At 29.7% G+C, this 288,358-nt stretch overlaps 5 protein-coding genes and 1 long non-coding RNA gene across 9 annotated transcripts in view; 1 reads left to right on the top strand and 5 right to left on the bottom strand.

Annotated features, from left to right (window-relative positions):
* LOC107438986 (neprilysin-2) overlaps positions 1-46,032 on the bottom strand; it is an 83,412-nt gene extending 37,380 nt beyond the window's left edge. The window contains exons 1-2 of one of the 3 annotated variants that reach the window (XM_043045146.3): positions 45,986-46,032; positions 10,685-10,787 (exon numbers count right to left, since the gene is read on the bottom strand). In XM_043045146.3, coding sequence (XP_042901080.2) covers positions 10,685-10,767 — 83 coding nt within the window. In that variant the 5' untranslated portion in view covers positions 10,768-10,787; positions 45,986-46,032. Of the gene's footprint in view, positions 1-10,684; positions 10,788-24,965; positions 25,142-35,490; positions 35,630-45,985 lie in introns of those variants that run through there. The other 2 variants (XM_043045148.3, XM_043045147.3) reach the window with 2 other exon arrangements.
* A 6,731-nt stretch (positions 46,033-52,763) lies between these two features.
* On the bottom strand, positions 52,764-96,726 carry LOC107448923 (neprilysin-2). The gene is made up of 21 exons (XM_087159630.1): positions 96,410-96,726; positions 94,774-94,898; positions 91,465-91,563; positions 90,397-90,558; positions 89,432-89,515; positions 83,358-83,569; positions 79,077-79,256; positions 77,136-77,222; positions 75,729-75,853; positions 71,470-71,692; positions 70,210-70,308; positions 68,222-68,299; positions 68,043-68,146; positions 65,655-65,719; positions 62,826-62,877; positions 58,115-58,182; positions 57,903-58,030; positions 56,865-56,930; positions 56,138-56,233; positions 55,862-55,938; positions 52,764-53,000 (listed from the first exon to the last, which is right to left on the bottom strand). The coding sequence occupies exons 1-21, from the start codon at positions 96,460-96,462 to the stop codon at positions 52,901-52,903; spliced, it is 2,283 nt and encodes a 760-aa protein (XP_087015756.1). The 5' UTR covers positions 96,463-96,726; the 3' UTR covers positions 52,764-52,900.
* A 3,748-nt stretch (positions 96,727-100,474) lies between these two features.
* Positions 100,475-193,005, bottom strand: LOC107449479 (neprilysin-2). Of its 2 annotated transcripts, none has more exons than XM_071181715.2 (21): positions 192,848-193,005; positions 190,355-190,482; positions 189,673-189,771; positions 187,875-188,036; positions 185,559-185,642; positions 183,286-183,497; positions 181,161-181,340; positions 180,265-180,351; positions 177,058-177,182; positions 174,211-174,433; positions 170,277-170,375; positions 167,704-167,781; positions 167,502-167,605; positions 164,441-164,505; positions 164,307-164,358; positions 162,815-162,882; positions 162,601-162,728; positions 161,137-161,202; positions 103,550-103,645; positions 102,637-102,713; positions 100,475-100,776 (listed from the first exon to the last, which is right to left on the bottom strand). In XM_071181715.2, the coding sequence occupies exons 1-21, from the start codon at positions 192,895-192,897 to the stop codon at positions 100,677-100,679; spliced, it is 2,283 nt and encodes a 760-aa protein (XP_071037816.2). In that variant the 5' UTR covers positions 192,898-193,005; the 3' UTR covers positions 100,475-100,676. The 2 variants fall into 2 exon arrangements, with proteins under 2 accessions (XP_071037816.2, XP_087015754.1); XM_087159628.1 differs by lacking the exons at positions 100,475-100,776; positions 102,637-102,713; positions 103,550-103,645 and adding exons at positions 154,932-155,235; positions 157,124-157,200; positions 158,038-158,133.
* On the bottom strand, positions 109,742-150,037 carry LOC122270586 (neprilysin-2). Its single transcript, XM_087159629.1, has 21 exons — positions 149,788-150,037; positions 148,136-148,260; positions 144,865-144,963; positions 143,567-143,728; positions 142,402-142,485; positions 139,752-139,963; positions 137,839-138,018; positions 136,124-136,210; positions 134,778-134,902; positions 130,077-130,299; positions 128,813-128,911; positions 123,336-123,413; positions 123,158-123,261; positions 120,767-120,831; positions 117,940-117,991; positions 115,552-115,619; positions 115,340-115,467; positions 113,872-113,937; positions 113,185-113,280; positions 112,909-112,985; positions 109,742-109,981 (listed from the first exon to the last, which is right to left on the bottom strand). Exons 1-21 carry the CDS (start codon positions 149,838-149,840, stop codon positions 109,882-109,884), a joined length of 2,283 nt encoding a protein of 760 aa, XP_087015755.1. The 5' UTR covers positions 149,841-150,037; the 3' UTR covers positions 109,742-109,881.
* A 20,069-nt stretch (positions 193,006-213,074) lies between the features above and the next one.
* On the top strand, positions 213,075-219,295 carry LOC107449477 (cilia- and flagella-associated protein 58). Its single transcript, XM_071185627.2, has 3 exons — positions 213,075-213,297; positions 216,044-216,984; positions 218,909-219,295. The coding sequence occupies exons 1-3, from the start codon at positions 213,082-213,084 to the stop codon at positions 219,258-219,260; spliced, it is 1,509 nt and encodes a 502-aa protein (XP_071041728.2). The 5' UTR covers positions 213,075-213,081; the 3' UTR covers positions 219,261-219,295.
* A 10,494-nt stretch (positions 219,296-229,789) lies between these two features.
* On the bottom strand, positions 229,790-234,995 carry LOC147813909 (uncharacterized). The gene is made up of 2 exons (XR_015432612.1): positions 234,500-234,995; positions 229,790-229,933 (listed from the first exon to the last, which is right to left on the bottom strand). It is a non-coding gene; the product is annotated as an uncharacterized LOC147813909 (long non-coding RNA).
* Between the last annotated feature and the right edge of the window lie 53,363 nt (positions 234,996-288,358).

Here is a 288,358-nt window from a genome sequence, read left to right as displayed (position 1 = left end):
TAGGATCTGATCCTGTATGCAATTTTTGTACCCCCTTTACCAGAAAATGCAAATTTTTATTTCAAAACCTTTATTTACATTAAAAAATCTAGTTTTGTTCATTTACTAGACCGCATCTTATAATTATTCTTATTATTTGTCTTAACATAATTTAACTCTAACACAGTTACTTATAAAGTTCAATTTAGGGTCCCAATTGAAAACAGGACCTAGTGCTTGACTCTCACAGGCTTCTGTGCATTATTAGAATCCTGGATAGAGTTACGGGCTTTAGTAATAAAAATATCATTTGCATTTCCATAAAATAAATTTTTTTTTTCTCCTGTTGTCATGTAGATCAATGGACTATCTTTTTAACATTTCGCTTTATGGACGTGTTTTCTTCAGTGTAGTTTTGATAGCTAAATAATTGCCAAGAAGTTCGATAAAAAGAGAAAGAATTTTGATTCCTTACACTCTTTCCAAAGATCTAGTCTAGTTATATATTATCAATTTTTATCACCAGACCCCCAAAATCAGAAATAACGAATAAAGTTTTACTATAGACATAACATAACATAAAAATGAAAATGAAATTATCCAAATGAGAAAAATAGTATCACAGACAGATATTTATTATTAAGTCTCGCTGCAAGAGTTAATCATACTTTCACTTGAGTAGTTTCATATAGGCAGCTAAAGAAACAACTCGCCAAGTGTATGCGAAATGGACAGAAAGCAGTTAGTTTGACCCCTGTCTCAGACGTGGTCAAGCATTTTTTGCTGCTTATTACTGTACCAGAATGTGGTTGCAATTCTTATCATACGGGAAATGTGGTAATAAAATCATTTTACTTAATTAAAGACTAAATAAATCTTACAAGCAAATTTTCATTATATAACCTAAATTTATGCTAAAATGCTGTTACCAAACCTACATTTATAATAAAAACTTTTTAAGAAGATACAATTACAATCATTATGTGAGAGGGTTTGGTACCTCGAGCTCCAGATTTTCCAATATTTCATGGTTTCAAAATTTTTGCTTTAATAGATTAACAAACTGAACCAATATTTGCGACTAAAAATTGTCAAAAGAAACAAGGTAGTATACAAATAACTTCACAGACAAAGAGAACGCAATTTTTTCTTTAAAATAAAGTTACATTTTACACATACCTATTTTCTCAGGCATTGTTGAGAACAAAATGATTTTTTTTTTGACGAACAGATTGATATAGAGGAAGCTTGTGCTTGATTGTATTAAAAAAAGTGTTTGTTATGTACCTGAATTTTTTATTTGGCTTGCATTTTTATAAAAGAAAGCAATAAATGCTATCTATAACTGGATATCAAGGAATTTCCTCTTAATGAAATTTCCTTTATCAATAAAAAAAATCACGTTTTTTTACTCATCTCTAATAGCCAATCTGAAAATAAAAGGTTTGCATTTTTTCTTGATATCAAATATTTATTTCCTAGAACTGAAGATGCTTCACTTAAAATACGAATAAATCGAATAGCGTCTTGAAGAACTGGTAATTTCTTACAGATATTTCTCAAGAACAGGTACTTGACCTGAGATTCAGAGATATGCTTTTTACCTCCTGGTAACACCTTTGCCCCTGGCACCCAGGTACGTAATCAGAATATCGGGGTTATTTACCCCAATGCAGACATTCATCCTTCTATGAGACAGCAGAAATAGTTAAAGCAACAGAGCCTGGCCTCGAGGAAGGCATGACACCAAAAAATTCACTTTCCATCTCACGTCACACGTGATTGGTCACCCCGCCAAACAACAATGTCACGAGATTTAAGTAAGCTCACGTTTTCCACCTAAATGATTTAAATTCAAGACACTATGCTTTCTTCCCTCTCTTTATATTTCCCCCGGCTGATATCTTTTTGACATCGTCATATCGTCATAAATTACGGAACCAATGTAACGAGTTACGCATTGATATCATTTTGCAGCCTACATCTATAGAACTGCTACAGTTAACGATAAATTAATGGCATGAACTGATTTGTTCTCTTTTTGATGAATCACAGATTTCTCATAATTTTTTTTAAAATGTTTTACTGCTTTCTCCTCATGAAATTTGTCTGTGAATGAGATAGCGCAAAATGCCTTCATCAAAGAGTTTTTCCTCCTGTTATTATTATTATTTTTTTTTGGATGATAAAAATCAATCTGGATTATTGTTCACGTAAATTCTAGAAATCACTCATGAATCTACGTTTATGGAAAATTGACATTCAATTATTTCTTTTAATTGCATCAATTTATTGCTAACAGTTACAGAGACACAAAGATATGCATTATTTAGGAAGAAAATATGTCATTAAATTTTTTTATTTATTATTCTTTCAAATTCAGTAGAATATTACAAAAAAAAAAAAAATCAAAAAATTGGTTAGTAAATTTTGTTACGAAAAAATTGCTAAGAAATCTTAAAATAGTTTTACTGAATATTTTTTGGCGTTCATTTCTCGCAAACTTGTTACATTTCTTGTTTTTTAGTCAGAATTCCTATTTTGTAAATACTACGATTGCTAAAAAATGTCAATCACAAAGTTTAACGGTGACTGATGCACGTTAAATCTGTCGAGTCTCAAAGTACTCCACGTCCCCATAACAAATCAATACCTCTGGGGGTACTGATCCAGGAGTTTCCTTGTCTTCTGGATTGGTTCAAAATTACAAGGCTACGGAGTTGAACATTAGTAGTCGTAAACCCAAAATTGGGTCGACTGTTCAACGACGGATATAAAAAAAATTCACAAATTTAAAGGGAATGGTTGATTTATCACGGAGTGGCACCTCATATGTATTTTAAAAACGTACGTTTAATTCTCTGCACTAATTGTTATTCTAAAATTATATTATGTATGTTAAAGGAAAAAAAAATTTAAAACAGTGTTTAGTGTTATCAAATTTACGCCGTTACGTTACTACTTTTTACTCCAAAACATGTAAAAAGTAGACCATTATGAATAAAGTAAGATAAATTTCTTTCTTGTTTTGTAACATTGATATTTTGTTAGGTGAAAATATGGCACACGCCTAATGCACTTTATTCTTATCATTAATGTTCTTCAGTAATGTTATTCAATTTATTTCTTCGCAATTTTTCCCTGCACTTATAAGATACACTGTAAAAAATTTCGGATCAAATTCTGATTTAAAATGTCAGCACTTTGGGTGCATCATCCGTAAAATCCATTTTTACCATAAAATATGAAATCGTAAAATTTTACAGTAATATTTTTTTAATTAGAGGCATTCAATAATTTTAAGGTAAATTACTGTAAAAATTGTGGCATATGAGATTTTTTGATCCGTAATATATTTCAGCAAAAATGGACTTTTCAGTAAAAAATACCGTCTCCCTGAGTGCCTTTTGTACCGCAATTTCATGCGGAATTATTGTATCAATGAACAAGTAAGGATTTTACGGTAAAAAGTACTAGCATGCTAAGTGCGCTATTTTTCACCGTAATTTTTACAGTGTAGCCTTTACAATAGAAATTTCTTAAAGTGTAGTTCAGGAAAATGTGAATCCAGGGACTTTTTAGTAACATCATATTGTTTTATATATATAAGAAAAAAATGCTTGAATTTTTTGCTTGCACTTATGAGATAGGTCAAGTAATTTCAAATGCAGTTTCCTTAGTTTTGCAACCGGTACGTATTTATGCAAGCAATATAATCAGCGATTTATATCGATTTTCGCAAAGTTAATAAACAAGTTATTTAGTGTATATTATATTTGCTTACAAACTTTTTTTAAAACTTGGCATGAAAATGTAAACAGAACCTACAAAAATTCTTGCAAATACTTTAAGACAAACCTGTAAAATATTTTTGAGCAGTCATGTTTACACCGTAGATAAAAATACCACAGGCTTTATAATACGATTTTAGAGATGATTATGAACTTTCGGCTAAAGAACTCCAGTGTAATAACTTAAGATTTGCCGCCCTTGGCGACCTTCGAACTTGACGTGAGCTTCAGATGTTTCAGTATTTGAAAAACCTGATTCTTCGCCGATTTGGGAGTACTCAAGAATTTATTCAAATGAGGTCAATGGTATGAGTCTGTTGAAAGGTTTTGCATTTTGGCTTTAAGTGCGAGAGTGAAAACATAATATATGATGATAGGTTATGTAATTAATAAATGCTGATTTGTATTAATAGATTCACTAAAAACACTTATTTAAAAAAAAATAGAATTAGTTTTTTTCAGCATTTTGACGATTTCTTAAAAACGAAAATATGTCTTTCTTAAAATATATATGTTTGTATTGGACAAAGTAGAGAATAGTTTAAGATTATTAAATATCATCGCCATCATTAGAATCCTATTTAGATGTATAGCAATAACAATATGCATATATTAATAATATGTATTCTAATAATATGTTTTTTTAGCAATATATATATATATATATATATATATATATATATATATATATATATATATATATATATATATATATATATATATATATATATATATATATATATATATATATATATATATATATATATATATGCATACATGTATATATATAATAAAACTAGTCTACACACAGTTTATTATCATAGAATGTGCTGCAACGGGAACTTTACGAAAAATGGTGTTGCAATTAGTTATTGTGTTAATTGGGGCAAGAAAAAACAACACTATTATCTTCTCTAGTATTTTTATTTATTTATTTATGGTTGGATAATTTTTTCAAAAACTTTTTGCATAGCAGGCACTTTGTTTGAATGACTGATATTCTGAAATTGAAAGAAATCAATAAAGGAAATAATTTGAGATATCACCGTGTTATGGGTATCAATGACGTATTTTATATAAATTATACACTAATAAAAAATGGCACTAATATTTATACAAGTAAAGAAAAGTAATTATTTGCCTTTATAATGTTTTTAAAGTAAGTTAGCACAGTTTGTTTAGTATATATTTTATCTTATTTTGAAAACAACTGAGATCATGAAAATATACTTAGAAATAAATTATGAAGAACAACACATTTTATTTTATTCAATCACGACAAGTTGGAGTTTATCGGAATTGTTCACGTTTTCATAGGTGGAAAAAGTTAATGTGCGCGATATATGAGCATACTGTTTTTGGCGAGAATTCCAAATTGATATATCATTCCAATTCTTTGGTTCACTATACGGTTACTACGATTCTGATTGGTTTGATTTTGATTGGTCGTGATTCTGATTGGTTTAGATTTTATCGTTATTTTTAAATGTTCAACGGTATATATAATTTCAGAGGTCCGTTAGTTCTACGCTGGATACTGGCTGGTAAGGTTACTTTTGCTTCTGGTCAATAAGATCGAAGGTATGTGGGCAGTCTTAGAAAGGGACTGTCATCGCCTGTCCGGTACCACAGACGCCATTTTCGATTCGTATTTTGCCGAATTTATGTGGTGATGGTGGTACACAGATTCTATTCATGATAAATTTAGACAGTATCTAACTGCTATCAGAAAATTCTGTGCGCCTAAATCTGAGGATATTCAAGCTTAATGAAGAAACAAGCTGCTTTTTTTTCCTTTTCTTTCGGTGCTTACTCCATTAACTTTTGTTTCGATTCAAAATGCATTTTATTGGGTTTATTAATTTTGCTTATATTGGGTTCATTGCAATTTTATAAAGTTTTGGCCGATGTTTTGTTGAAATTTTCCAATGTTTTATTGAAATTTTCCAATGTTTTATTGAAATTTTCCAATGTTTTATTGAAATTTTCCAATGTTTTATTGAAATATCATTATGTTTTGGCCGGCATTCCTGTTACCACGGTGTTCCGCGCAAACAGGAATGGAGCCAAACATAAGTCGCTAATTTCTCCAAGGGGCACCCTCAAGTATGTTTTTACCTCATTTCTCTTCCACAATACTTAAGTAGACTCTATTCACTTTACTTCTATTATCCGTGTTTCTCTTTCATTTCGACTTTCTTTGTCTTCAACTCAATTGCTGGAATAAACTCGTCCGGTCCTCTTTGCCTTCACTTTGCACATGCCAACTCGTGACCTAAGCAACTTTACCAAAAATAGCGCTTTGTGTTCTTCTATGGGAAACATCTTATTTATTTAAAATAAATCGTATTCTTAATTATTTATTTTGTAAAAAAAGCGTTTTTAAATCATAAAAACTAATATCAACTACCTTTTTACTTGTTTTCGCCTTTTGTGTTATGCATAGTGTACGTTGAAGCAGAAAAATTCATAACAGGTAATAACCCGCTTATGCCCCTGATACTAAATATGACAGATGTTTCGGCAAATGCATCAAACTTTTTTTACAAGTTATATTATGCTTAATTGCGCTTAACATTTATAAAAAAAAGAATAAAACAATAATTAATTAAAAAAGCCTAAGGCTGGAAACTGAAAGCATTTGGAAAGAGCAGAACTCAAGAAAGCCTGAAGTCACGCTTTTTGAATTTAGTTAAAATTAGTTAAAATTAGGAGTTATTGAAGCAACAAAAGCAGCAAAACCGCAACAACCAATCGTTAAAAGTCATAGTATTTTTTTCAGTCTAAATATTTGGTGGCTAAAATATTTTGAAGAATGTTTTTGGTAGTTAAAAATTCTGAAACTATGAGAATATAGGCTCTTTATGGAAATATGCATTCTGGGTGATGCACACTTAAGGTAAAAGGAAAATTTCTTTATTCTGAAATTATTCTTGTTGTCAAATACAGGCAGGAGACATTTCTTACAGGACTAACTTGGCTGTGAGAGTAACAAGCTTGGTTCGAAAAGCGAACCGTATGTGATTGCGAGTTGGCGAACATTTAACTTCATTTAATTTTAGAGGTTGGCGTACATTAGTGAATAGAAAATGGAATGCACTAGTGTGAATAATATTTGTAACAACAATCGGTCAAATTTAACCAAGTAAACTTTAAGTTTAAACATAATTTCACAGATTTTCAGGTGTTAGAAATTGATTAATTGCTGCATTTCAAATTAATTTATTTCTATATTAAGGGATGAAGTATGTGCACAAATTCTTAAAACTTCTAAGAAGTAGCCCTATATTCTTAGAAACCAACAATTTATGAAATGAATGGAAAGTTAAAAAAAAAAAAAAACAGCTATCGGATCTATTTTAAACAAGAAACATTTGCAATTATAGAAAAATAAGTTAAAACACCACAATTGACCTTGTAAAGAGCATATCATGTTTTAATTTATTTAGAACAAAAGTACTCTTAAAAGTATAACTTATTTTACGAGCACGCTTTCATATTTGATTATTTAAGCAAACAAATTATATTATTTCGAAATACACACGTAAGTAAGCTATGAACAAAACTACTCTAGGATGACGAAATTTCATTTCATGCTGTCATGTTTATTTTATTCATTTATTTTTAATAATAAAAGCTGCAGTCTTTATTAAAGAATAAGTTGGAAAGTCAAATGACTGAATAAATAAAAAAAACTGAAAAAACTGGGATAATTCAGTTTGGTTTCATTTATCAAACTTTGCAGACAACGAACATGTCCGAAAAATTAATTGGTGTCAGGAGGGAAATGCGCAAAAAAGTTAGTAATTGTCGTTCAATTCATGTCTGAAGAATAAAATTGCCAGTTAAGTAGAGTGCACAGTCGAGTACAAAAGCTCATAGAAATAGATGCGGTGAATTATTAAGAGTGTCACAAAGAGATTAATTAATTTCGCTCTCAAGGTCAGACATTTTTTTCCGTTCAAGTTCACAATAAAAATCTCTTTGTTAGAGAAAGTGTTAAAAAAAAACAGAAAATAATTTTGCACCATTTAGTGAACTATAAAGCAGATTTCATTTACGATTTAAATCAGACTTGACGTAAAAAATATTAGGAAACTTTTTTTATGATTGTAGAAAAAGAATAACGTTTATTAAATTGATTCAGAGTCATACGATTATGAATTAGGAAACAATTGAATTAAATAATATTTTGTGCTCATAATTAATTCAAAAATAATTAAAAATTGGAAAATTTTCAAGTTCTAGAAATAAATTTACGACGTACCTTTAAATCGCTTTAATGTCATATCATGACAAAACAAATTTAAATACTTGAAAATTTTTAAATGAAAATGAAATTAATTTTTTTAATTTAAAAGTAGAAAGTATGCTTAAGTTGGTTTAAATATTTAAAGTTTCAAAGCTCTTTTAAAATAAAGATATTAATGGAATATTTATGGGTTATATCAAGGTCATAATAAATTTGCAGAGATGCCAACTGCTCCGGACACGCCAAAATAATTAAAAAAACGGTAACTAACTACAAAGAAAATTTTGAAAATATTTGACTATTTTTGCTTGCTTTTTGACAAGTACATAATTATTTATCACTAAAAAGTGGTGAATTATATAAGCCTACGAATTATTTATAAATAGTGGAGGATAAAAATCTACTAAATTGAATTGATTTAACCAAGAATCACAATTGATAAACTACCACTTTAAAATATATATTTGCCGTCCGGAGCAAGTTGGCATCTCTGAATTTGGAATTTTTATTTGCCAGTAAAAGTGAAGCTTTCCCCCCCCCCCCCAACTGTTTATTGAGGGCCAGAGGGCTCATGGAGAAAAGGGACATAAAGGTGGCAAGGCGGTAAGCATCGCGCACCGACAGTCTTTATTTCAAATACAAGTTGGTTTCTGAAGACAGGTCGTCTCTAAGCCACTGTCAGGGATGATATCCTAGCCCTGAATAATGACTGCTTTATGCCGTGACCACTATACCACATATAATTGTTTACGTGATAGATGTTTTTTTTAATATTTTTCGTGTATGATGTTTTCAATTTTAAGTTAAAAAAATATCAATTTGCCTTAATAAATAAAGCAGTAGGTATTAAAACTAAATATTTTTTTAAATGCTTGTTCAAATACTTAAAGCTTTTTTTTAAAACTAAAGATAGACTAGAGTTCTTGAAGTTGCAGCAAAGCTCCTATAAGATTTGAATTATAGTTTACATACTATTTGATATTTATGCTTTTTAATCAATTTTTTTTAAAAAAGGAATCACTTTTGAAAATGTCTATGGACTTCTAAGTAAGTTGATATATTGTTTAAAATTTAAAGTTTTTAGAATATTATTTAAATTCTTATAATTCTAAAATATTTTATATAAGTATATCTGATCAAACATTTTAAGAATTAATTTTAGTAACGTATGAATATTTATAATAAAAAGCCATCTCGTAACAGCCTGTTATAAGCCAGGGGGAGACGGAAGTTAAAGCTATACAATTTCGTGACCAACGGCATTATTGTGGCAATGTCGTCAGTACTACGTACAAGCTGGCACGCATCGATCTGAAGCTGAGTGGACTTCAAGCCACCACTGGGGATCGAACCAGAATTCCTCACAATGACAATTCAGTGCCTTAACCATTGAGACATCATGGATACAAATTAAGTTGTCATTAAAATAAAGTTTCAAAAGTACTTTAAATTTCGATTTGAATAAAAATATAAAGAAATTAAATTTTCCATTGGGATTGAATAACAATAAAAAGGATTATATTTTCCATTAAGGGAAAAACCTTTTCTAAACCACAGCTTATTCCTGACTCATCTCATGCGACTGCAGTTGAAACTTACAGAAGCAACTTATTGGACTAGCCAGGATTTGTCTGCTTTGCTTTTGGACGGGTGCCTTGCACTATATTCTTGCTTCACTCAAAAAGAAAGCCTGTGGCCTATATACCTAACGACCAAACCACTGGCATTTGATAATAATTTAGATTTCTACTTTATTTTTTAAAATAATTTTTGTCAAACATTTCAATCAAAAATAATTAACAAAAATTTGCTATTCAGAATTGAAATAAAAAAAACACCCATTATTATTTCAGTCCATTTATGTTTACGTAATCTCCTTTCTAGAAGTTATTTCGTAATTTTTTAATTTTTTTTTAAGTGTCATTTTTATACGATTATACAACTCTTTGGCGGTTGATCAGTTAGTTTTTAAAAATAAAAACTGTTTCCTTATTTATTTTACATTGTTTGTACACTAGGTGTAAAATAATTTTCGTAAAGGTCAGCTTAGTTAGCAATCGTTTGGTGAAGTTTAACCATACTAAAGATAAATAGTTTTTACATTAAAGTAACTTAAGATTCAGTAAAGGTTAAGTCTCAAGATTAAGTCGACAATTTTAGAAGCTTTTTTTCAAAAAAAAAAATATGAAAGGAAATATTGATATATTTCTGCGAACGAGACTTCTTTTAAACGTATCGCGTATTAGTTTAATTGATTTAAATTTTTAAACATTAAGACGAGAAAAATAAAAACTTTTGAATTTATGTTGTGGATTATTATAAACTAAAATTGTAACTATCAGTTTGTAGTTTGTATTCACATAAAAAAACGGCACCAACGAATTACATTTAATGATATTCGGATATCAAAATAATTTCCAAAACAACCCAGCTCTAGCTTTATGCATCAAATTTCTTTTTTTTTTCATAAGCATAATGTTAAAATAATTTTTATAAAGACAATCAACGGGGAATGAATTTATTTCTGAAAAGGAATTAAAAGAAAAAAAACAACTTAAGATTAGATTTATTTTCAAATACTAGTAAAACAATTTTATTTTAGTAGTATTAGTTTTGAAGCGATTTTGTTTTGAAACGATATCAAATTAAAAATGAAGAGTACTTATTGATTATGTCCTCATTTTCACTCTCAGAAGGTAATGCTTCCTGCGATAACAGCCGGCTGTACTGAAAATTCTGCGACATCAATCAGTACCAATGATGCCCTATAAAATAAATTTTTCTCTGTTTTTCTAAAAATACCTTTAACTGTTCAGAATTTCCAAAATAGGCAAATTATATGCAATTTTCATGAAGATAAAATGGTTTAAAAACCCTCTTAGGAAAAATATAATATATTAATTATCTTTTTAGGAAAGATAAAATATATTAACAATCCTCCGAAAAAGGATTTTATATATATATATATATTAAAAATACTAACCATCCTTTTGGAGAAAATAGAGTAGATAAGAATATATGTAAATGAAGATAAAATACAATAGCAGTTTATGCAGATAAAAATGTACTTATAATTCTTTGATTAAATCTGTAATAATAAAAGTTAAAATTTGTGTGTCTGCTTGTCCTTCTAGAATTCCAAACCTATTTGTACTAGGATCATGAAATTTGGATTTAAGCAAAGAGGCAATTTTAGCCTTATTTTAAAAACGGTTAAAAAAATACATTTGTCCTTTGGGCAGGGATAAATGAAAATTTTTTTTTTCTCATTGGATTGGTATTATGCTCTGTTGCAGCTTGAACTATATGGATTTATTCATTTAATTATTTAAAAGTTAAAATAAGTGATGTTTTCAAAATTACAGCTTTATTAAAAGCTAGTTATATATCATCGATTATTTTATGCTAAAGAATGTAAGTGAAATCAGCGCAGTTTATACTGGGGGGTGGACTACGTTACCAAATTAGTATTGTAAAAGCTATCAGAAACAACGCATCTAATTTTTTTTTATGCGCAAGCTTTTAAAATTGGTTTTTATGAACCTAAATAATGTAGAGTAGATCTAATTGTTCATTTCATACTCTAATGACATTAAAAAACCTTCCCAATTTATGGGTTTCCTTATTAATTTCAATTTATCGATATAAAAAAAAATTTGAGTTAACCATGCGATTTTGAAGAGACCATTAATATCTCGTTTCGTAATTGTGCGTTTCGGATGCTTTCGTAGTAGATATGCGACTGAAGAGTAGGAGTGATGTACCTATTTAAAGAATTAATCTTACTTCTGGAGTCAAGGATTCTTTGAGATGAAAGCGCTTTTTTGACAACAAGATTTCGTTCCACTTTGTTCAAGGATCTAAAAATGATCCAATTAGGGATGTTTTTTCATGCTATTAGGCCTGAGTACTTCACTGTTGTCACTAACAACGGCACTTTAATTGCATTTCTTCATTGATACTTTCTCACGTTCACGTTAGGGACATTTTTAAAGTACAGAACATGCATATTAAACGATGCAATTATTTGAGAGTTGAGAAATGAAACATGTACATTTGTTAATATCGAACTTTATTACAGAATGATGAAAAATATGCATATCAGTGATATAACTAACTAGACTATAAAAAATCTCGAAACAAAGTAAGGTAAAAAGTACCGGCACTCAGGGTACCGGAACCTTTTACCGTGAAATCCATTTATACCGGAACTAAAATTCTGATATTCCTCAACTCTTACAGTAATAATTAGTAAAATGATTGAATCACTCTAATTAAATATTACGTTAAAATATTTTATTGTGAAAATGGATCTTATGGTAAAGCGGAATTTACGGAAGATGCACTAAAGTGTTGGTATTTTATACCTTAATTTGATCCGGAATTTTTGGCAGCGTATTTATTTTAAATTTAGGATTCTGATCGATTTTGTAATAATGTAGAAATTCAAATTTTGGATTCCCCTCTGAAGTGTACGAATAAAATATTAAATGGATGACTTTAATTAAATAAATTTCTCACTGTTAAAAAAGCAACCGTTTTCAACTTATGTTGTAGACGGGGATTTTTTTTAAATATAAAATTCTTGTCTAAATAAAAAATTATCGTGAATTATCTGATAAGCTTTAAAAATATTTAAGAAAGGCATCAATGCGATGCCTTTTTAAAAATTAAAAAAAAATATACATTCCTAATTTTTGATGAAGCTAAAAATATTGTGCTTTAAAAAAGAAATGATTAGCAAAAAAATTATGTTAAGTCCTTGTATAATCCCAAAATGAAGCCGTAGAACTTTGCTTGATATTTTTATTATAAATCTGCATATGGTGAGGTATATTAACAATGGAATCTGCCGATTAAATTTTTTTACCACTTCCCGGTGTCTTAGAGCTTTGAAAGTTTGCACAGGTGTATAATCACGTTGACAATATAATGTTTACAGTCTGCAGCGTAAAAATTTAAATGGGAAAAAAAGACGAATTATAAAATTTAACTAAATTTCAGACTCCTTAGATCGCAGATATGCTGATTGAGTTTCAAAATTTGGTAGATTTTAAAAAAGATCGAATTTCGCAAATGTATTATAAATATTATTACATTTTAATTGATTTTTGTGGAAGTTAATCGTTTTAAAAATGTACTACTGTAGTTTCTTTCTATTAAGTGAGCTAAAAGTATTTTTAACATCTTTGCTTTTGAAAAAAGAGTTATTAGAAATTGTGTACTACTTATGTATTATTTTGTAATTGTATACTATGGTATATAATTGTAAAGTGGGTGCTCGCATATTTTATATTAATTGTATACTGTATGGTATATTAATTGTATTAATAATATTTTTATACTAAACTTTACCTCATTTTATTAAAACTTGAAACTGCTCCAAATTTATTCGTTAGAAAACCAACAATTAGGAAGATTTAATTTAGAAAATATTTTTTAAAATTTTAGAGTAATATGTTTGGAAATCTGATAAAATTTTTTCCATTTCTTGTAGTTTTTGGTTACTGCTCCAGATTTATTCGTTAATATTTGAGATTTATAACTGCCATGAAAACCAAAAATTAGCAATATTTAATTCGGAAAATATTTTTTAAAATTTCAGAGTAATATGTTTGGAAATCTGATAAAAGTTTTTAAATTTCTTGTAGTTTTTGGTTACTTTAGTAATCTACACATTTATCTCCAGATTTTGGATTAAAAAATTACATTATACTTTATATACTGTTTTTAGAAGATATAAAATTTTCAGTAAAAAGTTTGTTTTATGATATTTAATGTGATATTTATGATATTTTATGATGTTTAATATTAAAGGAAATTAATTAGAAAAACAAAACGCCATTATACAAAAATCTTTTTATGACTAAAAAGCAATTTGAGAACTAATAATTATATTAACTAAAATACAAAAAAATAATTTTAAAAAAAGAAAGAAGTAGAAAATTTTATCCTAAATACAATTTTGTTAAAAAAGTTTGAGGAATTTGTTATAGTTTTGCTTATAAGAAAGACTTCCCACGAAAAAGGTATATTTTAAAGCTAAGTCAAGGTCCACGGCACACGGTTCTCAAAATAATCCAAAATATTCAGTTAGAAAATTAGTTCCGATTCTTTTATTCACAATTGAAGATTAAGCTGATATCCTTTTGTTTAAGACATGTCACCTTACTCAAAGAACATAAGGTTTTCAGGTTTAATCTTTTCCAGACAACCAGCAGCTATATTTTGTTGTTTTTGCTCGGAGTACTGTGAAAAAATAAATAAAACCTACGTACGTAACTAATAAAGAAAAGGACTCGTAAAAAAAACGACTCATTCTATTAATATTTAGATGTATTTAAATTTAATATCTTTTTTTTTAGCATAAAATACTTTTTTTTCAGATTTTGATCATAAGTTAAAGGTTTAAAAAAAATTTCAATTTCTAAATATAATGCCTGTTCTTAACTATTTCTTCTAAAATGAGCAGTGAGTGATTATTTGTAATGGGAATATTTGATAATGCACTTTGAAAGTTAATTTTAGCAGGTATCAACATTTTTAATAAGTAGGCGTTTTAATAAAAATAGTTGAAAATTGTTTTGAAAAACAACAAAAAAGAAATTGTATTTTCCATTTCGGAGCAATCTAATATTTACTGTGTTCATGTAACTAACTCTTGTAACGGATGATAAATCTACCTTTTTTGCTAGGGTTTTGCAGCTGAACACCATGCATAAATACAACATGCATCATTTCGTTTTTTTACTTTATAAGAATATTATTTGTCAAAAGCTTCAAATAAAAACAATTAATAAAAAATTCAAAACATAATTATAACTCAATTTTAATAGTTCAACGAGGTGAACTTAAATTTTCTAGTTAATTGGTGCTGACGATACAAAAGTGCTGGAGTTACAAAAAAAGACACAAAACGTACTTTCTCGTAATAAACATACCTTTTTTTACCTGTTTTCTGTTTCGAAAGATTTAGATTTTTGACCTTGAAAATATAGGGGGTAGCCGCAATCTGGGTAAAAATATCCCAATCGTTCAAAAAAAAAAATAAAAAATAAAAATAAAAAAAATAGAGGAATCAAAGTTTGGACTCATTACTTTTGTGTATTTCACCATAGATAGAGAATCTCTTAAGCGAAACGGAAAATTTCTACGCATTATTATAAATTTCGTTTTTCCAAAGATAATTCCATACAAAAATAATTTTTATTAATTATTATTTTTTATTTTTTTAAATTGTTTCTTTTAGTCATAGTTGAAATTTTTTTTTTTAACTTTAAGGTAACCAAATTTTTACATAATTTTAAATTCAATTCAAAATTCAGAATTCAAGCATTTTTCCTGTTACTTATTTTATATAAACGCATACACTACAAGTATAATTAAATTCCTTGAACTCTATCGATATAGTTATTATCGTATATCGATATCTTATTATTATCGTATCGTGAGTATACCTTAAAACTGACGGGGAAAAAAAACAAAACACGATCTTTCCAACATGTAGTATTCCATTCCCTACATCCTATTCTATTGTTGAAGAAAGTTCCACTCTCCACATGGGATCTCATTCTAGGTAAAAGGAATATTTTAATATAAGAAATGCAGCAAGGGCATGCTTTCGTTCCTTAGCTTGTAGGTTAGGTCTTCACTCTCACACACCTTCGTCTCTTAAAATGCTCTACCCTCGAAGCAGAATCTTATTCCAGACAGAAGAAAATTAAAATTTTCATTTTATATATTTTTGTAAGACTAAAAAATTTTCCCAATCAACTAGTGATAGTAGAAATTAAATACTTTTAAAAACTTGGAAAGAAAAATAAGTACTTTTAAGCAGGGCCTTTTAAGGGTCTTTTGCTTCCAAAATAAAATTTAAGCTCAATAAAATTTTTAAGATCTTTTACCGATCCTGACTTTAGGATCGATTTTCATATTGTTTATAAGTAAATTTTAAAAAATCCTAAAATTTATTAAAATTATATTTTAAATTATTATTTATTATAATTTAAAAAATATATATTTATTAAAATTATATTTTGAATTACTTTATAATTTTAACTATAAAATTATATTTTAACTATAAATTATATATATCCATTTACTGTTGTTAGTGTCGCCGTATTTTTGTTCACAAAAAAACAACCATATTTGTGTTTTGCAGTGCAAATTATCTGTGCTAAATTGAAGCGGATTAAAGTTAGAAAGATTTTTGTTGTTGTTTGAATTGAAGAGCTTTGGGAAACGCAGTGATAAACCACACTTTTTCAAAAATATTGTGTACCTGAACGCTAAATTGTTCTTTAGTATGGTTTCGAGATGGTGGCTTACAAGTTTCCGAACTTTCCAATATTTAACATCTAGGCATAGGAACATCTTGTAGCTCTCAAGAGAATCCTTATTTAAGCAAAAAACGCTTTAAAAAATGAAAATGAGGCTCATCATTGTAATGCATTGAGTAATTATGTTGCAAGAGTTAACTCTCACAGGAAATATTTTAATATTAAAATTTTAACTTTATGACATAAAAATGGATAATTCACGAAGCAGAAAGTGATAAAACGCCAAGTGAAAAACTTATTTAATAATTCCAGTCTTTATAAATTTTTGCAAAAAAATCATTTGTGAGGCATTTACCTTTAGGGCCTCATCAGAAACCGGTGGTAAAAACCATTTGTCCTACTTTATGAGGCATAAGCGGGGCTCAGTTTGCGCAAGACGAAGATAATTGAACATTTGATTTTCGTTAGTTCCATTATTAACGGTGTACAATAGAACTTTTTTTTTTACAGTGTGGAGTGAAGCATTTATTACCTAGTATTGATAACGATAATTTATTAATGTGTTGAATTAGGTTAGGAACTTCGTATACTGCTACTGATTTGAGAATAAGAATGCTGCTTTTTTATCAACATTAAACAGCCTTTTCAATTAAAAAAATACTTTTAGCCAATAAATTAGCTTTCTTTCGTCAGTAGTTGAATGATTTTTAATTTAGTTGTTCGAAACATTTAAATATTTATGTAGTTTTAGTGAATTGGTGTTTGGTTAGTCGTAATACTGGGATAATTTATGTAAGTCAGTAATAGCTATTAGAACACTGAAAGAAATTTTTGTATAAGCTAAATGGCAGCATTGTGCCAACTTGTTGGAATCTTAATCCTTTTACGCATAATTTTTATTAATGAAATATTTCATACCTTTTTTCTCATTTTGTAATAATTTAGGTCAAAATAAGTGAAACATATTATGTTTGGAATTTTAATAATTTATGGTTAAGAAATGCAGTATTAAACAGAGGTGTCTTTTTTTGCGTTAAAAATAAAATCTTCCAAACATTTGTTTTTTAAATTTGCAGCTATTTGTCGTAATTTAGATCTAAGAGAAACAGTTATTATTCATTGAAATTTCTTTAATGCACGAAATAAAATATTGAGAAATTTTTGAATATACATGAAAAACAAATAAAACTACTGTTCTTTTAATTTTATATTTTTGTACAAGTATAATTCTGATAATCTAACAAATTTTTAGTAACTATTAAGCAGTTCTTTATAATTAAAAAATACTAAAATGTTTGCGTGTAATTAGAGTGTGAGAAAAAAATATATAAAAGAGACACTAGTGTCCCATCTGCGTCAAAGGGCTAATACCGAGTTGATATAAATGATTTTGATAATAACACTGAAAAATTAAACTATCATAAACTTGATTCTAGATACTGTATGATACAATTTAAATGAGAATCGAGTTAAATTTTTTTATCTTTAATAAGATAATTCTTATTAATAAGAATTGAATTGCAGAAAATTCTTATTTTATTATGGATTAATAAACAAATATTATGAATCATTATTTGACCAATTATTCTAAGTGTGTCAGATGAATTTGACTCATAATTACAGATCACATGGAAACGTTGTGCAAAAGAAAATGATAGATTTTCAAGTTATTTGCAATTAGAGTAAGTTGAAATTTTTTTTTAAATACAAGTTTATTTAAGCTCCTATTTATACAAGTTCGTTTTTTAATTTCCTTTTATTCAATTTATAAAAGATAGCTTTTAACGTTATGCTAATAGTCACTACCATCATAATACTTTCAAACTAAAAAAAATGTATGTCATAAATTATATTAGATAAGATAATCTAAAGCGATTGCATAAATTATTTTTGTTTGAAAGTATTAAAAACTTATAGGTTATTTTATATCTGATATAGATTTTTTTTTTGCGCTTTCTACAAAATAAAGAAATACCCAACCTCCTAAGAAGTTGCTAACTGGTTCGGCCAATTTTAATTCAAAAGTGTGATTTAAGAGTGAAAATTGTGATTTAAGAATATTTCAATAAGCCTCAAAATTATATTTTACTGTTACATAACATTGATGAAAAACATTAATGAAATAAAGAACCGCTCTACCAGCTTGCGTAGAGCTTTACAAAATATAATTTCATAACTCTAAGCAATGAAAATCAAGCTGAGGAGTATTTCAGATTTCTCAATGTTTGCAAAATTTCCCATCAATAAATTGTTCAAGTAAAATTTCATTTTTCAACTTCAACTACAAAAGGTTTATCAAAAAGTAATAATTGCTTGTGCTGAAACTAAAATGAACGAGACATACTGAAATTCATAGAATGAATAAGAAATGAAGGTAGAGAAAATGTTATGGTTGAATGATAATTATAATATGAGAAGCACGATTTTCTGGTATTAAAGCGAATTATTTTCAAATTTGCAAACATTAAATAAATTAATTTGAAGAATAGGTTAAGGACAAAACCAATAAACCGTAGAAGTTAAAAAATGTTTTAACTTTGTGAGTTAAGAAAATATAAAGCAAAACATTTCACAGAAATGACGTAAAACATCTTGTTTATAACTACTTTTATATTTAAAATTAGTCTTTAAAGGGAAAAAATCAAAGGTTTACCAGGGGCTTTAAAACTTTTCCAAAATAATGATAAAATAGATCAAACAACGATACTTTTATGAGTTCTAGAATCCACTACATTTTATTTGGCATGGGAAATATATCTGTGAGCAAATCTTATGACTTTCGCGAAAACTGTGAAAATTCATTAAAAAAGTATAAAAAAGGAAATTTCTTTTCGCAATTTTTTAAAGGCTCTTTGGTATATCAAAACTTACCGTATTAAAAATTTTTAAGGCCCTGTTTGAGCTTATTATATTTTTGAAATTGATGAACAATTAATTTGAACCAACATCGAAAAATAATTGTGCATAAATTAGTGAAAATGTTAAGATTTATCCAAACGTTTCTACATACTTGCTAAAAGTTTATATCGAGCCATTTAAGACCTGATAAGGTACAGTGATCCAAAAAAAAACGGACCATTTTAAATAACTTTTGATCTAATGATTGGATCTTTACGTATTAGGACTCAATCTTAATGGTTCAATGGGGCTACCATCAAACATGCGAATTAATTAGTGCAGACGATATTTTAGGTTACGAAACCTGGCACGAAAACATACTTTCTCTGAATAAACATACCTTTATTTTCACGGATTCAAATTTCAAAGCAGGAAACGTAAATTAATATTTATCAAGAAAAATTTCCAAGGAAAATTTATTTATACTCCATCCTGATTTTTTTATTATATATTGAGCTTTGTAGTATATTAATTTTTTTTAAATTTAGAACCATAAACAGTTTAAAGCAGTATGTTGAGTAGGTGAAAATATGTTTTTTTTTGTCTCAAGTCATGAAAGTTATTGTATGTAAAAAAAAGGCTAACTAACGAACAAAAGGCTAAAAGTTAATTTAAATAAAGTTAGTCTTCTGCTGAATACTGATAAATTTCTATTTATTCGAGACGAAAGAGAAATTAACTCCGAATAATCACTGTTAAATAAATAAAATTTACGGTTTTAAACCGGCATCTGAGTTGCTTGTGCAAAACCGTAATATTTACGAAATAAATCCGTTACCGCAGCGGTTTTTTACTTTACAAGAACAAGTTTTTCCCTGTAAGAATTACGATGAAAATCCGTAATCAGACTGGTTTTTTACCATGGCAAAACAAGTTTTTACAGCAGAAAAAATAAGTCTCTTGTCTCAACAGACATTTGCCATTGGAGAACACGTTTTCCCTGTGAAAGTTATGAAGCATATCTGCACTCGCAGCAAATGTGAATGTTTTATGTCGGTCGAGTTTGTAACGACAAGTTATCGCTAGGTTTCGAACCTGGGTCACTTCATTGAGAGGCGCACGCTCTGTCCCCTGAATCACTACGACACAAGTGCTTTATTATAAAGAAATTGTGATAGTGAGAATTTCGCTTCAATGTTGCATCAATAAAGTCGAACCATAGTCTTATTTATACGATATTCAAAACTATAAAGTAATTGCTAAGGAAATAAGTGCAAGTAAAGAAAATAATCGCAAAATGATTGAAGAAAGGGTAAATTTATATTACGGAACGCAAAACTGTATAGTAAAAACTAGAATTTTAGCTGGCAGTTTTATTCCATTTGTGAACTGAGAAAAACTGTGTGGACAAAATGGCTTTAAGCCGTTAAATATATACGAAAAAATTCAGGAAATACAATAGGCATTTTTCACAGAGTACTTTAAAAATAAAGCTAGTTTGCCTAAACTTTTCTGTATATTCGTGACGAGAAAAATTAAATTTAAGCTTTGAAAAATCATTTTATCTTCTTTAAAATAAAGTTATGCTTTTGCTTAGAAATGATAACTTTCAAGATTCGAAACAAGAAAAAAAAAAAAAAATTTTTTTTTTTCACCTACTCAACATTTATGAATAGAGAAGCTAATTCATTCTTCCTTCATGTCGCTTGATTTAGTACAATTGTTCATGAACAGCTGAAGCAATAAATCAATAAAACACGTGCTTGTCATCCAATTCATTTTCCTGGTATAACACGATACACAATACTAGATGAATAATTTCCATGGAAAATAGTGTTTTTACTCTCGAGCACCAGAATCTTGAAAATTTCACAACTTTTGAACACAACAAAATGAAAATAATTATTAGTCTTTCAATTAAGGTGGCATTTTATAAGGTATGTAGATAAAAGAAAAAAAATCCGGCATTAAATTACGTAATATACTGATAGTTAGGTGTTTTGGTTTCAAAACAGATTTTCTTCCTCTGATCTAACTTTAAAGAATTAGAGAAATTATATTTGAAAATTGAAAATTTTTTTATGGCTAAGACAGATCAGAATGAATAGAAATACTAAAGAGAAAATGTTTTTATATTTCAAATCAGCACACCTAAGATTTAATTAAATTTCAACGCATATAAAAAAAAAATTATTTCTATTGTATTTTTTATGTTTCTAAGAAGATAGTTTTTACATAGTTTTATACTTAGTTTTTATTAAGATACAAAGTTTTATTAAGATACATAGTTTTTTTTCTATAGAATAATCAGATCAGAAATAAGTTTTATGTAAAACTCCGAGGCAAATTATCAGTTTTGATTGAATGTAGTCTTTAAAAGCACAGTAATCGGACTCGTCGTAGCAAATCATATCCTCGAATACTGACGCCAATAGAGACGCAACATTTACCTAATCGAAAGTTAATATAGATTTACCGTAATAAGTAACTAGATGTTGAGCGAAATATGCAAGTATTAAACTTAATAAGACTCTTACGATATTAAACATACAACTAAATACAGTATTTAAAGAACTGTTCTGCGGAGAAATTGAAAAAACAACAAAGTGCTTCACAATAGATTCCGAGAAAAGTAGCTTGACAACTTTTTTTTTCTATTGCTAATGTTATGAACGCTAGAATAGAATCTCGGAAAATTGATAAAAAAAATTTTATTTTTGAAGAAAAAATTTTTTTTCAATTCATAATTTATCATACAGGGATGCCAAATATATAAAAATTTTAATGTTGAATTTTTTGACGCTTGCGTAGAATTTTCTTTTGCCCGACAATGATCTAGTTAAGAGGGAAAAACAAATTAATCGTAGAGAGAATGGAACATATATAAACGGATTGTTAGTGGAATAAGTTATATAGTGCTAAATATTTATTATGATGTGATAAATGCTGCAATAGTAACGTCAATAATATATTTAACGCAATATATAGTCTAACGCTACACAACAGGTTAGAGCAATTACATTACGCTATTTAAATAACGATAAGTAATCAGTATTTCTTCGAAAGTGTCTATTTTCATTATAAACCTTCCTTTCAAAGAAACTAAGAACAAAATCTTATTTTTCAGTTGAAATCTTGGTAAAATTTAAATTTAAAACTACAAAGTACTTCGAAGAAACATATTTAAGAGTAATTTTCACATAAATCTATTGTGTTTAGTTAAAAGTTTGTTAGTAAGTAATTGACACGATTTTATTATCTTGTTTTCGGTGCAATAGCAATGTATTCAAAGGCAGAAATGCATAATTTGTTAAAAGGTTAAAAGTAATAATGCTTGCGAATATTTTATTGAAAATATAAATTTAATAAAACCAGTAGCAAGAAAAATAATTTTATCATGATCATTTCTTAGATAAGGCGATAAAAAAAGGTAATAAAATTAATTTATAGATTTTTGACTTTTTTCTATACGAGTATAATAAAAGGATGAAAAACCATGCATTAGTTTTATGGAAAATCATCAATAGATAAAGAAAAAACATCGTTCCACTTTATTTTCTTGAAAATTTTTTTGATTGATTGATGGAAAATCATTCTTTCACAATATTTCCCCCCTTAAAAAGTCAATCTTGTTTCACAATAACACAAGTTTAAGAAGGGTAATTTATATTTAAACTCTATGGAATACATGAAAATGTAGATTTTTAGTTATTGACATTTAATAACAATATTTATAAAGATTTGTTTTTTTTTTTACATATCTGTTGTAATAATTGTCTTTCCCAAGTGTAGGAACAACTATTTGATTCAATTATTTCTTATCGAGATAAATTCATAAATTCATTATTATTCTAGTCACTGTCTGACAGAAATACTGTTCGAACAAAAGAATATCAAAGATTTTGCTTCATAAAATTAAATATTGTTCACAGGTGCAGTAAACTCAACACTATAAAAAAAAAGAAGACAAATTCGCCTCGTTTTGATCTTGACTATAACACTCCAAAAACTCTGTTCTATATTGGATTTCAATGTTGGTATCTTATAAGCAGGACAAACTGACCGCAATATAAGAAAAGTGAAATATGTTTCAGTTCGAGTTGATGGAAAGTTATAGTTCTCCGTTCTGGTTATAATATAAGCAAGATTAAGAATTACAATAATATGGTACAACAAACCACAATATTAATGTTGCGGCAAATTTTAACAATATCGTGGTTAACCTCCACAACTCCTAACAGTAATGTACGGAGAACTAGTGAAGATTCTAAAAACTTGCATTAATGACTCTAGCAAAATTTTCTCATCTATCTTTCAAACTTATAACAATCAAATTATACACTGAACAAAAAAAGTATGATGAAAACTACCAAAATATGGTAAAATTTACCAGTTTTCCGGCTCTATGGGAACACTAAAAAGTTTTGTGATTTTTATCGAAATGCTTTGGTAAAAATTTTGCTCAAATTAACAATAATATATGGTTTTATATTATGTGATGAAATTTGGAAAATATGGTAAAATTTGAAATTTTTATCACGATACCTTAGAGCATGGTATAAAAAGTATTTAGTCAATAAAATTTACTTGTCAATTTTATATCTGTTATAAATGTGTGGTAATAAGGACTATAATTTTGAACAGTAGAATTTCCTGTAACCTTTACCATATGAAAGGAAAATTAACAAACGAATGGTTGAAATACCGTATATTTTGGTTTTAATTACCAAAATTATGGTTTTCTTTTTTTGACCAAAAATGTCATTACCATACAATATTAATAAAGTAATTTTCCTTGAAATTTTTTTTATGCAAAAATTGGGACCCGATATAAATCAGCAGAATTTTTAACATCACTAAAAAAATTAAATGTCGATGAAAAGATGAAAAATAAACCCACAATTAAATAATTAAATAATCATTGTGTTTATTTACTTCAAAATTGGTCAGTTTGAAAGATTAACTTTTTTTTCCCTGCTAAGATTGAACTCTTCGCCAAATTCGAGCAGATTTGATTTCAAACAAGTTCCCCTTTTTAATTGCTATGTCAAAACATGATTACATAATAATGTTAACGAGAATTATATTCATAAAGGCTAATATCGTTCATTGACCAAAAAAAAAAATTTAATTGATTTGCTTATTGCAAATTTTAAAATGCGCTTAAGAAAAATTCATTATGAAACGATGAGGAAAAGGAAAAAAATAGAAATAATTTACTCATTATGTAGCAGTTACTATGTTAAGCTACAAATTTCATTATTTTCTCAACTTTGAATAATTTTATATAAAAAAAATCTTTTCCCGTAATGATAACTAATATCTATAAATTTTCAACTTTCTAACTTTTAACACTATTTAAAAAAAACAAATGTGTATAAATATTTTGGTAGTTTTATGTATTTAATTTAGATAATGAACATGATTTTAAAATTTATTTTCTGATTGCTGAATTTATCAGCACACAAAGCCGTTTTAACCCATGCATACAATTGAACTTGTAATGTTACTCTTTAATTTAACAATAGTATGGAAATTAAATGCATGCGTAACAAAAATATGGAAACTAAGAAAATTCTAAAACTATCATCATTACTATGACTTTCTGAGCGAACTGTATAGTTTGTACCATTCAAAAAATTGAATTACTATTTTTTATAAAAAAAAAAAATCAATGGTACATTAATTAAATTATTTTCCTATAAAAATTAAAATTGGTGGCGGTTATAAAATTAAATACATACACACAAACGACATTGAAATGAAGTCAACAAATAACAAAATTAATTTTAATTTATCGGAAATAAAAAAATAATAAAAACCTACCGAAATTTCTCCGGTTCCGAAGTAAGAGTGAGTTGACTATGTCCAACGCTAGTTGACATTCCGTTATTTGTGACCGTAACTTCTTTTTATTTATTCCGGCTAGTTACTTTATCTCTTTTTAGTTCGGCGGACGCTTTCACTGCTTCCTTCTTGTTAGGCGACCGCCGAGATTGTGATTGTCAGAGGCAAGCCGCCATGAAGCTTATTCAACCTGTTTCCCTCCCCACTGCCCTTTCCTGCCCCCACTTCAAAGACTAAAAGGGTCAACCCCCTTTGAGTGAACTTTCTCCGTTTTTTAAAATTTTATTTTCAGTTTAAATCATATGACGAACTCTTGAAACATCAAGCCATTAAAAAAAAGGAAAATGGCGTAAGAGTGAATAATTCTTTTGCAAACGATTTTTTTTTTTACTTAGAAACTAAAGAGGAAATAAAACAAGTTGACCAAATCGTCTGAAATTTTCTGATTCAATTGTTCTGATACAGCTATCGCGTGAGAATGATTATTTCCAAAAAAATGAAATGCAAAAACACGAATTTCGTGTTCTAAAGAAGCATTTAGGATGAACCGTCTTCTATTTTCTTAGTACGTGTTACTATCGTAGTAAAAGGAATGTTTGTTTTTTTTCCCTAAAAATGGATCCCATTGTTTTTACGACGTAGAAGTCATCATATAGTACCCTGGTCTAGAATACAATGGAAGTTCATAGTAATTTGATGCTCGTAATGTGGCTTGATATCATAAAGTATAGAATTTTGCATTTATTTTTATTTATGTATTTATTTTCTTATTTTAAGTCAAAAGGAAGTGATATCACTAATTTACCATGAAATTCGTAGACAACTAAAATAGTTTCTGAAAAAAAAATTTTGGAATTGCTTCTGGAAAAATTTATTGTAAAAATGACGGCTTAGAAGTGTACATCGAACACAATTTATTTTAATTTTACTTTAACATTATAATTAATTCAAAATATGCATCTAGATCAATTATGATTAATACAAAATTTAGTGCTATAAAGAGGATAGAAAATACAAAAAATTGCTTTTAGTCAAGCACAATCAATTTTACCTCACAAACTCATAGGCAATTGCAAAAGTTCTTTATTTGGAAGAAATTTGGGAAAAACTACCCATATTTTCGTGAATGATTCTTCTCACTGAGTAGTAAAAGAATACAAAATATTTAATTCTAAATTGACAGAACTATCTTTGAAAGAAACACGCTTAAAAGCAGCAGAATTTTCAAAAGAAAGAATAAATATAGCAATAAAGAAAATTAAATAAAAATATGACCACCGAAGCCAACATCTTCAGGGGGTACCGGCCTCGGAAGCCATGAAATAAAACCTTTTCTATTGAGAGAGAGGCAAAATTAAATGCCAAAAGTAACTCTCTCAGTACCCCGGAGGTTCTGTATAACGTAACAAATTAATATAATGCTTAACTGGGGCTGCTCAGTTAAGACTTGAATTGCGCCCTGTTAAAAGAAATAAAAACCTAGTATTCTTCAATAATTTTCTTAATTAAAAAATTAGCCTTTCAAAAGTTAAAAGGAAAATCATTATTACTCAAATTACTCAAAAAATTATTCACAGCCTCCTAAAAACTTTCAACGTTATTGCAAATATTTTTAATCCTAACCAATTATGAAAAAACTAAATTTTTAAAAATTTTATTACACAGATTAGTATTACAGTTGCAGAAAAAATGACTTTAAATTTAAAAGCTTTCCTTTTTATCAAAAGCACCAATTTTGGTTATTTTATCAACAATATCAATTTTGAAATCTAAATATTCAACATTTAAGCAATTCTCATTAGTTTTCTTCAAAACCAAATCTTTAGGATAAATACTATACATAAAATTAAAATTATCATAATTAAACAAAATCAAATCATCAATATATCTAAAAGCTTTAAATTCATTATACTCAAGAAATTTATCTTCAAAAAAATGCAAAAAAATATTAGCAAAAGCATCAGAAAAGGAATTACCTTGTGGAATTCTAATAATTTGTCCATAAAAATCTAAACCATTAAAAAGAACTTTCTCAAAAAGATTAAACCTACATAAATCCAACCAATAAGACTTATCAATTTTCTCATTAAATAAATACTTATCAAAAATTTTGCTACAAATTTCAATAATCTGTTCAATATAGTTTACTTTTGAATCCTTATTTTTTTCAATGGAGGATAAACAACTTGATTACTCTTATAATTTTCAAAGAAAATTTTGATTGCAATCAGACAATCAATATTAAAGGTCTCTTTTCCGACTCCGTCCAATTTTAAAGATCCGAAATTGTGTGCAGGGGAGAAAGAAAAACATGGTTTTTAAATTGTCCACTGTGTTTCAAATTACCGAGTTCACGCAGTACTTGAAAAAACAAAATAAATCTTTTTAGCTTTCTAAGTTTAATAACTTCGTCTGTAATCAACTTAATTAGGATTTCAGTTATAATGAACAATTCAATTTTGGATTTCAGTTTTATATGAACAGCTTTTTTATATTCATTCAATTTTACCGAATTTTATATTTATATAAATTATCTATGTGTGTACCAATAAATCTAATCTGCTTTTCAAAATATGGAGAATTTGAACACGTTTAGATTGATAAATCTCAACATTTAAGTCATTATGCACGAGGCGTTCGACGGTTGAACATTTTTGACACAAAATTTCGAAATGGTTGAGATGATCAAAACTACGTTATAAAGTGTGTGCTTATTTAAGAAATAAATTTTCATAAAATAAATGCAAGTTATTTTATACTTTAGTTCAATTATTTTTAATTCGGAGTATATTGCGTATATTTATATTTAAAATCAACACAAATCTAAAAATAGCGAACGCAACTAAAATAAAGACATTGGGAAATATATTCCAATTGGAAAAATGTTTATTTTGGATAACTAAGGTAATAATAATAAAAAATCTCATTTGAAGTATATATTCACAAATGCAATGAAAATAACTCGAGTGAGTGATTACTTTCACTCTTTACTCACGTTTTCTTTAAACGATGGATCGAAAATTAACGCATGAGAAATCATCGTAAAAATGGTGCAAAAAAAAAGACTTGAAAAGAAAATTTAATGCCAAAATGTTTCAAGAATAAGTAAATAAACCCTAATATGCTTCTTATGAAACACTGTAATTTAAATAAAATTCAGAATAAAAATATTCAAATCAATGGAAGCAAAAGGCAATTTTTTACGCATAATTGATATGAAACATGCATACCATAAAATATAAATTTCTGAGCGAAGTTAAGTAAATGGCTATATAATTATTCCCTCAAAAATTTATATTTTGTCATATCTTAAAATTTTTTGACTTATTTTAGTACATTATAATTTAGTTAAAAAGTAAACTAAATTGCACGAATAAAATTCACGGAAAAAAAATAATACAAAGAAACATTACCTGAATTTTGGACGAAGAAACTTAACATACAAACATAAATAAGTCAGGAAAAAAATATTGTTATGGATGTTTTATTTAGTATTTTGAGTTGAATATGTAAGAGCAGGAGTGTGCCTTGCTTGTATTCTCTATGAAATGACGCTGATGAAGTTATAAGTTCGAGACGATCAAGATGCGAAAAACATTTAAAAAATGAAAATGCTTGATATGATTACTTCTTACAGACATGGATCATTAAGTTTATATGTTGAATATAAAAAGTAAAACAAAATCCTCGTCAATTTGAAACATATAAACTATTTCATTCAGAAAGGTGTCACAAGGAAAAGAGAAGATATATCCTGGTTGGACGTGGGAATTGAACCCGTTACCCCAAGCTTTTCAGCTTTTGATGGAATAACGGATACCTTCCTTTTATAAATTTCATACATAATCTGTAAGCAAGCTTGTGGGCTCATTTAAAAGAACAGCTGATAAACCATTGTTAAATTAAATTATTTTTGAACTTGACAGTTAAGCTGAGTCACTTAAGTGGCTAATTAATCACTTTGAACCATCTTTTTAGTTTGCGTAATCAAACTGTCGGGCTGTTCGGAAATTTTGTGCCAATACATGCAATAGTTTTACTGAAACAACACACGCAGACAAGGCAGATATTGTGCCGGAATAAAAAAAAAATTCACAGGTTCGACTTCGCAAGGCATTGAAAAACCTTAGCACTTACAAAGGACAGCATACAGATATTTAATAGAACGTAGAATGAAATTGTCCCATTTTCTAATGTATCTAGTATACAATAATAGCATTAAATATTTAAATCATTTCAATGTATTTCTCAGTGAAAGATTCCACCAATGTATTCCCCGGAGCTTTTTTTTTTCAGGTAAAGGTAGGTTTAATAACTCCCAGGTACTCTAGTTATTTCAATTTTTGCTTCAGATTTAGGGGCCGAGGTAGTCCAGTGGTTAGAGAATCTGTCTTCCGTACGGATGGACCGGGGTTCAATCCTCGAATCTGCTTAGATCCACCGAATCTGCTTAGATCCAAAATCTGTGGAATCGAAAGTTCTGCGGTCGGTCGAGTACCATAGACCAGTGTTCCCCAACCTTTTTATCACCGCGGACTAGTCAACGTTTCATAATTTTACCGCGGCCCGCTGGTTGGGGGTTGGCGTTGATTGTTTATATTTTAGATTATTTCGATTAATTAATTTTAATTTAATTGTATTTAAACATGCCTTCAAAATAAAATACAGTTACACCAAAAAATAAATATTAAGTGATTTAACATTTCAACTTACTAGAACGTTAAATCAATGAGAACCCTGAGCTTGCTTCTTTGCAATGAGACTGTTCCATCTGGGGGTAATCGGAGACATTGATACATTACAAACATTTAAAAAATTATGTCACTACCATCGGGGTACCCTTTTTTTAAATAAATAAAATTTTAATGGAACACAGATATTTTTAATTTGGAGTATAAACCTAGGAATTTAAATTCAGTTTCAATGAAATGTGCTGCCTGGTACCATTTGATCCACGGCTTGGTACCGGTCCGTGGACCGGGGGTTGGGGAACACTGCCATAGACCATTGTTATCTTCTGAGTAGTGCCATGGGTACAGGTATCTGGAGAAAATTTCCTTCCTCTTCAGATCCATGTTTAAATTGAGGAAGTGGCCTCACAAATGAGATCCCCTCTGCAGAGGATCGAAATTGTGATGGCATGTTTCCGGATCGTCCTATAGGGTGTTTCCAAACAGTCGCTAATAGCTCATTGTGCAGCTCTAGTGTGAAGTAAATTAAGTATCTACCTATCTACTTTTAGAGTTAGCTTATAATGATGTTATATGTTCTTATCTTGAGTTGGTAATATAGTTTAAGTTTAACGCTTTAAAAATACTAATTTTATTACATTGTAAAAAAATTATGAATCTTAAATATTTTAGTGGTTAAGCTTAACACATTTAGTAAAACGACGCTTTAAAAAACAACTAAATAAACTCTTTTTTTTCTGTGACGTCTGCTTAATCCTGTTAAATAATCGATGATGGTTTTATGCAATGCATTTCGAAAGTGAAAGTTTTAGTTTGCATAATATAAATAACTTACTTCACGCACTGTTTCTTTTAACTACTCTGAAAAACTTGACCGATATTGAAACATACTCAGTTCGGTAACAAGATTCGGAAGTGTCAGAGGATAAAAGTCGATTAAAAGTAAATTAGGTTATGCGTTTTTTAATCATTATTTCATTTTTGCATGTGGCAATAAAATTTATAAACAATTTTTTCACTTTCATTTAAAAATATTTATTCCGTCATATCAGTTTCTACACTCCTGAAACTTGCTTGCTACTGGTTTTGTTTCAGTAAAAACAACAACATAAATAGTTAAATTCAGACGTTTTAACTTAATTTCATTTTAATTAAATTTCCATGGATTCTAAATAATGAAAAAGTCAAAAAAGACGAAAGATAGAAGCATAATATCTCTGTTAAAAAAGAAAGGTTATTTTATTTATAATCTTAAAGATAATCAAATCAAATTATTTTTATTATTTTCCATTTATTATAAATCAAATAATTATAAATCATTAATTATCTTCGTATCATTAACCTGTACTATCTACCATAATAATATATTCGTGCAGGGATGAAGATAAATGCTCGAAACCAATCTGTTTTAATAGGTATATCACTAAAAGCTGTTCGCTACATCCATGCTAATGTATTTGTTTACCATTTTTTTATTGGCTTTGGTAAATAATTTAAAAATAAATTTTTAAAATAAGCATTAGCATAAGATTTTAAATAACTAGGGAACTTCACCAACTGATCGTTATCACTAACAAACCTTTGAAACTGACACAGTTCTGTAGGTCTGGTTTCTTAGGACAAGCGAGTCAGAGGGACGTCAACGGCTCGCTGACGCCAGCAAAATACTGGTTTGTTAGCTAAAGGCCTGGTTTTTTAGAACTAGCGCCTTATCTGGGCGTCAGCGGAAAGTTGACGTAGAGCTGCCGCCAAAAAAATACTTTTTTGTTAGCTCAGCGTGAGCAGTCGGTCAAAAGCAGACATTATTTCTCATTGCGCATGCGTTAATAGCGTAAACAAATATTTATTTTGAATTTGTATTGATTTTGTTATTGTCGACCAGTGTTTTAGAGAACAAATAATGACTTTGCAAAAGAAAAAACACATCATAGCTGAGCTAAATGAAGAGTGTTATGTTTAATGAGGAAGCTATGTTTAATGTCAAAATCAAAATCTTGGCTGATTTCAATGTGCTGTTGGATGTTGTCAGCCATTGCTTCTGTGGTTAACTTCACGTTGTAATCCAACTGCAGTTGAGTTGGACGGCAATTGTAGTTCAAGATGAGCGTTCGATGACGTATACTATCAAACTCACAAATGGACCAATCAGAGGTTAGAGCTGATTTCCAGCTGACGGCGTCCTGTCCTAAGAAACCAGGCCTTCACAGATAGTTTCCCGAATTGAGCTCGTTCACTCACTATATTTTTTTTTCGAAATATTGCTTAATATTTCAATTTTTATACTTTAATATCTTTTATTGATTGTTTTAATTGCTTTTTTTCCAATACCCACCAATGCCATTCGTCATTCGAGTGTCATAAGGGTAGTTGTGTTAAATACTCTTTCAGGAGGCACTATATTAGGTGGGCGAACGTTATCCACAAAGTGAGAAGGGTAGATAGTACAGAGAAGAAAGAAAGAATATCTATGCCTCTGACTGTGATTCGAACCCGGGGTATTTCTAAAATGGGGTCAGCTGTATATAAAACACAGAGAAATCATTAAAAAAAAGAAAATAAGTATAATAATAGATATAATCTCGTCATCAACTCACACGATATATCCGCAGAAATGGTGCTTTCTAGTATTGCATTAATAAAGCCGAAACAAAATATATGAATACAATACTATAAGAAGTACTAAAAAAATTAGTGACCGATTCGTAAGCATAATTTTATCAAGTACATCATAAATATTCTATAAAAAATTCCAAACTGAATCACAAATAAGAACAAATGAAGATCGAAAGGAGAAAAATGCATGTACTTACAAATAACTTGCAAACCTGACTTCGAAATGTTTTCGTATTTAATTTGCCAGATTACAAAATACGAAATTAAAGCGTAAATAGAGGGTAGTGCTATATATTTTTAAGGTGCATTCATACTGAAGTTCAGAACCGCATTTCATTTGTCCGTTATATTGGGTTGGCCCGAAAACTGGGTTCTTGCAAGGTAATAATATATTATATTAGATAATTCAAAACCTGTAATAAATAAAAGGTTGAATTTGTTGGATAACCGTTGTTTTTAATCAAATTTTTTTTGAAAAGTATGTCGATTTGGATTTTGGATGAATAAATATTGCTTCGAATTCTTTGAAATCAATTTGTTTGATTAAATAAATAGAATTCGATTAGTTTTATATTAACGTTAAAATCATTCTTTTTCTCGTATATGTCACAATTGCAAAAAATTTTTTCCTTCCTATACTTGAATCCAAGCAATTAAAACTAATATTATCGTCATGATTACAAAGCAATATTAATCCCTTGGAGTAAAAACAAAATTATGTAATTTCGAAAGTTGAAAATAATTAAATCATTCTTAAAGCCAAAAACATACTTGATATTGGGTATTATAGTTTTTTCATAATAGTGCAGAAATAAGTTAATCAGAAGTGGTGAAAAATTAGATCTTTTTGGTATTCCATCTATTTGAATAAAAAAATGTTTTCCATTATAAAGAAAATTCTTAAAAAAGCACAAAGTAAGCAGAATTTTCGCTTGATCAAATTAGCAATTTAGGTTATTTTTATAATCATAGTAATAACTCAAAAGAACTTCTCTTAGTTAAGAAAATTAAATGCTATTAAAGAAATTCTGGAAACCAAATATCGCAATAGATTTAATTTCGTTGAGTTTAAATTCTAAAATAGGTTGATAATTGGTAACAATCTATGAAAAACTTTTTTTTTGATTATATTTTTAGTAATTTCGTTTAAATATTTAGAGAAAGTGTCAGGTTTAGTTAAGTAAGTATTAGACCTACAAGTGATTGCTCTAAACTTAATTATTTAGGAAATTTGGGACTGATTGTTAAGTATGGAAATTGTACATTATTTAATCTTTAATCTCTTAATGGTGATATTATTTATTTAAGTTACTAAGATGAGAACTCTTATGTAAAATAATTGCTTATTTTAAAGTTCGACATAGAATTTTTTCACAGAAGACAGCATAATTGTTTTTAGTTTTGTCTATGGGGGTTACTACACAATTCTTTTGAAACCGATTCTTTGCAAGATCAGTTTCAGAAAAATTATGCAGTTAAACTGTCGCAGTTACTGCTAATTCCCTCATTATTATTTATTAGGAATAAAAATTTTAAAGTGATGATAAATTGGTTATTTCCCTTCCGTAAACAGACCTAAAGCTAAATAGAGCTATTGTTATCCCTTAGAGAAAAACTGTTGAGATCATTTAGAAAACAATTTGAAATTTTACTAATACATACGTGGTAAATGATTCTAATTTTATACCGTTAAGCAGCAAATTGCTGAGTTCTAATTTTTTTTATAATATTAACACCACCAGTAATTTATGATATTCATCAAAAAATTCAAAATATTTCTTTTCTTCAGAATGACATTCATAATTGGACATTTTTATTTTTCCTAAATTTTGGCTAATATTACGAATTGAAATAGTTCTACAAATAGTTTAATTATAGATGTATCTTATAACTTCGTTTAACTCATTTAATAGAAACAAATCCGTTAAATTGCCCAATATACTATGAAATTTAAGCATATCAAGAATAGGGTTTGGAAAACCAATAACAAAATAAAAGTAATCTAAAGTTTTTCATTTTTAGCTCTCAAAAGAAAAAAAAAAAAGAATTTTGAAGTGCAAATTACAAAAGGGAAAGTTGTTAATAAAATGTTGAACGCTTATGAAGGACATTATTTTTAAGGGAGGAAACAAAATCTCTCATTGGTTTAACATTCTAATGTTTGATAAAAATATTTTCCTAATTATAAGCTCAGTTGTAATATGAAAAAGTAAGAAACTGCAGGAGTTATTAATCTGCATTGCTGAAAATTTCATTTAGCCGATATGGAAAATTTTTTTGTGTAAAAGTTTTTTGTAGCTTTCTTTTTGCAATCTTAAGCAAATATCATGAACAGTGGCTAAAATAATTACTTTACGACATTTTAAAATTTGTTTTAACTTTTATTTTTGCTTCCTTTAATCGCATTTCAAAATTTAAAAGCTCAGAAGCAATTCAAAATTTTGAACAGGTTATAATTTTTTTCTTATCTCTTATGAATGTACGAGGCTCCGAAGGAAATATAATTTTACGGCGAATATTTTTCTTTTCCATTGAGAAATACGTAATACTAGGAGGCTTCGCCCCCTGCTCGCTGGCGCTCGTCAACCCCCGTTTTATGTAATATAGATTATCAGTATAAGCAATTTAATTGCTGAAAGCGTAAGTCAGGCGTGTTACATTTTTACAAACATACAAGTAGGTGCCTGTAAAAAAAATCGCAATTTTTTTGCTAATACTTTTCGTTAAACTGAATTATTTGGCGCAAAAAACAATCTTCACCTTTTATATAAAATAGCTCAAAAACTGATGACAGCATTAATAAAATTTTTAAATCTGAATGATTCTTCAATTATTTCTTAAAGAATGTAAAATTTTTTTATAATGTTTCATAAAATGGGTTTTATTTTTTAATATGGAGCGATGCTAGTTTGTTGTAAAGCCGCAAGATTCATATTGTTTTTCATATAATATCTTTAACTTATTTTTTGAATTAATTTTAAATTATTCAAATTGATTTTTAACTGTAATTTTTATGAAATAATGAAGTTTCATGAAGTAAAATTCAACACAAAAATGCTTAATTTTAAAATTGCATCAGTTATTCAAGCAGCTTATTTCTTGTTTAAAAATAAAGATACGCACAATTTTGTTTTTGAAAATGCAATAAACATTTTACTCATTTAAATAATTAGAAAAGAATTAATTAAAATTAGACATACTTATCATCGAAATCGGAAGAATAAATATGCTTCTTAGATCGAGAATTAGACATTCTGGGAGGAAGCGTTATTACCAATGGCAAAGTTTTGCTTGAAAAATTTTGCAAGAACTGCAAGAACCACATGCTACTTAAATGTCAATTCAGTTTTTGATAAGACATCTGTTTATTCTGTCAAGAATATTTTTTTCTAATCAAACCTTAATATTTGTTCTATTGTACTTATTGGATTGTTTTTACCCTCGAAATATGTTTGTCAATTAAGAAATATGGCATATAAATGCTATTATAATTTGAAGTGAATTTAGACTCTATTACGTGTAATTGCATTAACTTGTTTCATTTGAGTTAAAATGTTTCGTTGAGAATAAATGCCTTTTTAATGTAGTTTTCTAACTTTAATGGTTTTAAAATGATAATAGAATGTATTAATACACTATTATTTATAATTGTGACACTGTTATTAGCAAATATCTTATTTTAAATCAAAAATATATATTGTTATGATTTATACTTGTCATATTGTTATTAAGAAATAGATTGATTTCCCTTCAAAATATTACTCATTATATTAATACTACAATTTCAATTATCTACATTATCAATAAACATTTTCCTTTAGTGGCTAAACTAGAGAAAATTGCAGGATTTTCTTACATAAATAAATTTAAAATATATATTCTAGTTCTAAAATGAAAAACAAAGTGCATAAAATACAAATAAAGCTTTTAGAAAAAAATTTACAAATAAAGCAATGCTTTTTTTCACTTTAGTCAACGTACATAATGTATATCCTATCTTTTTGGATACTTGCTACATTGTAAAAAAACTTCACTTATGTGTACATTAAAAATGATGGCAACTACTTTACACTAAAATGGAGCTCTACTAAGTGTTCTACTGCAGCAAAACCCAAGGATAGTTCCTGGTGAACATAAAACGTACTTGGAACCGCTACCAATCACCACGATTTGTTATTTAGTAACTAACATTTATGATCGCAGTAAAATTGAATGCACGTAAGAATTAGTGAAGTTATTTTTACGAAACAATATAAAGTAAGAATTTGTTGTTTAAGTTACATACATACTCTAATTCTTAGAATAAAATGAGTTTGTAAATCAAACATTTACGAAGCAGAAAGAATATTAAGATGAGTTCGAACTAGGCTTAACAAAACAGCATAGGAATTTTGTAAAATTAAAATGCTCACCTTATGTAATATAAAGACTTGTTCATTATTGTTTAAACTGATCCTTTTCCTTCAAACTGTCTGTTTTTTCAACTATCAGCAGGGTTTTTGAGAGAGTTTTCTTTAAGAGTAAAAAACAAAATATCCTACTTAGGCTGACCATTCTTTATAGCAACTATGGGTTGCCTTAGTAATATTTCAGGATGGGTCCACTGTGAGCACCGACATAAAGTGTTCTCAGCGCAAGCGCGGTATGTAGATTTTCAAACATTTAGCTGAGAATGTTTGAGCACAGGAAGCAATATACCCTTAGATATTGACATTGGTATTTACTGTCAATCTGTCCTTACAGCAATCAATTATGGCGCATCCGATTCTGTCAGGAAATTTCCGCCTTTTACAACCGGTGTGAATTTTTGAAAAACGTAAAAGTAAAAAAAAACAACATATCTTTATTTAAAATTTCCTAAATTAATTAAGAAAATTCTATTCTACTCTTATTGACATGATTTACCTTCCATTTTGAATGAGTAAAATATGTTTTTAAAAGTTAAAAAACAACACGTTGTTAGATTTGTTACGTTTGTACACGTTGTTAGTTTTCAACGAAAACATATAATAAAGTTATGCAAGAAATTAGAATTAAATGATGTACTAAATAAAACAAAGAACGTAAATGATATAATGTCTAAATAATGTAACATGAGCTCTCAGTTATCAAAAAATAGCTTAAGTTCAGGAATTTATATGCTTCGTCACTGATGCTCCATGGCACCATGAAATCAATAATAGTTTGCTTTAAGAAAATGGATTAAATGGAAGAAAAATCATTTTATTCTGAATATATTTTCGAAAAATATAGCTAATTTTGTCTGATACAACGCAACGCATTTATTAGTTCATTACAAGAGATTAGATTAAAAAAAATTAAAATGCATATTTTGAAAAAAAAAGTAATATCGCTTAGGTTGAAAACTTTCCCTCTGTTTGGTGCAAAATATTTTAAAGCTCTTTATTGCAAGATATCGACAAATCTATGGCAATATCGCCTTTTCAAGGGATTAAAATGAATGTATTGTTATCGGTGAAGGAGGAGTTATTAAAGACAGTTTTCTCAGAAATTAAACAAGAAAACATTTAAATTTTTAGATAGTGAAAAATCATTATTTATCACAAAACGTACACGCAAATATTTTTTTTATTAATTTAGAATTAAAAAAAATGAATAATTTCTTAATTACATATTCACTATATTTCAAGGTTTATAAATAAAAACTACAAGCGGAATCCAATTATCATATGAATTTAATTTATAATAAAACTATATATGATAGATGTAAATATATAATAATAATACTAATAACAATAATACTAATACAATAACGCTGCAAACAAAAATACTTAAACTCCTATAAAATGAAAACATTTTAAATATTAGCTTTTATCTATCGGTAAAGAACATCCACACATACCAAAAATGTTTCTTGGAATGCTTCATTTATTAAAAAAAGGAAGGAAAAAAAAAGGATCGCTTTTGAAATATAAATATGCTGTTTTACAGTCTTGGAAAATAAATAGAAAGATTCAAGACTAAATATTTGTTGAAAATATTCTTCATATTATTTTTCTATTTTTGTTATACTTGTTTAAAGAGCCATATGGTGGCTGCCCTCGCGTCCCAATGATGTGGATCGGGTTCGAATCCCAGTGATTGGTTGGTCATTACTAATTCTGCATATGCAGGTTAGTTCCAAAAAAAAAAGAAGTCCTCCACGAAAGCAAATTTCTCCTAATTCTTGATCCAGGAGTTCCTTTGTCTTTTGGATTAGGTTCAAAATAACAAGACTATGGAGTCGAACATTGGCAGTCGTGAAATCAAAATTAGGTAGCTGTTCAATGACGGATATAAATAAATATTTGTATAAAATATTCTAACCTTCTGAACATAACTTTTAACATAACGAAATTTTTAATAATAAACATTTTCAAACTATTTATGTGATAAAATTGAGCATGATGAATTAAAATAAAGGAAATCATGTCCTCTTGAAATAATGCCAAGGTGATAAGCGTGACTTGGAGCTGTGGCGTGTTGAGCACATAATCATGATCATTGTAAAAATTCGATCTTCAATGCTTTTCTTTTCATTCTATTGTATTTCTGAAATATCATGTTTAAAATAAACGCATCATTGCTGATGAAAATGCATATAGAGACATTATTCTGTAAAAATTGAGGATAAAGTTTTACCTTTGAATAATACAAAATATCATTTAATTCTTCAATACAAATCGTTCGTTTAGCAAGATTTATTGTATTCCCAAATTATGTTTTAAAAATTATTATTCACGACAAAAACTTTATTACTGTTGCTTTAAAATAAGGCATTAAATGTTATATTTTGTCATGATATATTTCAGAAAATGGCATACAGTACAAATGCGTTTTGTATCTAGTAAGTTGTATTTGTAAATGACGGAGTACCTTATGCGTGCATTTATGTGCAACTAAGTCACTAAAATAATGACCTTGAAGATTTAAATATTAGGTGCGATCGCAATTTATATCCCACGATGCTCATGTCCTTTAATTTTATTTCACACACAAACTGGTAGTTAGGCTAATCTTAGTTTTTAAATTTTTGATGCGTATTTGCGTTATTTTTCAACTCTATAATTTTCAGGAAATTTCATTTCCGTTTTAAAAAAATAATGCCATCTTAAAGGCTTATTTTCTTGAGTTTCTATCTTGTGCGTTATTTATGTCTTATTATCGTAATTTGTGTAATTCTTTGCAAAAATTGGCATAATGATTTTCTGTGATTTTTGTAACATAGCTCAAAACACACAGCTTTTATGTAGCACTGCTCAAAAGTTTTAAAATTATGCTTCTTTAACATTTATCTAAATGTTGGTAACTAACATTTTATTTCTCAAGATAAATTTGGATAGATATTTTAAAAAAAAACAAAAAACAATAGTTTAAATTGACTGGAATCACTGAATCTCGGAAATATATTTTTAATTAAAATGAAATTTTAACCGTTAAACAAAAGTCATTCAGAGACCACGATGATTTACTGAATATTCATTAACTTGCAGATAAATTATATTCTGTGGCGTAAAATTTGGTGTGATTGTGCAATTTATCCCTAGATTAATATTTTATTTGTCAAAAAAATTTGAAGCCAACAAATGAGATTTTAAAGATACTTCAAGCGAAATAAGTGAAGTTCTTTAATACATTTATATATTTCGAATACATTTTTTATTTATAATAGAAGAATTTCATTGCACTCAATGCACAGTAGAAATTTTTTTTTACAAATCATTATCTCACGCTTAAGAATAATTACTATACACGAATAAATAAATGAATAGATCCAAAAATAAAATAAAAATTAGAAAAAAATATAATATAAATAAATAAAAAAAAAACTAAGAAATGAAGGAAATAAGAAAATGAATTAATTAGTGACCAACTTCTGACGTAGTTTTCTTGTAAGACAGACTCAAGTTTTTAAAGAATGAACCTTGACTGATGTTAGCCTGAATCAAATCTGTAATTTTTTATTAGAGACGCGGTGGCTCAGGGAATAGAGCTTTCCAATGAGGCATTCTAAGTTCGAATCCCAGCAATTGTTGATGGATAGGAATTCTGCACCCGGCTCGCACTTGTCCACAGAGCTGTCGTAAAATGTCCTCAATGTTCCCTCTTGCCGTCGGGCTATAAGTGCTAGGTTTTCGTGGTTGTCCTTTCCATGTTACCTACATGCGAGCTAGTTCCACGAGATCTCCAACGAAGCTTAGTTTGTCCGAGTACTTAATCTAGGAGTCCCCTTGTCTTCTGGACAAGGAACCTTGTCTACAAGGCTACTAAGGATAGTTGATGATACTTTGATGGGATGATACTGCGAGCATACTTTGAGAGTCGCAAACTCAGAATTGGGTCGGCTGTTCAACGCCAGTTATAAAATAAAGTAAAATATATTTTTTCAGGGACTTCCAATATAAAATAAAATCTTCTCTTGTAATGACCTAGTTAATGATAGTGGAGGAAGATTCTTTGAGTTTTGCCAGACATATGTAAAAAAAATTAACTTGGTTTTGCTCGCTAATAAACATGTAATAAATAGGATAAAAAATTGTTCATGTTCTTGAAAGAGTTGATTACGTCACCATAAATCTTACAGTTTTCCTTTGAAAGTATTCGTTCATTAAAATATATTAATCCCAAGGTAATAATTTTCTGCAGGTACGCGCTTAAAATTTAGATACTTATTTATTTATTTTTATAATCTATAGGATTTTAACCCTTAGACACAGAATCTTAATTAAACATATTTTCCTACTTTTCCTATTATTTTGTATAATTTAAGACAACATAAGAGAAAAATATTATATTTAGCATTTTAATAATTTACGGTTATGAAATACACAATGAAGCATTGATGTTTTTTTTCGCGTTAAAGGTAAAAACTTCCAAATACTTCTCCCTTCCAATCAATAAATTTTTAAATTTGCACTTATTTGCATTTATTTAGATCTAAGAAAATTAGTTATTCATCACTGAAATTTCCTTAATTCACAAAATTAATTATTGATAAATATTTGAATATGAATAAAAAGGCTTTCTTTTTAAACGACTTTTCTTTAACTTTTATATTTTAGTACAAATATAATTTCGATAATCTAACAGATTTTATTTATAACTACATTTAACTATTTTTTGTGATAAAAGAACCCTAAGATATACTTTTGCTTGTAATAAGAGAGAAAGAAAAAATATATAAAGGGACACCAGTCTTATCAGCGTCCAATGGTTATTACGTATTTTAATAAATAAAATGCATTTATATACAAAGGTTTCCGTAATAATTTCTCTTCATTTCCTTGTCAAAAACGAAGCTAAATATGTGCATCCATTAAGGGTCCCAAATTAATAATTAAGCAATGAAAGATTTAAACCCTCTCGAAATCTGGCAAATCTCAATTAAGAAAGATGAATGTTCAGAACAAAATATATTTATTTGTCTAAGGAAACAGGAGGTAAAAAACGAAGCCTTGAAGTCAATTAAACTGGTTTTGATGTTTTGTACACATACCTTGCTCAATAATGATTTGTGCTCAATAATTGACAATTGCTCAATAATGATTTGCGTATTTGTTGTCTCCACGCTTCAATACGAATTTGATGCCCTTAATGTAATTTGATGCCCTTTTTAAGTAATAACTTTAGAAATTTTATATTAAGGATGGATATTACGTAATCTTTTTCAGTTTTAATTTCATAAAAAAATTTATTCTAGTGATCGAAATTTCTATAATTTATAAAAAATTATAATGGGCTCAAATATTTTATCTTCGCATACTACATTTTAAACACTGCTTAGATATTTGGTAAATAAAAACTTACTTTGTTTGTAAGGTAAAATTTATTTAGTAAATTTTTTTTAAAAAAGGTTGAACAGATATTAAACTTTATATTTAGGTCCAAAATACTCCGTAATAAACAAAATAATAAAACTTTTTCCACTTAAAATTATTAGTAAATTTTTCCTTATCATTTTAATTAAGGTATTTACATGGGAATTTTTATTTTAAATCTTTTAATAATAAGTGCAATTTTAAATTATAAAATTTTAAGAGGATTAGATGAAATTTTTGTTAAAAAAATTATTTTGCCCTCTTATAATTTTAAGAAACAAAATAATAATATTTTTTTTCCAATGGAAATTAATTACGAACACATAAACCATTCGATACATTTCACTGAGTCAGCGAACTCAGATAATTAAGCCCAATAAATCACTTTCTTATAAGCGATCCAAGCGTGTCCAACCTTTCCAGCTCCATCACAGAACACAGTGTTACAATGACTCGACCCCGGATCTCCATCATTTTCAATTTAATAACTCGCTTATCCTTATGGGTACATGTTTTTCAGTGCAGATACGGATACGAACCCGGGGATGCCCCCCACACTCTATAGGGGATGTGGCAAGTCAGCGATCCCCTCAGAACAAACACGCTCAACTAAGCGTAATGACGGGTTTCGTTTTCGCTTATTTACAAAATGGTCAAATCACTGAAGTGTGACAAAAAGTGTGTGTGACAACAAGCCGTTTGTTCTTTTGAGCGGTTTTTGTGACTGTCATTTTTTTTTCTGGTCGTGGTCAGCTGTGAAAAGACTCAGTCTGATGCGGAGTTTACCCAGCTTGAGAAGTTTAATTGTCATTCAGCTGCTGTTGGACTGTTCCCTGCTATACTCGTTGATTCAGCTAGTTTTTTTTATGAGTTATCGTTTTTGGGGGATATGGAAATTGAGTGACACGCGTTTTTAAATGTAATGAGTTGATTATTGCAGTTTCCTCGTCTTCATTAAGGTCGAGCATTTATTTATATTTTATTGCTTTCAATTTACCCGGACAGGCGTGGGGAGCAACAACAGAATTTGGCGAGGTTGCTAAGTAATTGAAGAGCTCAACTTATATTATAGCACATATACATATTTTTTTCTTCAAAATTTTAAGCAATTCGTATGCAGGTAACATTGCAGGTAACTTTCAATACTGGTTACAGTTTGCATTGTTTCTATTTATGAAAAATACATTCAACAGTCTAAGAATTGGTTGTTTTAGTAAGAAAGTTATTAACGGTTTATACGACATGTAGCATTTCAGTGTTCTGAATTGAAATAAGACTTAATTTTAGACTCAACTTAATTTTAAATTCAAGATACAGTTTTGCATTGTTTCTATTTTTGAAAAAAAATATTCGAAGTTCTAAGATATGGTTATTTTAAAAGTATATTATAAAATTAATTTCTTTTAGAATTTTAAGCGATTTGGACGGTAGGTAACACTACAGGTAATTCAGTAAAAGATACGTTGAGCACTGTTTCTATTTTTGAGAAAAGCATTCTAAGTTCTAAGATATGGTTATTTTAGTTGTATATTATAAAAATATTTTATTTCAGAATTTTGAGAGATTCGGATGGTAGTTAACACTATAGGTAATTTTCAGTAAAGGATACGGTTGTGCAGTGTTTCTATTTTGAGAAAAGCCTTCAAAATTCGAAGATTTGGTAATTTTAGAAATAGAGATAGTGTAAAAAGTAATTTCTTTCAGAAATTTAAACAATTCGGACGGTAAGTAACATTACAGGTAATTCAGTAAAGGATACGGTTGTGCACTGTTTCTATTTTTGAGAAAAGCATCCAAAATTCTAAGAAGTGGTTATTTTAGTAGTATATTATAAAAATAATTTCTTTCAGAATTTTAAGCGTTTTGGATACTTGGTAACTCTACAGGTAATTTTCAGTGAAGGATACGGTTGTGCACTGTTTCTATTTTTGAGAAAAGCATCCAAAATTCTAAGAAGTGGTTATTTTAGTAGTATATTATAAAAATAATTTCTTTCAGAATTTTAAGCGTTTTGGATACTTGGTAACTCTACAGGTAATTTTCAGTGAAGGATACGGTAGTGCACTGTTTCTATTTTTGAGAAAAGCATTCAAAATTCTAAGATTTGGTTATTTTAGAAACAAAGATGGCATAAAAATAATTTCTTTCAGAAATTTTATTGATTCGTATGGTAGGTAATATTTTCTAATTACTGCCTTTGTAAAGTTATATAAATTTGTAAATATTCATTTTCCCCTTATAATTAGTCTTGAGAATCACCAATTTTAATTGCTGTTATCGAATGCGCAAAAATAATAATCCTTTTCTAACTTGGACAAAAATAGACAAAACTTGATCTTTAATACTAAATACTGAATTACAAACTTAAGGTTCCTTTCATAAAATCGTTTTTAGTTTGTATTTTATTTCATCTATGATTTTTATAAAAATACTAGGTTGGGTAATTTAATGATGTTAAAAAAACACTAACTGAATTTCATAGAATCAAGTTTTTCGTCATCAAAGTATACTTATAAAATTGTCACAAGCCTTTAATTTTCTTTTAATTTTTGATACTTAGAAACAGCTGAGAAAATAACTTCGATGAATCATAAAACTCTTTTCAAAAGAATATGCTAAAAGCTTAAATCAGTAGTTCGCTTTTTTGTGGGGGGGGGGGGGCAAGGACGGGTTCTACAACCCTGCAGGATTGTTTTAATATCCCTTTTTTTGAATTTTTTAATAACTTTCAAATGTCGCAATTTACGTAATAAAAATTTTTTGAAGCATATAAAAAAAATCAAATATTGGAAGTCCGATTATCTACAATCTCATCAAAACAAAGTAAAAATTGGATGGAATAATGGATGAGGTAGATGCGATGGGTCATAGTTAATAAAATAAAATAAAATTTAAAACAAAAATCACGTTTTTAATGAAAACTTAAAAGAAGAAAAATCATCCTGTTTTTGTTAAACCTAAAGCGAAAACCGTAGAAACCATCACAAACCATCAAGATTTATTGCTGTGACATAGGATTATTTTCGAATTTTTAATTCATATGAAAAATGTAGTTTTTCAATGATTTTGCCTATTAGATTACCTTTTGTTAATTTGTTTATGTCAAAATTTCGAAGTTGATAAAAAAGGTATAAATGTTGCTAGTAACGTTTAAGAAACACTTGTTTCTTATTGTTTTCAGAAATTGCATTTTCGTCTTGCACGTAACTGCTTTAAGTGAAATTTTAGAGCTCGGTCTTAAGCGGTAAAAATTTTGATTGGCTATAAAATCTCTTCAGAGATAAACTCTGTAGTCCTTAGATAGTTACTGATCCAAGATCAGGATACTGAAGTTCAATTCCTTGATACTCTGTACCAATATATCGCAAAATTGTAGTGGTACCATGAATTCCAGCTAAAATTTGAGAATTCTATGTAGTTAGTCCAAGAGTGGTCAAATTTTTGATTGATGATAAATTTTAAATGATAAATTCTGTTTGTCGAGATACTATCACGATAAATTTTGCTTGTAGTGATCCGGAAACAACTGAAACTCACATTGTTATCAAGTACAAAGCTGCGATTAGGGATGCGAATGCTATAGCTACTCTGAAAGTGGCCAAAATTTGATTGAAGATTTAATCGTCAAAACACGAAAGCGAATTAATGAAAACGCAGTAAGAACAGTTTTTCTGGAAAATATAAAAGAATTGGATTTTAAAAAAGTTTCTTAACACTTTATTTACAGATTGAGTACTTTCAGTGAAAGATGAGAAAAAATCAAATTGTCGTTCAAGATTCAAGATTATTTGTTGTTTAGAAAACATTTTCAGATGTATAATATTTGTCGGGAAGGAAAAGTACTTAATAAGTAAATAAGTATAATATTTCAACTTACAGATTCCTTTGGAATTCGGAAGATATATGTTTAATTCATTTTTTCAAGACACTCACTTTCTAAGCTGAGAAATAGAATGAATCACTTGATGATTACATAGAACTGAAGTTCTTACGTCTACTCGAATTTAGACGTGTTGCCAAGTTTATTTGAATAGGTGAAATATGGAGGAACATTCGCAAATCGTGAAGAATATTCGTCCTATTATTAGGAGTTAGCTAAGACAATTGTAAAAAAATACTCCGAACCTTTCCTAAATGCTTTCGAAATTTGAAACTCATTCGATAAGTTTGTTTTCACCACAAGGAAATTTAAATTTTTATCACAAAAGTATAATTTATGAACTGGCTTAAATAAATTTTATTGTAAGAAACAATATTATTTTTCATTAGTTGCGAATAAATAAATTTTTTTTATAATCATTACATAAAATACATTACATTAAAAACATTTAATTTCTTTTATAAGCTGACCCAATTATGAGTGTGCTGCTACCAATTTTCAACTTCATAGCCATGTAATTTTGAACTTAACCCAGAAGACAAGGGAACTCCTGGATCAGGAATCAGGACAAACAAGTCTCCGTGGATGACTTTTTGATGGAACTAACCTGCATTTGCGCTACATTCAGAGAAAAACCTCGAAAACCTTCCACGGTTAGCTCGACGGCAAGGGGATTCTAAGCCATGAGCTGTCTACCACTGAGGATATTTTACATCTGCACTGTGGTGGATCTGTGCCGGGAGCGGAATTCTTATCATAGGGATTCAAATAAATTTAGGACAAATATAAAATTGTTCTGATATGAGTTACATAGAAGTGTTTAACTGTAGACTCATTAAACTTAATTTATGAGTGTATAAATATACTTATGAAGTATGGAAATGGATAAATTTGCACAGTCAAATGGTGTATACATTAAAAATACAAGTAAATAAAAAAAACTACTGTAAGCTTTGTATTGAAAGCATAAGCATTGTTCTAAATGTACGCAATTATGATATTGCTGTGTTAAAATAGCGTATACTTAAAAGAAATTAAGAAATACTTAAAAATGAAAAATTACAAGAGTCATTGTTCTAAATGTAAAGAAATAACTATTTTTCAATAAAGCTTGAGTGTTCAATAAATTATTGTATTGTGAAGTCCGAGTTCCTCGTATAGTCCTTTTCCAGGGATGACTTTAAAAATTCTTCATAAGCTAAGAATGCATCATAAGGCAATGACTACCTTGACAGTGATTCTATTCATTCGGATATTTTGACAGATTTTTTGAACACCACCCTTTCAGGGGGACCATATTATTTGGGTCAACGTTGCTCCCACAGTAAGAAGATCAGATTGTACAGGGAAGAGAAAAATGAACACCCATGCCTTATCCGGGATTCGAACTCGGGACTTTTCTGACTGAGGTCAGCTTACTGACTATCCCATAAGCCGGTAAGCTTCATACGCATTTTCAATATCACAAGAATACAATTAATACAATCAGCATTATTAGAATACAATTAATGTAATGAGCATCAGAATCATACAATTTTAGAAATTAGTTTCATAATTCAATTTTATTTGGGGGCTATTTAAAACCCATTTTACCGTAAAATATATGTATTACGTTTAACTATTATACCGTAATTTTTGCTGTAATATTTATTTTATAATTGTGATTCAGCATTTTTACAGTGATTACTACTGCAAAAATTACGATATATCAGATTTTTTGTTCTTTAACATGGTTTTGTTCCTTAACATGGTAATATTCTGTAATTTTTGCCGTAAGCATTTTACGGTACGTAACATTTTTATAACACCCTGAGTGCCGGTCCTTTTTATCGTAAATTGGTCCAAAATGATTCACTGTGTAGCGCATTGCTGTTTCTCATAGAACTTTGGAAATCTTTAAAAGTATTTATTTGTGGAAACAATATTATTAGCAAAAATTGAAGTAAAATTGTCACTGATGGAAAAGGTTTCGCTTATCACACTAATTGTCCAGGCCTTTAAATTCTAAGAAAATAAATTATTCCTTTAATTAATTAATATCAAAAGAAATATTAATTCCTTGTAGAAAAATATTATATGTTTAAAAAAAAGTTAAACGATCTATATACATAACAGTATTCAGACTCGTGTAAACTTTTTACTTGATTACAATTATATAATTTTTTTTTCTAGCAAAACTTAATAGTATATTCTTTTTGTTCCCAACTACGCCTATAAATATTCTTAAATAAGATGATAAGGTTTTCCATCATGCTAAAATTTTAATTACAATGAAATATTTATTTAAATTTCAAATAAAAGATAAGTAAAATGAAGGAAAAAGATAAGAAATAAGTAAAAAACCAAACTTAAGAAAAGCAAACGATACTTACATTTTAATTCTTTCTTTATAGTGCATTATTTTGTTTACAAAATATTTTCGGAGAGTTCAAATTAGGATTTCTAAGTGAAAACTATATTGTATTTTTATGTTGAGAGTAAACCATGAACATGGAAATAAATGATCAAAATCAGCCAGAGAAGAAAGTATGAATTTTGCAGGGTGTTTGTGATAATCACCTTTGACGTATATTTTTAAAAATCTTTATGATAAAGAGTAAAGAAATCGAAGGCGCATTTAGAATCACAAATTAATACAAAGGCAAAGCAAATGCATCGACGCAGTCCAAATTTAATGAATCATTTCTGAGAAAAGCAGGATAGAAATCTTAAAAATCTATCCGATTGCCAGGAGAACCAGAGATATACTTGTTCTGATATTTTTCATGTAGGTATCTTAACAATAAGACATACAATAAGCACAATCATCCTGACAATATCTTTTTACGATACAAATAATACATTATTGAGCATATTTTCATATATTCCATAGTTTGCTCCATTTATAAGCAAAGTCATTTTGACAATATCTTTTTTTTTTACACAAATAATATATTATCGAGGATAATTCTTTATATTCCAAAATTCATGCAAGGCGAAATAAATATTTTTGCTTATCGCTTTTTATGATGAAATTCTTTTTATATATATTTATTATTTAATCACTTGCTTTAATCAAAAGTAAAATCTATGAATTTTCAAAAGGAAAGGGGGAAAAAAACATTTATTAAAATTGCTTTGTTTTTTTTATATAGAGGGCAGCACTAAAACTTTTTATAATAGTTGTCAAAGATTTTAGTTTCCTGTTATAATTATATTTTCTTTGTCTGCCTCATTAGAACATAAACCTTGAAACATTGCTGGTGAGACAAAGAAGGCACAGATACTGTCAAAAATTGTTGTATATTCTTCCCAGTGGCGCAGAGGAAAAGAGCGGGTTGCAAGAAGTACCGCCATATAATCAAAGGGAACATCTAACTGATAACTACACCATAATTAAATTTACTGCTACTATTCTTAAGAAAATAAAATTTTTAATCAGTAAATATTAAGATTATACAGAATATTTTTTTAAAGTATTAAATACAAGTTTCAAGCAAATTTTATGTTGGAGAAAACAAATATTAAAATTGTCGTTACATTTAAGAAAAAATTAAGAATATTTTGTAGGAAATAATAATTTTTTTTTTGACAGACACCACAAAATCATTTTCACTACAGTTTACATATATATAATTTTAAAGTAGGAAATTTAGCTTTTCGTGAATGCTCCAATGTTTTTTCTTTTCTCTTTTGCTTTAAATTGTTTTTTATTTGCTCAGGGAATACAGTAGTCCTTTTTGCAAGCATATATATATAAATAATCATGGAGTTTATACCAGACATCCACACACCTCTGAACTTCAATGGTTCTTCCAGTAATAAATTTTTTGTTTAAAAAAAATTAAAATTATTTTTTAGAATAAAATTTCGTAAATAAAATTTAGAAATAATAACTTGCTATATGTAGCGATAAAAATTGATAAAACTTATTGAATAATTTCTGCACTATCTTTTTGGTTAAGTAGTTTAGTTCATTGTCAAACATATTAGATACGAATATACAAAATACCATATCAAGACAAAGTTTTGGTGCTGCCATCTTTCTTCAAAGAACTAAACAATTTTTAGTTGATTATAGGCAATGCTAACTAATCTACAAATAAAAGAGCAGCTTTATTATGTAGTTCTATTTACATAATTTAAAAAGTTGTAAGAATGTTTAGACTTCATTGTTCGTAATATTTTTGACAATTAGTTAAATTACATTTAAAAAAGGTGTTTAGATTTATTATATGAATTAAGTATAATTGGTTGATTGACTGTGTGCACAATGCTTTTCATTTTCAGAAGAAAGATTGCCTAAGAATGAAACATTAGGAGCCTTTACCTATCAATTACTCTGCGTGTAATAATTGTGTTACTTTTTTTAGAATTTCACTTTCATACTTTATTTTGCAGGCTAAATTTTTTTTCTTTATTGAAATTGGGAAGGACGAAAATAGTTACCGGCATATAAAGTTGTTATATAGTTGATATCCCTATCTTGATTGCCCTTTCTACAAAACACAAGTCACACAAACTAATTTCGTGTAAAGCAAAAAATTAACCAACAAAATTTATTTTTAACAGAGACCAAACGAGCTTGCCAAAACTCACAGCTTTCGTTAAGAAATCTGCCATCATTCCTTCCGTTTGAACATATTTAACTTCTATAATTTACCCAGTTATATCCTTAACGAAATGAAGTTTCAAATTTATATGTCTTGTGCTATAAGAGGATTTATTCTACTTAAAAAATCAATTTCAGATTGATTGTCACAAGGAATGATCAGAACTTTCTTCTACAAACATAGAACCAATTTAGTTCCTCAAAAGTATTTACAACATTATTAATTAATTCTTTAGAGACTTCCGCTAAAGGAAAAAATTCAGATTTACAAGTGGATAAAGCCACTGTTTTTTTGTTGATAGCTTTTCTATAGGATTAAAAAATCTCCTAGCATTACAACTTCTCTTGAAAATGATTTTGCATTTTCAGTATTCCCCCCCCCCCTTGAATCTGCAGAAACCTTTAAGAGTCCCGATTTGTTGCTATAAAATCACTTTTTATCTTTAGTACCGTTGAGATACCTTAACACTCTTTTGCCTAAATTGTTTTCAAATCAAACTGCGATTAGTAACTCATAATAAAAGCTAAAGTTTTTGTCGAATTTGATTAGCTAAGTGCAAAAGTTCACTAATTAATTCTTGATGTTTAGTTTGATTGACAATTTCGTTTGAAACAATTGAAACTCTTATCCTCACCTTTTAAAATTGGTGTTTCTACATTATTATTGCAATCAATCATACCATGTTTTTGAAATAAATAGTTTATGCACTCAGCTTGAGGTAAAGTTATGCCATTTTCATTTCTTACTTATTTCAATACAAAGAAATCTGTTACTTGTATCTTCTCTCATTTTAAATGTTTGAGATAATTTTCCTACTATATTATTTTACATCTGTAAATCAGAATATGTAACTATAATATTATAAGCATATATCCCAATGTAATTTCCACCAGATTGCTATAATCCGTTAAGATCACGTTTTAACTTCTTTATTTTCGACTTAAGAGTGTTCGAAACATAGGGGAATTGACGTATAAACAGTTTCTTCTAACCCACTATACAAATATGCAATTTTGATATCAAAAAAACTTAACATCTAAATTTGCTGATAACGCTACTAATAAACGCAAAGATACAATACTTAATACAGGTGAATAAGATTCTGAATAATCGCGGTTTTTTATTTGATTAAAACCCACTGCTCTACTAACCTGGTTTCTATCATTGTATTTACCCATTAATTTTTAATTTGTTTTTATATTTTCAGGTTTATCTGCAATGTTATCTGCATTATCCTGCAATGTTCCAGCTAGACCTCTGACCGTGAAAAACAGTAAAACGCTATCAGATATTTTCAATCCTAGGGCAACACATTTTGTCACTAGTCCTTTGGCTCGAGTAATATAATTTGTCACGGCTTCCGAATCCAGCATCTCTAAGCTTTTAAGTTCGTTACCAGAGTCAATCTTTCTAGCTTCTTCAAGCCCATGGTAGGTCGCTAGTTCATAATGCCTTTGAAATCTTTTCTTCGGTATACTGCAAAACTTGCTCGTCGGATATTGATAACTTTAAAGAACTACGTCTTGATTCGTAGTCTCCCAAATGGTGAGTTTAGTTAGGTCAGTCGAAGCTTCGTCAGTTAAAGTTGGTCTTAGTCTTTTCAAGTTCAAAAAAGCTTTCAATTTTCATTGCCCAAAGAGGATAATTTAACGATGTCAATTTTGGAATTCCAAATACTAAATCCTTCTCCATGCTGATTCCTAACCAGTGTCTGCTATCAACTGTTTGTCGGTTGAACTTGAGAAAAACCGAAACAGTTACCGGAAAATTAAGTTTGATTAAAGCATGAATTGCAAAGTAAACATCATGCATACACAGTGCTTTCTAAGCACATGAAAATGGAACTAACAATACCACCCTTTCCGACATTTGCACAGTTATTACTAAGTTGATTTCCCTATCTTGAAAATCGTAGCTTACATGACGTAAGGAGCGCTACTTACCTGAAAGGAAAGAAAAATAGAGATGGTCGCACATCTACTACAAATATAAATCAGTCAAAATGTGAAAAAAAAACCCGGTGTTATAGCGCATATTGTAGTTTCTTGTAACCATTATTATTAAGTTAACCGTACAAATTGTACTTAAAAAAATTTAAAATTCAAAAAAATATATATATTTTTGTTTGAATAGTTTCAAATGTATTTACAGATTAATCCAAAATAAAACTTAAAAAAAAATAGTTGGTATTTTGCAATTTTATTGAAACATGCATAACATAAATAAAACAACAATTTAATCTTCGCGCATTGATGCATCACTCTAAGCACTCACACATTAAATAAATTATTCCTAAGACTCATCAATCTTTCTGGAACTTTTACCAAACTTCGCACTTTTTCTCAGGATTCATGTTCGATCCAAGGGGGCAGTTGAATGCAGTAGAAAATTCTTTTAAGTTGGACATAGGACCTATCACTCTGAGAAAATAAAATAACATTTAATAATCTTTTAAAACAAAGATGAAATTTTAAGAGTCCTCTTTAAGAAATCTTTATCCTATACTATTTAACGAATGCATGAAAGTTTCTTATTGATTTAGCAACGACTTAGTAATAATTTTAAATGTTAAAGTTTTGACTGTTATTTTCATAATCGGAATGCAAGTGGTTTTAAATAGTTTTCAAAGTTTCTTTGGAAGAATTTTAAAAACACAATTTTAAAATTTTGTGACTGCGTTCAAGAACAAATTCCAATAAGACAAAAATATTCCGAAAAATTACTCAAATGTTTAATAAGTAAGAATATTGCCGGTACCCCTTAGGTACCCACTGGGCAAGTAGAACCCTCCCTTTTTTTTTCTAAAGAGGACTCTTAATAAGCGTTGCACAAGATCGATTAGGTATATAGACAATGAGTATTGAAGAATTTTTAACAATAAAAAAGTAACTATAATTAGAAATAGGAATTTGTCTTCACCGGCAGTAAGAAAATTCCTCACTGTTTGTTTACTGTTGTTATTTTCAGTTTAAATTTCGATACATTTGAGCATGTGAGATAGTTTGAGTAGCGTTAGATGAACTGTCGAATTGGATGTTAACTGTCTTTTAGAATAGATGTGAGAAATGAGGAAAATATGATTATAACAGTACACAAACCGTATCACATTTTCTGTGCTAAGTAGTTAAGATTTTCTTTTAAAAAATTTTAATATTATGAAAATGAAATTTGGAAAAAATTATTTATCATTTATTTCAATAAACATAATTGTTTTACCGTTAACAAAGTTCATTTTAGAATTTTGGTTTAAAATAATGATCTTCTAGATTTTGGAAATTTCTTTTATCGTTAAATAATAAAATCTTAAAAGAAAAGAAATCAGTCACTCTTGGAGAAAACGAGTAAAGCATAATTTAATACTGTATAATTACGCCCCTAAAATTATAACCGCCTGGATTCAGTTAGTAAATAAATCACCAATGTTTTTCAGGTACATCACTTTCTGTCATTTGATTTCGCAAATCTATGAAATTGCGGGTATATTGATTTCGACTTTCTATCCGCTGTTCCAAAACATTCTACAAATTTTCATGGGGCTCAAACCTGATTGTTTAGCAGGATAATTTAGATTTAATTGGGTGTTTAAAAAACCTATCATATGTTCTGCAAAGCCCAAGTGAATGGTTCTACTATCATCTTGAAAAGAAGGGCTATAACCGATTACCAAAACATCACAGACACTCCTTAGACTGGAGAGAACTAACAATAAAGAAGGGTGAAATTTTTTTTTCCAGCAATCTTATGTCGTTATGTTCTAAACAACAAATTATTATGGATTGGCAAGTTTAGGGAAAGTTATACATGTATTCCATTGTCAGAAAAATCTTCATTCACATGAACAAAAACGAATACTTCTTGAGCTAGTCTTTTTGTAGTAATCACTTTTTGAAATTGAAAGCACACACCCAAAAACATAAAATATTTAACAGCACTTGGTACAGAATAAGTCCAAAAAAGTGATGTAGCCACATTTCGATCATAATTTAATCATTATTGAAACATTTTAATCAAATTTTAATCATTATGGCATCATCTTCATTACCTTTTTTAAATAGTTATCAGCTTGTTAACAAGAAATTATGGCAAAAAGAACAATTTCGGACTTATGGATTATTTTGTAATTTTAGAGTTGTTTAGTTCATGCGATTTTTCCAACTTAGCAATAAGATTTAAGCCTTTCAGAGATTCCAGAGACAGACAGTAAATAATGAAAGAAACCAAGTTTTTTTAACACCCTATGCCAGCAAATCAACCAATGAGCTTGTAATTTGTATCGATTACTTTGGTTTTATTTGCAATTACTGCGTACAATTTCATAAGTCTAAGCTAAACATTTATAGAAATATGGAAATGTGTAATTAAAACAAATTGTTTTTGTGACTTTTTAAAATAAAGCTCAAAATGACCAGGTGTTTTCCACAAATTTTATTTTATAGTATTGCAAATGACAGTAACTTATAAGAGAATAGCAAGTACATTCAAAAAAAATTGTTGAAAACCCCTGATCATTTTGAGCTTCATTTTGAAAAGTACAAAAACTACATAGAAAATTGCTCGAAGCTTTCTACGTTTTAAGACATTCAAATGAAACTTTGGTATTAGTTGCCAAATACAATTTACTACAAAATTACGAAGAAAAAGAAATCAATTTTTTTTGTGCATGAGCAGTACGAAAAGAACGACTTTAAATACTCATATTTTGCGTAGTTTTAAGCGAACTTTTTTCAAGTTTTAAAGCAAAATTTTTGTACTTAATTTAAAATTGCGGTAAAATTTTGTTTAATTTTACTGAATATTTCAAAAAATTATAGCAAAAAACGTAAACCAAAAGGAATAGTTTTTTTTAGATAATGTCTATATTTCTATAAATATTTAAGCTGGAATTGCGAAAGTTTATGCAATTGTCGCAAATAACAATTAAAGTTAATGATACAAGTTAAAAGTTTAAAAATAGATGATGTTTAAAATGTTTAAAAATACCATAGTTTTCTTTCGTAATTTATCGTCTGCCTCTCAAACCTCTAAACGCTTTTAAACCTTATTGCAAAGCATTAAAAATCTCACGAATTAAACTCTTAAGTTACAAAATAGTCCTCTGGGTATTTCGTGAAAATTTTTAAAAAAAATCAAAATGTTGAAGTGTCTCTTTTATTATGGTTGGGTAGTGTATTTGAACTGCTTGGCTATTTGCCGACCAATACACTAACATTTCACATGTTGTTTTTATATTCCTTAACCTATTTTGTAGTAGTTATTTGTTTAAAAGAAATAAATATTTTACCTAAATTCACCTGGACTATGAGGATCAGCTAATACCATCAGTTTCAATTGTTCTGGTCTATATTTTGAGCACCATGCCTAAATGTACAGAAATAGTAGATGAAGATTTAAGCAAATATTTTAAAATTATGCTGAATCAATCATGTTAAGAAGGAACTTTGTTCATAAATAAAAATCAAAACATATTTCATTCAAAATTTTGATCTATTTTATAATATGCTAACAAATAAAAAATTAACAATAATTTCTAATGTTATAATTATGTAAGCAGACTCACATTAGCTGCACTAATAAAGAAAAGTTGGCTAGGTGTGTATTTTAATCCTGGTAATCTTCCTTCAGGACCGTGATCTTTTACCCAAGAGTGATAACCCTGTAGTAAAATTTAAATAACAATAATAATAAAGAAAAATAATTAATAATCAGTAAGAGTAACAATAATAGTAATAATTAACAAGAATAGCAAGCACAAATAATTAAAAGGAATAATATATAAGAATAAAAATTAATATATAATAAGAATATCAATTAAGATAAATTAATAAGACCAATAAACGAGAAAAACAATTAATAATTTAAATAATTAATGTTAAAAATAATTAAAATATGATAATTAAATATGATTCAATGGTAATTATCAACAACAACAATAATAATAATAATAAATAATAACCTAATTTTTTCTGAATTGTGTGAAATCATTATGATAAACATACCGATCTTATTGAAAATCATTAGCAGCTAAGTTGTTGATTTCGCCTTTCAATTATTTATAACTTTTATCTGTATTTATTGATTTTTAATTGACTCATTTATTAGTTAAATGAACTTAGTTTCTACGTTTAAAATTGTATGCATATTACGTACATTATTATTGTGATTCGCATTAAGTCACTTTATGTCTCAAAATAAAATTATAGAAGATTGAAGACGAAAATAAAACTGGTATAATATACCAGTATATGATGTGATATTATCATATCGATAAATTTTTCCCGCCTTACCCGATAAGCTTCCTTTATTCCTCCATTGTCTGCAATGTTCTCACCTTGAGTGTTGATTCCATTTACCTAAACAGAGGTTTTAATGTTAGGTATAAAATATATTTAAGCACATTAATAAATGCAATGTATCAAGCAGAGTATTAGTTTCAAAGTAAATGTTGAACAGGTTAAATCTGATCCCCAAAAAGTTTTGTTACCTTGATTATGTGTAAATCAGTTTAATTTCTTTAAATAAGCTTGTAAGAATAATATAAGGACTTATGGCCAGTCCCTGACTGCGTGTTTGATACCTTGAAGGAATTCCTAATGGGTCGTTTCACTTTCTGTTTTTGAAGAAAATAGGACTTGTTCAGGAGAGATTATAATGGAGCAAAAGAGAATTATAAACATTTTAATGATTACGTACTTCATTGTGTATCACTAAAGGGTTACATATCTATCATAGAATATATTATAGGTCAATTAACATTATCTTACATAGTTTCGCAGTGGTTTGAGAGACTTTGGGTTTAACTGGTAGGGTCTGGCTTCTCCAAAACTCCCCAGCTGTTTTTCAATCCCAGTCTAAGGCCTGTTTGGATTATTAGACCTAATATTTTCGTGAATACTTTAACTTTTTCTATATAAAATTTTTTGAGAATTCAACCCGGACTGTGAATTTATATCTGAGATATTGAGTAATATCTGCAAACTAATAATTACTAAATTGAGCGATGCTTCTAATGAAGTTGAAAACTTTATCGTGCAATTAAGAAGGATTAAATCAGTTCAATTTGTTACCCTAGCAAGATTGAAAGAAATTTACATGGGGGCTATAATGATCAACATTTTTGACATCAGGAAAGTAAGAAACCCCTTGGTGTGCATTTTACAAATGCTGTCTCCTAAGAGATTCAAAATAATTTCCTTTGCCTGTCTCCAAAGCAATTATTTGTACTGATCAAGAAATTATTTATACAGTTTGCATACGCATTGATTCTGATTCCATCATTACTTACACTTGCGCTGACCAATATTGTATTTAATTAGCAATAATACCTTTAGACCGATTTCGGTAGTGTAATTTCCATATTGATGAATGATGCATTTGGCTTTTTCTTTAAAGTTATCATCAGTGTTTTGATCCCACCAATTTCTGTTGTTCCCGTCTTTATCAAATTGCTTACCTGTATTAAAATAAATAATATATTTTATGTAAAGTTATTTTTAGAACTATAATAATATTAATATTACATTACTGATTCAATTACCCATATCATCAAAACCATGTGTTATTTCATGTCCAATAGCAAATCCGATTCCTCCATAATTCATGTAGCTGAAAAGAAGAAAAAGCTTTAAAATAAATTAAGAAAATGTTTTTTACTTGAATGTAATTTGCTAATGTAACTAACGTCATTGTTTAAATGATTTAATACGTCACAGTATATATATTTATTATTATTTTGTTTTCAAAAGGCCTCTGACTTGTCGTAACTTCTTGCTCATTATTCGATGTGGTATATAGCCTGCAGGTGGTAATTTTAGCAGCGGAGAATCTAAACTCATTGCACATTCTGCACCACTGTATTATACGGCAGTTCGTTTAATGCAGGGAAAATAACATTGAATTCCAAAGCCTTGTAAAAATCTAGATCATGTGTGAGCGAATCCACATCTTATTTGAACTAATAGGCAAAGAAACGGGTAGTAGACGCATGATCACGTTTCAGAGGAATTCACACTGGATATGAACGAAAATCTGATTAGCGATTTTGTTGTTGTTGTTATTGTTGTTGTTAATTTACGTCGCACTAGAGCTGCACAATGGGCTATAGCGATTTCTCAAAGGTAAATATATTTCACTATTAAAGTTATCGTTCGCATCTTTAAATTCTCATGCGTTTCGCATCCAGTGTAAATAGTCCCTTAGGACTTTATAACTGACAAAACACGATAGAAAATTCGCGATGTCATAAGCCAAGAAAGTAACTTGCTTTTAACACTCATGTTTTTAACAGGTAATACGCGGGTTTTCCACAAAAAGCTATGATAAAAATATAATTAAAAATTGATTTAGACATATTGAATTAATTTTTAAATACAAGAACTTGAAATTTTTAGAGTTCAAAATTATATAATTTTGTATTAACATTGTGCTTCACTCAAAATTCATTCCGTTGAATGCCCCTTTTTAAAATTTTCCTTTTTCTACGAGAGGACAAAATATATTTTTTCCTGATTTAAACATTTGTCCTTTCGAATTCAGACTTATTTTGTTGTTCAACAATATATATTGTTGCTATATATTTGTTGTTTAACAATATTGTTATTATATATTTGTTGTTTAATAATCTATATTGTTTAACAATTAAGAAATTCATTTTAAGAGAAGTTGTCTTGTGTAAGAAGAAGTTGTCTTATGTCTTAAGATAAGAAGGAATGCTTTATTTCATTTAAGAAATATAAAACTTTGAAGCCGTTTCTCTAAGATACTACTAAATCTATTTAAAGCAAAGAAACAAATTATTTTATTTCTCTAGTTACAGTGGAAATTTTTCGAATTAAGGATAAAATCCGCCGTAAAATATTTTGGATGGTTAGCTGGTTCTCTTAGCTTGAAAATGATTGCTGAATATTGGCTCAGTAGTTTTTTTAAAAAAGAAAAAAAGTTCTTTCAACATGGGCCGAAATTCCAAGGTTTTTACTTAAATGACTAATGTAATGCAGTTTACTTTTTCGGGATTTACACATTTCTTTAAGTGTGGCATTCTATAACTAAATTTATATTTTAGTAATATCAGTAATGGTAATATATTATATAGTAATAATAATTGGTAGATAGGAACTATAATGATAGGTGTTTTATTTTATTTAGTATTAAAAATCGTTTTTTCATTGAATCTTTAAAAAAATAAATAAAAAATAAAATAACATTTAAAACAATTTTATTAATAATAATTATTTTTATACCGGAGCTATTTTAGTGGTCACTTTTATTGACGAGGAGGGCAAGTGCATTTTTAGGCAATCCATCTTTATGGGAGTGCCACAGGGCTCATCACTTGGACCGGTGTTGTGGCTGATATACATTAACTCGGTTTTTAGCTATTTTAATTGTATTGATTTTAATGTTTTCCACGATTTTAATCTAAATGATTGCCGCATAATAGCTTTCGCGGATGATTTATTGCTTTTACTGAGACACCCAATTTTATATCGCTTCGATCAGGTGGCCACCTACTGCCTTGCTGAACTCTCAGCCTGGGCAGAGAGTAATAATCTTAAATTTAGCGATACCAAAACGAAATGCATAACTTTTCCAAAAAATAGAAAAAGAATTGGCAGACAACCAATTATTAAAATGAGTCCAAATCATAAATATTCAGTTAAAAAAGTACAAGAACTTAAATATCTCGGTGTTGTACTCGACCCAGGTTTGACCTGGATCTCACATCTCAACCAGGTCAAAGAGAGAGTCAGCAACTTTAATAACTTAATTAAAAGGGTGGCCAGGGCAACTTGGGGCCTAAAACCCTCTATCCTTAAGTTGATCTACCTGCGGGCTACGGAGCGAATCATTTTATACGCCGCCAGTGTCTGGTACCACAATACTGTTAAAATCAACGAAAAACTTAAATCCATACAGAGAATCTCACTCATTAACATCACTAAGGCCTATTCCACAACCAGCACGGAGGCCCTCCAGATACTGGTGGGGGTGAAACCTATCCATCTTAAGATTTTGGAGGACACTTGCATTAAAAGACTTAAGTGGAATTGGAGACTTAACGATTTTGACTTAGAGATGCAGCAGATTCTCCTCACAGCACATATGGATGATCCACCAACTAGGATTCACCCATCAAAACTTATTTCCGTTCCCTACGGTAGATCACTCCCAACAAACAGCGGCCTTGAAATTTTTACTGATGGATCAAGGATGGAGGTTGCCGACTCCGCTACTGATACCACAGAATATAGAACTGGCTTCGGCATTGTTACTAAAATGCACGGTACTTTAATCGAGGCAACCTCCACCAGGATCTCAAACAATAGTAGTGTTTACATGGCAGAATCGGTGGCAATTAATAATGCTTTTCTCTGGCTCTCTAAAAAAGAATATCCAAACGCCACTATCTATACTGATTCGCTTTCCTCGTTGCAAGCCTTACAAAACCCAGTATCAAGCTCAAAAATTGTTGAAAACACTAAACAATTATGGCGATCCAATATACTCTGCAATTGGGTTAAAGCTCATATAGGTACTCAAGGCAACGAGGAGGCGGATCGAGCAGCTAAGAAAGCCACCGATCTCTGCCGGGTTGCCCTTGAGGTCCCAAGCTCCATCGCCCAAATTAAAACTCAGGTTAAATTATATAGCATGAAGCGCTGGGGGCTGGAATGGCGTAGTTCCGAGAAAGGGAGACAGACATTCAAATTTTTTAAAGACCCGAAATTAAATAGACTACAAGCAAACTTCTATCTCAATCAATTTTTAACAGGCCACGGAGTGTTTGGAGAACACCAATATAAATTATTCCACAAAACTCCAGAATGCAATTACTGTGGTGAATATCAATCTATTGATCACTTGTTAATAAATTGTTCTCAATTCCAGACAATCCGGGGCAATAACTTTAATAATATTGGCCAATATCAATGCTATGCTAACCTGACTTGTAGAAATATCATAAAAAAGATTATTAAACAAACTTTAGAGGATGTATTGGGGGACGGTCTTTAATGTCTCGGAACTTGTTCCTTCCAGCTTGGGTGTCTCATTTTTTTACTATGTCTTTTATAAACTATTCTTCTTTTACTTGCTCCAATTTTATTGTTATTTACTTTTGTACCATTTAATTGGTTTTAATAGTAATGCTTTTAATTGTTTTACAATAATGTTCTCTTGTAATTTTTGCACGTTTATCTTTTAAATTGCTCTTTTAAGTTATTCTTTTAATTGACACTTTTAATATATTGCTGTTTTAATGTTTAGCACCTTACATGATTTTAGCTGTTCTACGCCCGCCATGTTCATGGGCTGTTGCCATGTCTGATGTGTATTTTATGTAATTTATGTTTCTACTGTTCTCTGGATATTTTTTTTTGATTTTAATAAACATTTACCCGTATGCCCTAAATAAGGGCGGGTCGGGGTAAATTCTTCCATACCGGAGCTATTAATTTGTAGGCATTAATTGTATTATACTATCAATTTTTACTCTGGAATTACCAAAACTAGGTATCGAATTTTTTTGACTTGCAAAACAAATTACTCCTAACTTTCTCTATTTCTAGGTCCTATTATTTATATAGTCCTTTAGATAATACTTACAGTGCTTAACGTATAATTTACTAATTTTGAAAATTTTAAACTCAAAAATATCTTCAGATTCTATGAATGAATAATTTTTAATGTTTATAGAAATAATGATACTCATAGAAAAGAAATTCCTTATGTTTTATGTTCCATGTTTTACTTCAATTTTTTATTGCAAAACCACTTGATTATTATTGGTCTGCATGTGTCAAAGAGCAAAATATTCGCTACACATATCCAATTCTAAGTCATTTGCGAATATTTTGCCCATTAAGTTTCCAACGACGATCGCTAAGATTACATTATACTAAAAATAATTCAAAATTATAACAAATTATTACAAATTTAATTTTTAACATGTATTAGACTTTTACATACATAAACTTAAGTATATTTATGGTAAATGTAATCTTTTATTACAACTGTCCTTTAGATTTAGAGGACTTAAACATTTTTATGGTATTTTTCCTCTAATTTCGTACATTATATATCTCACTTTTATTTGCAATAATTTTCTCATTACTAGAAATCCAGATCAAAAATACAACTTTTAAATACATTGCAAAACGAAAAATAAAAATGACTTCTTTGATAATAAAAATGTCTTATTTCATATTTAAATAACGTAATGTAAGTTAAAATTAACATTTGTTACTTACTTTGGTCTATCATTACTGAAAAACACATTTTGCAATATTCCTGCTGGAAATTCTGAAGGAAAGATATTAGACAATGAGCAAACAGAAACTTGTTAAAATTAAAAACAAAAATGCTTTAAACTTAGATAGTATTCAATCTTTAAGTACTTATAAGTAGGCATGCATAAAAGACACAGTCAAAATAACATAATTTTTTCAGTAAGACAGGTTTATTAGAGGAAAATTGCCAATGAAATTTATAACATAATAAACAGTGATACCTTGAAGGGATTAACTGTGAACCACGATACCGTGAGAAAACCAAGCATATATTTATAAATTATATTTAGACAGTGATACAAAACATCAAAAACAATTGCATCTGCACCACAACAGCACATCTTGTCTCACAGCTATTTCAATAAATGTTTCTTTGTTCAGTAAATCCATTTCTGTGGATCCTCATCCAGACCTTACTCTCCTGAATTGAGTGAATTGTGATTTTTTCCTCTTCTCGCGATGATTGATACTTCATTTCAAGGGACATTATTTTGGGACACTAAAAATATGCAAAAGGCTGTAACCAATCAAAGGAAGATTCCCCCTTTGCAGTTAATGAAAAGGAGCCCATTGCCGCCGTGATTCCTAAAGTTGTATCCGTTTTACCAACGAAAGTCACTGAGGTTGAGGATACATCGGCAACACCGTGACTAGTCAAGAAAAATAAATTACCAACACGCCAAAATACGAACACCAAAAGCCCAACACGGAAAAAAAGGAACAGAGCACACCGGCTGATTCTGACTTAAAGTCAACCGGCAGCAAACCAGCCATCAAAGACTTCCCTGCCTCCAGTCGTTGAGCTAGCTCCAATGGAAGTGGATACTCTCAAAAGATTTTTAAAATCTTACAAAAGCGGTCTTCCAGCTGACACAAAGACAGAATAGATTTCCATGGAATTAGCAAAGTTCCGTATCGAAATTTCCAAAGTCATCTAGTTCAAGCGTCCAGTTTGCAGAACCTACGATATCCTCCCAGAATTGCTCATCATCATCCTGGGCACTACCTAAGACCCAATCAGTACTCACCTACGTCATCTCATCTGCTGTCCAATCCGAATTGAAAGATTCAAGGGAGGACGTTTCCAGATTCAATGCCACCGCTGCCAAGGATTTGGCCATGTTCAGACTACCTGCAGAAACATACCGAAGTGTGTGAAGTACGTCAACGTTTATCTCTCCTTTGAATACTCCAGAGGCGAGACTTAACTACCCAAGTGCAGCAACTGCTTAGGTAAACATACCGCCAATAACTTGGGTTGCAAGTTCCGATCCAATAGGAAGCGACCAACCACAGTGAAGCAGTTTTCAGTCTCTACGACACTGAAACAGAGTCTTATGGAGTTTTTCTTAGAACTTAAAAAGCTTCTCAAGATGCCCGAGATCCATCAGCTGTTTCAGACTCTAATTTAAAATGAACTACCACAAACGAACATCTAACCTCTGCCCTATTCCCACTTCAAAGTTAACATCGCCTCCTCCCACACAGATGAATCGATTAGTGCCGTTTTCGGTGGCAGATGCTGAGATCTTGCATACTTTGTAAACTCATAAGAGGAAGACTATTCCAGTAGTCAAGTTTCAGCACAGCTATGGGAAACGAAAGAAAGGTTTTAAACTTTGCGAGAAGTCTCAAGAGAATTCCGCGGTAAACAATGTTGAATTATAATGAAAGTTGATGACAGATCAGAACTTGTTGATGGCAGTTGGGAAATGAAAACGGGACGAGATGGAAAAAAATAGTATAGGTTATTACGTTCTCTTTTAACAATTTTCATCAATGCGTATGTATGTGTGACCTGCAATATAAAAACAAAAATGTTTTTTTCTCCCAAAATTAGCTTCTTTAAGTCTTATAAACTTTCGTTTTTCAGCCAAATCAGTCAATTCTTTCAATTGAAAAATGACTTTAAAGCAATGTCATTTGCTGTTTAATGCTACTTCCAAAAAAGTATACCACGCTTAATTTCTTTGATGAAGCTTTAAATAAACATTGATTAATTTACACAATTTATATTTTTCGAATAAATGCACTGCAAACTGAAATGAAGCATGAAACGTTGGTTTTTTTACTTAGAGCAACAAAAGACCACTATTTTCGTGTGAATAAAAGAGCAATTGAAATTTCGTTTTTAATTTGAATACAAGTTAAAATTAAATATATGTTTGACAACAAATGCTTCACTTATGGTTCTTTTTAAGACATATACCCAAAATTCATAATACTCCGGAAGTAGAGTTCTTATTTTTATGTTAGTATTTCGGCAAATCGATATGCCGAATATCGATGTTTGAATATAAATGCATCAAAATAAAATTGAAAACATTTATGAAAGCAAACACACAAAAAATCCTTGCTAATCTACACATTTAATGATTAAATATTTCCAATAATTTTTATTTAAATAAAAAGAATAACAAAACAAACTTTTCCTATGCAATTGTGCCGATTTAATTAATTTTGAATATTCACATGAATATATGGAAAAATATTCATGTTACCAGAAATAAAGTGCTATAAAGCTGTAAATTTAATGAATGAATTAGGACATTTTTATTCTTTGAATTAATTTTATTGATTATCACTCAGTTAAAGAATCTTACTTTTTCTTTTTCACGAAATAAACTTAGATCGAGCCTATTTTGAATGCACACACGTATTAAAAAAGGGTAAAAGTATTCATGACTGAAAATATAATAATTTTCATTTCGCTAATAATTTAATAAATTGATGTAAATATTTAATAATAAACTTTCACTAAGATAAAAAGAAATATAGAATAAGCATTACCTATGCTATTTTCTATGGGGTTATAAAATGCGTTGACTACCGCTGCGCCTGCATGATCCTTCCAGCTGTTGAAAGAAGTCAAATTCCTATTTAGATTCTTGGTCAAAATTAAAAATAACAATATGGTACTTTTGTTTGAAATTTCAGAGTTTTATTTATAAAAATGAAATGAAACAATGTAGTAAATATAAATTTTAAATAAATTTATTTTCTTTCGAAAGGAAAAGTGGAATAACACTGGTTAAACTGGGTTGCTGGCTTATTGATGAATAGCTATTTGAATTAGAATTTGTGAAAATAAATAAAAATATTCATTGCTCATCTATGTTTAATTTATTTCCGCATAAAGATTTGGTAAGAAAACGAAATTTGGATCATAGAGGCTGAGAATTTAACAACGAAGTGGCTTTGATTTATATTTGTCTAGTAATGCAAATTACATCAACTATTCGCTTGAAATCGGCACTAATTATGCTTCAATTGATTTACTCAATTATTTTCCTTATATCTATCTAGAAAATTTAATACTGATTCAATTGATGTGTTTTCATAGTTAAATAATTTAGGAAAGTTGATCTATTTTTAATACTCAGACAGCTAAAGAGATGTAATATTTTGAAACGTTGTTTTAAAAAGTAAAGCTTTTTTGAATCGATAGCTTTAAACTATTTCTCTGCTTTAGAATTTTCTAGTTATTACTATTATTACCTTACACAATACAAAAATTCCTGTATATCTTTCATTAAAACATAACTTAACTTTTTCGATATTGTAACTTTAAAATAATAATCTCTCTTGCAAATACATAAACAGTTTTTGAAATGGTGTAGATATTAACTTGAGTTGTGCTAGGTGTTAATAGTTTTAGTAGATATTCCCAATAAAAATATTAGCTAGTACTAAAAAAAAAAAAAAAAAAAAAGAAAAAAAAAAAGGAAACAGCATTACAAAGGATCTCGCACAAATTTTATGAAAATTAATTCTCTGTCAAGTTGGCTGAAAATTTAATATGTTGTAGCTCAAAACAATATGATTCAAAGATGTCATTCATTAAATCCAAAAATTGATAGTTTCCGAGATATGAAGTCTCAAAAATAAGTAGTGATTCTCAATAACCATCACTGCGCTAGCATTAACCAAATGTACGGAATGCGGAGGTTGTTAGATCTGATTTATAAACATGTTATACTCTTTATAAGGGCTGGCTGTTCAAACAAAAAGATACTTTGACAAATGTAAATAATTGATGACTAGTTATGTAAAAACATAACTAGTCATCAATTATTTGAATATCATTCAGATTTTATCGGGGAGGTTGATTGGTTGCATCAAAGCCTTATAAACAGTTAAGCATCAGTCGAAAACTTGAAGTGCTTTTAAACCGCTTGCGTATTGGCCACACACGAATAACTCATAAACACCTTTTTCTAAACGAACCAGAACCAGAATGCACAAATTGTAAAGAACCTTTAACTGTTATACACATTTTGATCGAATGCAGTAAATTTAAAAACCAGAGATTGCGTTATTTTGGTACCTTCCATCCGTCATTGTTTTCACTAATTGGATATGATCCTCACTCTAACATTTTCTCGGCATTTATACATCTATCTAGTTTTTAAACCAAAACAGAATTATGAACCTAGCTGTAAAATATCTACCTAGTTGGAGGCGCGATATAGCCAAGACTGGCTCTTGCGCCAAAAACCCAAACAACCAACCAACCAGCATCAAAGGTACATTCTATTAACTTCATAGATGGATACTTGATGTAATATCTATGTCTTGCATATCCTGAAAACCATATAACACTCACATAAAACCATAAACCATATAATGTGTGCGAAAATACCGAATTTCCAATGGTGCGTGCAAGGGCGTGCTTCAAGGACTTCTCACCACATTGGCATCTCTTAGGTTTGAGATGTTTCTCTTATGTATCATCTTTTATGCATCATCTCTTATGCATCATCTCTTATGTCTAAATCTCTTGTCTTTGAGGCTCCGAAATGCTAGCTTTTGTCAATAAGAGCTTTTGCTCAGAATATTTCGAACTACGCTATATTAAATTTTCAGCTAATTTAACTGAGAATTAATTTCTATAAGATTTGTGTTGGATCCCTTGGAAAATTTAAATGTACATGTAAAATAGAGTGGCTTATACAATATTTCAAATAATAATTATATTACTACAAGCTGGAATGAAACAAATTATAAAAAGTATTTTCTAAATGATTTAGTTTCATTAAATATAAAAATTTTTTCAAACGTTAAGCACATTTCAATAAATAATTATTTACATAAATAATAACGAATTAGCCATACAGCACATGTTGTAGCCTAATTATGTAATTTTATTCAAATAAAAGTTGGAAATGCTATACTTACTCTCCCTTTACATTTGGCTTTCTCAATTTAGAAAAATAATAATTAGTGGTCCACTTTCTAATGTTCAAATTGTTCATGAAATAATTTTCGTTCGTAATTGTCAACTGAAAAATAAAATTTCAAGATTAAAAATGTAAATTTCTTTTTCATGAATTTATAAGTTACGTATTTTTACTCACATTCTCATAAAGTTGAGATACCAATGAATCATCCAATAATTCTTGAGGATACCCGACGTAAGAAGCGATAGCATTTGCCTTTAAAAACAGATCAGTAATTTTTTAAAAAAATGCATGCTAGAATAAACACAAACCTTACATTGCAGATAAAAAAATTAATTGTTATAAACTTCATTTCTAAATGAATTATTACGAGTGTTAGGAATTTAAGAGTTTTTTTAAAAAAATCTGTTAGATTTCCTGAATTATATTTCTTCTAAAATATAAAATCAAGGAAGAAAAGTTTTGTTTTTCATTTCTATTCAAAAATTAATCAATAATTAATTTTGTAAATTAAAGAAATTTCAATGATGAATATCTGTTACCCTTAGATCTAAATAACTGCAAATAAGTGAAAATTGGAAAAGTTATTGTTTGGGAGTGAGCCGTGTTTGGAAGATTATACCTTTTAAAACAGAAAAAGGCACCGGTGTTTCAAGCTGTATTTCATAACTGAAAATTATTAAAATGCTAAATAAAATATAATATTTTTCACTTATTTCGATCTGAATTAATACAAAATATTTAATGAAAAAAGTAGGAAAAATCTGTTTAATAAAGGTTCTGTATCAAATGATTAATGCAATTTATTTTAAAAAAACCTCGAAGTTTACAACTTTTAGAGTTGAGTGATGAACAGAAAATAGTGTTTTTGAACACCCTATACCAAAAAAAAAAAAAAAATGTAGCAGTAAATTTGTAACTTGTTACAATTACTTTGGTTATTATATCTAATAATTTCACTAAATTTCGCAAGAAAAGCTTAAATATTTATAAAGATATCGGCATTCCTTTTTAAAAAATTTTTTTTTGTCTTTCGTGTTTTTGTCTCGTGCTATAATTTCAAAAATATTCAATAAAATTAAAACGAAATTTTTAGAGCCATTTAAAATTAATTAAAAAATTTTTGATTTTAAATTTGAAAAAATAAATTCGTTTAAAATTATGCAATAAGTAATGTAAGCAATTCTTTTATACTGCGCAGGCGGGGAAAGATTTGGCTTTTTTTTCAGTTCTGTAGTGAATCGTATTTGGCAATAATAAAAAAAGAACAATTTGAATTTCTTAAAATTTTAAAAAGTTTCAATCAATTTTCTAAACAATTTTTGCACTTTTTAAAATAAATTCAAAATGATACGGATTTTTGTGCGAATGCTTTTTTTGTATCATAAGACAATATTAAATAACAAATGATAGTACCTTACAACAAACACCGAAACATAATTGCATGAGAAAAAAAAAGCAAGACAAAGTAAAAATACTCTTGTGGGAGATCATCCCCAACAATGCCGGTGTAATTTTTAATTAATCTTGTTTAATGGTGCAAAATAATTTTGTGGAAAGCCCCTAATTATTTGAGCTTTTTTTTAAAAAGTAAGATAATTGCTTGAAACATTTTAAGTTTTTAAGTTATTAAAATCGGATATTTTTAATTAGTTGCCAAATACATTTCACTACAAAATGAAAAGAAAATTTGAATTTTTCCCTCTCATGCGTAGTATAAACGAGCTACTTTAGTTACTCATACCTTGCGCTGTTTTAAACAAATTTTTCTCAAGCTATAATTTCAAAGCTATAATTAAAAAATTAATTTTAAATTTCACCAATTTTTTTTTTAATTTTGTTGACTATTTTAACAAAAATATTTAGCAAGATATAGTAAAAAAAAGTAAGACAAAAAAAACTAGTTTTCTATAAAAATGGCCATATATCTCCATTAAATATATCTCCACTGCAGAGATTTTGCTACAAATATTACTGTAAAAATTATGGTACATCACATTTTTTGTTCCGTAAGTTTTTACGGTGAAACAATACCACCACCCTAGTTACCAGTACATTTTACCGGAATTTGATCCTAAATTTTTTACAGTGCAGCTATGTAATGGTAGATAGTTAAGAGAGGAAATTTAATGGTATTAATTTCAAAAGTTTAGAAAATTACATACCTTCTCTATAGCTTGTCTCCTGGTTTCTTCATCCATCCAATCAATTTGTTTGAGAATCTCTAAAAATGCATTGCTAATATATTTCACCATCTCCGAAGCCTAAAATAAAATTTTTAATACTGAATGAAGCCTTGTTACATTAACTATATCAGCAATTTTCCAGGGACAAATCTGAACCAAATTATAAATTCACAAAAATAATTTTCTTTCTATACAAATTATTTTTAAAAATTAATTTCTGTTTTATTTTAGCAATGACTATACGCCTCAAAGGTGTAAAACTTTTTACTTTTAATTTCGCTTTTAAACTTGTTTTTTCAATATTGGGATTTAAATTCTTTTGTTTCTTTACAAATCAATACAATTATGGCAAAACAGATGGCTTAGATTTATCGTGGATTGAATTATTTTAGAATTTACTCATCGAGATACTACAAAGACCATAAGTTCTGTTTCATTCATTACAGGAATTACAAATGCCGATTTTAAACGTCTAGTTTCTGCCACACTAGATGGCAGCACCGAGACTCTATTTGGCTGATAAAATGCACTAGAAATTTAATTTTGCCGGAAATGCCAATAGCCTCTCCAGGGATCCTTTACATGCCGCATAATAATACGACATGGCCGCTGAGGATTTTCTGCATCCCGAAAATCCGGTGTCTGGGCCGGGGATCGAACCCGCAGACTTGGGCTCAGAAGGCCGACGACAAACCAACTGTGCCACCCAGCCACATATAAACAAATGTATATTCATAGATATTCCACTTTATCAACTTTAGTTATGAGTAGGCTCTGTATTAAATAGTCATAGTTCATTAAAATAATTTACTTTTAGTGCTTGTTGTTAAAACTATTGAATAAGTAAGCGATTAACTGTCCCAAAACCGGGATACGTATTTGTCACTAAATCATTTGCATTATATGAAAAATTTATGAAAATTATTTAAGCAAAATGAATGCTTGAATCAAGATTGATACTTGCTTTATTAGAATTATTTATTATCCTATATGCATAAACTCTTATATAAATTTTGAAATGCAATAAATAAGTTTATTTAGTTTTAAATGTAAAAAATACTCTTAAGATACATTTTCTTATTCCTATGTTTGTAATGAAGAAAAATAATTATCATAAGTCCTTTGAATTCTGAATATAAAATTTTCCCTTAACATAAATTATAACTAAAATATAATACACTTAACCTTACAACTGCAAATGAAACTTATTTTAACATAAACATTTCTTTATTTTCGTACCTTTTGCTTGCTGTTGCCTTTGAAATAATGCTTTATGTAATATGAACTTAAAGCTATTTCAAGATTTTCACTTAAGGAGTTCACGCATTGTTCCCACCGGGGTTTTTCTTCGCGTTCCCCTGTGATTGCTAAAACGTATTCTTGTACCAGAGCTTTCCAATCTTTGGACAACATTCCTGCGGAATCTGCAACAACTCTCCACATCATATAGTTTGCAACGATTCTAGATGGGAAAAAAATACTTTGTTGATGAAAGCTTGATGTGGCTCGATGCATGCTTACGAAATCAACAATTTAAAAATATTCAAGAAATGTCAATATTACTCGTATTAACAATGACTCTAACTAATATATATACACCGATGAGCCATTAAATTATGACCACCCTGCTAATAACATGTAGGACCACCTTTAGCCCTCAAAACTGCTAGCACCCGCCGTGGCATTGATTCCACAAGGTGCTGATAGGTAGTGTGAGGTATCTGGTACCAAGCGCTCACCAACTGGTCCTGAAATTCCCTCACATTGCGAGGGGGTAACGTGGCAGCACGAATTTGGTTTTCCAAGTAGGACCACAAATGCTCTATTGGATTAAGGTCAGGTGAATTTGGGAGCCAAGACATGACTTCAAAGTCACTGGAATGTTCCTCGACGATTCGACCCTTATGAAATGGTGCATTATCCTGTTGGTAAACACCATCCCCCAGCAGGAAAAACTGTTGCCATGAATGGGTGAACCTGGTCTGCAACTATGTTCAAGTAGCTTACAGACGTCAGGTATTGTTCTATGAGGATTATGGGTCCTAATGTGCCCCATGAAAACATTGTTCCTGGTCGAGAAACCATGAAAACCTGTACGTGTCCATTGTTATAGATGGAGGGTGGTCATAATATAATGGCTCTTAGGAGTATAAATGATATTTTTTAATGTCATTCATGCCAGAATCAAAATATTAAAATAATTAGTAAGAAAAGTGAAACTTATTGTGTTAAGTAAAACTTAAAGTGCTTATTGAAACTTATTATTAAAAATATTAAATCATTATTTTGTTTATGTAATCCTGATTAGACAGGTAGACACACTTTATGTATGAGTAATGTTAATAGTTTTTTTTTATGTGTTGTTATTAGTTTTACAACAACAATATAAAAGAACAGGCTAAGCATAGCCAACCGTAAAATATAGTAAAACAACATTTTATCACACAGTTAGAAAATTCTCTGAAAAACTGGTATAAACAATTTATTTAATTACTATTTAATCATATTCTTACAAAAGAGCCAAATAACCATAAAAAGATGGTATTTAATCTGTTAACTGTGAGAAAAAATTGTTAACTGTTTTCCCCTTATACGGTTAAACAACTAGTAATTTATTCGCACCAACTAAGCCCACGTTATGAATACACTTAGTTCCTTGCAGCTGTCGGCATATTATTACGCAGAGGTTTAATCTGTCAGTCTTATGACTGACTGAATGGTTGTTCGAATCCCTGAGCTGAAACAACAATTTTTTCATTCTTTCTTTCATCACAGAAAGAGTTTTCAGTGTTCTACATTCCCTAATAGGTGAATCCAGACTACTGGAATACGAAACTGTCATTCACGCACAGATAGCAACAACACAGAGCTGATTAACACAAAAAAGTCTAGTAATTTCTATCTCTCACGATAGATGGCACCACCAGATAAACTAATTAAGGCACATTCCACGGTTCTATTTGGCAGAAACACAACACAACTAAAACCTGACTCCTATGTCCATTACCTAACAAAAAGCCTCCATACAACCTAACTCCAAGGTCCAGTTAAATTTCATTTTTACAGTTTTGAAACCATGGCAGATGTTAATGGTTACTAAACTATATAATTTTGTATTCGTGGTTTTGGTTACTGTACCAGTTATAAATGGTTTCAAAGCCGTAGAAGTAAGGAATTGTTTCTAAGCGTAAACCTTACTGTTAATCGGATGGATAGTTTGCTGACAGTTGTTTGCTGTAATTTTAGAATGAAAATTTCAACAGTGTAGTGTATTGCTGGTGAAATTTCAAGTATATTTGTTCGATCAACGATTGAAAAGTACATAAAAAGTGTGTTTTTACAACTTTTCACTAAAAATATTGGAACAAGATTTTGTTATTGTGATCATGTGAAGATTTAAAGTATTATTGGATGGTAAATATTTGAAAAGAATATGAAAAGTGCTAACTATAACCTATCATTAAAAATATTAAAATAATATTTTCCTGGAATAAATATGAAAAGATGTGAACCATTGTTGCTTGTTTAACTATTGAAAAGAACATGAAGATGGTTTACTATAACTTATCATTAAAAATATTAAATAAAATAAACACGTTTTAATAATGAAAAAAAAATTCATATTCAGCGGGGTAATTAAAGCTTGAGAGCGCTTTGCTCCATGAGAAATACATGAAAAGTGATGTGCAAGTTTTGCACTCTAACAGATTAGAACCTCTCCCCCCCCCCCAAAAAAAAAAAAAAAAAAAAAAATCTTCAAAATTGAGAATAAGAGATTGATTCTGAAAAAAATCACAGTTCTAAAACCGTTTTCTAAAAAGACAAATTGAGCTATTTTCTCGGTGAAAGTATCATCTATAAACTCTGATTCAAGAAGCAATGCACATCAAAACACTTTTGAGGGAGTAAATCATTGCAGTTAGACGGTTGTCTGTGAGTTTTTTCAAGTTTGGAAGCTTAAGTTAGCATATTTCTTTCAGAAAACGTACTTTAGTATTTATATTTAAGGGCTTTTTTAAAATACTATAATCCTAATTAAAAAAAAATAAACGTTATTCTTAGATAAAATTTTGGTCGGATCGGACAGATTTGGCTAAAATTTTGGCTACAAAGATGCAGTTTTCATGATTTTGCAGAGTCAACTAATTAGCAAAGACTATATTTCAATTTAAATTAAAGTAGCCTTTTATAAATATGCCTCTTTTTTGTGCACTGGAATTTTCATTCCTCCCCCAAATACGAAATAAAAATGGTGGTGTGGTCACAATCTGAATGATATGGCCTCAATAGTTCAAGTTGGAAGATTGGATGAAAGTTTTAGCCTTTTATGACTGTTTTATATTTCTTATGCATTTCGCTTTATATAGGAAGTAATTTAAGTAAAAAAAAATATTTTGGTAGCCATTTGTGAAAAATGTTTACCCAAAAACAATATCTAGCAAAAATTACTTTTAAAAATTGCTTATCACTTTTATCAATTGGGTAGTTTCACTTCAAGAAGAAGATGATCACGGATACCCTCACATGTGACCTATGACGTCAGCGGCAAATGATCATTTATAAGCAATATGGAGTGTTAAAGTCGAGTTAAGTTTCTCCACATAAGTTGGAATGTTGAATAACGTGAAATCAATTAAATACAGTGCCGTATTGTGCATCGAACTTGTTGAAATATAATTCTTTCTCGCCTACTCTTTCTTTACTTAACTTATTTATAATTTGTTTATTTATTATTTGATTTATTATTTATCAAATAATAAATAAACAAATAATAAATGAATAAATAAACAAATAATGTATAATATTGACTTCTGATTTATTATTTGTTTATGTATTTTATTAAAACCGTGATATATTTTTGCTTCATGTGCCTGGTAACTTCAATGCATAACTAGTTTCTTTCTGTTCCACATGACTTCGTACCTGTCTTTGCGTTAAGGAAGAAATACACAGTGAAGAAATTTAAATCTTTGTGAAAGAATCTTTGATAAAATATAAAGAATGTGTCACTTAAGACAATTGATACTTGACGGGCTTAGCTAACTCGAAATAGAATTGAAAGAATAGTTGCTAACGTAAGCAAATGCCACGTTTCAACAACCAATCAGGATCGAGATATCCACACCACGCTTGCAGATATTCCAGTAATCTCATAATGTTCAAAAATTGCTTAAGTTTAAGGGATAAAAAAATTCAAATTTTTTTAACCTAAGTAAGTTTAAACAATGAAAGGAAATCTTTAGCAAAATCATTAAATAGTTTTGAAAATACAATTTTTTCCTTAAAAAAAACTTTTCAAAAAAATTTTACTTTTTAGGAACTATTTAATCGATTATAGTTAAAATTTTATTTTTTACTGAAAATTCACTTATTCTCAACAAAATGTGATTAATATATTACGAGAAATTTTATTGAAGTAGCCATTACATTGTGGAAAAAACAATCACAATATAGTGAAAAAATACAAATATCTTGTATTTATGAAGTAGAAATAATACCTTTTATCTGTTTTAGCAATGAGCTCTCCAAATTGCTTTAGAAAGTTTGGAACCATTACAATCAAGGTTTCAGTATCAGTAATAGGATCATTCAGAAGTCCATTCAAATATTTGAGCCAATCAATCTACAGTATATAGAATAATACACTTACAAAAAATATCTTTAAAAATATTAACAAAATTATTAATTTGTTTATTAAGCAATCGAGCTGGAGCCAACTTGATGTGTTAATTTGATGTAGTAACAGCCAATGTCTAAAAAAATTAAATTTCTTGATTTCACTCTTCGAAAACATCAATTAAATTACACGATTTGCCTCTTACCCCAATAAACGCCAACAATCAGAATGCAGTGATTTAAAAATTAGTTTGTAAGAATTTTTCTAATGAACTATTTTAGTCATGATTAGCTTCTGTAAATAAACTTTTATCAGGCATGATGCTAATAATAGTGCATGATGCTAATGATTGATTTTCAGAAATACATGAATGTGGACCATTCACCAGGGAAAGATGACATTTAGCAAATTTTGAATTTACTTTAGTAACTTTTTTAAAAAGGATTAAGTACCAAATACAGGCTCCCCTAAGCCTTTTAATTACTTTTTTTCTGTTTTAGCTGATGAAAGTTTGAAAATAGGTCGATTCTCTCAAGGGAGAAAGGAAAAAGTTTAAAATATCGTATTACTGTAAGAATGGATAGCGTTTATTTTGTGAACATACGTCCATATTTGGAGCCCTTGAACTCGAAATAAGCATCTTTTAAAACTATGCAAACAAAATCTTAAATCAGTGTAAAATTTAATTCGGAGTCATCACTGGATGTACAAAAATAAATTTTCTTTCTTCTTTCTTCTATGACCACAATGTTCTTCATGTATCCAAAAAACTGTACGTACACTCTGTCATGTCTAACTGTTTTTCAATGCACAATACAAGGCTCTTTTGAGCTCTAAATAAGACAATGATAGGACGCTTAAGCTGCTACAGTACTTATTACTTTTGTCATCGGTTTAAGCGTGGTTGCTGGCAACTCAGTTCAGACAAATATTAAAAAAAAAAATAACGGTTTTAATTATGCTTTCAGATTGAATAATTCAAATGAGATTTTTTATACTCCTAAACGTCATCTATAATGTCCGTGTTGCCGTTAAAGTTATAAAAGAAATCTAATTTAAAATATTCAGCCTGCCTACCATAATTTCAACCGTTAACATAATGTTTAATAAACCGTTACTTTTTGTGTACTTGTCTTCTAAGTAAGAAGGATATAAATATACATGATTATATTATTATTTAGGTTAAGATTATTAACTATTATTTAGGTTAAGATTATGAACTATTATGATGGATGAAAATGTATTCAGTATCCTAAATAAATTTGGAAACAAAATGAATCAATTTTACCTGTGGAACCAATTCTCGTAATTGTGAAATAGTATATTTGTGGTACATACTATCGTAATCTCTTCTCTCCTCTCTTGGCAAGGAATACTAAAAAAAGATTTTTTATTGCATAATTAAAAAATAAGATGAACAACAAATTTAATTTCTATACGAAATTGCTAAAAAAAAAGCATTTTAATTATCCTTTCATTAAATGTAAAAATCGAAACACTTGCTGCGCTTAAGGATCAAGCCCGGTCGCAAATGCATGTCTGCACTTTCAAAATTCGATTCAACTTTGAACCTTAATGCTACATTTAAAGTGTTAAATTGAACCTGGTCGCATTTGCATAGTTACACCTTCAAAATTAATTCAACGTTATGCCATAGTACTACACGTAAGGTGATAAATTGAACTTGGTCGCATTAGCAAGTCTAAATTTTCAGCGTTGAACCATAATACCATACAAATTTTTGCTACGCATAAGACGTTAAATTGAACCATGTTTCCGTTCAAGTGGAACCAAAGCATCGTGTAACCAAGTTTAACAAGGATCAAAGTGCACAACAACATTGGGCAAAAACTTCGTATTATTTTTCAGAAAATTCGAACGTCTATTTAGTTCAATGTGCTTCAACATTTCTTATAATGCTTCCAATAGAGTGGGAATTACGGATGTCTTACCTATACAGTATACTATAAGTGTGAAGGCCAACTAATCCATTTTATTTTAAGCGTAGAGTATTTAAAAAAAATGCCAGCTTACAATTCAATTTTGCTAAATTTTCAGTTATTTTAGAAATGAAAGAAAAATATTCTCAAATTTTTGATTGCCGTATATTTCCGAATATAAGCCCATCCGTGTATAAGCCGAAGAGTAAGCATTTTATTTGGAAATTCACCCAAAATTCTAAACTCGCATGTAAGCTAACTTGTTAAGAAAAAACATGCTACTCTTGGAAATAAAAAACCTCCTCTCCTGTAGTAACGATTGCACAATAGGTAAAAGAATTCATAATTAGAAAATAATAGCATTCCTTTCAAATTGTCATTTCTATGTGTTTCTTTTTCAATTTTAATTTTTATACAATCCATTTTCAACATTATTTTAAGTATATACGTTTCACGATATTCACTGATTATTGCTAATGCTCGACAGAAGAAGTATTTTTTTTTGCCAATGCCCCCTCGTAAAATTTTTCAAAGTTCGTGGATCCGATTATAAGGAGATCCCACTACTTCAGCTTTTAAAAATTTTCTAAAAATTTTCGGCTTATATATAAAAATATACGGTAAGTTGTATTGACTCGGAAATTTGTGAAACTAAATTGAATTTGAAATTTTAAAGTTTAAAAGTGTTCTAACTAATTAAAAAATTTTATCATTTAAAGATTGCTTAACCGAATTAAAAATCTAATAATTTATGACTTGCTTAGCTTAATTGAAAATCTCATGAATATTTGAAACTATCTAAATTGAACAATTTAAACGGTTTGAGAGGTTAAATTATAAAAAGAAACGCATTAATGTTAATTACGTCTACGTTATGTAAATTTTGATGAATGAGTGATTCCAGAAGAATATTATTTAGGAATGTTTACCAACAATCAAAATTTTATGAAATTTAGCGGAGGAAAATATTTGTTTGCATTTTTTGAATAAAATATGATCAAATAAATACATAATAATATGTATCTATTTGATCACAACACAAAATTCATAAGAGCACGAGGATTTTGGATACAAATTTTAAAAGTAAGCGTATATTAAGGTAAAATATATTTGGTTTAAGTTAATTATACTTTTTTATATGACTAGTTAGTTTGATTTAAACAAAAACTATTGAAAATGATTCCAACTTAAGAGAACCTTTTTTTAAAAAATGTTACTGTAAAATCATAAAAAAGTAGTAAATGTTTGAACTTAATATAAAATTAATGAAAGTAACTAAAACTACTTACATTTGCTAAAGCTATCTCAAAATTCAAAGCCTCCAATAATTCTTTCTCAACTGTTTCTTCATTAGCTCCCAATTTTTTAGCAGCTTTGACCATCAAATTATAATAAGCTTTGGTGCCAGAGTCGCTCAGACCATTCACTAAGTATGTCCGATCAGGCATTCCCAAGGATGTTTGGTCCAGCTGAAGAAAATATGGCTTAAGTTTATTACGCAAAACAAAACAGAAAAAATCGCTTATTTAAAAAAATTTATGCTCTCATTACTAACGCACAACATAGCAATGTTTTTTTAGAAATAACTGAGGAACTCAGATTAAAAATAATGGCACACTTCCCAATCTGTCTTAAATTTGAAAATGACAGGAAACAACGTTTGTTTTCACTTCGGTCAAATTTTGGATGCCAACTATAGGATTTTTTAGCCTAATTCCTCTGGTACTTTTTTGAAATATTTGACCTTCGAGTCTAATAGCCGGGTCTTCCCTACGTGTAATAAGTGCATCCAAATGTACCCTACGTGTACAAAATCAAACCTGCTTTTCTCGATCATGTCCTTGCTTGTATGGATCTAAAACTTGCAGATGGCAGGATGGTAAGAGAATACTCCGTCATATTTACCTACATTTATACTAATATATTTGTGGTAGTCTAGGTTAGTGGCAACTTTCTGTTGCAAAAGCCAAAAAATCAAGCCTCGCCAACTCTAGTTTTATATTAAAAAATTATGATTTTAGTTTTTAAGAAGTACTTAGCGTTGTTAAGATACTTAATAAGTAGAGCCTGGATTTTGATGACCTAAAAAATCTCAATTAATGCCCTTAAAAAGTGCAAAAAATGCCCTTATGAACTGCAAAAAATGCCCTTAAAAGTGCAAAAAATGCCCTTAAAATGCGAAAATTGCGCTAAAAATGCTTTAAAAAAATGCTTTATGACATGACTTAAATAGAAGTAAAAATATTGAACTAAAACAATGTTTTACTCTTTAAAATTATTATGAGTCGTTCCAAAAAATATAAAGCAATGCAATACTTGTTCTACGTTCATTAAAGTTTGACAAATATGTTTTATATCCAAAAATAACAACAAAAAAAAGGAAAATATATTGACTCAAAAAATATATTGACTCATTTTGTATAGAAACTTAAATGAATATAACAACTTCCATCTCATAATATTACTAAATATCAGAATTACAGTGGATTATTAATTTTTTTTTTAATATTTTGAAATGTAAACGAGCGTCTCTTGTCTGAAAGCAAATTTTTATACCAGGAGAAGCTTCTTTCAACGTCTACTGATGTTATTGGTGCGTACTTGAAAAGGACTGTCATACTTACCGACAATTCTTCTTCAATTTGAAAAGATGTTGCTTCACCTGTTAATATCCTAGAAATTTTCTTCATTGCTTGGAAGCCAGTGTAATAATAAAAAATTATAAAAAATAATAAAAATTCGAAAAATTTAACAAAAAATTTAAAAAATGCTTTAAAATTCAAAATACGCCCCAAAATTTTAAAGAAAATGCCCTATAAATCTCAAAAAATGCTCTAAAGGACAAAGAATGTCCAAAAATGCAAAAAATGCAAAAAAATGCAAATGTCATCAAAATCAGGGCCTTATTAATAAGGTTTAGATGCGGAAAGCCACCAAGTAAGGTATATATATACAGGGTGTCCCAAAAGGTCGTTTACAAACTTTACATGCTGGTCTGTCATATCATGATGAACAAGATTTACATAGGAACTTGTGTCCGAAAATTAAAACTGCGACCGCTAGAGAGCGATAATTGCACGAAAACGGGAGAGTGGGAAAAACAATCATTTCAGGCGTGGACGTTGAAGGAGAAGGATGAATGAGTTTAGTAACGCAGAAATGGCCGACATGCATTACGTATACGGCGCCGCGGCACGGACGTACCTTGAGCGCTTCCCAAACAGACGTCAGCCAAGTCATGTTTTATTTGGACGATTGCACCGCAGATTATGTGAATCAGGTGCTTTCGTAGCACGTAGCCACATCGGTCGAGAACGTGCTACACGCACACCTGTCGTAGAGGAAACCGTGCTACAGGAGTATGCCATCAACCCGCAAATAAGTCTCCGAGAAGGCGAACGTGTCTTGGGTGTAGCTCGTTCCACCATAATGCGCATACTGCACGATGACGTGCAACACCCTTACCACTTCCAAAAAGTACAGGCATTGTGCGCTGACGATTATCCCAAACGCAGTGCATTCTCACGCTGGTATTTGCAACAGCGGGACGCACAGCCAGATTTTCCATCATGGATTTTGTTTTCTGATGAATCCTGCTTTACACGGGATGGTGTCGTGAACCTGCACAGCATGCACGTATGGGCGCATGAAAACCCAAGATGTACACGTGCCCATGCACATCAACAACGTTTCAGTGTAAACGTTTGGGCTGGTATTATCGGTGACATGTTGATTGGCCCTTACTTTCTACCTGAACGCCTCGACGGAAATACCTATCGCATTGTTTTAGAAAGAGTTTTGCCGGATCTGATGGGTGACGTTCCAGCCGCTACACGTCGAAACATCTGGTTTCAGCATGATGGAGCACCTGCCCACTTTAGCTACGCTGTTCGAGAATATCTCGATAGGATTTATCCTAGTCTCTGGATCGGTAGAGGCGGACCAGTCCCAGGGTCACTGCGATCCCCTGGATTTCCACCTGTGGGGACACATGAAGTCCGTAGTGTACGAGACACCTGTAACATCGGACATGGATCTTATCGCCAGGATCGCGGAAGCGGCAGCACGTGTCCGTGAATCCACGCGCCGACGCTTTGAAACGTGCATTGTGGCGAATGGAAGGAATTTTGAGCATTTGCTGTGATGTAATGATGTTTTATAATAAAAATCATATTAACATATTATCGATATCATTTTTTTCTCCTCATCCAAACCTGCATTTATCGCCCTCTAGCGGTCTCAGTTTTAATTTTCGGACACAAGTTCCTATGTAAATCTTGTTCATCATGATATGACAGACCAGCATGTTAAGTTTGTAAACGACCTTTTGGGACACCCTGTATATATAAACAAAAAGAAAATCATTATTAAAATATTGTCGTCTCTTAATTTTTAAATTGGAACACTGAGTTAATGGTGAAAATTAGAACACTGGTTAATTTAATTTTCACTTAACTAGTTAATGGTTCTCTGTAGCTAGAGCAAATAGGCACTGGTTCATTTAGTAAAAGTCGTCGATGTGTTGTGTTTATATGGCCAATACATAATCTGTTTCTGAAAGCTCTAGACAGAGATTTTAAAGGCGGAAAATGTGATGGCTCGCTGGAGTTAATCCAATAACGCAACGAAATTTACACAATATAGACGATTAACAGAATATATCATATAAAAGTATGAAAAGATTACGTAATAAACCAAAAAGTTATTTTTAAAAATAAATAGTTTTGCTTCGTTTTTTTTGTGTGTATTTCAGTAGAAACACTCAAACAATTTTCTGAATTACTTCCGGTGTTCATATTTTGTAACGTACAAAAAATATTTCTTTCATATGTAGGTATATCGAAATTGTCCGTGTTACGTAGTGAATAAAAATACTTATTCCACTTGTATTTCGATAGACTAGCTTATAGTATAAAACGAATTTTAATTAACCTTTAATAAGCGACCTTTATGGCAAAAATCTTTTATTTCCTTTAAATTTTCAAAAAAATGGTAAAATATTAGAGAATTTTTATTAGCTTAAATATTTTAATTATGCAACTCCTGCTTCCAGGTAGTAAAAATCTTTATGAATGCAATAATTCTACCATTTTTTTTTTAAAAAAAAAATTGGTCTAAAAACGGAAATTAACATAAGTAAATTTCTTAAGTTTTGGAACTCAGAGATTTTGTATAGCATTATTTTTTTTTCCAATGGCAGACACTGAATTTGAATCCTTGCCTATACTATTCCAGAATTGTTGCTCATTTCGCGTTACCCAGTGGGCACATGTGAACCAAAGTCACGGAGGCGAGCAACATTTCCCACGCCACACTGCCACAAACCCGTTTATAGGGTGGGCCACATTCACACATTATGCACACACACAACAGAGGACAGCACAAAGAGAGAGAGAAACATCCATGCCCTGAGCGGGATTCAAACCCGCAGCCTATGGCTTCGCAGTCAGGCACGCTAACCGCTCGGCCACCAGGCCGGCTGTGTATAGCATTATATAAATGCATCATTTCTTTGTTGTTTTTGTGCTTAATTTCATAAGAAGAACAAAATAATGAGGCAAAATAATTACATATATTGTGTGTACTGCGTTGTTCTTAAGGTCTATTGTAACTGACAATTGTATGAGAATGCTAAAATCGTAACCATGTTTCCGGAATGCAAATAGAGTATCCATCCAATCGAAATTTGATCCATCCCACTTGTCCCCCTCCACCACTGGCCACCCACCCAATTTTTGTAGTACTTCCTGTAAAGGTTTGCTGCCAGATTTCTCAAGGGTATCTGTAAAGATAAAATAAAGTAATTTTTTACTTTATATAATTTATTAAAAAAGAAATGACTAAATTAAAAATAAACACATAATCTTACAAAAATCATGAATAGTTTTTAATTTTTTATTTTATTTTAAACTTAATATTTTTATTTCATATTTATCGATTTTATTAATTTATATTTTTTATTAAAAGTTTTCCAAACTGTTTTGAAGAAAAATATGCCATTTTGAATGATTTTTAGAATTTTTTTTCAAACTTAAAATGAATGTATTGTAAATTAAGCAGTGTATTAAGAATATCTATAAATTTTTCAACACCTAAAATTTTCTGCATTAATGGGAGAAATATAGAAAGCTTTTAAAAACTTCCTTTGGAAAAAAATGTTGAAAGATCCATATCTTTTATTTTTAAAATTCATGTTGCCTAATTTGTACAGTGTCTTAAAAATATCCATACATTTCTATGACTCATCAAACTAAATTCAAAATTTTCTGCAGAAATAAAGATAATATTTCTTTTTTTTAAAAAAAAAAAATCTGATTGGTGATACCTTATGATTTGAATTCGACTACAAAGTGCTCCATCTCTTGAACAAATTAATAAATATTTTCTAAATTACAGCTTTAAAGCCCACTAAAAAATATTTAAAAACTTTTAGATTCAGGTCATAAAGGTAGTGTGCTTACATTGCTTAGACTGCAACATTCAATAAAATGGTGGTTTATTGCTTTAAATCAATGCCTTCCAACCGTTTTTATCGCCGCTGACAGGTCAACACTTGATAGTATCCCTCTGAGGGAGGGGCGGATGTTGATTGTTTATATTTTAGATAGTTTTGATTTAATAATTTTAAAGTAATTGTATTTAAACATTCTCTCAAAACAAAATGCAGTTACATTCGCTGTATTGGTGTGACTTTAGGTGATGTCACTTGACTCACTGTTAACCCCTTGTCTATAGAAAGTCGCACAAACCCGAGAGAATTACACCACAGAAAATAAAATTAAAGTATTTTTATGCTCTTATGGTGATCTGGAACCATTTCATTTTAGGACAGGGACTAGTCTAGAGCTCAGGAGTTTGGGTTTACAGCTTTAAATGAACTACATGTTCATATCCAATTAATATTAATTATTATAAAGATAAAATTTATAACGCTCATAGGTGCCTCCTCCCCTCTATATGAAACAAAACTACAACTGAATTTTCCAAACTCTGAGAAGGATTGATTTTCATGCAAACTACGCGAGAAGAAAAGGGTAGATATGATTTCAATTTATGCTTATTACAAGCACTCTTATTACAAACAAATATTACAATTTTGTATTTTGTAATTATGAAAAACAGTCTAATTGTTAATAAGAAAATCTGTTAGATAATCGGAATTAAATTTGTACTAAAATATGAAATCCAAAAAAAGTAGCATGAATTTTTTTTCTCCATTCAAAAATTTAACAATAATTGATTTTGTAAATTAAGGAAATTTCAATCATGAATATCTGTTCTTCTTAGATCTAAATAACACGGCTCACTTCGCAACAATAATTTGAAAAATTATTGTTTAAAAGTGAGCCGTGTTTGGCAGATTTTGCCTTTAACGCAGAAGAAAACACCCGTGTATGGTTCTGAATTTCGCAACCATAAATTATTAAAAAGCTAAATATAATAATTTTACTTATTTTGACAATAATTAAAAAAAGTTTGTGAAAAGTATGTTTAATAAAAATTCTATGACGATGGGTAAACAAGCAACGCTATCACTCGATCACGTGAAGTTGTAGTCGTAATTATCTGAGTAATATTCAAATGCTGAAACTGACAAACGTGTTCTCATTTTTGCTTTTGTGTTCCTAGTCTGAAACCAGGGCTAAAGAGAATAGAAGGGCTGGTTCACTCCTTTGAAGTATCTCTCGCCGCGCCGATCCTCCGACGTCACTCTAGTGACGTCACTTTGGCGCAAAGTTCGCACTTTTATTTCAAGAACGGAGCGTTTGGCCTTACTAGCTCTAACTAATATTGGATCATTTCTTTTTGCGAGATATTCTAAGACATTTGTTATTTTCTATAATTACTTTCCTCAGTTTTTGCAGTGAATTTACAAGAATTTAAAACTGTTATCGAAATGCCAGTTTGCGCGATTGCAACTTGCAAAAATTCTGATACAAGAACAAAAGGAAAAAGTATAATTTTTCGCGTGTTCCCTAAAGTAAATGAACAACTATGTAAAGAATGGATTCCGAAATGACACAGTTAATATAAAACAGCAAAACGTTTATTTTGTCGTAAAGAACTTTTATAAAAATTCATTTTCTAAATAGAAACCGCCTCGTTACTTCATAAAGAAAGGCAGGTGAAAAGAATTAAAAAAATGGATAAAGTCAAAGAAAATTAAAATGTAAGTAAAAAGCATAAATAAAATATATAGTATATAGTTGAAATTCTCCTAATTTCATAACATCTATATTATATAAAACGCTAATACGTACGTATGTATGTATCAATAAAACCGATGATATTTCTTTTCTCGCGCTGGCAACAGTTTTCATTTTTAATTAATTGGATTCGTCGCGCAAGAGCACGTAGTGAGCATCATATGGCTAATCCATGTTATATAAAGCGCTAATACGTTTTAATTGATAGGCTTCGGCGCGCAAGAGCACATAGTGAGCATCATATGTCTATCTATCTCCGATTGTCACCGAGAAAAAAACGGTTGGTTGGTTATGAGTACTGAAATAGTTCCTTTTCATTGGCAGAAATGAGAAGTGTTATGCTATTGCTATTTTATTTTGAATTGAGCGCTTTACTATTCCACGTTTTGTTATATTATTAGTTATGAGTTGAATGCAGTTTTAATATTTCATTTTTATTTTAAGTTAAATTTCATGAATCTTAATAACCTACGTACGGATTATAACAATCTCCGAAGAAGAGAGAGCCGCTTCTAATGAAACTAGAACGACGAGCACGACGTTCTAATGAAACTCCAGAAGAGCAATATCAACGGAGAACAATTAGAAATGCTACAGAACGAGCACGGCGTTCTAATGAAACTCCAGAAGAGCAATATCAACGGAGAACAATTAGAAATGCTACAGAACGAGCACGACGTTCTAATGAAACTCCAGAAGAGCAATATCAACGGAGAACAATTAGAAATGCTACAGAACGAGCACGGCGTTCTAATGAAACTCCAGAAGAGCAATATCAACGGAGAACAATTAGAAATGCTACAGAACGAGCACGATGTTCTAATGAAACTCCAGAAGAGCAATATCAACGGAGAACAATTAGAAATGCTACAAAACGAGCACGACGTTCTAATGAAACTCCAGAAGAGCAATATCAACGGAGAACAATTAGAAATGCTACAGAACGAGCACGGCGTTCTAATGAAACTCCAGAAGAGCAATATCAACGGAGAACAATTAGAAATGCTACAGAACGAGCACGATGTTCTAATGAAACTCCAGAAGAGCAATATCAACGGAGAACAATTAGAAATGCTACAGAACGAGCACGACGTTCTAATGAAACTCCAGAAGAGCAATATCAACGGAGAACAATTAGAAATGCTACAGAACGAGCACGATGTTCTAATGAAACTCCAGAAGAGCAATATCAACGGAGAACAATTAGAAATGCTACAGAACGAGCACGACGTTCTAATGAAACTCCAGAAGAGCAATATCAACGGAGAACAATTAGAAATGCTACAGAACGAGCACGATGTTCTAATGAAACAACTGTTGAACAACATCAACGGAGATTGGCCAGGAATGCTGCCGAAAGTTTTCGGAACTTCAGTGTTCAAAAAAGTATACAAAAGCTAGACGTTAAGAACGTATCCAATGAGCGAGTAAAGCGAGCCGGATTCGAATCTCGGCAATAGCTGTTCGATATGAATTTCTCATCCGGCTTGCAACGACCACAATGCTGACGTGAAATATCCTAAGTGGTAGACGGAACATGGGTTACAGTCCCCTTGCCATCAGGCTAACCGTGGGAGGTTCTCGTGGTCTTCCTCTCCATGTAACGCATATGCAGATTAGTTTCATCAAAAAGTCCTCCACGAAGGCAAAATTTCTCCCAATACTTGATCCAGGAGTTCCCTTGTCTTCTGGATTGGGTTCAAAATTGCAAATCTACGTAAGTGAACATTAGTTGTCATAAACTCAAAAGTTACGTCGGCTGTTCAACGACGGTAATAAAACAAAATATAAAATCTAATATGCAAATGAAGAAAGAGTTTTGCGCTCCTAGTTACTTTTCGAGCCGGCCAGGTGGTCGAGTTGTTAGCGTGCCTGACTGCGAAGCCAATGGCTGTGTATTCGAATCCCGCTCTGGGCATGAATGCTTCTCTCTATGTGTTGTCCTCTGTTGTGTGTGACGTGTGAATGTGGCCCACCCTATGAACGGGTGTTTGTGACAGTGTGGCGTGGGTAATGTTGCTTGCCTCCGTGACTTAGGTTCACAGGTGCCCACTAGGTAACGTTAAAGGAGCAACACACCCGGCAAATTCCGAGGTGATGAACGAAAGTTCAGTACCTGGCGTTATTGAAAGAAAAAAGTTATTCTTTGAAATAACAGTCGTTTTGTACTTCTTTTTACTTTCACATCAAACTTCGATTTTAAAATTAATGAGATGACACGTCACTGAAATATTATCGAAAGACCACTGGTGGCCTATTAGCTACGAGTTGCAGATCCTTACCTTAGTTGGACTAATATCATAAAGGATTCCACGGGAGTCGCAGTGGCTAAGGGAATAGAGAGTTCGCCTCCCAAAAGGTGCAAAGGTTCGAATCCCACCGGTGGTTGGTTGATACGAATTCTATTCCCGGCTCGTACCGACCGCAGTATAAAAATATCCTCAGTGGTAGACAGTCATAGGTTTGAATCATCAATCATGGGTTAGAATCCTCTTGCCGTCGTATTAACCGTGAGAGATTTTGGTAGTTTTTCTCTTCACATAACACGTCCCGCAGTGGACTGATCGTTAAGACACGGTTCCCAGCAGATCACCGAAGTCAAGCATCACTGACTGCGGTCAGTGTGCGGGTGGGTGACCACTTGGATCAGTCTGCGTAGGGACCGAGGGTGTGCGGTATTGGTCCTCGTTAAACTGTGCTACCGTAAAGTGCTCGACTTCGCGTGCAGGTCGTTGGGCTACCGAAGCGGAGGAGCCATCCCCTCTGCAGAGGATCAAAATTGTGATGGCATGTCTTCGGATCATCCTCCGGGATGTTTCCCAGACCGTCGCCAATAGCCCATTGTGCAGCTCTAGTGCGACGTAAATTAACAACAACAACATCTTCACATAACACAAATGGGGGTTACTTACACAGAATAGTCCTCCACAAAGACTAGTTTGTCCCAATACTGTATAAAGTTATTTTGTCTACTGGATTGAGTTCAAAATTACAAGACTATGGAGTTGAACATTGATGGTCGTAAACTCAGAATTAGGTCGGCTGTTCAGCGCCGGTTATAAAACGAGTGCACGGAGCACACAGATAAAATTAGCAAATTTAAATTTTGTACGAATTATAAGGTAAATATCTCAGAAATTTGAACTGCATTTATGTTAAATAGAATGAGGAAATATTTTTAATATTGTTCTAGATATAATAGGCATATTTGCAATTTTTGTTAACATTTTATGAATATCAAATGCTATTTTGAATCATATTTTATATTATTTTGAAAATTATTGAAGAAATTTATTGCCATCAAAGGTTCTTATGTTAATCAGAATACCATCTAATAATAATTATTAGGTAAAAAGAAATTAAAATAGCTTTATAGATATATCTTAACATGGGATCATAGTGTTACTTTATCTGCAAAATAATTCGTATGAACGTACCTAAATCCAGGCATGAATTATACATATCTTTTACCATTTTTATCGATTTTGGTTCAGATTCATCTGATGGTTTTTGTAGCAAACCTGAAATTTATATGAAATTAAACCATTATATATAATTCATACTGATATTATTTCAAAGTTCATACCATTATTGTGACATAACATAAAACAATGTTTAACTTTACAGACATATCAAATATCTCACTCGCAAAGGAAAATTTTTATTTTCTATATTTCATTTTCAATTATTTATTTCATTTCAAATGCTTATTTCATTTCAATTTATAATCAAATGAAATTAACATATTTATGTATGACGGGAGACGCGCATTTGCTTTTTAATGAGCAATTTTGATCGTGAATTGATATTAAAATTATGATATAAATTTCGAATATATTTGAAGGACTTGGAGATATAATTAGGGATAATTATAAGCCATAGTTTTCAAAAAGAAGATATTTTTACATTTATTTTGCATTTTTCGAGTAAAGCAAATAAAAATTTGTTGACTCAACGTTAAAATATTGGGAGTTAGAAAAGAATTTTGATTTAAAATTAGCTTGCTTTGAAAGTTATATTCCTTCTTCTAATAATTAAGGTTTTAATTTTCTGTAAGAGAGAATTAACGCTTTGAATTTCTTAAGAATACTTATCTTACAAGTTTTTCTCTTCAGAAAGAAAGGAAGAGAACCATCAAATGGAGAATGAACCTCAATAAGGAGAACCATTTAATTGATTTTCCCCTCTTAATCGTGTAATTAAGAGATAACCTTGAGACACTTTTAGATAATCCTTACTATAAAATTTTGGAATACACAGACAAACTTCAACATTAGTAAAATGCAATAAAGAGTTTAAATCTTTACCCTGCCTGATTCTTGAGTGCCTGTAGACTTGACTATGTACAATGAATCATAAATAATTATTAAAAGTACTTAAAAAAAAGCGACCCAAAACAAACCTTTAAGCTGGAGATGTAATATATCTTGGACTTGTTGAAACACTGATATCATGGCTTTATCATCGGGAATAGAATGTTTGTTTATCCAACCACCGCATGCAAATTTGTAGAAATTATCACATGGATTAACTTTCTCGTCTAAGATTTGTATGATTTCTTCAGCTGTAAAAAAATCAGTGTTAAAATTTTAACACGCATGTAAAAATTGATTTCATGAAGTAATAATCAAATGCAAGTTATAAGCTTTTTGAACAAACATCTTCTTTTTAGTAGCTTATTAAAGCTGCAAATTATATAAACCACAGATTTGTTCTTGGATTTATAAGACCTCAAATGTTTTAGCATCTTCAGTTTCTGAAGCAACTACTATAGTTGAAAGTATCACACGCATCAAGTTGTTGTTGTTGTTGCCAATCCTTCGAGATCCAGCACCAGCTAGATGACAGGTGGTTGCAAGGTTAAGTTTTTAAATTCTAGATTCATAGAAGCAAGAATATGATTGAGAGCAGCAGGATTGATTTTGCATATGGTACATGTAGGGAAGACCTAGTTCCCAGACTCAAAGGTCATACATTTCATGCTTCCGCTAATGAGTCGCGAGGCAGCAAGTATCAAGAAAGAAGAATAAATACGATTTTTTCTTTGAGTTGACGTAAAATTAAGTAATATTAAAAACACGTGTTTCATCCTCAACACGCGAGTTAGATTTCCGTAAAATTACTATAGAACCCGAAATTGCTCTCTCTGCCCTCAAATGGATCATATATTATACGCATATAAAATTTTGAAAATAAAAGACGAAAAATTAAAGGGTAGTCTTAAAATTTCAAATCAAATTCAAAATTCTATGATTTAAGTCAAAGATGTGATAAGTTATTCCGGAAGAAACAACAGCTAAAAAATTACGAAAAATAAACAACATTCTTTTTTTAAGTGATTAAATTAAAATGATTGTAGATAAAATAGATTTAATCGAAATAAATTAACCTTTTCGTCAAGTATCAAAACATCTAGACCGACTGAGTAGTCTTAAGTGTAGTTTAAGTGTAATACTGAAACTTTCATTACCTGTTCTCACACAACCGGGTGTTGTACATATAGCTTCTTCATTTGCCTCCTGCACAAATCTTGGAGAATTTAAGGGTACAAACCTGGTTTGTATTGTATCTGCAAGAAATCATTAGGCATTTTATCAATTCTAATATGAATAGGTTTACAAAAATGTACTATATTGTACCGTATGAGTTCCCTAAAGCGAAATGGAGTTTTGTTTAAGAACTTTTTGCACAATTAAAATTATATAGTATATCGGAATAAAAATTCTTTCGTTTATTCATTGTTTTTAAAGTTTAATCAACTAGACCAAATTACTGACAAATAACTTAGATCGTATAAAACATAAAATTAATAGCAAATTCTAATCTAAAGGAATGTAATTATTTTGAGAAATAAAAAATATAATTCAATAACATAAAATAGCCTTGTCTTTTTTTTAAAAAAAGTGATTTTTTTGCTCTTACTTAAATTTTAAATTTGTTAAAAATAAAACTATCGATTTAGTTCTGTATGGTCACAAAATAATGAAATGTGTTTCCACTTTGATTCGCATGATTTTCCGCATGATTTTTTCCTTTAGTTCCCAAGAGTGGTTTTGAGGTAAGTACTGTGCAAAACATTTTAGTGTGCTTAAAAATGGTAACAACTACTTTACACCAATGTGGTGCTCAACCAAGTGTTCCACAACACCAAGAATGCTCTTTTTTACATTACTTGGCTTAAAGTAGCCGTCACCATTTTTTCTTTGTATTCAGTAGCTATCTATTCAGTATCTATCAGCTATCTATTCAGTAGCCTAGTATTAAGTGTATCTTATCTTACTGTAATTTATAATTACAGTAAGATAAGATACACTTAAGAGTTAAATAAAGTTATTTTTACGTTGCAAAAAGTAAGAATCAATAGTTTAGAAAGCATAGATACACTAATTCTTAAAACAAAATTAGTTGGTATACAAAACTTAGGCATATTACAGAAAGAATATAAAGGCTAATTCGAAATAGGTTTAACAGAACTGTAGCAAATAAAAATTATGCATGACAAAATTGTTTAATAGATTTTCTCAGAGATTTGAAAATTAAAATATAGATATCCTTATTACACAACTAAAAATACATGTTCTTACGGCGATCTTTTATTTTGGTTTTATTTTACTGTTTTATCATCTAATATGAATAGGTTATCATCTAATATGAATTTATTGAATAGCCAACCCAAGATTCAATTTCCTACTACCAATGTTTTACTCCGTAGCCTTGTAATTTTGAACCCGATTCAAGAGACAAGAAAACTCCTAAATAAAGTATAGGGAGAAAGTTTCCTTCGTTGAAGACTTTTTTGATGGAACTAACTCGCATTTGCGTTACATGGAGAAGAAAGCCAAGAAAACCTCTCGTGAGCCGGACTGCAAGGGGACTCTAATTCATGATCGGTCTACCACCGAGGACATTTTACGTCACACTGTGGTCGGTACGAGCCAAGTGCGGTATCGACCAGCAATGGTTGGGATTTGAACCTTGGTCACCTTCTTGGCAGACGAGCACTCTATTCCTGAAACAACGCGACTCTTTTATTTTAATTGATGCATAGCTGCGTCAAAGACTTTTTCTAACTCGCGCTAGCATGCATTCTAATGTAAACAATCTACAGATGATATTCAAACCTCGCCAACGGTTTCGGAGGAGAAAATAATTCAATTGTTTCTTCTCTTAATGTTTCGGGTTGTTCAACATCAAAGTGGGAGAGATATTACCCCTCAGTTTTTGCAGAGACACAATTCTATGAACCACAATTATCCATAATCCACATTAAATTTTATAGGTTACAAATAAAATAGCTGTTAAGAAATTTATTTAGCCCAGCAAGAATAACTAACTTGTTACTTTTTTTGTTTATGTTTTTTGCGAAGAAAAGCTAAGCAAACTAAAATGTATAAATTTGCTTATTACTTGATTTAATGGTCTAGAAAATTTCGTTTTTTTCTCTATAAATAAAAAAAAAAAATATTCAAGTGCATGTTTTTATGTTTTGTAGTGTCTGGTATCTAAAAATTATTTTGAAGCATTTTATGACTGATTATCATATTTAGTTCCAGACTGATATTGCCACTTTTGATTCATAACTAATATTAGATGCAGAGACATCTTCTCAAACTTGATTTCATTATTGAGTAGTTTTTAAATATCATATAATAGTCTACTAAAGCAAAATTTGTTTATTTTTTGCTGAAATTATTTTAAGGCGAATATTGCGTAACGGATAGCCCTGGTTGGCAAGGCGCTGGACTCCTGCTTGGCTTGTGAGAACGGGAGTTCGAATGCAGCTGGCAGAAGACCGTAAGTGTAGTAAATGGTGATAGGTGCGCTTTAAACCTGTTGGATCACATATTCCATAATACATCTCCATATTCCCATAATACATTATACCGCTGGAGGTACTGAATTGGAGATTGATCGTTGTCTGGGTCAGATCAAAACTACGATGAGTGGATGAATGAATGTATGAATGAATTTGTCTGCCTTATAAACGGGTGTGACGTATGAGTGTGGTAGAAGTCAAATTCTTGACCATAGATGACACCACATGGAAATAAGAACTATCGTACCCCTTGTCTTAAAGCCTACGACAGCAAAATCTGTTAGTTTTAGCATGGTGAATTTTTGCTTTTCGTTTGTATTCACATCAAGACAGAACTATATTGTTTAAAAAAAAACCTTGCGCATTTCTGATTTTTTTAAAAATATTTCACTACATATAAAAAAGATTACGTGTTTTCGGAAAAATTTGAGACTATTTGAAGACATATGTTAAAACTTAGTTCTGCCCTCAAATGTATTTTTGCCCTCAAAGAGCTTGAAAGTTTTAAGGACAATTAATGAAAGTCGAGGTCTGTCCTCAAGATTTGAGAACATCTGGTCACCTTCGTTACCTTAATATAACTCACGCCAAATAATAAGGGCAGCATATTTTCCTTATTAAATATTTTATCTAACGTTTATATATCAAATTTTGTTATTTTTTTCAATTTCTCTACGATATGAAACATACAATAGATGGTGGTTCTAAAATTTCTTCAATTTTTGCGATAGGCTGCTTGTTGGATCAAAAACTTTATTTCTGCTGTGTCGATCCTTTGTTTCAAAGTATTTCTTTTAAAAATTCCATTAGCTACATTTCAGAAATTAACAAAACTGACGTTAACAGTGCAAAATGACTGAAAAAGCAGTATTCTTCTACATCTTTAATAAGATACAACAATTTCATGCTTTGAAATAGTTTTAAAAAAGTAAAATTGTACTTTTTTTAATACTAAGAGCTTACCTATTTTTTTTCGGTAGTTGTGGCCAATGACAGCTGGTATTGTCAAAGTCATCAAAAGAGATGTTACTAGGAAAAAGTATAATGTTCTTCCTAATTTCATGTGATGATTCCCGCATATCGAGTTCCTGGAAAAAATGAAAAATCTCATACTTCTTTATGAATAAAGACAGCTTACTGTGGAATGTTTAAGTTTTAGATAGATCTCAAATACTTATATTTAAGAAAGTCAACTGTGGAGTGAATGAGTTTCTTTATCATTTGATTCATAAATTATATTCAAATTAATAATCTAATTTCGATATTTCAAATGTTTTAGTTTTTGTTGACTCATAATAATTCTCCCCAAAGTTCATACTGTCTCTTATAACTGATTCTCGTTTTAATGATGTTATAAGTTAAATTAAAATTTGAACGAAGTCGGTCAAATAGTTCTTGAGAAAAAATTTTTATATGCGACATTTTTGAAATTTTGAACTCATGAATTTTATTACTAAATCATTTTACCCCACAAGATCGTGATCACTTATACGTGATCATGTGATTCTCCTTTTATGGCTCAATCTTTCACAGATAAAACTAGCCTTTCTTATATTCCCAAGATCATACGGACGTGATCTTAGTACGGCACTCTCGTATAACATCTCTGATTAGTATGCAGACTGAACTCGGAGTATACGATCTGGGAAAGGGCTTTTTCTTCATTCTATAGGTCCTGATGTGGTTAAAATTTACTAGTTCAAAATGATGTGAGAATTTTTATGCCTTGCAATGCACAATAAAACTATTTCAGCTATTATTAAATAAAATAATAGCTAAATATAAATAATAATTAGAAATTTTTTTCCAGAAAATTATATTTGGGTGAAGTAAGTTTTGAAAAATGCACAAAGTGAAATTAGCATTAAGTGACCTAACTTTCAACTACTCACATGAATAAACAAATGGAATAATATTTTTCTGATTGTGACTACCTCCTAGATATTTTGATGGTTATTAATCTAGATTCATTAAAAAAGGGATATTTTTTTAAGTGTTTTTTGTGCCAGATGCCGTAATTCGACAGGCAAGTCGAAGATTAACCTTTTGAAGCCATAAAATTATTTTTTAGAGCAATAAAATACAACCAATAGAACTAAAGTTATTCAGGATGATATATTTTCCTTTGGCTGTACACATTATCATGCATGGTGAAGGAGTTTAATAAAGTAATGTTGTATGTGCAAGGTTAACGAAGTTTTGGTTGATCGCTCATCTCCATTTTAGACGTACTGATCATCTAATTGACACATTTAGCCACGAAACTAAAGTGAAATTGGATAGCGGCTTTGGAAAAAATGTAATAAATTCGTTGGCAGCTGTGACGATTTTTCTTTTGAACCTATTTCTAAGTTTTTGACATCACGTGTTGGCTTCAAGACGAGGCACGTTGGTGTTAGTTGCCCATAACACGATGGCCTTTTTCACATTACATATAGGATTCAAAACAAGATTTGCGTTTTCAGGCTTTTCAGTATATTATATAGAAAGAACTTAATATCAATCGTTTTAAGCCAAGAAATTAAAAATAACATTATGTTTGAAAATATAATCAATAATTAGGTATGGAATTAAATTCAAAAAAATTAAGCATACTTACATTCCGATAAATTTGGATGAATGAAACTGCTCTCTTGGCGAGGAACTAAACATATTTCGGTAGTTCGTATTTATATTCTTCTTATTTAAAAATAGAAAAAAAAATATGCAATCTGCACCGAAAATATATTTAAATGATATCGCATGTGCTACATATGAAATACCTGTCAGAACATTTTACCATACTACATGAGGTATTTGAGGTAAGTAAACTTGTACTGCATTGTTTTATTGTATTTTTTCAGATTGTCCGTAATCAAATATGGGTTAGATAATCAAATAAATGACAGATAATGAAAAGATACACGACATAACGACTGATAAAAGGATTCGACGCGAATTCAAGGATTATGAATGACGGTAGCGAATTGTTCCAAATTGTTATGGCAACATCATAACTTAAAGATAAAATATTTTTTTTCAATACAACATTTATTTATCATAAAACAAGTACATGCTTCCATTTAACTCGATTTCTAGAAAACAAAATGTGTGTAGCTTTAAACTAAACTACTGCATCAAATACTTTATGTTAAAATTGGTGATTAAAATTGAGTATTTATAACATTTTTCCAAATATATAATAATAATAATTACAGTCATACATAGAATACAATTTAGGTAAAGATTTTATTTATAAATAGGTTACTCAATCATTAATTTGATTGCTACTGTAATCATGGTGATGTAGCTAGGGAAAATCTAATGTTTTGGCTCTTTACTAAATGAAATGTGCATTTGACATTCTACATGAAATCAACTGTCATATTTTGTTTCGAAACGATTGCGGTAAACTAGGTTTCTAATTTCCATATTTTATTGCATTATTTTAATCGCCATTGCAAAAGGAGAGTAACAATTTCACCAAACAAATATAATTTTGGATAATGTCATTCATTACCTTTACAAGAACATTTGCACCAGTTCTGTGCCTTATAACAAATAAACTCATGTCCTCAAATTATGGATAATACCAACTTCGCCAAATAAAGGTTCAGAAACGAAACAAACGTGACTTATTCATAAAGTCATTTAATTAAATAAAACAAAAAAGATGGTGTACGTATGATACCATTAATAAAGACTACGATTTTTGATCCCTGGAGCAATTATAAAAGCGATCTCATTTACGAAAACTTACTATTACATGGTTGATGGTATGGGGGTTAATACACTATATGGCTCCCATGCAATGAAATAAAGATTGCTTAATGCCTAGGTATTCAAAGTATCAAATTATCGAGATGATCTTGGGGGCAATTTGGGCAATTCCGAGTTCCTTGGATACTTTCACCTGAATACGTCTATATATTCCAGGCGGCCGATAATTCTATCACATAAAAAAATCATTCCTATACGTCCTCCATGTAATAAATATATGGTTATGGCACTAAGCGGCTTACGGAATGCTTGGGTACAATTTTACTTTTTTTGCAAAATTTCTTCATATACTCTTCTCTAACACTCTCGTCATTGTGACGTACTGTGAACGTCATATGATGGTTTCCAGTAATTTGCATATTATTCTCGAAGATGCGTCTGTATTAGTTCTACAAGTGAAATTTTTACTTTAGAATTCAATTTCTGAGTGATTCTGTTCTTTGAATATATCATTAATTAAAATGCATGGGTGTATAGTTCATTCTGCTTACATTTTAAAAAGTACTAAAATATTTTTTGACAAAATATTTCAATCAAATCATTAAATCAGATATATTTAAATGCTTTCTTATTTAAAATGAAACTCCCTCATCGAAAATTCAGACAGGAATTCAGTTTTAATTTGCAAGATTGAGTGCACTTCTTTTAGAATAATTTCTTTCGATAAGATACATTTCCACCTGCATTCTGTTTTTTAGAGTAGAAACGTTCTTAAACATTTAATAACGAATAATATGCTACCTACTTACATTTTAAAAAGTACTACCAGATTTGTTTGGAAAAAAAAATCAGTAAAAGAAAAAAATCAAACAAGTTTTTTTTTTGTTAACTGATGAATGACATAAAATTTCTAAAATGAAATTAGGTACTAAGCTGATTTATGTTAATGTTAAATTGTTTGTAATGTAAATGATTATGTTAATCGGATTTATGTACATGTATTTTTATGAGCGGATGTTCATAAAAACACATGTTCATTTCGCTTAGCAACATATGTTCAAAATATTTATTCAACACGGCTTACAAAACCATTATAACTACAGAGTTATGTAGTGAATAATGACAATAAACTACAACAGAAAAGTATGCTTCTCAAAGGAAGAAGTTCATTAGTTTCGTTTCAAAAATCAAGATGGGAAACGTCGATATGTTTCAAGCGCCCAAATCAGTGAAGCATTATTTGGATAAACTACAACGTGAGGGATGAACTAAGCAGATTTGAAAAAAAAAACACGCCAACAAAAAATAGAAACAAATATAAAGTTGAAAAACAAAGCGAGAAAACTGTGGTGGCCAAGGGGAGAGACGAAGGGCAGCTAGAATGGAAAAGAAGTGAGTAACTAATGTCCTTTACAAGAGAATCGTATTTCATATTGAATGAAATAAAGTTCCAGAACATCAGGATGAAACTTTGTGACAAGAGGCAATGAAATTTGGGTTTATTGAAATTAATCTTAAGTCTAAGCATCAAACAATGTGCACCAAGAGATGATTTATTAAATTCGACATGACGGTTATATATGTCTCGTTCCTTTAATATGAATGCAAAAGAGTGCCTGGTTTTGCCCAATGTAGCCAAAGTTGCGTTGATAAGGTTTGTTAAAAATACTCCACCGATTACACTGTCCTGCTAATTTGAGTTATAAAAAAGAATTTACAATATAATGACCAATTTTTATATATTATTTTGTAAACTGATCTCAGACATTTAGGAATACACATAAGAATTTTTCACAAATTAGGCTTGAACATCAAGAGAGTAATGATTATTTTACATATTCTGAGGTGAAGCGGAAAACCAAACCATTACTATATAGTTAAGTGAGGTATTTTGTGCTTGATGTACATTTAATTGAATGAGATGAAACTTAAATTGATAATACAATAAGATTAGAAACTATTAAAGTTGTGTGTATTAAAAGTACAATTTAATATTTTTGAAATTTTTTACCAAGCAAGTAGAAGTACTGCTCTTTATGTATTTGTTTTTTACGCTGAACCAAATGAAATAAAGAGAAATTTAGTGGGTCTGAAGTTTAAACATTATTGAAGTTCTTATGTCTCAGATGCAAAATTTTGTACTTATGCCTAGTAACATGATTGATTAATATCTATGCAAGTGAAGCATTGTCTCTTGGATATATTTTACTCTAAACACAATAGAATAAAAATGAAATCAATAGAATTAATATTTACGAAGCTATAAGTTGCAGAAGAAGATTATCAGAAGCCACACTAGAGGGCATCATTGAAGTATGTCAACTGAACCATAATTTCGAACTCATTAATATTCACTGTAACTGTAACCGTCATTGAAACTGCTTGTGGCAAAACCCCTACACCTTTTTGTGTAGTATCACTCTCTGTCTTTGTCTTCTACGCGATATGTTTTGAAATATATTTATTTGTTACTTACCCCTTCAGCTAATAATTTTGTATCTGAGTAGTTTTCGATTTTAGAAGAGAATTTAGGTAGGCATTCATGAATTGTTAAGTGGATCTTCAGTGTTAAATTAAATATAAATCTGGGTTAAATTAGAGAAAAGAGAAACAAGTGTCGTGTGCACGAGCAAACTCATATATAATTTACATACAAAGAAAACCCCATATATTTTACTCTAATTATTCCACGTGGTTATGAATATTGATGCTTCGTCCCTCGAATAGAAGTCATTTTGAACTAAACTTTGTTTAACTTAAACACTTATTTTAATTAATTTGCAGCGCATTACTATCTTAAATATCTCCAATTTTAGTCAGTGGCGACGACTTAGGACACTAAATTCTTATCCATATGTTTAGTAGATTATCAGACAATGCATGTTTGGATATGAAAATAAGGAAAGAAGAAAAAAAAAAGAGAAAGGAATAAAAAAAGAAAGAAAAGAATATTTATACTTGCAAAAATTGTTTATATTATTTTATTATTTCATCTATGTACATTTCTTTATACAATATTTAAAAAAAATCAAACTTGGTATTTTGATATTTAATTAATTATATAACAAAGAACAAGCAAGTATAAAATATTTTTGCTAATTGCTGTATCAACCAAGGCACTTACGCTTCAAATAAATTAGTTTTCGAATCTGGCATCACTGAATGTCTTACCAAACTTGACATTTATGATCAGGATTCATCTTAGTTTCAATGCCACATGCAAATGCTGCGGAAAACTCTTTTAAGTTGGACATTGGCCCATTCACTCTGAAATTAAATAATATTCATGGAATTTTATTTGGAAACAAATATAGTATTTCATACCAAGTGTTTCAAATACAAATATGTCAAAACTGTGACACGTTAGTTTTTGGAAGTTTTAGACATAGCTATGTCACTATACTCTATGTAAATAAACTAAACGTCTCAAAGTTATGTGATTTTCCCACTTTTCCTCTCTTCGTAATCGTGGTTTTAGCATATCTTTTTTTTTCACATGACGGTAAGTTTCAGTGAGAAGTTGGAAAAACGCAAGATTTAACCGAAATCATGACAATGTAGAGGGGGGAAATGTGGAGAGTGGGGAAATCGATTAACCTAGACAAGACTATTTTATTTAGAATGAGTATAAATTGAGTTATGCAAGTAGTAAAGAAGACAAAATACTCAAAAGTAGATGCTTATAGAATAAAATTCATGCAAAATAAAAAAAGGACCACTCTGAATGACTTTTGATCTAATGATCGGATCTTCACTTTTTTGACTCAATCGTAATGGTTTGAGGGTGTGACCTGAATTATGCTAATTAATTAATGCAGACGATATTTTGAGTTACGAAATCAGACACAAAAATGAAACTTTTTCTGAATAAACGAACCTTTCTTTCATTGGATTCGGATTTCAAACATCCAAAATATAGGGGGAAGCCGCAATCTGGGAAATATGGTCCCAATAGTTGGTCAGGAGAGCCGTTCCAAGTTCGAATCCTTTAGTGTTAATTTTACTTTTACCTTATTTCGTCATATCTCGTGAACTTCTTAAACAAAGTGTAAATTTTTTGCACATAATTATAAAATTCGTTTATCAAAAGATAATTTCAAGCAAAAAACATCTTTGAGAAAAAATTTATTATTTTTTATTATTTTTGTTAATAATATTCGAACAAGTTCTTTAAATATTAATTAAAATTTTCTCTTGATATGCAAAACATTGTATTAACATTAAAGGGTCCAAACTTCAGACGCCTCTCCTGATCGAACTATTAGGACCCTTTTTCTCAGATTTCGGCAACCCTCTATATTTTGGGGATGAAAAATCCAAACCAGTCGAAAAAAAGTTATGTTTATTCAGAGAAAGTACGCTTTTGTGTCTGATTTATTAACTTGAAATATAGTCTGCACTAATTAAATGGCATATTTGAGGTCACCCCATTGAACCTTTAAACTCGAGTCCTAGAAAGCGAAAATTCGAATATTAGATCAAAAGTAGTTCAGGGTGGTCTGTTAATTTTTTTTGCACACTGTACATACTAAAACCAAAGGTTTTGCTACGCAAATTTTGGAAATTGGATTCTATGAAATAAAACGTAAATTAAACTACTGAGCACTACTATTATATTACTGAGTGCACAAACTTCATTCAACATGCAAACGTCACTACAGATATTCGGATTAGGTCATGACGTGTTCAATAAGTATGCCATTGTTAGTTATGATGTGGTACAGACGAATAGCAAAATCTTGCATGATCCGCTGAAATGTCTGAACATCGATGCTGTCGATGACCTTCTAAATGGCAGATTTCATCTTAGCAATGGCGTAGGAGTTATTTCTGAACACATTGTCTTTAATATATCCCCCAAAAACGGGTAACATATGTTCAGATATGGAGAATATGGCGGCCATGTGAATCCCACGTCAGCCATGTGTGGGTTTGTGTACCACAGAGACAAAATGCGGTCTCCAAAGTGGTCTTCCAAGACAATAAACGCTCTCTTACTTCGGGGGGGGGGGGTCGAGCTCCCTCTTGCCTTAACTATATCTTTTCGAAGTCAGGGGCATTTCAGATATTTCATAGATAGATAGATAGATATAATGTTGAATTTTGTGAAAATATGGTCAAATTTACCTGAATTCACCTGGACTGTAAGGGTCAGATAAAATCATTAGTTTCAGTTGCTCTGGTCTATAGTTTGCACACCAAACCTAAATATAAAAAGAGCAATAATTATAAACTAGACCAAATCCTTATAAAATTATCTCCCTGACTAATAATATAATCTGCATCTAAATATACATAGACCAGTTTGTGATGAAAATCTTGATTGTGACGAAAACTTACGAAGAACGATGAAAGGATCAGAATTTCGTAGAAAATGATTTGAGATGATCGTTGATAAACAAAGATATTCTTGATAAAACTATATCTTTGATTAACGACGATATCTTTGGCAGTCACAAGACAAAATTACTAAGAACTGTAAAGGTACATGTATGTAAATGTAAATCATGTATTTTTACAAAATACATTTTCTATATAAAACTATCTTTCTAAAGACATGACAGAAAAAAATTATTTCAGCGTTTGCAAACGATTTCTAGTATGCTTTTAAATCTTTGACAATAGAGTAATTTTAAAATAAAACTTAGTATCTTTTCCTTGTACCTTTAAACGTAACTAAAAATATTTTTTTTGTATAAGATATATTATACATCTATATAATGCATGCATATATATTTCTAATTGAAGGAATAAAAAGACAAGCAATTTATTTAATAATTTATGATTAGATGCAATTTTTCAGGATTAGGAATTAAGTGTCTTCTTTGGTTTAGTTGTTACCTTAATAAGTGATGTAGGAACGCTTTTTATAAAAACCACTGAATTTATTTCCATATTGGAGGCAAAAAGTTTTTTAATGTAGAATTTTCTGATTGCTTCGATGGGAAGAAAAACTATTCAGCTGACTTCTATTTGACTACTTTTACATTTTGATTAATGAATTTAAATTTAATTAAGATTACTAATAATTTGCACTCACGCTAGCTGAACTAATCCAAAAAAGTTGACTAGGGCTATATTTTAATCCTGGTAATTTCTTCTCTGGACCATTATCTCTGACCCAAGCATGGTAGGCCTGTAAAAGATAATAATATCAATTGTTTTAACAGTAAGTTATAGTAAATTTGGGAATAATTGACAAATATCTTATCATTATTGCTAGAATGAAGCAATTAATTTCATGCGTTTCTCAATATCGAATTGAACTGTCACTTATGGGTTACTAACTGTTATACACCATCCAAAAAATACTGTCCTAAATCGGAAACCCTAGTACTATAGGGCAAAATTAACGATTACCACCTGCCACAGGGTGATCAAATCAAACAATTGCCTATTAAAAAAATATCAATCAATCAACTTTTTTCCCATCAAAAATGCTTCTCTAAGAATTTTATTTTTTCACCAAATATGGAATTATAATGAATATTTTATAATATTCTAAAAATTACTTTATTTCACGCTTGTCTTTTTAAAATTTATCATCATTTTAGAAATGAACCTTGTAATGTTTACCTTATTCTGAGAAATGCTTTAAAGGAAATGCTTTTTATTATTAATATCAATGGCTTTTTATGAGTCTTCCAAAATTTTCAATTTGTGGAAAAGTGGCCATTGTTAAAAATACAGCTACTGGTTAGTAGCAACATTTTCTAATTTTGCCTTATATCTAGTACTCTAAAAATACTAGTTTAATTTATTATCTTATTTGATAAATTAAATTTGTTTAACCATAAGATAGATATTGTTAAAGTATAATTGTAATAGTAATAATTTTCGTAAGAAAATACAACGCTAGAAAAATAATAATAAAAATTGAGAGCAAAGGGAAATAAACAAGTAAATACATTATCATCTATAAATAATGTGTTTCACATTAATATAAGTTTTCCGAAATATAATCGAGTTTAATATTGAAACAATCACCATCACATGATTTCTTACTATATATAAAATTCTAATGATGATGTCGCAGTTTTCCATTGTTGTCGGTGCATTTTTATTGGCCAGAAAATCACGTGGTAGGATCCAGTTTTTCCTCATTCGTCTCCTTATTGTTTTGGTTGTAGTCAGCATAAAATTAATAAAAGTCATGCTTTTCTATAAATATTTTTGAATCCCTAACTTAAAGTTATTTTCCTGTACTGCTATTATTACGCTTTTAATTCAAGAGTTTAAAACTAAGAGAATTGCTGTTTTTTTATTAGTATTATAATGTAAATCTGCCTTACATTTTAAGATAAAGTTATTTAGAAAGGTGGTCTAACAATTATTATTTTTGAGCAAATAACATTAATATACTGTTATAAATTACAGTTAAAGAGATCTGTTAAATGATTTAGAACTTAAGGATCAGCTTCATGCACAATGAGATGCAGGCAAAAAAAAAGTATTTAATATATCCTACCGTTTGGTAAGTGAAAATATTAAATTAAGGATGTGAACTCATCAAATTTGTTTCAACAATATAACGTTATAACAACATAAATGTTATTTAAAAAAATGATTACTTAGAAAAATCACTTCTGTTTACCAATAGATCTAAATATCTAATATATATAATTCTCTTACGTGGCTCCCAAATTTTGGCTGCATTTCTTTTCCGCCGGTGGCAACGTTTGCTTTGTTTTGCTTACGCTACTATTTCTGTTACACGGCGAATCGACCCATGATTGCCGCTAAAAATGTCACATGCCAAATCTATCTGAGGTTACTCAACATATAGCGCTTTTAAAAACGGAAACGGAAATAACCAGAGAGCATCAGCTGCGGCAATCTCATACTATTAAGCTAGGCAGAAGTGAGTAGTCTTTGTCGATAGATCTCTATTTTAGTATTTTGTCGAAAGCGCTTTTTTTCACGAATTTATACATTACGAATTTATTTGACGATTTTTGATTTACATCACGAATTATACTATAGCACATTTCTAATAGGTTTAACGAATTACATATCATTTATTTGAATTCAAATTTATTTTAATGACTTAGTATTTACTAAAAAGATGTAATTTTTTTATATGGATTTGAATGATTGTTTTGAATTCTTAGAATTGTGTGCATTTGCAATGTACCTAAGATAGTAGTGAAGTTAGTAGCGATCTTGGTTCGCGAAGCAAACCATGTAAGATTGCGTAGCAATTTTCGGGGGTTGGCGGGCGTTAGCGAGCAGGGGCAGCAGCCCAAGTACAGAATATTTTTTTAAAGTATTAAATACAAGTTTCAAGCAAATTTTATGTTGGAGAAAACAAATATTAAAATTTTCGTTACATTTAAGAAAAAATTAAGAATATTTTGTAGGAAATAATAATTAATTTTTTGACAGACACCACAAAATCATTTTCACTTCAGTTTACATATATATAATTTTAAAGTAGGAAATTTAGGTTTTCGTGAATGCTCCAATGTTTTTTCTTTTCTCTTTTGCTTTAAATTGTTTTTTATTTGCTCAGGGAATACAGTAGTCCTTTTTGCAAGCATATATATATATATAAATAATCATGGAGTTTATATCAGACATCCACACACCTCTGAACTTCAATGGTTCTTCCAGTAATAAATTTTTTGTTTAAAAAAAAATTTAAATTATTTTTTAGAATAAAATTTCGTAAATAAAATTTAGAAATAATAACTTGCTATATGTAGCGATAAAAATTGATAAAACTTATTGAATAATTTCTGCACTGTCTTTTTGGTTAAGTAGTTTAGTTCATTGTCAAACATATTAGATACGAATATACAAAATACCATATCAAGACAAAGTTTTGGTGCTGCCATCTTTCTTCAAAGAACTAAACAATTTTTAGTTGATTATAGGCAATTCTAATTAATCTACAAATAAAAGAGCAGCTTAATTATGTAGTTCTATTTACATAATTTAAAAAGTTGTAGGAATGCTTAGACTTCATTGTTCGTAATGTTTTTGACAATTAATTAAAATACATTTAAAAAAGGTGTTTAGTAGATTTATTATATGAATTAATTATAATTGGTTGATTGACTGTGTGCACAATGCTTTCATTTTCAGAGGCATGCCTAAGAATGTAACATTAGGAGCCTTTTCCTTTCAATTACTCTGCGTGTAATAATTGTGTTACTTTTTTTTAGCATTTCACTTTCATACTTTATTTTGCAGGCGAATTTTTTTTTCTTCTTTATTGAAATTGGGAAGGACAAAAATAGTTACCGGGAAATAAATTTGTTATATAGTTGATATCGCTATCTTGATTGCCCTTTCTACAAAACACAAGTCACACAAACTAATTTCGTGTAAAGCAAAAATTAACCAACAAAATTTATTTTTAACAGAGCCTGCCAAAACTCACAGCTTTCGTTAAGAAATCTGACATCATTCCTTCCGTTTGAACATATTTAACTTTTATAATTTCCCCAATTATATCCTTAACGAAATGAAGTTTCAAATTTATATGTCTTGTGCTCAGCGAGTAAGCTCGTGCTATAAGAAGATTTATTCTACTTAAAAAATCAATTTCAGATTGATTGTCACAAGGAATGATCAGAGCTTTCTTCTACAAAGATAGAACCAATTTAGTTCTTCAAAAATATTTAACAACATTATTAATTCTTTAGAGACTCCCGCTAAAAGAAAAAATCAGATTTACAAGTGGATGAAGCCACTGTTTTTTTGTTTATTGCTTCTCTATAGGATTAAAAAATCTCCTAGCATTACAACTCCTGAAAATTATTTTGCATTTTCAGTATAACCCCACCTTGAATCTGCAAAAGCCTTTAAAAGTCCTGATTTGTTGCTATAATATAAATTTTTATCTTTAGTACCGTTGAGATACCTTAACACTCTTTAAATAAATTGTTTTCAGATTAAACTGCGATTACATAACTCATAATAAAAGCTAAGTCTGGTCGAGTTCGATTAGCTAAATACAAAAGTTCTCTAATTAATTCTTGATATTTAGTTTGATCGACAATTTCGTTTGAAATAATTGATCCTTACCTTATAAAATTGCTTTTAAATTATTATTGCAATCAATCATACCATGTTTTTGAAATAAATAGTTTATGCACTCAGTTTGAGGTAAAGTTATACCATTTGCATTTCTTATTCGTTTCAATACCAAAGAATTTGCTACTTACATCTTTTTTCATTTCAAATGTTTGAGATAATTTTCCTACTATATTATTTTACATCTGTAAATCAGAATATGTAACTATAATATTATAAGCATATATTGAAGGGATTTAAACTTAGACTATGTAAACTATCATCCATCAAAAGGTACCTCGAGATATAATCGAGTTAACATGTCTTATATATTAGGGATTTGGTATTTAATATTTGTAGTGGTAGTTACGCCACATTACTCCCCTTCCAGAATTTTATCTGTGATAGAATTCGATGAACGGATACCACTAGTTGATTCATGCTGTTTATTTATTTATTACATTTTTACTCATTATATTTTTTCTTCATTTTTTTTTAATCATATATTTTTTACTCATTTTTTTTTTGTATATTGTTTATTACCGGGAGACTTTATTTACTTCACTGGATCTTTTTTTTCTTTGAGCAGTTAATATTAAGTAAATCAACTTTTTAATGTGGACCACACCCATCACGTTAGCGAGCTCATATCACACGTCCGGGTCACCATTTACGGGATTTAATTCCTTGACTTTCCACCATGTTTGCGAGTTCATATCACGTCCGCAGGTCACCATTGAAGGAGATTAATTTTTAGACTATGTCAACCTTCATCTATCAAAAGGTACCTCGTGATAGAATCGAGTTAACGTGTCTTATATACTAGTGATTTAGTATTTAATATTTGTAGTGGTAGTTACGCCGCAATATCCCAATGTAATTTCCATCAGATTGGTTTAATACTTTAAAATCACGTTTTAACTTACCTACTTTACTTTCGATTTAAGAGAGATCAAAACATGGGGCAATTGACGTATAAACAGTTTCTTCTAACCCACTATACAAATATGCAGTTTTGATATGAAAAAAACTTAACATCTAAATTTAATTTTGCTGATAATGCTAATAATAAACGCAAAGATACAATGCTTAATGCAGGTGAATAAGGTTCTGAAAATCGCGGTTTTTTATTTGATTAAAACCCACTGCTTCTAACCTGGTTTCTTTCACTCTAATTGTATATACCTATTAACTTTTAATTATTTTTTTACATTTTCAGGTTTATCTGCAATGTTATCTGCAATATCTTGCAATGTTCCAGATAGACCTCTGACTGAAAAATAGTAAAACGCTATCAGATATTTTCGATCCTAGGGCAACACATTTTATCACTAGTCCTTTGGTTCGAGTGATGTAATCTGTCACGGCTTCCGAATCCAGCATCTCTAAGCTTTTAAGTTCGTTACCAGAGTCAATCTTTCCAGCTTCTTCAAGCCCACGGTAGATCACTCTAATTCTAGTCCATAATGCCTTTGAAATCTTTTCTTCGGCATACTGCAAAGCTTTCTCGTCGGACAGTGATAACTTTAAAGAAACTGCGTCTTGATTCGTAGTCTCCCAAATGGTGAGTTTAGTTAGGTAAGTCGAAGCTTTGTCAGTTAAAGCTGGCCTTAGTCTTTTCAAATTCAAAAAAGCTTTCAATTTTCATTGCCCAAAGATGATAACTTGACGATGTCAACTTTGGAATTCCAAATACTAAATCCTTCGTAAACAATCTCTGCTGCCAACTGTTTGTTGGTTGAACTTGAGAAAACCCGAAACAGTTGCCGGCAAATTAAGTTTGATTAAAACATAAATTGCAAAGTAAACATCAAGCATACACAATGTAGTAATAACGCATACACAGTGCTTTCTAAGCACATGAAAATGGAACTGACAATACCACCCTCACCGACATTTGCACAGTTTTTACTAGTTGCGATTTCCCTATCTTGAAAATCGAAGCCTACATGACGTAAGGAGTGTAACTTACCTAAGAGGAAAGAAAAATAGAGATGGTCGCACATCTACTACAAATATAAATCAGTCAAGACATGAAAAAAAAAACTGGTGTTATAGTGCATATTGTAGTTTCTTGTAACCATTATTATTGAGTTAACTGTACAAATTGCACTTGAAGAGAAAATTGAAAATTCTAAAAAAATATATATATTTTCGTTTGAATAGTTTCATGTGTATTTACAGATTGATCCAAAATAAAACTTTAAAAAAATAGTTGGTATTTTGCAATTTTATTGAAACATGCATAACATAAATAAAACAGCAGTTTAATCTTTGCGCATTGATGCATCACTCTAAGCACTCACACATTAAATAAATTATTCCTAAGACTCATCAATCTTTCTGGAACTTTTACCAAACTTCGCACTTTTTCTCAGGATTCATGTTCGATCCAAGGGGGCAGTTGAATGCAGTAGAAAATTCTTTTAAGTTGGACATAGGACCTATCACTCTAAAAAAAATAAAATAACATTTAATAATCTTTTAAAACAAAGATGAAATTTTAAGAGTCGTCTTTAAGAAATCTTTGTCCTATACTATTCAACGAATACATGAAATTTTCTTAATGATTAAGCAATGACTTATTAATAATTTTAAATGTTAAAGTTTCGACTGTTATTTTCATAATCGGACTGCAAGTGGTTTTAAATATGTAGTTTTCAAAGTTTCTTTGGAAGAATTTTAAAAACACAATTTTAAAATTTTGTGACTGCGTTCAAGAACAAATTCCAATAAAACAAAAATATTCCAAAAAATTACTCAAATGTTTAATAAGTAAGAATATTGTCCGTACCCCGTAGGTATTCATTGTGCAAGTAGAGCCCCATCCCCTTTTTTTTCTAAAGAGGAGGACTCATAATAAGCGTTACATAAGATCGATTAGGTATATAGACAATTAGCAATGAAGAATTTTTAACAATAAAAAAGTAACTATAAATAATTAAAAATAGGAATTTGTCCTCACCGGCAATACCTTATTGTTATTTTACTGTTGCTATTTTCAGTTTAAATTTTTGACACATTTGAGCATGTGAGATAGTTTGAGTAGCGTTAGCTGGATGTTAACTGTCTTTTAGAATAGATGTGAGAAATGAGGAAAATATGATTATAATAGTACACAAAATGTGAGAGAAAAAAACACACAAAATTCTCTACACAAAATGTGTAGAGAAAAAATGTGATACGGTTGTATCACATTTTTCGTGCTAAGTAGTTAAGATTTTCTTTTAAAAAATTTTAATATTATAAAAATGAAATTTGGAATTTTTTTTAATCATTTATTTTAATAAATATAATTGTTTTACCGTTAACAAAGTTCACTTTAGAGTTTTGGTTTAAAATTATGCTCTTCTAGAGTTAGGAAATTTTTTTTATCGTTAAATAATAAAATCTCCCCAGACAAGAAATCAGTCACTCTTAGAGAAAACGAGTAAAGCATAATTTAATACTGTGTATAATTACGCCCCTAAAATTATAACCACCTGGATTCAATTAGTAAATAAATCACCAATGTTTTCAGGTACATCACTTTCTGTCATTTGATTTCGCAAATCTATGATATTGCAGGTATATTGATTTCGACTTTTTATCCGCTGTTCCAAAACATTCTACAAATTTTTATGGGGCTCAAACCTGGTTGTTTAGCAGATTAATTCAGATTTAATTTGGCGTCTAAGAAACCTATCATATGTTCTGCAAATCCCAAGTGAACGGTTTTACCATCATCTTGAAAAGAAGGGCTATAACAGATTACCAAAACATCACAGACACACCTTAGACTGGAGAAAAGTAACAATAAAGAAAGATGAAAATTTTTTTTCCAGCAATTTTATGTCGTAATGTTCTATACAACAAATTATTATGAATTGGTCAGTTTAGGGAAAATTATGCATGTATTCCATTGTAAGAAAAATATTCATTTACATAAACAAAAACGAATACTTTTTGAGCTAGTCTTTTTGTAGCAATCACTTTTTGAAATTGTTAACTTTTCACGTGAGAGCTTAGGAACTGGGTGAAAGCACACACCCAAAAACATAAAATATTTGACATCACTTGGTGTAGAAAGAGTTCAGAAAAGTGATGTAGCCATATTTCGATCATAATTTAATCATTATTGAAACATTTTAATCATTATGGCAACATCTTCATTACCTTTTTTAAATAGTTATCAGCCTGTTAGCAAGAAATTATGGCAAAAAGAACAATTTAGGACTTATGGATTATTTTGTAATTTCAGAGTTGTTTAGTTCATGCGATTTTTCCAACTTAGCAATAAGATTTAAGCCTTTCAGTGGTTTCAGAGACAGACAGTAAATAATGAAAGAAAACAAGTTTTTTTTTAACACCCTATGCCAGAAAATCAAGCAATGAGCTTGCAATTTGTATCGATTACTTTGGTTTTATTTGCAATTATTGCATAAAATTTTATAAGCCTAAGTTAAATATTTATAGAGATATGGAAATTTTTATAAAACAAATTTTTTTTGAGACTTTCGGAAATAGAGCTCAAAATGACGAGGGATTTTCCACAAATTTTATTTTATAGTATTGCAAATGACAGTAACTTAAAACAGAATAGCAAGTACATTCAATAAAATTTGTTGAAAAACCCTGATCATTTTGAGCTTTAATTTAAATTACAAAAACTACATAGAAAATTGCTCGAAACTTTCTACGTTTTAAGACATTCAAATGAAATTTTGTTATTAGTTGCCAAATAAAATTCACAACAAAATTACGAAGGAAAAAAAAATGAATTTTTTTACGCGCATGCGCAGTACAAAAGAACAACTTTAAATGCTCGTATTTTGCGTAGTTTTAAGGGAACTTTTTTCAAATTTTAAAGCAAAATTTTTGTATTAAATTTAAAATAGCCATAATTTTTTTTTAATTTTACTGAATATTTCAAAAAATTATAGCAAAAAACGTAAGCCAAAAAGAATAGTTTTTTTAGATAATGCCCATATTTCTATAAATATTTAAGCTGTAATTGCGAAAGTTTATGCAATTGTCGCAAATAACAATTAAAGTTAATGATACAAGTTAAAAGTTTATTAAAAGATGTTTAAAAATACTATAGTTTTCTTTCTTAATTTATTGTCTGCCTTTCAAACCTGTAAACGCTTTTAAACCTTATTGCAAAGTATTAAAAATCGCACGAATTAAACTCTTAAGTTACAAAATAGTCCTCTAGTTATTTCGTGAAAAATTTAAGAAAAAATCAAAATGTTAAAGTGTCTCTTTTATTATGGTTGGGTAGTGTATTTGAACCGCTTGGCTATTTGCCAACCAATACACTTACAAGTCACATGTTGTTTTTATATTCCTTAACATATTTTGTAATAGTTATTTGTTTGCAAGAAAAAAATATTTTACCTAAATTCACCTGGACTATGAGGATCAGCTAACACCATCAGTTTTAATTGTTCTGGTCTATATTTTGAGCACCATACCTGAATGTACAGAAATGGCAGATGAAGATTTAAGAAAATATTTTAAAATTATGCTGAATCAATCATGTTAAGAAGGAATTTTTTTCATAAATAAAAATCAAAACATACTTCATTCAAAATTTTGATCTATTTTATAATATGCTAACAAATAAAGAACTAACAATAATTTCTAATGTTATAATTATGCAAGCAGACTCACATTAGCTGCACTAATAAAGAAAAGTTGGCTAGGTGTGTATCTTAATCCTGGTAATCTTCCTTCAGGGCCGTGATCTTTTACCCAAGAATGATAACCCTGTAGTAAAATTTAAATAACAATAATAATGAAGCAAAATAATTAATAATCAGTAAGAGTAACAATAATAGTAATAATTAACAAGAATAGCAAGCACAAATAATTAAAAGGAATAATATATAAGAATAAAAATTAATATATAATAAGAATATCAATTAAGATAAATTAATAAGACTAATAGACGAGAAAAACAATTAATAATTTAAATAATTAATGTTAAAAATAATTAAAATCTGATAATTGAATATGATTCAATGGTAATTACAATAATAATAATAATAATAACCTAATTTTTTCTGAATTGTGAGAAATCATTATGATAAAATTACCGATCTTATTGAAAATCCTTAGCAACTAAGTTGCTGATTTTGACTTTCAATTATTTATTACTTTTATCTGTATTTATAGATTTTTAATTAACTCATTTATTTGTTAAATGAACTTAGTTTCTACGTTTAAAATTGTATGCACATTACGTATATTATTATTGTGATTCGCATCAAGTCACTTTATGTCTCAAAATAAAATTATGGCAGATTGAAGACGAAAATAAAACTGGTATATCATATCAAATTTTTTTTCCAGCCTTACCCGATAAGCTTCCTTTATTCCTCCATTGTCTGCAATGTTCTCACCTTGAGTGTTGATTCCATTTAACTAAATAGAGGTTTTAATGTTAGGTGTAAAATATATTTAAGCACGTTAGTAAATGCAATTTATCAAGCAGAGTATTAGTTTCAAAGTAAATGCTGAACAGGTTAAATCTGAACCCCAAGAAGTTTTACCTTGATTATGTGTAAATCAGTTTAATATTTTTAACAAGCTTGCAAGAATAATATAAGGATTCATGGCCAGTCCCTGACTGCGTGTTTGATACCTTGGGGGAATTCCTAATGGGTCGTTTCACTTTCTGTTTTTGAAGAAAATAGGACTTGTTCAGGAGAAATTATAATGGAGCAAAAAATAATTATTAACATTTTAATGATTACGTACTTCATTGTGTAACATTAAAAGGTTATATATCTATCATAGAATATATTATAGGTTAATTAACATTATTTTCATAGTTTTACAATGGTTTGAGACGCTTTGGGTTTAACTGGTAGGGTCTGGCTTCTCCAAAACTCCCTAAAGGCTTGGTTTCTTAAGACAAGTGCCTTATCTGGGAGTCAGCGGGACGTTGACGTCCCGCTGACTCCAACCTGTCCTAAGAAACCAAGCCTTAGTTAGCTCAGCGTGAGCAGTCTGTCCAACGCAGACATTATCTTGCATTGCACATGCGTTAATAGCGTAAACAAATATTTATTTTGAATATGTATTGATTTTGTCATTGCCGATTAGTGATTTAGAGAACAAATAATGACTTTGTCCAAGAAAAAACACATTATAGCTTAGCTAAATGAAGAAGCTATGCTTCCAACATTGCTTCTGTCGTTAACGCTACGTTGTAATCCAACAGCAATTGATTCGAACGTCAGCCGTCGTTCAAGCTGAGCGTTCGATGGCGTCTGCTGTCTAACTCACAAATTGACTTATCAGAGGTTAGCACTGAATTCCAGCTGACGTTGTGCAACGCCTACCTGTCCTAAGAAACCAGGCCTAATGAACCAACTGTTTTTCAATCCCAGGCCAAGGCCTGTTTGGCTTATTGAACCTAATATTTCCGTGAATACTTTAACTTTTTCTATACTTTAACATATCTAAACTTTTTTGAGAATCCAACCCGGATTGTGAATTTATATCTGAGATATTGAGTAATATCTGCCAATTTCTAATGAAGTTGAAAACTTTGTCACATTATCTAGTTCAATTTGTTACCCTAGCAAGATTGAAGGAAATTTACATGGGAGCTATAATGATAAACATTTTTGACTCCTTGGTGTGCATTTTACAAATGCTGTTTGCTAAATTATTCAAAAAAATTTTTTTTTGCCTGTCTCCGAAGCAATTATTTGTACTGATCAAAAAATAATTTATACAGCTTACATACACATTGATTCTGATTCCATCAATACTTACACTTGTGTTGACCAATATTGTATTTAATTAATAATAATACCTTCAGACCGATTTCGGTAGTGTAATTTCCATATTGATGAATGATGCATTTGGCCTTTTCTTCAAAGTTATCATCAGTTTCCTGATCCCACCAATTTCTGTTGTTTCCGTCTTTGTCAAACTGCTTACCTGTATCAAAATAAATAATATATTTTATGTAAAGTTATTTTTAGAAGTATAATAATATTAATATTACATTACTGATTCAATTACCCATATCATCAAAACCATGTGTTATTTCATGTCCAATAACAAACCCGATTCCTCCATAATTCATGTAGCTGAAAATAAGAAAAAGTTTTGAAAAAAATTAAGAAAATGTTTTTTACTTGAACTTAATTTGCTAATGTAACTAGCGTAATTGTTTAAATGACTTAATACATCACAGTATATATATTTATTATTATTTTGTTTTTAGAATGCCTCTGAGTTATCTTAACTTCTTGCTCGTTATTCGATGTGGTATATAGCCTGCTGGTGGTAATTTTAGCAGCGGAGAAACAAAACTCATTGCACATTCTGCACCACTGTATTATGTGGCAGTTCGTTTAATGCAGGGGAAATAACACTGAATTTGAAAGCTTTGGAAAAATCTACATGATGTGTGAGCGAATCTACATCATATATTTGAACTTATAGGCAAAGAAACGGGCAAGAGGACACATGATCCGTTTCAGAGGAACTCACACTGGATATGAACGAAAACCTGATTAGCGATTTTTTAAAGGTTAACATTTCACCATTAAAGTTCTCGTTCGCATCTTCAAATCCTCATGCGTTTTGCATCCAGTGTGAATAGTCTCTTACAACTTTATAACTGACAGAGCAAGATAGAAAATTCGCGATGTCAGAAGCCAAGAAAATAACTTCGGCGCTCATGTTTCTAACAGGTAATACGTGGAATTTACATAGAAAACTATGATAAAAATATAATTTAAAATTAATTTCGACATATTGAATTATTTAGATGTTTAATTATGAGAATTTTAGAGTTCAAAATTATATAATTTTGTATTAACATTGTGCTTCAATCAAAGTTCATTCCGATGAATGGCCCTTTTTCAAATCTTCCTTTTTCTACGTGAGAACAAATTTTTTTTTCCTGATTAAAGCATCTGTCCTTTCGAATTCAGACTTGTTTTGCTAATTATATATTGTTTAACAATTAAAAAATTAATTTTAAGAGAAGTTGTCTTGTGTCTTGAAATAAGAAGGAATGCCACATTCTATTTAATAAATATGAAACTTTGAAGTCGTTTTTCTAAGAAACTACTAAATCTATTTAAAGCAAGCAAACAAATCCTTTTATTTCTTTAGTTACAGTTGGAATTTTTCGAATTAAAGATAAAATTCGTCGTAAGAAGAAGATGATTCTCTTAGGTTGAAAATGATTACTGAATATTGGTTCAATAGTTTTTTAAAAAAGAAAAAAAAAGTTATTTTAACACGGGCCGAATTTTCAAGGTTTTTACTTGAATGACTAATGTAATGCAGTTTACTTTTTCGGGATTTACAAATTTCTTTAAGTGTGGCATTCTATAACTAAACTTATCTTTCAATAATATCAGTGATAATAATACATTATATAGTAATAATAATTGGTAGACAGGAACTATAATAATATGTGTTTTAAATTATTTAGTCTTAAAAATCTTTCCTTCATTGAATCTTCCAAAAAAAAAGAACTGCACTTCATAAACATTTAAAGCATTTCATAAACATTAAACATTAAAGATATTAATAATTATTATTTTTATATTGGAGCTATCAATTTGTAAGTATCGATTATTGCACAATCAATTTTCATTTTAATATTACCAAAACTAGTTATCAAAACTTTTTGACTAATAAAACAAAGTTCTAATTTTTCTAAAATTATTTAATAAAAATTCCTTACTTTCTCTATTTTTAGATGCTATTATTTATATAGTCCTTTCGATAATACTTACCATGTTTAACTTATAATTGACTAATTTTGAAAATTTCAAACTCAAAATGTCTTGTGATTTTATGAATGAATAATTTGTAATGTTTATAGAAATAATAATTATCATAGAAAAGAAATTCTTTATCATGTTTTACTTCACTTTTTAATTGCAAAGGTTCTTGATTATATAATATTGGCCTGCATGTGTCAAAGACGCATGTGAGCAAAATATTCGCTATACATATCGAATTTTAAATCATTTGCAAACATTTTGCCCATTAAGACTTCCAACGACGATCACTAAGATTGCATTATACTAAAAATAAACCGAAATTATAACAAATTATTACGAATTTATTTTTTTTAAACATTTATTAGACGACTTTTACATACATAAACTTAAGTATATTTATGATAAATGTAATCTTTTATTACAATTGTCCTTTAACTTTAGAGGATTTAGACATTTTTATGGTATTTTTCCTCTTCAGAAAATAATTTCGTACACAATATATTTCACTTTTATTTGCAATAATTTTCCGATTACTTTAAATCCAAATCAAAAATACAACTTTTAAATACTTTACAAAATGAAAACCTTAACATATAATAAAAATGTATTGTTTGATATTTAAATAACATTATGTAAGTTGAAATTAATCTTTGTTACTTACTTTGGTCTATCATTACTGAAAAACACATTTTGCAATATTCCTGCTGGAAATTCTGGAGGAAAGATATTAGGCAATGAGCAAAAAGAAAATTGTTAAAATAGAAACAAAAATGCTTTTAAACTAAGATAGCATTAAATTTTTAAGTACTTGCAGGTATGCATAAAAGACGCAGTCAAAATAACATAATTTTTTTAGTAAAATAGGTTTACTAGAGGAAAATGGCAAATATAATAAACCGTGCAATACAATAACATAATAAACCGTGGTACCTTGCAGGGATTAACTGTGAACCATGATACCGTGAGAAAGCCAAGCATATATTTATAAATTATATTTAAACAGTGATACCAAGCATCAAAAACAATTGCATCTGCATCGCAACAACACGTCTTGTCTCACAGCAATTTCAATATACGTATTTTTGTTCAGTAAACCCATTCTAGTGGATCCTCATATAGACCTTACTCCCCTGACTTGAGTGATGATTGATATTTCATTTCAAGGGACATTATTTTGGGACACTGGAAAATATGTAAAAGGCTATAACCAATTAGAGGAAGATTCCTCCATTGCAGTTAATGAAAAGGAGCCTACTGCAGTGACTCCTAAAGTTGTATCCGTTTTACCAGCGAAAGTCACCGAGGTTGAGGATACATCGGCAACACCGTGACTAGTTAAAGAAAATGAATTACCGAAGTCCAACATGCAAAAAGAGGAACAGAGCACACCGGCTGATCCTGACTCAAAACCAACCGGCAGCAGACCAGCCATAAGAGACTTCTGTTCCTCCAGTCGTTGAGCTAGCTCCAATGAAAGTGGATACCCTCAAAAGATTTTTAAAATCTTACAAATGTAGTCTTCCAGCTGACATCCAGACAGAATAGATTTCCATGGAATAAGCAAAATTCCGTATAGAAATTTCCAAAGTCGTCCAGTTCAAGCGTGGAGTTGGCAGGACCAACGAGATCCTCCCACAATTGCTCATCATCATCCTGGACAATACTAAGACCCAATCAGTACTCACCTACGTCAGCTCATCGGCCGTCCAATTCGAATTGAAAGATTCAAGGGAGGACGTTTCCAGATTCAATGACACCGCTGCCAAAGATTATTCTATGTTCAGTCTACCTGCAGAAACATACCGAAGTGTGTGAAGTACGCCAACTTTCATCTCTCCTTTGAATACTCCAGAGATGAGACTTGACCACCCTAGTACAGCAACTTCTTAGGTAAACATACCGACAACAACTTGGGATGCAAGTTCCGACCCAATAGGAAGCGACCAACCTCAGTGAAGCAGTTTTCTGTCTCTACGACACTGAGACAGCGTCTTATGGAGTTTTTCTTAGAACTGAAAAAGCTTCTCAAGATGCCTGAGATCCATCAGCTGTTCCAGAGTCTCATTTCAAATGAACTATTATGAACGAACATCTAACCTCTGCCATATTCCCATTCCTGGTTTATCATTGTTAACCTACATGTTCATCTTCAAAATTAACTTCATCGCCTCTAACACAGATGAATCGATTAGTGTCGTCTTCGGCGGCAGATGCTGAGATCTTGCATACTTCGTAAACTCATAAGAGGAAGACTATTCCAGTAATCAAGTTTCAGCACTGCTATGGGAAACGAAAGAAGGGTCTTAAACGTTGCGTGGAGTCTCAAGAGAATTCCGAGGTGAACAATGTTGAATTTTAATAAATGTTGATGACAGATCAGAATTTGTTGATGGCAGTTAAAAAATGAAAACGGGACGAGATGGAAAAAATAGCATAGGTTATTACGTTCTCTTTTAACAATTTTCATCAATGCGTATGTATGTGTGACCTGCAATATTAAAAAAAAAAACATTTTTTTTCTCCCAAAATTAGCTTCTTTGGTCTTATAAACTTTCATTTTTCAGCCAAATCAGTCAATTCCTTTTCAATTGAAAAATGACTTTAAAGCAATGTCATTTACTGTTTAATGCTACTTCCAAAAAAGTATGCCATGCTTAATTTCTTTGAGGAAGCTTTAAATAAACATTGATTAACTTACACAATTTATATTTTTTGAATAAATGCACTACAAACTGAAATGAAGCATGAAACGTTGGTTTTTCTAGTTAGAGCAAAAAAAATCCACTATTTTCATATGAATAAAAGAGCAATTAAAATTTCGTTTTTAATTTGAATACAAGTTAAAATTAAATATATGTTTGACTACAAATGCTTCACTTATGGTTCTTTTTAAGATATATACCCAAAATTTATAATACTCCGGAAGGAGAGTTTTTATTCTTATGGTAATATTTCGGCAAATAGATGTGCCGAATATCGATGTTTGAATATAAATGCATCAAAATAAAATTGAAAACATTTATGAAACCAAACACACAAAAAATCCTTCTTAATCTACACATTTAATGATTAAATATTTCCAATAATTTTTATTTAAATAAAAAGAATAACAAAACAAACTTTTCATATGCAATTGCACACATTTACTTGATTTTGAATATTCACATGAATATATGGAAAAATATTCATGTTATCAGAAATAAAGTGCTATAAAGCTGTAAATTTAATAAATGAATTAGGACATTTTTATTCTTTGAATTAATTTTATTGATTATAACTCAGTTAAAGAATCTTACTTTTTCTTTTTCATGAAATAAACTTAGATTGAGCCTATTTCGAATGCACACATGTATTAAAAAAGGGTAAAAGTATTCATGACTGAAAAAAAAATATAATAACTTTCATTGCGCTAGGAATTTAATAAATTGATGTAAATATTTAATAACAAATTTTCACTAAGATAAAAAGAAATATATAATAAGCATTACCTATGCTATTTTCTATGGGGTTATAAAATGCGTTGACTACCGCTGCGCCTGCATGATCCTTCCAGCTGTTGAAAGAAGTCAAATTCTTATTTAGATTCTTGGTCAAAATTAAAAATAACAATATGGTACATTTGTTTGAAATTTCAGAGTTTTATTTATGAAAAAGAAATGAAACAATGTAGTAAATATAAATTTTTAAATAAATTTATTTTCTTTCGAAAGGAAAAGTGGAATAAAACTGGTTAAACTGGGTTGTTGGCTTATTGATAAATAGCTATTTGAATTAGAATTTGTGAAAATAAATAAAAATATTCATTGCTCATCTATGTTTAATTTATTTCCGCATAAAGATTTGGTAAGGAAACGAAATTTGGATCATAGAGGCTGAGAATTTAACAACGAAGTGGCTTTGATTTATATTTTTCTAGTAATGCAAATTACATCAACTATTCGCTTGAAATCGGCACTAATTATGCTTCAATTGATTTACTCAATTATTTTCCTTATATCTATCTAGAAAATTTAATATTGATTCAATTGATGTGTTTTAATAGTTAAATAGTTTAGGAAAGTTGATCTTTTTTTAATACTCATCAGCTGCAGACAGCTCAAGAGATGTAATATTTTAAAGCGTTGTTTTAAAAAGTAAAGCTTTTTTTTAATCGATAGATTTAGACTATTTCGCTGAGTTAGAATTTTCTAGTGATTACTATTATTACCTTACACAATACAAAAATTCCTGTATATCTTTCATAAAAACATAACTTAATTTTTTCTATATTGTGACTTTAAAATAAAAATCTCTTTTGTAAATACACAAACAGTTTTTGAAATGTTGTAGATATTAACTCGTGTAACTTAGGTGTTAATAGTTTTAGTAGATATTCCCAATAAAAATATTAGCTAGTGCTAAAAAAAAAAAAAGAAAAAAGAAAGAAACAGCATTACAAGGGATCCCGCAGAAATCTTATGAAAATTAATTCTCTGTCAAGTTGGCTGAAAATTTAATATATTGTAGCTCAAAACAATATGATCCAAAGACGTCATTCATTAAATCCAAAAATTGATAGTTTCCGAGATATGAAGTCTCAAAAATAAGTAGTGATTCTCAATAACCATCACTGCGCTAGCATTAACCAAATGTACGGAATGCGGAGGTTGTTAGATCTGATTTATAAACATGTTATACTCTTTATAAGGGCTGGCTGTTCAAACAAAAATATACTTTGACAAATGTAAATAATTGATGACTAGTTATGTATAAATATAACTATTAGTCATTAATTATTTGAATATCATTCAGATTTTATTGGGGAGGTTGATTGGTTGCATCAAAGCCTTATAAACAGTTAAGCATCAGTCGAAAACTTGAAGTGCTTTTAAACCGCTTGCGTATTGGCCACACACGAATAACTCATAAACACCTTTTTCTAAACGAACCAGAACCAGAATGCACAAATTGCAAAGAACCTTTAACTGTTATACACATTTTGATCGAATGCAGTAAATTTAAAAACCAGAGATTGCGTTATTTTGGTACCTTCCATCCGTCATTGTTTTCACTAATTGGATATGATCCTCACTCTAACATTTTCTCGGCATTTATACATCTATCTAGTTTTTAAACCAAAACAGAATTATGAACCTAGCTGTAAAATATCTACCTAGTTGGAGGCGCGATATAGCCAAGACTGGCTCTTGCGCCAAAAACCCAAACAACCAACCAACCAGCATCAAAGGTACATTCTATTAACTTCATAGATGGATACTTGATGTAATATCTATGTCTTGCATATCCTGAAAACCATATAACACTCACATAAAACCATAAACCATATAATGTGTGCGAAAATACCGAATTTCCAATGGTGCGCGCAAGGGCGTGCTTCAAGGACTTTTCACCACAATGGCATCTCTTACGTTTGAGATGTTTCTCTTATGTATCATCTTTTATGTATCATCTCTTATGCATCATCTCTTATGTCTAAATCTCTTGTCTTTGAGGCTCCGAAATGCTAGCTTTTGTCAATAAGAGCTTTTGCTCAGAATATTTCGAACTACGCTATATTAAATTTTCAGCTAATTTAACTGAGAATTAATTTATATAAGATTTGTGTTGGATCCCTTGGAAAATTTAAATGTACATGTAAAATAGAGTGGCTTATACAATATTTCAAATAATAATTATATTACCACAAGCTGGAATGAAACAAATTATAAAAAATATTTTCTAAATGATTTAGTTTTATTAAATATAAAAAATTTTTCAAACGTTAAGCACATTTCAATAAATAATTATTTACATAAATAATAACGAATTAGCCATACAGCACATGTTGTAGCCTAATTATGTAATTTTATTCAAATAAAAGTTGGAAATGCTATACTTACTCTCCCTTTACATTTGGCTTTCTCAATTTAGAAAAATAATAATTAGTGGTCCACTTTCTAATGTTCAAATTGTTCATGAAATAATTTTCGCTTGTAATTGTCAACTGAAAAATAAAATTTCAAGATTAAAAATTTACATTCTTTTATCATGAATTTACAGTTACGTATTTTTACTCACATTCTGATAAAGTTGAGATACCAATGAATCATCCAATAATTCTTGAGGATACCCTACGTAAGAAGCGATAGCATTTGCCTGTAAAAGCACATCAGTAATTTTAAAAAAAATGCATGCTAGAATAAACACAAACCTTACATTGCAGATAAAAACATTAATTGTTATAAACTTCATTTCTAAATGAGTTATTACGAGTATTATGAATTTAAAAGTTTTTTAAAAAAATCTGTTAAATTTCCTGAATTATATTTCTTCTAAAATATAAAATCAAAGAAAAAAGTTTTGTTTTTTATTTCTATTCAAAAATTAATCAATAATTGATTCTGTAAATTAAAGAAATTTCAATGATGAATATCTGTTACCCTTAGATCTAAATAACTGCAAACAAGAGAAAATTGGAAAAGTTATTGTTTGGGAGTGAGCCGTGTTTGGAAGATTATACCTTTAAAACAGAAAAAGGCACCGGTGTTTCAAGCTGTATTTCATAACTGAAAATTATTAAAATGCTAAATATAATATAATATTTTTCACTTATTTCGATCTGAATTAATACAAAATATTTAATGAAAAAAGGATGAAAAATCTGTTTAATAAAGGTTCTGTATCAAATGATTAATGCAATTTATTTTCAAAAAATCTCGAAGTTTGCAACTTTTAGAGTTGAGTGATGAACAGTAAATTAAAACAGAAAATAGTGTTTTTGAGCACCCTATACCAAAAAAAAAAATGTAGCAATAAATTTATAACTTCTAACAATTACTTTGGTTATTATATCCAATAATTTCACAAAAAATTTCGTAAGAAAAGCTTAAATATTTATAAAGATATCGGCATTCTTTTTTAAAAATAATTTTTTTGTCTTTCGCGTTTTTGTCTCGTGCTATAATTTCAAAAATATTCAATAAAATTAAAACGAAGTTTTTAGAGCAATTTAAAATTAATTAAAAAATCTTTGATTTTAAATTTGAAAAAAAAAATTCGTTTAAAATTATGCAATAAGTAATATAAGCAACTCTTTTATACTGCGCATGCGCGGAAAAATTTGGCTTTTTTTTCCAGCTCAGTAGTGAATCGTATTTGGCAATAATAAAAAAAAGTAGGGGAGAGTCGGGTAGCCCCGCTCACTTAAGGAGTATTGCTTATATTTCTGTATAACGTAGAATAATAATCAATATTTTTGTATGTTTCGATTGTTTTATCATCTAATTAAATAATGCAAAAAGAATAAACCTAAAAAAGAATAGTTTAACTTAAAAAAATAGAAATTTAAAGAAACATGTTTTTCAGCTCTTTTCAAAATGTGTCGGGTAGCCCCGCCCAGTTACAAAAATTATGTTTTTTGACTGTTTTTTCAGGTGTGAGTGAGAATGACCAATGTATTGACAATAGATAAACCTCATTTATCATTTTTATCACAAAATTATTTTATTTATTACACATTTATATACTTTTAGTCAATTCTATCATTTAATAACAACAAATGTCATACTTTTTATCATTATTAATGTCAGTGGCGTAGCGAGGGGTGGGCAAGGGGGGGCATCATGCCACGGGCGCTACTCACAAAGGGGCGCCAAATGGTCCGCAAAACAAAAAATTGCTGAATAATTTTTTTTTATTATAATTGATTTCTGGAAAATATATTTTAACTTAGTGCCAGTGTAATATAATAAATGTCAATTCATAAATATTATTCATAATAATTAATATTTAATTCATATTAAATATTATATTAAATTCATATTCATATTAAATATATTTCAATATTTAATTCACGTCCTTGTCATCGAGCTCTGCTTAGAATAAAAATGAAATGTTAATAAATATTAAATGTTATATATAAGTTTAATGTCAGCATAAATTATATTGCATATTTCACTATGTTACTACCTTTCAAGTTCAAGGCATTCTTGGTAAGTAATAAATCAAATAAGATTGCTTACTACATCTACTCGACGATTCTATTATTAAGTGAATAGAGTATGAAAAAATTTGCTAACAGAAAAATTTGTTGTTCTGTTCTCATATTTGTCACTACAGATTCAAAATGAATTCATTCATCTTCTGGCATCTACAGTTCAAAATCAACTAATAAACGATATCAAAAGAAATAAATATTATGGACTTTTGTTTGATTCAACTCCTGATATCTCTCATCGAGAACAAATGTCCCAAGTCGCTAGGTGTGTAGATGCTGATTTTATCAATAAAAAAGTTTCCATCAAAGAATCTTTTTTGAGTTTTATTGAAATACATGCTAAAGATGCAGCCTCGATCGAAAATACAATTTTAGAGAAATTAAATTACGATGAAATTTCATTAACAAACTGCAGATCACAATGTTACGATAATGCTGCCGTGATGGCAGGTCACACATCTGAAACGCGATGGAGCGCCAGAATACAAGCGGTTATCGTTATCATCTATGAGCTAGAGAATATAAAAGAACTAATAGAAAAATTAGCAGAGCACACTACCACTACAAGTGACAACAGAAGTGAAGCTACAATTCTGTTGCAAAATATACTAACCTTTAGTTTTATAACTTTAGTTCATTTCTGGTATGAAATCTTAAGAAGGATTGATCGTGTGCAGCTCAGATTACAAGATCCTAGAATGAATTTTAAAGAAGTGTTCCATGATCTTGAATCATTAGCGACTGAACTAGCCGAAATTTGAGACAAGCTCTGTAAAGAGGCAATAGAAAAAGCAGAGTCTCTTTGTGAAAAATGGGATATGGATACAACAATACGTGCCTGGAGAATTGGCTATGGTGGTCTTTTCGCAGAAAGTGAAATTTCTCGCGTTATGAAAAGCACTCTTGATTGTCTCCAACAAGAAATGTGTACACCATTAAGTGACCTTAATTTCAAATTGGATTTCTACTGGACGTTGAAAATTTATTAAACAAGGATAATGTTGATAACGACCTTGAAAAAAATTTGTAAAAATCTGGGTGAATTTTATAATACAGATTTCAATGTAATCGAACTTATTATCAAAATATGTGACAGCAAAATGTTACTCCGCAGTAGAAAAGAAATTAAACCTAAAACTCCATTAGAATTTCTTACTTTTATAATCAATCTCGAATGGAGAATATGTTTCTCCAAATCTGAGAGCGGCATTTCAAATACTCCTGACTATCTCAGTATCAATTGTTAGCTGCGAACGTTCATTCAGCAAATTAAAATTAATTTTGACAGATCGCCTAAGTGACCTAGCATTTTTAAGTATGGAAAGAGTAAAAGTTTAAATGATCAATTTTGATGATATTATTGATACATTTGCTTCATCAAAAGCATGGAAAATTTAGACATAGTAATTAGTTTTATTAATGTATTATAATCATATGATCATTAAATATATGTATCTCCTTAGAGATAATAAATATTTATTCTTTTATTGTTTTAAAACTGCGTGTTTTTAAAATATTTCTTTATAAATATGTAAAATAAATAATAGGTATCTTTTGAACTAATTCTAGATGATCATTATACATTTCAAAATCTAGTCTTGTTCTCTCAACTACATTTTTTGTCTCAAATTTAAAACCTAGCTAGAGTCTATGACTTTATTTATTTTACTTTATTTATTTATTAATTTGAGAGTATATTTTACATATAAGATTATGTGGTTTTCGAATGGGGGGGGGGGCGCTAAAAGGATGTTGTGCCCCGGGCGCGAGTTAAGCTCGCTACGCCACTGATTAATGTATATTAATATTTTAGAATATTAATATAAATTTAAATTAAATGTTTAATAAAAATAATTTAATTTAAGTAACAATAATTAATAACAATAGTTTTTTTTCAATATAAACTTATTTGGTTGATCTCTTCTTATAAATTTAATATAAAATACTTCTTAAAAAATTACAAATTTACTTTGTATTTTGATTACTTTCAAATGCTTCTGTAGACTGATTCGTTCGCAAATAAATGAAAATAAATAAGTAAGCGAATAGCTTATCATAATATTTATGATTTCTTGATATTAAATTTAATTTGGATACATCAATTACATTTTAAAAATATTTAATTTGCATTTTTAAATATATAAATTTATGTTTCATATAATATTAAAACATATATTTGTTGTTAAAAATGCATATAGCATTCAAATTTGAAGCAATAGAATAATAATCTTTGCAACCGTACATTTATCGACGAAATAAAATTGGGCGGTGATACCCGACATTCATGTGAGCAGGGCTACCCGAAATCCAATTTTTTTGTAAATTTGTAATTACTCGAACAATTTTTCACGTACAAACTTCTTTTGTTTGTGCAAATTAAACTTAAGACTACATACTTTAATGCTGTATGTATGGAAAAAATTATTTTTTTAGTATTAAAATGAAGTTTAATCTAAACATTCAACCAATTTTTCTTAATTTCAAAACTACTGTATTCAAAATATTTTCAAAACTATTGTTTACCATGTTACCAGCTGCATAAATACTTGAAACTTTGAAAATAATCTTTTTTCAATATAACAATTAATGTCCGATGTCCCATTGACTTGAAAAAATATTCTATACATATGAAATTGACAGTGGGCGGAGCTACCCGCTGGGCGGGACTACCCGACTCTCCCCTACAATTTGAATTTCGTAAAATTTTAAAAAGTTTCAATCAATTTTCTGAACAATTTATGTACTTTTTAAAAGAAATTCAAAATGATACAGATTTTTGTGCGAATACTTTTTTTTTGTATTATAAGACAAAATTAAATAACAAATGATAATACCTTACAACAAACACCGAAACATAATTGCATGAGAAAAAAAAAGCAAGACAAAGTAAAAATACTCTTGTGGGAGATCCCCAACAATGCCGGTGTAATTTTTAAATAATCTTGTTTAATGGTGCAAAATAATGTTGAGGAAAGCCCCTAATTATTTGAGCTTTCTTTTAAAAAGTAATAAAATTGCTTGAAACATTTTAAGTTATTCAAATCGGATATTTTTAATTAGTTGCCGTATACATTTCACTACAAAATGAAAAGAAAATTTGAATTTTCCCCTCTCATGCGTAGTATAAACGAGCTACTTTAGTTACTCATACCTTGCGCTGTTTTAAACAAATTTTTCTCAAGCTATAATTTAAAAATTAATTTTAAATTTCACCAAATTTTTTGTTTAATTTTATTGACTATTTTAACAAAAATATTTAGCAAGTTATAATAAAAAAAAGTAAGACAAAAAAAAATAGTTTTCAGTAAAAATGGCCATATATCTCCATTAAATATGTCTCCACTGCAGAGATTTTGCTATAAATATTACTGTAAAAATTATGGTACATCACATTTTTTGTTCCGTAAGTTTTTACGGTGAAACAATACCACCACCCTAGTTACCAGTACATTTTACCGGAATTTGATCCTAAATTTTTTACAGTGCAGCTATGTAATGGTAGATAGTTAAGAGAGGAAATTTAATGGTATTAATTTCAAAAGTTTAGAAAATTACATACCTTCTCTATAGCTTGTCTCCTGGTTTCTTCATCCATCCAATCAATTTGTTTGAGAATCTCTAAAAATGCATTGCTAATATATTTCACCATCTCCGAAGCCTAAAATAAAATTTTTAATACTGAATGAAGCCTTGTTACATTAACTATATCAGCAATTTTCCAGGGACAAATCTGAACCAAATTATAAATTCACAAAAATAATTTTCTTTCTATACAAATTATTTTTAAAAATTAATTTCTGTTTTATTTTAGCAATGACTATACGCCTCAAAGGTGTAAAACTTTTTACTTTTAATTTCGCTTTTAAACTTGTTTTTTCAATATTGGGATTTAAATTCTTTTGTTTCTTTACAAATCAATACAATTATGGCAAAACAGATGGCTTAGATTTATCGTGGATTGAATTATTTTAGAATTTACTCATCGAGATACTACAAAGACCATAAGTTCTGTTTCATTCATTACAGGAATTACAAATGCCGATTTTAAACGTCTAGTTTCTGCCACACTAGATGGCAGCACCGAGACTCTATTTGGCTGATAAAATGCACTAGAAATTTAATTTTGCCGGAAATGCCAATAGCCTCTCCAGGGATCCTTTACATGCCGCATAATAATACGACATGGCCGCTGAGGATTTTCTGCATCCCGAAAATCCGGTGTCTGGGCCGGGGATCGAACCCGCAGACTTGGGCTCAGAAGACTGACGACAAACCAACTGTGCCACCCAGCCACATATAAACGAATGTAAATTCATAGATATTCCACTTTATCAACTTTAGTTATGAGTAGACTCTGTATTAAATAGTCATAGTTCATTAAAATAATTTACTTTTAGTGCTTGTTGTTAAAACTATTGAATAAGTAAGCGATTAACTGTCCCAAAACCGGGATACGTATTTGTCACTAAATCATTTGCATTATATGAAAAAATTATGAAAATTATTTAAGCAAAATGAATGCTAGAATCAAGATTGATACTTGTTTATTATTAGAATTATTTATTACCTTATATGCATAAACTCTTATATAAATATTGAAATGCAATAAATAAGTTTATTTAGTTTTAAATGTAAAAAATACTCTTAAGATACATTTTCTTATTCCTATGTTTGTAATGAAGAAAAATAATTATCATAAGTCCTTTGAATTCCGAATATAAAATTTTCCCTTAACATAAATTATAACTAAAATATAATACACTTAACCTTACAACTGCAAATGAAACTTATTTTAACATAAACATATTTCTTTATTTTCGTACCTTTTGTTTGCTGTCGCCTTTGAAATAATGCTTTATGTAATATGAACTTAAAGCTATTTCAAGATTTTCACTTAAGGAGTTCACGCATTGTTCCCACCGGGGTTTTTCTTCACGTTCCCCTGTGATTGCTAAAACGTATTCTTGTACCAGAGCTTTCCAATCTTTGGACAACATTCCTGCGGAATCTGCAACAACTCTCCACATCATATAGTTTGCAACGATTCTAGATGGAAAAAAAATACTTTGTTAATGAAAGCTTGATGAGGCTCAATGCATGCTTACGCAATCAACAATTTAAAAATATTCAAGAAACGCCAATATTATTAAACAACCTCTCTAACTAATATATATAAATAATATTTTTTAACGTCATACTGAGAAGAATCAAAATATCAAAATCTTGTTGTTTGGACAATTATTGGAAAGAAATGTGAAAATTATTGTTTTGAGTGTGTTTAATGAAACTTACTTTTAAAAATATTAAATCATTATTTTGTTTATGTAATCCTGATTAGACAGGTAGACACACTTTATGTATGAGTCATGTTAATAGTTTTTTTTCATGTGTTGTTATTAGTTTTATAACAACAATATAAAAGAACAGGCTAAGCCTTACCAACCATTAAATATAGTAAAACAACATTTTATCACACAGTTAGAAAATTCTCTGAAAAACTGGTTTAAACAATTTATTTCATTACTATTTTATCATATTCTTACAAAAGAGTCAAATAACCATAAAAAGATGGTATTTAATATGTTAACTGTGAGAAAAATCGTTTGTTAACTGTTTTCTCCTTATACGGTTAAACAACCTGTAATTTATTCGCACCAACTAGGCCCACGTAATGAATACACTTAGTTCCTTGCAGCTGTCGACATATTATTACACAGAGGTTTAATCTGTTAATCTTATGATTGACTGAAAGGTTGTTCGAATCTCTGAGATGAAACCACATTTCTTTCATTCTTCCTTTCAACACAGGAAGAGTTTTTAGTGTTCTACGTTCCCTAATAGGTGAACCCGGACCATTGGAATACGGAAACTTTCATTCACGCACAGATAGCAACAACACAGAGCTGATTAACACAAAAAGTCTAGTATTTTCTATCTCTCACGATAGATGGCACCACCAGATAAACTAATTATAAGGCACATTCCACGGTTCTTCTTGGCAGAAACACAACTAAACTACGTAAAACATGACTTCTATCATTACCTAACAAAAAGCCTCCATATAACCTAACTCCCAGGTCCAGTTAAATTTCATTTTTACAGTTTTGAAACCATGGTAGATGTTAATGGTTACTAAACCATATAATTTTGTATTCGCGGTTTTGGTTAATGTACCAGTTATAAATGGTTTCAAAGCCGTAGAAATAAAGAATTGTTTCTAAGCGTAAACCTTACTGTTAATCGGATGGACAGTTTGCTGCCAGTTGTTTGCTGTAATTTTAGAAAGAAAATTTCAACAGTGTAGTGCATTGCTGGTGATATTTCAAGTATATTTGTTTGGTCAACGATTGAAAAGTACATAAAAAGTGTGTTTTTACAACTTTTCACTAAAAATATTGGAACAAGATTTTGTTATTGTGATCATGTGAAGATTTAAAGTATTATTGGATGGTAAATATTTGAAAAGAATATGAAAAGTGCTAACTATAACCTATCATTGAAAATATTAAAATAATATTTTGTAGGAAAAAATATGAAAAGATGTGAACCATTGTTGCTTGTTTAACTATTGAAAAGAACATGAAGATGGTTTACTATAACTTATAATTAAAAATATTAAATAAAATAAACACGTTTTAATAATGAAAAAAAAAATCATATTCAGCGGGGTAATTAAAGCTTGAGTGCGCTTTGCTCCATGAGAAATACATGAAAAGTGATGTGCAAGTTTTGCACTCTAACAGATTAGAACCTCTCCCCCCTCCAAAAAAAAAATTTTTAAAATTGAGAATAAGAGAATGATTCTGAAAAAAATCACAGTTCTAAAACCGCTTTGACAAATTGAGCTATTTTCTCGGTGAAAGTATCATCTATAAACTCTAATTCAAGAAGCAATGCACATCAAAACACTTTCGAGGGAGTAAATCATTGCAGTTAGACGGTTGTCTGTGAGTTTTTTCAAGATTGGAAGCTTAAGTTAGCATATTTCTTTCAGAAAACGCACTTTAGTATTTATATTTAAGGGCTTTTTTAAAATACTATAATCCTAATAAAAAAAAAATAAACGTTATTCTTAGATAAAATTTTGGTCGGATCGGACAGATTTGGCTACAAAGATGCAGTTTTCATGATTTTGCAGAGTCAACTAATTAGCAAAGACTATATTTCAATTTAAATTAAAGTAGCCTTTTATAAAAATGCCTCTTTTTTGTGCATTGGAATTTTCATTCCTCCCCCAAATACGAAATAAAAATGGTGGTGTGGTCGCATTCTGAATGATATGGCCTCAACAGTTCAAGTTGGAAGATTGGATGAAAGTTTTAGCCTTTTATGACTGTTTGATACTTCTTATTCATTTCGCTTTATATATGAAGTAATTTAAGTAAAAAAAAAATATTTTGGTAGCCATTTGTGAAAAATGTTTACCCAAAGACAATATCTAGCAAAAATTACTTTTAAAAATTGCTTATTACTTTTATTAATTGGGTAGTTTCACTTCAAGAAGATGATCAAGGATACCCTCACATGTGACCTATGACGTCAGCGACATATGATCATTTACACTCATGTCCATAAATTAAGGATAATTCAGAATCACACGGAAATCAAACTCTAAAATTAAAATTACACCTGTAGAATTATCACACACATCCTGAAGAAGAATATGCAAATTACAGGAAACCACTAGATGACGCAGGTAGTACGACACAATGACGAGAGTGTAAGAGAGGGGTATACAAGGAATGGTGGCAAAGAAGTAAAATTGTTCACAAGCGCTTTAAAAGCCTTTCAGTGCAATAACCGCATAGTTATGGCACAAAGGAAGCATTTGGATGATTTTTTACGTGGCAGAATCATCGGACGACTGGAATGTGGACGTACCCAGCTGGAAGTATCCGAGGAACTTGGAATCACCCAGAGTGTCATCTCCAGGCTTTGGCAACGATTCCAAGATAATGGTAATGTGAGTAGACGTTACAGCACAGGTCGCCCCCGAGTTACAACGCCGAATGAAGACCGGTATTTGGCAGTTACTGCCAAAAGAAACAAACGGAGCACAGCATCAGACCTGTCTCTTCAGCTACCGGTACGACAGTTTCAAGGCAGACCGTGTACAGACGCTTAGGCACATTGGTCTATATGCTCGCAGGCCTGACAGATGTGTTCCACTTACCGCAACTCACTGTCGCCTGCGATTAGTCTGGAGTAGAGAGCATGCATTGTGGACACCGCAACAGTGGTCTTGTGTGATGTTTTCCGACGAGTCCAGGTTTAGTTTGCAGTCTGATTCTCGCCGAACTTTCATATGGAGAGCGCCAGGTACCCGTTACCACCAAGACAACACCATTGAACGACACCGTTACGGTGGTGCAGGATGGCTCGTTTGGGGAGGAATTATTCTTGGTTCCAGAACTGACCTGCATGTTCAGAGTGTAACGATGACAGGCCACATCTATAGGGATGTCATTCTGGAACAACATGTACGTTTGTTTCGGGGCGCCATTGGTGCTGAATTTCTGTTTATGGACGACAACGCCCGTCCTCACCGTGCAAACATTGTAGACGAATACCTTCAATCGGAGGATATCACCCGTATGGATAGGCCAGCATACTCACCGGACTTGAATCCAATAGAGCATGTGTGGGATATGCTTGACCGACGAAATGCAGCCCGTCAACCCCCTCTCACCTGTCCATCGGACTTTCGGAGGGCATGGCTTGAAGAGTGGTGTAATATTCCCCAAGATCAGATTGATAATTTGATACTCAGCATGCCTAGGCGTTGTACGGCCTGTATTGCATCGTCCGGGAGACATACTCTGTATTAACCATCATACTAACCATGTTATACTGTTTTTTGTGAATAGGTTCTTTTTTGAAATTTGCTCCAGGGAGTAAAAATCGCAATTTTTATTAATTATGTCAAACATATAGCATCTTTTTTGCTCTTTACCTTTTGTTTAATACATAGACATTACAAATAAGCCAAATTTGTTAGGCTTCTGTCTCTTTCTGTGCCTGAACTTCATTATCCTTAATTTATGGACGTGAGTGTATAAGCAATATGGAGTGTTAAAGTTGAGTTAAGTTTCTCCACATAAGTTGGAATGTTGAATAACGTGAAATTTATTAAATACAGTGCTGTATCGCACGTCAAATTTGTTGAAATATAATTCTTTCTCGTCGACGTTCTTTACTTAAGGGATAAAAAATTCAAATTTTTTTAAGCTAAGTAAGTTCAAGTAATAAAATCAAATATTCAGCAAAATCATGAAATAGTTTTGAAAATACAATTTTTTCCTTTAAAAAAAACTTTTCAAAACAATTTTACTTTTTAGGAACTATTTAATCGATTATAGTTAACATTTCATTTTTTGCGCGCTGAAAATTCACTTGTTCTCACCAACACGTGATTAATATATTACGAGAAATTTTATTGCAGTAGCCATTACATTGTGGAAAAAGCAATCATAATATAGTGAAAAAAATACAAATATCTTATATTTATGAAGTAGAAATAATACCTTTTATCTGTTTTTGCAATGAGCTCTCCAAATTGCTTCAGAAAGTTCGGAACCATTACAACCAAGGTTTCAGTTTCAGTAATAGGATCATTCAGAAGTCCATTCAAATATTTGAGCCAATCAATCTACAGAACATTAAATAATACACTTGCAAAAAATATCTTAATGATATTAACAAAATTATTAATTTGGTAGCTAAGCAATTGAGCTGGAGCCAAATTGCTTGATGTGTTAATTTGATATAGCAACAGCCAATGACTAAAAAAATTAATTTTCGTGATTTCACTCTTCGAAAACATCAATTAAATTACACGATTGGCATTATTTTGTAAGAATTTTTCTAATGAACTATTTTAGTTATGATTAACTTCTGTAAATAGACTTTTTTTTTGAGCAGGAACAAAATAGTGTATGAGGCCAATGATTGATTTTCAGAAATACATGAATGTGGACCATTCACCAGGGAAAGTTGACATTTAGCAAATTATGAATTTACTTTAGTAACTTTTTAAAAAGGATTAAACACCAAATACGGACTCCCCTAAGCATTTTAATTACTTTTTTTTTGTTTTAGCTGATGAAAGTTTGAAAATAGGTCGATTCTCGCAAGGGAGAAAGGAAAAAGTTTAAAATATCGTATTACTGTAAGAATGGATAGCGTTCATTATGTGAACATATGTCCATATTTCGAACCCATGGCCTCGAAATAAGCATCTTTTAAAATTATGCAAACGAAATCTTAAATCAGGGTAAAATTTAATTCGGAGTCATCACTGGATGTACGAAAATATAATTTTTTTTCTTCTTTCTTCTATGACCACAATGTTCTTCATGTATTAAAAAAACGGCACGTACACTGTGTCATGTCTAACTGTTTTTTTTTTCAATACACAATACAAGGCTCTTTTGAGCTCTAAATAAGACAATGATAGAATGCTTGAGCTGCTACAGTACTTATTATTTTTGTCATCGGCTTAAGCGTGGTTTCTGGCAACTCAGTTCAGACAAATATTTAAAAAAGAAATAACGGTTTTAATTATGCTTTCAGATTGAATATTTAAAATTAGATTTTTTAAACTCAAAAACGTCATCTATAATGTCCGTGTTGCCTCTACAAAGTTATAAAAAAAAATCTAATTTAAAATATTTAGCCTGCCTACCATAATTTCAACCGTTAACATAATGTTCAATAAATCGTTACTTTTTGTGTACTTGTCTTCTAAGTTAGAAGGATATAAATATACATGATTACATTATTATTTATATTAAAATTATGAACTATTATAATAGATGAAAATGTATTCAGTGTTTTAAATAAATTTAGGAACAAAATGAATCAATTCTACCTGTGGAACCAGTTCTCGTAATTGAGAAATAGTATATTTGTGGTACATACTATCATAATCTCTTCTTTCCTCTCTTGGCAAGGAATACTAAAAAAAGAATTTTTTTCGCATAATTATAAAAGAAGATGAACAACAAATTTAATTTCTATACAAAATTGTCAAAAAAAAGCATTTTAAGCTTTCATTAAATGTAAAGATCGAACCACTTGCTGCTCTTAGGGATCAAGCCCGGTCGCAAATGCATGTCTGCACTTTCAAAAAATTTATTCATCTTTGAACCATAATGCTACGCTTAAGGTGTTAAATTCAACCTGGTCACATTAGCAAGTCTAAATTTTTAGCGTTGAACCATAACTATGAAATTTGTGCTACGCATAAGGCGTTAATTTGAACACGATACCATGGCACCAGCTTTGTATTATTTTTCAGAAAATTTGAACGTCATTTTAGTTCAGCATGCTTCAACTGTTCCTATAATGCATCTAATGGAGTGGGAATAACAGATGTCTCTCCCAAACAATTTACTATAAGTGTAAAGGTGAACTAATCTATTTTATTTTAAGCGTAGAGTGATTAAAAAAAATGCTAGCTTACAATTCTATTTTGCTTGCTTTTCAGTCATTTTAGAAATGAAAGAAAAATATTCTCAAATTTTTGATTACCGTATATCTTCGAATATAAGCCCATCCGTGTATAAGCCGAAGAGCAAACATTTTATTTGGAAATTCACCCAAAATTCTAAACTCGTATGTAAGCTAACTTGTTAAAGAAAAGCATGCTACTCTTGGAAATAAAAAACTTCCTCTCCTGTAGTAACGGTTGCACAATAGGTAAAAGAATTCGTAATTCGAAAATAATAGCATTCCTTTCAAATAGTCCTTTCTGAGTGTTTCTTTTTCAATTTCAATTTTCATACAATCCGTTTTCAACATTATTTTAAGTATATATGTTTCGTGATATTCCCCCATTATTGCTAATGCTCGACAGAAGAAGTATTTTTTCTTAGCCAATGCCCCCTCGTGAAGTTTTTCAAAGTTCGTGGTAGTATAAAGAGACCCCACTACTTTATCTTTCAAAAATTTTCTAAACATTTTCGGCTTATATTCAAATTATGTGGTAATTTGTATTGACTCAGAAATTCGTGAAACTAAATTGAATTTAAAAATTTTCATAATTTAAAGTTTGCTTACCTGGATTAAAAATCTATTAATTTATAATTTGCTTAGTTGAATTGAAAATAACAATATTTCAAACTATTTAAACTGAAAAATTCGACAGTTTGAGAGGTTAAATTATAAAAAGAAACGCATTTACGTAAATTACATATACGTTATGTAAATTTTGATGAATAAGCAATTCCAGAAGAATATTATTTCGGAATGTTTACCAACAATCAAAATTTTATGAAATTTAGCGGATGAAAATATTTAATTGCATTTTTACAATAAAATAAGACACTTGTTAATAATGTGTATTTATCTGATCATAACACAAAATTCCTAAGAGCACGGGGATTTTGGATGCAACTTTTAAAAGTAAGCATACATTAAGGTAAAATATATTTTCTTTATGTTAATGACTTTTTATAAGACTAGTTATTTTGATATAAACGAAAACTATTGAAATTAATTCAGTTAATAACTTAAAAGACGTTATTGTTAAAGTAAATCTTTTAACTTAATATAAAATCAATGCACCTAACTAAAATTACTTACATTTGCTAAAGTTATCTCGAAATTCAAAGCTTCCAATAATTCTTTCTCAACTGTTTCTTCATTAGCTCCCAATTTTTTAGCAGCTTTGACCATCAAATTATAATAAGCTTTGGTGCCAGAGTCGCTCAGACCATTTACTAAGTATGTCCGATCAGGCATTCCCAAGGATGTTTGGTCTAGCTGAAGAAAATATGGTTTAAATTTATTACACAAAACAAAACAGGAAAAATCGCTTAATTAAAAAATTGTGTGTGCTCTCAGCACTAACGCGCAACACAGCAATGTTTTTTTTAGAAATAACTAAGGCACTCAGATTAAAAGTAATGGCACATTTCCCAATCTATCTTAAATTTGAAAATGACAGCAAACGAAGTTTGTTTTTACATCGATCAAATTTTGGATGTCAACTATGGGATTTTTTAGCCCGATTCCTGTGATACTTCTTTGTTGTTTCCAATCCCAGCTGGGATAGCGGAGCTACACTAGATCCATGTGGCCGTGAGTCTTCAAAAAATCGAGGAAAAGGAGAGGTCTCTCGAGAACCTCTTCCATGGTGAAACCCAAGCAATGAAGTAGATGGTGAGGAGTAGCCTTGCTGGATGATACTTCTTTGAAATATTTGACCTTCGAGTCTAATAGCCCGGTCTTCCCTACGTGTAATAAGTGCATCCCAAGCGCATCCAAGTGTACCCTACGTGCACAAAGTCAAACCTGCTTTTCTCGATCATGTCCTTGCTTGTATGGATCCAGAACTTGCAGATGGCAGGATGGTAAGACAATACTCCGTCATAGTTATTTACATTTATACTAATACATTTGTGGTAGGCTGGGTTAGTTGCAACTTCCTGTTGCAAAAGCCAAAAAATTAAACCGCGCCGAACTCTAGGTGTATTTCAAAAAAATATGATTTAAGTTTTTAAGAAGTACCTAGCGTTGTTAAGATACTTAATAAAGTTTAGATGTGGAAGGCCACCAAGTAAGGTATATATATATATGCACGAGGAAAATCATTATTAAAATATTGCGTCTCTTTAATTTTAAATTAGAACACTGAGTTAAGGGGAAAAATTTGAACACTGGTTAATTTAATTTTCTCTTAACTGGTTAATGGTTCTCTGCAACTAGAGAAAATATGCACTGGTTCATTTAGTAAAAGTTGTTGATGTGTTGTGTTCATATGGCCAATACATAATCTGTTTCTGAAAGCTCTAGAGAGAGATTTTAAAGGCGGAAAATGTGATGGCTGGCTGGAGTTAATCCAATAACGCAACAAAATTTACACAATATAGACGATTAAAAGAATATATCATATAAAAATATGAAAAGATTGCGTAATAAACCAAAAAGTTATTTTCAAAAATAAATAGTTTTGCTTCGTGTTTTTGTGTGTATTTCAGCAGAAACACTCAAACAATTTTGGGAATTACTTCCGGTGTTCATATTTTGTAACGAACAAAAAATATTTCTTTCATTTGTATATCAAAATTGTTCGTGTATACAAAATACTTATTCCACTTGTATTATTCAAAATACTTATTCCACTTGTATTTCGATATATTAGCTTAAAGTATAAAAGGAATTTTAATTAACCTTTAATAAACGACCTTTATGGCAAAAATCTGTTATTTCCCTTAAATTTTCATTAAAAAAAAAAGGTAAAATATTAGAGAATTTTTTATATCTTAAATATTTTAACTATGCAACTACTATTTCCAGGTTATGAATGCAATAATTCTACCATTTAAAAAAAAAAAAAATAGGTCTAAATATCCATTAACGGAAATTAACATAAGGAAATTTTTTAAGTTTTGGAACTCAGAGATTTTGTACAGTATTATATAAATGCATCATTTATTTGTTGTTTTTGTGCTTAATTTCATAAGAAGAACGAAATAATGTGGCAAAATAATTACGTATATTGTGTGCACTGCGTTGTTCTTAAGGTCTATTGTAACTGACAATTCTATGAGAATGCTAAAATCGTAACCATGCTTCCGGAATGCAAATAGAGTATCCATCCAATCGAAATTTGATCCATCCCACTTGTCCCCCTCCACCACTGGCCACCCACCCAATTTTTGTAGTACTTCCTGTAAAGGTTTGCTGCCAGATTTCTCAAGGATATCTGTAAAGATAAAGTAAAGTAATTTTTTAATTAATATAATTTATTAAAAATGAAATGAGTAAATTAAAAATAAACACATGATCTTTCAAAAATTATGAATAGTTTTTAAGTTTTTTTTTATTAAAAACTTAATATTTTTATTTTATATTTATCGATTTTGTTAATTTATATTTTTTTTAAAAAGTTTTTCACATTTTTTCGGAAAAAATGCCATTTTGAATGATTTTTGGAATTCTTTTTTCATACTTAAAATGAATGTATTGTAAATTAAACAGTGTATTAAGAATATCTATACATTTTTCAACACCTAGAAATTTTCTGCATTAATAGGAGAAATATTAGAAAGCTTTTAAAAACTTCCTTTGGAAAAAAAAATTTGAAAAACTATATCTTTTATTTTTAAAATTCATGTTGCCTAATTTGTACAGTGTCTTAAAAATATGTATATATTTCCATGACTCATCAAACTAAATCCAAAATTTTCTGCAAAAATAAAGAAAATATTTCTTTAAAAAAAATTCTGATTGATGATACCTTATTTGAATTCGACTTTAAAGTGCTCCATCTCTTGAACAATTTAATAAATATTTTCTAAATTACAACTTTTATAAAAAACCAAATTAAAAAATATTAAAAAATTTCCGGATTTAAAAACTGATGAAACTTGATATATTCTTTTGCGTTTATTTAGTATTTCTGGTTATTCAAAGGTGTGCTGGCTTTTACGTTCAGAGGAACTCCTGTCACATGCAGAAAAATTCTATCTCGCTGAAATCTACTGATCAAGTAATTTAGTTATAATAAATAAAAACTTTAACTTTCAGTTGAATACTCATCCGAAAATTCAAGCAATAAAGGTAAATTAATTTTAGCTGTAGGCCTACTGTTTTATTTTTAAAATTTTTTAGATTCAATAATTGATTTTGTGAATTAAAGAAATCTCAATCATGAATATCTGTTCTTCTTAGATCTAAATAACAGGGCTCACTTCTAAGCAATAATTTGAAAAATCATTGCTTGAAAGTGAGCAGTGTTTTGTAGATTTAACGCAAAAGAAGACAGCCGTGTATAGCTTTGTATTTCATAACCATAAATTTTTAAAAAGCTAAATCTAATAATTTTACTTATTTTGAGAATAATCAAAAAAAGTTTGTGAAAAGTATGTTTAATAAAAATTCTGTGACAGAGGGTAAACAAGGAACGCTATCACTCGATCACGTGAAGTTGTTGTAGTCGTAATTATATGAGTAATATTCATATAAAATATCATCTCTATATATATTTCTCTTACACTGCGACAAAAAAAAGCCTCATTACAACTCCCCAAATGGCAACGCTAGAAAATCGACCAATGATTGCCGGTAAAAATGTTACATGCCAAATCTAGCTGAGATAGCTCAACATATAGCGCTTTTAAAAACGGAAACTGAAATAACCGGAGAGAACATAAGCTAGGCAGAAGTGAGTAGTCTTTGTCGTTAGATCTCTATTTTATTATTTTGTCGAAAGCGCTTTTTTTCATGAATTTATATATTACGAATTTATTTGACGATTTTTGATTTATATCACGAATTTATTTGTTTTACTAGAATTTATTTGTTTATGCAGGTTTTTCCATTGCAATTCACTTATTTAAATTTTTAATAGACTTAATTATAGCTAAAATTTTAACCTTTTTAAAGAGATATCAGTTTTAGAAATTTTATCTTAAAATTTTATACTATAGCACATTTCTAATAGGTTTAACGAATTACATGTCATTTATTTGAGTTCAAATATATTTTAATGACTTAGTATTTACTAAAAAGATATGTAAGTAATATAAAAGTAATGACTTAGTATTTACTTTTTTTAAAAAAAAGTTGTTACATGGATTTGAATGATTGTTTTGAATTCTTAGAATTTTGTGCATTTGCAATGTACCTAAGTTAGTAGCGACCGAAGCGAGCTTGGTTTGCGAAGCAAACAAAATAAGATTGCGTAGCAATTTTCGGGGGTTGGCGAGCGTCAGCGAACAGGGGGCGCAGCCCACTAGTTTATATAAATGTTAATATAAAATGAGCTCAAGGAGAACACAGACAAAATTGGTGAATTTAAATTTTTGGCGATTTAAAAGGTAAATATCCCAGAAATTTGGACTGCATTTTAATTAAAATGAATGAGATGTATGAGAAACTGTTTTTTATAATGTTCCAGATATAAAAGGCATATGTGCGATTTTTGTTAAAATTAAGAATATTAAATGCTATTCGGAATCATATTTTAATATTATTTTGAAAATTATTGAATTGAAATTTATTACTATAAAAGGTCCTTATATTAATCAGAATACCATCCAATAATAATTAGGTAAAAAGAAATTAAAATAGCTTAAAAGATATTTTTTAACATGGGCTCATAGTGCTACTTTTTCTGCAAAATAATTCATATGAACGTACCTAAATCCAGGCATGAATTGTACATATCTTTCACCATTTTTATCGATTTTGGTTCAGATTCATCTGATGGTTTTTGTAGCAAACCTGAAATTTATATGAAATTAAATCATTGTATATAACTCATACTGAAATTATTTCAAAGTTCATACCATTATTGTGACATAACATAAAACAATGCTTAACTTTACAAGCATATCAAATATATCACTCGTCTAGGTAAATTTTTATTTTCTATATTTCATTTTCAATTATTTATTTCATTTCAAATATTTATTTCACTTCAATTAATTATCAAATGAAATTAAAATATTTATGTATGATGGGAGACGCGCATTCGTTTTTGAATGAGCAATTTTGATCGTGATAAAGGATACTGAGAATTGAGATTAAAACCATGATATAAAAATTTCAAATTTATTTGAGGGACTTGGAGATGTAAAGCCTTAGTTTTCAAAAGGAAGATATTTTTACATCAAAATGTTCCTTAAGAGTATTTCCAGATAGGTACTTTGGGTGTTTCTGAAGCTTTCCCGATATAGCAGCAGATTACATCAAAGCCTCTTTTGTCCTATCTGGAAATCGTAGTGTTTTTCTCCAAAACAAGCTCGCTTAAATAAATTTAATATGTGGTTTGTATAGTTATTATAATCATATAGCATCAAATCAGTCTTTTGCTAAATTAATTCAACATGTCACATTTTTCAAGTATATCAAATAAAAACGCATTGACTCAACGTTAAAATATTAGGGGTAAGAAAAGAAATTCGATTTAAAATTAATTTGCTTTGAAAGTTGCGTTCCTTCTAATAATTAAGGTTTCAATTTCCTGTAAGTAAGAATTAACGCTTTGAATTTCTTAAGAGTATTTATCATACAAGTTTTTCTCTTCAGGAAAGAAGGGCAGTTTAATCTCAATGAGAAGAACTATTTAATAGCATTGACTTTTCACTCTTAATCGTGTAATTGTGACATAACCTTCAGACACTTTTAGATAATCCCTACAATAAAATTTGGGAATGCACAGACAAACTTCCACAATAGTAAAAAGTAATAAAGAGTTTAAATCTTTACCCTGCCTGATTCTTGAGTGCCTATACACTTGACTTTGTACAATGTATCATAAATAATTATTAAAAGTATTTAAAAAAAGCGACACAAAACATACCTTTCAGCTGGAGATTTAATACATCTCGGACTTGATGAAACACTGACATCATGGCTTTATCATCGGGAATAGCATGTTTGTTTATCCAACCACCGCATGCAAATTTGTAGAAATTATCACATGGATTAATTTTCTCGTCTAAGATTTGTATGATTTCTTCAGCTGTAAAAAAATCAGTGTTAAAATTTTAACACGCATGTAAAAATTTATTTCATGAAGTAATAATCAAATGGAAGCTATAAGCTTTTTGAACAAGCATCTTCTTTTTAGTAGCTTATTAAAGTTGCAAATTACATAAACCACAGATTTGTTCTTGGATTTATAAGACCTCAAATGTTTTAGCATCTTCAGTTTCTGAAGCAACTACGATAGTTGAAAGTATCACAAGCATCAAGTTGTTGTTGTTGCCAATCCTTCGAGATCCAGCACCAGCTAGATGACAGGTGGTTGCAAGGTTAAGTTTTTAAATTCTAGATTCATAGAAGCAAGAATATGATTGAGAGCAGCAGGATTGATCTTGCATATGGTACATGTAGGGAAGACCTAGCTCCCAGACTCAAAGGTCATACATTTCATGCTTCCATTAATGAATTCCATTAATGCGAGGCAGCAAGTATCAAGAAAGAAGAATAAATGCGATTTTTTTCTTGAGTTGACGTAAAATTAAGTAATATTAAAAACATGTGATTCATCCTCAACCCGCGAGTTAGATTTCAGTGAAATTACTGTGAATAGTTCTACCTGCACTCAAGTGGATCATATATTATACGCATATAAAATCTGTAAAATAAAAGACTAAAAAGGAAAGGGTAGTTTTAAAATTTCAAATCAAATTCAAAATTCTATGATTTAAGTCAAAGATGTGATAAGTTATTCCGGAAAAAAACAACAACAGAAAAATTACGAAAAATAAACAACATTCTGTTTTTAGTTATTAAATTAAAATGATTGTTTTTTTTCCCAATGCCCACCTTTGTTAACATCCGTCAATTCAGGCGTATACAAGGCGATTTTGTTGGCCTCTTTTTCAGAGGCACCATATTAGGTGGGCCAACGTCGCTCCCACGGTGAGGACAGATAGTACAGAGAAGGAAAGAACATCCATGCCTTGCCCGGAACTCGAACCCAGAACCTTTCTGATGCGAGGACAGTTCCTACACAGGCCGGTCGGCTTAAAATGATTGTAGATAAAATAGATTTAATAGAAATAAATTAAATTTTTCGTCAAGTATCAAAACATCTTGACCGACTGAGTTGTCTTAAGTGTAGATTAAGTGTAAAACTGAAACTTTAATTACCTGTTCTCACACAACCGGGTGTTGTACATATGGCTTCTTCATTTGCCTCCTGCTCAAATCTTGGAGAATTTAAGGGTACAAACGTGGTTCGTACTGCATCTGTAAGAAATCATTAGGCATTTTATCAATTCTAATATGAATAGGTTCACAAAAATGTACTGTATTGTACCGTATGAGTTCCCTAAAGCGAAATGGAATTTTGTTTAAGAACTGTTTGCACAATTAAAAATATATAGTATATCAAAATAATTTTTTTTTTCGTTTATTTACAGTTTTTAAAGTTTAATCAACTAGACCAAATTACTGTCCTATATTTTAACTTAGATCGCATAAAACACAAAATTAATGGCAAATTCTAATCTAAAGGAATGTAATTATTTTGAGAACTAAAAAATATAATTCAATAACATAAAATAACCTTGTCCTTTTCTTTTTTAAAAAAATCCTTTTTTGCTCTTACTTAAATTTTAAATTTGTTAAAAATAAAACTATCGATTTAGTTCTGTATGGTCACAAAATAATGAAATGTGTTTCCACTTCGATTCGCATGATTTTCCGCATGATTTTTTCCTTTAGTTCACAAGAGTGGTTTTGAGGTAAGTACTGTGGAAAACATTTTAGTGTCCTTAAAAATGGTAACGACTACTTTACACCAATGTGGTGCTCAACCAAGTGTTCTACAACACCAAGAATGCTCTTTTTACATTACTTGGCTTAAAATAGCCGTCACCATTTTTTTGTATTCAGTCGCCTATCAGTAGCTATCTATTCAATATCTAGCAGCTATCTATTCAGTAGCCTAGTATTAAGTGTATCTTATCTTACTGTAATTTATAATTACAGTAAGATAAGATACACTTAAGAGTGAAATAAAGTTATTTTTACGTTGCAGAAAGTAAGAATCAATAGTTTAGAAAGCATAGATACACCAATTCTTAAAACAAAATTAGTTGGTACATAAAACTTAAGCATATTACAGAAAGAATATAAAGGCTACTTCGAAATAGGTTTAACAGAACTGTAGCGAATAAAAATTATGCATGACAAAATTGTTTAATAGATTTTCGCAGAGATTTAAAAATTAAAATATAGATATCCTTATTACACAACTAAAAATACATGTTCTTACGGCGACCTTTTATTTTGGTTTTATTTTACTGTTTTATCATCTTTGTTGAATAGCCAACCCAAGTTTCAATTTCCTACTACCAATGTTTTACTCCGTAGCCTTGTAATTTTGAACCCGATTCAAGAGACAAGAAAACTCCTAAATAAAGTATAGGGAGAAAGTTTCCTTCGTTGAGGACTTTTTTGATGGAACTAACTCGCATTTGCGTTACATGGAGAAGAAAGCCAAGGAAACCTTTCATGAGCGAGACTTCAAGGGGACTCTAATTCATGATCGGTCTACCACCGAGGACATATTACGTCGCACTGTGGTCGGTACGAGCCAAGTGCGGAATTCGTATCGACCAGCAATCGTTGGGATTTGAACCCTGGTCACCTTCTTGGCAGGCGAGCACTCTATTCCTGAAACAACGCGACTCTTTTATTTTAATTGATGCATAGCTGCGTCAAAGATTTCTTCTAACTCGCGCTAACATGCATTCTAATGTAAACAATCTACAGATGATATTCAAACCTCGCCAACGGTTTCGGAGGAGAAAATAATTCAATTGTTTCTTCTCTTAATGTTTTGGGTTGTTCAGCATCATAGTGGGAGAGATATTACCCCTCAGTTTTTGCAGAGACGCAATTCTATGAACCACAATTCTCTATAATCCACATTAAATTTTATAGGTGACAAATAAAATAGTTGTTAAGAAACTTCTTTAGCCCAGCAAGAATAACTAACTTGTTACTGTTTTTGTTTATGTTTTTTGCGAAGATGTCCGAATTTTAAAAGCTAAGCAAACTAAAATGTATAAATTTGCTTATTACTTGATTTAATGGTCTAGAAAATTTCGTTTTTTCCTCTATAAATAAAAAAAAATATTCAAGTGCATGTTTTTATGTTTTGTAGTGTCTGGTATCTAAAAATTATTTTGAAGCATTTTATGATTATCATATTTAGTCCCAGACTGATATTGCCACTTTTAATTCATAACTAATATTAGATGCAGAAACATCTTCTCAAACTTGATTTCATTATTGAGTAGTTTTTAAATATCATATAATAGTCTACTAAAGCAAAATTTGCTTATTTTTTGCTGAAATTATTTTAAGGCGAGTATTGCGTTTTCATCTGTTAGTTTGGTCCGGATAGCCTGGTTGGCAAGGCGCTGGACTCCTGCTTGTGAGAACGGGAGTTCGAATGCAGCTGGTAGAAGACCGTAAGTGTAGTAAATGATGACAGGTGCGCTTTAAACTTGTTGGGTCACAAAGTTCTTTATATTCCCATAATACATTATACCGCTGGAGGTACTGAATTAGAGATTGATCGTTGTCTGGGTCAGATCAAAATTACGATGAGTGGATGAATGAATGGATGTATGAATTTGTCTGCCTTATAAACGGGTGTGACGTATGAGTGTGGTAGAAGTCAAATTCTTGACCATAGATGACACCACAGGGAAATAAGAACAATCGTACCCCTTGTCTTAAAGCCTACGACAGCAAAATCTGTTAGTTTTAGCATGGTGGATTTTTGCTTTTCGTTTGTATTCACATCAAGACTAAACTATATTGTTTAAAAAAAAACCTTGCACATTTCTGATTTTTTTAGAAATATTTCACTACATATAAAAAGACATATGTTAAAACTTAAATCTGCCCTCAAATGTATTTCTGCCCTCAAAGAGCTTGAAAGTTTTATGGACAATTAATGAAAGTCGAGGTCTGTCCTCAAGTTTTGAGAACATCTGGTCACCTTCGTTACCTTAATATAACTCACGCCAAATAATAAGGGCAGCATATTTTCCTTATTAAATATTTTATCTAACGTTTATATATCAAAATTTGTTATTTTCTCAATTTCTCTACGATATGAAACATACAATAGATGGTGGTTCTAAAATTTCTTCAATTTTTGCGATAGGGTGCTTGTTGGATCAAAATCTTTATTTCTGCTGCGTCGATCCTTTGTTTCAAAGTATTTCTTTTAAAAATTCCATTGGCTACATTTCAGAAATTAACAAAACTGACGTTAACAGTGCAAAATGACTGAAAAAGCAGTATTCTTCTACATCTTTAATAATATACAACAATTTCATGCTTTGAAATAGTTAAAAAAAGGTAAAATTGAACTTTTTTTTTAATACTAAGAGCTTACCTATTTTTTTTCGGTAGTTGTGGCCAAAGACAGCTGGTATTGTCAAAGTCATCAAAAGAGATGCTAATAGAAAGAAGTATAATGTTCTTTCTAATTTCATGTGACGATTCCCGCATATCGAGTTCCTGGAAAAAATAAAAATTTGCATACTTCTTTATAAATAAAAACAGCTTACTGTGGAATGTTTAAGTTTTACATGGAACTCTAATACTTAAATTTAAGAAAGTTAACGGTGGAGTGTGTTAGTTTGTCATTTGATTCATAAATTGTACTCAAATTAATAATCTAATTTCGATATTTCAAATGTTTTTGTTTTATATTTTAGTTTTTGTTGACTCATAATAATTCTCCCCAAAGTTCATACTGTCTCTTATAACTGATTCTCGTTTTAATAATGTTATAAGTTAAATTAAAATTTGAACGAAGTCGGTCAAATAGTTCTTGAGAAAAACATTTTATATGCGACATTTTTGAAATTTTGAACTCATGAATTTTATTACTAACTCATTTTACCCTGCAAGACCGTGATTACTTATACGTGATCAAGTGATTCTCTTTTTATGGCTCAATCTATCACATATAAAACTAGCCTTTCTTATATACCCAAGATCATACTGACGTGATCTTAGTGCGACACACTCATATAACATCTCTGATAAGTACGCATAAACACGGAGTTTGCGATCCAGGGAAGCGCTTTTTTTCATTCTGTAGATTCTGACGTGTTTAAAATTTACTAGTTCAAAATGATGTAAGAATTTTTATGCCTTGCAATGCACTATAAAACTATTTCAGCTATTATTAAGTAAAATAACAGCTAAATATAAATAATAATTAGAAATTATTTTTTCCAGAAAATTATCTTTGGGTAAACAAATTTTATAAGTAAGTGCAAAAGTTTTGAAAAATGAAGAAAGTGAAATTAACATTAAGTGACCTAACTTTCAACTACTCACATGAATAAACAAATGGAATAATATTTTTCTGATTGTGACTACCTCCTAGATATTTTGATGGTCATTAATCCAGATTCATTAAAAAAGGTATATTTTGTACGTGTTTTTTTTTGTGCTCGATGCCATAATTCGATAGGTAAGTCGAAGATTAACCTTTTGAAGCCATAAAATTACTTTTTAGAGTGATAAAATCCAACCAATAGAACTAAAGTTATTCAAGATGATATATTTTCTTTTGGCTGTACACATTATCATGCATGGTGAAGGAGTTTAATAAAGTAATGTTGTATGTGCAAGGTTAACGAAGTCTTGGTTGATCGCTCATCGCCATTTTAGACGTACTGAACATCTAATTGCCACATTTAGCCACGAAACTAAAGTGAAATTGGATAGCGGCTTTGGGAAAAATGTAATAAATTCGTTGGCAGCTGCGACGATTTTTCTTTTGAACCTATTTCTAAGTTTTTGTCATCACGTGTTGGCATCAAGACGAGGCACGTTGGTGTTAGTTGCTCATAACACGATGGCCTTTTTCACATTACATACACTTTGCGTTTCAAAGCTTTTCAGTATATTATATAGAGAGAACTTAATATCAATCGTTTTAAGCTAAGAAATTAAAAATAATATTATGTTTGAAAATATAATCAATAATTAGGTATGAAATTAAATTTAAAAAAAATTAAGCATACTTACATTCCGATAAATTTGGATGAATGAAACTGCTCTCTTGGCGAGGAACTAAACATATTTCGGTTCTTCTTATTTATATTCTTCTTATTTAAAAAAAGAAAAAAAATATGCAATCTGCACCGAAAATATATTTAAATGATATCGCATGTGCTACATATGAAATACCTGTCAGAGCATTTTACCATACTACATGAGGTATTTGAGGTAAGTAAACTTGTACTGCATTGTTTTATTGTATTTTTTCAGATTGTCCGTAATCAAATATGGGTTAGATAATCAAATAAATGACAGATAATGAAAAGATACACGACATAAAGACTGATAAAAGGATTCGACGCGAATTCAAGGATTATGAATGACGGTAGCGAATTGTTCCAAATTGTTATGGCAACATCATAACTTAAAGATAAAATATTTTTTTTCAATACAACATTTATTTATCATAAAACAAGTACATGCTTCCATTTAACTCGGTTTCTAGAAAATAAAATGTGTGCAGCTTTAAACTAAACTACTGCATCAAATACTTTATGTAAAATTGGTGATTAAAATTGAGTATTTATAACATTTTTCCAAAAATATATTATAATAATAATTACTATCATATATAAAATACAATTTAGGTGAAGATTTTATTTATAAATAGGTTACTCAATCATTAACACTAGATTGCCTAAGGAAGTCATTTTGACTGCTTTTAATTTCAATTAGAAAAACAATGATGACACAATTTCTTAGAATTTTGTGACTTTTTGTACAACATATAATTTTTTTTATTGTTAATATTTACTAATAACTTGTTAAATAACTGTAAATAATATAAAAAATGTTAAAAATTAATTTCAAACAAATTTATTTACGCATTCACAATCCTGTCATTTTGACTGCTTTTAGGCAATATAGGTATATACTAATTTCCCGTCTTTCTAGTGTTAATTTGATTGCTACTGTAATCATGGTGATGTAGCTAGGGAAAATCTAATGTTTTGGCTCTTTACTAAATGAAAAGTGCATTTGACATTCTACATGAAATCAACTGTCATATTTTGTATCGAAACGATTGCGGTAAACTAGGTTTCTAATTTCCATATTTTATTGCATTATTTTAATCGCCATTGCAAAAGGAGAGTAACAATTTCACCAAACAAATATAATTTTGGATAATGTCATTCATAGCCTTTACAAGAACATTTGCACCAGTTCTGTGCCTTATAACAAATAAACTCATGTCCTCAAATTATGGATAATACCAACTTCGCCAAATAAAGGTTCAGAAACAAAACAAACGTGACTTATTCATAAAGTCATTTTATTAAATAAAAGAACAAAAAAGATGGTGTACGTATGATACCGTTAATAAAGACTACGATTTTTGATCCCTGGAACAATTATAAAAACGATCTCCTTTACAAAAACTTACTATTACATGGTTGATGGTATGATGGTTAATACGTTGCATGGCACCCATGCAATGAAAATAAAGTCTGTTCAATACCTAGGTATTCTGAGTACCGAATTATCGGGCTGATCTTGGGGGGAATTCTGAGTTCCTTGGATACTTCCACATGAGTACGCCCATGTTCCAGGCAGAAGATAATTCAATCAATTAAAAAATCATTCATATACGTCCTCTGTGCAATAAATATTTGGTTATGGCACTAAGCGGCTTACAAAATACTTGTGTACAATTTTTCTTTTATGCTACATTTGCTCATACACTCTTCTCTAACACTCTCGTCATTGTGACGTACTGTGGACGTCATATGATGGTTTCCTGTAATTTACATATTATTCTCGAAGATGCGTGTGTGTTAACTCTACAAGTGAAATTTTTACTTTAGAATTCAATTTCTCAGTGATTCTGTTCTTTGAATATATCATTAATTAAAATGCATGGGTGTATAGTTCATCCTGCTTACATTTTAAAAAGTACTAAATTTTTTTTTGACAAAATATTTCAATCAAATCATTAAATCAGATATATTTAAATGCTTTCTTTTTTAAAATGAAACTCCCTCATCGAAAATTCAGACAGGAATTCAGTTTTAATTTTCAAGATTGAGTGCACTTCTTATAGAATAATTTCTTTCGATAAGATACATTTCCACCTGCCTTCTGTTTTGTAGAGTAAAAATGTTCTTAAACATTTAATAACGAATAATATGCTACCTACTTACATTTTAAAAAACACTACTGGATTTGTTTTGACAAAAGATATCAGTAAAAAAATCAAACACGTTTTTTTTTTTGAAAACTGATGAGCGACATAAAATTTCTAAAGTGAAATTAGATACTAAACTGATTTATTTTATAACAGTACTTTTGGAACAACTTTTATCGATAAAAAAAAAATTCCACAAATTTAGTGCTTTTTTTTAGGATAGTATCATTTATAATATTTTGACTTAAATAACATGCGTCAAACTTACTTTACAAAAATTACTAATAAATTTCTTGCAATCGAAATTCTATGAAACTCAAATCGAAATGTTTCAGTAGTAGAAAGAGAACCTTTTTTCCTTATAATTTATTTAATTTCTTCATTGATATAGTCAACGGGATCATTTTCTGAAATAATTTAAGTAACCAACAAATTTCTCAGAATAATGACAATGAATATTTTTATTCAGGAATATCTTCTTTAATTATTCAGAAAAAAATAGCAGACGATACACGCATTTTTGGGGGAAAGCTCCCAAATGTTATTTTATTTTTAATAGTTCTGCGTATTTTAAACGTTTATAGTGCGCAAAATAACAAGTCATTATTATTTTCTGAAATACTAACTTTTGGACGATCTAAAACGTCTAAAAGATAGTTTGGACAGTAATTCAAAACATCCATATAAAACTTTAAACTAAATTTCAATCTCCTTTTAAACAAGACTGTTTTTTTTTTATCATTTATTTGCAATTTTAACACAACGCATGTTCATAAAAACGCATGTTCATTTTGTTTAGCAACATATGTTTATAAAAAATATTTATAAATATTTACACGGCTTGCAAAACCATTATAACTAAAGAGTTATGTAGTGAATAATGACAATAAACTACAGCAGAAAAGCATGCTTCTCAAAGGAAGAAGTTCATTACTTCCGTTTCAAAAATCAAGATGGGAAACGTCGATATGTTTCAAGCGCCCAAATCAGTTAAGCATTATTTTGATAAACTAACACGTGAGGGATGAACTAAGCAGATTTGAAAGAAAAAAAAACGGCCAACAAAAAATAGAAAAAAATAGAAAATTGAAAAACAAAACATAAAAACTGCGGTGGCAGAGAGAAGAGACGGAGGGCAGCTAGAATGGAAGAGAGGTGAGTAACTAACGTCCTTTACAAGAGAATCGTATTTCATATTGAATGAAATAAAGTTCCCGAACATCAAGATTACATTTTGTGACAAGAATCAATGAAATTTGGGTTCATTGAAATTGAACTTATGTCTAAGGATTTATTTATTTATGTCCGTCGTTGAACAGCCGACCCAATTTTTGGGTTTACGACTACTAATGTTCAACTCCGTAGCCTTGTAATTTTGAACCAATCCAGAAGACAAGGAACTTCCTGGACTTTGAGGACAAGGAACATGGAGGACTTCGAGACTCGACAGATTTAACGTGCATCAGTCGCTATTTAGTACACGGGGAGTCTTCAGCCGGCGGGGATCGAACCCACGAACTCCTGGACATGGGCCCAGCGCCCTACCGAGCAGGCAATCCCGGCCGTATGTCTAATGATTAAACAATGCGCATCAATAGATGATTTATAAAATTTGCCTTGACGGCCATAACTCTCCCGTTCCCTTAAAATAAATGCTAAAGTTCACCTGGGTTTGCCCAATTTAGCCAAAGTTGCATTAATAAGGTACGTCAAAAAAACTCCACCGATTACACTGATCTGCTAATTTGAGTTATAAAAAAGAATTTACAATGTAATGAACAATTTTTATGTTATTTTGTAAACTAATTTTAGATATATAGGAATACACATAAGAATTTTTTCACAAATTGGGCTTGAACATCAAGAGAGTAATGATTATTTTACATATTCTGAGGTGAAGCGGAAAACCAAACCATTACTATAAGTGAGGTATTTTGTGCTTAATGTATATATCTACATTTAATTGACTGAGATGAAACTTAAATTGATAATATAATAAGATTAGAGATTACTGAAGTTGTATGTATTAAAAATACAATTTAATATTTTTGAAATTTTTTACTAAGCAAATAGAAGTACTGCTTTTTATGTATTTGTTTTTTACGCTGAACCAAATGAAATAAAGAGAAAGTTAGTGGGTCTGAAGTTTAAATATTATTGAAGTTTTTATGTCTCAGATTCAAAACTTTGTACTTATGCCTTGTAATATGATTGATTAATATCTATGCAAGCGAAGCATTATCTCTTGGATATATTTTACTCTAAACACAATAGAATAAAAATGAAATCAATAGAACTAATATTTACGAAACTATAAGTTTCAGAAAAAGATTATCAGAAGCCTCACTAAAGGGCATCATTGAACTATGTCAACTGAACCACAATTTCGAAATCATTAATATTCATTGTAACTGTAACCGTCATCGAAACTGCTTGCGACAAAACCCCTACATCTCTTTGTGTAGTATCACTCGCTGTCTTTGCCTTGTACGCGATATGTTTTGATATATATTTATTTGTTACTTACCCCTTCAGCTAATAATTTTGTATCTGAGTAGTTTTCGATTTTAGAAGAGAATTTAGGTAGGCATTCATGAATTGTTAAGTGGATCTTCAGTGTTAAATTAAATATAAATCAGGGTTAAATTAGAAAAAAGAGAAGCAAGTGTCATGTGCACGAGCAAAACCATATATAATTCAAACCATACAAAGAAAACCCCATATATTTTACTCAAATTATTCCACATGGATATGAATATTGACGCTTCGTCCCTCAAATAGAAGTCATTTTGAACTAAACTTTGTTTAACTTAAACATTTATGTTAATTAATTTGCAGCGAATTACTAGCTTAAATATCTCCAATTTTAGTCAGTAGCGACGGCTTAGGGCACTAAATTCTTATCCATCAGACAATGCATATTTGGATATGAAAATAAAGAAAGAAGAAGAAAAAAAAGAAAGAAAAGAATATTTATACTTGCAAAAATTGTTTATATTATTTTATTATTTCATCTATGTACATTTCTTTATACAATATTTAAAAAAAATCAAACTTGGTATTTTGATATTTAATCAATAATATAACAAGGAACAAGCAAGTATAAAATATTTTTGTTAATTGCTGTATCAACCAAGGCACTTACGCTTCAAATAAATTAGTTTTTGAATCAGGTGTCACTGGATTTTTTTTACCAAACTTGACATTTATGATCAGGATTCATCTTAGTTTCAGTGCCACATGCAAATGCTGCGGAAAACTCTTTTAAGTTGGACATTGGCCCATTCACTCTGAAATTAAATAATATTCATGGAATTTTATTTGGAAACAAATATAGTATTTCATACCAAGTGTTTCAAGAAAAATATATCAAAATTGTGACATGATAGTTTTTGGAAGTTTTAGACATAGCTATGTCACTATACTCTATGTAAATAAACTAGTCGTCTCAAGGTTATGTGATTTTCCAACTTTTCCTCTCAGCGCAATTGTGGTTTTGGCATATCTTGTTTATTTTTAACAAGACGGTAAGTTTCAGTAAGAAGTTAGAAAAACCTTTCTTGGAAAAACGCAAGATTTAACCGAAATCATGACAATGTAGAGGGGGAGAAATGTGGAGAGTGGGGAAATTTATTAACCTAGACAAGACTATTTTATTTACATTGAGTATAAATTGAATTGCAACGTTGTAGACAAAATACTCAAAAAAATAGATGCTTATAGAATAAAATCCATGCACAGTACGCAAAATAAAAAAAGGACCATCCTAAATAACTTTTGATCTAATGATCGGATCTTTGCTTTTTTGACTCAATCGTAATGGTTTGAGGGTATGACCTGAATTATGCTAATTAATTGATACGGACGATATTTTGAGTCACGAAATCAAAAAAATGAACTTTCTCGGAATAAACAGACCGTTCTTTCGTCGGATTCGGATTTCAAACATCCAAAACATAGGGAGAAGTCACAATCTGCGAAATATGGTCCTAATAATTGGTCAGGAGAGCCGTTCTAAGTTCGAATCCTTTAATGTTTATTCTACTCTTGCCTTATTTCGTCATATCTCGAGAACCATTTAAACAAATTGTAAATTTTTTGCACATAATTATAAAATTCGTTTCTCCAAAGATAATTTCAAGCGAAAAACATCTTTGAAAAAACACTTATTATTTTTTATTATTTTTGTTTATAATAATCAAACAATTTCTCTAAATATTAATTAAAATTTTCTCTCGATATGGAGAAATATGCAAAACATTGTATTAACATTAAAGGGTCCAAACTTCGGACGCCTCTCCTGATCGAACTATTAGGACCCTTTTTCTCAGATTTCAGTTAACCCCTATATTTTGGGGATGAAGAATCCAAATCAGTCGAAAAAAAAGTATGTTTATTCAGAGAAAGTACGCTTTTGTGTCTGATTTATTAACTTAAAATATAGTCTGCACTAATTAAAAGCATATTTGAGGTCACCCCATTGAACCTTTAAACTCGAGTCCTAGAAAGCGAAAATTCGAATATTAGATCAAAAGTAGTTCAGGGTGGTCTGTTAATTTTTTTTTGCACACTGTACATACTAAAACCAAAGGTTTTGCTACGCAAATTTTGGAAATTGGATTCTATGAAATAAAACGTAAATTAAACTACTGAGCACTACTATTATACTACTGAGTGCACAAACTTCATTCAACATGCAAACGTCACAACAGATATTCGGATTAGGTCATGACGTGTTCAATAAGTATGCCATTGTTAGTTATGATGTGGTACAGACGAATAGCAAAATCTTGCATGATCCGCTGAAATGTCTGAACATTGATGCTGTCGATGACCTTCTAAATTTCAGATTTCATCTTAGCAATGGCGTAGGAGTTATTTCTGATCACATTGTCTTTAATATACCCCCAAAAACGGGTAACATATGTTCAGATCTGGAGAATATGGCGGCCATGTGAATCCCACGTCAGCCATGTGCTGACTTTGTGTACCACAGAGACAAAATGCGGTCTCCAAAGTGGTCTTCCAAGACATTAAACGCTCTCTTACTTCGGGGGGGGGGGGGGGGTCGAGCTCCCTCTTGCCTTAACTATATCTTTTCGAAGTCAGGGGCATTTCAGATATTTCATAGATAGATCGATATAATGTTGAATTTTGGGAAAATATGGTCAAATTTACCTGAATTCACCTGGACTGTGAGGGTCAGATAAAATCATTAGTTTCAGTTGCTCTGGTCTATAGTTTGCACACCAAACCTAAATATAAAAAGAGCAATAATTATAAACTAGACCAAATCCTTATAAAATTATCTCCCTGACTAATAATATAATCTGCATCTAAATATACATAGACCAGTTTTTTGATGAAAATCTTGATTGGGACGAAAACTTACAAAGAACGATGAAAGGATCAGAATTTCGTAGAAAATGATTTGAGATGATCTTTGATAAACAAAGATATTCTTGATAAAACTATATCTTTGATAAACGACGATATCTTTGGCAGTCACAAGACAAAATTACTAAGAACTGTAAAGGTACATGTATGTAAATGTAAATCATGTATTTTTACAAAATACATTTTCTATATAAAACTATCTTTCTAAAGACATGACAGAAAAAAATTATTTCAGCGTTTGCAAACGATTTCCAGCATGCTTTTAAATCTTTGACAATTGAGTAATTTTAAAATAAAACTTAGTATCTTTTCCTTGTACCTTTAAACGTAACTAAAAATATTTTTTTTGTATAAGATATATTATACATCTATATAATGCATGCATATATATTTCTAATTGAAGGAATAAAAAGACAAGCAATTTATTTAATAATTTATGATTAGATGCAATTTTTCAGGATCAGGAATTAAGTGTCTTCTTTGGTTTAGTTGTTACCTTAATAAGTGATGTAGGAACGCTTTTTATAAAAACCACTGAATTTATTTCCATATTGGAGGCAAAAAGTTTTTTAATGTAGAATTTTTCGATTGCTTCGATGGGAAGAAAAACTATTCAGCTGACTTCTATTTGACTACTTTTACATTTTGATTAATGAATTTAAATTTAATTAAGATTACTAATAATTTACACTCACGCTAGCTGAACTAATCCAAAAAAGTTGACTAGGGCTATATTTTAATCCTGGTAATTTCTTCTCTGGACCATTATCTCTGACCCAAGCATGATAGGCCTGTAAAAGATAATAATATCAATTGTTTTAACAGTAAGTTATAGTAAATTTGGGAATAATTGACAAATATCTTATCATTATTGCTAGAATCAAGTAATTAATTTCATGCGTTTCTCAATATCGAACTGAACTGTCACTTATGGATTACTAACTGTTATACACCATCCAAAAAATACTGTCCTAAATCGGAAACCCTAGTACTATAGGGCAAAATTAACGATTACCACCTGCCACAGGGTGATCAAATCAAACAAATGTCGATTAAAAAAATATCAATCAATCAACTTTTTTCCCATCAAAAATGCTTCTCTAAGAATTTTATTTTTCCACCAAATATGGAATTATAATGAATATTTTATAATATTCTAAAAATTACTTTAGTTCACTCTTGTCTTTTTAAAATTTATCATCATTTTAGAAATGAACCTTGTAATGTTTACCTTATTTTGAGAAATGCTTTAAAGGAAATGCTTTTTATTATTAATATCAATGGCTTTTTATGAGTCTTCCAAAATTTTCAATTTGTGGAAAAGTGGCCATTGTTAAAAATACAGCTACTGGTTAGTAGCAACATTTTCTAATTTTGCCTTATATCTAGTACTCTAAAAATGCTAGTTTAATTTATTATCTTATTTGATAAATTAAATTTGTTTAACCATAAGATAGATATTGTTAAAGTATAATTGTAATAGTAATAATTTTCGTAAGAAAATACAACGCTAGAAAATAATAATAAAAATTGAGAGCAAAGGGAAATAAACAAGTAAATACATTATCACCTATAAATAATGTGTTTCACATTAATATAAGTTTTCCGAAATATAATCGAGTTTAATGTTGAAACAATCAACATCACATGATTTATAATAATAAAATAAGCACAAACAATTAATAAAAACTCGTTATTTTATTTCACTTATTATACTTTCTTAGTCCTTATTTTCATGCACTATTTTGATAGAGCTTAAATTTTGACTTACATTGGATTAGGAGTAATGCAATTCACATGAACAATCGACTGGATAAATTAAAACAACTGTTACAGACTTGGAAGGAAAGGTTGAACATAAAGAAATGCACAAGTCATAGTCAGAAATGTCTTAAGTACGTCGCAAAAGACGCTACCTTACTATAGTCAGGTTGATCGTGCGCATTTGAATCCGTACTTTTAAGTTTTCTAATAATAAATTTCTAGCAATTATTTATAAAAATGCAATCGAATAGGTCCAGGGAGAACTGTTTCATTGTGCTTATTAATTTGGCGACTAATTTGCAGTGCTCCTTTATTTTATTCACACAACCAGTAAAATATGATAAAATAACTACTTTTTAGCTTATTTGAATATATAATTTTGAATATATAATCATTAAAATATATAAAATTAAGATAGTTTCGATAAATCAAAGTATCGATTAAAATGAGCATGAACAACCAGACAATAATAGAGAACCACCACAAGTGACATTTCTGACTATGAATTGCTTTACATTTCTTCAATTTTCTTATGGTCTCTAACTTTCTTCCAAGTTTATAAACAATGTGCCGAATCACTTGGTACAGATTTGCCATAATCCTTTAGTTTTTCAAAAAAAATTACTATTTGAAATAGTCAGTGCAGAATTGATGCATGTAGATGGTTTTGGTATTTTTATCAATGTTAGATGATTTGAGTGATATTGGCATTTTTCAAATATCTTTCAAATATTTACGAAATTAACAAGATCCTTTATCCACTGCATATAATAAAGTATTTTACTGTAACCCAGGTGGAGTAGCTGATTTCAATTAAATTACCGACCTCCGACTCCATAACTACAGTTTTCAGGCAAAATCAAAACACATGTGAAATTCTGGAACGAGAATTCGAGCAAGCTCGCCTTTTCAGAGGATTTTTTTGATGCAACTGAACCAACATTACTGTTGCAAGGAGGGGAAAAACCCGAAAACTTCCCACGGTTAGCTTGACGTCAAGGAGGCTCTAACTCATGACCTGTATTCCAATGGGGATACTTTAAGTCAGCTATATGGTTGTTGAAAGCTAAGAGCGATATACAAATCAATTAGCCCTCGCCAGTATTCAATCGTCAGCTTCCTCACAGAGAAGTTCTGTTCCCTGAATCCTTTCAGCTTATTATAAGGTACTTGTTACTGTGAACGCAACCAAGAAGATAAAGGAACTACCTTCATTTGACTGCATTTGGGTTAAATGGAGAGAGAAATCCACGGAAGCCTAACATGGTAAGCCTGAAGGCATGGGGATTTTAATCCATGACTCTCATTTAGTACCAAGGATTTCTTACATCAGCGATATGATCGGTGCTAGTCGGGAGTAGATTTCGTATCAACCAGCAATAGTTTGGATTTGAACCTGGGGCGACAAATACATAATTTGTATTTTTTTATGCTTTCGAATAAGAAATAGCACAACAAATGACTTCCCCCTAACCTATAATATCTCATCAAAGGGTTATTCTATAATCATTGTTGAACAGCTGACCCTAATTTGAATTTACGGTTACCAAATGTTCAACACCGTAGCCTTGTTACTCTGAACCTAATCAAGAAGAAAGGGAACTCCTGGATCAGTACCCCTAGAGGTATTGATTTGCTATGGGAACTTGAAAGGCTTAGTGACCCTGACAAATTTAATGTGCAAAAATAACTATTTAATACAAGGGGATTCTTCGACAGGCTGGGTTTGAATTCTCGTTCTTACGAATAAGAGTCCAACGCCTGCCAACCAGGCTATTCCGGCCCACCAAATAGTTATTACTCATATTAGTTATTGGTGTATCATAATATTTAACAATCATAGTAGTTATTGATATGTTTCTATTTTTGCCTTGGGTTTTGCAGCTGTTTTATTTAATTCTAAATTTTTAAGTTCAAAAACTTGAGTTAAGATTCCTTAAGAAATTTAATGAAAAAAATTTCAGTAGTTTTTTTAGCAATCAATTACTCGTTAAAAACCTGCAATTTAAAATACTAAAAAAAATTCTTACTCGATATGCCTCTTTCATACCTCCATTGTCTGCAATATTTTCTCCTTGTGTGGTGATTCCATTTACCTAATTATTTAGATATGAATACAACTTGTAATTTAGCATTTATCACATTGTAAACATAGGTTGACGGAACAAGAATAATTATAAACACTATAGACTGCGAAATTTTTATTTTGCAACGAGCAAGATAAATTTTTTTAATTTATTCTTAGTCATATATAATGTTTTAATACAAATAGTTTTAACCAGGTGTGTACATTTCTATCCTTTATTCATCAAAGAAATGGTATATATATTCAGACGAACACCGCTATAATGAACTTGGGATATATAGTGAACAGTTTTGAACTACCATTTAAATAACATTGTTTTATACTTTGATAGTGGACTAGTGGACAGCTGAAAAATTGGAACTAGCTTATAGTGGTCTCAACTTTTATTTCTTCAGTATTTCTTTTTTTTATTTTTTATTTCTCAAACTTTAAATTTACAGAAGTAGCGGTTACAAATGAAAACACTTGAAGTTGGGTCAAATCTTACTCTCGCTTACTCCTTACATTTTAAATCAGGATGAACAAGTTTTTTAACAGCACACACTTTTTCTTACGGTGCCCTTTGCTGAATAAGGACAAAAAATTACTGCAACTTATATCTCCGAAGTGAAATCGGCATAATATGTTCAGATTTTTTTCCGCTGAAGAAAATAAGGACTAAATACTGGATTCTCTACGAATTGTTGATCATTTACTATGTAATGTGTTAAAATTTTAGCTTCGGATTTTATTATAGGCAATATTATTCCTTTAAATTTAGAGCGACGTGCAAAACGTTAAGTTATTGTTAGGATCTAAAAATATTGAACATTTTATAATTAAGTAGAACTTTATTGACACTTGGTTGATTAAAAACGCGTTCAAAAAATTAAGTTCACCAAGCAGAATGTCGTTTTCTAAGCGAAAAAATTTAAAGAAAAGAAAATTAAATCGATTAATACGAGCTTCAACGGTTAAACTGATTGGTACTATTAAAAACTAGGAATGCTTTAACAATGGCAAACTTATAGGAAGCTGCCATACACTATTGCACAAAATGCTCCACAGTGAAGACTATTTTAAATCTCAAGACGTAATGCATTAGGAGAAGTTAGACTAGATTTTCTTTCTTAGTGCAGTCAAAGATCACGGGTTTAACCAGTTTGAGTTAAGAAAAAACCTTACAACTGACTTAAATTTTAAATGCAAATTTTAAAATTGAATACAAATTTCAAAATTTTAAATGCAAATACCTCAAAACTGACAAATGAATTGCTGTCTGTAGTTAAAGAGACTAGAGAAATTTTGTACGCAAAGTTGACAATTTAAAATTTGATGTTAGTAGTTTTTGACTAAATTTAATGTTGTTGTGTATCAGATATCTTTTACATTCATTTAAAAAAAAAAAAAAAACAAATAGAAAGTTTACTGAGAGGCCATTTTCGGTGGTGTAGTTTCCATATTGGTAAATGATGCAATTTGCTTTTTCATTAAAATTGTCAATAGTAGCTTGATCCCACCAATTTACATTGTTGCCTTCTTTGTCAAACTGTTTGCCTGAGTAAAAATAAATGATACACTTTTAATGTGTTGTTATGATAACACTTTATGAATATTAAATGTTTAAATCTCGATTCATTTACCCATGTCATCAAATCCATGTGTAATTTCATGTCCAATAACGTAGCCGATAGCACCAAAATTCATATAACTGTAAACAAAAAAAATCAGTTAATTTAATAGCACAGATCAGCACTTCATAATAAATGCCTCTTTAATGGTTAATTTTCATAAACTTTACATGCTACTTGTTTCGAAACGGCAGTCATTGAAAATATTTTCTAAATTGAAGTCAAAATGTTTACACATTAAAGGTCACTAATATTTCGGAGTGGAAAATTACAAATAAAAATCTAACGATAAAACAGTTTGATTGTTTGAAAAAACTAAGGAGTGTTTCAAATAATCGCCGACAATCAAGAAAGTTCAAATGTATCCATAACTAACTAGGTATTCGTACATATCGATAGCTTTTTTTTAAAGAAAAAAATATTGCTTTGTGATTTCTAAAGTGTATAGTTATTTTTACTTCATTTATGATAAGGATTCAGATTAAAATACATATTAAACTTGATTATTGCAAAACACCTTGTATGAAGCAAATATCACAAAATGGTTTTAAAATATTAATGTTAACGTAACTTATTTCAAATTACGTAATTATAAATTGTATTTTTAATGTTCTTATAACATTATCTCCTATAAAACTCGAAAAAGAATTCAGAAGTATTCAATGCGCAAAAAAGTAAACATGTGTTGCAAAGCAATCCGAAAAGAACTGTGGAAGCAGTTCTAGGTGTGGTGAGAGCACTAAGTGGAGGTGCCCTACGCACGATAAATTTTCGTGCAGCACACAAGAAACAACTGAAATTTATGTTGTCTCGTTAGGCATTAGAAGAGATGTAGAGGGCCGGGAAAGCTTGATTGGTAGGGTGCTGGGCCCATCCACAAGGGGTCTCGTGTTTGATCCCTGCCAGTGTCCCCCCGTGTACAAAATGTTGACTGGAGCACGCTAAATATGTTACCCGCACAATGTCCTCCATGTTTCCATAACGAATCATACCTCTGGGGGTTCTGGATCGGAGATTGATCGTTTGATCGTGCTCTGTTTCAGACCAAAATTACGATCTGTGGATGGATGATGTGTGAATGTGCACGCCTTGTAAAATGGGCTGTGACGTTTGTCCGTATTCTTGGTAGTAGATGGCGCCACGGAAAAACAAGAAACGCACTTTTTGCTTTAAATATCTGCTTGATTCTCAAGCTGAATTGCTGAGTTGGCAAGTGGCACAACAACATAAATCTGAAGCTCTGAATTTTTTCTGAGTAGTCGAAATTTCGATTGCAATGTTTCATACTAAAAACCAGTTAAGTGAGTTAACAAAAACGTAGTAATAATAGTTATCAATGTTTGTCTCCTAAAGTTTAGTCAGTCGTGATCAATGAATTAAATCGCTGTTTGTAATGGATGTACAAACAGGTTTTTATAGACGTCTCAATAGAAAAAAAATCTAAATAACAATGAGGATATATAAATAAAAGGCTGATGACTTGAAATCATTATTTGTTACTTACGTTGGTCTGTCTTTATTGAAAAAGGCATTTTGCAATATTCCGGCTGGAAAATCTGAAAGAAGCGATTAATGATGTGTATAAGTTCTGTGCAGTTAAGACGAGTCCTCGTTTAAAATAAAGAGATAAATTATTACCTATTGTGTTTTCAAAGAAGTTGAAAAAAGCGTTGACCATCGCTATGTCTGCATGCGCTTTCCACCTGTCAAAATAATAAAAACAATATTGAACCACAACTAGTCAGTAAGAAATTATGAAAAATTTAATATTTTAACAAATGTTATTTAAACGATTTCTGAATAGCTTCTGCGAAATATGAACTCTTATAGTTAATTTCCTTATTGCTGTGAAGAAAACTAAAAGAGAAAAAACGGTTGTTCTTGTTCCCATGCAAAACTCTTAACTATTTTCTCATTAATTTTAAGTGCGTTTACTAAACATTTTAGCAGAATATCTCCAAATGAACGTTAGAAAATTATGTAAGAATAAAATCGCCGTTTATGATAACAATATGATGTGGTTGAATCTTCTTTAATCGCTAGGGTGGGTTAAGTAGTTGCATAATTCCATTGAGTTTGAATGAAAAGGTAGTCGTCTTTCTTGCGTTTAAATAAAAATCACATTCCTAAATTGCGTTTGATGATAAACCTATCTCCAATGCGTAAAAAAATGCTTATTGCGTCCAATAAAAAAGACACGTATCGAATACGTTTGAATAAAACACGCATATTTCTATCGTTTTTATTAACAAAAATATTCATTCTCATTACGCATGGACAATAAAGTGTGTTTCCATATTAAGTATTCTCGATAAAACACGCGCCTCTTTTGTAGCATTCTATGATAAGCTAATTTGACTAACTTCCATTACAAAATTTTTAACAATCATTTGTCCCTTATCTAATTAAAATTTTTTACAGTCACCCTCATAGCAGCTGCAATATTTGTGAAATAAATAAAGAATACAAAGTACAGCTTTTTGAGCTTTTGATATCATAAGCAGAAGCTTTAAGCCATTGAGATTTTGCAAATTTCAACAAAAGAATATGAAAATTTATGTTAGTGAGTCCAATAAAATCCTTTATTGTTCCAATTTGTTAACACACATCGAAACAAAATAAGGTGGGCCTTTTCCTGAAATGTCCTTTTTAATTCATTGGTGCAATAGTCTTTTCACTCAGTCAATTATCCCGAAGTCATGTTCTTTTATAAGAGTTTTCTACAAGCAGTTCAATGAAGCCATGACAGGACTGTGGAGCTGTTGGACCTTTAACAGTCATACTCTTTAGATTCTCACAGTTGATTGCCTTCCAGAATGAACTTCATTGCCGCCATCTTCATAACCTTTACAAAAATTCTTCATGCTACCGGAAAACTTGGCGTCCCAATAAACAATCATCTTAAAACAATTTTTATCACTAGAAAAGTTTCCATTGTAGACTTAGTAAGTCTTAGCGTAGTGCGTTTTGAGCTTTTGATAAAGTGGAAGCTTCAAGCCTAGTGGAATCGTTCCCAGGTCCTCCGATTTTAACCGGTTCAAAGTATTTGCTTCAGAGGAAAATTAGTGACCTTACAATTAGTAAAAACCCTGTGTAAGCAACCATTTTCTTAAATGAACTGAACAATTTGTTTGCATTTATTTTGGAAATAACTAAGTGGTTTCTAAATCAGTATCATAAATCAGTTCAGTTTCAAAATCACTAGAATATTTTTCTTATGAACATTTTATTATTTGGGACAGCAATTGTAAAAGATAACTTTAAGAAATTTGAAATAACATTTATGTACTTATTTTGTTATTTCTAGGTTTCAAGTTTTTTTTTTCAATCTTTTATTCAATCGTGTATAAAAGATCAATCATATACATGAAACATGCCATGTATGTTTAACGAAGTTATATACACGTGGAATATACGAACTTGGAATATGCGAACCCATCATGTTCACATATTCCATGCGAAATGAACACAAATGTTTTAGGATAAAAATTGACAATTCTGGAGAGACAAACAATTGAATTCTGGAGAATTGAGAGAGCCGTGTGGCTCAGGGAATCAATGATAGATCCGTAATAGTTATATCATGGGTGCCGTCGGGCTAATCGTGAGAGGTTTTCGTGTTTTTCTTCTCCGTGTGACGCAAATGCGGGTTAGTTCCAACAAAACGTGTTCCACTAAGGCAAATTTCTCCCAATACTTGATCCAAGAGTTTCCTTGTCTTCTGGAATGGGTTCAAAAATATCAGGATACGCAGTTGAACATTGGTAGGCGTAAACTCATAATTGGGTCTGCTGTTCAGCAATAGTTTTAAAATAAAAAAATTCAATTCTGTTTACTGTAGTGGTATATTAAAATCAAAGCATTCCTAATTCTTTTGGCAATTCAAAAATTAACGAGAATGCATATATATAGGCTTTTAAAATTAGTAAAAAACATCACAAAACGTAGATTTAAGAATTAATTTTAAATATGTTGAATCATGTGCTTATTTTTAATTCTCAGTTGCAAATATTTTAAAAATTAGCTAATTTAAATAAACAAGACTATATATTCATTAGTCATAGTTAATTTAGCTTTCTAAATTAAACTTAATAAATAATCCGAATAATATATAATAGCTTAAGCGACTGAAAACAAACTTTACAAAAAAAGTGTACATATTTAAATAAGACTGATTATATTGTTTAGCAAAGGCTAAACTCATAAATTTTATTATTATTGAAAGATTTGGATTAACTTAGCTTAACTTATTAATTTAGCAATATTTTTCCAGAATTCTTTTTTTAAAAATTGTTTTTATGATATAGTTATTTCAACTTGATATTTTATGCAATGACCGTTAAATGATCTGATTTTTTTGAAATATCATGGATCTAGTTAATAATTTTACATTATTTTAACAGAATATTTATAAAAAGTAATATCACTATATTATTTAAGTAAAATAAATAATTCATAAAGTGAACGCTAAATTATTTAATTTTGTTGGAACTCTTATGCTCAATTTATTAATTTCGTATTGTTTTAAAAAAATTATTTTTCAAAAATTATTTTTATAATATTTTAACACATAGTTAACACATTTTTGCCCAGTTGCTTAAATATTTAAACGATAATTTGTTCACACTATTGCTAGTGTATAATAAGATTTTGTTCTCAAATTTTGGCTTTTATTTCAGCATGAGAAGCCGTTACTCACTCTTTCTTTATAAATGGCTTTCTCAATTTTGAAACTTCCTCATCAACTTTCCACTTTTTAATATTCAAAACATTGCTAAAGTAGTTTTCATTTGCAACTGTTAACTGAAAAAAAATAGATGCACATTATAACCCATAATTACATTTGAGTATTTAAATAGTTCACATAATTTTTTGTTTTTGTTTTTATTAAATGTACTTACTGCTTTATAATAATCCGAAACAATTGAATCGTTTAACAGCTCTTGGGGATAACCTATATAAGGAGTAATGGAGTTCACCTGCAATATGTCATTCAATGAAAATTGTATAAAAGATTAATTTATTCAAATAATTTGACAAGTCTTTAATTTTCAAGAACGATCAAATGGAAACAAGATAAAAAAACAACAACATAGTACTTCATTGCACTTTAAAGTCCCTACTTAGTACCACAGTGACAAAAATATTTTTATTAATCTGTAAAATCATGAGGGAATTCAAATTTTTTTTTGAAGATTTGTACTTAAATGTTACTCATAAGATTAAAAAAAAGGCAAGAATGGTTAAGATCACAATATACTATGGAACAATTGCCTTTCTGAAAGAAAATTTCTAAAATAAGTAAAAGAAATGTTATCAGTTTAAAATTTAATAAGTAAATAAAAGGACAATTTTGCAGCCCTAAAACTGGAATAAAAAAATTTCTTGATATCAGTTAATTTCAGCTCATCGAAAAGAAATCATTGTTATTAAATAAATAAACCAATGAAACTGAAGTGATAAGATATTATTTTATTTAAAAATTTCATTTGCTTCAAAAATATACAAATTGGAAATAACAGTCGACATGTTTCAAGCTCTCAAAAACAGATGCCCATATTCAAGACTTGCCAGACATAAATAACAAAAGTAACTTGAAATAAAAACGTAATGTTGTTTACGTAAAATGAAAAAAAAAAATGTGAGAAACAAGACTAGAAAAAAAAAGCTACGAAAAACCACAGTAGCCGAGAGAAAGAAAAATCTGTATTATAACTTTTTTCACTCTCGACAAGCATGGTTTTTTCTAGTTTTGTTTTCAGTTCTGTTTGTAACCTTTTTTTTCCATTTTCCGTTGGCAATTTTAAAAATAAGTGCCTGTTTTTGAGCACTTAAATATTTTTGAAGCGAAATTTGTATATTTTCGAGCGAAATTTGTATAGTTTTGAAGTGAAAAATGTTTATCCAATTAATCGATGTCTTACAAATATAGCAATAACGTATTTTTTGTAATTTTAAAATTAAATCATAATTTCATTTAATGCTTTTCTCAAAAAAATAAATCAATGTTGTAGTATGTAATCCTTTCATTCAATATTTCCAGCATGTGAATGTGATGTTTTTATTTTTTAACATTTTTCTACATCAGCGATAATACATAAGTGTAAAATTCGGAAACCGTAACATGGTTACTACAATACAAAGTTTTTTTCTTTATAAAAAGTCGTTATTGTTTCTAAAATTTCTTAAGCCTCAACACATTTGAATGCACAAGCATAAGACGATGGATTTTGACAGCAATTTATAAGAATTAATAGCCAAATATTTTAAATCTACAAAAATAAAAAAATAAAATAAAAATTGGAAAAAAAATTAATTTAAGCAAATCAAAAAGATTAAACAGAACATAGGGTAAGTCAAAAAAAGTTCATTAAAGAAGAGAATTCAGGTCATGAAACAAGAAGAAAAAAAACGATTCCCTCGTTTTAAAAATTTTGAGTATTCTTCCAGTTTCTAAATTTTGCGCGCCATAATAACATCGTGATAGAGAAATCCAGATTTTTAAATTTTAAAAACTGAGCGTAATTCGTAGCAATAACTACCAAACAATGATCAAAACAGTGCATAATTTGCAATGGAATAAAAGCAAATCAAGTACGTCAAACGGTAATAACTTGAATGTGTGAATTCAGTTTCACGTGTCACAATAATATATTGGAAATAACGGTTAAAATAGGTATTTCTGGACAACAGAAGGACTTTACCAACCATGGTCGATCGTACCAAATATGATGCTGACGGTGTCAGGATTTTAGAAACCATGTGGCAAGCCGTAGAAATAACAGAAACGTCAGTAACATCATTGGAAAAACCACAAAGATAAACAATCGGCAAAAAGATGAATCACCCTTATTACTTTTGAATTGGTTGATTGGGTTTTCATTCTGTAAAATGCTATAACAATATATCAAAAAAATGTCCTAAAATATGTATTGCAGCTTAAAACCGTGACGGAATATGCTTATTTCAACAAAGACGTGCTTTTTCTAAAGATGCATGCATAATTTTTTTACTTTATTCGATTCAGCATTAGAAAAAAAATATGCCCTGAACCGAATTTCATAAAATTTGGACAATTAGGAGCAGACAAAAAGGGAAGTCTCTAATTTTCGGCATCGGCATTGGTAGAAACTTTTGCAGCGAACGGTAAACTGGCTGTCTTTTGGTTATTGCCTACTGTTATGTAGAAAAAGTATGAATGACCTCGAATTTATAAGAGGCTTAAATAGTGGAAGCAAAATTTCCGTTTTTGAAATAAAATATAGAATTTATGTTTTTCTTCTCTGCTGTTTGGGTTCAAATGGGTGGGGCGATTTGCCTTAAATGAACTTTTTATGTATGAAAGTAATCTGTTTCCTTTTTCTCTTCTTCATTTAACTCAGTTTTTTTTTTTAAAAAAATCGACAATCAACAGTAGAATAATTAATTCATTCAAAAATTAAGTTTTTAATAAAAATTTCTGAAAATTACAAACCTTTTCTTTAGCTAGTTTTTTAGTTTCGCTATCCATCCAATCTATATCATTGAGTATGTTCAAAAATTCTTTGCTAAGGTAGCCTACCATTTCCAAAGCCTAAAATATATTTTCACTTTTATTAAAATCATTTATTGAAATAAAGAAAAAATAATATTTCAGTTAGAAAATTTCTGCAAGGAAAAGGATTTTAGTATAATTGTTATCTTAGCTAAGCTTAATCATTTTGTTTTTATTTGAGGAGCAATTTTGAGTAAAAAGCTTCAGAAACTGGTTCTGGTAACATTATTTTATTTTAGAATATTACTATATACCTCCTCTATTAAATTTTGGGAGGCATAGTTATGCGTTATAAAACAGGGTCCAAGGGCCAATACCAGTTCTTAACACCCATCTGGCCTATCACGCTCAGTGCCAACCCCTATTTATTGGGAATATCCATGAAATAATATGAATGAATCTTACATAATAATATTCTAGAGAAACATAATGAATAATATGCCTAGGGAAATCGAACATTTTAACTGTAATTAACACGTTGAGCCCCGCTTCAGCCATCAGTGGCTGACACAGGACTTTCCATTTAGGCCGCGTCAGCCACCGGTGGCTGACACTGAAATTACAATTAGTCCACGTCAATCACCGGTGGCTGACACTGAAATTACATTTAGGCTGCGTCTGCCACTGCTTACTGACACTGACCTTTCACATAGGCCACGAAGAACAGCTGACTGACAGCGTATAACATGATGTAGAACTATAAAATTTACACTCTTTTATGGAATTGCAGAAAATGTATTCAAAGTTTAATTAATTATTGTGATTCTTGGTTTAATAAATTCAATTTAGTATATTTCTATTCCCCACTATTTTTAAACAATTCGCAGGTTTATATAATTCACCACTTTTGTCAGATATGTCATGATAAACCATTTAAAAAAAAAGCAAAATCCGTCTAATATTTGCAAATTCAGTTTGTAGTTATTTACCGTGTCCAGAAAGACAAGTCATGTAAAATTAGCGTCGCTCTCAACGCGTTAATGGTATGAAAATTTCCCTTAAAACCTTATAATACTTGAAACCCTCTTAAAATAGAAGTTTCACTCACTGGGTACTTCCAAAACAAAAATGTGCGTACAGTTCAAAAATTATTGAAAACAAGCTAATAGTGTACTGCAAACTAGATGGAGTTACAAACCAGGAATGCCACTTTTTCAGACAAATATAGACGTGTATATATGAGTAATTTAAACTCTTAAAATAGTCCTCAGAAAATTAAAAGTCAGTTCTTTTACTTGCATTTCCCCATAATATTGCTTCGTCACTTGCTTCTAGTTAGATTGTTTACTGGATACTTATTGGAGTAGTCTGTGTGACTAAAAAAGTCAGTCAGTCAGTTAAAAAGTCTGGAGTCGACTCAGTTAAAATCGCTTTTAACACTAGAGCGGCCGGATTTCGGACTTACCTAAAACTACCATTTGGGGTCAATTTGTCAATCATAAGAAATGGATGCTTTTTCAAAGTAAATGATTTTTTTAAATGATGAATATTGTTGAAAATACAGTATTTAAGAGTTTTTAGAGATTTAAAATATTTTGTTTCGTTTTTTTTTATTAATGCAATATTACATTCTTATAATGTATTATAGTGTTGCAGACTATTACTTCGCGAGAGCACAAGTAATACGAAAACAAACAAATGTCCTGAATATAAATAACCTATATTAGCACACAACATGCTTTAAAGTATCAAGTTCCATTACTAGTTAAGCATTGAGTAAGCATATACAGTATATGCACGTGACATAAAAGTGACAACAAAGCATTGACAAATGTTTTTTAGCATTTCTCGTTGGAAGTATTTGTTTCATTTTGCGCCTTGCGATTTTAAAAGGCATGTTCTTTTATTTAAGGACAGAATTTTATGCTATCTGATGCTCAAAGTGGTAATTTTGTAGTTCTTCAACAAATACAAATGAGTAATTTGAGGGGGGGGGGCAGAGGATTACATAGTAGTGGGGGCAGAGGTAGATGGATCATGGATTAGGATCCCATTGCCGTCGGACTGACCTTGGCTGTTTAGTGGTTTTCCTCTCCTAGTAACGCCAAATGTGGGTTAGTTTTAACAAAAAGTACTCCACGAAGGCTAATTTGTCTCAATGCTTGATCCAGGAGTTTACTTGTGCTCAGGATTGGGTTCAAAATTACATGACAACGGGGTTGGACATTGATAGATGTAAACTCCGCTTTAGGGCAGCTGCACTGCTGGCAGTAAAATAAAAAAGTACGACCCCTTGCGAGATTTAGCTAGTTTCTTGTGTCGGAGGCGTTTTTCATAATTTTCTGCTAAACGATTTCATATAATCCCATATATATTTTTTATACATGGCTGATAGATTGATCATGGTGAGTTCGTGATGAAGAAGAAACAATCCTAGAATTTTACCAAATGTTGCAGGATCAGTGAGTACGTAAGGGTAGACTAAATAACTAGAAAAAGCGGCAAGGTGGTCTGCCCTCACAGGTCTTCAACTGGAAATTCTTGAAGAATTTATTTTGACAATTTAAGATAAAGTTTCAAATCAGATAGCCATTTCAATATATTAAAAAAAACGAGCCTGAAATCGTGAATATAATGCAGAACAAAAATTGAGAAACAATAAAATCATAGAGCAAACATACATATATATATATATATATATATATATATATATATATATATATATATATATATATATATATATATATATATATATATATATATATATATATATATATATATATTTAACTAAAAGGAAGAATGTTGATCCTTGGATTGAGGCCTTGGAGTGAATATTAGCGCCACCTAGTGAGAGAGTTTCGTATTCAATATACGTAATTTTTACCTGTTTCAATACGCAGTACTACCTGCTGTATTGATGACTTTTTTTTTAGATTTTTTCCGACATGTGCTAGAGATCTGTGCTTGTTGTTTTAGTTGATGTTGTTGTTGTTAATTTACGTCGCACTAGAGCTGCACAATGGGCTATTGGTGACGGTCTGGGAAACATCCCGGAGGATGATCCGAAGAAATGCCATCACAATTTTGATCCTCTGCGGAGGGGATGGCACCCCCGCTTCGGTAGCCCGACGACCTGCGCGCGAAGTCGAGCACTTTACGGTAGCACAGTTTAACGAGGACCAATACCGCACACCCTCGGTCCCTACGCAAACTGATCCAAGTGGTCACCCACTCGCACACTGACCGTGGCCAGTGATGCTTGACTTCGGTGATCTGCTGGGAACCGTGTCTTAACGATCAGTCCATTGCAGGACTGTTTTAGTTGAGTAATTTTTTTTTATTAAATATGTATGGAAAATAATGCCTTTAAGTACTTGTATTTGAATTCTGAATTTAGAAATTCACGAAAATGTCTTTTTGTTTAAGATAAGATCTATTTCTTTGTAGGTGTTAGAAATATAATAAAGGGGATGCTTCTTGAATGCAAGAACAATCCAGGGTATGCATAATAGATCCAATTATTTTTGGAACATTTCGAAAAATATTCTTTGGTTATTATGTTTACGATAAACTTAATTTATTTGTGGTTATGCAGGATACATGAAAAAGAAGATTGAATTGCATCAGTATAAAAATTTAATAAAACTAACGAATTAAGAAGAGAATAAATTCAAAATGAGTGTTATCTAAGAAGTAACATAAAATGGAGGTTCAAGGTAGAATACCCTCGTATAATCTGTAACGATTTTCCTTACTTCTAACTTTTTTTCTAAAGTACATCACAAAATTCATTTATAAAAAAAATAGAATAATCGACAAACGCATAATGAAATTTCCGTAAATGTTCAAAGTTATTTGATTTAATATTTTATGGAATTATTACAAAAACAAAAAGTTAAAGCAGGTCTAAAGTTCAAAACTCTCTTTTACTTACTTTCTGTTTGCTGTCTCCTTTAAAGTAATGCTTTATGTAGTATGAACTCACAGCTATTCCAAGATGTCCATTTACAGACCTCAAACACGTTTCCCAACGTGGCGCCTCTGCACTTTCCCCAGACAAAGCGGAACTGTATTCATGTTTCAGCGCCCGCCAGTCTTTGGACAACGAACCCAAGGATTGGCCAACAACTCTCCACATCATATAATTTGCAACGACCCTAAATGAAAATACTATTTTTAAAAAATACTTCTGACAAGCCTATTGCTGGAATTATACTCATATTTTGTGAAAATTCTCTCAAATTAATAAATTTTATTATTGTATGTAGATGTCCGAAAATTACTGAATATTGATTATTGAATGCCTAGTTCTTTCTCCGAATTTAGCGTGCTCATCATATTTTGACGTCAAAGGGCAGTTCAAATCTAAAAAATTGCAGTCTTATATGAAACTAAAATTTTCCATGTAAACGTAAGCACCAAGAAACGATTAAAATAGATAATTTAAAACCACTTTAAATATTACAATTTTTGTTTAGCAATGTTGCGTTAAAATATTTTTGAGAGTGAAATTCATTTAGTTTATTACCTAAATTTAATTTAATGTTTTAGACTATTCTTTTCATGGGAAGGGAGGTAGGGAAATTTTACCTACTGCAAAGAATTGACTATAAATTCCTGAGTATATAAATAATTCAATTTATAAATTCTGTAATTATAACTAGAAATAAACTCTATGAGAAATGATCAAGTGAACGAACGTATAACACACAAGAAAAAATAGCTTCTACATGTTAGCCTTCTTGATCCCACGAAAACATTTACTGTTAACCACATTTACGTAAGCAAAGCAAGAGCTTTTGTGATTCGCTGTAAATTAAAATATGAGACATGCGGTTTTCGCAGTAGTACGTACGAAATTTATTTTTGATGATTTAAATTTTTTTTTAACTGTTTTTGATTGTATTTCGCCTCGTAGTTTCAAGAAGGAAAACACGTTTTTCTTATCAACTTTACTTTTAAGGATAAGCTGCAGCTAAGTTATAAAAATAATTTTAAAAAATCATTATTAATAAAAAATTCTTATTAAAAAAATTCTTATCTGTCAATTGCTTAGAGTACTTAAAAATATGACGGCAGGGTTATGAAATGAAAAAGTTTTTAGGAGAAAAGGCTTTTATAAATTTTAGAACTTTGAACAACACTGTAAAGCTGTGAGCTATTTTAACTAGTAGGGAGTTAACTTGAAGTAAATGACATGCAATAAAAACCTGTGAAAACTAAATTTTATTTATATTTAAAAAAGGCAAAAAAGCACAACTAATACTCATTTTTCAATGAATAACAATGAATAAAAATGAATAGAACACTTATTATTGAACCAGCATAACTATCATTAAAACATAATATTGAGCACTTTGCTGTGATAAACTATTGACTTTTAACTTTTCCATTCTTCACAACTTAAAGCTCAGTTTGTTTCAGCATCTCGTTGCTCTCTCGAGTAAATAACTTTGTTCCAGAAATTTGTATATATACAGAGATGCCAACTGATCCAGACACGCCAAAATAATTAAAAAAAAGAAATGGTAAAATAACTACTAACTAATTTTGCAAATATTTGACTATTTTTGCTTGCTGTTTAAAAGGTATAGCATGACACAAGTACTAATAAGTGGATAATTATATAAGCCTACGAATTATTTAAAAATAGTGGTAGATAAAAATCTACTAAATTGAATTTATTAAACCAAGAAACACAATTGATAAACTACCACTTTAAAATATTTATTTGCTGTCCGGAGCAAGTTGGCATCTCTGTATACATCGAAGAGCCATTACATTATGACCACCCTCCATCTATAACAATGGGCTCGCCCAGGTTTTCATGGTTTCAACACAGGAAATCATGGAGCACATTAGGACCCATAATCCTCATGAGCAATCCCTGACTTCTGTAAGCTACTTGAACATAGTTGCAGACCAGGTTCACCCATTCATGGCAACAGTTTTCCCTGCGGGGGATGGTGTTTACCAACAGGATAATACACCATGTCATAATATTCCAGTGACTTTCAAGTCATGTCTTGGCCCTCAAAGTCACCTGACCTTAATCCAATAGAGCATTTGTGGTCCTACTTGGAAAACCGAATTCGTGCTGCCACGCTAACCCCTCGCAATGTGAGGGAATTGCAGGACCAGTTGTTGAGCGCTTGGTACCAGATACCTCAGACTACCTATCAGCACCTTGTGGAATCAATGCAACAGGCGGGTGCTAGCAGTTTTGAGGGCTAAAGGTGGTCCTACATGTTATTAGCAGGATGGTCATAATTTAATGGCTCTTCGGTGTATATATATTAGTTAGAGTCATTGTTAATACGAGTAATATTGACATTTCTTGAATATTTTTAAATTGTTGATTTCGTAAGCATGCATCGAGCCACATCAAGCTTTCATTAACAAAGTATTTTTTTCCCATCTAGAATCGTTGCAAACTATATGATGTGGAGAGTTGTTGCAGATTCATGATTATGACAATTCACACTCTCGATATTTCAATTCTTTGTTGCCAACGTGGAAAAGAAGTAAAGCATATATATATATATATATATATATATATATATATATATATATATATATATATATATATATATATATATATATATATATATATATATATGTGTGTGTGTGTGTGTGTGTGTGTGTGTGTGCGTATGGGTGTGTGATTTACGATTTAACTTAGATGACGTTACTTGCAGGTATCCTATTTGCTATGTTGTAAAAATAATTAAAAAACTTAAATGAGCAAAAAATATATAAATTTAAAAATTAAATATACCACCTTTTATCTGTCGTTGTGATGAGTTCCCCAAATTTTTTAAGAAAGTCCGGTACATCTACGAGCACCGTTTCAGTTTCAGTTATCGGATCAGCCACAAGCCCATTAAAATATTTAATCCAATCAATCTACATAATAAAAATTACAAATATTTTCAAAATTTATTTTGCAACTTTGGGGAAGAATTTTGTTTTGTTTTATGAGGTATTAGAGTTTTAACTGACCTTTTATCAGTTAATAACTCTTCTGCCTTACGTCACTGATATCAAATATGAGAGAAAATAAATCGGTTTCTCTCCTCATGCTACAGTTTTTTTTAAAAAAATTACATTTTAAGTATATTTTTATGACGAAATGTACAAGTTTATAAACGTTTTTATGACAAAGGGTAGCATAAAAGTTGCGTCAAACTTCTAGATGAGTTAAGATATATCATCAGGTTTAAAACCTCATAGGAAACCATGCACGGAAACTTCATTATTCAATTTTAAATTTTAATTCTGATGATGCGCCCTAACTCCTCTAGTAGTTTGTCTCCTGTTATATATAACGACCGCGACCACCTGTTATCTATAACGCTTTTAAATTCATGCATTTCAACAAAAAATAGACTAGAAACACCCCTTAGAAAAATCTGTATCATTGGGAACAAAACTAATTTCAGAATTTAAATCCTCACATTCGATTTAGGCAAAATTAAATATTTGTATAAATGCAACAAATAATTTGTTTCCCATATTGTTATATGGCATATATTAATATAATAAGCAGGTATAATGACAGATACTTTAAAATGTGCATAAAGTATCTGTCATTATACCTGCTTATTATATTAATATATGCCATATAAAGCAACTGTTTATTAATCTATAATATGCAATTTGCATTTATTTTCACAATTTATAAACTACTTCTATTTTAACGTTTATCCCAAAACTTTTACATGTCTTAGGTTTAAAATATATATTATTGTCATATCCGTTACACCTAATACTAACTGTTTGTTAAGAGTAGCATTCAAATCTATGGTAATAATATTTAATTTTAAATTTCTCTATGAATAAAATAAATATAACCATTTAGCTACAAGCTTTAATTTTTAAATAATTATTAATTTGTAAGCCAAATTAATTGTATATCATGCAAAATATTTGTATACTTTTCACATACATTAATATTTCGAAGGTATATATATCAATTAAGATTTTAGAGACAATATTATCAATTGTAAATACAAATACTTTAATTTTCTTTTTAGAATTCCAAATCAGAAGTTATTGAAAAAGAAATGAAAAATTAAAAATATTTAGCAGATTAGTAGCATTTAAAATTTTTAAAAATTTGGATACGGTAGGTAGATGGTACCAAAGGAGGAGAATAGTTAATTTCTATTGCACTAGAAGCATTTTGAAGGTCATTCAAGGTCATTCAATTGCTGATAATTATAAATATTTTTATGTTACTAACAATGCTCTGGATTTACCCCCTCAATGTTTGTGGGTTCGAATCCTATCGATAACTGGTAGATACGAACTTCGCACTCGGCTCACACCGAGCATAGTGCTCACGAAATTTATGGTCAGAGATAGACGGATCATAGGTTAGAGTCCCTTTGACGTCAGGTTAACCATGGGAGGTTTTCGAGGTTTTCTTGTCTATGCAATGCTAATGCAGGTTAGTTCCATAAAAAAGTCCTAAGCAAAGGTAAATTTCTTTCACTACTTGATCCAGGAGTTCCTTGTTCTCTGGATTGGGTTTATAATTACAAGGCTACAGAGTTGAGTAAATTTAAAATTGGGTCGGGTGTTTAATGACGGTTATAAAATTATAAAAAATTAAAAAATCAATGCCCAATGCAAATTAACTTCATTGCTTAGAGCTTAAAGTTTCTTAGAAATAATACCAAATTTTTCTGGGTAGATTTAATAGTCAATACTTCTAGTAATACTTCTATATTAATAATACTTTTCATCCCATCATTGTCTATTTGTGTAAAAATAACCATTACGCATTGTGAAACAACTCTATCATTTCTTAATGCTTAAATTTTTTCATATTTTTATACCTAATACTTCTTAGTTACTAATGCTTAATATCCAAAAAGAGACTAGGTTATCTTCTGTGCTGCGTAGATTAAAGAAAGAAAAAAAGTAAATAAAGCACAAATAGCACACGAAAATAAACATGCTATATTGTGTCAGTTTTCTAAACAAGAATCATCCTCAGTGTTACTATTCCAAAATGAATTTTTTGGTATTTAGACATTGAATCAATTTCTGGTGATTAATTTTCCGGTGCTTACATTGAGTGCTGATGAAAATATATTGTTGACAATGTCATTTTTCTTGGTCATACTATTAGTCAATACACTATATGCTTTCATAAAGATGCGTTTAAAAAAGATGTTTGGGTTTGTAAGAGTCTTGTAATTTGGCATGTAATTTGTAGTTTACATATTTGACAGGGAATATAACAATTTTCGAGCTCTTTTTATTTAGGCTGTAAAGAACTTGATGCTTAGTGTCATATACATAACACATGTAAATAACACAATTTTTTTTTTAATTTCAGTAACAAATAAAAATTTTCTTAATTTCATCTTTAGTTACTGAAATATGGAACTATTCTAAAATACAAAACGCTTTATATTTTGATGCTTTTTTAATTTTACTAGAATAGTAAATTCTAGAGCATTCTCTACTGTACATAAAATCCAATTATAACTATTTCATTTTAATCAATTTTCCTAGATTCTGTGAATTATTTATCTTATTTCATAATAAAATAAACGAAGCATCTATGTTATGTTATAATTAACTATGTATACGGCAGCATTTATCCTATGTTATAATAAACTGCAGCATTTAACCTTAACTAAATAACAACCTTAACTAAATAGTAACCTTAACTAAATAACGTTATAGTAAACTAAAGTATACGGCAGCATTTATCCTATGTTATAATAAACAAAATATACGGCAGCAAGTTAAATCTACTCTTGCTTTATTAGTGTTTACGAACTCTGTCAATCCATATAAGCTCAAAAATATAAAGTTTTTAATTTTTTTTACTAATTTTTTTAAAACTTATTTTTTTTAAAAATTAAAAATATCTGCTGAAAATATTGATTAGTTTTTTATTCGATATTTTGTTAGATATAAATTTATAATTAATGCAGACATATTTCTTAATGAAAAATGTTCTCCTTACCTGTGAAACAAGTTCTCTTAATTGTGGTATGGTATACTTGTGATACATTTTATCAAAGTCCCTTCTTTCTTCATCCGGTAATGAATTCTAGTAATGAAAGTTAGACTATCTTAAATGAAGAATAACTGAAGTTTTAAAGAATTCTTAACAATAATATCAATTGTTAAATGAATAATCCAAGATATATTTGATAATACATAAAAAAAGTGAAAGTGGTAAAAAATCTACATATTTCGAGGGCTCAAGAATAGGCGTCCATTTTTAAGACTCGCTAGACCGGAATGAGGAAAACGACAGAGATTCGAAACAGAAAATGTGAAGTCGCCAATGAAAAAATGGAAATTAAAGGTGAAAAACAAGACTAAGGAACAGTATTAGCCAAAAGGGAAACAGGAAGCGTAAAGTAAACGACGAAAAGTGAAAAATTGAGGTGTAAAAACAAAACTAGAAAAACCGCAGTGGCCAGAAGGGGCAAATTAGGGAAGGACGCCATGAAGACGTGGTGCGATGCTGTTAAGAAAGGAATCTACATTCATATGAATGAAATAAGATTCCAAGGCATTAAAAGGAGGTGATGCTAATCATGCACGAAACATGACAGACTTTCTCCACCTTCATATTTTTTTTATAGAAATATATTAAGTTCTTATATTATCAGTAATAACAAGGTTTGCTGTTAAATAATTAGTGGGAGATATATCTTGAAACTTATTTATGTTTATAATATTCAGGGATTTTATTTATTCAAACTTTTTACGAAATTTAAAAGGGTATCCATAAAAAAAAAATTACTTATTTCATAGTTATACTGGCTTACAAATCTTAATGATGTTTAAAACAACATATGTATAAACTAAATGATGCTAAAACTAAATAAATTTGTTAAAATATCTTACGTTTGCTAAAGTTATTTCGAAGTTCAAAGCTTGCAATAATTCGTTCTCAACAGTTTTTTCATTTGCTCCTAGTTTTTTGGCAGCTTTGACCATCAAATTGAAATAAGCTTGAGTGGCAGAGTCATTTAAACCTTTCATGTAATATTCTCGATTTGGCATTCCTAGGGATGTTTGATCCATCTGTAAGTAAACGGAATATCCAAGGGGTAATGCTCATAATATGAGGGGTAATAACATATGTGGAGTATTAATGTTATAAAGGTTCATAATATTATTGGAGGTTATAACATTTGGAAAATCAATATATGAGTTAATAATAATATAAGGATTAACAATAATCTAAGAAGTAATAATATTTGTGGTAATATTAACAATATAGAGGGTAATAATAATATAAATGGGTCTGTAAGTTAAAAGGGATGTTTGTATATGCCTTTTTTTATATCTACAATAAGAACATTTCTTCAAGTAATATTTATAAAATTTTATAAAAAAAACAGTTCATGTTATTTTTTGTCTTCAACAATGTGCTAACTTTCGTTTTGCTACCTTGAAATTTTTCTAAATTAGCATATTTTGAAAAAATACAGCCTGGTTTGTAGAGTCGAATAAAAATTAAGTGGTCCAATTTTCAGTAAAATTTGTCCCTTTATCTATTTGATCGATCAAAGAATTGAAATCAAAGTTTCGAAAAACATAGGAAATATTAAAAATCGTTAATTCTTTTTATAATACAGTTGAGTCAGTATTATTTACTTTCCTCACAGAAGAAAATTAATTTTCTCTGTTATTACATTCAGGAAACCCGAATTCCTCCGTAAGACTTAGAACTGAGTTTGCATTGCTGGGAAGGGGAGATTAAGTAAACAAATTTTTGTGTTGACGCTCAATCGGTTATTTGAACTGAAATAAAGTTCTTTGCTAAGTTATTGTCACACAGATGTGCAAATTTTGAATAATACTACTTGTTTGATTATTGAATTAAGCGACGCACAAGACTATTTTTAAGAAGAAATGTTTAAGGTATTAAAATTTTAATTTTTGATTTTTGTGCCAATTTATTAATCAAGACTTTACAACTTAATAACTGTTAGTTTTAATTTATTTGGAAGGGGGGTTAGTAGAGAAACAGAACGTGAGAAACAATGTTTCATGTATTTAAACAAAATTGCCAGATGCAACCATAGATAAAAGTACAAATATTTCATCATATACATGAATTCTTTATAACTCTGACAAATTGTAAACTATTTATTCTATTGACTTAGTTTATATTTAATTTAATTGAGCTTATAAAATACTTAGATTCATTATTCTGCTTGCCTATACATCAATGTAAAATGCTTACATAGGTATAAGACCAGAAGTCCATTTAGAAAAACTGGAAAAAATATTAATCTATCAATTTTTTTGGTTACATTGGATTCAGAGTTAAGAATTACAAAAAAATTATACCTTAGTTGACAAAATACGAGCTTTAGATGCTTCGATAGGTATAAATCATAAACTGTACTTTTTATATTTCATACTTTTAAAATCTTTTATAACTCCTGAACTATTAACTCGATTTACTTGATGTGGTTGTCATTCGATTCAGAACAAAATTGGGGAAAACATAGGCATTAATATATCACTTATCCAAGATTAAGATTCTTATTCATAATTAATTTTCCCACTTTTGATCTCCTTCGACTATATTCAAGATGATGATTGAATCTCACCCCTGGGAAGGAGCAAAGGAGAGGTTTTCATACGGGGCCTAAGCCTCGATTTTTGGGATGAAGATTCTCCTGGACAAGACTAGAATATATGTTCTTTGCAGAAACTACCCGGATGTCCTGTTAACACCGAGACACATTTTCAAGTACCCAGCAATCACACCGCATGTTCTGAAATTGGAAATGGTGCCAACCGAGGACAACCAAAAAATCTGTTCTCTATAGTCAAAGCACCGAATCTGACTGCCGCAATCGTGCTGATTTCCGCTGTTCTTTGAAAATCAATGGACACGAAAACAACAACAACCCTAACTCTTAAAATAAAACCCAATTTCCTACAATTACTGAATTCAACAACTTACGAAGTACTCCAAATTGGTTATAGGTTAAGAAAAAATAATCTTTACTTCTATGGTGTGCACTGTGCTGTTTTTGAAGTCCGTGGAAACTGACGTAGTGATGAGAATGCTATGGTCATAACCAAGGTTTCGCATTTTAAAGAGAGTTTCCATCCAGTCAAAGGTAGATCCATCCCACGAGTCTCCTACCACAGCAGGCCATCCACCCAAAGTTGTCAACACAGTTTGTAATGGTTGGCTGCCAGAATTTTCAATACCATCTGTGAAAAAAGTGGAAAATATTTCTATTCATGAAATTTAATCAACAAAGAGGAGTATCAAATTAAAGCAAACAATAATAAGCCGAGAGTTGTTATGCTTAAGAAGGGAAGTCGTCTTTAAATCTTGAGGACAGAATTTGAATTTCAGTGATTGTACTCAGAAAGTTTCAATTCTGAGGACGGAGAATTTGCCAAATTTTTAACATGCGTCCTCAAATGTTCCCGAGTTTCTCCGAAAACATAATCTTTTTTCATGTATGCAATGAAATATCAAAAAAATCTGAAATGCGCAGGTTTTTTCTTGATTTAACAAGATAGTTTTGTCTTAGAACACAAGCAAAAAAGACATTACGCTTAAGGATTTAAATCTCCATCATACTACTTGAAATAATTTCAGTGAAAAATAATTTTTTTTTATTATCTCGTACTTATTTATTTTACGCGTCTTCAAATGCTGAGTTATTTCAAACCTGTTCAGTATTGAAATCAAGTTTGAAGATGATTCTGCACCTGATAGTTATCAATTTAAAAATAATATTTTTTGCACTCCTACGTTAATATTTTTCATAAATATCTAGGGTAAAAAAGTAAAATTTGAGGACGCTCTGCTCATTTCTCCTCAAATCATCATTTATAAATCTGGTCATATTATTCATACAGAGTCTTCCACAAATTTCCTGAAAAATTCATAAGGGTTCATTCATAATTTTCATTCCTAAAAAATCCATAAAAAAATTCAAAAGAACCAAGAGGGATTAAATTTACCATGGAACAAGGAGTTTCAAACCTTGTTTAGAGAATGAAAATCGTGAAAAACCTACTTGTCGGAAACCAAATACAAAATGAATACAACTTTCTAACAAAAAAGCGATATACTTGATTAATTATTACAAAGTTTGTTAGAAGTAGAGCCCATTGACGTAATTGTATGTTTTACAACGACGTAAGAGCGATTCTTATACTCACTTGAAGAGGGCAGATGTGCTTTTGACGTTTGCCAAAACGACGACAATCTGTGTTATGAGACCTTCCGACATTGTGTTTTTTAGCTTATCGCAGACTACTGACATCGATGTGTGCCTCTTCGAAAAATTTCACAATAATTAAATAGATATTTTGTAGTTAGCAACAATGTACCTTTTGTAGTTGTTTTCCAGCGTGAAGTCTGATTGAGCTTTCGCGATTTTCATACTTTTAATTTGGATGGCAGCTTCATATTTTATATAGTAAGTTCTTCTCCCACCGATGCCATTTGTCATATATCTCTAAATGTTTATATCAGTCGAATTTCGGAGTCCTCTTTATGAATTAGGAATGATTTGACATATACGGCTAGTTGTTTTTTTTTAATTCTAACCTTAAATACGCTTAATATTTCTACTAGACATAAGATATTTTCAACAAGTTCTAGCACTAAGTAGGTTTTGTGCTGTGCGAATGAGGAGTTTTTAACTTCAAGCTTATAACATTATTATCTATTTTAAGTTTGATAACTAATATTATAATTTAAACTTACTTAGCAACTCACATCGGATAATTGTCTACTCACTAAATCTGTGTACAGTGCTCAAAATAAGATATCACTTTAAATGACTTTTGTTCAAATAATTAGATAATCATGACTAGGAAACAATGTTAATAGTGAAAAAACGGTGACCACTATATGCTATTTAATAGCTGGTTCATTAATAAAGTTGCAGAAACAGTCACAAAATCGTACTTACTCTGAATAAACATAACTTTTTTTCAATGAACCTGAAGTTTTGATCATCAAAATATGCGGGAATCCGCCAACCGTGAATATATAGTCTAAATAATTTCCTCAAAGGAGCATTCGAAAGTTAGGGCTTTTCAATGCTAATTTTATTTTCTGCGTATTTAGCCATATCTTGGAAAGTTTAAAAGTGCAACTAGATATTTTTGCACGCAATTTTAAAATTCGTGTACATAAAGATAATTCTATATAAAAATTAGTTTTCCCCGACTCATTTTAAGTAAATTCATATATTTAAATTCTGAAGTCGTTGGTATTTTTAATTTAACTAAATAGCATTTACTTACCTAGGTTCATACAGGAATCGTAAAAATCTTTTACAATTTTTATATTTTTTGGTTCTGTTCCATCTAATGGTTTATTTACCAAACCTGAAACAATCACATTATATTAGCAATTACTATTTGTAATGATTTTTTGCAAGATAATAGAAAGTGTTTTACAGAACATAACCGATAAATTCAGTACATTTCGTAATAAAAACTGCAATATTTGTTATATACACCGAAGAGCCACTACATTATGACCACCTTGCTAATAACATGAAGGACCACCTTTAGCCCTCAAAACTGCTAGCACCCGCCGTGGCATTGATTCCACAAGGTGCTGATAGGTAGTCTGAGGTATCTGGAACCAAGCGCTCACCAACTGGTCCTGCAATTCCCTCACATTGCGAGGGGGTAGCGTGGCAGCACGAATTTGGTTTTCCAAGTAGGACCACAAATGCTCTATTGGATTAAGGTCAGGTGAATTTGGGGGCCAAGACATGACTTGAAAGTCACTGGAATGTTCCTCGACGATTCGACCCTTATGCCATGATGCATTATCCTGTTGGTAAACACCATCCCCCGCAGGAAAAACTGTTGACATGAATGGGTGAACCTGGTCTGCAACTATGTTCAAGTAGCTTACAGACGTCAGGGATTGTTCCATGAGAATTATGGGTCCTAATGTGCCCCATGAAAGCATTGTTCCTGGGCGAAAAACCATGAAAACCTGGGCGAGTCCATTGTTATAGATGGAGGGTGGTCATAATGTAATGGCTCTTCGGTGTGCATATAAAATTTTTTTTTATTTAAGTAGCATTATTATAAAATATTATTATAATAAATATCATTATAAAAATAAACAAAATCACTATATTTCGTTTAATTTTGAGGTAGGGAATATTACGAGAAGTATGGATAGCGCTGCAAGCTCTTGACTGCCTATACTTCCAAGTTGCTGCTTTTGGTGTGTTTTGAATTTGAATCTCAATCGCATTTGCACACGAATGTTTGAAGGTTGTAATCAACTTTGAAAATTAGCTTGTTATTAAGATTCCGATTCATAAAGTTTGTGCTGTCTACGGTACGAGCTTGTCGGATTAAAATTTAAATTTGATTCGCCGGAAATAAAAAGATTGGATTATTTGCTTGGAAGGCTTGACTTAAATACGTTGGAAGTAATCGGTTGAAAAAGTTAAAAATAAATATATTACAAGAAATGAAGAATATCTTAAAATATAGAGGCGTGTTATTGATAGATGAAAAGCGGAATATCTTCTAAGTGAAAGAGAATTAAAAATTAAATATGGTGGAACATTATTTTAATACCACAGTCACAAAAACTGTTTTACGATACTGAAAAAAATGTCAATTGAATTTTAAAAAGAGGCATTAATTTCACATTAAATATTGATTGAATCAAAATTAACTGTTGTTGAAATCAATTCTTCATTGTTTCAGTATTATATATATTGCAAAAAGAACATGTATCCTTTTTGTAGTAATTATGCATCACTTGTCCGATATTGTTTAGAATAAGATTTAGATAAATGTATTTTAAAAATACGTTTTAAAATCAACAAGAATAGTGTTCTGTGCAAAATTATTCTAAATCATTAAGCATTTTAATTGTTACACTGATACAAGTTGTATTTAACTAAACTAGAGTTTTAAAAGAAATTATAATAGAGAAGAATTTAAGGCTAAAATATTTTTTTTACAAAGAAATACATGTAATAAAAGAAAATAAATAATGTTATAAAATACAAGAAATAAAAGAAATACATAAAATTTCCCATCTAGTATTTAGTTAGAAAATTTTTCAACAGATGACGCTGCAAGTTAATTTTTACGTTTTTAACTTTGCATTTTTAAGCAAATTTTGTCCTCCCCGTACGGCATGTTATTTTGATAGGGAGTAGAATTTTTAAAAGTATTGTAACATGCGATTTTCCTTTTTTGCCAAATTTTAAGAAATTGTGATACGATTTTAAATTTTTTTCTTCGGCTTAAGGGTTTACTACTACACTATATCTAATCTAAAGGCTTTCATTTAAGGAAAAAAATTAGGTCCCCAGAATGCTTGTGCCCAGAATGCTGCCCGTTATAATTTTTTGGACGCAATCAGTCATACACGCAATCAGTCAGGACTTTTAGAACACCCTCATAATAAAACTGTATTAATTTTCAATTCATGTGATTTTTAAGAAGAAACGTTTATATTTCAAAATATATAATTTCAATATGATGTTATTTCAATACTATTACATGTTGTAAATGCGTATTACATGTTGTAAATGCGTATTACCCCAGAAACATTAAGACAAGCAAACAAACCTTTTAACTGGGCACTTAGTTCGTCGTCGACGTCGTAGAAGACACTTGATTCAGGTCTATCCTCTCGAATAGGGTGGGTTTTAATCCAGTTCCCGCATGCGAATTTGTAAAAGTTATCACAGGGATCAACACTTTCATCTAAGTTTTGCTTTATTTTTTCAGCTGAAATTAAATATTCACATTTCAATGAGCTATAATCTATTTAATGTAAATTCAGACATTATTATTCGTTAAAAGATTATTCAAACGTGAGTTTTAAAAATGCTTAAAAAGTATTTTTTTGCTCTAAAATATTTACAATAGTTCTATAAAATATTTTTTTATTTATTAAACTTAAAACCTCGCCAACAAGCATACATGAATGGAAATGTTGTATATAGGTTTCTGAAAGATGTTTCAGCTACAGTTGAAAATTTACAATTAAGTGCTGTTGACAATTTCAAACTTCGAGAGAATTTCATGTATATTTTCTCTTCATAAGAATTTTTCTGTTGATTAATGTTGTGCATTTGTGTGTATAAAAATGATTGATTAGACAGGGAAAGTTCATTTCCTCCTCCTTTTCCATTCAACACTCCTTTAAATATTGAAAATATACATATTGAGATCTAAAAATTATTATATGTCACTTTTGAAATTACAACTGTATTTTTAAAAAAATGATATTATGACTAGCTGAAGACCCTTTCCTCTAAAAAATAATTAAAAAAAGTTAACACGCTACCATTCACACAGTTGAGAAGCATAAACTGATTCATTTAAAAATATTATTTTTATTTATCAATTTTATCTAACCTTCTTCTCTGTGACTTCAAATTATTACACAAAGAAAGCAAACTTTAAGTTTAACTCATCATTAATAAAAAAAAGGAATGATTTATGACAGTTAAGCCAATTTTCCCTTGAATTGCAACTTTAGTACAATGCTTAGTTTATTATTTTCATTCACCGTTGACTCACTGTTTAGGTTCATGGAAACGCGTTGCAAAAGCGTAGTTCTAATCAATATAAACACTAATCTCAGATAGTTTTTAAAATACTAATAGAGTGACACTATCTCTGCATGACATTGATATTGATTTTACTCGTGCTTACCTGACATAATGAATCAAAGACAAATAATAATTAAAAAAACATAACATCATAGATTCATCATAGACATCATTGAAAGTTCATAAACATAATAGATCTTTTTGCTTTTAACTAATGAGAAAAATTTTGTAGTTGGTATAAATTGCAACAGTGTGTAATAATGCCAGTTTAACTTATTTTACATTTTGAATGTAGTGTTGCTGCTGATAATAATAGGACATTTGTTCTCAGAAATAAATATATCTGTTTGTTGTTCGTTTTGCATATATTTCTTACATAAAAGCATATATTTTATACTAATGGTCTGAAAAAAATTGTTTTAATTTTCAAAGAGACAATAATAGATATTGAAATGAATTAAGCATCAAATTGTCGCATGTAGTTTATATACTAATAATTTTAACTAGCATTATTAAACTAATAAATTTCAATAGCATTTAAATAAAGGGAAAATATCGTAATGAAAGTTTTTTATTCTAAATCTATAAAGGGAAAAAACTTCTGTGTTACTAGGAAAAAGATAAGAAATCATTTCAATTTGCTTTATAAAAAAAAAATAGTTTCAACTTACATATGGGAATAAAATCATTTCATAAATTTACTTTTTTTAAACACAGAACCGATAATAAAGTTTTTTTTTTAAATTTTATTTTGAAAACAAAAATCAACACACGATTAATATAAAGGAGTCTAGCACAAACATTACCTGTTTCTATACATCCAGGGGTATTACAAACTTCTTCCGCATTTACTTGTCTTGCAAATCTTCTAGATTCCGAAGGAACAAAAGCAGACTTCTCTGCATCTAAAGCAAAATGTCTTATTTACTAGTATTATTGATTGAAATGAATAAGCTTATTATCTTTATATCACTATATAAAATTATATAATAACGTCAGGCTTAGCCATGCCAAGGATTCTAAATATTGATCCATTTTCCTTTAACCATTTTGAGTTTTAGTAAATGAATAATTATGAACCTGACAAATAAGGTATTTCAGTCTGAAATCATATAAGTAATGGAATATTATTGCGCGGAAACAAATTGCGAAAAAGTTAATTAGTTAGAGTGACTTACTTTGCGATAAACAACAATATTTGATTCATAAGAAAATTAAAGATAAAATTAAATCAATTTTAAAATTGGTTACCTGTATGGGTTTGATAGTTCTAATCAAAGACAGCGAAAGTTACTGTCTTAATTAGCAGCATCAAAAGAGTTGTTATCGTAACAAGATACAGACTGAAATCTTATATGTATTGGAATATTATTGTGCGGCAACAAATTATAAAAAAGTTAATTAGTTATGCTGACTTTTGCGATAAACAACGATATTTGATTCATAACGAAATTGACAAAAAATGGAATCAATTTTAAAATTGGCTACCTGTTTGATAGCTGTAACCAAAGACAGCGAATGTTGCTGCCATCATTAGCAGTATCAAAAGAGTTGTTATCGTAACAAAACATAGTATTCTCTCTAATCTAGTACGACGATTCCACCAGTGCGGATTCCTGTAAAACAAATAAATTAAGTTAGTGAAAAATTATAGATTAGACGATTAGTGTCAGATAGCAGATTAGACGCGAATTATTAGTCTTTTCACAAAAGTCTATTTGCTTAAGGTTTAATTTTCAATTTTTGAAAAGATTAATTAGATAAATTAGAATTTGTATTTTTTTTGTTTGTTTGCAGAAAGCCTGCAGGTATTTGTTAAAAAAAAAGACTATTGAATATATAGTATTTTTTTTAACAAAAAACTTATTACAAATTTTTGCATTCGCAGATGCTGTGAACATAATGTCTTGAACAGAAAATTGTCTGATAAAAACATATGAACATTTAGAAAATAGGCAAGAACTGTGGGACTGTGGGACAATTTTTCTTTTAATTTCAAATAGGTTATGACTATTTTACGTTGAATGCATAATTTCCAATTAGAACCTTTCCAAACTACAGTAGACCATCACATCTTTAATCTTTCTGCGGTCCACATTAAGCCAACTAAAAATGCTGTGGGTCAAAATAAAGAAAGCAATACGTAACTTTAGCTTACTTAAAAAATAGTCAAGAACTTTATATGGAACGCTGCGTACTCAACAACAAAATAATAACAATATGATGGAATTTTATGTGAAAGGCTGCATTTTTTATTTTCGATGCAAGCATTCTGAATACCCCCAGATACTTATTGCCGGTTTTAAGAAAGTAATTGCTAAAGCAAGTTGGAAAAGACTCAATCAAATTAGGAAAAAAAAATACTTTTTTGTTGTTGATATATTTGAAAACTTCACACGTCCCACAAACAGGATTTGTTTATAATTTCATGAATGTGTTTTATTTTTCTAACTGTATAAAAATATTTCATTTTTCGTTGCAATTTAAATAGATCGCAAAGTTGTTTGTCTGTTCATAACTCAAAAATGAAAAGGATGCTTTTGCGCTTAATGTAAAGGATGCATAACTCGATAAGCTGTATATTTTAATAAATTCAGACTTACTTATCATCGAACTTGGATGAATAAAAATGCATTCTTGATTATATGCTCAGCATACTATGTTATATCTTGTTAGCTAAGCAGCGAACAGATAAATCTTAAGTGAAACTTCCTTTAAATGACATAGTGGCATAATGTGGCACGCATGTCAGAAGTTCCAATAAGATATTTATTTGTAAGAACTGAAAAAAAAACATTTATCTGCCCATAATTGTTTCCTTGCATTGTTTCGAGAGATTTTGATAGAAAATGTATTTTTTATTTATCATGCATCAGCCAGGAAAGTTTCCTATGAATGTATTCAGTAAGTATGATATTCATTTCTACTTTGTTTCAATCGCTCCATAACTTGGCGCAGATGCCTATCTAGTACGATATAAAATATTTTGATATTTTCGCTTTGTTTTTGCCAATAACCAAATATATGATAAATATATAATTCCACTTACTACGATTGCTATTTTAAATTTAGGTATTTTTCTAAAAACTATTTCACAAATACTCTTACTTAAGTATCTTCAAAGAGCATTTTTTATCCTGAACCGTACTAAAAAAAAAAAAAAAAAAAAAAAAAAAAAACAGAAGTCTTGAATTACTTTACTTATAATGTTCGGATTATCTCGAAATCAGGCTCAATCTGAATGATTCAAGAGTCTAATAATAAAAATGCTTAAGTTACAAAATCTTAGGTTACAAAATTCAGACACATAAGTGCACTTTATCTAAATAAACCTAATTTTTTCCGACAGATTTGCTTTCAACCTTCAAAATAAGGAACCTTCAACCTTCAAAATAAGGAATATAGCTGCTGTCTGTAAAATATGGTCTCAATAGTTTTGTCAGAACAATAGTCGAAAGTTTGGACCCCTTAATATAAATTTTACTTTTTGCGTATTTCGTTATACATCGATAACTTTTTAAGGGAATCGAAAAATGTTTACACAGAATTATAAAATTCGTTTTTCCAAAGGCAAATCCAAGAGGAACTGATTTTTAATAATTATTTAATGTGTTTTCCATTTTTATTTGAATAATAGCAAAAGAAAATATGAAAAATTTTACATAATTTTAAATGTCAAACATTAAGTTCGATAAGGTTCGGCCGAATTGGGACAAAATATAAAATTTACTTTTCAATTTCCTTCCTGTTCCACAAGCCGTATATTCTGCAGGTGTGGTCTATAATTTCATGAGTGTGCGTAATTTTCTTAATTGTACAAAAATATGTAATTTAGCATATTTAAAATTTAATAAAACCTCAAGCTCATTTTGTTCTTCAGGAATTAAAAATAAAGCGAATGCTTTTTGTTTAAGGTAAATGATGCATATTTCGACACACAATAAATTTTAAAAATATATATATATTAAAATTCAGACTTACATATCAAATTTAGATGAATAAAAATGCTTCCTTGACGATATACTAAACATGCTATGCAATATCTTGCTAGCAAAGCAAAGAAGAGATGCATTTTAAGTGGAATTTCGTTTAAATGTCACAGTAGGAACCACATGTGACATGTATGTCAGAAGTTTTCGCAAAGCATCTGTAAGGACTGACAAATTTAAATTGTTCACATTGTACTGTTTCGCATGATTTTGATAACAAATATGTTCTTTATATGTCATACATCAGCTAAAAAAGTTTTTTATGTATGAATTCAATGATTATGATATTGAAGTTTACATTGTTTCATTTATTCTACAACTTGACACAGAAGGGCATCTAGTGACATATAAAACATTTAGAAGATAACCTTCAAGCCTAATATACGTGTTCGTTTCATTTTTTTGGTCAAGGATAAAATACATGATCTCAGTTACCGCTGTTGCTAATTGAAACTTGTATTCTAACATGGAACTGAAATTAATTATTAATTTAATTAATTCTTAATTGAATTGAAATTTGTACTTAATTGAATTTAAATTAATTCTAAGTTGAATTAAAAATTAATTCCTAATTTAATAATCTTAATTTAATTCGTAATTTCACTTATTAAGATAGTATATTAAAAAAATATCAAATCTTTTTATATTAAAGAGTGTCATTGGAATAAAAAACTAGTTCCTAAATACTTTTATTGAAGTATTTTTTTAATAGCTTCAATAGCTTTTATATTTTTAAAGCGTGCAGGAAGCAAAAACAAATGGATTTTAAAATAACTAAATCCAATAATTTTAGAGCGTATCATCGGATTAAAAAAAATAGTTCTCAAATACTCCTACTTAAGTATTTTTAGAGAGTTTGCTTTATTTGAACAGTACTTAAAAATAAAATGCAAAATCCTGAATAACTTTTGCTTCAATGATTGAACTCGCACTCTATCTTAATAATTCCTGAGCCTGATCATAATAAATGCTAATTAATTATTGCAGACGATATTTTAAGTTACAAAATTCAGGTATAAAACTATATTTTCTTTAAATATGCATACCTTTTTTTACGACAGATTTTTATTTTCGATCTTCAAAATATATGGAGTATAGCAGCACCTTGCAAAAAAAGGTTTCAAAAATTTCGAGAGAACAGCTATCTTGGTTTGGACTTTTTAATGAAAACCTTCTTTTTTACGTATTTCGTTAAATATCGAGAACTTTTTAAGGGAATCAAAAAGTTCCTTTTCACACAATTTTAAAATTGGTTTATCCTTATAAATCCAATTATTTTACCTTATTTATCTTTATAAATCCAAGAAAAGAACTATATAATGCGTTTTATTATTTTTTTTGACTGAATAAAAAGTAAAAAAAAAATCTTATATTGTAAAATAGAAAAAATTTTTACATCATTTTAAAAAAAGTAATTTTATATGATAAAATCCAAAATTCGAATGAAATTGGTCAAATAGTTCTCGAGAAATTTTTAAAAATAAAGCTTTGAAAAAATTAAACAGAGAACATAGACTGATTTTTTTTAAATTTTGTATATTGCCATTTATATTTACGAACTTTAAAAGGATGCAAAAACTCGCATGCCTAGTAACCTGAAAATTTTTCATTACTTTTGAAATAGAGTAGCAATTAAATAATTATAAATAAAAATTCTTTTCCTTAACTAATTTTTGGATAATCAAATTTATAACTGCGAAAAAAAAATTCAATTCCTTTAATAAACTCTCGAGAAAAATAAATGCTCAAGAAGTAAAATTAACATTTAGTGGTCCAAACAATAGACTGCTCTTCCGACTAAATGATTGGGACCATGTTTTCTAGATTTCAGCCACATACCGCTACATATTTTGAGGGTCAAAAGTCCAAAACGTTCATAAAAAAAAAAAAATAAAAAAATGTCATTTAATACAAAGGTGCAGGTGTAACATTTACACTAACTAAACTTGCCATTGGCAAAATTTTTTTGATGATTGGTGCAAATTTTCATGAATTTCTATGTAGACCATCTACAAGTTGCCGGATATATATTTTTTCTTTTAAATTTCTAGATGTTGTGGGTGGTCCTGCCTTTTCATCTTTCAGTACAAGAGCTCAAAATTCTGTGTATTGTAACAACTGCGTGAACTATGTTTTTTTTCTTCAAATTAGGCAATAAGTTTTAAATAAGTGCTCCATGGAAACATTAAATAACATACATAATTCTTGCTTGCGTAGGAAATATTCAAAGTTTTGTACTTGTGTGGCCAATGAAATAACGACATGCACAACTATATACAATGTTGCAACAGTACAAAGCGATTTTTTTTATTGAAATATTAATTACTTATACAGTAATAATATGAAGGCCCGTGGTGGCTCAGGGGATAAAACGTTTGCCTCCCTAAGAGACGACCCGTTTGAATCCCAGCGATGGCTAGTCGATACGAATTTTTCACTCGACTCGCACCCACCACAAAGCTGACGTAAAATATCCCCGCTGGTAGACTGATCATGGGCTAGAGTCCACTTGCTGTCGGGCTAGATATGTGAGGTTTTCCTCTCCATCAAACTTAAATGCGGGATAGTTCTATCTAAAAGACCTCAAAAAAGGTTAGATTCTCTTGATATTTGATACAGGAATTCCTTTGTCTCCTAGATTGGATTTAAAATTACATTATATTTCTAATACAATTTAAGAAATAAATACTAAAGTAATGAAAATCGAAGGAAAAAGTATAAGATATACAATTCTATGTTCCGACAGTGCCAAGCTGCAAATGTCACAGGTGGATGAATATTTGAATAAAATATTATAAGATGAAATAAATTAAAATATTACCTCATAAGAGAACTAAAAGTATCAGCACAGCAGAAGAAAAAAAAATCATTAACACGAAATAACTAGCTAAATAGCAAAGCACTACTGGAAGTAGCAACCTAACTATCAAAAAAGGAATATATTAAAAATAAATTAATTAAAAAGAAAATAAAGTGGCAGCACAGGCAGAGATGGTTGCATTGTCAGGGGGGAGGGGTATTACCATGAAGCCAGTGCGGGAGCTGTTGCAATGATTGTCGGTATATTACAGCAAACAGTCATACCCCCTACAGCCCCAAGAAAAAACAAAGTAAACCAACAGCAAATTGGATGCTGGATATGTGGGCAATTTCGGTATTTAGTGCGAAGCGATGCCAACCGATATGTTTACACTGTGTTAACATGAACTATTAAGTCATGTAGAGTAAAAATCTTAAGCTCGATCCAACAGCAAATCAGATGAAGACAAGACTAAATACCGAAATATTGAGAATCGAAGTTGAAGTGCATAAAATCTCCAGATGGGAAACTGAATTTAGAAAATTGAAGACTCGAGTACCAAACAAGTATATGGATCCGAGAATGTGTAAAAAGATGAAGAAATAATCATAAATAAAAATAAAACATATGAATGGAAATAAAAAATAAGCTTTCTTAACATTAAATTTAATTAATTAACCTTAATAAAACGATTGGAAATATAGGCAAGCAACCGATTATGTTTCAAGGTAATCCAACCGATCCTTCAATGTTTGTGTGGGCTTTCGATAGCAGTGGTTACCAACTGACCGCCCGCGAAGCCCTTCTTTGTGGCCCACGAACTTTAAAATACTTTTCTTTCGTTAAAAAAACCTAATTTCTTCGTTGCTCATTAATTTGTCTTATTCATAGGTGCACATTAAAGTTATTGACAGAATTATAAGCCAGAATTTTTTAATATGCAATTAAATACTTTTAAAAATCTACTTTTTACTTTAATTCGCAATTGAATACTTTTGTTTTGTACAACTTGATAAAAATCTGACAGTAATATTCAATGTTCCTTCAAACATAAAAGAGTCCTATATAAAATTTTTATGAAGTTGTGGCCCGCCATTCGAATGGTGTTTTTAATTGCGGCCCCCTCACTCCTGTAAGTTGGAAACCCCTGTTCTATAGCAGTGGTGCGCAAACATTTTTCGACTGCGACCCCTTTTGTAGAGAGAAAATTTTTGGCGACCCCTAGAGATAAATGTTCACAAATACGATGTATATTTTGAGCATTTCTTTCGTTTCATCGAATAAAAACATCATCATATTTGACTCATATTAATTTTATTTATAATTTTAAGAAAATACTTTTTGTATAACACAAAAATCAGTAATTGCCCTTTAATGAAATGTATGTGGCTGCAAGTTTCTAATTATCTCATCGATGTTTGGATGTATGTTGCTAATTGCAATTCGCATATCATCTTCAGGGTTTAAACGCGAGCGGTATTTAGTTTTAATTGAAACTAGTTTGCTAAATCCAGTTTCACGTAAATACGTTGATGCAAATTGTATTAACATTCTGATGGCATTCTTGCATAAAACGGGATATTGTTTTTCCACGGATAGCCAGATAGAGAATACATTACGCATTACGGTCAAAGAAAGAGTGGACAGCATGAAATTGCAATTAAACAGTGAGTGACGGCGCTTCACTCTTTATATGTACACTGTATAGTATGCAGCATGCAGGGATAATGCATTTCATAAAAATTTGGCGACCCCCAAAGAGCTTCTGGCGACCCCCACAGGGGTCGCGACCCCTAGTTTGCGCACCACTGTTCTATAGCATAAAATATTTATTTCTCCACGGAAAGCATTCCTCTATTAAATCCGGTACCTGTCTATAAATTCCATCTTGATAATATTATCCAGGAGAAACTTACGTGTATTTTTAGTTTTTTTAAGATAAGTATTATAGCTGTCACAAATTAACTTAATATGATTAATTTGTGATATAATAACATTTCGATAGATACTATAGATATATTAGAATTCCAAAAAATTAACTTGTTGACAGGAAATGAAATATAATTTCTTTCATCAAAATCATCAATTTGAGCGTTAGATGAGTCTAATGTAACGAATAAATCAAGAAAAATTTTATATAAATATGATTGAATAGTTTAAACCATAGGTTGCATAATTGCATAAATGCTACTGCATAAATTGTGTTTGCAATATTAATAAAATCAATCTATATAATTAAAAATGACAAAGTCATCAATAAATCGGAAGCCATTTCTGATGGAAATCACAGCATTTTTTTCATAAAAGTGTTAAAAAAGGTTAGCAAGAATTCTTGAAAAATTGGTACCTTGTGGTATGCCAATAAATATTAAAAATACAAAATTATTAAAATTAAAAATTATTAAAAATAAAAATTATTAGAAATAAAATTATTAAAAATACAAATTATTAAAAATAAAATTATTAAAAATACAAAAATTAGCAATATTTTGCTAGTACTCGAAATCGTTATCTAGAATATTATTGACATAATAAAAGTAAGAAAGCAAAAGATTCAAAATGTGGAATAGAATGATTGTTGATAAAGTTTATTAGTGGTTTATTGTTTTAATAATCCATGCAAATCCTGAAAACATATACCGCATTAAACAGAGTGTTTAAGTATTTCGTGAAGAGGTATTCCTCGTGTATTCATATAGGTATTAGTGCCACAAGTGATAAATAGGTAATATAATAAGAATTTAATAGGTGTTTTATTAAATATAGGTGTGATCGTAATCTAAGGTAGTTTAAAGTTGTTATTTTTAATCCAGCAAACTTTATTCAAAGCAAAAAATTTTTTGTGTTGAAAATCTTAAATATGAGGAAAAAAATATTTTTTTCAAAATATCTAATAATTTAAAATCTCTACTTTTGGAATTTAGAATAATAATGTAAACAGATTATAAGAGTTTGCTAATTAAACATTTCGATAATGTTTCATAAATTTATACTTTACAGTAACAGATACAGATGGCAGCACGAGGAAGCAAATATTAAATTTTCCCCTTTTATTTTACTTCATTATTTTATTAACAAAAGACACTACAAAAAATTTTTCATTTACAAATCTTTCAAATATTTATTATAATATGAGTTAATAAATAGATTAATCTCAATAGAAATAGAAATTAATCAATTGAGATTTCACTTCAATATATTAATTAAATTTGCTTATAAATTTCAATTATTTTCTAACTGTAAAAGTATTTTAATTTATTATTTTTTTACTCAGTTTGTATTGCAATTTTATAGTCACTCTGAATTGAAATTTGTGAATATAAAAAATGGATTTATAACTAGCACTTTCTGTAATGATGCAATTGGGTATAATATAGCCTACGTCACAGGTTGTGTTGTTCCTACTAAATTTAACCCATGAACGGAATTTTCTGCGAGCCTAACTTCAAGCCACAAATAAACAAACGAAGTGCTCGATCGTTTAAATAGCTGCTCGCCAGATTTTATTGCATTATAAAGAAAAGTTATTGAAACTAAATACAACTAAATAAACAACAACAACTAAAACAAATAACAACAACTACTAATAACAATAACTAAATAAACAACAACTAAATTCCATTCGTTTAGCATTGCGTTATATGTTGTTCCTACTAAATCGAAGTAGTTGTGTTTTTTTCATATTATACCCAATTGTTTTTCTGGACATCATAAATGATAGCTAACATAAATCATTTTTGGCTTAATTAAAAATTGTGAAAGTTATTACTTGAAAGACAAGTTCTTTAACATAAAATGGGAGAAAGTTATAGCTAAAATAATAATTGTTTTAATTATAATGTTTAAAATTAGTAAATTCATTGAGCTAATTTTGAATCAAATTTAAATTAAAATTTTTAAACATTTTTTTTCAGAAAACGTTTACTTAGATAAAAAAGAAAGGCATGCAAAAGCAGAGAAAAATGAAGGGAGTAAGTTTATCAATAGGTATAAAAGCATGGTAAAGCCAAAATCCTTTTATTTTAATTAAGAAAAAAGACCAAAAAATACGCGTTTCAAAAGTAAACCAGCATTTATTATCACTACTTTTTAAAATTAATTACCATTTCACTGATTATAAGAAAAAAATTAAGTTTTTAAAATAATAATCATGAATAGAATCAATTTAGCTGAGCCTAACGACTAAATACGATACAATATATTCACGACTAAGCAAAATAGAATAATACTAAGTACAATAAGATACAATATACAATATAATTATAGGATTCTCAAATAGCAGAGCCAGCTGTTTATGAATTTGTGAACGAGTTTTTAAAATTTTTGTGAGAGTAAATAACTGGTTTCCAAAGCAAAACGAAGCAAACAGTAAATTTCTATATTTTTTTCGATTGATTTTTCGTTTGGTATTCATAGATTGATCTAAAGTTTCATTGTTTGAAGATATCTGTAAGTTAAGTATGCATGAAGAGTAACATGAGAGGAGAAATTTTCCCGCAGCTTATTTTTATTCGCTAATTCGCGAATTTTACGAACCATAAGTTATTTTCACAAATCATTTATGCCATTTAAGAATAACTCTGGATAACTTTTGATTTAATGGTCGGATTTTCACGTACTAGGATTCAAGCTTGATGGTTCGAAAGGGTGTACCTAAATATGTTAATCAATTAATGCAGGCGATACATTAGGTTACAAAGTTAGACGCAAAAGCGTAATTTCTCTGAATAAACAGACATTTTTTGAATAATTCGTAGGGGATGGGGGAGGTCAAAATCATGGTCCCAGCAGTTTGGTCTGAATAGCGTCCAAAGCAAAAGAACACTTAAATGTCAATTATACTTTTAGCGTATTTCGCCATTTCTCGAGAACTTTTTAAGCGAATTGAAAAATGTTTTGACGCAATTATAAAATTCGTTTACCCATAAATAATTCCTTTCAGAAATTGATTTGTAATATTTATTTATCATTTTCCATTATTTTATTTAATGATAGTAGAAAAATTTTTGAATAATAAAGCATAAAAAGTTTTCTTTAATATTAAAGAATGTATTTTCATGTGGCAAAATTCAAAATATGAACAAAATATTTCGAATAGTTCATGAGAAAATGAATTTTAAACATACGACTTTATGTATACGACTTTAAATATACGTCTTTACATATATATATATATATATATATATATATATATATATATCATACACTATATATATATACATTATATATACGATTATATATAATATATATTATGTATACGACTTTAAATACGAGGATGTAAAAGTCTGAATACCTGGTAATTATCAATTTCTTCGACTACAATTAAATAAACCAATAAAAATAATTTTAAAAATTATTTTTCAGAGTTGAATTATGTTTTGATATACGAATTTTATAATTATGTGAAATTTTTTTTTCATTTCACTTAAATAGTTATCGATAAATGGCAAAATACGAAAAAATATAATTGACATTAAGATGCCCATCGTTCAAATGACCAAACTATTGGTACCATATTTTCCAGATTACGGTTACTCCCTATTTTTTAAGGAATAACAATTTCGAAAATCTCAAAAAAAAAAAAAAAAAAAAAAGAAACGTGTTTATTCAGAGAAAGTGTGTTTTCGTTTTTGATTTCGTAACTTGAAATATCATCTGCACTAATCAGTTAGCTTATTTAGAGACCACCCATGTGAATGATTAAGATTGAGTTTTGAAAAATTCAGTCATCAGATCAAAAAAATGTATTTGCTCCGGGTTTTTTTTTTCTAAATATATAATAGCAAACATAACAATGTCAACAACAATATTTTTCTTTAGATGATTTTAAATTCTTTTTATTTCTTTTCTTTTCTTTAGGATTTAGAAGAATTTGTTACGTTTTTAACAAATGGTTTTCAACAAAGGATTAAAATGCTAATTGTAAAAATTTTATTTTTTAATATCAAAAGCAACTTCGTTTTAATGCAGAACAATATAAAAAGTTTCCTATGATATTTAATGAAAAATAATCGTTAATGATTAATGATATTAAAAGCATCTTATTGTTAATACCTAACTATCATTTTCTTGACTTGTGAAACTGAATTTTGAAAGATTGACACAGAATAATAACAATTCAAATAATTCGAACGCCGATCCGCCGATTTTCAAAAGCATGTCTTTGCGGCTCATGGATGAAGCCAGCAGCACTGATTTACCCTCAATAATGCTATCATCAACTCAATATGACAAACTTTGTGAAACATTTCAGGCTAGTTTGGATCAACTACTTTCCAAAGAAATGACCGAACTTTATGCCCAGTTTTCACACCTTCTTACGTCTTTTAAGAAGACATTTATGTTCGGCTTAAAGCTATCCAATAAGTTATTCGAAATCGAAAGTCAAAATCGAACCCTTGAGCGAAACAACAATGATCTGGAAAAAGTAATTGATGAGCGGGATGAAAAGATCAAGCAGTTAGAAGATAGTATTCTAAAAGTAGATAGCATGAGATTTGGAATGGAATTACAGGAAAAAAAGTTCCATAAAGTAATAGAGGAACTAAAAGAAGAAGCTGTTAAAGAGAAGATGGTAAGTACCAAATAAATCACTGTAAATTACGACTTTAGTCAAAGTGAATTACTCGCGCAGTTCCATTCAATCTGAAATCGACAGACAAATATTTCTTTAGTTCAATGGTTTCTAAGTGTAGGGAATAAGAATCGACGTACAACTCGCGTAATTGCAATCATGTGTTCTAAAGTGAGCTAAAATTAAATTTCAAATTATAAAAATATTTTATTTCCAATAATGCATTATCCAAACTACTGACTTAAAGAATCGTACTTCATGTAAAAAAAAAGTTAAAAATTAGTATTTGAAGTTAGAAAACAATTACAGAAATCCTTCTTTTGAAGATCGTTTGCTTTGTTATCGTTTTCAAACTATTTATTTATTTAGTTTTAGTTTATTAAACTATGAGTAAGTCAAAGAAAATTACTCGGACAATTACATTCATTCTATATTCGACTAACAGAAACATTTGTTTTCTACGGTTGTCTAGAAATGTTAAGGCATAATTAAATATATGTTTATAGATTAGAAATTTACAATGACATGGTCTAAAATATGTTAAGTTTAAATTTAAACTTAAATTTTTTTTAAAACTATTGTTCATGATATGCCACTCCAATAATAGCTTAGTGTATTATATTTTAGAGAAAAAAAATTCTAAATGATTGCGTAAAAATTCTTTATTTGTCCAATCGTTTGCCTAAAAATTCATCGTTCTTTCCCCCTCATTTTCTATTAGTGTTTTTGAGTTTCTTATATATAGCAAATTAATTACGCACTGTACTTTCAGAATGAGAAAATCCTTCAAAAATCCATTATTTGGTTTTTTTGAAATATTAAAAAAATTCTCACTGAAGTAATATGCAACAAACCATGTTTAAATTGGAGATTTTCCTTACCGAGTTAGATTATGAATTTGTAAAAGCCCTTACATCAATACGTAGTTCTAGTTCATAAAATTGCTTTTCTCGTAATGGAATTTTCCAATGTTCTACCCAACTTTAAAAGGTCCCTTGCGCCCAGTTTTTGTTTCACTGTTAGTTATAAAAAAAATCTTCAGATGTTCTTAGAAGTGTCTTGTTTAATTTTAAATGCATTTTTACTAAATAGAGTAATTTAATTTTTTATTTAATGAACGAACAGAATTGAAGAGTGTTTTTCGAAGAAATTTTTGGAGACAAAATGAAAATGTAATTCTTAGGTACATAATATTTTTATACGGTTACCAAAAGCACTTAAATTTGTTTAAATACCGATAAACAACGTATTTGAATAAAAAATTTAATTTAAAAAATTAAAATTCATTCGCAAGGAACTTTTTGATTATCAATAACTAAATGCCAAGTTTTTCGCTATAATATAAAAAATAATTGTTATTTTTTTCTAAAACTTTGCCCACTGATCAATTGCACAGTAATGTTACCAATATTCTGCTAAAATTTGAAAATGATAGAAAGAAAATTGTATATTAAATAATTCATATCTTGTATAACTACTCAATTTGTATTAAAACTTTATTTGCATATCGTCAAGATATTTTCCCCAAGTGCATAATAACTGGAACTAGGAAGTTAAAAAGTATATTATATATATATATATATATATATATATATATATATATATATATATATATATATATATATATATATATATATATATATATATATTACAACGTGCACAATTTATTATGATTTCTCGGAAAATTAATTCAATTGCTATGGTTAACAAATTACGGTTTAATAAATTTATACAACTAAATTTTATAAAATTTAAGCTCTTATAAATCCAAAAGAATTTAATAGATTTTAGAAAGTTTTAATTTAATATATTTCCTATAATTAGATTGTAATACTTTATTATATTTGTGTTTATCTGGAAATGTAATTAAAACTAAATATTCTTAACTATTCCACACAGTGTTTGCGAAAAATTGCATATAGTAATCGGCCTTTTTCTATTACATTGCAAAAATAATACCAATATTTTCCTTTCAATTTATCCTTCTTGAAAACTTCTGTATAATTAGATCATTAATGATGCAAGATGTTTCGGAAAAAAGAACCTTATTGTTCGAAAGGGATAAGGGTTCTCTTGATGTGGTTAAGTTAAAATTACGTTGTTATAAGTTAATAGGGCTCTTAAGCAAACTATAGTTTAGGAAATAGTTTGCGGAAGCAATATCCTCCAAAAGATTTCTTTTCTTTCATCTGTTTGGACTGTATTGTTTAGATTAAGTGCAAAATGTTTCATTTCTGTCTTTTTTTATTCAATTTTAAATTATTCGTATTTAGTAAAATCTACGCATATATTATATTGTTGGCCGAAAAACAAACACGTGCCTGAAAAATTGTCGTTTTTTAAAAATATGTTGTTATAAGATTTCTACTTTTTTTTGGATAGACAAATTATTTGTCAAATACTTAGAAAACTACATAAGATCTAAAAATAAATCATGTTAGTGAAAGAAAAATAAGGCCACCTCCTATCTCGTCTTGAACTCAAGTTCGATTCTCCTTATGAGGAAACTCCTTTAACTGTATTATTTCAACTCAGAATTCGCTCTAATGTTATGTCTCAGTGGTTCCAGAACAGGAAAAGTTCTCATAAGGAAAGGTGGTTAAGGTGCGTAAAGCGGTGACCGGATGTTTGCACTTCTAAATTGCGATAGTGCCTAGCACTGTATTCGGTTAATCATTCAAGATGAGTTCCAGACCTTTATTTAATAGTCAATTGGTGTTCCTCTTGTGCGGCGTTAACAACCAAACCAAACTAACCAATTTTATTATATTTATGCCTGCAACATGGCATGAAAAATGACACGCTACTGAATATTTATTGCTGTACATAAATATTACTCTATATAACTATTTTGCATTATGTTGGGGAAATAAAAACAGTAAAAAGTGGATCTACAGTGGCAACAAGTGAGTAAAATAACGTTGTGCGTTAAAAAAAAAAAAAAAAAAACTACACACTCTAAATAACTTTTAATCCAATGATCGGATCTTTATGTTATATGACTCAATCTTAATGGTTTGAAGGGGAGATACCTCAAATATGCTAATTAATTAGTACAGACGAGATTTTATTTCACGAAATCAGGAACGAAAACGTATTTTCTCTGAATAAACATACATTTTTTTTTACGGTTTCAGACTTCTGTCTGACCCCTAAAATGTAGGGGGTAGCCGCAATCTGGTAAATATGGTCCCCATTGTTTTGTCAGGAGGGCTATCCAAAGTTTGGACCCTTTAATATTAATTTTACTTGAAAATGTTTTGCATTCAATTATAAAGTTCGCTTGCTTATAGATTATTCTATACAAAACATATTTAATTATTAATTATTTTTTATCATTTTATTTAATAATGGTCGAAAAAATTTTGAATTGTAAGGTATACAATTTATTATATCATATAAAAGTATGTAATTTTACATTACAAAATGTAAAATTTGAACGAAATCGTTCATAGTTCCTGAGAAATCGTATTTTAAATATACGACTTTTTTATGATTCCATTTCTCACAAACTATTAAACTAATTTCGCACAAATTTTTTATTTTGCCATGTAAAATTACATACTTTAAGGCGACTGCCTGGGTACGATGAAATTTTTTTTAAAAATTAATTTTTTTTTAAAACATATGTGTTATTGGTTCATGTGTGACATAAAATGATATAAACAAGAAGAAATATTTTTGAATATCGCATAGTTTTTAAAATATTTGAAAAATTAAGCCTAAAATGAGCGAAATTTAGAGCTTACGCCAGACACCATACACTTAATTTAAATGAATAAAATACAATTTCTTTTTCTGTACAGATTATTTTGACCCTTATCTGTGTTCTGAACTAAAGGTTTATGAAAATTTTAAAAATTACCCAAATTAAGTGCTAAAATCTAGAAAAACAGCAATTTTTTCATTTTTTTCAATAGTTTTTTATGTTTATATACCTGTAACATGACCAAATATTTAAATTGAAACTTAGTTTTAGTTCAAAACACAGTATATATAGTTTAAAACATTGTTACCAAATTTCATAAGAAAATTTCCATTAGTTTTGGAGTATGTGTCTGGCGTGAATCAAAATATTGAAAAATACAGTTTTTCAGAAAACGCTTTTAAAGATTTACTTAAACAAAAATAGTTACATAGACTTATTCAACAAGCTTTAATTTAATAATATTTGTAGTTCTGCCCTTTATGTAGCTCTTGCTTTCTACAGTTTGCATTTTAATCCATTATCTTTTCTTTTATGACCAATTTTCTATTGAGCGACAAACAGTAACTCGAGCCCGCGATTTTCTTTTTTTCAAAATATTAGTTATGTATGCAATAATTCACAGCAAATTACCATAAAACTCCTTCTAAAACAGTTTTAGTTTGTTAGAATCAATTGGCAAACAATACCTAAGTCATTTTAGAATGTAGTATAGTTAAATATTTATATTTTTTCATAAAACAGGCAAAAATGAAGCGTTAATTTTCGCTGTATTTTGTATACACAACTACATGATTAAAAATATTAACTTCATACAACACACTAATATTATTTTTAACTTTATTTCAAACAAAAACTGTATTATTTTAAAATAAACATTATAAGATATGCCTTTCTTATGAAAACACAAAATTTTACAGTACATAATTTTGAAAAAAGATTTACTATGTTAGCATATTTGTTTACTATAACTAAACAGTGAAATAAAAGTACTTAAATAACAATAAAAAGTACTTAAATAATAACTAAAACTACCGTCAATTTAATATTAAAGCTTTTTTTAATAAGATCGTGGCAAATTTGAACGCTGAATAAATCATAGGGAACAGAAAATATAAATATCAAAATTGATGCCATTCAATTTCGCTTCCTTTAAAAAGTTTATACATAATTTGTTGCCAGATGCGTTTAATTAATATTATATAAAAAATTAACAAATATTAATATTTTTAATAGCGTTACAAGCAAAAAAAAATTCTTATTGGCTCAAAACTACATTGTTTACAATTAATTTTGACGTTTTCAGTGCACTTCCGGTGTTTCGGAATCTCACTTCCGGTTTCAAAGTCAGCTATAACTTTGCTTCTAATTATCGAAATTTTAAAAACAAAGCATTTTTAGAATCCTAAGAGTTCATTCTTTTCAAAAATGCAAAAAACAGAAATTCGAATTATTTGATGAAATCGGTCATTTTAAGGCAGGCAGATGTATGTGCGATGTATGTAGTGATGTAGTGATGTAAAATTTTTTTTACCTTACAATTAAATTTTTTTATTATTATTAAATAAAATAATAAAAATAATAAATATTTATTAATTTCTTTTATAGAATTGTCTTTGGACAAATGAATTTTATGATTGTGCGCTAAAAATTTTCAATGCGCTTAAAAAGTTCTCCAGGTTTAGTGAAATATACAAAAATAAAAATTAACATAATGAGGTATAAACTTTGGATGACTCTCCTGATCTGGGGTCTATATTTCCCAGATTGCGGCTACATCCTATATTTTGAGGGATAGAAAGCCAAATCCGTGGAAAAAAGGTGTGTTTATTCAGAGAAAGTACGTTTTTGTGACTAAAAACAAATTTGAGGTGACCTCATTGAACCATAGAGACTGAGTCCTAGAACGTGAGGATCCGATCATTAGATAAAAAAATATTCACAGTGGTCTGTTTTATTTATTTTTTATTCTTAAATTTATTATTTTTTTGGAGCACGGTACATCTGATATCTATTCCTAAAAGATAAAACTTTTGGTTAGGGATTGTTTACAAATTACGTCAACCCTTTGACGGGAGGATAGGGTTTTTGAGATTGGGACAATTTGTAACGGTGGAGATGTAACAACAATAAGATTGACATCAAACATTTTTATTAAAGTAGAAATAAAAAGCATTTAAGATCAGCAAATTAAAATTTTTATATTGTTTTTTATTTTAAATATTTTTCTCATTTTCATTATAAGTACGCATACAATTCCATTATTATATGCACACAAATGACATAAAAACACACTGCTGCAAGCATATGTTTTTGTAATATAGTGTGACAAGTGAGGTAAAGGGGTAGGGGTATTGTTTAGCGTTACACTTCGTGACAAAGAAGAGCAAGCGGTCAAAAATATTGATTAAAAAAGTGACTTCCTTCATGGACCGCTTCTAATCGTTAATTTCCCAGAAAAGTTTTAGATTTCAAAATCGAAGTTATCTTGAAAGATAGCGATTCAAGCTTTCAGACATTAGTATTACCGTTTTTAATTAAGAAATCATACAACTTATTAAGCAATGTTTATCAACAACATTGCTTTAAAAAATACAACATAAATTTAGCATAAACTTTACTGTCGGTTACATTGAAGAGGATAAACATCGAAAACTCATCTGACATGATCAGGTTTCATATATACTTTTCATGTAAACAGCTTTTTTTTGATGATTTTTTACAAGATTTTTTATTTGGTGAAAAATTTGCGGATAAAATGATAAGTTAGCACGTAATTCAACAATGATTGCTTATAAATCATTCAATAGCTGACACTTACCTGATAATGATTTATATTACGGTGACTTTGTACGATAATAAAGAGTTTTTGCACAGCGTTTGTCTCACGCTTACCGTAACGCTAACCTTATTTTCAACACTTTCGCAACACTGTGATTTGTAGGGAAATTCTTGGGCATGCGCTGAGAAGCTCTAATAGTGTTAACGTCAGAGTTAGGAGGGAAACGTAACGATATGCAAATGTTTATACTATTTTAGTGATAAGTTCACGTTTACATAGGAGAGGAGGGCAATTTGTATTAATTTTTATTATTTATTCCATAATATGCAGAACGTTATACCTTAATGGCCAGTAACGTACATTAGTCATTAAGAATTTTGTTTTATTTAGCAACAAAATTTAAATAAATTTTAGTAGAAAATAATTTTTACTGATTTTGTTTAGGCATATCAAGAACTTTTGAAATCTCAATCAGAGGGAGGTGCACGACAGAAACTAGAAGAAGCAAATACAAAAATCGAACTCTTAAATCAAGAATTACTCTTCGAAAGAAAAAGAGAGGAGATTTTACAAAAGAGGTCTGATGAGGAAGACAAAGTTGGAAAAGAACTTAAACAAGAAATTATAAATCTCCAGAAAAAATTAAAAGACGAAAGCCGCGAAAGAATAAATGCTGAATCCAACATCTACAAGAAAGATCGAGAGATTGAAAAGCACTTGAAAATGGCTGAGTCTTATAAGGAGGAAATTGAAAAAATTCAATTTGAAAATGAAGGTTTTAAATCACATAATGAGAGGTAAATTAAGACTTATTAAAGTCTTTTTTTAAAAAGTGAATTTTGCTTTGCATGCTAATTTTAGTGAAATTTATGTCTTAGAAATTGCTGCAGAAAAATGCCTGATATTTGAAATCGAAAAACGATGTAAGGTTTTGTTCTTTTTAGAATATTTAATATTTAAAACACAGAATGTTTCATGTTAAGGTTCTTTATTAGTTTTACATTTTTTAATGTTTTAGGTTTTTAGGGAGTCTTATTCAGTCGTTTAAAGTATTTGATACAAATATATTTCAAAGTCATAATTTTGATTTATTGAAACTCTAGTCAAGTTTAAAATATAAAAGCAGCCATATTTATAGTAAAATATAAAAATAAATGGATTAAATTGAATTAATATTCTGGCTTTATATGCTTAACTGTAGAAAATAATTTATAATTAGTAAATTTATTTCATATAGGGCAAGCTTTGTAAAAGTAATATTAAGCTAAATTTGGTTATTGGTATTTGTTAATTATAATTTGTTATTTGTTATTATTATGCTGCAGTATAAGTTATATGCTGTAATATAGTTTGTTATTTAATTGTGGTGCGATTATATGTAAATATGATACCGGAAGTAATAAAACCAATTTATATACATAAAACTTATAAACTTTAAGTGTCAACCTCAGATTAAATGTACAATGCGCAAATAATAAAGGGACCACTCTGAATAAATTTTGATATAATAAGAAATTTTGCACATAATAATAAAATTAGTTTATCCAAAGATAATTCCATGTAAAACCTTTAAAAATATTTATTATTTAATTTAATAAGATACAAAAACATTTTGAATCGTAAGGTATACACATTTTTATGTCATTTTAAAGAATGTAATTTTAAATGGCAAAATTTAATATTTTAGCAAAATCGGTCATATAGTTCCTGAGAAATCGAATTTTGTAAAAGTCGTATATTTAAAAATTTTCAATTCGCTTAAAAAGTTCGCTAGCTGTGGTGAAATACTCAAAAAAGTAAAATTAACATTAAGGGTTCCAAATTTTGAACCACTCTCCTGACTAAATTATTGGGACCATATTTCCCAAATTGGTATTGTCCCTTATATTTTGAAAGTCAAAACTACAAATCCGTAGAAAAAAAGTTAAGTTTATTTAGTACGTTATACATTTTTGCGACTGATTTCAACTTAAAATATCGTGTGCACTAATTAATTAGAAAATTGAGGTCACCCCCTTGAACTTTCAAGATTGAGTCCAAGAACGTAAAGATCCGATCATTAAATCAAAAGTTATTTAGAGTAGTCTGTTTATTTTTTGTGTGGATTGTACACAAGAGCGTTACAAGAAATTTATAGTGAGAGGAAGCCTAATTTACTATTACGTTAAGTATTGATAGATTATCCTGCTAAATTTTAATTTTAGTCTTTTAACTATTTCAATTAGTATTGTACCTACACAAAATATGCAATATAAATTTGCATTTTTGCTATATTTTCATGTCATACCTTTTTGCACCTCACGTAAAAATTCTCTTGGACATTCCCTTTATTGTATAAGCTTGAATATGATTTTGCATGATGCGCTCCAGTGCCGCAGTCGGTTATAACATCGTCCACACTGCTGGGTCCTGAAAGCTGATAAAAACAACCGGCGTGTTTTCGCAGCTAAGTGCACGTTAAATCTATCGTGGCTGAAAGTCCCCTCATTGGTTGTTATGGGAAAGTTTGGTGAGAGGGATACCAGCTCAGGCACTGTTCTCGTCGTCTGACCACAGTAAAAATTACATGATATTCCTACTACGGCCGTTCAAAGATAGAGCTCAGAAAATGAGGCTAAGCGCTGAGCTATGATTGGGGGGGGGGATGATGATGTACGTAAATGATATAGAACGTATCAACTGTTAATCAAAGTCACATAAACACTATACGTTCAACACCATCATTACGCATTTGTGGAAAAAATAATTTTATTACGTAAAGCTTCTTTAAATTTAAGCCAGTTAATCAGTCTTTATTAATAATAAGGTCATTACTTTTGTCAATTTTCTCTAAATCTAATATGGCAACCACTTTAATTGATAGTTTATATCTAATTTTTAGTGTGTGAGATAATTTTTAGTTTCAATTCATTTTACACGGAACATGAACCATCCTTTTTTTTCTTTTAGTCTTTCCGAAGAACTTAGAAGAATCCAGAAAAGTCTTCAAGAAAAAAATAAAACAATAGAACAACTGAGTAAGAATTTGGGTTCTCAAAAATTTCATTCCCTTATATTCAAGCGAATAAAACAAAACTTGGAACAAGATGCCCAAGAGAAAAAGGAGCAAATATTATCTCTTAAGGTATTTCAAAAGTTATGAATCGTTATTAGATTCTTTTAACGCTCAGGGTGAAAGAAAAGGCGGGCAAAATTATTGTACTGTATAGTAATGGCATTCCTGGTAAAAAGAAACCTTAATTATGTTTAATAAAAACTATATATAAGATATTTAATTCATTTAGTAATTTTTCTTTTTACGTGGTAGCCGTTTACCGGAAATTGTTTTCAAAATTATAGTTCTTATTGCCACACATTTAGTAAAAATACGAAACTGAAAAGTAAGTTTGACCGAATAAATGGTTTTTATACCATTCACTTAGTTACATGATAAAATTACAAAATTAAATTTTATTACATATTGCAAAACCATATTTTATTACTAATTTTGTCGAAATTATTACCAAAGCACTTCGGTAAAAATAATCGAGCTTTCAGTGTTTCCATAAAACCAGAAAGACAGTTACCATATTCAATTAGTTTTGACCATACTTTTTTTCTCTGTGCAATTTGTGTATTCAAAATACGTGCCTTCAAATAATAGGTTATTTACTTATTTTTTGTTTAAAAAAAAGCCTATTGTTTTTGCTAATCTACCTATACTTTTGCTAAAATGTTCTTTTCTCTATAGTCCATATAGGATGTGTATTCTATTTTCGTATACGAGGATACTCCAGGCTTATAAGATCCGAAGAACAAAACAAAAAAATGTTGTTGAAAGACTAAAGTGGGAAATCACGTGCTTTAAAAATGATCAACAATGCTCAAAATATTGTCCACCAAAAAGATGTTTCATTTTAATAACGTTTCATTGCACAATTGGCATAAAAATGCTGTGTGGAAGTTTGGACACCCATTATATACTAACAAACTTATCAATTCAACAGTTTCACTACAATCTTTCCAAAGTCAAATTACATGCTATTATCAGCAACAAAAGTATTCTGCGATATTGCTATATCTGCTAGATTTTCACGCTACTATCTGCTTCATAACGCCAGCAAGCATCAAATGCTATATAGCTAGCTTACAAAGCAATAGCATGATAAGTTATATGAAAGCATTTAATGCTTATTTGCTGCTGTTTAAGCTTCTTCCAAAGCATAGAGAGGTAGACACATAGGTTTCAAACGATTTTGTTTAAGTAAAACGAAACTTTCGTTAAAAAAAATCGCTTGAAATTTTTTTTTTTTTTTTGCCTCTCAAACTTTGATAGTTCTTAATTTATTTACTCATTACAGTTTGAACAGGAAAAGAACTCTAAAATGAAGCAAAATTTAAATCAGAAAATCAAATTTTTGGAACAAAGGAATGAGGAACTCCGGAATTCGATTCAACGTATCAGACAACAATATGATGCGAAAAATACGAAGAAAGAATTCATCGTGTCTCAAAGTAACATGGAAGACGAAGATGAAAAAGTAATTGCTCTTCGTAAAGAAATTCTTCATCTAAAAGAGGATCTTTCTAAAGCTCAAGAAGTAAGTAAATGAGACAACAAATGTTAACACTCTCAATGTGGTATTCTACTTCATCTATGTTAACCTACTGAGAATTATGCGAACCCAATTATCTCATTTATTAAATAACTAATTATTGTTTTGGGATATTGGAATTTTATATTTAATTTTGTTCACTAAAATTTGTTCTTTTGAAGCTAGTAACAAAATTTTAAATTTCATGGTTGTAAGAATTCTTAAGAACCGTTTTCAAAGTTTAAAGTTTCTTTAATTTCAAGTTTTAAGAATACTTACAATTTTAAAATTTAATAAGTTTGTTTTATATAATGAATTATATGATAAAAATGAAACAAAAAGCATTCCAAAATAATAATTAATGACTTAATAAATCACAATATGCATTTATGTAATATTCTATAGATTAATGTAAAGAAACAATTCCTTTTATGTTCAAAGAGGACATTAAGGGTGTCCAGAACTCATTTTACAAACTTTTTAAACGTTTAAAAAATTCAAAAAAGCCACACAACATTACTGTGTGTCTTTTTTTTAAATTATTAAAATATAAAAGAAAACCTAAAATTTAATATAAAGAAATATTTTTAATTTTCGGTATTTTATAATCTTACATTCAAAGCTCTTTTTTATTTTCATAAAATTGTTTACACTTTAGTTTGTCAGTAATTAGTATGTAAGGTTTACTGTTTAAAAAATTTATAAAGAAAATTAAACCTAAAATATATCATTCTTCTTTTTTGGTATTATTTTAAAGAAAACTATAAAATAAAATATCAATATTTTACTGATTTCTTGAAAATGAATTAAAGCTAAATGACAAAAACATATATTTCTCAAATTTCATGTAGTTATTTGAAGTAGGCTTTGAGATACACTATTTTAAAAATGGAAAAATCTACAATTTTGTCACTGGAGGAAAACGAGTTATACCTTCAAAATTTTTGAAAATAATTTTTGAATGATAACTTCTGGAAAATTATTAAGTCAGCTGCGCAAATTAACATAATGTGAAAACTTGTTTATCGTAAAATTAAAAACTTCCTTTAAGCATTAAGGTACCCGAATGCCTTCTTTTAGCCACTTTTGACAAAAATATCATTTTTCTATTTTTTTTATTTAAAATAAAACACTTCAAAACTGTTTGATTTTAGTTTCTACTTCAAATAGAACAGAAGTTACAATGATTAAAAAAACACCCATTTTGTTTGGGGCTGAAAATTTAGTTTAGGGTTTAGAATTCCATTTTTTTCTAAAATAAAAAGTATATTTATTCGGAAAAATGGTAACTTCGTAAGCAAAAAACATATGATGTGGCTTGACCTTTATAAGATAATAGGTATTTTCCAATAATTAAATCCTCATCATCAATGGCTCGACAGCCCAGGGTGGGCCTTGGCCTTCTCAAGAAGTTTTTTTCGGGCTAACCTTTTTTTGCTACTGTTTTCCAATTGATTATTACAAATGAATATTAAAAGTCAAATAATCAATAATTACAACAAAAGTCAAATAATCAATAATTATAATAATCAATAATTATAAATTTTTTTCCTTTTTCTCATTTGGTTATTTTGCTAGGATTTCTGGACATCAGTATATCCCGAATGTACATTCAAAATGAAAGTTATATTTATTAAATACGATATATTTTTAGAAAATGAATGTGCAATCTTTTAACTAATACCATTTTACTGTTACCTAAGTTGCATATAGGTTAGGGGCTCGTAATCTAAAACTTACGACCACATCCATGGTAATTCAAATATTCACTTAGCTTCTTCCTTAGATAGAATTATAATTTTTAAAAAATTTAAGATTAGACCATTGGATAAAGAGCAACTAGTAATGATCCTTTTATAGGATGTATACAAACTTGTGCTAGAATATAAATGCTGTTCAATATTTTTGAATAAGAAATATCAGTAGCTAAACTACCTACGTTATTCTTAAAAATAATATGATGATTGATAAACTGAAATGGAAGCTTTATGATAACAAACGTACTGCGCATAACTGAATTGATCGTTCTGTTAATTATTGAAAGAATTATAATAAATATTTTTCCTTGCACTAAGCTAAAAACAAATATGTGTAATTCTACGATATAAATATCCGAAAAAAGAGGGAGATCCAAAAATAAGAGGGAGAAAAGAGTGAGAAAACAGACAAAATAAAAAGATGAATGGTTACTTCGAAGTCATGAAACGTATATTTTTGTAAAAAGAATTAACTTGCTGAAACAAAGACATATGGAGTTTATAAAATTTCTTTGAAGGAATTGAGATTTTATAACTTCATTTCAAATATGAGACTCCTCTCTCTAAACACATATAGTACAAAATATTGATTTATTGAATGTGAAATTAATTAGAACTATTGAAAACTATAAATAGCAATTCAAAAAACAACATAAATGACTCTCGGTAGATTTCGAGAAGTGTGGATTGTCAACTATTGTCTTACAATTGAATTACAAATGCTCTGAGCACTAAAACAAAATTAAAAAAAAACCTAATAAATGAAAATTTAAGCAAAAAAAATATATATATAAGGACGTATAAAAACTTGAAATAAGTAACTTATCATACAAAAATGGCAAATATATAAAAATCCCGATTTTAACAATTTTTGTAGCTTAAGTTAATACGTTTTTTGTTAACTCATTAACTTTTACCTAAGCTTTAGTAATAAATGAAAACTGGAAACCTAAGATTGGCAAATTTGCATATTAAATTTGTATTTTGTTCATTAGGCAATTGATCTCAGTGCTTCAAAAGCCATCGAAAGAGACAATCAAATTCATGGTTACAAAATCGAAACAAAAAAGAACGCTGACGAGATAAGCAATCTTAAGCACAATCTACTCAACTCTGAAATAAAAATAAACAATCTGAATTTTCAAATCAGTCGCCACCAGAATGCTGAAAAGTCCTTGATGGGTCGAATCAAAACACTGGAGCAACTGGAAAGGGAGGCTGAAATTCATATTTCCAAACTTACAAGACAATTAAAGAAAACACAGGAGGGTAATATATCACTGCATCAATCAGAATACGAAGCTCGTAAGGATTCTCACAGCACCAAGGAACAAATGGATAATATCGTGTCTTCCAGGAAAATTTTATTGCAAATGGTTTCTAAACAAAGGCTCACCATTTTGGATTACGAAGACAGTGTTTTGACGCTCAAATCTGAAGTAGAACAAGCGAAAAATAAATACAATAAGAATAAGTCTTTGGTGAAAATACTTAAGGATCGAGTTGCTTCTTTAAGCAAAGAGCAAGACATGCTAAGAAATGAACTGGATAAAGTTCTGAAAAGCTTAAATGAGAAAGATCGTGCAAATCATGGTCTGGAGCAGAAGTTAAACTTTTCTGTAGAAAGTAGGCAAATATGTGAAGCGCAATTAAATGAAAAAATGCGTGAAGTAGAAAGTAAGGATGAAAAAATAAGGCTTTATGAGGCGGAAAGGGCAAGTTTGGTGAAAGATCTTCGCCAAAGGGATGATGAGATTAAACTTTTAAACTTTAAGTTGTCGAATTTGGAACAACTGCAAATACCCCAGAAAAGACAACAGGATGAAATAGATGTTCTGAAAAGTGAATTAAGAGAAGCTGCGAATTTATTGGCCGAAAAAGAATTAATAAGTCGAGCTCTAGAAGAACAAGAAAAAAGGACAAAAAATATACACAGGTAACTTAATTTTAGTTTGCAAAGCAGTTTTGATTTTTAACCTTAAACACCAACAGACGGAGAAAGAAGCGCTCAAAATCTGGATTTATGCTCACTAAGAAGTACATATTACTAATACGAAATGTAATACTAGAATATCGTATTTAGATCATGTCTATGTGATTTCTGGCTGCTAGAGTTAGAGAGGCGCTGTTGTTGTTGATGTATGCCTGTTTTTAGGCAGAGGGGTGCGATTTTTCTTGTTTTCCAGTGGCGCCATCTACTGCCAAGAATTCGAATTATGCCACACCATACGTCACACCCGTTTATAGGGCGGACCCATTCATACATCCATTTATTGATCCACAGATCGCAGTTTTGACCTGAATCAGAGAACGATCGATCTCCCATCCAGTACCCCCAGAGGTTTTTATTTGTTATGGAATTATGGAGGACTTTTTGCGACTCGACAGATTTAACGTGCATCAATCACTTTACAACACGGGGATTCTTCGGCCGGCTGGGTTTGAACCCACGAACTCTCGGACATGGGCCCAGCGCCCTACCGACCAGGCTATCCCGGTCCTAGAGAGGCGCATTTCATATATATTATTGTGGGGCGAGAAGCAAGAAACACACGATTACATACATTTAATCACGGACCTGAAGGCGTTAAAAAGGTTAACATGTAGTTGGGTCAGATGGACAGTATATTTATTTGAGTAAGAGATATTGTATACTGTTGTATATTATGTACTGTTGGTACACCATAAGAAAACAAGCACGGCTCAAGTGCATGATTTAAAATAAGAGTTAAGTGGAAGTTGGATCCGTAGCACAAAAATGAAACTATGGTAAAGGGAGAAAGTATCAAACCAATTTTATTGTATTTTATTTTATAACCGTCGCTGAATAGTCGACCTAATTTTAGCTGACGACTACCAATGTTCAACTCCGCAGCCTTGTAATTTTGAACACAATCCAGAAGACAAGAGAACTTCTGGATTGTGTTTCAAAAGGAGAACGTAGAGGAATTTTTGAAGAAACTAACCCTCATTTGCGTTACATGGAGTGGAAATCCACGAAAACCTCCCACGGTTAGCCTGACAGCAAGGGAACTCTAACCCATGATTCATCTACCACTTAGGATATTTTAAGTCAGAGCCGGGTGCGGAATTCGAACCAATCAGCTATGGCCGGGATTTGAACCCGGCTCATTTCAACTATTCATTATTTCAGCTTATTCATTACAACTTTATAATTATTTATATAGTTGACGAGTATTTTCATAAATTTATTTTAAATAAAAACTCGATTTTCAAATCATAAATTTCGTTAATAAAAATATATAGTGTTATAGTCCTGATATATTCTTAAAGAAACACTAATTGATGCAAGCTAAAGCATTAATTAACTCTAGATAATTTTTAAGCTTTTATCAATAATTTACTTGAAGTTATTTTCCTAACAAAATTATTTTACACCAGAGATATGCTTGAAAAAACATATTTTAAACAGCATTTTGTAAAATGCATCTTATTATGATTAGTATATTTAACATAGCATATGTTATAAATGTCTAAATTAAAAAGAATCAATCTTTAGATTTGCGTCTTAAAGTTTACACTAAATCTCACCCCCTTAACTAAATGGTTATTTTTATACAATTATTAAAGCACTAAACTTCGAGACATCTTATGTTGTTACAAACTGCATCGAGTGAAATTTAATTTTATTAAAACAATATACTGATGTTAAAACTTAAATGCATTTGACACTATTTAAACGATCATTCAAAGCGAGTAAATTTTTTAAAAAAAACAATTATAATTTGCTGATCCAGTAAAAGTCTCACAATAAAAAAAAAAACACCAAGATCTCATAGCGACAGACTTTATTGTCAGGAGAAACATTTGGCGAGGTTTCACGTATTTTTGTTTTTCAGGTGGCGAATTGTGGGAGGCACGGAAGAGGACCTGACTGTCAAGATCTCGACTCTACGAAAGCAACTGGCGATGAAGATTGACTCCCTGAAGGCGAAGGAGCAGGAGCTTCAAGAAAAGGATCAATTAATCAAGGAGTTGAGGAGTGACATTCAAAAAAGATCTGAGTTAATGTCCGAGGAGAAGCTGTGGTTGTGTCAGAAGGATCTAAAATCGTGCAGGGATAAAGTAAAGAGTCTTGCAGCGGAGAGAAACATGTACCAGTCACAGATGGAGAGATACGAGAGAGAAAAAGATCAACTGACTGATGAGCTCAGGAAACTAAAGATGTTAAATTACAAAAGAAGTATTTAAGGTAGCATTGTTTGAAAGTGTGTTTTTCGAAGAGATTTTCGATGTAGTTTTGTGATTAAAATTCAATTTAAATTCAACTGTTTCTTATGGTTTTGTGAATAGTTTATATTTAAGGTTTCGAAGTTAAATGAATAAAATTTATTTCTTTGGTGTTTGTAAGTGACTAATTATATTTTGGAGAAGTTAAATTCAAATATAGTTATTACGAAATGAATTTCAGGTCAGTGTGTAAAAAAAGGAATTATTTTTGAGCTAGGGAACAGATTTAAACTAGGACTCCATCTTAAACTAGGACTTTCTAGGACTCCATCTTAATGGTTCGAGGGGATCATATCCAATATGCTAATGGATTGCAGATAATATTTTAAGTTACGAAATCAGATACAAAAACGTACTCTCTTGGAATAAACATAACTTTTTTTTCCAATGGATTCGGATTTCTAAACCCCTAAAATTAGGGGGTGGCTGTAATCGGAAAAAGACGGTACCAATTGTTTGATCAAGAGAACGGTCCAAAGATGGGATAACTTAAGTTAATAAAATTTTTATTTTATTTCGATATCTTAAGAACTCTTTGAGCAAAATCAGAAATTTTTGCAAACAATTATAAAATTCCTTTATCCAAAGATCAATTCATGCAAAAAATAACTTCTGATAAATATTTATTATCATTTATTTCTCTAAAAATTTCGAATTGTAAGGTACATAATTTTTACATCATTTTAAAGAGTGTAATTTTAAGTGGCAAAATGCAAAATTTGAGCGAAATCGAACGAATAGTTCCTGAGAAATCGAGTTTTAAACATAAAACTTTTTTACCTGTTTATCATTAGATCAAAGTTATATATCAATTTTTTTTAGCATTATGCATATTTTTTAAGTAAATCGTTCAACTATAATGTTTTTCTTCCTCAAATTAATAGGCTTTTAAAAGTTGGTTTGAAACCTAAACTTTCAGTTTTAGGAGGGTTTCTTTGATTAAAAATTTAAATTTTTAAAAAATTCCTTTAATTATACAGTTATTTTTTTACATAAAAGAAATTTTTACTACACGAATGTAAAAGAATACAATCTTGTTGGCTTATTTTTAATTGATAATAATATAAGAAAATTGAACTCCTTAATATAAATATATTTTTTAAATTCTTTCTTTATTAATAATAATAATTTCGAATTTAAATAAATGTAACTTTGATAATAAAAGTCTAAACATATTAATTTCTAAACTTATATTATAATAAGCTGATTACTGAACGGGGTTAAGAATTTGGTAAATAATCGATGGATCGGTATTTATTAACTCTACACAATCATGGATAAAACTAAAAGGTATGTGCCAATAAAAAAAATATTTTATCATTATTGTTTTCTTTCCCGGCAACCTTGAATTATTAGATTAAGGAAAGTGCATTTATAGAGGTTCAACTCATCAATAGAAATGAAAATTATATTTGATCTAATATAACACATTAACTAGAAAGATAAACTGATTTGGAACCAAAAATGACACCATTGATAGAAAACACTTAATAGTCAATATTTACCACAATCAAGGAATAACACATAATGCATATATTTATTTCAACAACTGTTGTCTTTATTTAGGTTTGGTCATAGCGTCATAGTGAATCTTTTGGGCAGTTGTAATAAATAAAAAAAAAAACATGTGTTACGAAGATTTACCATGAAGAAATGGTTTTTAGTCGACTTTTAAAATTCAAATTCAATGGCGTCGATCCTATTTTTTTAAAAAATTTATAATCAGCCTTAAACAGCCGACCTAATTCTAAGTTTATGACTATCAATGTTCAACTTCATAGCCTTCTAATTTTGAACCCCATTCAGAAGACATCCCAGCTGTGGCTGATTAATACGAATTCTGCTCCTGACTCGTATTGAGCATAGTGCTGAAGTGAAATATTCTCATTAGTGCACGAATCATAGGTCTCCTTGTCGTTGGGTTAGTCTTGGAGTTTTTCGTAGTTTTCCTGTCCATGTAACTCAAAGGTGAGGCAGTTCCATCAAAAAGTTCTCCACGAAGGCTAGTTTGTCCTGATAATTGATCCGGGAACTCTCTACCCTTCTGCGTTGGGTTCAAAAATTACAAGCATACAAAGTTGAACAAAGATAGTCTTAAAGTCAGAATTTTTAATACCGGCTGTTCATCGCTGGTTATAAAAATAAAATAAAAAATCCTTCAAGGAAAATTTTATCCTCTGCCTCTTGAAGCAATTAAAATTTTTACAATATATTTTACGATTGGAGGCTAAAAATCTACCCAGCACCTACTGAAGTCTGACACAAACAACTCTGGAGTTATAAGAAAGACACGCAAACTCTTTCTTTTAATATCGACAACCTTTATAAATGTTTATTATTTAGTTCGATATCATTCAGTTGTCAATGTCAGTGTCTACATGTGTCCAGTGTTATTGACAAAAGTATGAATAGTATTTACTTGGTCATGAGACGGATAAATATAGCCTTGATTCACATCAAAATGAAGCCCTGCTTTTGCCGAAGCAAGGGAATGCTTTCATCATCTGGTTGTGACATATTGCTATAACGATGCTGTAAGTTTGAAACAGATCGCTGATTATTAAGGGAAAAAAATAAGCATAACTATATCAGTTAATGGATTATGTGTGTATCTGTAAACTTTGCACATCAAAAGAATTTACCAGTATGTTATAAAGTGATTTTAAAATTGGAAGAAGTTTGTATTTTTTATTTAATTTTAAAAATTAAATAGCAATTACATAACAGGATAATTTTATAATCTAAGATTACTTTTAGTTCCCAAGTAACTCAATCTTAGTCTTTGTAACTTAATCTTAGTGCTAACCAACTTGAAATTCTCATTGGACGTTTTTCACAGGTTTGGAAACAGCAATAATAACAAAAATGTTTTTACACACAGAGTGCCTTATAATCACCACCTTTAGTTAATAGTTTAATAATCATTAAGAACTAAAATTTACGAAAAAAATTACATAGAGATCTTAAATTAATATTATTTATGGAAAATGCTTTTTTATCAACATGGGAAAAATATTTTATATTATAACTTTATTGTGGCTATAAGACAATTAAATTAACTTGTTGAAATAGTTGCTTCACTGCTGATTTCACTTCGATAATGATCAATTCACTCAGGCGTTGCATCATATTATATATATATATATATATATATATATATATATATATATATATATATATATATATATATATATATATATATATATATATATATATATATATATATATATATATATATATATATATATATATACATATATATCATATATATATATATATATATACATACATATATATATATATATATACATATATATATATATATATATACATATATATATATATATATATACATATACATATATATATATATATATACATATATATATATATATATATATATATATATATATATATATATATATATATATATATATATATATATATATATATATATATATGTATACCTTTAGTAACGTTAGTTTTGTATCAGTTTATTCTGCCAAATTCACATCAAAGAGCGATTTATTTTAGCAATACGATGCAATTGAGACAATCAAAAATTTTTACATTAGAGCATCAAGACTAAAAGAACACGGGGGAGATTTATATTTACTACGATTCAAAGCTAGTTTCACGGTAAATGGTTCCCAACTAGAAATAGAATGAACAAAGTTATATCCCTTCTTATCTCATTTTACTCCCAAACGTTCGATAAAATGTGGCATAAAAATGGCATAGTATTCTCGTTCGCTTGATCTAAGAAAGCCTAGAACCCAGGGTCTCTGCAGTCAAAGGTTATTATCTTTTGCTAGCGAGCTTAAAGCTGTCTTTTGGACCACAACGTCTTATGAGCCGTGAGAAACTGAACGACGAACGCGCCATCTGGAGTTATAGATGCAAATGAGTTTGTCTTTCTATAGGTGTTGGGAAAAATATGTAATAGTGGTTGAGGAATAGTTACAGAGATCTTAAAATTTACAATGGATATTATTTGAACAGTAATTTTAGTTTTCTGAACGAGTTATATTAAATATTTAGCTATTACTTTCTGTTCTTCTCTTCTTCGAAGTACTTTAAAATATTAAACTTTAAGTATCCAAGTTTTCACTGATGTTTAATAAATTGAGAACAATGATTTAATTACAAGACAGACAGTAAAATAAAGCATCATTTAACATCTGATTCATGCTTGATAAGTTATGTTCTTCTTTTTTGTACCATAAATCTTATGCTTTTTCTTAGATATCATTGAACTAAAAATTGCTTAATTTCCAATAAATAGCCTTTCTAAATACTTTTTTTTAAAAAAAGAATTCATCTACCTATACCTTATATTGCCTATATTATAGAAGTTTTATATATTATAGAAGTATTAATTGCATTCCAAAATTTAGTATGATATATTATAAATTTTTTTTAGTAATACACTTCAAAAATTTAACTAATTACTGATATTAAAAGTAATCAACGCTTTCTTTTAATAATTATTATGATACAAAGTTTTGACTTATAAACAAACATATTAAAACAAACTGAAGATATTTCCCTCTCTGTCTGTCTGTCGACTCCTGAACTATTTGTGCAAGAATCCTATAATTTGGACAGTAGGCGAAAGGGGAAAGTTTATCTTTTTATTAAAGCAAATCTCTGTAAATTTTTAATTTAACCGTCCGGGAGAGTCACGCGAAAAACAAATTTTTATCATAAGATGAGCATTCTGTTACAATTTAAACTACGAACGTTTTTCTTTTCAATTATACAAAAGGCAAGAACTCTACTATGCTAGCTGGCTCAGAGGTTTCTTTAATCAAAAACGAGTTTTTATAGGGGTTTATTGCTCGTTGTTTTATAATTATTTATCTTTGATTCATCATGTCAGGCAAGCAAAAATAAAATGTTGACGGCATAAGATGGGAAATATCATGAAATAAAAAACTACCTAATTCCACGCGTATTTATTTATTAATTTTTAGCTATTACGATTTTGAAACGCTTTTATATAACCCCAAGTAATCTAAGTAAACAGTGATTAAAATAATAATAATAACGATAAACACGTTATAAATTGAAGTGCAAATCTCCACAGGAAAATTCGTGGTAAATATTGACTATCACTAGTCTGCCGAGGTCAATAAATATTTGGTGTGTGAATTAAACTTCTAAAATGTGTTTTTCTTTATCTAATAATGTAAAGTCCCCGGGAAAGGTAACAAATATTTTAAAAAATTGAAATTATTTAATTTTCTGAAAGTAATTTTTGTATATGTTCTTCAGTTTAATGAGCAATTTAATAACAATTTAACAATTAATTCACGATTCTTTTAACCCTTGCAAAGAAACGGTATTCAGTTTAAGTATAATAAAAATATTAAAAAAAAATTATAATTCATGACATGAAAGTTATTTATTGATCACAATATTTTGTGTCTGTTAGTTTTGGTACCTTAAATTCATTTCTGCATCTAAAAATTTGATTACAGAAATATATTTTTAATGTCTGGATGTTAATTGATAATACTCCTTTATTATAAAAGAAAATGTCGCCAAAGTTCATTGACACTTAAAATTCAGAAGCATTTCATTGTGTTTGTTTCATTTAACATAACTAGTTTTGTAGATTACAATCAAGATATATGTTGATCTGATAACAATGAAGAAGGTCTTTACTTCTGTCTGATAAGATCTGAAAAGTTTAAACAAATAAATAACGATTTTTAAAATAAAAATAAATAAATGGGAAAGGAAATATCCGATTTCCTTTTCATGCCAATTAGTTTACATTTAATTTATTATTTTCTTCAAAATCTTTTTTTTTTAATATTAAGGTGTTTAAAAATAAAATGAAGCAAAAAATTCTTTTAACTTCCATCAAATTACTTAATACCAATTTATAAAATAATGGTATTTGGCTGATTAGTCAATTGACGTCACGAATGTAATCGTAGTTAGGCTTTAAAATTAGATCTGTTTGATTTAGTGTATACCACAAAAGTAAATAACCTAGGAGACAGGAAACTGTAGCTCCTAAAACAATTTATCTTATTAGAAAAAGTTTTACAGCAAAATAATCGTGTGAATCTAAATTTTAAAGCAAGTGTTCATAATACATTTTTCTGACTTTTTTCTAAAACTAGTGGGCTGCTCCCCCTGCTCGCTAACGCTCGCCAACCCCCAAAAATTGCTACGCAATCTTATATGATTTGCTTCGCTCGCTACTAACTTAGGTACAGTCCGCAAAAAAAAAAACGAATCACCCTGAATAACTTTCGTTCTAATGATCGGATTTTCACGAACTAAGTGTCAATCTTAATGGTTCCTGGGGGTGACCTCAAATATGCTAATTAATTAGTGCTAACTATTAATTAAGTTACGAAATCAGACACAAAAACGTACTTTCTCTGAATAAACATGTATTTTTTTTTACATATTTGGATTTCTTATTTTCAAAATATAGGGGGTAGCCGCAATCTGGGAAATGTGGTCCCCATAGTTTGGTCAGGAGAGCGATTCAAAGTTCGTACCCCTTAATGTTAATTTCGATTTTTGCGTTTTCAGTCATATTTTCAAAACTAATGAAGCAATTCAAAAAAAAATTGCACCCACTCATAAAACTCATTTACCCAAAGATAATTTCATGCAAAAAATAATTTTTAATAATTATTTATTATTTTTTATTATTTAATTAAAGTGAGGATGAAAAAATATTGAATTATAAGGTATGAATTTTTTTATACCATATTAATCTACATATTTTTCAATTGAAAAATCTAAAGTTTCAACTGTTTTTATTTATTAGAAGCTGAGAAAAATTAAAATTAATTATTTTTAAAAAAATAATTTGGCGACAATAAAGAAATAACTAATTGGGGCGATTAATATTAAAATGTGATAAACTTGGGAGGAACTTGACTTCGCGCGCGTAGCGTAAAATTTCATTCATATTTTTTTCGCTAATAATCGTTTGCTAATCTTTTTATTTTTATTTCTTTCACACTATAAAATACGATGTTTCTTTTTTAGTCATTTAATAATTTATTTGCAATTTAGTAAAGAATTTTGAATAAAAAACACTTTATTCAACAAATGTCTAGTTTTGAAAAAGCGTGCTTCTGATAGAATACACCAGATTGTGCTTATTTAATGTGATTATTTTTTATTTTTTTTATTTTGCTTTTCAATAACTGATACAATTTCAATTATATACATACGTATGCATAGATTTGGAATAATATATTTATCAATTTCTTGAATATATATTTTATAAATATTAATAAAAATACGTAGTCAACATTTTTAAACATCTCTCACAACATCGCAAATTTCTCAACATCTTATAGGAAAAACTAAACAATGAAGGAACACTTAAGCTTAGCTTGCCTTTAAAAAAAATTCATAAAAATTTCAAAATTTGTAATTTTAGCTAAATGATGGTTTCGACATATTTGTTATTAAATGCAAATTATGTAAAAAAAAGTTAGATAACTTACATAATATTGTTTTAAGCTTTTGGTGGTTTAAATAATAAGTAGTAAGATGACCAAGTGAAGGAACAGTTCTTACCAGTGAATAAGCACTAAATTTTCCAGAGAATGAACACTTAATTTTGATAATGTTTGATGCTCGTTAGGAATCCATAGGCCACACAAATGTCTAAAAACAAGATTTTTCTTGGAATTACGACATATAACCATAGTTAATGTGGAAAATTTTACTTTTTTTTCAGTCATGGAATGGAAAGTAAAATATGTTTGAATACATAATTTTAAAAAAATGTTTTTCATTTTTTTCTCACAGTTTAATAGTCCGTTCTAAATTATGAATGTTTATCATTGTGTAATCTGATGATGTTTTTATTATTATTATAATTCGATCATTTTTTTGTTTAATCTTTTCCTCATATTTTTCAAGCTTTTTTTAAAATCTTTTTAAGTATTTTTGTCTCTTCGTCATGAGTAATTTATTTCTTTTTCTTTTGATTTAACCTTCCTCTTTTTTCCAAATTTTTGGCCAATGTAAATGTATCTTCGAAATTTCTTTTGATTTTCCAGTTCCATTTCAAGAATTCCTCACTGGATAATAAATGAGAAAAAGGAGTTTCGAAGTTTGAGTAAAACACATCTCTCATTGACTTATATCTAGTAGTTACTTATGAAACCAATCGTTTTTGAAACTAACAATGCCTCAAGAGGATTTATCTCAAAATCGGTTTTCAAGATACTTTCATTATTAATTTTAGTTGTCTCAGCTTCAGAGCCAAAATTTGATTATACAATTGTTCTTTTTGAAATAAATTCTTCAATATTGAGAAAAGCGCAGGCTATTGGATATTTGGGAGATTAAACTTTTCTGTCAATGTTCCTTTAAAAATTTGCAACATAACTTGCGAGATTTCCTTCTCAAGCTTCTGAAGAAATAGCGCATCGTTACTCTCGAAGCATGTGTTTTGTTGATAAGTTGTCTTGCTCATTAACTCTTGGTGTCTGTTTTGCATGCATTTGTTACAGTCAACGTTTTCTACATCAAATGAAAAAATATCGCATTTCATAAAAGCATTTTAACTTCATCAGTTGATGCCTCAAATCTTATTTAAAAATGGATGGAAAATTTTCTAGACATATTGTTTTACAATTCTTTTGTTTTCAAGATCTAACGAGATTTCCAAGAATTACGTAGAAAACTAAACCAGAAAATTTGTTTTGAGGAACAAAACTTGCTCAGTTTCAAATTGATATGAGATTTATACCTATCCAGAAGAAGCAAAATTAGGAATTTGATTGCATTTTTAATTAGCCATGGGTAGAAACATTTGCAATATATTTGTAAAATGTTGCTGCGGTCATCATTTCATTTCATGAATAGCTTTTTCCAATGAAGTATGTAGCAGGGACTGATTCTGTAATATCTCTACGAATTCTTCTGTAAGGAAAAACTACCAATGGAGGTACTTTTTCTTTCCTAGGTACTTTAGAATATAAATCCTTATAATTTTTAAGGCCGCAGATTTTTCCCGTTTAAGGGCAGTATTCAACTCTTGTTTCATTCGCATTGTAAATGCAATCACTTTATAAAAGGATGCCAGGGCTACTTCCCTCCTAAAGATTCTCTGAAGTTCTTAAAACCAGTATTTCGAATATTATTCTCTAAGGGAAGTTTTGCCTTTTGAAATTATCTTCGCATTGTACTGAGTTATCGGTGGATGTCACCTTAAAAAAACTTCACCCATTTCTTCCATGCAGCAGAGATAAGTATTAATTACGTGAAAATAACGTTATAATGCCACAAGGTTAAAAGCAAAAAAACGTTTCCACCGAACGTTTTATTTACGTTTCAAGTGGTAGTCTCGAATCCGTTAAATAAACGTTAAAATTTGGGTTATTTTTAACGCAAAATTGACGCTTTTTTGCCTCTAGTTTGACTATGGTGAATTTTGATACCAATCTTTGACGTTAATTTAACGAAGTTTGTTTCTTTTTTATCGTATTTTTTACGCTATTTTAACTAAGTTTTTAACGTGAATTTTCAGTTTTATAAGATCCGTCTTTTTCACCATGAATATTTACGTGTTTTTAACGCTTATTTTTATTAAAATAACGCACATTTAACGTTATTTTAACCAAAATACAAACGGATTTAATCCGTACAATTTACGTATTATTATCAATATTTTTAACCCTTATTTTGAGTTAGGTGAATTAATAAACTTTTCGCGTAAATTTAACTAAATTAATTTCAATTTTAACGTAATTTTAATTTTTTTTAACTAAGAAGGGAAGAAACCATTCCGTATTTTAATGTTTACGCTGCACTAAAAAATATAGCATTTAAACTTTTAATTCTTATCAAACTAAAACTAAAATAACGCAAAACAGCCGATATTAATGCTTTTTTTTTAAGAATCCTAGAAAAAGCTTTTTGTTTTTAATCTCATACTTTTTGTAAATTTTTACAATTCAAATTATAACTCAACGAATAAGGAATGCAAATCTTACTACCTCTTCACAGCAACATACTAGTTTATTTACGAAGTTTCATGTCTCTCAGGAATTTTTAAAATTTTTCATGCCTAAAAGTTTGTAATATAAAGAATTGGTAGGAGAAAAAATTACTCAATATTTACATGATTTTCCAAACCCCTATGGAAAAAATATTTTTTTTTTAGTTCAAATTAATAATTAAGAAGTCTACTGCTCTCCTTAAATCCATGTTTCCAAATTGCTTGCTTGAAATTATCTACTCTTCTGGAATGCTTTTGGGTTCATTATTTTTTTTTTATTTTTTAGTTTTTAGCTTGAAAAATTTAACTAAAATTTACTTTAACACACACATGAAGTAAAAAAATATATATATTAACCAAATTTACCATCTGATTTGTTTACTTACAAAAATTAAAATTTTTCTAAGTCGTATGTTCGTAAAAATTACAATTTTTAATCCAGATGAGCAGTTAACTTAATAATTTTAAATACAGAAAAAAACATTAAATCAAATAAGATTTATTAAGTTTTATTTATTTTACAACTATCATACAATATACAGATTTACAATTATAACACATCGCCACAGATCTGAAATATATCTATTCATAACTTCTTCCACCCTGCTGTTAGTATCACCTCTTCACTGCAATGTACCTGGAAAACAAATAACTATTTTAGCATATGAAAAAAAAATATGCCGGACAATAATATTAAAATGTTTCAACCAACAGTAGATTTCTAAAACGAAGCAATACTGACTAGATAAAATACAGAGTTAAATAAAATGTAAAAAAAAAAAATATTAAAACTGTTTATTATTTTCATGGAATTTCTACTAAATATATATCGATTGAGTACATCCAAATATTTAGATATAAGAAAATCTATTTTACTAATTTTACTCACATATTACACGACAAAATTACATACATATACAGCACAAATCTGAATTAGAATAGTATTTAACAATTTTTTTTATTTTTTATCCTAGCTAAATCTTACATTGAAGCCAACAGCAAGTTATAAACAAAACAAAAAATTATTTTTTGTGTGGCTCGGAGGAGAACTCCTCCAGGCTTTTAGTCTGGTGTTGTCGGCTGCTATGGTAACAAGTAAGGGCACATTTCTAATGGGGGAACAATGGAGAAATAAAGGTGTCAATTGGTTTACCCCCGCTGATCTAAAATCAAGACAAAACTATTCACAAAACACCCCTATTTGAAATGACTTTTTCTCATAACCACAGTACTTGCCACGACTTTCTGTTTATTTACTTATCATCAGAATTTTATTTTCCTCTCTCATTTTTTTCTTGCTCCTTAGCTGCAATTTTCATTCCTCTTCAGAATATTTTGCAAGAACTTTGTAGTTCAGAAACACAATTCCATTAGTTTCAGTTACGTAATTTTTAATTTCTCATTTATTAAAACAGTAAAAATACTATGCCTTTTAACACAAACAGTATCTTTAATATACAAAAGGAGTAATTTTAACAAATTCAGTAATTTATTAAACTATATATTATTTAGTTCAAGTGAAGAATTACATTTTACAATTGCCTCTGTTAAAGCTTTTTTAAACAAAAAATGGTTAATTTAAAAGTTCTTTAATTTCTGGAAAATCACTGCTAAAACTTAACACTTTACTCCAAAATACATTAGAAAGCTGTTTGGAGATTTAGAAATTCATTTCCACAACGGAATTCTTAGTAATGGTGGGGCATTAGCTTCCAGGGTGGGAAAAATAGGTTCTGTGTTCCTTGACCCTAGTGTGTTACTATCAGGTTGCTTGGGGGCAGTAAATACCTTATTTGTTTAAACCACTTTAAAAGGACAGGATAAAAAAATTTAAAAAAAAAATTTACACACAAAACACAGTTTTTGGAGAAATATTTTAATAAATATTTCTTCGAAAAATGTGATAAAATGAAAGGAACACAATGGTGTTAGTTAATTGTAGCAACATGACAGAATGTTTGGAGTAATGCAGTATAGCAATTTTGGACTATAGAAACAATTCGGAGGAACAGCTTTAAACTTAAAATTGTTTAACAAAATAATAATTTTATTCTTGGAACTAATTAGAAATTATCGTTCTTAATGCTGCATATATATATATGAGCAAAACAAAATTACCAACTTTCCACACCCTTGCAAAAAAATTAAATTAAAAATTTTTTTGAACAAGTATAGAGCAGATATATCAAAAAAAGTTTTAACTTATTTAAAGATGTGAAAACAAATATATATTTTTTTGTCAAACTGTAATTCATATAGTTTGTAGTAGTGATAATTTCCATTGCATGAACTACTTAACTTACGAGATATATAAGTTTTCTGCAATATTAGACATTTAACATAAATTTTACTTAATAGTTTTTGTTAAAATAAAAAGTTTGAACATAAGTATGCTAAATGTATACAGTAAAATGCAAGAAATTATAATAAATTAATGAAGACTAGTCAGGCTAACTCTTTTAGAAAAAAGTAAGCATTTTTTGCAACCTTGATATACACAATGAATCGTGTTTTAAAACATTTTAATCATTAATACTTTAACACCAAATAATAAACACAAAAACATTCACTTGGTAAAAATAAGATATTTAGATAAAAGATGTTTTCAAACAGTATGAAATCAAAAATTTTTTCATTTAATGTAAGCATTATAATATAGTGCAGAAGTTATTGAAAAAAAAAACTTTATAAAAATAAAAGTGATTATTAATATTTTTTTATTGTGATGATTATTTACAAAATGCGAAGAAGCAAATAAAGTGTGTGTTTTCCCACCAACAAAATATGAGAATATCACCCATAATGTGATACTATGATACTTTATAAAAATAAAGTATCATAGACAGATATGTCATATAAATAGAAAATATCATAGGTATAGTCATAGATATAAAATCATTGATTAAAGTTAACAATATTGAAAGTTCAATTTCTCATATGCGGAATTGTAGAAAACTGCAGAAGTACACAAATAAATAAATAAATATAAACATATATACAATTGGCTTTTTTAAAAATTGAAACAAGGATAATTTGAAATCTTGTGACAGAATGTTTTTGAGCTATCTGCGACTAAACTCTCCAGCACTAATATCTAATTGCAAAATACATTTAATACAAACAAACACACATGTTGCTAATTTAAAATGGCAAATACTCTGTGTTAACAAAAAAAAAAAAAAAATAATACTGATTTTCTTAATTTAGCATGAAATATTTCTTTTTAATATTATGGGTGATATTCTCATATTTTGTTGGTGGGAAAACACACACTTTATTTGCTTCTTCACATTTTGCAAATAATCATAACAATAAAAAAATATTGAATATCATGAAATCCATAGTAGTAATTGCCCCCCTCCCCCCCCCAAAAAAAATATATGATGTAATTATGTAAATTGGACTGCTCAAAAGCGTGTTACACTTTGAAATTAGGTTGTAATAAATAATATCGTATAAAAAATATTAGATTTAAAAACTAAGGAGAAATCAACATCTATAACTTCCAAAAATTAGATAGAATTTCAAAAAAATAAATAGATAGCCTTAAAAAAATAGATACTCAAATGCACGATTCGAGTTTTCCACATTGTTTAAATATATCAAGATGGTTAAGAACCAAATGAAAATCAGTATCAATAACTGCCGAAAATATCATCGAAACGTTACGTCGATTTATGATATCAGTGAAAATTGAGTGTGCCAAAAACTGATTATCAAAATGCATGATTCAAATATTGCATGTTCAAATATTTCTGTAAAAAAGAAATGTAATATTTTCTTCTTTTCAAGAGAAAAATCCATAGCTGCAAACCTCTAGTTATAAAAATGCTGATGATAGACAAGAAAAATGCAGAAGGTTCGCAACTGCATACTAATTACTAATAAATTTATTTTTAAAAAAATACTCCCCTTTTTTTTAAAACAAGAAAAGGTAAAAAAAATTTTTAAAAATTTTGACCAGCTACTTGAAGGTACTATATTCATTTATTAATTCTTGATTAAAGGGAAATATATAAAATTTTAAGACACATTAAAATTAGTTTAATTACACTATAATAGTATGCACTATATATAAACTCAATGGAAATTATGGAGAAAGAATTACATCAAAAAAATTTTTTTTTGCAAAGATCCTTTAGTAGCACCTTTTGCTTTAACTAAAAATTCTTTCAAAACAATGTATTTCTTCTTTAGACTTAATTATTAAAAGTTTTTCGAGCAGACTGCTCATCAGACATTGAGTCCTAGTTTTTTTACCACAGAAAACAACCTTTCGCATTCAGCATTGCTGTGGGGTATAGTCAATACAGTCTGACTTAAACAAAATACTAGCTATCGGGCGACCGGGTAAAATGCAGAAGATCTTATCTTCTGAGCGTAAAAGCAGAAAAAAATAGCTAAAATAAGTAAATATGCGGATAGCTTCTGCAAAATGCAGAAGGGTTGGCAGCTATGAAAATCTCTATGCAAGAACTATGTAAAATTCTGCAACAATGTCGCCGTGCCGTTGCGATTCTGCCACGGAGATTTGAAATACTAAGCAATTTGTATAAATCTTAATTCCCCGAGAATTTCCAATTGATGTTGTTAATTCCTTTTATAATTCATTTGAATGTTTGGTTTGAGTAGCCTCAGCCTTTAAATGATTCATCATGTATGATCGCTGAAGAATTCATAAAAGCAAAATAGAAGTTTCAGAATTTGTTTAAACTTATCAAAGACTATGAATAAAAAGACTAATTTAATGCAGATAAAGCACATATTTTTTAAGTGCCAGTGAAATAAAACATTGGAACAGCAAAAGCAAATATAGTGGAGGTAAAAACAGTAACAGTTTACCATTCTACTTGATACTAACGGTGAATCTTACACCAGAAACTTTTATTATAAATATAGTGCAAATGCTGATGATTGTGCATCAAATCATTAGGATTCTACAGTACATGTAAAATATATTTACAATATATGATAATTCATTTTAAGAGACAAGTTTTTGAGTACTTTTATTTGTTGTTATTGAAGCATGGGCAGCCTATGTAAACAATTTTTAATTACTATTTTTAATATCAGTAAAAGTTATTTGAAATAATTTTTAACAGTTGATTTGTTCATGTTTATAATTTCAAGAAAATTTTTTTACCCATTTTTAAGTACAAGAAAAAAGGAAACAATTCAAATACAGTTATTTCTTTAGACATACTTAATTCAGGAACCTTCAAATGAGACTTGATGGAGCTTCATACTCAAAGCCAGATCCTTTCCAAAGACCTTCCTCAGAAGTACATCAATAGATTATGAAAAAGAAAATTCATTCAGTTAATATGTTTAAAAACATAGAAATTATTCAAACATATTTTGTTTTGTTTATACGGGCATATTTATTATTCAGAACTAGCGAGGTAAGGAGTAATGGTTTGGCAGAATGTTAGCTAAAAAAATGGTGAAATGCAGAATATATTTCTATAGCAATATTTTTTTTTAAAAAAAATTCATTAATAAATATTTTTTACGAATAAATAAGCTTATTTATAATTGGAAATTACTCCATGCTTATCTATATTAGTGGAATGGGCTAAAGGGAATACAAAAAATTAAACAAGAAATACTTATAAAAAAACTAAAGTTATAAAATAAAATAGAAAGAAAAAAAAATATCATAATTGTTACAACAAAGCTTCTATGCTAAGAATAATATTTTCCATAAAGCAACATTAACTAAAATATAATCTATTAGAAATATGTTATTAAAATGCTGTGTTACTAACAAAAACAAAAGATTATATACAAATGTAAAACAGAAAAATCTATTTTAATTCTCAAAATAAAATTTTAAAGCTTTACATCTCAGCTTTCCAATTATCATATTTTCCAGATAAGAATAAAGTCATTAGAAACTTTCTTAATTACTGTGTCATACACTTAATAAAAACAAAGTTTTTTAGAAATGTAAAAAGCTAAGTAAAAACCAAGACAAAAATTGTTTAAAAGAAAAATCTAGCAATAAAAATTTCAATTGAACTTTTTCACCTACAAGGGGTCTGTCTACGTTTTTCTGAGAGGTACCTATTTTGTGAAAATTTAGATATAATTTGTGAAAAATTAAAAACTATATTAAAAAATCAACACAAAAATATGGATTTATCGTTTCTTAAGGAATACGAAAATAAAATTATAAGAAAAAGTATTTTGTGAAACTGTTTTTCCTAAAGTTGATTTTGTGAAGGTACCGCTAAACGGTAGTAAATTCGGCCTAGACAGACCCCTGCCTAAGCATGTTTTTAGAATACAGTAACTATAAAAGAATTAAAAAAGTTTTAAACAGCAATGTAAATTTAAATAAAAGCTTGAATAAGAATAATTCTAAAGATAATTTAATATTGAAAATTAGTTAGCTGATAAATTTCAAAAACTGTTTCAAAAATAAGAAGAAAAATTTCCAGTAAATGTTCAACTGGGTGATTTTTTATTATTTTTTTTTAAAGATATCATGTTGCAAAATAAATAGTCAAAAGACTATTTTGTCCATGTGAGATTTTCTCTTGCAATAGCTTGTTAAGACGATACTTCCACGACATTTTGGCTGAAGAACCGCTATACTCTTGTAAAATTTATACCAATCAAGCGTGTTTAACCCTCGGTTCTTTAAAAAGGTAAAGTTAAAAGAAACTGCCATGAATCACAACTGCTACTACTCAACTGTTTTAAAAATGCAACAACTAATAGTTTTTATACTTTATAAGACAATAGTAGGTAAGTAGATAAGACAGCTCAAATTAATAACAATATGACAGGACTGTTTCACACATAAAACTTGTCTCGTCTTATTTGCTAATAAAAATACCATCTCGTACTGAGTAGGCAAAACAGAAATAAAAATGCCCGTATCATGATCTGCCGGTGAATAATCACTATATCTTCTAAGCAACTTCCATGCAGCAACCAGGAGGAACTAAAAAAAATTAACGGACGGAGATCAACTTGAAGAGTATAACTCGTAGCTACATTTTGCACACCTTTACATATTCTTTTAAAAAGTTAGCAGTTGGCATAACTGCTCACAATACAGAAGTAACCCTAATAGGGGATTAAAAGTTTAATGAGTATTTCTATGTTGTTACCTATGGCTAAATATTCATAAACTTCCAGCGATCCACGAAAAATTAAATATCTCAGAATGGGAATAACTCAAAGAATATAAGTTGTAGCAACCCTCAGGAAAACTTCTACTACATACTTCTTTTTAAATTTTTGCAAAGTACAAAATCTTATTTTTATTTTTTTTTTTTTGCTTCAACATTTTTAGTTGGCACAAACTAGTTCAAATAGGGAAACATCCCCTTTTATTTGATTCATTAAATCAGGGGATAAATGAACAACGGCAGAATAATCGGCACGTGTTGGCAACTTCTGGTATCGGAGAAACTGAAAGAAAGAAAAAAAATCACAGAAAGGGACCAACTCGAAAGATATAACTTGTAACCATCTGGCAAACATTTATGTTTTTTTTGTTTTTTTTTAAACTTCAAGTTTATATCTATTTGGTAGCTTGGCTATAGTAGTTTGTGCGACAGATTAAGATACGGAAATATCCCCTAAAATTAGTGAAACTGAAAAATTTACATTACAAATCTAGCTAAAATTCTTTTCTACTCTGGAAAATTTGTTTATCATCACCTGTGGCAGAATAATCAACAAGTCTTGGTAACTTCCAGTGGCTATCATCACACTGAAAACAAAACATGGGTAGAAACTAAGGGTATATCTTGTAGCCACTACCCCCTGGCAAACCTCTACATGTTTTCTTTTTTAAATGTATGCAAGTTTGAAATCCACAATAGTAGGTACAGTACAACAAATCACAGATGGAAAATATCCCCTCTACTCATATTTTTGTGTGTGAAGTCAACCATGATTAATAACATTTAAGTATTATCTTCAGAATAATGCTTATAATTGTTACTTTTTGTTAATTGTTATTTATTATAGCAACAAAATTTGCCAGGTGAATAAAATAATGCAGCATTAATTTAATAATTTTGATAATTAAAGCTTTAAAACGGAAATTTTCTTTACATAAGATCGCAACTAGTTTAACTTATTTCAGATTAATATTCCTTCATTCAGCTTAGGTGCCATCAGAATACTTTTAAAATATTCATGATTTTATTAAAAATATCTCAACTGCATAACAATCGTATATAAGGGTCTGTATTTCATCTCTTTACATTTTATGCTCAGTAAATGAGAATCAACAAATTCTCTTGCTTTTTTCCAAAATCGTTACGTTTTGTCATAGTTTGTTAAACTTCGCAAATGATAGGCTTAGAATATTTGTGTTTATTTCAAGCAGAATTAACTACAATAATTTACTTTCTTTGATAGTGAAGCATTATAATGAATTAACATTCTAAATAGTAATAATTAAAGTAAGGAATAAAAGAACTTACCATTGAATTCGGCGTATGTAAATACACTATAGAATAGCTATATCACGCGTGCAACAAATGTAAATAAGCGTTGTCTAGTGTAGGGGTAGCAGTCCTTGTGTAGAAATTGTGCCCACGGAAAAGGAGTGAAAAGTTGAAACTCAGTATCATTTAATGCATTTGTAAAACAAAAACTCAAATAACTGGAAGCAATGTGGAACATTACTTTTGAATCTATATTGTGAATCAATTTATTTCTCGTCTATTTTTGATTTTTCATCTTATTTTTCTTATTACTATTCTAATTAAACCTGGAATAAAATGCTACATTGTAGAATAACTTTCATATAATATTTTTAATAAAGTTAAATAAAACTGTCGAGCATTTTTAAAAAAATTATTACTATTTTACATTTTTAAAAAAGTATTACTATTTGTTATGTAGTGTTATTATCATTTCAGAGATATAATAGTATTTTATTTTAACTAGTATAATATTATTTGAATAGCTTGTACATAAAAAACCCCAATTTTAATGCTTTTTATAATTTTTATGAATTTATAAAAATTGCTGTTTTATGCTCTGGAAATGTAAAATTTTTATAACAATAATTTATTATAAAAGAAAAACATGGATAAATATTATAAATTAAGATAACTGCTCCGGAAGACATACAAGATTATTTAAAATACGTGATTATTCATTTTAAAACTTTACACTTTTTTGCTTCCTCTAACCAGTAACTTCATTTCCAATCGAAGATTTGATAGTTAGAGGATCGTACTATAGTAATTTAACTAAATGAGACATTCACTATGTTATATTTTAAAACTGTAAAACTAACAATGTACATTGATTTTTTTGTGCATCAGATAGGCTGATCAATGAACCATAAATTGTAGGATTTCTATTTCATCTGAAATGAGAGTAAGAAAGATATTGTAGAATACATTCTACGTTAGGTCTTCCATCAAATCAAAAAGATTTAATCTAACTACATCCACCAATATAAAAGTTTTATCGAATAACATAATATGGGATCAACATGTACATTTATTTATCTCTGGTTAATTTTAATTATTATATCGTGATTACACGTTATTTCTCAAATTTCGTGCTTATTTTTTGTTTTTCTCGCCTGCGTGGGTAAAGATTTTACATACATTAATTGGCATGCATAAATGCATGGTCTCATGATTTAGGTATCATTTTTAGTTGTTGGTGATGACCGTGTTAAAAATAATAGTTTGAAAAAATTCCTAAAATATTTATTACATAAAAAAATACACATTTAAATAAAAAGCACATTTTAAATCACGATTTCAATTGAAAAAAAGAAAAAAAAGAGGTAATATAATGGATTTGAAAACTTTATTATAACAAAAAGGGTAAAAAAGGGCGTCGAGTTGTTAACATTCCCCGTGGATCAAGTTATTTTCATATAATATATTAAAAATTTTATATTTAATTTTAGCTGGAAGGATCCATTTTCGTTGAACGTTCCGTTTCCCCTCTTCAGTGTTTTAGATATAAAAAAAAGGAAATTTTTATGAATCTGTTTTTTCGCTTGCTGATATTTGCCTTCCTTTTAAAAGCAATGTATGTATATATTTAAAAGATTTTGTTGAAATTGTATTCCCAGATAACACAGTGTAAACAGATAATTTGTCAACGAACTAATGAAGGTAGGAGTTTTAGTTGCGTCGCTCTAGAGCTGTACATTAGGCTTATCATCCATTTAGACTTAAATCTGAAGGGGTAGGAAATTTTCTCCAGATCCCTGTACATTTGGCACAGCAATGCGACCGACCACAGGCCTCTCGATTCCACAGATTTTAATAGCACATATATCGCATGTACTCGGTGGTGTCGAGAATCGAGCACCGCCCCCGTCAAGGACTAGCATGGCCCTTAAAACCCCTATTAAGTCGGAACTAAGTTTAAACGAAAAAATCTTGGTCAAAGAACATAGAAAAAAATTGTCGCACTAATGTCAAAATGCAAAAAGACAAATATTTAAATCCTTTTCTTTTTTTTTTTTTTTTAAAGGTGGGTTTGTTTTTTTAGGGTCTATGTATTACCATTGCAAAATTTAGGTCTCAACTAAAATTTTTGAGGAACTTTCTCTTTCCCTAACTTAAATTTTTTTCTTTTTTCTTTATAGGATCTAAATAATTAAAAAACAATTTATTTAACTGCATTAACTATTTAAAACCCTCCAAGCATTGTGTCCATAGGTAAATTCCCTGTTATGTAACATTATTGCCCGATATGGAAAAAAAACAACAAAAAAAACAGGCTATTCAATGCAAACTAAAACTGACAGTTAGGAAAAAGAAACCGAACTAACGCTCAAACTATTTTTAAAAGTACTTTAATTTCACATATACACAAAAACTCACTCATAAATAATATTCTGCGAAGAAATAAAGAATTATCACTACTTGCTCCGATAAAAAAAAAATGTTTCTGACATTACAACAAAACTTACAATTATTATTTATATTTTATGCTATTTTATATTATTTTTTATATTTTATAAATTTATATTATTTTTTACTATATATGATTTTCATAAATAATTTACTCATTGCAATTGAGATTTTATATTTAAATAATTTCTAGATTATAAAATTCAAGATTCAAAGCAAAATTCAATAAATTTGTAAAAATGTTGTTGTGTTGTAAAACGTTTTTTAATAACAACAAATATTTTAAAACTTCCTACACTAAATTTTATTACGAAAACTAATTATGAGAATTCCTTTTTATCTGTCTTTGATACGTATGCTTTTTTTCTCTTTCAGTAATGAATATATATACTACTTTAAAGAAACAAGATTGATACATTTTTTAGGCGATACAAAAAAACATTAAATCATTATTTTAAAATAAAGTAAATGCTTCTTTCATTGCAATAAGAACATGGAATTTAAAAGTAGATAAATTTCTTTGTAATTTATTATAATTATTTTTTAAAAACTCATATGGAGAGCGATAATTTCAATATAAAAAAAAGAGAATTAATTTTTACATAATTAAAAAAATATATAGTCTTTTAATTTATGATCTTTGAATAAAAAAATTGCAAGATCCGGAACTCAACATTCCACCGAAGTTCCGAGTAGGACCGAACCTACAACAACGTACCTTTGAGGCGAACGCTCTAACCACTACACCACGACTCTTGTACCTGACAAAGAAGATTTAAATTTAAATCATGTGTTTTTACGTTATTATGTTCGTTACATGACAAGTTGTAACAAATTTTTACTTTATTCAGTATTTTGGAAATTCTTTAATTTCATCTTAGTTTAGTTTCATAAGAATTAAAACTCATAGTTTCCTTGTCAGTTATTGACAATGAGCAGACTCAATATTATCAACAAACAAATATTTATCTCCAGTTTAAATAAACAAAAATAATTATAAGTATTTAAAAATAGAATACAAATTGTAATAAAAATCTACACTGTTCAGTTTATTCAAATTTAAGAGAGACGTAAAATAATATCCTTCTTGGGCACACACATTCTTTTTTAGAAACATTTTTACCATTGAATTTACGTTTATAATCCCAAAAAATTAACGTAAACATAACTATGCAACAAAGCGTAACTTTTTCGTTAATAAAACGTTTTTAAAAATCGGTAAAAAAATGGGTAAAATGTACACGTTAATATAACGTATTTTTAGTACTCATTTTTAACGAAATATTTAAAGGGAAAATTGATAGCGTTAAAATACCGTCATTTTAACGCATACGTTTTAACGAATGAAGAAATGGTGAAAATCATCACGTGAAATTGACGTAATTTTAACGTTAAGTCCAAAACCTTATACCGAACGAACGTATTTTTAACGTTTATTTGCCCCTTCATGCTGCATGGGCTTCACTGATGGTTAGAAGTTGTTGTTTTTTTTTTTTTAACATAATTTTGATTTATAATATGACAAAAGGTACAAGAAAATTAAAATTTTTCTTTTATTTTCATTAACTTGAAAAAATCCCAGTAAAGGAACACTTGTTTATACATTGGTTTTTCATCGTTCCGTAATCCAGTTAATAAACACCCCCTAATCTCAGTACTTGCTTATGTTTTGATGCTTAAAATAAATAAAACGTAAATTCAATGACCATATTTTGAATTCTTTTTTTCACAATGAAAAGAAAAAGCATTATTATATGCAATTAATTGTAGTTTAAACGGATAACAACAAACAATGACCTTATAATTTTGTCAAAGAAACAAGGCGTTGATCAGATACTAGCAAATTCAAAACTTTTTCCAGAGAAGACTCAAAGACCAGATAACTAAATGCATTGTTAAAGAACTTCCTATTGTTAGGTAGTAAGCTACTCTTACCAATCAATCTAAATTAAAACGTTTAAAATCTTATTTCTAAGAAATATCTATGAAATGCTCCTTCATTTGTTGGTTTACCCTATATCATCCTAATCTTAAAAGAAATTTCCGGAAGTGTATCGCAGAACTATTTTACCAACTATTTAATAAAATTTTAACATTTTAAAATTCTTATTCTTTTCCATTTTACGTTTATTATTTCTTCATTAATATACTAATCAATTTTTTAGAACTTTAATTTAGATTTTCTTTAATTTAGGTTTCCTTTTCAAATTATAGTCAAGTTTATTTTAAAGAATTATTGTCTGCTAGCTAAGAATAAAACCTTGTTAAGAAATTAAAAACATTCAGCTGTTTAAAATTATTTAATGCAAAACAGCTGATTATTTACTTAGCATACATAAATTATTGATTGTCTTTTTTTTTTTTTGTTTCTTGTGACTTCAACTTAGATTATCTAAAATAGTGTTGATGTTTTATAAGTCACTACAAAGAGGATAAAGATACCGAACATAAAAAGCTGTGGAATACGTAGCCAATTTTTTTAGTGTCTTAAAATATCTCAGTATCTTAAATGTCGTCCTACTATCTTAGTTGTGAAATTAAATTTTTAATTTTCTGACCACGTGTGATTCACTAATTATTTCATTATATCTTTTACTCTTGAAGATACCAAGTAGATTTTTTTTTCTGATAATACACTAAACTATTTAGTTTAATTTTTTACTTTAGCATGATTTCCAAGATATTATTGTAGTATAATTTGTTATCAGGAAAAGGCCTTATTTTGTTAATCAGGATATACTAAAAATTGAAATTTGTAAGGATTCCGAAGCTGTGCACACAATACACAATTTCCGACCTTATTTCAATAAAAAAAAATTTTAAAAAAAACGTGGCAAGTAGGCTAACATACTTTTTACAGAAACTGTGAAAACTAATTTTTCCTATATTTCGTCAAAAGAGGATAAGAATGATATTGCTCCAAGAGACCTACTCAATAATTTCGCTATTTCCAGAATGAAATCTGTTTGATCGAAACATATTATTCCTTGAAAATTACACGAGGGAAAAATTAACTTTTATTATTTATCTAAGCTTATTCCATTTATTTAATGATAGCGGTATTAAGGTTAAGGATATGCGTCGGAAGCTCCGTTTATTATCTATATATATAAAAGAAAGTCGTGTTAGTTACTTCACTTATAACTCAAGAACGGCTGAACCGATTTAGCTGAAAATTGGCAGGGAGGTAGTTTAGAGCCAGGAGAAGGACATAGGATACTTTTTATCCCGTGCGATAAACCGTTCCAGCGATATCAGTGAAAGTCGAAATGGAATTTTCTGATTGGTTAAAAGCTAGCCATTGTTTTAAATTTTGCTATAAACGATTCAATTTTCAAATATCTTAGTCGGTCGACATCTCAAGCGCGCAAAAAGAGAACTACCCGTGTTTCAGAAACATCGGAGCAACGGGAAAAAGACTTGAAACTAATCGAGAACAGAATGCTTTTGCCCGTTCCTTAGAAACGTCTGAGCAACAGTTATATTTTCTATCTTATAACTCTATTCATTTAGAAAAGTAAATTAAAGTAAATTGCATATACTTTAATTTTTAATTCGCGCTTTTCTTTATGTCAGGTGAGCACAAGCAAGTAAAATCAACGAGAATAGATTTCTTAATTGTTGGTCGTATCACGGATTCAGTACTGTGAAAACTGTTTAATAAATATAAAGACAAAAGCAAATTTCATTCAAATTGCACGTTTTCAGAAATATTTATATTTAGTACGTAATTTTAGGTTAGCAAAATTAAATATACTTTTCGAAGATTTCAGTGCTGTGACAGTTGTCATTTGAAAACTATTAGTTTGTTTGTTTATTTATGCAAAGTTTTCGAATTCATCCATTTTATTTCTTTCATTTATAAAATTGATTTTTGTTTTAAATCTTATAATTTTCATATTTCTTATTCATCTCATTTTTATTGCTTTTTTTATTATTTAAAATATGTATGTGATATTTCGATTTAGCAAATTTGCGACCACTGCCAACTTTTACATTTCTTTTTCGTTGTCAGAAAGAATATTTGCAAAAATATGCCGCCTAAGCAAATCGCTCTTAGTCGGTCGACATCTCAAGCGCGCAAAAAGAGAACTACCCGTGTTTCAGAAACATCGGAGCAACGGGAAAAAGACTTGAAATTAATCGAGAACAGAATGCTTTTGCCCGTTCCTTAGAAACGTCTGAGCAACAGGAAAGAAGACTGTCAACAAATCAACTACGAACTACACAAGCCCGTTCGTCGGAAACATCAGAGCAACGGGAAGCAAGAATGAAAACCGACCGAGAACGCATTTCGCTATTCAGACGCTGCCAATACTCTGATTTGAATTTCAGTGCATTTCACTATGATCCGACAACAAACTATAGTCTTCCCCCAAGTGTCATCATCGGAGAAATATATCAATTATGTATGTTTTGTAATGCTCTCAAATTTAAAAATGAAACAGCTGAAATTTGCTGTTCTAGAAGCATACAGAAACTACAAGATTTTACGTCGCCTGCCGAGACATTATCAACCTTCGTATCAGGTCAAACAAACCAATCGAAACATTTTTTGGCGCATATACGCCGGTACAATTCGTGTTTCTAAATGACTTTATTCGGTGCTACACGTATCCTGAACGAGAATTACATCCCAACATTCAAAGTGCAAGGCCAAATTTATCATCGTGCAAGGATCACTTCTTTCAATGCCTAACGCAGATCATAAATTTCTACAAATTTATTTCATGGATAACACAAATGATCAAGTCAATCAACGTTGTCAGGTAAACAATGGCACTAAACGAAAAATTGTTACCGTGTTACAAAAATTTTTCGATCAACATAATCAGTTAATTAGGCTGTTCACAATTGCCCTAGACTAAATGTCATCCGATATTTACAAAGTTGTTATTAGAGCTGAAAAAACACCTGTAGGCCACCACAAAGAAAAATACAATGCGCCAACATTGGATGAAGTGGCTATTGTTATAGTTGGCGAAGAATTTACCTCCCGCGATACAGTTCTTCATCGCAGAAATCGTGACGTTCAAAGAGTTCTCAGAAACGTATCGATCATATGATGCATTGCAATATCCTATTTTATTTTGGTGAGGAGAGGAGGGATATTATTTTAACATAAAATTAAGAAGTCCGCAAACAGGCGAGAAAACCAATAAGAAAGCAAGTGCAATAAGTTTTTATGCATATAGATTAATGATTGCCAAAACGCTGATAATCATACTTTAAAATGTCGACAATTAGTTCATCAATACATTGTCGATATGTATGCGAAAATTGAAACTGAACGCCTACTGTATATTAAATTAAATCAAACCAAATTACGTTCAGAAGAATGCATTCATTTACGGGATGCAATAATTAATGATGGTAACGTTAATCCTAATGATGTGGGGAAAATGATTATATTGCCGACTACATTTGCAGGGAGAAAAACTTGGACTCCCTGCAAATGTAGTATTCATACATGTCTGAGTATTCATACATGTGCCTTGGACTCCAAGGCACATGTATGAATACTCACAGGATGCAATGACATATGTTCTCGCATATGGGCTCCTAGATTTATTTATTACATTTACGTGCAATTCTGCTTGGGTTGAAATTAGAGATATTTTGTTACCAGGACAATCATCATCGGATCGTCATGATATTACAGCACGTGTGTTCAAACAAAAATGATAATCTTTACTTGATTTCATTGTGAAGCGTCATGTTTTTAGAGAGACACGGTGTTGGGTGTACTCTATTGAATGGCAAAAACGAGGATTGCCTCAGGCACACATTCTAATTTGGCTTATTGAAAAAAAACCACCTTCTAAAACTGATCAGATATCAGCAGAAATTCTTGATGTCACCATAGATCCAGTCTTATTTCAGATCATTGTCCAAAATATGTTTCATGCTCCGTGTGCATCACCATACATGTCTGTTTGAAAATGCACTAATGATATCCTAGAGAATTAACTGCTTTTTTTCACCATTAAATAAAATTTGCATTTCAAATCATAATCGCAAATGTCATTTACACACTTAAATACAAAATTCAAATTCAAATTGAAAGCGTTGCAACGCACGCAGGGTACAGCTAGTTATACTATAAATGCATTAAATCATGTAGCTTGAATAATTTATTTTAAGTAAATTATTTAATAATTTTAAGCAAATAAGGGTGTAAAAATAAACTCGATCGAAATACTCCGAAATTATACCCTGAAATATATGTAGAATAAACTTTGGAATCGATATGTAAAAAATACCTTTTCAAACAACTTCGAGTAGGACGGAAACGCTAACTTGTTTAAAAAAGTTGTCCTTGTTACTATTTAATTTCGATTCCTGGTACTAGGGGACATTCCATTTTCACATTCGACTTTTGAAATTTCCATTGTAAACGGAATTTTTTTATGACCTTAAACTAAAATGTTAAGGCTTGCAGCAAAAAAAAAATTTTTTTTTACTGCATTAATTTTTTTACAAAGTAGTGAATTATTATTTTTTCAATCTAAGAACCTGTGCCTATAACATATGTAAAACTTATTTTAATATCGAGTGAAATAATTTAATATGTTGTGTAACTAAATGGATAATCCCAAGAAACTGAATCGAAAATATTAAAATTTCATTGATTTAAAAAAATAATAGATGATAATAAAAATAGACATGTTTTGAGCGTCCATTAATAAAAGTCACAAGTTATCCAAGCCTGACAAGTCTTGAGAATGGGCGATTATATTTGAAAACTCGAAACATGTCGACTTTTACTTCCCTCTTCATATGTTTTGAAGCTAGTTGAGTTTTTATCGTCAATTATACTGTTTTACATTTGGGTCTTGATCATTATTTTGATAAGGATTTTACACTAGTTAAAGTAAACATATGCATTTTAATATTTTATCAGGATTCATATGGTCTTTAAAAATGTAAGAACATCAATATTGTAAAAGTTATATTTAACTTAAAAATTAACATTTTGACACCAGATATTTTGAGTTAATGAAATTAAATATTTTATCTCTTAAGTTTTTGTGACCCCATTTCAGTATCTTAAGGATCTTACGAGCTCTGTTTAAAAAGAGATCATCAGATATATATAAGAAAGCAAAAATAACCATAGTAGCAGTATTTGGTGGTAAATGTAGCTTATCGTAATTGAAGAATATGCTGTGCGACATTTTATGGTGAATTTGCGAACGTATAAGTTTCAGAATGTATCGAAACATGAGGATGCTATTTGCTAATCATCTTTATCCAAAGGAAACGATGTAACCTAAATATCTAGTAGAATGAAGCGATTTTTTAAGCAATGAATCCTACAATTTGCAACATATTATTTCAATATCTTATTCTTAAACATAACATATTTCAATCTTTTTAAAATGCCACTAAACATTCAGCAATTCCTTGAGTTATAGAAAAAAGAAATATCGTATATTATAGAAAGCCTTGTGAATGTGCATTACAATTATTATACAATCTACATTTTATTTTTCAAGCACTTTTTTTTTCCTCAAACTTTCTTGCCTAGAAGATTCGATTAAAACTGTAAAAATGATTATCCCTAAAATTTTGTATATAGCTATAATAAGTTATGCTCATTTTATTTTAGTATAAAATCCTCGAATAAATATAGTAAAAACAGTGTAATCTAAATAATATCAGATAAAAAGTTCATGTATTTAAATTCTAAAAACTATCATAAATAATTTAAAAATCGATTCAAATTTACTTTTCAAAGGAGATTAAAATAATATTTTTTTTGCTTTTTGGACAGAAATCCCCTAAAAAAATGTTTATGGCCTGGAAACTTCGAGATATTTTCTATTAACGATAAATTAAGCCCCTCCGAGCAATCACTGAACATTATTTCAATTTTTTTACTATTAGAGTTTGGTTGCGTAGCAACCTAGTAAAATTAAGCACTCCTCTTTTGAATTAGTCAATGGGTTATCTTAAAATATTTATTTGCGCAGGCGACTTTTTTTGGCGGTTTTCTGGACTATCGCCAAATATATAAACCTTTATTGCGGCCCAATTTACCACCCAATTTTTTTAAAATTTTGTCTACCCCCACTAATTCAAGGGTCTAGATTCCAAATATGTAAAAAAAATTATATGTTTATTCAGAGAAAGTACGTTTTTGTGTCTGATTTCGTAACTTAATTAATAGTTAGCACTAATTAATTAACATATTTGAGGTCACCCCCAGGAACCATTAAGATTGACACTTAGTTCGTGAAAATCCGATCATTAGAACGAAAGTTATTCAGGGTGATTCGTTTTTTTTTGCGGACTGTACATTGCAAATGCACAAATTTCTAAGAATTCAAAACAATCATTCAAATCCATATAACAACTTTTTTTTTAAAAAAATTACATCTTTTCAGTAAATACTAAGTCATTAAAATAAATTTGAATTCAAATAAAGACTCTGTGACTGAGAATCATTTTTCAATGAATAACTAATAACAATAAAACAAATAAATTCGTGATATAAATCAAACGTCGTCAAATAAATTCGTAATATATAAATTCGTGAAAAAAAAGCGCTTTCGACAAAATACTAAAATAGAGATCTATCGTCAAAGACTACTCACTTCTGCCTTGCTTATTAATAGTATGAGATTGCCGCGGCTAAATTGTTATTTCAGTTTCCGTTTTTAAAAGAGCTATATGTTGAGCCACCTCATCTGGATTTGGCATGTGACACTTTTAGCAGCAATCATTGGTCCATTTTCTAGCGTTGCCATTTGGGGAGTTGTAATGAGGCTTTTTTGTCGCCGTGTAAGAGAAATATAGATATAGATGATACAAAACCAAAAAATGTATAACTTATTTTTCAGTGAAAACTTTTTTTTTGTTCGTTCTTCAGTTTTAAATGTGAAATGGAAAAAAAAACAAATTTCAAATGATTAAATAAGAAAATAGTAGTTACACAGTAAGTATGTGTTTTTAAATATACTCATTTTTACGCGTTCATCACGGATGTGAATTGAGTTTAAGGGAACATTTTAAGGAATTTGAATATAGAATCTCCAGAAATTGTTTCAACTATAAACTATACAAAAAAACTATATAATAAAACGAAACCTATATTGAAAAATAATATTATTACGAATATACAGTATGTATTTTAAGTCGGTGGAAAAATATTTCTGTTCGAATTATTGAGTTCAGCGGACTTAAAGTAACTTCAAGAAAAATGCTTTTTTAAGTTTTTTAGACGAACTCAGTAAACTGTTATAGGCATAAAAAATTTCTAGGTTAAGCATTTAAGGATTTTTTTTCTTCTCATAAAATTAAATTTTCAGGTAATAAATGTTTTTTTACCAAAAAAAAAATCTATAATTTTAGAAGAGCATAATTCTTTTAAGTATAAACAATTTCCAAGTAAGAAAACAGTTCCCATGAACCACCGAATGATATACACAGTAAAGAAAAAAAAAATAGTGAATCTTAACTGTTTAACGGTCGCATAATTTTGAAGAAAACGGTCATAAAAGTGCCAACGTAAATGCAAAATATATGTATTCATTTTTGATTTTTGGTTTAATTTTTAGCCTACATGTTTGATCTCTCGAAAAATAAATTGAATCCCTATTGCTGATTATTAACTGAATAATAAGGAAAAGCAGATGATATAATTTATTTTTGCTCATATTACTAACATTACTTAAACATAAATAAAAAAAGAGAATATGTTACTTTTAAATATTAAGTAAATGACATTATTATATTCCTTACTTAATATTAAATAAAGAAATAGTTTCATTTAAATATTATTAAAAAACATGCGGGGAAGAAAAACTGTTGCTTCATATGAACATTGTGTAAACTTTTTCAAACAAAAATGTAAGAGAATATTAATTAACATTTTATGAAATACTTTTATTTTATTTTTCATCATTTATTAGAACAAAGATTCCTGTGATGAAACTTTGTATTGCATTGCATATTATTTTCGAAACAAGCACAAGCACACTTTTTGCTATTGCACATTTTTTTACGCGAGCACTTTTTAAATTCTTGTCCAGTGCAGCAACTTCGAGCTGTTGCAACAGATCGAAATGTTGTATCATATTCGGAGCTTCTTCTATGGCAATTAATTTACACTCACATACATAACTGAAATCTAGAGTACAATTGTTTTATTCGGCCATCTCTTACTAATCGGAAAAATCTTTCCCCAGTATTTTCCATAACTACAACTAAAACGGATCTAGTGTCTCCTCTTCCTCTATCAACTTTAGGAACTGGAATACGAACTGTAGAGTTGCATTCTCTACAATTGCATTATAATAAGATTTACCAGACAATAGTATCATTTTCGTAGCTTGAATTTCCAAGTATTCCTTAACTCCTTGTCATTTTTTCTCGATATTTATTTTATTTAGATGCGAGCTACAGACTTTCTGCTCAATTTTATCTTCAGTGTAATAAATTTCTGATCATGAAACATGGGTCGTCTGCTCGCGTTTACAGCAAAATAAACTGTTTTCAAAATTTTTTGGACACCACGACGCACAATTTCACAGTGTTATTCCGGGATGTATCTTAACAACGCCTCGAAAGGCCACTTAAACAGTTTCATACGAAAATGCTTCTTTGACAAAAACAGCAGCATCTTCAAGTTCGAAACATGCAGTTAAAGCAGTAAAGGCATTTTCAAACTCATTCCTCATACTCTACCTCATCAATTCAGTTTATTCTCAGTTTATTCACGACTCATCAAACTCTTCTCATGAAATTGTTGCAGATAACAGCCAAAACATAGCTTCGTTACACGTTCTCTTTATACCAAAATGAAATGCCCTGTTTTTCATGTACTGAATAAATTTAAAGCCATGACTACATGAATCCACATTGTTAACACGTGTCCATTGCCTTGATTGGCCCTCTCGACGGTACCTTGATGCCTGGGTTTGTCATGCGCCATCTTAAATTCCGGCTTATTTAAATTAAGTCGTAAGTCTATAGCAGAAATCCCTTCCATTGTCAGATTGCAGTGCACATGGGGTACTAAATAATAAAATACATGAAAACACTGAATCGAGTGTTTCTTATGCACTTTAAAACGTGGAGATAAATCCAAAAAACCATCAATAATTGCTGAAGACTACACCAGATCAAATGCATTTTCTCCATTATTAGTTGGCAACCTGCCGATGGATGTGTTGCTGCCGTTCTTAAACAATCCGTAAATTTTGAAAATAAAGGTCACATTTGAAAATAATTTTATTTGTGTTAGAAGTGATGTAATCACTGACAGAAGACTTCAGCTATATGAGTGAGCTGGAGTCTTCCAACATTACTTAATTATCAACATTATTTCTGAAGGTATGAATTTCTTTAATTTTCAATCTAGAATGGTAGAGTTCGAAATCTAATCAGATTTAGCTGTCGATCACAAAATAAGGATTGATTGGACTAATGGATCATAACCTATTTAATACCAAGTAAGTTTCAATCATTTTTATTGATTGAACGGGAATATTGATTGTGGCCGATTATTCGCTTCCAAGTAATTTCAATCTTCATCCCCTTATTGATTTGACAAGCTTATCATGTAAACTGTTATGAAAAGCATGAATGTTTTTAATTGCATATTATATTTACAAATTTTATTTGGAACTACTAAACAAGATTTATTAAAAGTGACACCGTCATTTTTAGGGTTAAGCTCCCATAGAAGTATCATTTCTTTCACGTGTTTTCTTTCTTTATACAATAATATTTCAGTGTATGAACGTTTATTGTATAACGCATTATCATTTGCTATTCAACTTTGTCTTATGATACAATAACAATATTTGTAGAAAACCACTTATCATTTTTAGTTTCTTTTAAAAAGCACAAAAACTATTTAAAAAAATTATTGAAACTTTTTAAATTATTAAGATATTCAAATCGGATTATCTTTCATTAGTTGCCAAACACGATTCACTGCAAAATGATTAAAAATAATTGTTTAATTTTTTCTGCGTATGCTCAGTTTAAAAAAACTACTTTAATTACTTATATATTGCCCAGTTTTCAACGATTTCTTTTTATAAAATTTAAAGCAAACATTTTGAAATAAATATTAAATTGCTCTAGAAATTTTGTTAATTTTTTTTTAAAGTTATGGATCAAAAAACGCAAGAAATGAATTAGTTTTTTTTTATAAAAATGTTCATATCTCAATAAATATTTAAACAAGGCTAAAGAATTTTTGTGGAATCATTGCATATAAGAACCAAAATAATTGCTACGAGTTACAAATTTATTGTTAAATTTTTTGGCATAGGGTGTTCAAAACCCCTATTTTCTGTTTGTAATTTATTCTCTATCTCTCAAATCTCTAAATGCTTTAAACTTCATTGATAAATGTGAGAAACCGCATTATCTAAACACTTCTGAAGTTAAAAAATGATTCTTTAACTAATTTTTGAGAAATAAGAAAACTATATTAGTGTAGATGTGTTTCCATTATTTTTATCAACCCCCAGTACATCGGCATGATTAAGCGAAATTCTGCTGGTTAAAAAAAATTCTAACCTTGCAAATTTCTCTCAGTTAAAAGTTTTCGAAAATTAATATGGATAGAATATAGGGACAGTTTCATTACAACCATATTCTTATACTTATATTTACTATTAGTACTCTTAGTCTCAGCTCACTTAGAAAGAAATAATTGAGAAATTCTCTAAAGAACATTTGAAACCAAATTTCATAAAAATTTCAGAATTTTAGATAAAAAAAAAAGTTTTCAAATCTGTAATAAAGTAGATAAAACTGATTTTTTAAAACATTTCCTTATATTTTTTAGCATTTACTATTTGATTTGTAAATATTTTGCAAAACATTTGATTTTGTTAAAAGCAAATAAATAAGTAATAAAAAAAGTTGAAGTAAATAGCTATTTCTAGTGATAATTTAAACATTAAAAATACGAACACAGAAAAAAATGTAATCAAGCTGACTTGGAACTCTAAGTTAATCATACATAATTTTTGTCACCTATTATTTCGGACAGCTACTAATAATCATATCGATAAATCAACTTTCAACCTTCTAAGACATTAAACTTATTTTTGGCATTGTTTTCTTATAATTTTTTTTTTATATAAGACAAAGACTAGTTTCAAACATACAAATTTTTTTTAGAGCAACAGCATGTGCCAAAACTAGTTTCTGTTACAAAAATCAGAAAATAACTTTTGTAACTATTCTTTTTTTTAATTTTCAGAATATCCGAGGGCAAGCATTCCTTAAAACTAACAGTCACAATTCATCTTTCTCTTAAATGTAATTTTACCATTTTTGAAATTAATTATAAATGTTAGATATCAGATTTAGTAGATATTACAGTAAATAATTTTCATAAAGTGTTTCTTTATCAAAAATGTTAAAATTTAATCGTAATACTTTGAGAAAGTATCATTAAAAAATTGTATAGCTACACTTTTTGAACTGAGTATCCTAAATCTTTAAACCTAAAAGTTCGCACTGAAATTTTTTTTGTCATAGAGTGACCTAGCAACAAACTTTTATAAAATGCGAATTTTATTCTGAATTTAACATCAACTTTAAAATTTACATCGAAATGGAAATTTCTGTTCAATTAAAATAGTTGTCTAATTCTAAACAAAAAAACTTTTTTATAATTATCTTAGAAAACACCATAGCATACAATAGAAATTGCTTGATGATATCTAATAATAAAACATAACCTCATTTAAGATCAAGATAACAATCTAATTAAATTAATGCAGTAGTTTGTTTTGAATAAGATATCGATACCCAATAAAGTGTAATTCAAGTTATTAAAGAACATAATTAGCATATTGTTTTTCTGTTTGTTTCAAATCCGGAATAACTCACATGTAGAAATCAATCGTACAAGTTTATTCTATCTAAAGGATCTAATCCACTTCAGGACTTCAAAGCAAGTCAAAGAGTTAATTTAGGGGCAAAAAATGAGAGTAAAAGCTTTATCGCCAAATTAATATAAAGCCGGTCTTTCTTCTCAAACGACGGGTTCAAATATCTTTCTCAACTAAGAATATAAAAAAAAGTTCGATGAAAGATTAAAATCTTAATTCTTTAGTCTTTCTATTCATAGAGAATGTTTATTTTTGTTCGATCTTTCACTTCATTTACTTTCTATCTTCCTTCCCCCTCATTTTGAGCCATTTATCATTCAACATTATTTATTTTTCCCACATTCTCGTATTTCTGAAGAATCGCATATCCTCCATGTTGGATCAATATTTGGAGTAAGTTATTGAAGATCCATGTTTTTACCTTCGAGATATGTTTTCAATAATAATAAAGTCTTTGTTTTTGTTAGAAGAGTTCTTTGTTAATCTTGCATTTTTTTTACTATGTTCTTTTAAGATAAGTTAATGAAAGTAAGAACTGATTTGCTTTTAAGGAAAATTGCTAAGCGATAATGAAGCAGATTTAGTCAATATGGTTTTTTTTATAAAGTGATATTCGATGTTACTAAGTTTTATTTAGTGGAGAATTGAAAAGTCTGTATTTTTAATTTATTATTTTCTACGCCACTTTTCTAGATAATAAAGTTTGCTTCAGTTTACTTCTGAAATCAATTTCTTTAATTATCATTTTAACTGAAATTTTAATTATAATAGGTTTTCTACTTTCTTATTAAACATCTTGATATTTTCTTTTTGAAAATAATAACATTAATCAGAAATAAATCTCATCAAATTTAAAAGTCATAAAAAATTAAAATTTAAAATCTGATAAAATTCAAAATTTTTATCCAAATTTTAAATGTACTAGAGGCATTACTTTTACAAGTTTAAATTTGCTTTTTTCTCCTTAGAAATTTGAAAAGATTCTACTTTTGGTTGTCGAAAGAGAGTAAAATATTTCTTGAGTTCATCATAGCTCTTAACAAAAATTTTAATTTTTTAAAATTATTTTGTTAAACATTTTTTCCCTGTTACGGTTTAATTGTTCTTAATTTCATTACCACTATTAAAATTTTTAGACCAAGGGAAAACTTGAAACAATGTTTGCTAGCATGGATCAAGAATATAATTAAATATACGTTTATAAAATATGTACTATTATTTAAAATCTGGTAAAGTTTGAATACTGTACCTAAATTTTAGTGTACTTAGAACAGTTTGAATTTCAGAAAATATGAAAACATTACGAAAACTGCTTGATAAGGTAAAGAAACAATGAAAACAAAAAAAAAGTTGTCATTTGCAGAATTTTAAAAAAAAATCACTAACTGAAAAATTTTTCTTTTCGTATGTGGCTAATTACATCAAAATTAATCAGAAACAAAAATCAGATTTTTCATTATTATTTGTTTGTTCAATAGTCTATCGCAGTGTTTCCCAACGTGGGGCCCACGCCCCACAGGGGGGCAATTTGATTGTAAAGGGGGGCACTTCAAAAATGGTCTCGACATGAGTTTAAACCTTTTGCTCTGGGCCATTTAAATGCAATGCGAGATTTCGGTGACAAAATCGAAAGAAAAAAGCAAATTCTTAAATAATTGCGGTCAATAAATATTATGTGACTTAGGGATTTTTTAAGCGACAAACCTGAAATGAAGTATCTGTTTACAGTCGATGGTAAAGCATTTGTGAGTTATTTAGCCAATATCTTTGAAAAACTTAATATATTAAATAAGAAACTTTAAGGAAGAAATAAAACTCTTGTTGATGCAAAAGGAAGATATTTGGCTTCATTACCCTTATTGAGTTATGTCAGAAATATATTAACAACAACAACTTTGAACAGTTTCATTGGCTCCAAAAATGTGAACAAATGATACCGCTTTACTTGTTATTGTCTATCATCTGAAAATTCTATCGGCTGATTTAAAAGAAAAATATTCTGATTCAAAACAAATTTATTTTCCAACATGGATGTTGCAGTCCATGTTAGTGGATTTGTCTGATATATCAAATATATCAAGAAGAACTTGCAGAAATGCAAAATGATGAGTCAGATAAAACTTTATTTAATATAAAAGGAGAGATGGCATGGCTTCGTGAGGAAACAGAAAACAAATACCCAAATTCAATCTATTGTGCAAGAAAACTATTGTTACCGATTCCATCTTCATATTTAGCTGAATATGGATTTAGTTCTGTAAATGATTTTATTGGTAAAAAAAAGAAATCGTCTGTATAGAACACAACGGGGAGACTTGAGACTGAAGCTAACCAAATTGGAACCTAAGATAAAATCTACGTGCAGCAAGCATCAAATCAAGGGCAAGAATCTCACTAAATTAAAATATTAAATTATTATAGAAAAATCTTTATTAAAATTATTTCGAATTTGAATTTTTGTTTTTCATTATATGTTCTGAAACTTTACATACTTTGTTTCGCTAACAATTTCCTAAGTTTCTTAAGTGAACAATTAGATTTTTTAATATTAAAAATTATGTATATTTTGCATAGGGGGGCATAAGAATTTTAGAAAGGCTTAGGTGGGGCATGGTACAAAAAAGGTTGGGAAACACTGGTCTATCGTATTGATTTCAAATAAAATATTTCTATCAATTAGAACAGGAACTTCAACATTATTATTACAACTGCAACATTGCGATTTCAAAATTCTAAGTATGCATGGTAAGGTTGTGTTTTAAATACATCCTATTTATGTCTATGTCAAAGGTATTGTATATTTTTATATTCGAAAATATTTTGCTTACTTGCGCATGTGTAGTTTAACTTCGATTTCTTCAAAATAAGTCTTAAAGAAAAAAATTATAATTTTTTTACTTTGCAGTGCGCTGCGCCTTGTAACTTAAGAACTTACGAAAGTGCTCTCTCTTCCAAATATATTAATTTTTCTTGAAATATAATAGTCTCGGACTGGTAGATTTTACTTCCGAAAGCAAACAATATCAAATAACAAATTGTATATAATTCTACTGAACCCACTCACATGCATTTGTATTTCGATCTAATAGTCGATATGATATCAAATTCGATAAACAATCTAAAGACGTCATGGGACAGACGATTCCTAAAGAAACAGAAACCTTTTGTTCAAAAATTCTGAAAAAGCATAAACGTGAAACTGATACTGAATCTATATGCAAATTTTAACCTAAATAAATTGAATTGCTAAAGTGGTTGCTAAATTATTGACACTGAAAATAGCTGTAATTCCATTACTACTATTAAACTTTTTTTAGACCAAACTTAATTTATCATTTAATTTAAACCAAATTAAAGTTATAGTTTTTTTGTTGATAATAACTTTCATAAATGTTGATTTAATCATTTGTTAATTTTATAAGTGCTATACATGCAAATGTTGACTTAACTAAATTCAATCGCTAAAGTGATTGCTAAAATACCGAAACTGTTAATAGCTTGTTTGTAATTCTTTTACCACTATTAAAGAAAACTAGACCAATGAAATTCTATATATAGTAAACGCCAAGAGTATTAAGAAAATTTTAAGTTGTCATCTTTTTTGTTGATAATAACTTTCATAAATCAAGATGTAATCAGTTAATAATTTCATAAAATTTTAATTTCAATTTTGTAATTCTTTCATATTTTTCTTGTATTTTTTATTTTACAACCTTTTTTTATTTGACTTCTTGTATGTAACCTTTTTTATGCTTTGCTTGTTTCATTTTCACATTCGCTTTTAGAACACCAGTGACACACATTTACCCATCTAAAACTTTTTTTGCGGAATTCGTTTTTGTGGAATGTAGTAGTATCATAGCATGGAGTCATTTATACTTTCAAATCAGGTATTTTTGCCTCTTAGTAGTCATAGTTTAATACTAAACAATTAGTTCAATTCTTAACAATCTGCTAAATTTTAAGTTATGGTTTACGCGACAAAAGTTGAAACTTAAAGAAAAACTTAATAGTTTATCTAAAATGCGCCACAGCTTATTTGAAACTCTAGTCCAATAAATAAATAAATAATAGCTAAAAATGATGCCAAGTACGATAATTGCTTCGAGTGTAGATAAAGAAAAATGTTGTTCGTTATTCACTTTGTTACCGAAATTCTCGAAAATAACAGCATTTTATAATTCAATTTGACAAGATGTCGTTAACTGAAATGATTCCCATTTTCACGGATCAAATAGTACCGACTATTGACAACTAGACTTTTAAAATTATAAACATCAAACTTTTAATTAATTTAAAAATAATTAAATTATAAAAAATAAAATAAATTTATTTTATAAAAAATCAATAAGAGTAATGATAAAAAAATATTTTCTTAGGTGAAACAAAGTTAAAATAAACTAAAATTACCGTATTGGAAATAGAAATCGTTTTGCATAAAAGGCTTCTCTTTTAAAATTATATCTAGTGTTTTGTATATAATTAGATTTATCTTATTTTTTGTCGACGTTCAATTACTATAGAACGTTAAAAGGATGCGAGACAGTAATTAATTGCAAACGAATAAAATTTTTACAGTACAAACGATAACTGGATGTGTTCCTTTGATAAAAGTGAGCAAGCGGTCTTCCACTATTCTGCAATCAATAATGGTCTTAAACTAAAAATACATAAAATTTCATGGTACTTTGATGAATCACAGTAAATATTTAAAACTTCTGTTAAAAAATGAAACAAAAACTGGAATTAAACTTCTATTGAAAATTTAATCCCAGTTCATGTTTTCCAGAAAATGAAATCTAAGTTTTTCAAACCACGTAAAGAGTTTTTTCCGTCGAAGAATGAAATTTTGACTGCAAACATCTAATTTAAAATATTTCTTAAAAGGTAAAATATTTGAATTAAACTCACCAGCATTTGTCTTTTTATGTGTTCGAGAATATAAAAATTCCCAGAGTTTTGTACACTGGGGGGTCATGATTTTTACAAACACGTGGACTGCAGAGCTTCAATGCCTTTAAAAAGAAAAACAAAGATTGATATTTTTAAATATTTTTAAAAGTAATATAATGTTTGCAAATGACACGAAATATAAACTGCAATCAAATGAATTTATAATTCATAAATTAAATGTTTCAAAAAAATTATTTTATGTTCTATTTAGACAAACATATTTTAATAACATCCAAACTAAAGAAAGGAAATTAAAAGTCTCCTGGGGCTTGAAAAACATGTAATTAATCTTTAATGTTAAAACGTAATTTAGTGATAAATAAACATAATTTTAAAAACTTTAACCACTGTATTCTTTGAGTTTCTCATACTAATCTAAAGTCAACACTCTTAAAAGAGAAAGATAGACTGTTGACTTTAAATTAATAAGAGATATTGAAAGATTTCTGCAAAAATTAAACATTTCTATTAAATTTCGGATTACTTACTGCATATCTAAAGTATTTTTTTAAAAATATGTATTACTAACTAAATAACACAATCTTGGTTTTAGTTATGAGTTGTAGTTGGAATAACAATATCAATAATAAAATTCAAATATATTTATTTACGATAACTTAACTATATTAATGATCTACGCACGATTTCAAAAAAATCGAAAATGAATTTGCAAATTTTCTGATTATTTTAGCATAAAATTGTGGGATAACAGATTTAAAGTAACAAATATTATTTTCAACTTACCAAATTGTTATTTATGAAATTTTGTTTATTTATATATTATAAATTGATAATATTGACAAACAAGAATTATTTACTTCAAAATAGAAATTTTCCTTCAGTAACTCACCTACTATGAAGTTTTATTTTGCAAAAATTAAATTATTTGTATAATTCTTTTTCTTTTTAATTACTGAATCAAAATATTTAATCATTTTCTTGGTTAGTTCAAACGATAATTAGTATTTTTGATACATCAGAGAAAATCACATTTTATTTATTGTTTTATTGATTGTTTTATTGAAATAACATACATTTGCAGGCTTGTGTGCTCAATTTAGGCTTATAAACCTTTGTCAAATAGAAAGACAGATAGAACAATTCAGAGAAGGACATCACTAAGAATACATCCAGGGTTATGGCAGGGTTCGAACCCGTCGCCTTCACACTTAACAGAGCGTTTGGCGGGCGATACCACTCTGCTAGCGTGGCCCCTTTTTTTACATACGTTTATTTATTAGTTTATTGGTACAACATACATTTTCTGGCTTATGTGCTCAATTAGGGCTTATAAACCTTTTTCCAGTCAAAGGACCGATAGCACAATAGAGAAAGTTATCATGAAGATACATCCAGGTTGTAGCAGGATTCGAACCCCTTACCTCCACCCTTCGCACAGAGATTGGCGGGCGATGCTTCTCCACAAGGGAGGGTTCTGTTTCATTTATATATGGGGGCTTGTGTTCAATGCAAAGAATGGTTAATAAACCGACTTCGAATAGAAGAACAGATAGCACAAATTAGAGAAGAGGGTAGGTAAGTTGGTACTTTATTTACGTCGCACTAGAGCTGCACAATGGGCAATTAGGGAAAACATCACAAAAATATGTTCAGGGATACGGCAAGTTCCAAACCGGATACGTACCACAGAACCTTTCGGGCAGAGTAGTTTGCAATTAGCAGCTTGTTTCTGCTTGTTTTTTAGTAAATTAAATGTCAGCTTACTATAAAACATAAAAAGGTTCCTGCCAGACACTGCAGAGCATGGAGGTAGCAGACTCGATTCACCCTAAGTTTTTGTTTCATATTTCGTTTTCTCTGTTGAGACATATTTCTGCATTATTGTTATTGTTTATTTACGTCACCCTAGAGTTGCACAATGGGCTATTGGCGACGGTTTGGGAAGCATCCCTGAGGATGATCCGAAGACATGCCATAGTAATTTTGATCCTCCTAGGAGGGGAGGTTGTTGTTGTTGTTAATTTACGGGAGTGGTCACTTACCCGCACACTGACCCACCAGCACAATGATCACAGCCAGTGATGCTTGACTTCGGTGATCTGCCCAGCAGATCACCGAAGTGGCTAAGCATCTAAAGAAATTAAGCAATTTTCGGCACTTTAACAAATGTCCTTCAGTGGAATGATCGTTAAAACATGGTTTCCAGCAAATCACCGAAGTCAAGCGTCACTGGCTGTGATCATTGTGCTGGTGGGTAACCAATTGGATCAGTCTGCGTGGGGACCGAGGGTGTGCGGTATTGGTCTTCGTTAAACTGTTCTACCGTAAAGTGCTCGACTTCGCGCGCAGGTTGTCGGGCTACCGAAGCGGGGGTGCCATCCCCTCCGCAGAGGATCAAAATTGTGATGGCATGTCTTCGGATCATCCTCCGGAATGTTTCCCAGACCGTCACCAATAGCCCATTGTGCAGCTCTAGTGCGACGTAAATTAATAACAACAACAACAATAAGGCTGTTATTTCTTCGGAAGGTTGAATCAAAGGTCATCCATTTTATCCGGAATTGCGAGAGCTGTGTAAATCAGTGTTGTTGTCGCTGGTTGTCTTTGTATATTCAGTGCTAAATATTTTCGAATGTTGGAGAATGAATTTTGTGAGATCTGGTGCCTGAAGATTATACAGGATGGCCTTTGTACTGCTTGTACAGCTCGTTCACCAGGAGTTGGCGCTTGTCTCCGTCTTCATCACGTGGTATGCGACGATACTATTTCGTTATTTTTGGGAGAAGGTTGTGAGCAAACCTTAACAAGGTAGCTATTTGGCGATCGTATATAGCAAAAATATTTATTTCGCAAACTTTATCTGCGTTTTTAAACATTAAATATTTCATAAATTTGATGATATTTCGCTCCATTTTTTATGGTGTTTCTCTCTTTTGACAGAATAGTTTGTCCTTTTTGAGACATTTTGCTGGGAAAACAGCAGCTTTTAAATTTAAAATATATTTAATTAGTTAGAGAAACGAAATGTATAATAGCAGATAATAAAGCGAAGTAAGTGACTGAGAACGAAGTCACTGTTTGTGTTTGGCGCGCACTAGAGGTTGTCTCAATTTCAAGAGCGGAGATGTTTCTCTTCTTTCTCCTGCGCTGAAATGAACTCTGCGTTCAAGGAGGTGGAGCCAATTGCCAACTCCTGGTGAACGAACTATAGCTGAACTTCGCAATCTCATGGTGAATCGAGTATAAAAAGTGCGGTTAAAATGATCTGACCTTTGAAAATGTGTCCTGGCGTTAATTACGTTTGGAGACAATGTCTCCAATGTCTCAATAGTTGAATGTATTGATTTAGTCTGGAGATATCTTGTTCTTGAAGTATCCTGTATGGAGGCAGGGGCGTGCTTCAGGTTTTAGCGACCCTAGGCGAAACATTGAGACATTTTATCAGGATTTATAAAATTAATTTTTTTACCAATATATATTAAACATTGGATTATTTTTTTAAATTTCAATAGGATTTCAAAAAAAAAATTTCTTTTCACGTTAACGATCTCTCTACTCTGATAAAATGTATAAGCAATACTGAATATTAACTAACTAAATTTCTTAGTCCACTAATAATAAAACTAAAAATATTATTACCACTAAAAATAAAAATTTAATTATTATTATTAAATTACTGAAGTCAGCTTTCTTTTTTATCAAACTGAAAATCTTAATGAGTTGTAAAGACAAAGAACCAATTTGTTGATTGTGAAGTAAATTAATTTAGATCAGAAAACAATTTTAAAAATAATATTCTTGGCAGAACAAGTTTTATACTTCGATACACTAACTACATGTTTAAAAATTTTAAAATTACTTGTATAAAATTAAATGGGTTTTATTGAAATATATTTATTGATAGTAAAACAGCAAAATATTTTACATAGAAACATGAAAATGATTTGAAAAGAATAATGAAAGTTATAATTTGAAAGTTGCATTCTTTTCTACACATACATTTTTGAACAAAGAAAAAGATATTTTGTTTCTTAATTTATTAACTAATTCCTTAATTTAAGAATAAAACATATATTATCAATGAGATTTGATGTCAGTGATTTATGACCACACCCTTAAGTAAATAGTACTTTTAACATAAATCAGTGATTTAAAAAAAAATCATAATGATAATCAATGATGATTTTTTTGTCCCGCAGTGGACTGATCGTTAAGACACGGTTCCCAACATATCGCCGAAGTCAAGTATCACTGGCTGATGTCAGTGTGCGGGTGGGTGACCACTTGGATCAGTTTGCGTAGGGACCGAGGGTGTGCGGTATTGGTCCTCGTTAAACTGTTCTACCGTAAAGTGCTCTACTTCGCGTGCAGGTTGTCGGGCTACCAAAGCGGGGGTGCCATCCCATCTGCAGAGGATCAAAATTGAGATGGCATGTCTTCGGATCATCCTCAGGGATGCTTCCCAGACAGTCGCCAATAGCCCATTGTGCAGCTCTAGTACGACGTAAATGAACTACAACAGCAGCAACAATGATTTTTTTTCAGGTAAAACGATTTTAATCATGCCAACCCTGTTTTTTATATTATTTGCGTCAGTTCTTAGGAATTGTCTTCTACACCGGAAGCAGTAACATCAATCGTATTGCTCAACTGAATGTCTCATTGATATGGCTAAAGATTATGCAAGACGGTTTAACACTCAATGACTCATTGTTAAAAGCACAATCAATCGATCTGTTAGATCAATTATTTTTGTCGAAAATTGACTTGGAACACCAATTTCAAAACAGTAATCATTTACAGCTTTTATTTACAACTTTGCTGCTTCTTAAACTAATATGCAGCATGAACTTGCAACCTTCTGTTTCGTCGTGTGAAATATTAACCACGTCGAGCACATTTGACTTGAGGGAAAGTTTTTTAGGTTACCAGAAAACTCGCATCTTTCTGTCGTCACTATTTTTCCCTACTTTTGAAAGCACATATAAGTATAATCACTTTAAGTATATGGTACTGTAATAAATATTCACCCAAACTGAATGCTGTTGTTGTTGTTGTTAATTTACGTCGCACTAGAGCTGCACAATGGGCTGTTGGTGACGGTCTAGGAAACATCCCGGAGGATGATCCGAAGACATGCCATCACAATTTTGATCCTCTGCGTAGGGGATGGCACCCCCGCTTCGGTAGCCCGACGACCTGCACGCGAAGTCGAGCATTTTACGGTAGCACAGTTTAACGAGAACCAATACCGCACACCCTCGGTCCCTACCCAGACTGATCCAAGTGGTCACCCACCTGCACACTGACAGCAGCCAGTGATGCTTGACTTCGGTGATCTGCTGGGAACCGTGTCTTAGCGATCAGTCCACTGCGGGACCCAAACTGAATGCAGACATATGAATTGCCACATCATAAGATTTTTTTTTAAAAATTAATCAGATTAGTACCGTGAAAAACTTTTCTGTTCTGGAAAAAAAGAGTTTTGTATTCAATAATGATGATAGCTTTCTTTTCTAAATTCCGAATTTTAATGCTTCAGAACAAAATTCATACTACGTAACCCAATAAATCGGGATCAACTTAGCACCACCTACTGATTTAGTACTAGTTATGAATTCTACAAATTTGAAGAATTTCAAATTAATATTTTCTAGATTTTTCTTTAAAGGTCTTAAAGCACACAACGAAAAAGACATGAAATTTGTAGGAGTTTACTTCACGTAATGACCAAAACCAAAGTGTAAAAAATAACCCATCAATGTAGTTTTAGTTCGACATTATTAACCAAAACAATGTGGAAAAAGAACATACCAAGAAACTTTTAGCAATAAAGTTCCAGACACCTATTAGTCTCATGTATTGCAATTCATAATCTTAACCATTTGCGATTTGCAGTGACATCCCCTAACAGGCTAAAATATCATTATCAATCAATTCGCGTGAAAAAAATCCTTAGGGGCGTGGTCATGAATCTGCTAATTGCAAATTTCAACCTCATGCCACATCTTAAAAGCTCGGGTAATCAATTTCTGTTTTCTCCTTTTCTTAGCTCCTAAATTCCATTATCATCCATCAAGGTAATTAAGCCATTTATATGTTGACATGAGGCTATTGATCTTTTTCTGCTCAAAGAAAGTGAAACTCTAACTCATTGAATGACACAGTGTAATTTGATCTTTAAGAAATTACTCTGATGGCTTCGGCGATGAGTTAAACGGGTTTTGTGGCACGTGCTTTACATTCCTGCGGCCACAGAAAAGTTGGTGAATATAATGTAAGAAGTAAAGCAATTAATCAAGACTTTATGAATGGGGATAGTTTCGACTATTTAATAATAAAGTCTTACGGACATTGTCCGTTTAATGTTTAAAAAAGTAATGTGTATTTTTTTTACTGTCAAAACATGACGTTTCAATTAAAACGAGTTCATGAAAAATGTGAAAATTTAAACGAGTTTTGATTGTTTTCCATGTAAATAATTGATATTATAATATCTCAATTTAAACCATTCTTTGGTTTAAATTGAGTAAATATTTGTTTTTTAACTTCAGACTATTTGCACTCGTTGTTAACAGTGACAGGTATTCTGTAGCAGTCATTTTATTAAACGCTAGCATATATCAAAAATAAATTTACAATTTAAAACTAGTTTATAATATGCCTGATGCAAATTTTAATTTCTATAAAGGGATTACAAGAAAGCATTCAGGAATAATAACAAATTGCGTTTTTTTTAAATTTCAAATAAGAGAGTCAATCTCAAATTGAATTTACTTGCAAAAATATTACGTAAGATGCTTAGATCGATTTATAAATTGGTAATCACGAAATTTGTTTATTCAAGAGAAAAATACAATCGCAATGTTCTATGCATTGTGAAATAGTCACATGAATGAAAGAACTTTTTAAACTCATTAATTCTTAAATGTATTATAATGAGCATGGGAAGGAAAACTAGTTCACGAAACTTTTTAAAACAAATCTATAAACAATTAAAAAGTTAAACAAGTTATGATTGCATTTGGTGTTAACAAATAATATATAGCATTGGGTTGTTCAGAAAGTATTTTTATTTTATTTTATGAAAATGAAAAGTGATTGACTTATAGTAAATGATTATGTTATTAAATCATATATCGTCCATTCTGGTGCATGCGCATAAAATGTTTATTCCTCGATAACAGAAAACTGATCCAAATAATTTTTGACCTCTTTATTTGAAGTAAAGGTTTCACAGACGAAAAGAGACAGCAACAATGTTGTAGATAATTTATTTTTTGCCATTAGTAATGATGTGCTCCAAAAATAGTCTTCTGGACGTATGAGCCGCAAATCACAAGCATCAACACAACAGCACAATTATTCGCCGGTTTGTATCAAATAATGCCTTTATTGCGTCATAATTAGTTTAAACTAGCGAAGTGCAACATCATGCATCTTACTCAACATTTTGCGAATCAGTTTTATAACCGTCGTTTAATAGTCCACCCAATTTTGAGTTTACGACTACCAATGTTCAACTCCGTAGTCTTGTAACTTTGAACCCGATCTAGAAGACAAGGGAACTCCTAGATCAAGTATTGGGAGAAATTCGCCTGCAAGGATGACTTTTTCATGAAACTAATGCGCTTTTGCGTTACATGGAGGAGAGGGGGAAATGACTAAAACCTCCCACGGTTAGACTGACGGCAAGGAAACTTTAACCCATGATCCGTCTACCACTGAGGATATTTTATGTCAGCACTGTGGTCGGTGCGAGTCGTGTGTGGAATTCGTATCGACCACCCATTGCTGGGATTCAAACCCGGTTCACCTCATGGAAAGGCAGGCGCTCTATCCCTTAAACTACCATGGCTCGAAGACCAGTTGTGACACTAGCGTACTGCTAATACAGTTGGTGTGCCAGTATACAACCGTTTATTTCGCAGAAAAATACTGTTTTTTAGAAACGGTCGACAGAATTTTTTAAGGAGATAAGTGCTGTTATTTTAACAAACAATATAGGAAGAACTCTTTCAATATAGGAAGAACTCATGACAGAAAAATTATTATATAGAAAAAATTAGAACTGAAATTTTAACCCAGTATATATAAAAACCAGTCAATTTGCATGAACGCCAAGAAATTTTAATTATAAAACAAGGCAAATGCTTAATTATTACAATTGTTAAGATTCAGGAATTAAATAGGTTTCTAAGTAATTTTAATATTTAAATACAAAAAAATCATCAAATGCTTTTTTTAGTCACCCTCACTATTCATCTTATTACATGATGTCTTTAATATAAATATGATACCTCTCAATCTAAAAATCGAGTCAGAGTTTGGATTTTATTGACCAGTACTATTATTCTTATAATGCTCTTACGGATAGGATACTATCGCTCTACTTCCCATTCTTTAATACCCATCTTTAATCGTATTATCTTGACAGCTTATCATTATAGTAAATGCAACTCACCGGACGAGAGTCCTTTCGCAAATGTAAGATTAACGTATAATCTTGACTAATCTTATTACTTTACTTCTTAGTCTTTCGTAGATCAAGGTTAACCTCTGAAACTGTCGTTGCGTTAAAGTTAATTAAGATATTGATGTATCTGCAGTTCTGTAAAAACGAATGCTTTTTACAAATTTACAAAAATGTAATGCTAATACACTTCAATATGAATGTATAACATGAGCTAAATAAAAATCAATGAGGACTTTTTGGCTGTACGCTTGTCCTATACCCTTAAAACTACTTTTAATAATAAATAAGATTTTTTTGAGGTTGCTTTGTGTTTAAGTCTAAAAAAATGCAGCTGAGTAAGAAAATAAGGTGATGTTTTGCACCAAAAACTACTTCATCATTAAACCTCAATTTTAACTTCATTTATGCTTCATAAAATCAAATTTATCTACAACTCAGCAGTACTTTTAGTTTTAATGTGAAATTGTTCACACCTTAAATATACTTATTAGCTTGATGTGTTGACAAAATATTATGCAGATCACAAAAACTACCTCTTTAAGCAGGTTGCAGATTTCTATCTACCTTAAAACAACATCAAGTGTGAGTAAAATAACTTCATTCACTTTGATTATAGACCTTGAAGGTTTAATTTTTAAAAGTTGTTTTTGAAGTCAATTTCAAATATACTTCAAATCAACAGTAACTCATCAAAACAAGCTCAAAAACGCCTTAAATGTTTGTCAGGGTAATCAAAATTCAGAATCTTTCTATTACAAAAATAAATGTTGAAGGATGAGTAACAGATGTAAGTTTGGTTTTTAGATATTTTACAAACATTTTAAATGTTTTTTTAAAAATTATTTTCTGTGTTTAATAACAAGGCTGATTATGTTTTCCTTTTTTGTTTCATAACAATAGTTAAACATGGATAATTAGCTGTTACCAATTTTTTCGGTAACATATGCAAATAATAATGCATGGTTTAAGTAAAAAGATTTACATTTTCTTCGCACTTTATTTGTTTATTGTTTTTCTTTATAAAAATTTGAAATATCTGTATTTTCAGTAACCGTTCTTAATCTATAGATGTATAAAAAAGTACCAATTTTTTAAGCTTTGACGAAATAAAATTAAGGGAAAGAATTTTATTTTCGTGAAATAATTAAGAAGTTTAGCATATTTTGAATTAGGGAACTAATTAAATATTTTAACTGAGTAATATATCCAAAGAAAGCTTCGTTGTTTTACTTATAGGGCATTACATCTTCATCAGTTTACTTTAAATACAGCAAATATCAAAAGCTCGTAGTAGCTAAATGGCTAGTGAACAAGAAAAAAGAACTTTTGGGGCTATAAAAGCTTTTTTATTATCCCAAAGATTATCTACAAGACTGGAAGCGTTACACATAAAAACGATCCACTGATTATGTTAATGGCAGCAAGAAGCTTAGTTTATGTTGTTTTAAGCTAGACATTAGAGCAACCGGACAGTGATCTAGTGCAGTATTTTGGTTTTGCTAAAAGTTTCTTCATTGGGGGAGACAAAAATGTGCAGCATATTCATTTAGAAGTTATTTTAAGGAAGTGATTTGGATTGTTTGTAATTTCAGATTGTTATTTCTAAGATTTTACTTCATGTCCTTAAAACTAATTTATGACTATAAGCAAAAGCTAATGTTGATCAGCTATAAAAAAAGTTTTTATTTGTACTTTGCGTTTCTTAATCATTCGCTTTCTTAAAAATACCCATTAAGTAGAACTAAAATTTAAAATTTCGATTAGTAGCCAGTATCCATTAGACTCTAATAACTTATAAGACAATTTTTCATCAAATCTAATGAGTTGGTGAACAATATCGATAGATCCTTGTCATTGAATAGCCACTTTTTACAAACTTCTTTTTGCTAGAATTAAATTACATTAAAAAAAATCTTATTCGAATTAATCTAGTGCTATGAAAAGTAAATTCAATAATAAAAAATAATGTAAATATAAGTCAAAAGTTTGTTAAACATACTGACTTCAAAAAATATTATTTCAAATTATTTGGCAGTATAGATTACAACTTTGAAATATTTGAATTGTTAACATGAATAATATTGAATTGTTTCACATGAATCATTTTAATCAAAGAATCAAAATTGTGAAATCTAAAGAATCAAAATTATGAATGGAAGCATAGGGCAATTAATGAAAATTATGTTTTCCAGAGTCTTTCTGTATTGATATACTTTTATCATTAAGCAATCTTGACCACTGACTGGTTGCTTATTTAATTTCGGTTGCAATTTTTTTGTTGACTTGTAGTGACCAGCGGCTATTTTCATGTCTACCAACAACTATTTCATACTAATTAAGTTAATGATAAGCAATTTAGAGTTTTGATTTATGTGCAACTTACAGCTCGTCTCCCAATGAGATAAACTCCGGCTCGAATTCTAGTGATGGATGGTCGATACCAATTCCGCATCCGGCTCGCACCAACCACAGTGCTCTCGTAAAATATCCTCAGTGGTCATGGGTTATAATCCCCTTATTGTCTGGCTAACCGTGAGAGATTTTTGCCGTTTTCTCTCCATTTAATGCAAATGCAAGAGTTCCCTCAAAAAGTCCTCCAAGAGGTCAAATTTCTCCCAATACTTGATCCAGCAGTTCCTTTGTCTTCTAGACTGGGTTCAAAATTACAAGGGTACTGAGTTGAACATTGGTGGTAGTAAACTCAAAATTGTGTCGACTGTTCAACGACGATTATAAAATAAAATAAAATAAATTATATTTGTAACTACCAGGACAAATATGTGTGTCAATAATGTTATATAGACATCTAGAAACTTATATTTGTCTGCAATATAGAGATTTATTTACTAATGTATGTAAATATTGATACTTGTCTACTGATTTACTACATCAATAACATGTACATTCGCCATTTATCTCATTTATCTATGTCAAAAGACCCTGTATCAAACACATATGTCTGACATATGATATGCAATATGTAATAAGTATGGTTATACGCCAATCCTATAATACAATTCACTAAAAAACATAGCATGCGGACGACCCTCTGATGTTGATGTTAATAGTGAAGCTTCCGTATTAGTTTATGTTCTTATAAGATAAATATTAGGTTTACTGGATAGTGATCTTGTGTAGTATTTTAGTTTTGCTAAAAGTACATTTAGAAACTCTCAACACATTAAGTAATTAATTTGGATCATTTGTAGTTTTAGATTATTATTTCTGTAATTTTGCTGTATTGTCCTAAAACTATTATATGAACATAAAATCTTTCTAAATGTTTTTAGCAACTTAGAGAAAAAATTATTAATTCCGATATTTATCAAGCTTTTTTTTAAAAAAATTACTAAAACAATTTTAGTTCTGTATTTTAAAACAGTCAAAAAGATAATATTAAGCTTTCACGAAGTGGAATTTTAAATTACCTATATCTTTTTACTTGTATCGCATTAAAATTTAAGGCATATTTACAATAATTTTTAAACTTGTTCTATATTTCAAATTGTAAAAATGTGATCATAAAATTCAGAGCAGGAAGAGCTGAAGAAAAAACCTAAGAAGACACAAATCTTTTTTTTATTTTTATTTTATTATTTTTATTTTTAAATTTCTCGTAAATGGCTTTCATTATTTACTTATTCATTTTCAACGTAGGATGAAAAAAAAGTTATTTCGTGTTTTTTATACGATTTTATTACCAATTTAAAAATAATTGTACATCTTTATAAAAAATTTTAATGATGTCAACAGAGGGCGTTATGAGTAAGTTTGAGAAAATGCGTTTACGCTTACAGCTGTCACAGGGAAAGTAAAAAGTTCTTACTCCAAAAATGTTCCTTTAGATGTGAAAAATACTTATCCAATATAATACTTGAATAAAAAATGTTTTTTTCTTGAATTCTTTTTCTTTCTCGGAAGTTTATATGTCGTAGCTTTTTATTTTTGCATTTGAGACTTTTCTTGGCTATAAAATGGTAATTTCAGTGATATCGTTCCAAAACTTAAAATTGTCGCAGCAGTTTTTAATAACTTCGATTTCTTTTTTTGTTAAGATTTAGGCTTAGAATTTTTCTAAATGTTCTGCTTAAATAAAATTTACTGTAAAAAAGTTAAAAAATCTGTGAAATATAATCAATTAAAAACGAAAGTGATTTTTTTTTAAAAATATAATAATGAGTTTAGTGTTTTTTATTTATTTCATTATTAATTAAAATAAAAAAGACTTCAGTTTTTTTTGTGCCACATAAAAACCAATTTCATGCAAAGAGCAAATAAACAGAAAATTGTTACGAAAGTAAATTTCTTTTTTGAAATTGTATTATTAACATACCGTTATATTCATAAAAATTAGCTTTGAATATATTTTTGCTTGTATAAATAAAACAAGATTAAATGCTTCGTTAATATATTGTCTAATTTATCCAATCGTCGAATTTTTATATCGTCTAATTTAACCAACTGATACACGACCGTAAACAAGTGCAAACCGGTTTCAGTCGTTTAAAAGTTTTATTTTCAAATAATATATACATATATTATCCCTTTATTACTTTTAGATAACATACCACACAGCAAAATTTTATAATTGTAAGATCTCGATATGAATTTTAATATGTAGCTTAAAAATAGAATAGCTGAATTCTAGTTGAAATTATTCTTACAAAATTTAAAAATACTTATCATGAAAACGATAAAAATTTATTAATAATCAGCACAAATTCAAGTAATTCGAATGATTCTTTGTTTTTTTTCCGAATTATATAGATACAGAAATATAGACTATTCTATAAAGAAGAATATTCTGTAACTATTGCACTACTGTACGTACTGAAAACATATTTATTCATTGAAATAAAGCAAGAAACGTGGACTTCACTTTAATTTGTAATGAATTGAAGACAAAAAAAAAAAGTATTTTACCGTAATACACATATTTGTAACAGTATGCGATCCCGAAATCAGAAGTCATCAGTTGTAAGTTTGTTGATAATAGAAGTTAAAAATTATTGAGAAATTTTTCTTTAAATGCATGGCTTGCTTTGTTTCTGAAAGATTTACCTATGTTCTGGAGAGTTTTTTCGAGTTCTTCTGTCTTTTCCTTAGAGAAATTTTGATTCTTACTTGCTGCTAAGAATGGTGTCTGACTTTCCCAAAGATTCTGATAGAACGCCCTCTAGCGGAGCCTGAAATTATTAGGCATTTATTACTAAGTTTTCAATATAATTCTAAATGAAAACTCAATAAATAAATGCCTGATATTTTTAGGCTCCGGCAGAGGGCGTACTCAAGCGTTTCGATCGCGAATACTTTTCAGATTCAATTAATTCTTGACGGATATTCTCTCGATTATCAGCAGATGGCAGTACAATAAGAGGAGCTTATAACTTCCTCTTGATGATATAAATGCATTGATTTACAATTTACACTAATCTGAGCTGTTATGATGTCATAGGAGGACTTCCACTTCCGTTTTTATTTTTTATTATTTTTTTTTAGGATACTGAGGGAAAGTAACTTCTTTTTGGTGTTTTTCAGTTCCATTAACTTACCTGGTTATGCTCTTTTATACTTGATTGCATTATCTTTTAGTGTATAAACAAGTTTGTTGAAATAATACGCATACAATGCCTAAAATAAAAAGTAAGCAGAACACCTCAATAACAATTGATCTAATGATTGGATTTTTACGTTTTCAGAAGAAATATTAATGGTTTCATGGATTAAACCAAAATATATGCTAATTAATAACGATATTTTTCCTTACGAAATCAGACATAAAAGCGTATTTTCACTTAACATACCTTTCTATCGAATGACTTGGATTAGTGAAATTAATAGTCAGTGGAATACGTTTTCAACCGCTCTCGTATCTAAACCATTTTAACCCTATTTTCAAGAAAGCGGTAATCTTCTTTCCGTATTGTGAATGTCAAGAATCCAAATCCGAAAAGGAGATAGTACGTTTTATTTTTGTAACTTTAAATATTGTTATTGATTTGCATAAAGTTTAATTCATCAAACCATTAAAATAGCATCTAAATACATGCCCGTCAAATCACTAAATAAAAAGTTATTAAGGTGTTCAGTTTTTTAAATTTATTTTTGAGCATTATAGATAATCTGTATGTAACTTATTGCTTGGTGTCTTCGAATCTTCAGGCACAATATAAGCGCTGAATCAGTTATGTTAATAAGGGTTCATAAATTCATATTTTAAATAAGTACATTAGATGCATCAGTAGCAGTTGCAAAAAAACTAAGTAAAACTATAGCTCTGTTTCAATATTCCAAAGAACGTAAATGTAAGTATTTTTTAAGTTATTTAAAGTAAAGCCGAAAAAGCATGTATTTTAGTTAGAAAATTGTAATGCTTTCAAGTTTTAAAAAAAATTACAAGGACACTAATTAACACCTTTCAACACCACTGCGGATACATTACCTTCCTCAAAAGCAATGTGAAACGATGAACCAGTTCTCGCTTTCTTAGAATTTCCATTTAATATTCATGAGGAAAGACGCAAAGTTTGTCTACCATTAACAAAAGACAACTTGGAATAGGATGCCTGGCATCGTAAATTATTTAAGCTTTAACAAATGTTCGCCAAGTTCTTGCACTTAGCTTTGATAACAGAAATAAAAATGGAAGTTTTGGGCAATTGTCTGCTACTTTATTTCATAATATTTAGAATGTGTAAAAGTAAAGACAGGGAAATAACATTATGAAACGCGACACAAAGCGTTTATGAATATTTAAATAGTTATGCGGTAAAGGACTCTTGTAAATTAATTTTTCCACCTGGGTTTTCCTTTAATGATAGTTTATCGTTCTGCAAAAAGTTTTTATTTAATCTTTTTGAAAGGAATTGGAATTATTCTGTATAATGTAAATTATTTGGAACAAATGACATTTTCTCTTCGTTAATTGCCATCGCATCTGATTAAAATTAATATTTAAGGCTTTTATTTAACTATTCAAAACAATATAGTTGTAAATTCTAAATGTACGTGCTACTGTCAATGTATTAATGCCTAAAGACTGTATTAAATTTATTAAATGTAAACTGTTAGAATGCCGAAAAATTGCCTTAAATACCTAGTAAATGTATTAAATATCTAGTCATTGCATGGAATGACTAGGGATTCTAAATAATACAAATTGTTCTTTAGGCAAACTACGAAATATGATAAATTTTATGTTTTTAGCAAAGTCGTGGTATATAATGCTTGTAGGATTATCATTCTTCATTCTGTGTAATAATCAGACAATGTGTGAAATATTTGCAGTTTTACATTTTGATGTTTGGTATGTTTTGAATCACAAAAGATTGTAAGTCCTTTCTCCTCGTCAACACCATCGAAGACACTATATTTTTAGGACCTCTTCAATATAGCTATTAAATAGCAGGCAAATTTGGAAACAGTGTTGACTGTTACATAGCTCTAGTAAGCTATGATTTTACAGTACAAATTAAAGTTAAGGAAAAATGATCATGGGTTAATAAAAGAATTCAGATTTAACAACTTCTGAAGATTAATACGGGCAAGCTTTACATTCTGTGCTTTAATTGAGATAAAAATTAGTTTTTTCATTACTTAAAAGATACATTAAAAATTTTTTTTCAAAAGAATGTTAGATCAAATCTCGAAAATTTCAATATTTTATGTCCATTTTATTTAAATAATTTTTCTAGATTTATTTGGTAAGGAAAGTCTGTTTCACCAACCAAAGAAAAAAGTGATAGCACAAGTGCTGTTCCATTATTGGCACTTTTTTCTTTCTTTTTGAAAACACTCTATTCTATACCGTAATACCACGTCTGCTATCTGCTATAATATGCTGCTAATATACCGTTAACAAGTGCCAATTCAAAGCTAAAGTGAGATTATATAACAGAAAGACACATCCACTTGCTATGAGTATAAGCATGGGTTGAACTACCACTATTTTCATAAAAGTCCTTCATAAAGTTCTACATTAAATATTTGATTTACTTTAAAAGTTCTTCATAAAATACTTGAAGTCAGGAAGTAACTTTTGAATGCAAAATATATAGTTTTCTGATAGTTCTTTGATAAAGATTTATATTTTTATTCGAAAATAGCGTTTATTTTACTTTCTAAAAATTGACATGTGACATATACAACTACAATGGCACTACTTAAAACCCTATACGAGTCTGTAGTTGGAATAGGCGTCCGAATTGAATAAAAAGAGGACAAGTGTTTAAACATTATTTGTCAAAGTTTATGTATATACACTGAATAACGTGTTTTATTCAGTGTTACATTGAACACGTTTTTTAACACTTGTCACGTTTTATAATTTTTTTTCATGTCACGTAAAGTTTTTCCGAGTGAATATTGATTTAGATTCTGAAATGTGTGGTATATTTCCATCCAAAAGTAAAGAACTTTGCTAAATTGTAAATATTTATTATATTTGTGAAATATTATTGAATAATAAATTTGGTGACTTGAACAGTATTTAACAGGACTTACTTTTTCGAAGAAATCGTGTATGCAAAACTTCATTTAACTTCTAAGGGTGAAGTTTCAGATCAGATCTCAAATATTCAATGACCCGAATCGTGATTCTTTCATAGAAATAACTTCCTATTATTCGAGTACTTTTTGCTCGTCAAATATATTCAGGCGAAAAAGACACGGGGCAAGCAAACACGGCAAAACCAATTGATAGTGAAACACCTATTGGTTTATTCTGCAAATATATCTTCTACGAATTCCCCTGAAGTAATTTCCTGGAACCTACACTTATTCACAAGACTACAGAGTACCCTTTTCGATTCAATTTCCTTTCGAGCTATTTTACTTTATTTTTAGTCCGTAAATAAAAGTATAAGTTGTCGATCCTCGCGAGCATGTTACGATAAGCTTGAAAAGATTTTCTAAAAATATATAAATAGCTAAATTTTTAGTCTTTTTGGTAGAGTGGTGAAATAAAATAGTCTGCAGTGAAGTTTACTGGATTTCTTAAAATAGTTTTTATTTTATCGGTTGGTACAAAATAGTTAGCCTATATACACTTATAAAGGACGATTCATACTTGGAACATCATAACGACTGAGAATTGCATAGCAACTAACACTCAATAATGTTATGCCAGGGGGGTCCATATTGAGAAATAGCTGATATTGTGCATTGGAATGATAATTTTATTTATTTAAATTATCTGAGTTTTGCATTGATTTTTTGTTTTCTAGAAAGTATTGTCAAAATATGGATTCAAATTGGCCGAAAAATAGCTCTTGATCATAATTTAGCCACAATAAACAAAGTCACCAAGACATGTTTGCAGTTAAATCATAAAATTATGCAAATATTGTACCGACCACAATGTTGGCTTGAAATATCCTCAGTGGTTGACGGATCATGGGTTAAAGTCTCTTTGCCGTTAGGCTAACCGTGGGAGGTTTTCGTGGTTTTTCTTTCCATGCTACGCAAATGCGGGTTAGTTCCCTCAAAAAGTCCTTCTCGAAAGCAAATTTTTCCAGCTACTTGATCAAGGAATTCCTTTGTCTTCTGGATTGGATTCAAAAATTTCAATGCTACGGTTCAGTAGTCGTAGACCTAAAAATTGGGTCGGCTGTTCAACGACGCTTATAAAACAGCTATACTGTATCACCAAGTATAAGATTCGATTCTGTAATTGTAATAATCTCCTTAAAATAAGCAAGCAAAACACATGGGTTTTATTTTTTTTTTTATTAAGACTATTAGGTGCACATAAACATGTGCTAAAACTGCTTCTCTTCATAATCATCAACGGAAGTTACACATTTTTCATAGTTCATTCATCTTATGCATTCAAGTCTTAGTTATAATAGTACACCGATTGTCTAGAAAATTAATGGAAGCTCCTTGAAAAGAAGAGCCTGTGGTGAAATTAACTGCTGGTCCTTTGGTGTTAAAATCGATAAAGCTTTTTTAGCTCTTTTCCGAGTGGTAGTGGCAAGCTCTAAGGTCGTTGATGTGCTACATATTACCTACCTAATCTGCAGATACACTTGAGTGATTTGTTAAAGTTTAGAATTGAGTGTTTACCGCATTTTATACAGGCATTAACAGCTCTGCCTGCACGTTGTCGCTACCGGTTGTTGTTATTTCTTATAATTTATCATTAGCAAAGATATTTTTTTCACTTTATCGAGTATCTAGTAGGAAATGCCAAAATTATCTAAGTAATTTACAAAGTGACTAAGCATCTAGAGAAATTAAGCAATTTTCGGCACTTTAACGACCTCAGTGGAAGGATCGTTAAAACACGGTTCCCAACAAATCACCGAAGTCAAGCGTCACTGGCTGTGGTCATTGTGCTGGTGGGTAACCACTTGAATCAGTCTGCGTGGGGACCGAGGGTGTGCGGTATTGGTCTTCGTTAAACTGTTCTACCGTAAAGTGCTCGACTTCGCGTGCAGATAGTCGGGCTACTGAGGCAGGGGTGCAATCCACTCTGCAGAGGATAAAAATAGTGATGGCAAGTCTTCGGATCATCCCCAGGAATGTTTCCCAGACCGTCGCCAATAGCCCATTGTGCAGCTCTTGTGCGACGTAAATGAACAACAACAACGCTTCAACGAATCATTATATAGTTAATCCACACATAGCCTAAATAAAATTTAATATTTTATTACCGGCGTTGAACAGCCGATTCAGTTTCAAGTTTACGACTATCAATGTTCAACTCCGTCGCCTAGTAATTTTGAACTCAACCCACAAAAAAAGGATCTAGCATTTCGACAAACTAGCCTTCATGGAAGACTTTTTGATGGAACTAACCCGCATTTGTGTTACACGGAGAGGAAAACCTCGGAAACTTCCCACGGTTAGTTCAACGAGCAAGAGGATTCTCACCTGCGATCCCTCTACCACTTAGGATATTTAAAGTCAGCACTGTGGTTGCTGCGAGCCGAGTGTAGAATTCGTCTCAACTAGAGCTAGCTTTGTCGAACCTGGGTCATCTCATCGGGAGGCAAACGCTCTATCCCCTGAGCCTGTACTGCTGTCACCTTCATAAATTGTAGAATAACTGATATTTCTAATTTAATTGTGACGCATATACAAATCTATACAAACTACAAAATGAATATAAATGTTTAACGCTCGTTTATTTAATGATTGTACAATACCATGCCGTGATTTTAAGTATGATTTAAAAGAGTAGTTCGGGTCAAGCCTAGAATGAAATATGTATCATTCTTTCAAATCTTTTTGTAAGGATACGCTTTTTCATAATTTGTAAGTTGAGTGTGGATGAAAAATAGTCGTTGGAAGTGATAGTGTTGAACATTCAAAGCGAAAACAAAATGTAAAAATTTTTAGAGAAACATTTTTTTAAAATAGGATTACAAAATCGATATTCTTTCGAGTGATGGTTATATATTATTTTTCAAATTTTCTCGGCTTTCTCTTTTTTTCTTCTTCTCCTTTTTCATAGAAGTTTCGTGACTTTTCATCATAAAGGCCATTTACTGGGAGGTTGAAAGCAGTTTAAAGGTTCTTTAAATGGCACTTCAGCGTTTTATAGCAGTAAGCTACCTCTGAGAAAAATATTTCACCTTTAAATAATTTTATTTTTTAAAACTAAGAATAACGAAATATATCCTCGGAAACCAAGTTGTTTTGTACAACTTTCTTTGGAAAAGGAATAACTTATCTAAATTATGGCCTTTAGAAATTCTAAATTGTGCTTATTAGATTTATAAGAACTGTAATTACATTGGAGAATTAATCAAATACGCTTGTATAACTTTGATAAAAGGTCTTGACTTTCAACTTATACGGCTGGTGTCGACATTTATAAAAATTATATAAATTTTGAGACACTCTAATCATCAAAAATTAACGAGTTATCAGTAACATATATTTTTACGTACTTATTTATTTATTTTACAACAAAAATATTTATATAGAAATTAATTTAATGACTATTTGTTGTAATTCTCACTAAAAAAATGAATTTTTTAAAAAAAAAGAAGTTTTAGAGAAAATGTAAAGGTATTTGACCTTTTCTTAAGACTACATTTTATTCAAATTATCAATATCTTTTATTTTCTAGTGAAGGTCTTTTGAATGAATCCACTAAAAATTCTTGAAAGATTTCCCGAAGAATGTCATCTATTGTATTAGAGGAGAAATAATAGACTTGTTTTTTGTATTAAGCACCTCTCTGTTGCTGTCATCTATAAGTGAATGAGAGTTTCGCGTGTCAATAGTGCAAGATCACCAATTGAGGAGTGTAGGACAGGGGAAACTCCTCATGTGTTATAGAAATAGAGGAAGCTTTTTGATGTCAACGTTAGGATACGAACACCCGTTCGGCCGGTCTTGCGACTGACAGATTATTTCTTTTGGCTAAATTATACAAACAGCAGCATGGAACTAAATGACTTCATAATATTTTCACGGCACACTTATTCAGAACAAAAAAATTTTCTTTATTTAGTCTGAAGATTTCTATTAATCTATAAAATATTATTATCGAAATCTTTCGATTTGAAATTAAGAAAAATTAATCAGAATCAAATTCAGTTTTAAAATCTTCAAAATGACTTCTCTACTCCTCTGTAAAATTAGGCTTTAAAAGCGGACCAAATACTTTTAAATTTCATCTTCTACAGAATGATTATTTTAAAATTTTCCGTAAAATATAGGTTTAAAAAGTATGATCAATACATTAAAAAGTAGGAAAATGTATTTCGTTTAGGTTTGAGAAATTAACACCCATGCAAATTTTCATTATTTGTTTCTTGAGAAACTTGTGCATACCCTTATAGGTTTAAAGATATATTACATTTTGCATTAAAGTATCTAGTTTCTTTGATATGTTTATTTTCATGTTATGTTTTTATATTATATTAAGCACACAAAATGAGCATTTTTCAGTATTGCAGAAAGTAATATAATTTTAATATCATCAGTTTTATTCTTATGTAATATAGAAAGTTTATTCTCTTCACTGCATTTATCTGTTATCTGCATTTTTGTACCGTAAGTGAAATAAGAAAAAATTAACATTTATGCCTATAAAAATCACATTTTTCCCCTGATGATAAGAATAGGAAAGAACGGTTTTCGTCCATTTTTCACAAAAATGACGATTGGAACAGTGTTGCAGTTTAAGGATGACTTAGTTTTGACAAGTCAGTAACGTTAAAAATAGGTTTTACTCCAGAGTTATTACGCAGTTAAGATTTGTCAAACTGTTGAAAAGCTCTTCCTTTTCACGCGCAATAGCGTTCTTTCTTTGAATCATCTTTCATGGGCATAAACTGTTCTTTATCCATGCTCTTCAAATGTTTAAGTCCTGTCTAATCTGAAGAATATTTAAAGACCAATTTCACTTTTATTTGTTAATTCATAATGTCAGGGAAATGTCTTAAAGGTCTGGTGATATTTAAAACAACAAAAACTCTGCAGATAATTTAAAGGAAATTTTAAACATTTAAGAAGACTGCGAAATGTCTTCAAAAAGTTTAATGGTATTTTGAAGAAATAATTCTTCAAAAACGACTATGAAATGTCTACGGTAAATATTTCAAAGATAATTTGAAACCTTCAAGATGACAGTGAAATGTTTACTTAAAGTCTGCAGGTACGTTAAAGAAACGGTTAGCCTTCCAAAATGCCAATGAAATGTCTACGAAGCATTCTGCAGATATTTTAAAGGAAATTTAATGCATTCAAGATGACTATGACATATCTTCATAAAGTCTGCAAGTATTTTAATGAAAAGTTAGGTATTCAAAAATGACTCTGAAATGTCTGTGAAAGATTCTGCCGACATTTTAAAGAAAATTTGAAACCTTCAAGATGACTATGAAATGTCTTCATAAAGTCTGCTTGCATTTTAAAGAAAAGTTGAGTCTTTTAAAATGATTATGAAATGTCTACAAAAACACTGCAAACATTTTAAAGGAAATTTAAAACCTTTAAGATTACTATGAAGTTTCTTAATAAAGTCTGTAGGCATTTTAAAGAAACGTTAAGTTTTCAAAAATGACTATGAGATGTCTGCGAAAAATTTGCTGATATGTTAAAGTAATATACTCAAAATATCTGAAGTTTTCAGAAGAATCTTCGGAAAATAGCTTCTTGAAGAAATTCTTAGGATATTTTTAGTGTTGTATAAAGCATTTTTACAAGATAACATAAAGGACTCAGAAAGAGTCCACACTGAGGAAAAATTTTAATTTATTGGTAAAAATTTACTTTAATTTTGAGATTAGTCCATCCTATTTTTATAAAAAAGTGAGTTTCAATACGATTCGTAGGTCTGTAAATTTTTTTATAGGTTCGCCAACTTCTCTCATAAAAAGTATTAATTTACAAATATTATAAAGGTTAATATTGATAAATCTAGTTTCTGTTTTTTTTAACCAACAGGTTGAGAACAACTAGTTAATTTTGTTCCCGTTATTCTTATTCCTATTTAAATATAATATTTATTTGGAATGTATCGATAAAAACAAAGTTATTAATTTACCTGAAATAACTGGTCGTTGTTAAGCAGAATAATGAAATTGTGTGAAAGCATGTAAGGTATGTGAGGATAGATACGAAATATCTACCTATTGGATTTGAAAGAATTTGTTAATGAAAAGTCTCAATACCAATCCCAAAGAAAATTATACTTATTAGGAAGTAGTTAATATGTATAATAAAGTTGTCGAATGTGGTAATTCCTGAGAGTCAGAAGCATTTGAAGAAATTACGGAATCGGAAGATAGATAAAAATAGGAAAATGACAAAACAGAAAGAATTCCAGGAAATAATGTTTGAAGTAAATGTTTTTCATCTATTAGATGCATGTTGAAAGAAATGTCAATAGTCGTAATTATGATTAAATTGCTATCGATATTCAATTTCTGACAACTTGGATATCACGATATTTTTGAACTTAATTCGAGCTCATGATATTGAGATTTGAAAGTATAATCCTAGATTTATGAAACCTTTATATAATAGAAGTAAACAGAAATATGCAATTATGGGCTTACATATGTTACTATTGTACAGTACGAAAAACAATAAACGAATCAGTCTGAATAACTCTTAATCTAATTATCGGATTTTCAGGTACAAGGAAGCGATCTTAAATGTTCAAGAGGGTAACCTCAAAAATGCTAATTAGTATACTAAGAGCCGCGATGGCTCAGGAGATAGAGCGTTCGCCTTCCCATGAGGTGAACCGTTGTTCGATCCCGGCGATGGCTGGTCGATAAGAATTCCGCATCCGGCTTGCACCGACCACAGTGCAGACGTGAAATATCCTCAGTGGTAGACGGATTATGGGTTAGAGTCCCTTTGCCGTCAGGCTAACCATGGGAGGTTCTCGCGGTCTTCCGTTCCATGTAACGCAAATGCGAGTTAGTTCCATCAAAAAGTCCTCCACGAAGGAAATTTTCTTCCAATACTTGATCCAGGAGTTCCCTTGTCTTCTGGGTTGGGTTCAAAATTACAAGGCTACGGAGTTGAACATTAGTAGTCTTAAACCCAAAAATTGGGTCGGCTGTTCAACGACGGTTATATATTACATAATTAGTATGTTAAAGATATTTTTCGTTATGAAATCAGACACAAAAACACGTTTCCTCTGAATAAACATACCTTTTTTTTCCAACGAATTTGGATTCCTTAATCTCAAAATGCAGGTGGTAGTTATAGTCAAGGAAGTATGGTCCCAATAATTTGGTTTGGAAAGCAGGCAAAGTTTGGAGCCCTTAATGTTAATTTTTTCTTTTCGCGTATTTTGCCATATCTCGAGAACTTTTCAAGCGAATTGAAAAATTGTTATTCACAAATATAAAATTCATTTGTTCAAAAATAATTCCATGTAGAAAATAGCTTTTATTAAATATTCATTATTTTATTAAATCACAGTCAAAAAATTTTAAATTATAAGGCATACAAATGTTTAGATGATCTTAAGATTGTAATTCAATTTGACAAAACATAAAATTTGAATCAAATCGGTTAAGTAAATCCTGAGAAATTGAATTTCAAAAACAGACAGATATTTAAAAAGTTATTTTTCAGGAATTATTTGTCCGATTTCGTTAAAATTTTGTATTTTGCCATATAAAGTTGCAAATGATTTAACTCAAACGATTTTAAAAGTTTGCCTTAATGAAATGTGGAGAAATGTAAAGTTGCTGGCTTTGTAATACTCATCTGGAAGCTTAAAAAAAATTCTGTTTTGATAGTTCAAATGCTAATAACTGAGTCAAAATTCTCCCAAATTTTAAACCAAGATTTTCTTTTTGACCAAATTTTTTTAAAAAAAATTATGAATCTGTAAGTTGCAATAAAAATTTTACTAAGATCGTCAGCTGAGTCACTTTGGACAGCTTTTTGGCTAGTTGGGCTTAATTTGGATTTTATTTTGGAATAAAAATATTTTTTCAGACTTGGCGTTGAATTGTGGATGCTGGACTTCTCGTCTGCATTTCCGCTCCCTCCAAATCTTAAATAAATTTAAGAGAATAATAGACTCTTTTTTTTCATTTCTTTTTCTACTGAAAAAATCACAGGAGATATCCGGAAAAAAAGTTTTGTTCGGAAAAAAAATTCTTCTCACTATCCGAATGGCAATCAAGAGTGAAATGTTTTTTCTACGAAAATCTTTTCTTTCCAGATACATTTATCTCTTCGGTATCCTCTAATGTTCAAAACAGTGGACTTTATTGAAAAATTCAAAATGTATAAGTATTGGGATACAAGTAATAGATTGGCCGATATTTAATAGATTAAAGGGTTTTTTTTGGCTCAGTTCTAGTTAGTTTACATTTTAAAGTTAAAAAAGAATTAAATGATAGTTTAGAAGAATTAAGGTAAATATTGCATGTTAAAATTAAATTGCATATTTTTTATTTTATACCGCGTTAAACAGCCGACCTAATTTTGAGTTTTTGACTTTGAATGTTCAGCTCCATATGCTCCGTATTTTGAACCCAACTCTGGAGACGGGGGAACTCCTGGATCAAACATTTGCACAAACTAGCCTTCTTAGAGGACTTTTTGATAGAATTAACTCTCATTTGCATTAACACGGAGGGAAAACAACGAGAGCATCTCATGGTTGACCAGACGGCAAGGTGTCTCTAATCTATGATACGTCTATCACTGAGGATATTTTTCATGAACACTAAGGTGGTTCAAGCCGCGTTTAAAATTCGTAGCGACCAGCCATGGCGGGGATTCGAACCCTTTTCGCTTTATTGAGAGGTGAACGCTCTACCCCTTGAGCCACTACGGCTCTTTACATGAAAGTTCGAAAAACGACAAGCTCCATCACAAATAATTGGCATGACAGTATGCGACAAAATAGCACCATTTATGTTTAAAATTTCTTCAGCCATTTTAAAAAAGGATCAAAAATAAATCTCAATAATTACTTTGCACCTTAAATAAGTTTTTATTTCTGTAAAAGTACAAAATTATCCTGAATAAATACTTTTCATATAACTAACTATTCAATGCTATTAGCATTATTACTTAAAGTTAACAAAATAAATCTAAATAAATACTTAACGTATAACTAATTTTTTAACACTACTTGTATTTTTCAACACTGCTTATATTTATATACTACCTATGTCAACCAGACAAAAGGAATAGATAGAGAAATACCCAAGTTCATGGTGACATACATACATATGACTTCGATTAAACTTCAAGTGTTAGATTTTAAATAATTATTACGCTCTCCAGTTTTAGTTAATAGTGTAGGATCCAGCTAATGCCAAGATAGCCTGAAGCTCTTGCTTTATATTTTATACATATATATATATATATATATATATATATATATATATATATATATATATATATATATATATATATATATATATATGTATGTATATATATAGTTAGAAATGAATTATTTTATTAATTCCTTTCGCATTTTAAAATTGATTCATGTAAGCTTTAGTAAACTTTTCTCAGATATTTTTCTGGTGTTTTTCTCACCAGCAACTTTTTTTAAATCTATTTTGAGACAAAGAAATATTCACAATTTTAAAATTTTCTCACTTGTTTTACCATTAGTATCATGGTGTATAAACATTAAAAAGAAAACTAAAAATAACTTATTATCGAAAATACGCTTGAAATTATTTGGGAGGACAAGTTTATCTTTTTTTTAATGTTTTTATTTTTCGAAAATGGAACCATTAACTATATGTTTCATGTAACAATGCGCCTTTAAACTTTAAAAAAGGCGTTTTGATAATTGCATTAACATAATATAGTAGAAATGAGATATTACTCATTAGTGGATGGACAATTTGTAGAATGAGGGGGATAAATTCTATGCCAATTGGTGTATCCACTAAAAAGTGTTTTAAAACAGCACAATCTGAAACAGAGAATTTAAACAATAAGATTAAGCTTTTATACATGATTGTGCTACACAAATATGGTAGCATAAACCCTATACCATATCCTACAGCACGTCATCAGACTCTCTATATCATAACAACATCTGTAAATTATTTTTCATCCATATTTTCTTTTTATTTTGAAAAGCAAACGGACATACCCATTTTTAAAACATTTATAGACTTGATTTAGAAAAAAAAAATTTAAAAGTCCGAATTCAGTGAACATCGCAAGTTATTTGATTACAGGCTTAACTTGCATAGGGATTTTTTCCTATCGTTCTATGAAATTCACCTTAAATTTAAACAATATAAGGTTTTCATGCATAATTTTAAGGCACTTTTTTTTCTCAATGCCTGCCTGGAGAATGACCTACGTCATACAGGCATCTGAAGGGCTGATTTGTTGATCACTTTTTCAGGGGCACCATGTTAAGGAAGGTCGACGTTGCTCGCGTACCAAGGACAGATAATACAGAGAATGAAAGAACATCCATGCCTTGAAAAGGATTCAAACCCAGAACCTTTCTGATGCAAGGCCAGTCCCCTGATCCCTACACCGGCCGGTCGGCATTTTAAGGAGCTCATCTTTGCAAATTTATATATATATATATATATATATATATATATATATATATATATATATATATATATATATATATATATATATATATATATATATATATATATATATATATATATATATAATTTGCAAATTTATATATATATATATATATATATATATATACGAATGTTTTTGATACAATGTTAAAACAATTTCTTGTATTCAAGCAAACTTACAATCTTTTCGTAGATAAAAGTTTTTTTGTTATGACTTAAAACACTACAAGAAATAAAAATATTTTAAGCAGTAGCTTTAATTTTTGATAATAAAATATTCACTTTTCATAAAGTATTCCATTTCATTTAAAGACCTAAATTATTCCTAATTTTCCTTTCCCAACTTTATTGCTTTAAAAAATTCCACTTCAGTACTTCAATCTTTTCAAATGTTAATAATGAAAATGTTGGTATTAATTAAAAATAATGCATAGCGTATTGAAATGAAAAAAACTATTTCTCGTGACATAATTACTTAAAGAAGGAAAGAAACTAGAGTTAAATTTCTTTTTTAACAACTAAAATAGAATGAAGTTAAAGTTAGAGAGGATACTTTAAGAGAAATGATATGCTATAAATACTAGCAACATGCTCTTCTAGTTTTTTTCTTTCTTAACCACTTAAACCACTAAAAGTTTCCTTTGACAAGTTTTAACAGTTCTCATTATTTTGTAAAGTAAAGTGAAATATAATAAAAAAGCTTTATAATGACTGGTCTGAGACTTTTTAATGAATTTTAAGTGAAGCTTTAATCACCGATTGAATGATTTATTCATTGAATATTAATTACCTCAATAGTTTAGTTGTCCGCTTTATTTCGAATGGTTTTTAGATGAAGAGATTTTTCCTAATTTATATTCGAAAATTTAGATTTTTCCTTTTCAATATAAACTGCTGTTTGTAGAAAATGCAACACCATGAAGGAATCATCAGAATCAAATGAAATTCGCAGCAAATGTCAATTATAGGATATTATGCAAATTAATAAAGTTTCAGAGCCATCGCGCGTGCGTGGCGCGCGCAGCGCCCTCTGAATTGATGCTGAAAGCGTATAAATAAAGTGCTGTAGCGGGACGTTGAAAATAGTCTATGATTATTTGTTAGTGGCAAACGTTTAGTGAGACCTGAGTATGCCTCCACGACGGAAGAATAAGAAATTCAAGCAACTTACGGAGTTTGAACGAGGGAGGATAATCGGCCTTCGAGAAGGAGGATTTTCCTATCGCGCAATAGCAGCTCGTATGCAGCGGAACAGTTCCACAGTGATGCGAGTTTGGAAGCAGTGGACCGACGAGCACCGAACAACTCGAAAAACAGGCACTGGACGACAGAAGGTGACGTCAGAGCGCGATGATCGACACCTGCTCCGCATGGCGGTGAATGATCGCACAGCTTCCTCCAGGCAGCTGGCAGCACATTGGTCTACTGCTACAGGTGTACAATTGTCGGCTTCGTCAATTCGTCGTCGTCTGCTGCGCCGTGGATTGCGTGCAAGGGTGCCATTATACAGGATTCCCCTCACGGCGGATCATCGACGGCTGCGTCGGCAGTGGGCTCTTGAGCACAGAGACTGGCGAGCTGATTGGCACCAAGTTGTCTTTTCAGATGAATCACGCTTCAATTTGTGGACCCATGATGGCCGTGTTCGTGTTAGACGTTATGCCGGTCAACGCTGCCTTCCTGAGTGTATTATTGAACGACATAGTGGTCGAACACCCGGAGTTATGGTCTGGGGTGCGATTTCGTATCATGGACGATCCAATTTGATACGAATTGAGGGTAATCTCAATAGCAACAGATACGTCCGTGAAGTGCTACAGCCCGAAGTCGTTCCTTTCCTTCAAGGCATCCCTGGAGCTATCTTTCAGCAGGATAATGCACGCCCACATGTTGCGCGGACTGTTAGAGACTTCTGTTCAG

Source organism: Parasteatoda tepidariorum, chromosome 3 (genome assembly GCF_982258835.1).
Source record: "Parasteatoda tepidariorum strain Cologne lab strain chromosome 3, Ptep-v5.0, whole genome shotgun sequence".
NCBI lineage: Eukaryota > Metazoa > Arthropoda > Arachnida > Araneae > Theridiidae > Parasteatoda > Parasteatoda tepidariorum.
Note: the sequence above shows the minus strand (reverse complement) of the source record. Positions and strands in the feature narration are given on the sequence as shown.

What these genes read in the sequence shown, in the direction of transcription:
- LOC107449477 (XM_071185627.2), top strand. Translation starts at nt 213,082, where the DNA reads ATGAAGCAAAATTTAAATCAGAAAATCAAATTTTTGGAACAAAGGAAT. An exon ending in ATCTTTCTAAAGCTCAAGAA is followed by an intron (nt 213,298 to 216,043) that starts GTAAGTAAATGA and finishes TTTGTTCATTAG; the next exon opens with GCAATTGATCTCAGTGCTTC. An exon ending in AGGACAAAAAATATACACAG is followed by an intron (nt 216,985 to 218,908) that starts GTAACTTAATTT and finishes TTTGTTTTTCAG; the next exon opens with GTGGCGAATTGTGGGAGGCA.
- LOC107448923 (XM_087159630.1), bottom strand. Translation starts at nt 96,462, where the DNA reads ATGTTTAGTTCCTCGCCAAGAGAGCAGTTTCATTCATCCAAATTTATC. An exon ending in ATTACATCTCCAGCTTAAAG is followed by an intron (nt 89,516 to 90,396) that starts GTTTGTTTTGGG and finishes TATAAATTTCAG; the next exon opens with GTTTGCTACAAAAACCATCA. An exon ending in CATAGTCCAGGTGAATTTAG is followed by an intron (nt 53,001 to 55,861) that starts GTAAAATATTTA and finishes TTATTTTCTCAG; the next exon opens with AGTGATAGGTCCTATGTCCA.
- LOC122270586 (XM_087159629.1), bottom strand. Translation starts at nt 149,840, where the DNA reads ATGTTTAGTTCCTCGCCAAGAGAGCAGTTTCATTCATCCAAATTTATC. An exon ending in TCGAGATAACTTTAGCAAAT is followed by an intron (nt 136,211 to 137,838) that starts GTAAGTAATTTT and finishes TTCTTTTTTTAG; the next exon opens with TATTCCTTGCCAAGAGAGGA. An exon ending in ATTGCAAAAACAGATAAAAG is followed by an intron (nt 130,300 to 134,777) that starts GTATTATTTCTA and finishes TTTTCCATCTAG; the next exon opens with AATCGTTGCAAACTATATGA.
- LOC107449479 (XM_071181715.2), bottom strand. Translation starts at nt 192,897, where the DNA reads ATGTTTAGTATATCGTCAAGGAAGCATTTTTATTCATCTAAATTTGAT. An exon ending in CCCTGGATGTATAGAAACAG is followed by an intron (nt 188,037 to 189,672) that starts GTAATGTTTGTG and finishes ATTTAATTTCAG; the next exon opens with CTGAAAAAATAAAGCAAAAC. An exon ending in ACTAAGTGCCCAGTTAAAAG is followed by an intron (nt 185,643 to 187,874) that starts GTTTGTTTGCTT and finishes TGATTGTTTCAG; the next exon opens with GTTTGGTAAATAAACCATTA.